The sequence below is a fragment of the Lynx canadensis genome, chromosome E1 (genome assembly GCF_007474595.2).
Source record: "Lynx canadensis isolate LIC74 chromosome E1, mLynCan4.pri.v2, whole genome shotgun sequence".
NCBI lineage: Eukaryota > Metazoa > Chordata > Mammalia > Carnivora > Felidae > Lynx > Lynx canadensis.
In genome coordinates, this window is record NC_044316.2 from 34,180,195 (window position 1) to 34,467,767 (window position 287,573).

At 46.1% G+C, this 287,573-nt stretch overlaps 3 protein-coding genes, 1 long non-coding RNA gene and 1 pseudogene across 14 annotated transcripts; 2 read left to right on the forward strand and 3 right to left on the reverse strand.

Annotated features, from left to right (window-relative positions):
- The first annotated feature begins 1,223 nt into the window (after nt 1-1,223).
- SPAG9 (sperm associated antigen 9) lies at nt 1,224-134,719 on the forward strand. Of its 10 annotated transcripts, XM_030294907.1 has the most exons (32): nt 1,224-1,696; nt 34,492-34,612; nt 52,927-52,997; nt 60,522-60,616; nt 66,164-66,314; nt 86,347-86,554; nt 87,070-87,169; nt 92,374-92,495; nt 97,236-97,247; nt 98,984-99,041; nt 100,040-100,192; nt 100,627-100,678; nt 103,589-103,719; nt 105,995-106,051; nt 106,202-106,213; nt 107,065-107,238; nt 108,332-108,461; nt 110,347-110,436; nt 111,064-111,231; nt 111,655-111,826; nt 114,167-114,385; nt 114,666-114,861; nt 116,495-116,620; nt 117,888-117,968; nt 118,921-118,988; nt 121,186-121,334; nt 122,629-122,800; nt 124,671-124,784; nt 126,423-126,461; nt 127,402-127,578; nt 129,308-129,457; nt 131,120-134,719. In XM_030294907.1, the coding sequence occupies exons 1-32, from the start codon at nt 1,394-1,396 to the stop codon at nt 131,233-131,235; spliced, it is 3,987 nt and encodes a 1,328-aa protein (XP_030150767.1). In that variant the 5' UTR covers nt 1,224-1,393; the 3' UTR covers nt 131,236-134,719. The 10 variants fall into 10 exon arrangements, with proteins under 10 accessions (XP_030150767.1, XP_030150768.1, XP_030150770.1 ...); XM_030294908.1 differs by lacking the exon at nt 106,202-106,213; XM_030294910.1 differs by lacking the exon at nt 97,236-97,247.
- On the reverse strand, nt 23,528-23,628 carry LOC115501868 (annotated as a pseudogene).
- Nucleotides 134,720-137,867: 3,148 nt separating the features above from the next.
- LOC115501429 lies at nt 137,868-142,379 on the reverse strand. Its single transcript, XR_003964789.1, has 3 exons — nt 142,313-142,379; nt 138,565-138,714; nt 137,868-138,140 (listed from the first exon to the last, which is right to left on the reverse strand). It is a non-coding gene; the product is annotated as an uncharacterized LOC115501429 (long non-coding RNA).
- A 77,120-nt stretch (nt 142,380-219,499) lies between these two features.
- TOB1 (transducer of ERBB2, 1) lies at nt 219,500-224,967 on the forward strand. Of its 2 annotated transcripts, none has more exons than XM_030295663.1 (2): nt 219,500-219,685; nt 223,017-224,967. In XM_030295663.1, exon 2 carries the CDS (start codon nt 223,166-223,168, stop codon nt 224,201-224,203), a length of 1,038 nt encoding a protein of 345 aa, XP_030151523.1. In that variant the 5' UTR covers nt 219,500-219,685; nt 223,017-223,165; the 3' UTR covers nt 224,204-224,967. The 2 variants fall into 2 exon arrangements, with proteins under 2 accessions (XP_030151523.1, XP_030151522.1); XM_030295662.1 differs by lacking the exon at nt 219,500-219,685 and adding an exon at nt 220,832-221,118.
- A 16,096-nt stretch (nt 224,968-241,063) lies between these two features.
- On the reverse strand, nt 241,064-247,377 carry WFIKKN2 (WAP, follistatin/kazal, immunoglobulin, kunitz and netrin domain containing 2). The gene is made up of 2 exons (XM_030296908.1): nt 246,636-247,377; nt 241,064-243,939 (listed from the first exon to the last, which is right to left on the reverse strand). Exons 1-2 carry the CDS (start codon nt 246,834-246,836, stop codon nt 242,419-242,421), a joined length of 1,722 nt encoding a protein of 573 aa, XP_030152768.1. The 5' UTR covers nt 246,837-247,377; the 3' UTR covers nt 241,064-242,418.
- Nucleotides 247,378-287,573: the final 40,196 nt, after the last annotated feature.

Consider the following 287,573-nt stretch of genomic DNA (forward strand, 5'->3'; position numbering starts at 1 on the left):
GGTCCAGGTTGGAAGACGTTGGGGGACTAGTTCAAACTTGGTAGGAAGAACTTGAAGTTGTAAACAAGTCAAGGGTATTTATGATCACGGGAGTGGCCTATTCCTCCCCCCTAAACCTTCGTTTCTCCAAGTCCTGCCTTTTCTTCCCTATTCTTAGAAGAGACCGGACGCAATACGCCTTGAGTCACCTGCCGCGGAGGAAAGGAATTTTTGGGAGTGTCTCCCGCCTCCTCTAGGGAGGGCAAAGAAGACCGGAAGGCGATCTTTGACTCAGCCCGCCGGAGGCTTGGGTGTTGTGCCATTCCCCACACGTGACGCTCTCCCAGGCGGCGGAGATCTCCCGTATCATGGGACTTATTCACCCCAGTCTCCACCCCTTTCCTCCTGGACTCCCTAACCCCTCCCTTCCCCGCTTTGCTCCTCTTCAAGACTGGAAGAAAGTAGGCTGGCTGGAGCCAGGAAATGCCACTCTCCCAAGTTGGACGGGAGAAGCCCCGAAACTCAGTGTTTGGGAAAGTGCGAGATGTGGCGTTGCAGTTTTATCCTTCTCCAGAATGCTTTGCACTTCCTCTGTTTCAGGCTATCCTTACTCTCGTTATCCCCAAATAGTTGTATCGAGACCACCTTACCACTCAGGGAGACCTCGCTTTAGTAAGGTTGCTGTTCCTCTCCCTCAGTTTCCCACTCTTCTCTGAGCCTGAGATTCTTAACCTGAACTGGTTTGAGCCCCACATCAGCCTCCTTCCCGTTCTAGCTGCGTGACCTTGAGTGAACCACAACTTTTCCGGGCCTACTTTCCTTGTCTGTGAGACGAACGTCTACCGCACCACGCCTGGTGTGAGGAACAAATGAGAAAGCCCTTTGTGAGCTTAAAAAGGCAGTAGAAATGTTAGCTATGTTAATTCTGGACTGCTAGTCACTCTTCCAGAACCCCTCCCTTTCCTTTGGGACCCGCCCAGCAAATCCCGCCGGGGGCTGACAGTTCTCGCCACCCTCCTCCCGCAGCCTTTCCCATTGGCGAACGCGCCCGCCGCGCGGCGCCCAGTGGTGACGCCACGGCGCCCCCTCCGCCGGCGCACGATGACGCATGGCCCCGCCCCCGGCCGCGCCTGGCCTCCCGCGGGGCCCCGCCCATCGGGCCGACGCGGCGCGGGTCCCGCCCCGCAGGTGACGTGTGGCGCGCGCGGCCCGGCCGCCCCGGCAGTTGGTGCAGCGGCCGTTGGGCTGAGTGCGCTCACCCCACCCCTCCCCTCCTCGGGCCCGGGCCCCCCACCCCGCCGGGCGCAGCCCCAGCCCCAGCCCTAGCCCCAGCCCTAGCCCCAGCCGGGCCCGTCCCGTGCGGGCCCGTGCCGCCTCCTCAGCCGGCGACGCCCCGGGCCGCCCGCCCGCCACCATGGAGCTGGAGGACGGTGTGGTGTACCAGGAGGAGCCCGGCGGCTCCGGGGCCGTGATGTCGGAGCGGGTGTCCGGCCTGGCCGGCTCCATCTACCGCGAGTTCGAGCGGCTCATCGGGCGCTACGACGAGGAGGTGGTCAAGGAGCTGATGCCACTGGTGGTGGCCGTGCTGGAGAACCTGGACTCGGTGTTCGCGCAGGACCAGGAGCACCAGGTGGAGCTGGAGCTGCTGCGGGACGACAACGAGCAGCTCATCACCCAGTACGAGCGGGAGAAGGCGCTGCGCAAGCACGCCGAGGAGGTGAGGGCCCGCCGGCGGGGAGGGCGGGGGCCGGGCCCGAGGGCAGGCCGGGGGGCCGGGGGTCGCGGCCCGGCCCGGCCCGGGAGGGGGCGCGCCGGGCCTCCTGGAGGCGGGCCCGAGGCCGAAGCCCCCCGGGCCGAGCCCGCGGCCGCGAGATCCTCAGGACCCCGGCCGGCGTCGGAAGCCGAGGCAGGCTAGTGAGTGTCCGGGGGAGGGGAGGGAGGTGAGGAGGCAAGGCCCGGGGAGGAAGCCGCAGCTTGGCCTGAGGGCACCTGAGGTTGACTGAGGGCGATTTTAGTGTGGCTGGCTCTCGCTTGTAGTTTAGGGAAGTTTCCGACCACCGTAGGATAGTCAGATGGCAGTTCAAACTTTTACCATGGTGTGTGTGTGCGTGTGTGTGTGTGGAAGGGGGGGTGTATTTAAACACTTCTGTCCTGGATATGTAACTTCCGCTGGTTCCAGTACCTTTCCAGGGGGTTGCTGCTTTGGGAAGTTAGAGATCTCCCTCTTTCGGTCAGTTTCTTCTTGACGTCTTAGCCCTGTTGAAAAAGAGGTTTTATTTTATTTTATGTGCCTTGGTTGACACTTTGTCAACACTTAGATGTTGTAGAGCAACACTCTGTAAATATAGAGAGTGTACAGTTTTATTTTGGTGGTATCTCACACCAAAGCGTTCCTCCGTGTCAGGTGATCACCTTGGACAGTTCCCCGTAAAAACGCTCCCGTTTATTTATAAAGAGGACTGGGGGCGGGGCGGGGTTGAGGAGGTGTAGGCGACTGTGGGCAACCTTGTTCAGACTGCAATTTACAGGTGCCCTTGGCTGGCTGTTAACCCTGGCATCTCTGCAGTGACCTCGGCGCCCTCACCTCGAGCCTGAACCTTTTGGAGCTCTGGAGTAGCAAGTGATAGGCCTTGGACTTCTTGAGACAGTCAAAGATTTAAGCTTTCAGGCTGTGCTGGCATTATTTCTCTTGAACTTAACTAATGCAGGGGAAGTGTCCTGTTCGTCTTTGTTTGTGAGCATCTAGCACACCTAGCTAAATACATGGTGATAGAAGGAAGCTAAGTAAGTAATTATTGAACCAACAATATGTTCTCTTTCAAAAATGCTTGAAAAGTTATTAGGATGTGAGATTTGTTTCGCAGCTTATTTCCTAGCCCTAATTTGAACTTTTAATTTTGTCACATATACCTTTGTGTTAGGTCCAGTAGTTCCTTTTTCTTTTCCTTTAAAAAAAAATTGTTTTAAATTTATTTTAGAGTGGGGGGGAGGGGCAGAGAGAGAGAGAGAGAGAGAGAGAGAAAGAGAGGTGGGGGGTGGGGGGAGAGGGGAAATCTTAAGTAGGCTCCACACTAGGAGCAGAGCCCAATGCAGGGCTGGATCCCAGGACCCTAAGATCATGACCCTGAGCCAAAATCAGGTCCAACACTCCACTGACTGAGCCACCCAGGAGCCCCATTTCTTCTCTCTCTCTCTTTTTTTCATGTTTATTTATTTTTGAGAGAAGGAGAGTGTTGAGTGGGGGAAGGGCAGAGAGAGAGAGGAAGACACAGAATCTGAAGCAGGCTCCAGGCTCTGAGCTGTCAGTGCAGAGTGATGCGGGGCTTGTACTCACAGACCGCGAGATCATAGCCTGAGCCAAAGTCAGACACTTAACTGACTGAGCCACCCAGGCATCCCTCTTCTCTTTTTTTAAAGCTGGACTATAGCAATGATTTTTAGTTCTAATTTTGTGATCCATTTGTCTCAAAGCAATGGCATTGGATTTGCCAAGTAAACTTGACTTTATTTCAAGAGTATTTCCAAGTACATAGGGAGGAAGGGATTGAAAAAAAATCTAAAGATGGGATTGTGGAGCGCCTGGGTGGCTCACTTGGTTAAGTGTCCACTCTTGATTTTGGCTCAGGTCATGATCTCACGGTTCATGAGTTCAAGCCCCACATTGGGCTCTGTGCTGACAGCATGGAGCCTACTTGGGATTCTCGCTCTCTGCCCCTCCTGTGTGTGTTCTCTCACTCTCTCCTCTCTCTCAAAATAAAAAACAACAACAACAAAAAGATGGGATTGTGATTTCTAGTTTATTAGCACTGTTTATAGAACAGGGGTGCTATGCTACCACTGCAGTGGCCTGCTGTGTCTTCATCCTCATACAGACCCTCCCCAGTATTGGGTAATGGGAGGTACTGGGAAGAGACATATATACACAGGTGAGGAGCAACCCCAGCATGAACCTATCACCTTGGATAAAAGAAATGCTCCCTCCAGTTTTAAACTCCTTTAGGGCTGTGTGAACATGGCAAAAGGCCAGGATCACACGTGCTAAGAAAAACATCTGCCACAGGTTGCAGAATCAGAAAATAAAACTAACTGCCAGGCACTGGACTGTATATTAATTTCATAAGTAAGTGACTTTTTTTTTTTTTTTTTTAAATTTGGTCTTGGGAGAGAGAGTGTGTGTGTCATCGAGAGCATAAGCGGGGGAGGGACAGAGAGCGAGAGAGAATCCCAAACAGACTCCACACTGTCAGCAAGGAGCCCAACACAGGGCTCTAACCCAGGAACCCTGAGATTTACCTCAACAGAAATCAAGAGTCAGATGCTTAACTGGCTGAGCCACCCAGGTGCCCCAGTAAATGACTTTTAAAAAATGAGTTGTCCGATGACTTTTTTTGTAACTGATACTTTTTCAAACATGTCTGTAAATTCTAATGAAACCTTTGGGCAAAGAGCCATGACCTGAGAATAGAGAGCATTGATGAAATGCTAGATGAGCCAATTCCCAGAACATAAACATAAAACCACCTTGTTATCCCTTTTCATGTAAGATGATAAATCAAGATTTACCCAGTCTCCAGAAATTCAGTCTTTCTTAGGCCAACATGCACAAGTGAATTCTGTGTTTAATTTTTTGTGAGTGCTCTGTTTGTGGCCTTTAATATGGAGCCTAAGAGTCTGCTATTACAGCAAAAGTGCCTCCGGGTATTTACAGCAAAAGTATTTGAAAGCCTGGAAATTGTCCATTACTAGAAAGTGTAAAGTAAATTCTGAGCACCTTTGTGGAAATTTAGGAGGGTATATAAATGGTGAGAATGTTTTAGGGGGTGTAAAGTACTTTAATCTCTTGCTTGCAGGAATTCTCAGCAAGGGATCGGAAATTTAATCTTTATTCTAGTGGTATTACTTAATTTGAATACTTTCTATCTTTTTCTTTGCTTTTATTTGAATTTTTGTGTGTGTAGTTAGTCTGCTGTTTTTGTGAATCTTTAAAAACAACCTAAAGGAGGGGTGTCTGGGTGGCTCAGTTGGTTGACATCCAAGTCTCAATTTTGGTTCAGATCATGATCCCAGAGTAGTGGGATCAAGTCCGAGCTGAGCATGGAACCTGCTTGAGATTCTCTCTCTCCTTTTCTCTCTCTGTCTCTATCTCTCTATTTCTCTCTCCCTCCCTCCCTCGTGCTGCCCCTCTCCCCACCTCATGCTCTCGCTCTCAAAAAAAAAAAAAAAAATTAAAGACAACATAAGAAGGGCTGATTTTAGACAAATTTATGATCAGTTTCGAATGCTAATCAAGATATCTATCATCTTATTACTTGCTACTCTCCCCTATGGGCTCTCTGCTCATCTTACATCTTTCTATTTCTTATCTAAGTCCTGTGTGATGCCTTTGCCGATGCTGTTCCCTTGGCCTAGAATGATTTTCTTTCTTTCTTTTTTTTTGATGTTTAATTATTTATTTTTGAGAGTGAGAGAGAGAGCGAGAGCGAGCAGTGGAGGGGGAGAGAATTAAGATTTTATTTTTAAGTAATCTCTACATCCAATGTGGGGCTCAAACTTATGACCCTGAGGTCAAGAGTGGTATGCTCTACTAACTGAGCCAGCCAGGTGCCCCCAATCAGTTTTTGTTTTTGTTTTTGTTTTTGTTTTGTAATATATATTTTAAGTTTATTTATTTATTTTGAGAGAGAGTGCAAGTGGGGGAGAGGCAGAGAGAGAGGGAGAGAGAATCCATAGCGGGCTCTGCACTGTCAGTGTGGAGCCCCATGTGAGGCTCCAACTTACCAACAGCAAGATCACGGACTGAGCCAAAATCAAGAGTTGGATGCTTAATCGACTAAGCCACTCAGATGCCCCTATTAGTGATTTTTGAAAACAAAAGTTTTTATACAGAGTGATCTGGAGAGAGATGTTATTCTTGGGAAGAATATGTTAGTGTTTTGATGTTTTTGTTTGTGCAAGTTCTGATTCTTTTAAAATAAACATGATTGCTTTGAGTAACTAAAAAAATGACAATACTTTTCTGATAAGTAGGCAAATGAGTTTAAGAACCCTTTCCTTAGAAGTTTAGTTCCAAGTGATTCTGTGGGCCTTGTTTCTTATCACCATTATTTTCAAAGTGAGAGTTTATTTAGCATGATTGAATAGAGGGAGACTGCACATAAAAATAAAGGTGCACCCTTTTCAATCCTCCCTTTCCTTCCTGCACTATAGAAGCACATCTGAAGAGAATGAGCTGAGGAGAGAATATCCTTGCTGGGAGGAAGATTTGCGTGATGTTATGACTGCTTTTCTGTGGCTTTTTGCTTAAAAAATAGAGGTGATTAAATGATGAGGTGAGGGGCACCTGGGTGGCTCAGTTGGTTAAGCGTCTGACTTCAACTCAGGGCATGATCTCGCGGTTCGTGAATTGGAGCCCCGCGTCAGGCTCTGTGCTGACAGCTCGGAGCCTGGAGCCTGTTTCAGATTCTGTGTCTCCCTCTCTCTCTGTCCCTCCCCTGTTCACTCTCTGTCTCTGTCTCAAGAATAAATAAACATTAAAAAAATAATAATAAAAAATGCTGAGGTGAGAGAGACCACCAAGAATTTTCAAAATTAACTTTTCCCCAGTGAATCAGCACTTAAAGCAGAAACAAAATTGATGTTTTATATGAAGACTGTAATCAAATTGTTTTCTTTGGAAGTGTGTGAACATGGGAGTGATAAGATTTTTGGGCAGGAAAGCAGGCATGGATATTCAGTGTTCTTTTTATTGATATAGTTCTCATTCATAAGAAATATTTTATTTTTTAAAATGTTTATTTATTTTTGAGAGAGAAAGATAGAAAAAGAGAGAGAGGTAGAGAGAATCCCAAGCAGGCTCTGTGTGGTTAGTGCAAAGATTGACATGGGGCTCAAACTCACGAACCATGAGATAGTGACTTGTGCCGAAACCAAGAGTCGGGTGCTTAACTGACTGAGCTACTCAAGTGCCTATCATAAAAAATATTTTAATCAAACCTGTTGAAGAAGTTAACATTTTTAAAAATGTGTTTTTATTTATTTTGAGAGGAGAGAGAGTGGGGCAGTGGCAGAGAGAGAAAGAGAATCCCAAACAGGCTTCTCACTGTCAGCACAGAGCCTGATTCAAGGCTTGATCCCATGAAACATGAGATCATGACCTAAGCAGAAACCAGCAGCTGGACACTTAAGAGGCTAAGCCACCCAGGCACCTTGAAGAAGTTAATTTTGATTTGTTTGCAAGGTAATTTACAATGACAGTTAAGTTCATCTCTTTAATAAACACTTAAAAAGGAAAATTTGATGTCTCTTCACTGAGTTATGTGACTTTTTATCAAGGAATAGGAGTGAAGAGTAATTTTGCATACTTATAACTTAAATTTTGTTGATAGTGGCTGCTGAAGACTTAGTTGAAGAACTGAAATTACACGTCTGCCTCAACATTAAGTTTATTTTGTGCCTTTAGTACTGTTGTTATTTAAATCAGTAATTGTGATGGTTCTTCAGACTTCTAGCCTTAATTCTGTCAACTCTATTGGCTTAAAGAATTGAACTTTGGAGTTCCTGGGTGGCTCAGTCAGTTGGGCCTCCGACTTCGACTCAGGTCATGATCTCATGGTTCGTGGGTTTGAGCCCCGCATGGGGCTCTGTGCTTATAGCTCCGAGCCTGGAGCCTGCCTCTGCTTCTGTGTCTCCCTCTCTCTCCGCCCCTCCCCTGCTCACACTGTCTCTGTCTCTCAAAAATAAATAAATGTAAAAAAAAAAAAGAAAAAAAAGAATTGAACTTTGCTGCTTTATTTCACAAAAGAACAGCATTAGGAGAGGGTGGCCAAATGTCAGTACAGGAGAGCAAATTGGTGTCCAGGGAGTATCAGCATTTGTCATCTTACATGTTTGAATATACGTGTTATTTATTAGCTTTCAAACTCCTTCTATTTATTTATTTTTTAAATGTTTATTTATTTTGAGAGAGAGAGAGGGCGAGAGAGAAAATCTGACAGTGCATAGCAACGTGGGGCTTGAACTCACGAACTGCGAGATCATGACCTGAGCCAAAATCAAGCATTGGACCTGAACTGACTGAGCTACCCAGGAGCCCCCATATTTTCATATTTTAAAAAATACTGTTGTTGGGGCACCAGGCTAGCTCAGTCGGTAGAGCGTGTGACTCTTGATCTCAGAGTTGTGAGTTCAAGCCCCAGTTTGGGCCTAGAGTTTACTTAAAAACAAACAAACGAATGTTTTTTTCTTGCTGAACCATTTGAATAAACTTCATACTGCTCCTGGTCAGTCCCTACTTCGAGACCCTTTCTGAAATGAACAATCTGTTTGTTCTCTAGGTGCGTGTTTGAATGTGGTGGTGATGGGTTGTTGTCTTTTGAAATGGCAGTCCCTTAACCATTGATGGTTATTAACTCTTAAGACAGATCTTATCCTTTTTTTACCTTCAGAGATTTCTGAATGTAGGTATATAAGTGAGATACCATTATGTGTCCTTGCTTTAGGGACATTCACGTTTTCATTTGGTTAAAATCTCAAAAGAGAGGGCATCATCTGGCTGGCTCTGTCAGAAGAGCGTGATCTCTGGCTGGGAGTTTGAGCCCCATGTTTGGGTGTAGAGATTACTAAAAGAAACAAAAACGTTTTTATTTTATTTTATTTTATTTTATTTTATTTTATTTTATTTTATTTTATTTATTTTTTTAACGTTTATTTATTTTTGAGACAGAGAGAGACAGAGTATGAATGGGGGAGGGTCAGAGAGAGGGAGACACAGAATCTGAAACAGGCTCCAGGCTCTGAGCTGTCAGCACAGAGCCCGATGCGGGGCTCGAACTCACGGACCTTGACCTGAGCCGAAGTCGGCCGCTTAACCGACTGAGCCACCCAGGCGCCCCAACAAAAACTTTTTTTAAAACAAACTTCTTTCTTTCTCTTTCTTTTTTAATTTTTATTTTGAGAGAGAGAGAGAGAGACAGAGAGAGACAGTGCACAGGCGGGGGAGCAACAGAAAGGGAGAGAGAGAAAATCCTAAGCAGGCTCCACACTGGCAGCATATGGCCGGATGTGAGAACTCCGAACCTTGAGATCATGACCTGAGCCAAAGTCAATACTCGGACACGTAACTGACTGAGCCATCCCGGTGCCCCAACAAAAACTCTAAAATCACAAGAGAGAATATAAAAACGGTAAGGTACCTAGCTAGATCAGGTAGATCTCTAATGAGAGGACGGATTAGTAGAGTAAGGACTGCTCACTAGGTTACTGTGGTATGTGCCATAGCTTGGTGATCCCGTTCTGTGCCTGAGTCTGCTTCCTGTTTCTCGGACTCCTTAGCTTACGGTTCACTACACACTGCATATTTCAATCATATAGAGACTTTGGTTCCCAGTGGAGATAGTATTAGAATCTAGCCAAAAAATGTGTTTTGTTGGCCAAGTTAATGGCTGAGTTATTTTAAAAATAGTTTTTTTGCTGTGTTCAACACTCATAATGAATACAGCTCTTACCTAAATAAATTACTATTTGGTGGAGATCAAATATATCAACATAGACCCAGTTTAATAATATGTGTAATGTGTGTATTCAGAAAAGCTGATATTTAAAAGTATGTGCATATAATACTATACATTTTGAGATTTTAGCCAGTGATGTTTATTTATTTATTTTTAGTAATCTCTACACCCAGTGTGGGGCTTGAACTCAGGAACCTGAGATCAAGAATTGCATGCTCTTCCCACTGAGCCAGCCAGGCCATATTTAGTTATTAGGTTTTTTTTTTTTTTTTTTTTTTTTAATTTTATTTTGAGAGAGAGAGAGAGAGAGAGAGAGAGAGAGAGAGAGAGAGGATGAATGGGGTAGAGGCAGAGAGAGAAAGGGAGAGAGAATTCCAAGCAGGCTCAGTGCTGTCAGTGCAGAGCCTGTCAAGGGGCTCAAACTCGTGCATTGTGAGATTGTGACCTGAGCTGAGATCAAGAGTCGGATGCTTAACCCACTGGGCCACCCAGGCGCCCCTAGTTATCTGAATGCAAGACTGTTTTATTCACTTAGGGATTGTAGTATCTAATAGTTTGGCATAATAGGTGCCTCCAAAAATTTTGGAACTCAACCATGGGAATTTACATATATATTTTTTAATTCATTTCATTTCATTTCATTTCTTTTGAGAGAGGTAATGAGCGTGAGTTGGGGAGGGGTTGGAGAGAGGTGGGGAGAGAGAATCCCAAGCAGGTCCATGCTAACAGCCTTGGGGGAAGGGGGGCACTTGGCTTCATCCCACAAACTGAGATCATGACCTGAGCTGAAATCAAGATGCTTAACGGACTGAGCCACCCAGGGGCCCTGGGGAATCTACCTATTAATACAAGAGAGAAGTTTCCAAGTTGAGGATATAGAGTTATTAGGAACTTTGAAATATTGTTTTTTTGTTTTTTTTTTTTAAGTCAGTAAACTTTTTCAGTAAATCCTTCCCCCTGGCTTTTTGTTAAGAAGATGTTCAAACATACAGGAAAACTAAAAGTGCATTGATCATCTGTATATACATCACTTAGATTCAGCAGTTGTTGTATTTACCTATATATGTGTATGTGTTGTATGTGTATACATATACATATATATATACACTCAAAATTTACACACTTTTAAAGTAAATTGCAGATGTTCTGACATTTCACCTTGGTTTAGTTAGTGGAGCATGGGACTCCTGATCTCAGGGTGGCTGGTGAGTTCTAGCCCCAAACTGAGCATAGAAACTATTTAAAAAAAATAAAAATAATTAAAAAAAATTAAATATAATTTGAAAAAGAGCATTCTTACCACATAACCACAATATTATTTACACTGAGAACATTTTCTGATATTATCTAATATTCTATTTGAATTAATTTTTAAGAGGATAGTATTATGTCTGTTACAAAGATAAATAAGTTAGTATTTTTATAATGATCTAATGTACTCATCTGGAAAGGAAGAAATAATTGCAGTTTAGATACTTTTCTATAAGGAATTTAAATCTGAGACCTATAAGACTGAAAAGTTGGTTAAGATTTTTTATTTAAAGTTACAGCATAAAAATATGAGGGATTGTTTTTCCCCTTTGAAGCCAGAATACAGAAATTGAGAAACTAACCCTATGGTAAATGTTTTCTCTAGTAACCTTTTTTTAGACTTATAATATATTTTCTAGGATATCTCATCTGCTCCAGTAGGATTATAGATCCCGAGAATTTTTTATTTGGGACTCTGCTGATTGGATTCCCTGAGATAGGTTGAGATTTTCTGTGATACTGCATTCTGTTATTGTTCTTTAAAATGTATTTTCACTGGCCCTTCCTGAAGTTATTTTTTAAGAGCTGGGAGGAAACTCCCATGATCTTCTGGTTCTTTCCTATCCCATTTCCATAGGTAGATAGAAAGATAAAAAGATACACAGATGATCAGAAAGAAGAGGGACACTTGGGTGGCTCAGTTGAGTGTCTGACTCTTGATTTTGGCTCAGGTCATAATCTCATGGTTCGTGGGATTGACCCTTACACTGGTTGGTCTCTGTGCTGACAACACAGAGCCTGCTTGGAGTTCTCTCTCCCTCTCTCTCAGCTCCTCCCCTGTTCTTCTCTCTCTCTCTCTTTCTCTCTTTCTCTCAAATAAATAAACATTTAAAAAAATTTTTAAAAGACGCTTAACAACAAAAAAATAAAAATAAAATTAAAAAAAGAACAAATAGGGGCACCTGGGTGGCTCAGTCGGTTAAGTGTCCGACTTCAGCTCAGGTCATGATCTCGCGGTTCATGAGTTCAAGCCCCGCATCAGGCTCTGTGCTGATGGCTCAGAGCCTGGAGCCTGTTTCAGATTCTGTGTCTCCCTCTCTCTCTGACCCTCCCCCGTTCATGCTTTGTCTCTCTCTGTCTCAAAAATAAATAAACGTTAAAAAAAAATTTTTTTTTTTTTAATAAAAAAAATAAAAAAAGAACAAATATTTTTTGAGCCAGGCAGGCAGTGTTGTAGGCTCTGGGAATATAGCTACAAACGAAACAGACAAGGAAGGTAGCCTGTGCTTTTTTTGGAGTTTATATTATACTAAAGAATAAACAAGCCAGTCACTGTAATTATAGGTTGTGATAGATGCCACACAGGAAGTAAAAAAAGGTGATGTGATAAAGAGTAAAGAGGCTGGCACTTTAGATGGAACAAACAAGGTTATAAAAGGTAAGCTGCCCATGCATGAAAGAATCCATCTCATAAGAGTAAGGTTTTAGACCTGAAACTTTAGATGTATGTATATAGTCAGTTTCTCTTACCCTTTCATTTTTCTTGAAAATTCAGAAAAGTAAGCAGCTCTCATAAGTGCATTTCTTCTGTTTTTTTTTTCTTTTTCTCATACTTCTCAGCAACGTTTGATTCTTTTGGACACTTAAGAAATATCATACACTCACACTATATATACGATATATATATCGTATATATACATACATTTTTATTTAAATTCCAGTTAATTCCAGTGTAATATTAGTTTTGGGTGTACAATATGTAGTGATTCACCAATTCCGTACAACACCCTATGCTCATCACAACAAGCACACTCCTTAATCCCCATCACCTGTTTCACCCATCCCCTCCACCGACCTCCCCTCTGGTAATCATCAATTTGTTCTCTATAGTTAAGAGTGTGAAGAAACATATTTTGATTCTGTGGCTTTCAACTCTCTTGGTTTTCTGCTCTTCTTTTTCCTCCTCCTCCTCCCTCTCCTCCTCTCTATACCCAACTTGGGGCTTGAACTCACAAACCTGAGAATAAGAGCTGCATGCTCCACCAACTGAGCCAGCCAGGCACTCCAGTTTTCCTCTTTTCTGACCACTCTGGATTCCTTTTACGTTGTTAACTTTGGTATTCCTTGGAGTTCTTTCTGAGCTCCCCTCTAGTTCTCATTTTGTGCCCTGCCTAACTGATACTGTTCATTCCCATGGGTTTAGTTACCGTTTGTTGACCATTCCAAAATGTATATCCCATTCATTCATTTCATAGATATTTAGAGAGTGCTGACTGTGTGCCTGGTGTCCACTGGGGATACAGTGGTGAGCAAAGACAAGATTCTTCTCTCATGAAGTTGACGGCCTGTTAAGAACTTTAGGGCCAGATCTGTCTGTCTGGAGTTTCAGATCCACATTGCTGGTGTTTCTTGAATATGAATGTCTCCTGACATGTCCAAACCTGAACTTCTCTACCAAGCCTGCTGCTCCTCTGTTCTCTTTGTGAGGGATACCACTGTCTGCCTGGCCAGATAGCTCATTACCATCCTTAAGTCTTCTCTCTCCTTCACCCCCATTGCTACCTTCTTTTGTTTCCTTTTACATATTTCTTTTTATTTTATTATTATTATTTTATTTCTTCCAACTTTTAAATATTTCTGGATTCTCTTCTTCCAAATCCATTTCTTCTACTCAGATACAGACTGCCAATGTCTCTTGGCCTGAATCCAAACTCCAAAGAGGTGGGACTTTGTGTCATTCACATTGTCTACCAGTATCTAGCACAAAGAAAGCATCCAGTGAATATCTCTGAATAAATGAATGGGCAACTAAAACTGTCCCCTAACTGATCTATCTGCTTCTAGTATTGCAAACTAATAAATTGCCCATCATACTGTACCAAGTCTTTCCAAAGTGGAAATCTAATCAGATCTTTCTGTACTTAAAAGCCTTCAGTGGCTCCGTCTAAAGTTCTTGAAATGTCTAAAGTTCTTAGGAGACAAGGCATTGTGATCTGGCCACTCCTTATCTCACCAACCTCATCTTTTCGTTTTTGAGCCCTACTGAACACTTGGGAGTTTGTTTGCAAATAGTGTTCTCTCCAGGCCTTCTTAAAAGCTGCCTCTTTGCTTGGCACTCTGTTTCTCTTCTGTTGCCTGGCTAGCAGTATTCATCTTTTCTTTCTTTTTTTTTTTTTTAATGTTTATTTATTTTTTTTTGAGAGAGAGAAAGTGTGAGCGGGTGAGGGGCAGAGAGAGAGGGAGGGGACAGAGGATCTGAAACAGGCTGTTTGCTGACAGCCCAGAGACCCGACTTGGGGCTCAGTAAACTCATGAACCATGAGATCATGACCTCAGCCAAAGTTGGATGCTCAACTGACTGAACCACTCAGGCACCCCTAACAGTATTCATCTTTCAGATTTCAATTCTGGAAAGCCTTTTATGAACACCTAGGTGTGGTTTGTGCCCCTCTTATATTGTCCCACAGCATACCCTGCTTCTCTTCTCGTAGCACTTCCAGTGTTATAGCAAACTAATTGATGGCTTTAATTCCCCCACTAAACTACTGGGATGCAGTAGGTATTTAACAGATATTTGTTAGTTGGTTGGTTGGAGGGATGGATGAATATGCTGAAGGTCAAATGGCTAAGCCTAAGTATTTAAAGTTCTCTTTTGTGCATTCAAGTTATTTGTCCTTACCATTGGTGCCAAGTTATGCTAAAACTTCCAAAAAATTCTTCAATAAGTCCTTTGACTTTTGTATGTAAAAAAGCCCCATGACTTCTGAGGAGAGTTCTTGCAGACACTTTACCTACATTGTCCTATACATAGCAGATATTCCAGAACTATTTATGCGTTTAAAAAACTGAAATGTTAACATCGTAGGCATTACTTCTGCATTTGCAAAGGTTGGGCTAGGTGATCTCTTTTTTCATTTATCATTTCTAAAAATTTATTTTTTATTTTGTTTATGTCTTTGTTGTTTTGTTTGTTTTTGGAGGAGGGCTAGGTGATTTTAAAAGTCACGTTAGCATCGTGATTCTCTGATTATTTTAAACTTAATGTGGCTTTCTTTTGTACTTTAATTCACTTCACATTTGTTTGAATTGCTGCTTGAGAAATAAGTTTGTCTGAATAAAATTTTCACAGAAATGAACGTTAAGTGCCCAAGCTGAATTTTAACTGTTGCTTAGAATCTTTTGATAGACATTTCTAATTAGGATACAGCAGTAGTACTTATAGTAACAAATAAAATAGTAAAACGTTTATTTTTGAAGAAAAGTTCGTCCTGAAGAATAGTGAATATTCTATTTCTTTTTATTTTATTATTAATATTTTTTAATGTTTACCTATTTTTGAGAGACATAGCATGAGTGGGGAGGGGCAGAGAGGGAGGGAGACATAGAATCTTGAAGCAGACTCCAGGCTCTGAGCTGTCAGCACAAAGCCCAGAGTGGGGCTTGAACCCACCAACCTTGTGATCATGACCTGAGTCAAAGTCAGACGCTCAACTGACTGAGCCACCCAAGGGCCCCATGAATATTCTATTTCTTGGGCATTGAAACATATTGGTTAAAAGCATCTGCTAGGCTATTATGGTATAAAGTTTATAATTTTTTTTAATTTTAGAGAGAGCGCATGTATGTGCAAGCTGGGGAGGGGGAGGGTCAGAAGGAGAAACTTTAAATGTTTTTAAAATTTATTTTGAGAGAGTGAGCATGAGTGGGGGAGGGGCAGAGAAAGAAGGGGACAGAGGATCTGAAGTGGGCTCTGTGCTGACAGCAGCAAGCCTGACGTAGGCCAAACCCACGAACTGCAAAATCATGACCCGAGCTGAAGTTAGACACTCAATCTACTGAGCCACCCAGGCGCCTGTAAAATTTCTAATTTCAGTGATCAAATCCTCAGTTTGAATTTTCTTTCAGTTACCTGTTGCCCTAGCCTCATTTTTTGTTACTGCTACCTATTTGTAAACAAATACCTCTTAAAAAATTCAACAGGTTGCATAGAAGTGTGGAATCAAGTAAACAGGCTTTTGTAAAACCAGAAGGGTAACTTTTTCAAAAGGCTATTGTTTGTCTATGGTTCTACTATGAAAATAGTCTACTTGAACTTGTTTGATATGATTTGGGAAACATTTGACAGAAATTACCCACGTATTTGTGGCTCTGTTCAGTTTTAAATCTTTAAAGAATACTTTTATACTAGGATAGGAATTCATCTAGTAATTTACTCAGTTGTTAACCACCTCAAAGCTAGCTGAGGGCCAGGAAGTGAACAAAGATTTCTGAATAGCTAAAATGACTATCTCAAAGTCTGTGTAATAAAGTTCATGATCTTGGCCTCCTGAATAAACATTTAAAGGCAAAGTACTTGTTCATAGTATCCTTATTTTATTTTTTTGTTATTTATCAAAAAAATTTTTTTTAATGTTTGTTTATTTTTGAGAGAGAGAGCTACAGAGTGTGCGCAGAGGAGGGGGCAGAGAGAGGGAGACACAATCTGAAGCAGGCTCCAGGCTCCAGGCTCTGAGCTCTGAGCTGTCAGCACAGAATCCAACGCCAGGCTCGAACTCAGAGCCAGGAGATCATAACCTGATCTGAAGTCTGATGATGCTTAACCTACTGAGCTACCCAGGTGCCCCCATAGTATCCTTATTTGATTTGATTTGATTTGATTTATTATTTTTTCATAGTATCTTTATTTTAAATAAAATAGTTTCTTAGCCCTCACCAGGTTATAAACAGCAAATTAGCAGAGTATCTATTAGAGGGATGCCTAGGTGGCTTAGTCAGTTAAGCGTCCAACTTTGGCTCAGGTCATAATCTTGTGGTTGGTGGGTTTGAGCCCTGTATGGGGCTCTCCACTGGTGGTGGGGAATCTGCTCGGAATTCTCTCTTCCTCTCTGCTCCTCCCCAACTTGTGTGGGCTCTCTTTCTCTTAAATAAATAAATACACTTGAAAAAAGTTGCCCTGGTCAGGGGCAAGGGCAGTGGGGTCAGATTGCCTTAGTTCAAGTCCTGGCTCTGTTACATTCTTACTCTGTAAGCATGGACAGGTTTCTTAATGCCAAACCTCAATTTCTTAATTGTAAATAAGGATAATAATAGTAACTTCCTTACAGGAATATTGTAAGGATTATACAAGAAAAATGAGCTTTTCAAAGCTCTAGGCATTTGGTTAAGTACTAAATGTTACCTGGATGTCTGATACCAACCTACCTATCCATCCGTCTCATTTATTCATTTGTAAAAGAGATGTTAATTAAACACTTTGTGCCCAGATGTGAGGTACAAGAATGAATAGTCTAGGGTCTTGCCATCGAGGAGCTCATAGTCTGGTGGGAAGGCTAATGTAAATAAGTAGGGCAGCTTTACGTAAGCATTTTAAACAAGTCCTGTTTATACGAGATGCTAAAAGCCTAACAACCTGAGGGATAGCTTTCACAGAGACAGGGTGGCATTTAACTGGGTTATGTGTCACAGATCCAAAGCATGGGAGGCTTGGGGCACCTGGTTGGCTCAGGTAGTGGAGCATGCGACTCTTGATCCTCAGGGTTGTGAGTTTGAGCCCCATGTTCAGTGTAGAGATTACTTAAAAATAAAATCTTTGAACAAAAAAAAAACTCTGAGAGGTTTAAGGTGTGTAACATATTCAGAAAACTACAAAAACATGACATTTATTTTTTTGGTATATTTAAGTAGTAAATATTAGTTTTCCATATGTTCTTTAAAAGAATGTACTAGTACTTATGCCATATAGGGGTAGCAAGAATTGAGGTTTAACATAATCAAGAGTCAGAAATTAAGGGACAGGTATTGTCAAATTTGGGTTTTTATCTGGAAGGCATCACTTACTATAATACAGTATGGCTTATAATCATGATTCACGGTGATTCATAATGATGCTTCTTATCAACATAAGGTTACATTTTATTTGATATGCTTCTTTCAAGGAGGTAAGTATATATGAAACTCTAGAAACTTTTTTTCTGTTGGTGGAGAAACCTCTTACATTTTATTTTCTGTAACAAATTCTAGAAACATTTTTAATTGAAATATGTGATAGGTGATAAGGTTTTGGGATGATGGTGGGGTTCAGAGCTGATGGCCAAGAAAGAATTCTTGAAGAAGTCGTTGGTGCAAAAAGGTGATTTTATTAAAGCATGGAACAGGACACAAGGGCAGAAAGAGCTGTAATGGAGTGGTGAAGAGTGGCTCCCCAAATACTGTGGAGCTCCGGGAGGTAAAGTCGAAAGGGAAGTTTCCAAAGAGATTTTCATATGCTCAAGATGCACTGATTTCTGGAGGCCTGGCTATTGTCAAGCCAAGGTTGTTTTTACCTCTAGCAAAGCATTAACATTAAGGTAGTAGGGAGTTCCTAGAGAAATGTTTCACTCTGCCTGCCTTAAGTATTTGTCAGTGGGCTGCAAGTTATAAGGAAACTTAATTTTGTCTGCCAGTTCCTTCTTGCCTTTGTTCCCCACATCACTATGGAGGGGAGGGTGATACTGAGGCTCCAGGAAACTGAGTCTATAGGTTTCTGGAGATTGGGCTATTGGTAAGATTGCCTTTTTCTTGTCATTTACTAAGATATTTGTATACTGAGACTCTATCAGTTTAACCATTTGTTTTCTGTTGTTTCCTTTGTCCTTGGGCAGCCTGGAGTGCCTGAGTAATGTCACACATACCCCACCTGGTGGGAGGTGGGTAATGCTAGCTTGTGCTTGGGCCTCAGCTTGTCTTATGCTCCCTCATCAATAGGGGGGCCCCTGGGTGGCTCAGTCAGTTAAGTGTCCCAACTCTTTTTTTTTTTTTTTAAGTTTATTTATTTATTTTGAGAAGACAGTGACAGCACCATTGTGGGGGAGGGGCGGTTTGCAGAGAAAGGGGGGTACAAAATCCCAAGCAGGCTCCATGCAGAGACTGACGTGGGGCTCAAGCTCATGAAACTATGAGATCATGACCTGAGCTGAAACCAAGAGTCAAGACAAACAGCCGACCGAGCTACCCAGGTGCCCCAAGTGTCCATCTCTTGATTTCGGCTCAGGTTGTGATCTCATGGTTTGTGGGATCGAGCCCCGAGTCAGGCTCTGCATGGACAGTGCAAAGCCTGCTTGGGATTCTCTTTCTCCCTCTCTTTCTCTGTCTTTCTCCCACTCACATGTTCTTTGTCTCAAAAAATAAATGAATATACTTTTAAAAAGTAAGATAGTTGTGATAGAAATGTTTTGGTGTTTCAGCTTTTTCTTAATAATATGGTTATGAAGACTACTTCATTTCTTAGTGATACTAATCAACTGATAGTATTAATATTGTTGACTTTGAAAATTTTCATTTCTGGGGCGCCTGGGTGGCTCACTTGGTTAAGTGTCTGATTCTTGATTTTGGCTCAGGTCATGATCTCACAGTTTGTGGGTTCAAGCCCCACGTTGGGCTCTGTGCTGACAGCTCAGAGCCTGCTTGGGATTCTCTGTTTCCCTCTCTTTCTGCCTCTTTCCTGCTTGCTCTGTCTCTCTCTCAAGAAACATAAACATTTTTTAAAAAAGAAGATTTTTGTTCCCTCCACAGACTGCATGTATTTAATTAGATTAACCTGATTTTTTCTTTCTGTGAAAATTTCACTTTATATAGTTGTCAACATATTTTTTTCCTTAAAAATTTTTATTGTGATAAAATATACATAACATAAAATTTATCATTTTAACCACTTTTAAGTGCATAATTCAGTGGTATTAAATACATTCCTATTGTGCAACCGGAAGCTCCCTCCATCTCTAGAACTTTTTCATCATCTGAAATTGAAACTCCATACCAACGAAACTGTAGTTCCTGGTTCTCCCTTCTCGCCACTGGCAACTATCATTTGTTTTCTGTTCTTATGAATTTGACTACTTTAGGTACTTGGTGTAAATGGAAATATTTGCCCTTTTGTGTCTGACTCATTTCACTTAGCATGTTTTTAGGGCTCATCCCTCTGTAGCATGTATTCTAATTTCATTCCTTTTTAAGGCTGAATAATGTTCCATTATATGTATATACAAGTCTCATCAGGTATATAACTTGCTAATATTTTCTCCCATTCTGTGGGTTGTCTTTTTACTTTTTTTTTTTTTTTTACTTTATTTTTTCTAGGTTTATTTAATTTCTTCACCCAATGTGGGGCTTGAATTCATGACCCTGAAATCAAGAGCCGCACTCCCTTTGGACTGAGCCCGCCAGGCGCCCCTAAATTAACAGTAGTCTGAATGGATATATGGACCAATCTCTCTAGAAACCCTGGCAAAGGGTTCCAGTTTCTGTTTGAAACGTGGGGCTCAAACTCACGACCCTGAGACCAAGAGTTGGATGCTATTCCGAGCCAGCCAGTTGGCCTTTGAGTTATTTATTTTGAGAGAGAAGGGGTGGGGGGAGAGAGAGAGAGAGAGAGAGAGAGAGAGAGAGAGAGAGAGAGAGAGAGAATGGGGGAGGGGCAGAGAGAGAATCCCAAGAGCCCTCAGGGAGCTTGATCTCATGACCATGAGATCATGACCTGAGCTGAAATCTAGTGCCCCATTGAGTTACTTTTTATATGTGGAGTTCAAATTAATTCCTTTGTGTGTGGAAATTCAGTTCCCCAGTAGCATTTGTTGATGAGACTGTTCTTTTCCCATTGAATTTTCTTGATACCCTTGTTGAAATACAATTGACCATAAATCTGAGGGTTTATTTCTGGACTTTTAATTCTAGCCTTTTGATCTATATATCTGTCCTTAAGCCAATACCACCCTGTTGTGGTTACTGTCATTTTTTTTTTTTTAATGCTTATTTATTTTTGAGAGAGACAGAGTGTGAGCGGGGGAGGGGCAGAGAGAGAGGGAGACACAGAGTCTGAAGCAGGCTCCAGGCTCTGAGCTGTAGACACAGAACCTGACACGGGGCTCGAACCCACCCACGAGCAGTAAGATCATGACCTGAGCTGAAGTTGACCGCTTAACCAACTGAGCCACGCAGGGGCCCTGGTTACTGTCATTTTGTAATAAGTTTTGAAATTGAGGAGCATGTCCTCCAATTGTGGTCTTTTTAAAGATTACTTTGGTAAAAGCAAAACAAAACAAAAATAAAGATTACTTTGGTTATTCTGGGTCCCCCTAATTTCCATATGAATTTTAGGGTCAGTTTGTCAATTTCTGCAAAGGAGCAGCTTGGATTTTCATAGGGACTTTGTTGAATTTGTAGATCAGTTTGAGGACTATTGTCATCTTACCAATATTAGGTCTCCTGATTCATGAACATGGGATGGCTTTCCATTTATTTAAATTTTGTTTCTTTCAACAATGTTTTGTTGTTGTTAGAATAAAAGTTTTACATTTTTTTTTTGTTAAATTTATGTCTAGGCATTTAGTTCTTTTTGATACAATCGTAAATGGAATTGTTTCCTTAATTTCATTAAAAAAAATAACTATTTTAAAGGTAAACTCTACCCCCAACGTGGGGCTTGAATTCATGACCCCAAGATCAAGAGTCAGATGCGCTGCTGACTGAATTGCAGCTTAATTTCATTTTCTGATCATTGAAAGTGTTTAGAAGCACACTTGATTTTTGTATATCGATCTTTTATCCTGCTGAGCTTATTTATTCTAATAGGTTTTTTTGTGGATTCTTGAAGATTAAAAAAATTTTTTTTAATGTTTATTTACATTTGAGAAAGAGAGAGAGAGAGAGAGAGAGAGAGAGAGAGAGACTGTGAGTGGGGGAGGGGCAGAGAGAGAGGGAGACAGAACCTGAAGCAGGCTCCAAGCTGTCAGCAAGGAGGATGACGTGGGGCTCAACCCCACAAACTGTGAGACCATGACCTGAGCCAAATTTGGACGTTTAACTGACTTGAGCTACCCAGGAGCCCCAAGCATCTGACTCTTGATTTTGGCTCAGAGAGCCCAATGCAGGGCTCCAACTCCTGAACTGTGAGATCATGACCTGAGCTGAAGTCGGAAGCTACACAGACTGAGCCACCCAGGCACCCATAGCTGTTTATTTTTACTTAAGATACTTATCATAAATAAAAAAATACAGAACATTGGGGCACCTGGCTGGTTCAGTCGGTTGTGTGTTTGACTTCAGCTCAGGTCATGATTTTGTGGTTCTTGAGTTTGAACCCCGCATTGGGCTCTCTGCTGACAGCTCACAGTCTGGAGCCTGCTTGGGATTCTGTGTCTCCTTCTCTCTCTGCCCCTCTCCTGCTCACGCTCTGTCTCAGTCCTTCTCAAAAATAAATAAACATTAAAAAAAACTTTTTTTTAAATACAGAACATTAAAGACAAAGGTAAAGTTGCCTTCTGGAAGGGCAGTGGTACTGGAAGGAAAATAAAGGTGACCTATGAATTTGGTGTATATTTTATCTTTTTTTTTTTTAGACATTTTCTACAGATCATCTATAAATTATGTGCCATATTGCTTTGGGATTTTTTTGGGATAAGTATTTTTTCCCTAAATATTATTACATTTTCATATAATTTTATAGTTTGTTTATTCATTGTTTTTTTTTTACCTGTCTATGATGATACATACATATATATCTAGTTCTTTTGTTTTAACTGCTGTGTATACTATCATATGAATGTGCCGTATGCCATTATCCATCCTTCTATTGATGAAAGTTCTGAGTTATTTCCTGTGTTATATATTACCACATTATGTACTACAAACTCTGCTGCAGTAACATTCAGTGGACATGTAAGAGTTTCTCAAAGATACATACTTTAAAATAAGCTGCCAGATTTTAGAATATTTGTAAACTTAACTAGGTATGGCCACAGAACTTGTCAATGGGGTGTAGTGATTTATATTCCAACTGGGAGTGTGTAAGAGTTACTTTCCTGTATCTGCCAACACTTGACACACTCAGACTTTTTGGCTTTAGTTTCTAATCTGATATTTGTGAAACAAGCTTTTGTTTTAATTTGCTTTTCTCAGATCACTAGTGTGGTTGAGCATATTTTCTTACATTTATTCTCCCTTCCTTTTCTGTGAATTGCCTGTTCAGTTTCATTTACTCATAACTGGCAACAACCTATGACTAGATAGACCAAAATTATACTTTACAGTGGCTTTATAGTATTCCCTTATATGATCATCACTGGGGAACCTGTACTTAATTTTTAATTTTAATTTAATTTATTTTTATTAAATTCTTTTTAATGTTTATTTTTGAGAGAGAGACAGAATACAAGTGAGGGAGGGGCAGAGAGAGAGGGAGACACAATCCCAAGCAGGCTCCAGGCTCTGAGCTGTCAGCACATGACCTGAGCTGAAGTCAGAAGCTTAACTGACTGAGCCACCCAGGTGCCCCAATTTTTTTATTTTGAGAGAGAGAGAGAGAGACAGAGAGACAGAGAGAAAGTGTGTGAGCAGGGGAAAGGGACAGAGGGAGTGAGAGAATCCCAAGCAGGCTCCATGCTCAACGTGGAGCCCAAGGTGGGCTTGATCCCATGACCCTGGGATCATGACCTGAGCTGAAATCAAGAGTTGGATGCTCAACTGACTGAGCCACCGAGATGCCCCTGTACTTAATTTTTAAATTTTATTTTAAAGTTTTACTTACTTATTTTGAGAGAGAGAGAGAGAGAGAGCAGGGGGAGATTAGAAAGGGAAGGAGGGAGAGGATCCCAAGCAGACTCCGTACTGCCAGCAGAGCCTGATGTGGGGCTTGATCTCATGAACCGTGAGATCATGACCTGAGCTGAAACCAAGAGTTAGTTGCTTAACCAACTGAGCCACCCAGGTGCCCCAATTTTATTAAAAAAAAAGTTTAATTCCAGTACAGTTAACATAAATATATGGAATGCTTCACAAATTTGTGTGTCATCCTTGCACAGAGCCATGCTAATTTTCTCTGTATGTTTCTATTTTATTTTTATTTTTGAGAGAGAGAGAGAGAGCGAGCATGCACATGAGCAGGGAAGGGGTAGAGAGAGAGGATGACACAGAATCTGAAGCAGGCTCTAGGCTCTGAGCTGTCAGCACAGAGCCCGACGCGGGGCTCGAACTCACGGACAGTGAGATCATACCCGAGCAGAAGTCAGATGCTCAAACGGCTGAGCCACCCAGGCGCCCCCTATCTCTCTTTTTAATGTGTGCTGCTGAAGTGAGCATGGGGAATCTGTACTTTAAGAGTCCTAAGAGATGTATCATCCAAATGCAACGTAGGGACTTTGGATCCTGGTTATGAACATTCATGAGATAACCAGGAAAATCTGAATGGTGACTGGATATTCCCTATTATTTCATTAAGGATTGGGAAATGGTGCTATTCTAACTCAGTTATTCCTTCAGCATTTTTACCTGATTTTCTTATAAAAGAGAACTTCTCCCTTATCAACTGTTCAATTACCTAAGGTATAGTTTGTACACGAAAGATAGGCTAAAGTGCTCTATTCTTCAGTTCATACTTTTATAATCTCTAAGAGCTCTTCCTTGTTCTTGCTCTTCCCCTGTCCCCACCTCTTTCTAAAAATAGCATACTGTTCCGGTTTCATGGATGCAGTGAGTTTTCTTTGGTCTCTGAGTATATTAATTATAGTTTTCATTTGTTCCCTGTTTTGTCTGTTTCCTCAGAGTCCCATTTTTTTTCTGATAGTTTTGGTCTCTTTTTCAGGTTTGAGCTTCAAGTGCCTGATAACCCTTAATTATCTCTTCATGTTATAAGCGTGAGGCACTAAAAAAAGGAGGGCCAGAAGCTTTGTGTATCTGGAAGCAGTTTATTGCCTATTGGGAACCCAGATTTCAGTATCCCATGGTCTTATATCTCAGAGGTATTTGAGTTTTGCCAAGGAAAGATATTCTCAGGGGGAGTGAGTAGTAGAGAAGCCGAGTCACTTGAGAATCTGGGTGAGGGCAGGAATGGGAAGGGGACGGTCAGTATTGCTACTTGGTATGTAGATTTTTACTTACTTCATTTCTTTCCATTTGGCACCTATTTGTTACCGGTATTTCCTTGTCTAGCATCTCTCTTACTGAGTTTATTCTGAAAACACACTTCCTGTGTAGGTGGACAGAAGAACCACCTGGGTGCTCTGGGATGGCACTGGGGATGTATTAGGGATGTTACTACTATTACTAGTTCTTTTAGACTTCTACTTTTCCCCCATTTTAGCCCCATCCTCACCCCAGCTCTCTAATTACATAGTTTTTTTCATCATATGCTTCTGTCATAATGTATTTATCCACTATCTGTTGATGGACATTGAATTACCTTCCGGTTTTTAGCTGTTATTACAAATAGTGCTTCAATGAATATTCTTGTACATGTGCCTTTGTACATACTTATTTGATTAAAAAATTTTTTTTTAATTTTTTAACATTTATTTATTATTGAGAGACAAAGAGACACAGAGCGTGAGCAGGGGCAGGCTCCAGGCTCTGAGCTTTCAGCACAGAGCCCGACATGGGGCTCCAACTCAGGAACTGTGAGATCATGACCTGAGCCGAAGTCGGACACTCAACTGATGGAGCCACCCAGGCGTCCCAAATTACTTCTTTTTTTTAAAGTTTATTTATTCATTTTGAGAGGCAGGGGAGAGGACAGAGAGAGGCTCAGTCTCACAAACCATGAGCTCATGTATGACCTGAACCAAAATGAAGAGTTGGACGCTTAACTAACTGAGCCACTCAGGTGCCCAATAAATGATTTCTTAATAATATTTAATGTTTAATCAGTATACACATTTCTCAGTTGTCTCATAAAAATAGTTTTTAAAAATTATTTTATTTTATTTATTTTTATTTTTGAGAGAGAGAGAGAGAGAGAGAGAGAGAGAGAGACAGAGTGCGAGCAGGGGAGGAGCAGAGAGAGAGAGGGAGACAGAATCCGAAGCAGGCTGCAGGCTCCAGGCTCTGAGCTGTCAGCCAGAGTCCAGTGTGAGGCTCGAACTCATGAACTGCGAGATCATGACCTGAGCCGAAGTCGGTCGCTCAACTGACTGAGCCACTCAGGCACCCCAAACAAATATATTTTTTAAAATGTTTATTTATTTCTGAGACTGAGAGGGACAGAGCATGAGCGGGGGAGGGGCAGAGAGAGAGGGAGACAGAATCTGAAGCAGGCCCCAGGCTCTGAGCTGTCAGCACAGAGCCCGACGTGGGGCTTGAACTCACGACCTGTGAGATCATGACCTGAGCTGAAGTCGGTCACTCAACCAACTGAGCCACCCAGGCGCCCCTCAAAGTTACTATTTTTAAGGGCTTTTCTTTTTTTGGCTCTTGAATCTTTACTCCAATTAGGAACAGTCTCTAGGGGTTTTTTTTTTTGTTTTTTTTTTTTTTTTAAACTTGGTGAGCTTAGCTTTTCAAAGTATTCATTTGTTTTTTTCTCCACAATAGTGGAGAAAAACAGCCCCTATAGGCCATCTGGACTTGAAACCATTTTGCTTCATCACAAAGCTTATTCTTTTTAGATCCTAACATAAGTCTGTATTGTCTATGGAGTTTTTGTTTTGTTTTGTTTTGTTTTTTGTTTTTGTTTTTTTAACAGTGTCTAGTTGCTCTCAGGAGAGTTCTGTCTGAAGTTAATGTCAGTGTTGTTGGCTGATTAGTAATTGAGAGGGGCAAAGGGTATCTAGTGAAGAAGGATTTATCATACATGCTAAAAAAAAAAGCCATGTATGCATGGGCTCTTACTCTCCCCACCGCACACTTTTTTAAAGAAGTGTGTTGGTGACAGAGGCCATAAAGAGGGAGACAAAAAGAGGTGAAGGGAGGGATGTGTACTCCACAGCAACATACCTGAGTGGCTCTGACAGACTCCCGTGCTGGAGGGGAGTAGCTAGAGTTTTCCAGGGTTGGATGCTTTTGTAATTTGAAAAACTGCCCTTCTCCTGCCTTGATTTTGATATTGCCCTAACCCCAGCATTTGCTAAATGTAGTGGAGGCAGACCAGCTTCATGAAGTTATTCCACTGGCAAGAAGTAAAGTCACACTTAATCAATTATGAATGCCCATAGGCTTCTATTTTTAAAATAATATATACTGTTTATGTTTGGGAGAGAGAAAGAGACAGAGAGAGACAGAGTGCAAGCAGGGAAGGGGACAGAGAGAGAGGGAGACTGAATCTGAAGCAGGCTCCAGGCTCTGAGCTGTCAGCACAGAGCCCGACACGGGGCTCGAACCTATGAACCTTGAGATCATGACCAGAGTCAAAGTCACTTAATCGAAGTGAGCCACCCAGGCACCCTGCCAATAGGCTTCTTTTTAGTATCCATTTACTTTGTTTTTGAGCGTGTACTTACTTTCCCCGCCCCCTCCTTCAAAATGTTTCCGGCTGGGATAAAGCCTCAAGTCCTGTAAAAATACAGCATTAGATGCAGATTTGGGTTGATAAAAGGAAATCTAGTTGTAACTGGAACTCTCTTGTAAGTACCTTTATAGGAAAGAATGATATCTATAAAATGAATCTATTTTCTAGATTCTTTTTAGAGTCTTTCTGGGATGGATCCACACTTCTATATCCTAGTGCTGACATACTCCACCCTGTATTGTAGCTTTCGACTTCAACAGATCTAGTGTAAGGTCATGGCATATAGCATGAACTGTATATAGTTAAAGTGGAATTCTCCCTTCACACTGATTTTCCTCTCTCAGTATCCTATTTCAGAGTATGGTTTTGATTAATTGTATTTAGAAAAACACCCATAATCATTTTTGGTTAGTTAAGCGGTAATATTAATGTTTAATTTGGCAACTTTTCTAATCTGAAATGTAAATGAAGGTTCATGTTTAGCTTCACTACCATTGAGGAGGTATAGGCCTTCAGTATGCGTTTTTCCACTTTCCTTTATTCTTTTAAAATATGTAAATAATACATATTTATTGTACGAAAAAAACCCCAACAAACAATGCAACTTTAGGCTACTTAAAGATAAGGGCTATTAAAAAAGATAAAATCACCTTTAATCCCACCACTGCTAAATAGCCACTATGAGCGTTTTAATATGTGCTTCCACATCTTTTCTTTTGCTTATTTATTCCTCCAGTATATAAATTTAGGATCATACTACATATAACAAAGTCCTTAAAGAATATATGAAAAATAACACCACTCTCATACATTCTTTAAAGCCTGTGATCCATATTGCTAACCTGCAGGTGGGTTGTGCTAGTTACACTGCAAATAATGAGATAACTTATTTACAGATAAAAATCCCAAGGGGCAGTTGCCTTAATCAATTTTAAAAAAATCAATTTTACGGGCACCTGGTGACTTAGTTGGTTAAGCACCTGACTTTAGCTCAGGTCATGATCTCGCGGTTCATGTGTTCGGGCCCCAAGTCAGGCTCTGTGGTGACAGCCTGGAGCCTGCTTCAGATTCTGTGTTTCCCTCTGTCTCTACTCCTCCCCCGCTCATGCTCTGTCTGTCTCTCAGAAATAAACATTAAAAAAATATATATCAATTGTATTATATTAACTTTTACCTACTTCCTTTGCTGTTTTAGTTTTTACTTAAATTCCAGTTAACGTACAGTTTAATATTAATTTCAGGTGTACAATATAATGATTCGACATTTCCATATATGACCCGGTGTTCATCACAAGTGTTACCAAGTCTGTTTCTTTGTTTGCCTCTCTCTCTTTTTCCCTTTGCTCATTTTGTTTCTTAAATTCCACATATGAGTAAATTCATATGGTATTTGTCTTTCTCTGACTTACTTCACTGAGCATTATATTCTCTACCTCCATCCACGTTGTTGCAGATGGCAAGATTTCATTCTTTTTTTATGGCTGAGTAATATTCCAGTGTATACATATATGCCACATCTTCTTTATCCATTCTTCAATTGATGGACAGTGAGGCTGTTTCCATAATTTGGCTATTGTAGCTTTGTTTATTTCAGATAAGCAATATCACCAGCTCCATCATTGGTTAAGCCGGAAATCGGTCTTCTTTCCTCATTTTTCCTTCTCTCTTCTCCCTTACGTTCTTTCAGTCACCAATTGTGTATATTTTCCCTCCAACAAATTATCTTGAATTCATCCTTGTCTCCATTCTCCCTGCCACTGTTCATAATCCTCTCTCATTTGGACTATTGTGGTGACCTTTGGTCTCTTTCCCTTTACACACCCTGGTTCTCCTCTCAAACTCCCTCAGCTCCCTCCATTGAATTTCCCATATGGTCTCACACTGAGCTTTCCAAAGGAGGAGTGGAGTTCAGTATCTCTGATATGATCCAGTATTCTGCAAGGTCCTGTAGGATTTGGTCCTTAATTGTCCAGCCTTATCTCCAGCCATCCTCTTTAACTTGTCTTTGAGCTTGGCCATTCTGGATGCCCTTGGTTTCTTTCAGCCTCTCTTTGCTTGATGAACTTTTATTTATCTTTCAGGTCTCAGCTCAAATGTCTCAGGAAAGTTTTCCCATAGTCTCTCGTATCAAGTTAGTCCCCCATTTTATACTTCTCTTTTTTTTTTTTCAATTTTTAATCAGTTTGTTCTTTTGTTTATAATGTTTCTTTATTTTTGAGAGAGAGAGAGAGAGATGGTGGGCTCGGCAAGGACAGCAGAGAGCCCCATGTGGGGCTTGAACTCACAAACTGTGAGATCATGACCTGAGCTGAAGTCGGGTGCTTACCCGACTGAGCCACCCAGCCGCTCCCCTGCCCCCATCATTAGTATTTTAAATGAGGCTGGCAGATGTACGTTTCCAAACCAAGATATAATAACACATTTAAAATTGGGACTTTTAGGAACAGAGAGAATTTTACAAGATGATTTTAAAAGAAATCAACATTCACTATTTTTATAAATGGTGGAAAATCATTCTTGATTTCTTGTAGACCTTGAAGATGCACTAAGTTTGCGTAGTTTTATCTTTCATATATTTGTCTTCCTGAGGAAAGGATCTATTTTCATAAGATTCTCCAAGGAGTTCATGATTCCAAAAAGCTTAATTTAGGATCTGCTGTTTAGAATAAGAGAGAAAACAAACATATACACCCTTGTGAGAGATGGTAGTTCGTTTTGTACTCTCTAAGTTTATGTTTTAATTTGCTTGAAGGAAAGGACTGGCATTATGTATTTGCTTTGCAATATTTTCGTTATTGCCAGCCCCTTCCTGTGAAGGGAAAGTGCAGAAACAAGAGATTTACATTTGGAGATACATAGCCCTGCCAGTCCGTGAACTGTCACGTCATTTTGGGGCGGGGGGGGGGGGAATCTCTTTTTTTTTTCTTTTGCTGTATTTACTTGAGGTGATATAGATATAAAGCCTCAGTAGTCATAAAAAAATGTGAACAATATTGAAACATGAATCATCTAGGTAGGTGTAAATAATGCTTGTACAGTAAGCAGATAGTAGTGTAGTGACTGCTAAACAGTTATGGATTATTCATGCCCTTCTGTAGCCAAACTCGGTCGCTAAGAAACAAAGCAAACATGAAGCTGTGTGTTCATGATGATGTTTCTTCTATCAGAGGTTCTGAATAGGCAGAATAGTAGTAAGGCTTTTTTTTTTCCAGCTTTATTGAGAAATAATTGATGTATAACATTGTGGAAGGTTAAGGTATACAGTGTAATGAATTTTTAAAAAACGTTTATTTATTTATTTTAAGAGAGAGAGCGAGGGTGAGCCTGGGAGCAGCAGAGAGAGGGGGAGAGAATCCTATGCAGGATTCTGAGCTGTCAGCTCAGAGCCCGACACGGAGCTCGATCCCACCAACCATGAGATCATGACCTGAGCTGAAACGAAGAGCCAGATGCCCAACCCACTGAACCACCCAGGCAACCCTATAATGATTTGAGATATGTATATATTGCAAAATGATTACCACAAGTAAGGTTAGTTAACATCATGTCACATAATTAGTTTTTGTTTTTGTGGTGAGAACTTACAAAATCTTCTTTTAGTGACTTTCAAATGTATAGTTCAGTGGTGTTATCTATAATCACCATTCTGTACATTACATCCCCAGAACTTACTCATCTTGTAACTGAAGTTTGTGCCCTTTGACCACCTTCACCATTTTCCCCTACCCCTACCCCCTGCTCCTGGCAACTACTAATCTGTTAGTGGTAAAGATTTTTGTTAGAAGTTCAGTAGCACATCATTAAAAAATTTTTTTCTTAACGTTTATTTATTATTGAGAGACAGGGAGAGACAGAGCATGAGCATGGGAGAGGCAGAGGGAGGAGGAGACACAGAATCTGAAGCAGGCTCCAGGCTCTGAGCTGTCAGCACAGAGCCCGATGCGGGGCTCAAACTCACAAACTGCAAGATCATGACCTGAGCCAAAGTCAAACACTTAACCGACTGAGCCACCCAGGTGCCCAGTAGCACATCATTTTAAATGTTACTTGGTAAACATCTACTGTATGTTCTTTTTTTTTTATTAATTTTATTTTTTTAAATTTACATCCAAATTAGCATATAGTGCAATAATGATTTCAGGTCTACTGTCTGTTCTTTAAAACAGCCTTTTATCCATAGCACAAAAGAAGCCTGAAATTTCTGCTTACTTAACACAGATATAGCAGTTCAGTTAGCCATGGGAGCATCATTTTCAAAGCAGGCCAAAAAATAATTACTTTTTCTTATTAATTCTTAGTTTTTGCTTGTATCCTCTGGCAAAATGTTGAAATAATTTATACAGACTTCATCAGCAACATCATATTGTATAGCTATTGATTTTCTGTTCGACATAACCTTTATATCTCCTGTTTGCATTCAGTTTGTAGCCAGTGAACACCTTCTGAAGGCAGGGATAGTGTGGTAATCACAGTCATGTTCCATGTGCTCGACACAGAGTAGATAGGAGACATTTTTTGAATGAATGAATGAATGAATGAATGAATGATTTGTCCAGTTGCCTCTTGTCTTACATTTACTGAAACTTTTACCCCTTTTACTTAGGGTCATCTTTGGGTTAGTATTCTGGAAAAGTAAACAATGGTGGTTTGAGGCTTCCCAGAAGCCTCACAAATATGGAATATGTTAATAAAATGTATAGGGCATGGGTGCTAAATGTGTGGTTTGTGGAAGGACTTAAGGGCTCCCTGAGTCTCTGAGAAAAAATAGACAGAACTCGGGTTGGATGCAGGCATTTTTTTCTGGGGAAACATGGTTCATGGATATATCAAATTACCAAATGGGTCTGTGGACCTCTGGATGATTAAGAACCAATGTTTCCGAGGTTATAGGTTTCAAACGTCCAAAGATCAGGAAAATGTTCTCTAATATAAGGAAATCAAATGGCTCTTGAGGGAAAGTAGATGAGTATGTTAGGGTTCTTTCAGTTTCTTATGCTAGAAACCATCTCAAATAAGCTTATGTAAAATAGGAATGCATTGGGTTATGTAACTGAAAAAATAAAAACGACTGGAAAATGCTGGCTCCAAGAACTACTGAATCTAGGACTCAAATAGTACCTTTGATTAGGATTTTATTGCTCCTTGCTCTTTGTTTTTCTTTATATTGGCTTCATTTCTCAGGCTCGTTCTTTCCATATGTTGGAAAAAAGATATCCCTCTGCAGCCTAAGCCTGCTAATAAATTCTTAAGAGTTTGTGATTCCAGAGGAAAAGAGGTAGTATTCTTTCTAATAACTGGCAGGTATCCTGGAGAAGAATGACCTGTCTGGCTCAAGTCATATGCCCACCTCTAGGGAGATGGAGTCCTCACGAATTAAATTATATGGACTGAATAGAGTTAGCGTGGAACTGGAGAGAAGTTACAAAGGAGGGCAATGTGTGCAGACAAAAAACAGTGTCCACTATAGTGACTGAAAAGTTTCAGGACAGATAAAGCAAGTAATGAACAAGAAATTTCATATTAAAACTAGGGTGTATTTAGTGATATCTAAGTTTTCTTGTGAACTCTATATTTTTCTATAGGGGCTTCAGTTTTTTACTCTGAAAGTTTTTTTTAAAATTTGTTTATTCATTAATTTCTTTAACAAATATTTGAGCTGTCATCATTCTTTGTACCGGGAATACAACAGCAAAGAAAACAAAAGTCCCCACCCTCATGGAGTCTACATTCTAGTGAGGCAAAGCAGATAATAAATAATTACTGAAATTTATAGTATGTTAGATGAGAGTAAGTGCTGGAGAGAAGAAAAGCAGAGAGATAAGTAGGGACTGGGTAACTGCAGTTTTAAATACCACATGGAAAATCTTAGTAAGAAGGTGACATTTGAACAAAGATGTTAAGGAGGTGAGGAGGGAGCAAGCCAATTGGATATGTGGAGGAAGAGATTCCAGACTGTAGGAAGCAGCTGCAAAGGTTCTTCAGGGAAGCTTGAACTAGACTGTGAGGGAGGTGGGGTGGGGAGAGGAAGAGTAGAAGAGGATGATGTAGATTGTGTTGGTCATGGGAAGCTATGGTAAAGATTTTGGTAGAACGTAAGTAATCTGAGGATTTTGAGCAGAGGAGTAAACTGATCTGACTTACCCACCTTTTTTAAAAAGTATGTATTCGTTTAGTAAAGTAATCTCTACACCCAACATGGGGCTTGAACTCAAGACCCTGACATCAAGAGTTGAATGCTCTACCAACTGAGCCAGCCAGGCGCCCCATCTGACTTACTTGTTAAAGGTTCACTCTCACTACTGTGTTGAGAATGTGTTGTAGGGGCAACGGTGGAAGTAAGGACATTGGCTAGGAGGCAGTTGCTGTGGTCTTAATCCAGGCAATAGATAATGGTAGCACAGACCACGCTGATGGCGGTGATGATGAAAAGGAGTTGGATCTGAAGGTAGATTTGCTAATGGATTGGATATGAGGTGTTAGAGAAAGAGAAGACTCAAAGCTGACTCAAGTTTTGAGCCTGAACAATTGACCACAGTAATTAAATGAGCTAGCTAACACCAAGAGGAGCAAGCTTTGACATGTTGAGGTTAAGATGCTTATTAGACATTCAGATGAAGTTGTTCAGTAGGCAGTTGGACATGTAAATCTGGAATTGAGGTCTAGGCTAGAGACTGGACTAGAAATTTGGAGGTTGTCAGCATATAGTTAGTATAGTTAGCCATGGAACTGGATGAGATCATCAGAGAATAAGAATAAACAATGAAGAGAAAAAGTTATCCAAGGACTGACCTTGTGAATGTTAAGAAATTGGGGAGAACAGAAAGAACCAACAAAGAAGACCAAGAAGGAACCACCAGTAAAGTAGAAGGAAAACAAAATCCTGGAAGCCAAATTAAAAAAAAAAAAAAAAAGTTTTAAGGAGTGAGTGATCAGATGTCAAATGATACTGATAGAAGAATTAAGATGAAGAGACTGAGATTTAGTGATAATCTTCTTGACAAGAACAGTTTCAGTAAATTGAATTTTTGGTGAAGTTATTTCTAGTGAGTTCTCTTTTTCTCAGGAATTTAAACTCCATAGTTCAGGTAATCTAGAATCATTAAACAACTGAACAAATATTTATTGACACATCATCATTCTATAGTTCTCCATTTGTTGCACATATTCTGTACAGCAATATGTAAAAAATTATGTCTTTAACTCATGAATATGCAAATATGCTAGTTAAAGTATTCATAAATTTGGAGTAGGATGTGTGTATTTTCTTTGGAATTTCCAATGATATGAAGTGGAAGCACTTCATAAACTACTGTGTCATCTTTTTCCTTCTATATTTGGATGTTTTTATAGAGAAACTAAAAATCAACCTGAGTTCCTGATTCTGAGATCTTTCTGGGTAGTTAATGCCTAATTGTGATTCTTGATACCAAGAAACACAGGAATTGATAATGTTAAAAAATTTTCATTTCTCTAATGAAAATAATACTTTTCTTTTTCTATTAGAAATTCATTGAATTTGAAGACTCTCAAGAACAGGAAAAAAAGGATTTACAGACCCGAGTGGAATCTTTAGAATCTCAAACAAGACAACTTGAACTCAAAGCAAAAAACTATGCTGACCAGAGTAAGTAAAAATACTTCTCCTCTGTAATTGCACATTAAAGAGTGGGCTCTAATAGTGCAATGACTCATCTTGACATTTGACTGGTGTTCCAAGTATATGCTTGGAATTGTCATCCCAGGCTGAAGAGTGAGACCTGGAAGCTAGGCTTAGTCCTTTTTTGTTCACATTTTCACATGGTACTGATGTCTACAGAAATGACTAAATCAAAGATACATTTAAGACTCTCTTCTTCAATTTAGCTCTGAGCCTTTGTTGGTGGTTAACATTATACTATATCCATTATTCAGGATTCTGATGTGTGTGCATGTGGATCATTTCTTCTGATTTTGATCAATTACACAAAGTGCCATTGCTTTCTGTATTGCTTTGAAATTTAAAAACGTGACAAAAACTCTAGCTCTGAAGTGTGTGTAATAGAATTACTGACTTCTGGGGGCATCTGGCTGACTTGGTAGGGCATGTGACTCTTAATCTCGGGGTTGTGAGTTCAGGTCCCACTTTGGGCACAGAGTTTACTTAAAAAAAAATACTGACTTCATTTCGTTCTTTTCTAGTGGAAAACCGAGGGAGTTTAAAGGAACAGAATATCATTTTTCAGAATTATTTCATTTTTAAGTACAATTTTATCTTATTTTTGATTTAAAAATAACTATTGTTTTAAACTCCAAGGATGATTTCTCTTTTTGGCTAATGAAAGTGGACCTAATTAAGTCAAAATTAGAAAAAGAAATGGGGAGAAACTTCATGGCCTATTTTCGTGTTTGATTTGGGCAGGCAGAGGAGCTCTCCAGTTTTCCCTCCCAGCACTGTAAACTCTCAGAATCCTTGGGAGTGAGAGGTGGCCCATAGTTCTTCCTACATCAACCATTAAGGCTACATAGTGACACCTGCTGTCAAGGACAGGAATTCGTGGTGGCTAAACCTCACTGACTACCAGGCTTGGGCTGTGATAACTGACTGCTTCTTCTAGCATTCTGGAATGGCCTAATAGAGCTAAATCTTGAATCACTTGGAATCTGGAGTTCAATCATTGTAGAATTCAAGGAGAACTGACATGGCTATTAAGCAGATGTCATAGAAGGGAGCCAGTGGATGTTTGGTTACAGAAGCCAATTACAGTGAGACAAAATGAGCCATATGTCTTCTCTTTGTACTTTTAGGCTTGTAGATACCTAGAGGGCCCTATCTTTTCCTTTTTTCACATTGAATGTATCGAATGACTTCTGTGATTCCACTATAGAAATTTAAGGGGGGTAGGCGCCTGACTGGCTCAGAGTGTGATCAAGACTGGCTCTTGTAAGCCAGTTGTGAGTTCAAGCCCCAGGTTGCATGTAGAGCCTTCTTAGAATGGAAAAGAATGGATTGGAATGGATTGGAATGCAATAGAATGGAATGGAATGGAATGGAATGGAATGGAATGGAATGGAATGGAATGGAATGGAATGGAATGGAATAGAATAGAATAGAATAGAATAGAATAGAATAAATTATTTCAGGAATTTAAGGTCTTAGAGAGCTGGATGATGGACCCCACAGTGCATACACTAACAAATATATTACTGGAGTCACATTGCTGAGTACCACTCCTCTAGAGAAACAGTCTTGTGGCAGTCGCAAGCTTCTGGTACATTTCAAGAGTTGAGCATTCTCTAGTTAAAGAAGAAGAAAAATTAGCTGTTGAGATAATATTTTAATCCTAACGTGATTGTGTTTTATATCAGAGATTGTATTGTATTTTAGAACCAGACACTAAAGGCACAGTTGACAACCTCATTGTTCTACTTACTGTATTTTCCTCTTGATTCTTGAAGAGTTCCAAATTTTGGATTAAGACCTAGAAAGGAACTTCTTGTCTAGAATCCTTTTATACAGTAAGTAATCTGTTCGAATGATAAGGGAGATATTATAGGAAGAATTCCCCTGAAGCATTTTTCTTACGTTCAAAGGAAATACTGCTACTTTTTTCACAAAAGTACCTAAATGGCATAAATTACTAATTTTTTGCACATACACTTTATCCCTTTAATTACTAAAATTTCGAAAACCTGCTTCCTGTTCCTTCCTAGTAAATATAAACAAAATAAGCAATCTCTTAATTAAGATTTGTTATCCAGTCCAGTGAATCATATCCAACTTTTTTGGAATTGTCATGCTGGGTGGTATCTTTCTTCTCATTTCTCTCTGAGAAACACTGATTACTAGTGTTTTCCATCTTAATTTAAAGTAATTAAAAAAATAAGGTATCATTTAAAAAATAATTGCTAATTCTCTAGGCAAGTGATGAAGAAATTCTTCAAGTAGATGTGGTCTTTGAGCTAAATTTAATCTGAAACTTTATTATTTAATTATGTAATATCCCACCAAGAAATTCTCTCCCTGGGAGTTTATCCCAGTTTGAAATAAATCTTGGTGTCTAAATAACAGTTAAAAAGAACTTGTAACTGCGGTTAATCAAAATTGACCATTCAGATGCACAAAGCTTGTAACACTAGACCTCTTGGCTTGTGAGCTGAGGCTTTAATGAGTCGTGTTTTATTAATGCTTGTCTCCTCCCTTTTCCTTTGATATCTTGGAATATTTTTCTTTTGCATCTGGTTGCTTTCTTCTCTCTTCCTTCTGTTTTTTCTTTAAGCTTTAACGGGGTATAATATGAAATCTTAGTGTATTTTAAAATTTTCTTCCAAGACTTTATTTTACCACATTTAAATATCTGAAAAAAATTAGGGGAGGAAAATAATTTGAATGTTTTTTCATTTTACGCTCTTAGTTTTTCTCTCCCTCTGATCTCTAAATGAGTCAAAGCTCCTTATTTTTAAGAAAGGTGGTGGTAGGAGGTAATCTTTTCATTTATATTTTTACCCTTCCCGACTTATTGAGATGTAATTGACAAATAAGATGGTATATATTTCAAGGGTGCAGTGTGACAACTTGATATACATATACGTTACAAAAGGACTCTCACAATCAAGTTAACAAATCCGTCACCTGAGAATTATGTTTTTTTTAATTTTAATTTTTGTGGTGAGAATGCTTAAGATTTAGTCTCTTAAAAATCCAAATATATACTGCAATATTATTAACTGTAGTCACCATGTGATATGTGAGATCCTAAGAATGTATTCATCTTATAACTTAGAGTTTGTAGGCTTTGGCCTAGATCTCTGATAGGAGATAATCTTTAAGTATCACCAGTTCCCTACCCTTTTGGAAAACCAGGACGGGAAATATGTTTTTTAAAAGATGAAAACAGGTGCCTGGCTGGCTCAGTCGGTTAAGCGTCCGACCCTTGATTTTGGCTCAGGTCATGATCTCATGGTTCACAAGATTGAGCCCTCTGTTGGGCTCTGCACTGATGGCATGGAGCCTGCTTGGGATTCTCTCTCTCCATCTCTCTGTGCCCCCACCTCACTCGTGCATCTCTCTCTGTCAAAATAAATAAACTTAAAAAAAAAAAAAAGATGAAAACAAATGTAAACCAGTGTACGTAAAAGAGTATATGAATACTTTTTTGTATGATAGGCAACAGAATATCCAGACTACTTAATCTTATCAGTTTTTTAAAAGAATATATCGTGATTGTTACAGTTACTGTAATGCAATATATATTTGTATTGTCTTAAACTTTCAGTTTTGAGTGTATTTTTTGTGTTTCTAACATCTGTAATAAAAACTTAAGGCCACAGAAATTACTGATAATGATACTTATAATAGAGGAGGGATGGGTGCAATTTTTTCTGTTTAGTGCCATTTTTTTGCATGCAATATGATAGCAGTATCTTGTCTAATTTCTATGTTTATATTTGTATGTTAAGAGTCTTTAATTTTAGAGACTCTCTGTCACTTGTGATTAATATGTTTTAGGACACATATCCTCTTTAAAAAGTAGCCACAATGAAAGTCCCAAGTTCTGCTTTGAAGATTACTTCCTGTATTAAGAGGGGAAATTTTGGTTGTAGTCACTTGCTTTTGAGAAGCAAGAAAACATCAAGAAATAGGAACTGAATTAAAGGACATACTTTACGGCTTTTGATAGCATGGAATCTCTCAGGTTGTGATATGATTTCACAATGTTGAGAAGTTGAGTCTATAAAAATTTTGTTACAGTTTTGTGGTCATGTTTAATTTTGGAGATTTCTAGTTGCTCTCTTTTCAAAATTTGAACTATGTAGGATATGTTTTGGTTTTTCCAACATGAATAAAGCATTTTTTAAAATGCCACTTTATATGATTTCTTATCTGGGAGTAACAATAATGCTTCTTTGTAGTTAATGTCTTGTGAGCCTTAAGGAAGAATCAGAAACATATATGGAGTGGAAAAATGAAATTGTGGGTTGAGAAAGGCCTGTCGGTTCTTGACAACTATGCAAGGAGTCTATAATCAGCCTTGCTATTCAAGATGTGGCATAATGGGTTCTTCATCACAAAATACTTTATATTCGTTAGTTCTTTTGTATATTGAGTACTTCTGTCTTGTAAGCCAAATATTACCTTCAATGAGCCAAGTAAATATAGATAGTTAAAAATATCATACTACTGTATGCCTGGCATTTAGCTTGGTACAGGAGAGTATGTTTGTGGTATAGAAGAATGTAATATGGTCATCGCAGTCAAAGAACTCCATATCATGGGGGAAGGGCTGTATGTGACCATCTAGTCTTTTCCCATATGTGCTATGTTTTTATATCACTTCAGTTAGAGTGTATGTATAACTTTGTATCTTTTCCTTAACTCTGTCATGTTTCTCTTGTATAATCTTTATTCTTTTTTAAATGTGTGCCTACACCCATCATCCAGAAGCTATGCCATCTATTATCAATTCTTGTTTTCTCTGGAGAACTATGTTTTCTCCTTTATTCTAGTGAGAATTATTTAATGGCCACTTTGTTTTTTTTTTACCTTGGCTTCTGGAAACTCAGAACAAACTTAGAAGTGCAACCGTAAGGACTAGTTTGTTGGACCTTACCTGGTTGGCATTTTTAAATTGTTTCTTTTTTTTTTATCTGTATTTTACACACTTGTAATGAATTGTTAGGATATATTCTTATAAGCTATCTCAAATCCTTTGTGGAATGAAAGAATGAATCAGGGTAAAAATAAATACAGGTAAACTAAAACAAATTTCTGTTGGCTAGTTGGACACTTTTTCCAGTGTAGTGAATCATATTGGAGTAAATATTTTTTCAAACCTATAGGTTTCTTTATCTTTTGGTAATTTTCTTAGAATATATTTAAGGAAGCAGGGCAAGGAAGAGGAATATTTTAGTGGTTCTTGATTTATAATAGTGTTTGGTCATTTTTAATATGAACAGAATTGGAGAAGTAAGGTTTAGTAGCATATTTCATTTTGTTCATCATAACTTATGACTTTGACTCATTATTTGCAACATATTAACACACAGAGCTGATATGGAATCATTTATTGTTTGATTCTCTCTTGAGAAAACTGTTTCCCTTAAGCTCCTTGAATTTATAACAGGTGACTTTCCCTTGAATTGTGGAGATGATGGCAGTGATTTTTAAGCTACTTAGGAAGTATTCTCTGAATCTGGTCTTCCTTCCTTTGAATACAAACCTATTTTTAAAAATTAAACGGAAAAATGATTTTTGGATAATTGATGACATTTGTGGTGGAGCTTTATTCTGACCTTTATCTCTTTCCACCCCCTCCCCCCAAACAACATTCATTTGTTTTTTAAATTTGGTATCAAGATCATAGTCTAATAAGTTACTTTCAAATACCTTGAAACATATATTATTATTGGAAGGAAAGCACTTTATAAGTATTAGCATATACTAGGTGGAAAGCATGGGGAGGTATTAAAATTATTAATGTACATATTTTCTTATTTTAAAGGAATAAGAGGATTAGGACAGACTTCTAATTCGAGGATTATTCATAAGCCAGGTCTGTCTGTTAATAATGTGAATGGTCAATTGAGAATTTTCACAACACAGAAGAAAGAGAAACCATTTTTAAGTTACCAGGTATAGATTCATACCAGTTAATAGAAGAGCCTAAATATTTTCTGTCACTGTTTTTCAAATCACTTAGAAAAAATGCCTTCAGGTTAAGAAAAGGCTTTATTATTGCCTTTCCTGGGCTTTGTGATTGGCAGTAAATGTTAATATTCTGAGAATTTGAATAATATTGTAATAAGTCACTTTTTCCACTTTAATTTTTTTCTTGTCATTAGGCAATCTCTTCTGTGTTATTTTTACAATTATTAAAATAGAAAACTGATGATTTGTATTTTTGCTGAAAGCAGATTTTTAATAAGGCGGCTTTAAGAGTTTTATATCTCCTGATTTAAAAAAATGGCAAAATAAGGAGTGCCTGGGTGGGCTCAGTCACTTAAGTGTCTGACTCTTGATTTCAGCTCAGGTCATGTTCTCACAGTGCATGAGATGGAGCCCCACGTCCCTAGCGCAGAGCCTGCTTGGGATTTTCTCTCTCTCTCAAGAATAAATAAATAAACTTTACCAAAAAAAAAAAAAAAAAAAAAAAAAAAAGGAATACATTATACAGAAAGTTTTTTTGTTTTTTTTTTAAGTTACTTTTGGGGCATTTGAATGGCTCAGTTGGTTGAAAGTTCCAGTTCTTGATTTCGACTCAGGTCATGATCCCAGAGTTGTGGGATTGAGCCCCACGTCAGGCTCCACGCAGAACTTAGAGCCTGCCTAAGAGTCTCTCTCTCTCTTTTTCCCCTCTCCCCCTCCCCCCAATAAAAAATAATAAAAAACTAAAAAATATTTTAAATAGCTACTTTTTAAGTTCATTTAGCTTAAATCTACTTCTTTGCAATATTAAGAACCTCTATATGTCTAATAAATTTTATACAAGGGTTTCTTTTTTAAGAGCCTATATCTGAGAGGGAAAGTAGAAAATTAAGCACAGGATAATTGATGCAAACACTAGCATTTTATTCCTTCTGCTTCATTAAGTAATATCCTATGTGGTCTTCAGATCTGTTTTATGTTTCATTGTCTGTATTTGGACTCTCTCATTTCTGTAGTCTAGTGTTGTCTATTGAGAAGCTTAAGGTTATAGTTTATAATTGATATCCAGAGCTAAAGTTTCAGAGAAAATTAATTTTATGACTAACGGTGAAGGGATTTATGGTGATTTAGCTTAGAGAACAGAATAAAAAATGATTTGATTACTTCAAACATATAAAGGTATAGGTAAAGAAGATACCAAGTTGTTTTTCTGTAATTTTGGAAGGTTAAATTAGAGAAAATATATTTGTTGGTTTTGGTTGATCATGAGGAAGTATTTCTTAACCTTGAAGGTAAGGTGATACATAGGAATGTGTGCTAGGGGAAAGCATGGACTCTTCCTACATAGAGACTTTAGGTAGAAGAGTAGCCACCTTTCGGACGTGGATGGATTAGGTAACATCTTCAAGACAGAGACTAGGTCAGATCTCTACCATGGAGATTCTTTGAAGTTACTCTACTCTGTTTTTAGGATAGGATCATCAATTCATGAGAATTCTTTAGCATTTCATGTTGTCATTGATTAATAACATCTATCTGTCTGAAAGTCTTTTGAATTTTAGAGACACGGTGTAGGACGTAGTTGGCAGAGGAGAGGCTTTTATTACTGTTTTGGTGTGGTTGTCTGAGATTTGTTTTCTCTTAAGTCGGCATTTGATTCTTGCTTACCTGTTGAGACTTCCGATGCTCAATTGTTCAAGGAAAGGCTTCTGAAAGACCATTGCCAATCTTTTGAGGCCAAATAACCATTGGATTATCTGCCTTCCATGAATAGTAAGAACTGATGATTCCTTTTGAGAAGGCAAATAATGAGTTGGATACGGCATTCTAGCAGGTCTGTTTCTCTTTCTTCCCCCCATAGGCCTATCAGCAATCTGATGGGGCAGAAGACAACAGAGATGGAAGGTGTTCCAAACTTGGCAAAGGCCATCAATCTAAGGAGGTAAGCTCTGATTTTGAGCAGGCAGAGCAGGTGGCTCTTCCTGCCTTAATCATGTCGTCTTGCTCTTTGGAAAGATGGATAGAAAGAAAGAGCATTCAAAACAAGGCTGAATTATCTCTATTAGCTATTAAAAGGGGAAATTTTTGGATTAGTCTTTTGATTCTTCTATTTTCTTGCCCTCTCCCCCCTTTTCTTTTTAGATGTCCTGATTCATTTGATTTATTTGTTCTTCAGAATATTACCAGTTTTTTAAAAAATGGCAGATTAGTTTATTTGTTGTTTTAGGGTAGGAAGGATGAGCAGAATCTTGTTTATTTCCTCTTAATCTCAGGTTGTGACTAGTTTGATGAATAAAATGACAAGGCTTTAGGATTTTTCCTGGGATAATTCTCACATTTGGGTACACATGGGAACTATGAAACAAGAAATGATCTTTTACTACACCTCAGAAATAATGCAGCAACAATAGACATAGGTTAACTTTATGGTACTTGAGGCTGTCAGGGATGTCTGCCATCCTTGCCCAGTCGGGCCTTTCTTTCCTGCTTTTCCCGGTCCATCCCACTTCCCTTTTCTTTCCCCTTTACTGATTATTTAGTGGCATTTAGGACTTTGAAGAGATGGTTCTTCCCAGAATTTTTAAAAGTACTTCTCTGTTAAACACCATTCTATCTCATGTGGCCTAGGCCTTGAGAAAATGGAGTCCATTGACTATGCTGTGCTGAGTATTTGAAGTATTTTCAAAAGAGTGAGAGGTTCTGAATTTGTATTACCTGATCTTGGTGGTTAACTCATATACCTAAAAAGATAATACTAATATTTTGAATTACAGTAGAGGTAAAGAAAACATGAAATACAGTCGTAGATAGTTTCTACCAAGGTACTTTGCTGGAGGTTTTAGGTTGGAGAAAATCATCACCTTTAGAAAAACGTCCAGAAAATCATCCAAAATAACAAATTCATAAACTGTTTAAAATCACCATGGGGTAACATACCTTCGATGATTTAGAATGTTTAAGAGAATTTAGATTTAATGCGTGTTTATAAGCTAATTTATGGGTTAAAGTAACTGTAGTTGCTATAGTAACCAAGCCACAAAATACATATGTAATGACTCCAATGTTATGTTATTTCTTGTTCATGTGAAGTTTAAAACAGATGTTTCCAGTAGAGATGCAGGCTCTTTCCAACTTCTGGCTCCCAAGTTCATCATACTCGCTTGCAGTAAGGTAGAGGAGAGGGGAAAGGGAATGGACAGTTGTGTGTGGAAGGTTTCTTTTGGACCAGGCCTCAGGAGTGGCGTACAACAGCATTTGCATCTACTTCAATGGCTGTAACTCAGTCAGGAGCTAACTGTAGAGGCTGGGGCATGCCATCAAGCAGGGTGTCTAAGAGAAAGAGGAAATTGATTAGTATCTGGCCAGTCTTTGCCTCAGCTTAAGAGCTTTAGTAGGTGGCGCATGACTTTGCTCAAGTGTTGAGGCAGGAGAGTGAATGTACCCACAGCTTAGCGATCATCTGCCTGTTCTTTCTACTTGTGATTTATCTGAGGAAGAAAAGATGGCAAATTTTAATGAAAATATAGTATTTATAATTTGTGCTCTTATATAGTCTGATTTTTTTAAAGTTATTAATTTATTATTTCTGAGAGAGAGAGAGAGAGAGAGAGATAGATAGAGAGAGATAGAGGGAGAGAGAAGACACAAGCAGGGGCGGGACAGAGAGAGGGAAACACAGAATCTGAAGCAGGCTCCAAGTTCTGGGCTGTCAGCACAGAGCCTGGCACGGGGCTCTGCGAGATCATGACCTGAGCCGAAGTCAGACACTTAACCAACTGAGCCTCCCAGGTGCCCCCGAAATCTGAGTTTTAAATAACTTCAGTGGGGGCACCTGGGTGGCGCAGTCGGTTAAGCGTCCGACTTCAGCCAGGTCACCATCTCGCGGTCCGGGAGTTCGAGCCCCGCGTCGGGCTCTGGGCTGATGGCTCAGAGCCTGGAGCCTGTTTCCGATTCTGTGTCTCCCTCTCTCTCTGCCCCTCCCCCGTTCATGCTCTGTCTCTCTCTGTCCCAAAAATAAATAAACGTTGAAAAAAAAATTTAAATAACTTCAGTGTTATTCTGGCTTAATTTTTATTATCACTTTGAAACTCTTCGCTGCATTTTCATTTACTCAACAAACATTTACTAAGTGTTGAGATTTTCTTTTGTTCTCTTATCATTTGACTTCCTGTCTTTTCCTTTAAAAAATAGGTCACTACTCAATTATGTCATTTTCTGCTGCTTGTGTTAGGAATAGGTTTTGAATGACATCTTGTCACTTTAAAAAAATATATAATTCGCAAGGTGCCTGGCTGGCTCAATTGGTGGAGCTTGCAACTCTTAATCTCAGGGTCTTGAGTTCAAGCCCCATGCTGGGTGTGGAGCCTGCTTAAAATAAAAAAAAATATATATATAATTCACATACTGTTCAATCCACCTTTTTAAGAGTGTACAAATCAGGGGTTTTTAGTATATTCACAAGGTTGTGCAGCCACCACAAGCACCTTAATTCCACATCACTTTTGCCATTCCACATAGAAACCCATACCTATGGTACCTGCTCCTCGTGCCCTGCCTCCCCCAGCCCCTGGCAGCCACTAATCTGTTTTCTGTTTCTATGGATTTGCCTATTCTGGACATCTCATGTAAGTGGAATCATACAGGACATGGTCTTCTGTAACTGGCTTCTTTCCCCTGGCAGAAGGCTCATCCGTGTTGTAGCGTGTATCAGTAGTACTTCATTCCGTCTCAGGGCTGAATGATATTCCATTATGGGGACCTACCTTGGTGGACACCTCCCCTTTCCCCCTGCCTTTTAATTGCCTGTGTATCCGCTAGTCTCAGAACCAGAAAAAAAAACAAACTCTAACTTGGCCATCTGAAAGCCTATGTAGTTTTGCAGAGTTGAGGATAATGAACAACCCCTTTGGGAAGATATCCCTTGGGATTCCAATATCCTGGCTTGTTTAGTTCTGAGTTCATGCGTGAGAAAGTGGATAACTTAATGTTTGAACCATCTTTGTAATGGTGTGGCTGTCTACTACTTAATAGGTAATGTATTTTGGTGTTTTGTTTTGATTTATATAATTAGCTGTCAATGATACATTCTGGATATAATGATATAAAGTAACAAATTTAAGTTTTCTGCTTGATCATAATGGGATACAGAAACAAATCACTTAAGAACCTCAAGTAAATAGACTGAGATGAATAGACTATAATTTATTCTTACACTGGAGTAGAGAGGAGGGTGAAAGTGGATAATACTTAGGCTAGAGATGCTGATTATCATTTCTACAGGTTTAAATCTATCTTATGCAGACATTCTAACCATGAGATAATTTGCCTGTTTTTATTTTAAAACTCAAGGTGGAGGGGCGCCTGGGTGGCTCAGTTGGTTAAGCATCTGACTCTTGGTTTCGGCTCAAGTCATGATCTCGTGGTTTGTGGGTTCAAGCCTCATGTCGAGCTCCTTGCTGATAGTGCAGAGCCTGCTTGGGATTTCTGTGTCCTCCTCCTCCTCCTCCTCCTCCTTCTTCTTTCTTTTTTAAATTAATTAATTTATTTTTAAGAGAGAGAAAGAGAGAGTGTGAGTGGGGCAGGGGCTGAGAGAGAGGGGGACAGAGGATCTGAAGCAGGCTCTGTGCTGACAGCAGAGAGCCCAATGTGGGGCTTGAACCCATGAACGTGAGATTATGACCTGAGCTGAAGGCAGACACTTAACTGACTGAGACACCCAGGCGCCCCTCTCTGTCCCTCTCCTGCCTGCTCGCTCGCTCGCTCTCTCTCTCTCTCTCTCTCGATAAATATAAAATTAAAAAATAATAAAATAAATTTAAAAAATAAGGAAATGAGCGATCAAGCCCTGAAAAGATACCGAGGAACCCCAAATGCGTATTACAGAATAAAAGAAGCCAATGTGAAAAGGCTACATACCGTGTGATTCCAGCTCTGTGGAGATTCTGGAAAAGGTAAAACTATGGAGACAGTAAAAAAGATCAGTTGCTGCCAAGGTTAAAGGAGAGGGATGAATAGGTGGAGCACAGGAATTTTAAGGCAGTTAAACTATTTTTATGAAACTATAGTGGTGGTTACATGTCATATATATTTGTCCAAATCTGTAGAATATTCCACACCAAGAGTAAATCCTAATGTACATTATATGTAGACTTTGGGTGATAATGATGTGTCAGTGTAGGTTCATTGACTGTAACAAACATACCACTCTTGTGCAGGATGTGGATAGTGGAGGAGGTTGTGGCGGGTGGGGGGAGGCGGGTATATGGGCGCTATGTACTTCCCACTCAATTTTGCTGTGAACTTAAAACTGCTATAAAAAATAAAGTTGAGGGGCACCTGGGTGGCTTACTCGGTTAAGTGTCTGAGTCTTGATTTTAGCTTAGGTCATGGTCTTGAGGTTTGTGGGTTCAAGCCCTATGTTGGGCTCTGTGCTGACAGTGCAGAGCCTGCTTGGGATTCTCTCCCTCTCTCTCCGCCCCTCTCCTCTCTAAAATAAATAAGTAAACATTAAAAAAACAATAATAAAGTTGAAAAAAAAAGAAAGTTGATTAATAAAAATAACAAACAGGGTAAGGGGCAAGTCATGTGTAACCAAATGTAGTTTGCATGTGCTAAATGCCTTTTTTTTCTTTAATTTTTTGACATTTATTTTTTTGAGAGAGAGAGAGAGTGAGCGAGCAGGGGAGAGGCAGAGAGAGGGAGACACAGAATCCGAAGCAGGCTCCAGGCTCTGAGCTGTCACCACAGAGCCTGAAACAGGGCCCAAACTCACAAACCAGGAGATCACGACCTGAGCCGAAGTCGGCCGCCCAACCGACTGAGCCACCCAGATGCCCCTAAATGCCTTTTTTTGTATGATGTATGCTAAGAAAAATAGAAATGGACAATTTCTATGAGATTAGTAAGTATATTTTGAAAGAGGTGGTTAGAAAATGGGTTGATAATCACATGTTATTTTTGAGGCAAAAGTAAGAATGTGATGTCAAATGGAAATCAATTAAGCAGAAACCCGAATGGGCTAGAAAACTGTGGGCGGAGGCTTAAGAAAGTATAGATAGGGATAATCCAAAATGTTTAAGGGAGAGCAAAATGATTAATAGGACTTCTAAGGAATATTTATAGATGAAGCTAAGCCAGTTTCAATAATAGTCATGTTCATTAAGGTAAATGTAGGAAATCTCTGGCAATCATGGTATACTGGAGTTTTATATCTCCTTTCACAGGGTCTTGTTGTTAAGTAGTAATACACTGCAACAAAGCCAAACCAACATTGATAAGCAAATTGCCATCAAACCAGTGAGGACCTGTTTCTGTAAGCTTTAAGCCCAGCTCTGTCCACATCACTTGTACAAACTTCGAGCTTCTTTCCAAGGTGACGTTGATGCTTCGTTTCCTATATTGCTCTGCTAGGGCTGCCACAACAAAATACCCTAGAGATTTATTTTCTCACTGTTCTGGAGGCCGGAAGTCCAAGATCAAAGTGTTGGCAGGTTTGCTTTCTTCTGAGGTCCCTCTCCTTGGCTTGCAGATAGCTGCCTTCTCTCTGTGTCTTCATATGGTCTTTTCTCTTTGCATGTATGGGGAAAAAGAGCTTTTATAAGGATACCAATCCTATTGGATGAGGATTCCACCTTTATTTTTTATTTTAAGATACAGCAATGTACATTCAACACCCTTCCGTTCAGTTCTAGGCACCAGCCCATGTCAGCACATGTGTATACAGCGCATTCCTTTTAACAGTACCTTTGCTGAATTTGAAAAACACATGTGTGCCAGGTGCTATTCCTGATACCAGCTCTAATGTACTATCATTATTTGTCGAGTATAAGTAAGGAAACTAAGGCCCAGAGAGATTGATATACGCAAGGTAACATAGCTAGGAAGTAGCAAAGCCACCACGTCGTGTCCATTGTATGATTATTATAATTCACATCACCAACCACCTAATGACAAATTTGGTTCCTGTTTGGGAGTTGTTATAAAATGTATTGCATGGAACATCCATTTTCACATCTTTGGGCTTTGCTGTGCTTCTGTAGGGGTAAGTAGGAGTAGTAGTGCTGAGTCAAAGGATATATACATCGCTTATTTTATTAGATATCACCAATATGACCTTCAAGTGGGTGATTCCAATGTATTTTCCCATGATGCCCATCTTTTTTCTTTCTTTTTATAATTCTCCATTCTGGTAACATTTTGCTCATCTCCCTATACTTTTTTTTTTTTTTTAGTTTATTTATTTATTTTGAGAAAGGGAGAGAGAGTGAGAGTGGGGGAGAAGCAGAGAGAGGGAGAGGGAGAGGGAGAGGGAGAGGGAGAGGGAGAGGGAGAGGGAGAGAGAGAGAGAGAGAGAGAGAAAATCCGCACTGTCAATGCAGAGCCTGTTGCGGGGCTTAAACTCAGGAACTGTGAAATCATGACCTGAGCGAAACCAAGAGTTTGACGCTTAACTAACTGAGCCACCCAGGCATTCCCCATATCCCTGTACATTTTATTTATTAAAAAAAAAAAAAAAAAATTTTTAATGTTTGTTTATTTTTGAGAGAGAGAGAGAGAGAGAGAGAGAGAGAGGGAGGGAGGGAGGGAGACAGAGCATGAGTGGGGGACGGGCAGAGAGGGAGACACAGAATCCAAAGCAGGCTCCAAGCTCCAAGCTCTCAGCACGGAGCCCAGTGTGGGGCTTGAACTCACAAATGGTGAGGTCATGACCTGAGCGGAAATTGGACGCTTAACTGACTGAGCCACCCAGGCACCTCTCCTTATACATTTTAATGGAAAATTGGCACAATTTGTTTGTAATGGTTCTGAATAGTCTGTTTAAATCCTCTGCTAGATGTTGAACTCACAGAAGTTGTTGGATAACATAGAGAATAATGAGTATTGAAGTCAAAGAAAATACCTATGTGAGTAGGTGTACATTGTATTTGGACTAGGGTAGGGTGGGATTGTACACACAGTAAATTAATCAGGTCACTAACTCCTCCCCAAAGGTAACCACTACCCTGATTTCTGACACTTCAGATTAATTTCAGATTAGCTCAGTGTGTCTTTGAACTTTGTATTCTTTGGCTTCTCCTTCTTTCCCTCAGTCTCGTGTGTGTGATATTCATCCATGATGTGTGCAAATGAGTTCTTCATTCTCAGGGTTGAATAGTATTCCAGTACAGGAATGTTTATCCATTCTGCTGTTGATGGACATTCGGGTTGTTTTCCAGGTTTGGATTATTACAAATAATGCTGCTTCGAGCATTGTTTTAAATGCCTTTAGGTTGGGGGTGCCTGGGTGGCTCAGTCAGTTGAGCGTCCAACCTGGGGTCAGGTCGTGATTTCACGGTTTTTGGGTTCGAGCCCTGCATCAGGCTGTCTGCTGTCAGCACAGAACCCACTTTGGATCCTTTGTCTCCCTCTCTTTCTGCCCCTCACCTGCATTCTCTCTCTCTTTCAAAAATAAACATTAAACAATTTTTTTTAAAAATGCCTTATGCATTTCCTAGCAATGAACTTGTTTTGTCACGGGGTTGGCAAATAGACAACTCTATCAAATCTTGCCAAACAGTGTTCAGATCGGGTCTACCAGTTTTTATTCCCACAGCAGTATATGAGAGTCCCACCTTGCTCCTTATTCTTACCAGAAGTTGGTGTATCGTGTTTCTCATTTTAGCTGTTCTGATGGGCATGCAACGACTGTGTTACATGTTGGTTTTAATATGCTTTTCCCTGATGATTAATAAAGTTAGAGCCGTATTTTTCTTGGCAGTTTGATACCTTTCAGCCATAGTGTCTGTGACTAGGTTCTTTCCATAAGAATGGAGGGTGTTTTTGTTTGAAGCCAAAGGAGCAGTGTCTATACAATTTTCCCCCAAGTGAAATTTTAAAGTAGTCTCCGATATATGAACAGATTAAAAGGAGTATTTCTTGAGAGGCAACATAGCATGGTAATTAAAAACAGATTCTGGACCCAGACTCCTCCATTAGGAATCTTCTAGTTTTGCCATTTACTAACTGTGTGTGACTTCGGACAAGTTGCTTAACCTCTGTTTGCTTCAGTTTTCTCATCTCCAAAATGAACGTAGTATTAATACTTCATCAGAAGGTTCATGTCAGGCTCAAATAAATTTGTGTATAGAAAGCACATAGGACAGTGCATGGTCCGTAATAAGCACTATAAAATGTTAGCTTCTATTAGTAGCGGTGGTGATGCTGATATCAATCTGTTTTATGAATTCATGTCGAGTGAGCTGATGAAACTAATGAGGCTGTACTGTTGGGCACAAATTTAAACTAGAAGTTTATGGATGATAGTTGAAATTTTACTTCAGACTCAACCTCCAATTTTAGTTTTGTTGCACAATACCAAGAAGATCTTGATAAACACAGATGAACACTTAAAAATAGATAAGGTTTGGGTCGCCTGGGTGGCTCAGTCGGTCAATTGTCTGACTCTTGATTTCAGCTCAGGTCATGATCTTACAGTTCGTGGGTTCAAGTGCCGCATTGGGCTCTGCACTGACAGTGAGGACCCTGCTTGGGATTTTCTCTCTCCCTCTCTCTTTGCCCCTCCCCCACATGGGCTGTCTCACTTTCTCTCTCAGAATAAATAAAAACTTAAAAAAAAAAAAAAAAGATTAAGGTTCACCCAGTAGTCTCAGGTTTAAGGTTTTAGATCAATTTAATTGACAAAAAATAGTAGAAAACATTTACATTTTTTACATTTTTTTACATTTTTTGCACTTTTACATTTACATTTTACATTTTTGAAATTGTAACTAAATATCTATAATTTGCTTGGATTTCCTGTGTGTAAATGAAAATCACAGAAGCAGCACTAAAAATTATTATGGTTTTGATATCTACTGTGCTATCACAATACCTCTGCATTACAAGCTTGCTTATCATTGCTTTCAGCCACAGGCCTACAGTTTCTCTAATTAATGACATTTTCAAGATATTCAAACAAAGGTGGCAAGTAAAAACGCACAAACCAGAGATGAGGGTCCTGGCAGCACAAGTTAGGCGCTGTTTGGGGTGCGCCGTGTGAACATTCGGTGCAGGCAAACATTTCGTGCGTGCACTGTTCTGGTTCGTGGTAGTTACTCAGACAGCTATCTGCCTCGGTTACAGGCCGCGGCTTCCGAGTGGCCTTGCGTGTCTGCAGCTTGCTGACCCTCCCTCACACCAGAACATTTCCAATTAATCTGTCTTTTAAACAGACTTAAATGAGTATCTTGACAAGCTCCTGTGGCACCAGCTTTATTTTTCCCCATCAGATTGTCCCTCACTGCTCCTTAGCTAGTACGGGCTGCTCTGGGCTGGCCAGTCTCCCCTCTGCCTCGCCACCATCGTGGTTTTGTGTCCCCTTCCCTGTGGTAACGGTGCCCGTATTCTCATCACCATCTGTCCTGAATACTGGAATTTAATTTCTTTGTGGTCCTGCTTGACTCCACCTTCTCTCAGAATCAATCCTGGCTGATACCATTATTTCCTATGAAATCCTGTCCTAATATTCTATATCTGAGGATCTAAAACTTAAAAAAAAAAAAAAAAAAAAAAAGTATTGTAAAGATGTACTCTGTGAGCACTGCCCCAAATCAGTGCCACGCACAAACTCCAGCAGGGGGAGCTAAATAAAAGAAGATGAGTCCCTGAAATTAAGACCTGAAGCAGAAAAAGTACTTGTAAACAATGATGATTTCGCATACTGCTCAGTAGTGGAAAAGAGCTTGAATAATGTTAGAAATCAATGATTTGGGACCATAGAAGTTAAAACTTCTATGAGGGGATTTGTAAAGTACTTTTGAAAGAGAATTCTGTATCATGTTGAAAACTTATGTACGTGGGATGACTTTATAAACATCTGTATATTAGGAGAAGCAATTTGATGTTTAAATTAAAAAAAATTTTTTTTGACATTTATTTATTGTTGAGAGAGAGAGACAGAGACAGAGAGCGGGGGAGGGGGGGGGAAGAGAGAGAGGGTGACACGGAATCCGAAGCAGGCTCCAGGGTCTGAGCACAGAGCCTGACTTGGGGCTTGAACCCACGAACCCATGAGATCATGACCTGAGCCGAAGTCAGATGCTTAACAGACTGAGCCCCCCAGGCGCCCCATAGGGGCTTTTTTTTTTTTTTAAGCCAGTTTATCCCCCGTACCTGAAAGTTTTATTTATCAAGGATGGTGAAATGAGCTTGATTTTGAGAAGCAATGAGTCCTAAAGTTGCTAAGACTTAGGGATAATCTATTCCAGGTTTTAGAGATGGGATTTTCAAGAAAATTTCTTATATTTTGTTCTGATTAAATATATGTATCTTAATTTCAGTTAGCAGACTTGAAGAAAGAGAAGCAGAACTGAAGAAGGAATATAATGCATTACATCAGAGACACACTGAGGTGGGTTTCTGGGTTCTTATCATGCTAATATTTAAATAAAGCAATTAACCTTAGAAGTTATGTCTTGATTTTTCTTTGAAAGTGAGCTGGTATAATTTTGGGGGGATTATGTCCAGAAAACATTAAATTTCCTGTAGTATTTACCTCATTACCAAATGTTGACTTTTATTGTTTTTTGTTTTTTGTTTTTAATCTGGAATTAACTTTTCATGTGAATTAGTGTGCCACAGAATAACGCAATTATTGACAGTTCCAATAGTTGTTTCTTTGGCTGGCTAATATGTGCATAATAAAAAGTCTACATGATGCTAATATGACAGAATTAATTTGTTACCGGTTGGGATATGATGGATTGGTAAATTATTGGTAAGAGTTTCTGTATTTGTAATCCAGTATAAAGGACTTATTTGCACTAAGCTCATAACAAATAACATGAACACAAATGGTATATTAAATCAGAATGACTCTAAAACAGGTTTTCTGCATGAAATTTCATTATTTTAAATTAATAACTTTAGCACATAATCTCTCCAATGCAAATAAGAAAATGTACCTGAGCATTTTTTTAACCTTTTTATGATTCTCTGTCAGCCTTTCATATGTTGTTGTTGTTACAGTCTCCTTAACATGGAAATGATTTTTGTGTTTCATGGTCAGTCTGGGGTTCACAAGCCTCAATAAAATAGGCTTTTCATAGACTCAAGCATTGTTGGTTATATGAAAAAAGTAACCCTCTTTTTTTCCCCTTTCTCATCGAAATCTCTCCCAAGATGCAGATGGTTCCAATTTTCAGCTTCCATTTTTCTTTCACTAGTTTGTGATCTCTTAGCCTGCCTGTGGTGGGAACCTATATTGTTGCTTTTAAGGAAGATAAAACCCCACTGCGTCCAGTTTCATTTGCTTTGGAATAATGTGCTTAATACTTTCTTGAGGAGGGGATGGAATTTCTGACATATCAGGTTTGATTATTACGATTTTAGTTTTTGTAGCCACACATGAAGAATTGACACTCAGTGATGGAGGGAAAAGATTGGCCACAGAGGGCTGGAACCAGAGGGCTGGAACCGTGGAGCCCTGAGAAGACAGGAATAGCTTAAGCAGCAGCCTTTTCAGTGTGTGAAAAATACCCACATTTAATAAGATGACATTTGGTGGATACTAAGACTACTCAAAACCAGTTGATGGGTAATCTTGTTGTTGGTTCTTTTTACACCAGACCAGTGCCTGAACAACCAGCAGTGCTCATCAATGCTATAATTAGAAATATGTTTGGGGTGCCTGGCTGGCTCAGGCAGTGAAGCAGCTGACTCTTGATTTCATCTCGGGTAATGATCTTGGGGTTCGTGGAACTGGACCCCATGTCGGGTTCTGTGCTGACAGCATGGAGCCTGCTTAGGATTCTCTCTCTGCCCCTCTCCAGCACACATGTGCGCTGTCTCCCTCTCTCTCTCTCTCATAAAATAAATAAACTTTAAAAAATAGAAATATGTTTGGGGGAATATGTTTATTGCCACAGATAATCGATAGTGATGAATAATGAACAATCATTTTGTTTTCTCGTCGACGTTCTAACCTGTGTAATAATTGAGGACTGTTAAATTGAAGTATGTATAAAATGAATATATGATTTAAAAAAAATACTGTGAAGTGAAATTTCATATTTTTCTCATTTATTTAATAAAAGTGAAGATATGTTCCTACAGAAAAAAGTCTGACATCTTAACTTCTAATGAAAAGATATAATAAGTTTCCTATTTCTCTATTCCTTCGGAGAATGACACTCTAGGAAGAAAAAGAGATCTCAGGAAGATCTTAAATGCCAAGTTAGAGTTGGGCCGGTCCAGTGTCTAAGACAGGTTTCACATGTAGCACACAGCTTTCCCCACGGGGTCCCCTCCCTCAATCATAAGCAACTTCTTTCCCTCTGCCCTGATAGGCTCCTCTTATTTTGCTCTGCCCTCAGGAAGGCTTATGTAACACAGATGTAGCTGCTCTGAAATATGGGTCTGTCTGCCTTAGACCACATTTTCCTGTGTTTGCACATCTGTACTAGAAATGCCATTATTAATTTAGCAATTAAAAATAGCTTTCTATGCTAATGAACTAGATATCCTGAAGGTAAATTCTGGAAACCTTCAGGGAAAGGAAGTTTGAAGGATTTAACCTTATTTTTTTACTATCACTTGCAACTAAGGTAACCTTTTTTATGCTCACATAAAAGAATTGTTTAAATTTAAGGCACTTTTGGGGTGCCTGGGTGGCTCAGTGGATTAAAAGTCTGACTTTTGATTTTGGCTCAGGTGATGATCTCAGGGTTTGTGAGATTGAGCCCCACGTCAGGCTCTGTGCTGACAGCGCAATCCTGCTTGGGATTCTCTCTCTCTCTTTCTCTGCCCCTCCTCTTCTCTCTCTCTCTTTCTCTCTCAAATAAACTTAAAAAAAAAATGGCACTTTTATCAAATACCTTGTTTTCTGCCTAAGAGAAATCTCCTATGGTTCTTTTTATAACGTGAATAACTGCTCTCTCTAAACAAATCAAAAATTTTGTACCAATTACTGAATATACTTAAAAGAAGATATTGCCTTCAAGAGGGCAGTGGAGGAAATAAAAACATTAAGTAATTGTGAGGCACTTGGGACACATGTGTACATACTCTTATATTAGTTACCCAAAACTTGAACTCTGGTGTTATATCAGGGAGTGTTTAAATGCATTCTTATTTCATCCTGTGGCCAAACTCCCATCATCCACCCCACTTTACAGATTGAAGTTTAGAAAGGGAATATGATTGGGGCGCCTGGGTGGCGCAGTCGGTTAAGCGTCCGACTTCAGCCAGGTCACGATCTCGCGGTCCGGGAGTTCGAGCCCCGCGTCGGGCTCTGGGCTGATGGCTCGGAGCCTGGAGCCTGTTTCCGATTCTGTGTCTCCCTCTCTCTCTGCCCCTCCCCCGTTCATGCTCTGTCTCTCTCTGTCCCAAAAATGAATAAACGTTGAAAAAAAATTAAAAAAAAAAAAAAAAAAAGAAAGGGAATATGAAGTGATTTGTTCCAAATTCCATGCTAGTATGTGACTGGATTTGAACCTATGTCTTCATATTCTGTTGCCTGAATCAATCTTTTTCTTTCTTTCTTTCTTTCTTTCTTTCTTTCTTTCTTTCTTTCTTTCTATTTTTTTTTTTTTTAGGTTTATTTACTTATTTTGAGAGAGACAGAAACAGAGTTGGGGGGGGGGCAGAGAGAAAGGGAGAGAGAGAGAAAATCCATGCTGTCAGCGTGGAGCCCACTGTGGGGCTCAAACCCACAAAATGGCGAGATCATGACCTGAGCCGAAACCATAGTCACCCAGGTGCCCCTGTTGACTGAATTTTCTTTTACTTTTTTATTAAAAAAATTTTTTTTAACGTTTACCTATTTTTGAGAGAGAGAGACAGAGCGTGAGCAGGGGAGGGGCTGAGAGCGAAGGGGACACAGAATCCAAAGCTGACTTTAGGCTCCAAGCTGTCAGGACAGAGCCCGATGTGGGGCTCGAACTCACAAACCATGAGATCATGACCTGAGCCAAAGTCAGAAGTTTAACTGACTTAGCCACTCAGGTGCCCCTGCCTGAATTTTCAATAACACTTTTAGGTACGGAACATATAAATGTTAAAAACACTAGAAATTTTTCTGTGCCTCTTTGCCTTATGGCAGTGCAACAACTTTAAGAATAGTGGCTTTGCAGGTATAGATCTATGATTCTTGGGCTGCATATGGAGAGATTCACGACACCACGATTAGAGGAATACATGCCACTTGTCTCCAAAACCTCGCTTACTGCCTTACTTTTCAGTTTTAGCCAAGATCAAGATGACAGTCAACCTCGGTAGTGATGTTTCTATGTGGTAGGGATTTAGGATTTTCCAGACAGTGTGCTTGGGATCCTTCTTCATGACTCCCTATTGTTTGTTGCTGAATCGACTTCTGAATATGTGTGAATTACTGTGCTTACCTGAGAAAATGGAGAATTACAGCTAATGAGATCAGGAGGGATAGGGCCAGTGGACCCAATAGTAGGTTATCTAAAGCATGTCTTCTTTTACTTTCTTACCTCTCTCTTCTGTCTGGCAGCACTGATCCTACCCTCCCACTCACTTTTTTTTTTTTTTTTAAACAGAGCTATATTGTGAAGCCCTGTAATTAGAATCAAGATTTTTATGTGCAGTTTATTTTTTCTACTTTTTTGGTGCATTTACAGAATATAGTGCATATTTTATTTCAGATGTCAGGAAATGCTTTAGGGTGTGGGGTTTTCTTGTGGGTGTGAGGAAGAAAGAACAATGAGCTTATCGCCTGCCTAGGAAATTGACTAAAAGGGCAAATACAAAACCAGTCCTGTAATGCTTAACTTCTTAAGTCCACTGTGTCAGAGGGACCTGAGTTTTGGCCCTAAAGCCAACTAGCTAATGGCTGTTAGAACATAGTTGATCATTAACTAGGTGGTCAAATTGGTTGGGCAAGTTATTTTAACCATAAGTTGGAGTTTATAAAACTGTAATATTGTTGTGAGGATTAAATGAAACAGTAGCTGTAAATGCACTGACTGAGTTGTGCTCAATAAATGTTAGCTGCCATTTTGTTATTATTCTGTACTTTCTACAGAATACCTAATATATCTGGGATATATCATTTGAAGAAGGGGTCAGTCTTTTGAAGAAGGTTTAGAATTCAACATTATGTATAAACAAATAATTCAACATGGTATAAATGAAAAACTATTTAAATTTAATCATTTAAGAGTCAATCCATAGAATGGACTATTTGAGGGCGGGGGTAGAATGGATTCTGTCTTTGCATTTATAATTTTTATTTTTCTATATTGAATAAATAGATTACTCTAAAGGCAGTCTAGGGGAGGTTTCTATTTTCGTCATCTGAATGCTTAGGGAAACAGATTCTTTCATCTGAGTTAATCAGTTGCGTATGATTACTCTCTGGTATATAAGAATTCAACTTAGGTTTTCTAAAATCTTTTGAAAATTTAAGTTGTTACGTATTTGGCCCAATCATCACTTTGTTATATTAGTTTCATTTTTTTTTCCTTAAAGTTCATTGTGATACAAAAAGAAAACAGTTCATTATTTCTGATGTGCTGACACAGAATCATAAACTGTATTTCTGCAAGTATGTTCCTTAAATGAGGTTAAAGAGAAAAATCTGTACATTTAAAATAGAAAAGGGGGTGCCTGGATGGCTCAGTCAGTTGAATGTCTGACTCCTGATTTCAGCTCAGGTCATGCTTGGGATTCTCTCTCTCTCCCCCTCTGCTGCTCCCCGACTTGTGCTCTCTCTCTAAAAAATAAAATGTTAAAAAATGGAAAGTGTGTTTAAATTTAAAACTTTAAAAATTGCTTTCAGGAGCGTTTGAGTAGCTCAGTTTAGTGTCCTACTTTTGATCTCGCTCAGGTCTTAATCTCAGGGTTATGAGTTCTAGCCCTGCTTTGGGCTCTGGATGGAACCTAATGTCTACTTAAAAAAAAAAAAATGCTTCCATATACCATATCCCTGTAATTCTACATTAATTTTTCTTTGCCCAAAATAATTCTTGTTTAGACTAGTCTTAATTGGGAAGCAGCTGATTAATTTCCTCAATATTTTTTCTTATTTGATCCCGTGAACCACAAGATCAGGACTTCAGCCAAAATCACGAGTCGGATGCTCTAGTGACTAAGCCACCCAATTAATCCCTGATTAATTCTTTTATAATGTTTGATTTGACAGATTACTTGCTTAATTCATGCATCAGTTCGGCCTTTTGTTTATTTGAAGTAAATAACACTTTCAAACTGATTTACATATTTCTTAATTTTTGTACATGCATGCCAAGTAAAAATTTCCCAATAAAACGTGCTTTTTAAAAATTTTGTAGATTTGGGGCATCTGGGTGGCTCAGTTGGGTGAACATCCAACTTTGCTCAGGTCATGATCTTGCCGTTTTTGAGTTTGAGCCCTGTGTTGGACTCAGTGCTGACAGCTCAGAGCCTGGAGCCTTCTTCAGATTCTGTCTCTCTCTCTCTCTCTCTCTCTCTCTCTCTCTCTCTCTCTCTCTGTCCCTCCCCCATTTTCTCTCTTTCTCTCCAAAATAAACATTAAAAAAAAAATCTAAACAGAAATTTTATAAATTTGTTAAAAATCTCTTTTCTTTCAATAGTTATCCTTTTAATGTGCTATAGTGCATATTTTGTTATAGTTGAGATGAAATCCATGATCATAACAGCTAAAGTTTAGAAGCTTACAAAGCTGTTCCATGCTTTCAAGCATTCAAAGAACATTCAAATTTTAAGAATTCAAGGGGTCCTCAGAAAGACAGTAACCTTTTCTTGTTTACTTTTCAAATTTACATTCCTTTAGATTGCTAACGTACCTTTTTTTTCCTTTAAATTCATTTTTTCTTATTCATAGCACATTAGTATCTAGCAAAGGCCTTTTGAGTTTATGATTAAAATTGCATTTTACATGTTTTAGTGCCAGATTTAGGATTCTTTTTAAAAATTTTTTCAAAGCGTATTTATTTTTGAGAGAGAGAGAGGGAGACTGTGCATGGGCAGAGGAGGGAGAGAGAATCTCAAGCAGGCTCCACGCTGGCAGGAGCCCAAAACGGGACCTGATCTCAGGAACTGTGAGATCATGACCCGAGCTGAAATCAAGAGTTGGTTGCTTAACCAATGAGCCACTCACGCACCCCAGATTTAGGTTTCTTAAAAGTGAAACTATAGATGACCAAAAATTAAATAGAAATACTGGATTTCTTGGCAGTTTATATACTTGATACCCTTGAACATATTCAGTTGTCTATCTTATGGCTCCTTATCCAAGATTTAAAATCAAAATGCTGTGATTTTTCATTTACCTTGCTATTATTATAGATGATTACATCAAACAGTGATACCAATAAATTAACAATCAAACACAAGAGAAAATATTTTATAGCATCCTCTCAATGAAGTCTGTAAACACAAGAAATAAACATCCTGGTATTAAGTTAAATTAAATTACTTAATTAAATTAAATTGAAAGTGATAATACTCTGAGTTCTATGTAAAATGGGAAAAGATCACCACATAAGGAAGGGTACAGTTTCTTCTCAAGTTTCACATTAATTTCTTTTTTGTTTCCCAGTTTAGTGCATGGATTTCTCAGATGCCCTCTATTATTTTTAATCAGTGATCTCTTATCACTGCCTCCACAACGTCTGTGTCCTAACTTGTGGTATTTATGTCAAAATTATATCTTTTGGTAACATCACATTAAAAAAAGGTTTTTGCTATGCTAAGCAACATGATGGCTACTTCTTTGGATAGCAGCATCCCTAAATGTAAGCATTTGCATATTCCTTTGCCATTAAAATTTTTTTCATACTTAATAATCTTTTACATAGAACTGTGGGTAGTCTGGTAAATAAGTTTCTACAAAAATGTTTCCCTTGTTGTTTTCATTCCAGATATTAGCCTTAAAATTTTGCATATTTTTTTTCTTTCTTCAAAATAGATGATCCATAATTATATGGAACACTTAGAAAGAACAAAACTTCATCAGCTCTCAGGGAGTGATCAACTAGAGTCCACAGCTCATAGTAGAATTAGGTAAGCTTTGTTAAACATTTTGCCTTGAGAAAAATCGAAATAATCTGTTTCTGTTTCTCTCTGTTCTTTAATCCTGGAACAATAGTTAGGCTGATTCAAAAAGCTCTCTACTATGGTTGGAATGCTATAGGAGAGAATAGCATAGAAAAATAGAAACAGCCCTCACTGTTGAAAAGGTAAATCGTGAGCCATACCATATAAGCAGCATATGCATACCGAGGTATTTTGATTGTTTTGTAATACTTAATGGAGATTATACTAGGTTTAAGTTTTTCTGATTCATGGGAGTGCTGAAAGATTTTCATTTCTCCTGTATAACTGGTTTAAAGTCCTTTTTGTGTACAGAGGCGTGTTTGAAAGGGTTAGACTGGTGTTTGATGGAGGAGTGTGAATAAATTATGTAGATCTCCCAAGCACTGTAGCCAATGAGCTAAGCCAGGACTCTCAGCGGAGAGGAAAATAGTTAATAGGCTGGCTGTCGCTCTAGATTGCTGCATAAATGCTAGGAGCAGCAGCTCTATGGTTGTGCGGTGGGGAGGGGAGAGCAGGATGACGTCATCGCTTCGGGGCTGCTGCAGGATGGAGTGGAAAGCTGCTGCTGATGGCATTGTTTTTGTGGCAGCAGCTGAATGACAGATCCTCACTACAAAGATATCCCTTTGGCCCCCGTGTAGGCCTCCTGGTTCGGGTGTTTCACCATGCCAGCACAGCGCCATGAGTCCTGGATGCATGCTGCTGTTTGTGTTTGGCTTTGTTGGCGGGGCGGTGGTCATTAATTCTGCTATCTTAGTATCTCTCTCTGTTTTGCTGCTTGTGCACTTTTCTATTTCTACCGGTGTGCCAGCTCTGACGCAGAACCTACCAAGGATACTCAGGTACTCTAGTCTCTCTTAGAAGCCCCTGTTTAGTTGGTTTTTCTCAAATTTTTAGCTTCACAGGTCTGCTTTGTAACCATTTCTGTTGCAGATTGAAACAATGGAAAATGGCCTGAAGCTAGGATTTCTGTTCTTATTTATAGTAATTTATAGGCCATCACCTAGGGACACGGCTTTGTCTTTGGAAACCGCCGACTTACGAAAAGGATTTTCATAATTGTACTTATACACAAGTACAAGGTCAGTGTGGTCTTGTTTTAAGCAGTGTTCAGAGAGTAAAGGGAGAGCAAGAGTAAAACACCGGGTCCAAGTTTATACAGCCTCTGCGTTTAGCATATGAGCATTTAGGGGCAAATATCTCTTATGCTTAGACTTGTAGTCAATTAGACACAGGCTCTAGGTATTATTCTGTTCAGTTATCCTTTGACTGAAGAACATGCAGGCATCAATTTTGCAGTTTTTGGTAATAACTCCCAGGACCGGACAATTTAAATATTTTCTTTCTAAAACAAAATATATTTTAAAGTGAAAGGATTTAAACCTTTTAAGGCCAGGAATGCAGCTTCCCTGCATTATTTACACATCAAAGTTGTGAAAGCTTTACAAAGCCTATTCACTATTGTTTTGTCAGATGGTGCCCTTTCTTTGTAGACTTGGGTGACAAATATCCGTGCCTGCTTGTGGGGGTAGTCATTAATCTCCAGAGCTTTGCTGCTGTTCACTCTCCTTTGCACCCTGTGAGAACCATCTTCTACATTTCAGATATTTAAGGGTTTGGTTGCCTTTTGTTTTCTAATTCATCACACCAAAAGCATCTGATTTGTTCAGATTTCTGCTTTGTGCGCGGTTTTAAATGAAGGCTCATGGTGTGTAGCTTTTATTATTTAAATGTTTCCTTAAAATTCTCAACTTCTAATTGTGGATTTAGATAAATTAAGATGAATTAAACTAGTAAATTCCCTCAATGTGTTCTTTATATTCATAGATCAGTTCATGTTTAATATTAAGGCCCAGAAATTAAAATTTCATCTGTGGTCTAAAATTAGATACTTGGTCATTTATTTTCTTTCCTCATTTTATAAAAATCGGAAGAGATCTAACTACTTTTATATGTTGAGTACATAAAAGATTTGTTTATATGTATATTTAGGCTTTTAGGAAATTAAAAAGACCTTAACTCAAGAATATATAGAATATTGAAATAAGACTAATTTGAAAGGGCCGTCTTAGGTTTGGGTTCTGAGAAGGCAGTGCCACGCAGTGGGCTTTGGAGCTGGGCTGCCTTGCCAATAAATGCTCTGCCACTTGTGTGCTGTAGGACCCTTCTTACCCCCTTTGGATAGTTTTAAAAATTGTGAGATTATTGTTTTGTCTTCAATCAGTTGCAAGATATTTAGTAAGCCAAACAAGTAAATAATTTGTAGTCACTTACACGTACCCCATCTGTAGCAGAACTATTTTCCAGAACTTTAGCTATTTTATTGATAAAATACCTTATGACTAAATTCAAACAGTTTCTTGATGCAAAAATTGCCGATGATCTGCTTGAATAAAGATATTAAGATCTTCAATATTAAAATTAAATTGTCAAGAAAATAGGTAGGTTCCAAGGAAGCTACATGCGCCTTGGAGGGCAACAGGTCTGATTCTGAGTCTCGCTTCTGTGGATTACTAGTGCCTCATGTCTCTGAGCATCACTTTTCCTGATTTGACAACTGGAAAATAATTCCTATTTTCTTATGAAGGTTAAATGAGATAATGTAGCCAGACCATCCTTCTTAGGGCTTGCCACATGATGAGTGTTGAACAATCCTTTAAAAATTTTATTTATGGTTATTTGTTTTAAATGTCTGTATAGCCAAAAAGCTGTTTCAAAACCTAATTGAGAATTTATACACAGCTAACATTTAAATAACCAACTGAAAAGCGGAAATATGGAACAAAGCCAGTTTTTAAAAGAATGTAACAAGGGTTCTGATAGTCAAAGATGGCTTTGTTTCTAGACCGTAATAGCATATGGAAACACCAGGCATTTAAACCTGTCACTTGATATTTTCCCACATTGTATCCCATTCTTTGGTTTCTTCTGTGAGTTTCACTGGAGCCTTTAACGTGTAGAGTATTAAACATGCAACAAACATTCAACTTTCAGTGTTTTTTTAAAAGTGGGATTCTGATTGACTTGCATAATTGCATGTCCTTCCTCCACTTAACTCTCATATAACTTCTCAGTAAACAAGGAGAGAAGGCATGGATGTAGTAATATTTTTTCCAGAGTTGGAATCTTATAACCCAGATCGTCAGGTCTTGATGGTCTCTGAATGCCCTCCCTATAGAGCAGTTTCTAAATGATTAAGAAAAGCAATATAAACAGGTACAAATTCTACTGGTATTTTGGATTATAGGCTTAGTTAACAGGAGGGGAAAAGCAAAACTTGGATCTATAGCAGGCTCCTTCCTCCAGTTGGTTTATACTTTTACAGTACTTGATATGTGTGAAAATGAAGTGCTGTCATTCGTATAGGAAGAGAAGTCTAACGCCTGGCCTGTGTTTTGATTTCTGTTAGCAGTGTGATGGATTTGCATGAAGTCTGTATTATCTTCCTGGGTGGGTTAGAGAACTTTCCATTGAACTGATTAAATTCACACCTTTTTGCTTAAGTTATTAAGATATGTTAAAAAATAAGTGAGTGGGGCGCCTGGGTGGCTTAGTCGGTTAAGCGTCCGACTTTGGCTCAGGTCACGATCTCATAGTTCTTGAGTTCGAGCCCCGCATCACGTTCTGTGGTGACAGCTCAGAGCCTGGAGCTTGCTTCAGATTCTGTGTCTCGCTCTCTCTCTCTCTCTGTCCCTTCCCCGCTCGTGCCCTGTCTCTCTCTGTCTCTCTCTCTCAAAAATAAATAAACATTAACAACAACAACAACAACAACAAAAAAGTAAGTCATCTATCTAAGTAGCACTTAGACCCTCAGATTTTTGGTTCCCAAAATATATTCTTCCCAAATTGAGGGATAAACATCAGGTTAACAACTTTTTATTTTGTCAGGTATGGACATTAAAACAAAATTTGCTTTCTAAACATTGTCACCATCGTTTGATGAAAAGGGATTTTAAAATCAAGGAAGCAGAAAAGATGTAGAAAAAATCCATCATTCTCAGGAAGGACCAGGTTCTATGATATATGGAAATGTATATGTGTACCATATGGCCTATGTTATCCAATAAGGATATTATAAATAATGTCTCTTCACTACAGACTTATAAAAACTTTACTGCTGAGGCAGCAGTAGGGAATAACTGGTCTAAACAGAATAGCTGAGTAGTTAATTTAGTTTTTGTCGTTTGGATGTTCTGGAAGCTCATAGATTGTTTATAAACAAATTTGTTTTAAAATCTAGCCTTTTATTGTCCTCCCTACCTGCATTTGAATTTTCCCAAATCAAATGGGAAGAGTATTCCACATGTAAAGAAATGATCAATAAGTAATAGAGAAAAGTCCTGTTTTACTTCCTGGTGCACACACCTTTGACAAAATGCAGTCTCTCAATCCTTTTCCTTCATCCAGTCTTTAAGAAGGTGTTCTGGCAGTTTTACTAATCCTTTGATTGTAGTTTGGAATGGAAGAGCATATATCCTTTGTGTTAAGTGAGGGCACATTTCAAGTGGCTTAAGTTTCTTGGTATAAAAATGAGCTTAGAGAATAACTTAGCAAAACGGAGTATTTTCCCGCTTTTATTTACAGCCTTAGTGTTTCTATTCTAATTTACATTCTTACCAGTAGAGGTATGAGTTCCAGGAGGCCCCAAACTTTTAGTGTCTCCTTTCTTGCCAGTTTCCTCTCTTTTGAGTTAATGACCCAGGACGACCTCTTCCTAGGCTGGTTTCCACCCTATAAAAAGTCCTTTGATTTGTAATCTGCTATGCCTCACCAAAGGATGTGTTTCTAGTTGAAATTCTATTCTTATTAAAATTGTAACTCTTGTTCATTGAAATTTCCCACAAAGCACTGGAAACTCTACAGTCTTTTATAGAATTTTTTGGCCTCCTTGTTTGGAAAAACTGACAATGGTTTTCTCATAAGTACCGTGATTGAGAGGAATGCATATACTGGTTCTGTAGAAAAATACCGCTTTCCTGCTGTTAAGGATTAAACCTCTCTTGAGTTCTTTTTATCAATTAATTGGTAGTCCTCGTTTAGATTATACACAGATTTTCCTCTAGGCAGAAAAGATGTACCCTGAAGAAGCTTGGGTAAGCATCTAGGTATGGGTTTGAGGATTTGGGAAGTCTAGAAGCAAAGCTTGTACTTCCTTCCAAAGGAGGAGGTTGCCAGTTTCCCGATGGCTAATGTAAGCGGGAATGAAAATTTAGTAGCTTTTGTTGCTATGAAACCAGACCACTGACTGCTTCCCGGGGAAGGAACTCATCAGTAACTTAGAAGGTTTCTTAAACTATTAGTTATTACTTTTCTTAATTAATTTCTTGGGGCTAATTTGAACTTCTGAGACTGTCCTTTCTCTTTGGTAAGTCTACTTACTTGTTTAGATAGGCAGACAGTATTTTTTAAGAGTTATTACTCTAAACCAGTGACAGCCCAGGCTTATTACTTATAGTCATGATAATTAAAATAAAAAATGAATGAATGCTTAATTTTTTCTCCCTTCTTCAATAGAAAAGAACGTCCTATATCATTAGGGATTTTCCCATTACCTGCTGGAGACGGATTGCTTACACCAGATACTCAGAAAGGCGGAGAGACCCCTGGATCAGAGCAATGGAAATTTCAGGATTTAAGTCAACCACGTTCTCATGCCAGCCTGAAGGTAAGCTTAATTTTGATGAAATCTTAATTTACATTGTGATGAAGTTTTGGGGTCATGGTTGGGGGGTGATCCAGAGCCGACAGCCAAGAAAAAATTCTTGAAGACGTCTTTGGTGCAAAAAGGTGATTTTATTATAGCATGGGGGCAGGACCTGTGCGCCGGAAGAGCTGCATTGGGGTTGTGGTGGGTAACCCATTACATACCCTCAGGTTGGGAGGGGGTCAGGGATAGAGCAAGTCGCGAAGGAATTTTGGAAGCAAGGTTTCCAGGACCTTGAGGGGCTAGCTGTTGCTAAGGAAACACCATATATTAATGTTTAGTAAAACCTGAGTCATGAGACCCTTCAGATGTATATTGGGGGCCATAAGCTTGGAGTCTGTTTGCCAGCATATATCTTGGGGGAGTTGAGATAAAGGACGTTTCCAAAGGAATTTTTGTATGTTAAAGTAGACTTACAGGTTCCTGAGAGGGGCATCAGGATAATGTTAAGCCAAGATTCTCTTTTGCCCCTAGCAAAGTGTTATCGTCATCCAGGCTCCTCCTAGAGGGAGATTATTCTGCCCATTTCAAGGACTTGTCAGTGGCCTGTAGGCAGTAAGGGAGTTTAATTTTTCATTTGCCTTAGTTTCCCACATCACCATGGCAAGTACTTAAACCCCTTTCCTTTGTTCTTGGGCAACCGGGAGTATCCGAGGAATATCACACATATTCCACCTGGTGGGGGGAGGGGGGGCAGGCAGGGGCAGGCAGGGGCAGGGAACTGTTAGCCTGTACTTTGCCCTTAGCTTGCCCTACGCTCCCTCAACACATTGTATAAACTTTCTAATCCAAGTTAGAAGTGCTAGACAGCTGAAACATAGTAAAATGAAAGTTTGTATGCATTTTAGCTTGTAAAATTAATGCCTTTGTTTTAAATTAGCAATGAGTTCTTCCCAAAGAGTTAGTATTTTACTGTTCCTTTCAGGTTATATAGGAAAACAAAGTCAAGCATCGTTATATCTTGATTAGTATACTAATGACACTAATAACCAAAATTTCCATTTGATTTAGGCTATTTTGATTTTTATTTGATCATATAAATTTTAGATGGGGTGACTAGTGAGTGTAATGTTTTTTAGAAATGAAAATCATTGGTGCTTGAAATCCTTGGTTCACTGTTGGAAGCTTCACAATTTAGTAGGGCTTCACTTTTTTTTTTTTTTTAATGTTTATTTATTTTTGAGAGAGAGAAAGAGCATGAACAGGGGAGGAGCAGAGAGATAGGGAGACAGAGAATCAGAAGCAAGCTCCAGGCTCTGAGCTGTTAGCACAGAGCCTGATGCAAGGCTGGAACTCACGGACCACGAGATCATGACCTGAGTCGAAGTCAGACACTTAACCGACTGAGCCACCCAGGCGCGCCTTCACTTTTTTTTCTAAACATGTTTTTTTCCCCTCAAAATCCTTCATAAAGCAATATTCAAAAGTGCATTGTGTTTAGCTAAAAGGCCTTGTGGTTAGTTATTATAGGTTATATTCTTGACCAAGAACATATCAAATAAATTATAATTAATAATAAACTCTAAGAGGGGAGATATACTAATAGTTAAAAAATATATGAAGTTATATTTTGTACCTTACAAAGTGATATATTTTATAAAAATATGTATTATATATATATATATATATATATAATTTTTTTAATGTTTATTTTGAGAGAGAGAGAGAGCACCCAAGTAAACAGGGGAGGGGCAGAGAGAGAGAGGGAGACACAGAATTTGAACAGACTCCAGGCTCTGAGCTGTCAGCACAGACCCTGATGTGGGGTTCAGACTCACAAACTGTGAGATCATGGCCTGGGTTGAAGTCAAACCCTTAACTGACTGAGCCACTCTGGCGTCCCTGGGTTATATATTTTTTATGTTTATTTATTTATTTTGAGAGAGAGAGAAAGAGAAGGAGAAACCCAAGCAGTCTGTTCTAGCAGTGCAGAGCCCGATGTGGGGCTCAAACTCACAAATCATGACCTCATGAGATCATGACCTGAACTGAAATCAAGAATCGGACATTTAACCAACTGAGCCGCCCAGGCGCCCCCTGCGAATATTGATTCTAAAAGAACCTTGTTATATTATAAAATCTACTCTATAATAAAACAGATAGGCTACCTACAATGAATACAAATAAATTTCTTACATCTTATCTCCTTTTCTTTCTTTTTTTTTCCCCCTCCAAAGTACTTATCATGGTCTAAGTGCTTTAAAGGTAACTCTGATACTTTTTAAAATACTAAGCCATTACTTATTTAGTATATTTCCCTCCACTTAAAATCCATGTGGTTTACTTACTACTGTATCTTTAGCATTTAGAAAAGTGCCTAGCACATAGTGCCCACTCAGAATGTGTTTGTTAAGTGAATTATTTGTTTTAGATGTTAGGAAGACTTTTTTTGGATAATATAAATGGTCTGTCAGCTCCAGTAAGTGGAGGTTTTGTGTTTTTTGTATTTTGTGTGGTTTGTTTTTTGGTTTTTGTAGGGGCATTTAGAATCATTCCATTGATCTTTGAAATGTGCTCGAAACAGTAAGCAATCAATAAATATTTGATAGCTTTTCTCCCACTGAAAAGTATTTTTAACAGTAAGACTGACTTCACCTTTTCCCCTTCTCTCTTCCGTATCGTTCAAGTTATTAGAATCTAACCATGCATGTGCTCGGTAGCAGTCCACATCGATGCCTCTAGGAGACTCTCTACTTCTTCACTGCTACTCCACTCTAGCTTTTTTAAAGCATGCCTGTAGGTTTAATAGATCTTCCAGAACACCCCTCCCTCAATACACCTACTTACCGTGTCCCTTTCCCAAAACAAAATTAAGTAGGAGGGATACTTTTAGTACATCAAAAATATATACCATATGGTAACTATATTTTACTTATATTCCAAAAAGGAACCTTAAAGTGATGATGATTGTAATTCTCTTATTTATTTAATCCAGCAACGTGCTGTGCCAGAACTTCACTGACAAGTTATAAACTGATTAACAGATTATTAATATGGACTTAAACCCGGGAGGGTTTTTTTTGTATCCTTCTTAGAGATACTAAGGCAAGTATTTCCCGTAGAGTTTCTAGAATAAAATCCTATCTCTTTCTACTCTGGACACAGAGCCACTAAATGATATAAAGGTCTCAACTAATAATTTCCAGGAGTGAAGTGGTACATTACAAAATAACAAAAGTCTAGTTTCTAAAGTTTGTCTAATAATTAGAACATACTTTGTTATTTACCTAGGCCCTTGTCATAAGCCAGACGGCTTTCTCTAACTTTACAAAAGGCTAGGAGTTGGGTTGAGGAGTTCAGAATTTTTTTTAACATTTATTTATTACTGAGACACAGAGACAGAGCCTGAGCATGGGAGGGGCAAAGAGAGGGGGAGACACAGAATCAGAAGCAGGCTCCAGGCTCTGAGCTGTCAGCACAGAGCCTGACGCGGGGCTCGAACTCACAAACCGTGAGATCATGACCCGAGCCGGAGTCGGACGCTTAACCGACTGAGCCACCTGGGTTTAGGAGTTTTAATTATGGACCACTGGTCTTGGTGTCCATGTATGACAACAAGTGGGCTAGGCTATCTCTGATTTAAAGTTTTCTACAACTTTCATTTCTCTGAGAACTTTGGGGATGACCTAGCTGGATTTAGGGTATGCTCTGCCATTGTGAACAAGAAATGGAAGGTGAGAATTAAATTAATTTTACTAAACACAGTTTTCTCTGAAGTAACGTTAAGGTAAAAATGTTCTGTGAGAAAAACCACATGATGGGTTATAACCAAGGAACATATAGGTTCCTATAGGAAGCTTCGTGGCAGAAGAATGGCAGTACGGGGGGGGTTGCCAATGATTCTAACATTACCGACCTTCTTTGTTGCTGTATTGCACAGTTCGTACCGCCAGAGAATTGTAGTCAATAAGGTTGTATCTTCAGAGGCGCTTGTGTTGCTCAGTCGGTTAAGCGGCCCACTTCGGCTCAGGTCATGATCTCACGGTTCATGGGTTTGAGCCCTGCGTCGGGCTCTGTGCTGACAGTGCAGAGCCTGCTTGGGATTCTCTCTCTCCACCCCTCCCCTGCTTGTGCTCACGTGCATGGTCTCTCAAAGTAAATAAATAAACTTAAAAACAATAAGGTTGTATCTTCAGGTACTAGAAGATCTTTCAGGAATGATGCATCCAGAAAAATGTTTACGTTGCCCTTAAAAAGTGTTTGTACATGTTATTCCTTCATGTATTGTATTCTTGTAGGAGAGATTAACAAATAAATGAAGTAACAGATTTCAAGTATTGTGATTTACTGTCTTGTGTGTGTGATATACTGTTTTGAGAAAGCAAGGTGTAAGGGGCTAAAAAGTAATTAGTGGGGAAGGGTGTTTACTTAGGAAGGCCTCTTGGAGGAGGTGATTTGCATCCTGACAGGAGGGATGTACGGGTGTACAGAACAGTCTAGAGGAATACATGTTTCAGGATGACCAAATAGCATCTGTAAAGGCTCTGAGGCGGGGACAAACTGGCATGTTTGAGGAATGGTTTTCACTTCTCTTCTCTGAGACTTTTTGTTTTAACTACTGTGTTGACTTAACCCTTTTGTAAGGGTTACCCAGAACATCCATCTTTATAAATATAAGGGGAAATTCTCATTCCCACCCTACCTTGTAGCAGCATTGACACACTCAAATACTTTGAACTTCTTGAAATGCTTTCTTCCCTTTGCTTCCAGGACACCCCCTCCCCTGGTGGCTCCTGGATCTCTAGGTGTTGGAGTTCCCCAGAGCTTAAAGCTCAGCCCTCCTCTCTACATAATCTGGGTAGCTCAAGTCCCATGTCTGTAAATGCCTTCCACACGTCTGTTCACAGATTTGAATCTCTGGCCCTCAAGCCTTTCCTGAACTGCTGCATCCAGTTGCTTTCTTTTATAATTTTCCCACATATATATTTCTGTCCTGCTTAGGTTACTCCCAGTAGAAATAGCCTTCTTTGAAGGCCAATCAAAATGCCACAGTTTATGCAAAGCCTCACCTGACACCCTGTTAATGACCCTCAGATCTAGTTTAGAGATCAGTTCAAGGCAGAAGTTTATATTGCATCATTAACAGACATTTCTTACTGGAAGTGCTTCTAGTGAAATAGGTCAAAAGCAACTTGTGTTGAATCACCTAAGCTGTTCTGCTAAAAATGTATTATAGGGGCACCTGGGTGGCTCAGCTGGTTCAGCGTTGGGCTCTTGGTTTCAGCTCAAGTCATGATCTCACAGTTCAAGGATTCGAGCCCCGAGTCGGACTCTGTGCTGATAGCACAGAGCCTGCTTGAGATTCCCTCTGTCTCCTTCTCTTTCTGACCCCCGCCCTGCGCTCATGCATGCTCTCTTTCTCTTTCAAAATAAATGAACTTAAATAAATAGGTAAGTAAGTAAATAAAGTATTGTTAAAGTGCTAAGTCTGGGAATGGGCAAAAAATGTTACGGTAGGGTTGTTCATCCAACTGAATTATATTCACCAACAAGCTGCAAAGAAAGAAGGCTTGGAGAACAAAAGACCAAGAATAACCCAAGACAGTCCTGAAGAAGAACAATAAAAACACTAACCTGCCCTACTAGATATCAGGACTTACTATAAAGCTGTAATTATTTATATTTTGTAGTATTGCATCATCTGCCCTTCCTGTGTCCTTTCTGCACAATTTAGTGCTAAAGCTGGTAGTTAGGGCAGAGCAGTATGAAGCACCCTAGGGTGAAGTGGGGTGGGGGTTGGGCAGGTATCTAACCCACACAAGCTTGGGAGTATATCATGAGGGAATAACCTAGTGGAGAGAGGTGCCAGGGCCCTGGTAGCGTGAAGGACATCCATGCAAAGGGGCAGTCTGGCTTTGGGTGTCAGATCTTTTTTTAAAAAAAAAAAATTTTTTTTAACGTTTATTTATTTTTGAGACAGAGAGAGACAGAGCATGAATGGGGGAGGGTCAGAGAGAGAGGGAGACACAGAATCCGAAACAGGCTCCAGGCTCTGAGCAGTCAGCACAGAGCCCGACGCAGGGCTCGAACTGGAACTCACAGACCGCGAGATCAGGACCTGAGCCGAAGTCGGACGCTTAACCGACTGAGCCACCCAGGCGCCCCGGGTGTCAGATCTTAAACAGGGTGACAAAGACCTCCCCAAGAAAGACACCCTAGGCATAGGGTGTGAGAGCCTGAGCAGGTGAGGAAGGCAGCATCCACATAGAGTGGGGATGGGGGAAATCTGGACTGGAGACTCAGAAGATGTATGTGGAGAGAAGGACACTGGCTGGAAGTGGCAAGAAAGAGAGACCGCAAAAGATTGTGGCCCTGGAAGTCAAAGGATGAGAGGGCTTTAGAATGGAAGCAGTCGTTAGCAGGCTCAGCTGGTGTGGAGACGTCATGTAGGATGAAGATTGAATTTGTTAGGTGTAGGTTTGAGCAGTTTGAGTTGCAGGGCCAGTAACAGGAGTGAATGTTGAAGTCAAGAAAAGAGGAACAAGAAAGTGTCAAGGACTCAAAACAGGTAGTTGTAATGGGAAGAGGGAAAAGGACAACGTGAGTTGCCTGAGCAGTGGAGGGGGTGGGAGGGAAGGTACTCTTAGTATGGGAGGGACCTTGTTGCTTGTGTACTTAGAAGGGTCCAGTAGAAAGAGAAATTGAAAACAAAGGAGTGAAGGAAGATCATTGATTTATCAGAATCCTGGAGGAAGGGCGGAGGCGAAGCGTTCACATATCCTGGCTATAATTAAAATCTACTTTGATGGGACACCCCAGTTTTTCCTAGTCCTTTGCTATTATAAACAATGCTGTAGTGAATAACCTTACACATAATTTTATGCTTGTATTTATGATTCCTGTAAGTGGGATTGCTGGATCAAAACATACATTTAAAATTTTGATAGACATTGCCAAACTGCCTGCCAAGAGCCCTTTGTCCTCTCACTGGTGATGTATTGTACGAGTTCTTTACTGTTGGACACATTTCGAGTTCAGACATCCCTTCCTTACGCACAGCTATGGAAAGAGAGAGAATGAGGTATTTAAAGAATCCTGTACTGTACATAATGTTTTCATGCTGTTTTCTAGCATATACTCCTCCCCACCAAATATCTTTTTCTTCAAAGAGTATCCCAGGTTGGTGATTGTTAGTGGAATATGACGTTTAGAATTGAGAAAAACAATTTAAAATAAAAAGCAATTGGAGGGGGACCTACTTGTCAGAAGTTTAAGAGTTCTTTTAAAACCATATGACTTGAAATACTTTTGGACTGCTGTGAAAAGCTCTTGTTAGCAGGGTTTGGTATGTGAAGCCAGCCAGTGGTCAGTGTGTGGCTGCATTCTTCAGGGGATGTGCTTAGCATACAGAACAGGAAATGGTAACAGAGCCAGCATTCTTGTGCAGAAGAATCTTCCATCCTCCTCCATTTGTGGTTTACCATTTAGTTCCTATTTCTTCACTTTTTCCAAACTTGAATTTGTATAGTAGTTGAACCTTACCCTGTAATCTTTTGTGATTAAAGATTCCTACTATAAAATGTGTGTAGTTAAAAATATCTAAACAGTTAAAGGGCTCAGTTTTTTTTTAACTTATCATTTTGAAATATTTTAGACTTTCAGAAAAATTGCTAAAGCAGTACAGAATTCCTGGTTACCCATCACCCATCATCAAGTGTTAACTAACCATAGTATATACAATTATTAAAACAGACAGTTGACATGGGTACAATATCATTAGCTAAACTGTAGACTTATATTAGGATTTTGCCAGTTTTTCCACCACTGTCTTCTGGTTCAGGATCCAGTCCAGCATCCCACCTTGCACTGAGTTAAGTGTCCCCAGTCTCTTCCAACATGTGACAGTTCCTCAGTCTTGACCTTGAGGCATGAAGAGTATTGGTTAATTATATTGTAAAATGTCCCACCGTTTGAGCTTCTCTGGTGATTTTTCGTGATTAGATTGAGGTTATATGTTTTGACAAGAATGCCGCAGAAGCAGTGTGCCTTAGTGGTGACTAACTTAGATTGCTTGGTGTAGCTGCTGTGTGTTGGCTTTCTCCACCGTCGTTGCTGTTTTTCCCTTTATAGTTCATAAGTGTCTTGGGGGATCTCCTCGGAGACTGTGCAAATATCCCGTTTCTCTTCAAACTTTCAGCTACTTATTTTAGTATCCGTCACTGGATCTTACAGTCATTACTGTAGTGATCCAATGCTTATTTTCTGTTTTCTTCATCCATTCTACATTAACTTTAATTCTTCTGTGAGGGTGAGCCCCTTCCTCCCTTCTGCCTGCCTGCCTGCCTGCCTGCCTTCCTGCCTGCCTGCCTTCCTTCCTTCCTTCCTTCCTTCCTTCCTTCCTTCCTTCCTTGTTTGAACTCACGGATATTTATTTTATTCTGTGGGTTATCTAGTGCTATCATTTATTTTGTTGCTCAAATTGTTACAGCTTTGGAATTGGGGAGCTTTTTCCAGGTTGACTTATGTATCTTTCACTTCCTTTCTGGCACCAGCAGATGCCCCCCCGCTCTTTTATTTCTCTGTGTCCTCTCACTACAGTTCACTGCTGCTCAGGGATTGAATGTGCTTGTTGATTGAAACTTGATTGCCTATAGCATTTCTTTGATGCTTATGTTGTGTTTTTCCATTTGTTTACACTATATATTACCTCCTTTTGGATTTTTGTATTAGTGTTTAGAATAGGGTAAAATAAAATACAATTTTAAGAAAAATGGATTATATGTTGTAATATTTCATGATTTTGCTTGTGACAAAGGATAAGGAATTTCTTCTGTAACTTCATTTATTGTATATAAGCTTTTTTCCTCACATATATCCTCATATGATAAGTTCAGGAACCAGCCACAGCTGATGGTTGGGGTTCGAAGAGAATAAAAGATGGAAAATTTACTGCTTTTAATCTTCAGTACTTTCTCCCTATTATTTATTTATTTATTTATTTATTTATTTATTTATTATTTATCGTATGTATGTATGTATGTATGTATGTATGTTCATCCGTTCCTTCGTCTTTACTGAGGTACAACTGACAAAATTGTAAGGTATATACGTTCCCCCCCTTTAAAATCTTGCTTGGAGAGGGGTGCCTGGGTGGCTCAGTTGGTTAAGTGACTGACTTCGGCTTAGGTCATCATCTCACGGTTCGTGGGTTCTAGCCCTGCATCGGGCTCTGTGTTGACAGCTCAGAGCCTGGAGCCTGCTTCAGATTCTGTGTCTCCTTCTTTCTCTGACCTTTGCCAGCATGTGCTCTATCTCACTCTGTCTCTCAACAATAAATAGATGTAAAAAAATAAATAAAAAAATCTTGCTTGAGAAGGGAAAATGGAATCAGTTCCTTCTTAGTGGGTGTTTGAAGTGAGATTTTTTTTTCTTTTTGGCATATTTACCGGGTAGTGTGTTGACCAAGGTGCTAATGTATGTTGAGAATGAAAATTGGTAAAAAAAATAATACCATTTGAAAATTACGGTTTTTAAAGCTTGCATCAAAGATGGCTTCTTTTGAAGTAATTGGCACATAAGTATTTATTATATTCTTATTGATATTTAATGTTTAGACAAGCTTTTAGAATAGGAAAAATAACTAATAATTTCATGTTGAAAACCGAGTACTTTGCTTCTTGTGTTAAAAAGTATTTATTGGGTGCCTGGGTGGCTCAGTTGGTTAAGTGTTTGAACTCGGCTCAGGTCATGATCTCACGGTTTGTGGATTTGAGCCCCACGTCAGGCTCTGTGCTGGCAGCTCAGAGCCTGGAGCCTGCTTCAGTTTCTGTCTCTGTCTCTGTCTCTGTCTCTCTCTCTGTCTCTCTCTCTCTCTCTCAAAAATAAATAAATATTAAAATTAAAAAAAAAAGTATTTATTTAGTACCCACTATACCAGATACTAGAAATATTATTAAGGTGCTCTCTGTGTCCAAATATTTTATAAAACAGGATTCATAATTTTTTAATATTAACTCAATTTCCCAATTTTAAATAATATTGATGAATCTAGACTAAAGTTTCTCCAAGCCTAAATTCCCTACTTTTCTGTAGTCATTGTGAATCGTTGGTATATCTGTCCTTAGACCTTTTTTTTTTATATATGCACATAGATAATACATACTTATAATATCTTTGTAAGATAAATGGCCATATACTCTTAAGTATTTTCCTGTAGTTTGCTGTTTGTTTTTTATTAAAAAATGTGTGTTCACAGTTTTTCCATTTTGATAGAGAGCCACCCAAAGCCACCCCCACCCCACCCCCCTGCCAGCTTTTGATAAATTGAACAGTTGAGAAGGGTTAAAGATGGTGATGATCCAGAGTCAAAGATCATATAACAAACATTGAAAGGCAGTGTGTTTTTTATAAAGTGAATCATGCCTTGATAATATATGGCTTTTTGAGAGAATTAACAGAGAGCTAGCAGCCGTATTTTAGGCTTTGAAAAACACTTTGATGAATTTCCAGACCAAGAATATTTAAAGCTTAGGGTTGCTTTGTGTTTGAGAGAAACACTTGTCTCATAGAGGGCAAATGTAGAGAAAGAAACAAAGAAAATGAACAAATAGTTGTTTTTGTGAAAAAGGATTTCAATCTTGGTCATCCTTCGATTATTAGTGATATCTAACAGTTTCAGATATGGCAGTGGGATGAGAGGAGGGTGGAGTGAACATTTCCAAGTGTACTGGAATGTTTTGCATGTTAAATATGCAAGATGATTAGAATAGATTTCAGGGTTCACACAACTTTTCAGAGTTGTGTGAAAAGACAAAAGGATTAAATGGTGTGCCATTTATTGGTAAAGAGTTAGGTAAGACATGATCCAAGTGCTGATTTCTGAGCCATGATTATCTTTTAAACTAGAGGCTTAAGGAGGTGGTTTTTTTTGTTTTTTTTTTTTAATTTTTTTTTTCCAACGTTTATTTATTTTTGGGACAGGGAGAGACAGAGCATGAACGGGGGAGGGGCAGAGACAGAGGGAGACACAGAATCGGAAACAGGCTCCAGGCTCTGAGCCATCAGCCCAGAGCCCGACGTGGGGCTCGAACTCACGGACCGCGAGATCGTGACCTGGCTGAAGTCGGACGCTTAACCGACTGTGCCACCCAGGCGCCCCAAGGAGGTGTTTTTAAATCAAATTAAAACAAAGCCCCCAAACCCTCATTTTAACAGAGTAGATTATGGAGCACCTGGGTGGCTCGTTCGGTTAAGCATCCAACTTTGGCCCAGGTCATGCTCTTGTGGTTCATGAGTTCGAGTCCCACATCAGGTTCTCAGCACAGAGCTGGCTGTGGATCCACTGTGGATCCTGTGTCCCCCTCTTTCTTTGTCCCTCCCCTGCTCGCTTGCTCTCTCTCTCTCAAAAATAAATAAACATTAAAAAAAAAAAAAGCCCCAAACAACAACAACAACAACAGTAGGTTACAGAGATCTTATTATCCTGAGAGATAGAGCAAGCCAAATATACCCAGTAAATACATGATCTTGTTGTCTATTGTATAATATTTCCTTCTTCCCAGGAGTGGTCCTGAACCTCTGAAGGCTGTAGAACAGGATGTGAGAATGGTGTTTCAGATCACTTTACAGAAAGTAAACAAAAGCGATTAACTATTGGTTATTTACTCATCTGCTGTTCTCAAGACTACTGATGTTTTTCACTGAAATACAGGAGAAAATTATATTTCCTCCCCAGTGGTTGCTAGGGCTTTATTGTAATCTACAAATTATTCCTCCCCTAAAGCCAGCATTTTAAAATAAAGGAGAGAAAATGTAAGTAAATCCTATGGAAATTCAGCCTATTTCCATCTATCCATTTCCTAGGTAAGAAACATACAGATACCCCTGTACAAATTTGCAGATGCCTTCCTCGGGACAGAATGGACATAACTTGTATGTATCCTGGAGACTGCCCCAGCATGTCATTTTCCCGTGGGCTGCCTCCCTAGTTGAGCAGATTTCTTTAGCTTCAATCAGGGCACCATTCGGCTTTATTGACTAAACAACTGTTGTGAGCCTTCTTCACGTCAGTCTTGATACGCTGGGCACTGGGGATAGGATAGGACAACAAATAAGATTCTCTGCTACCCACTACTCACCCAGGTCCATGGAAGCCCTTCATCTCTCAGTGACAGTGAAACAACGCCCCCTTTGTTCAGAAATATCCTCAGGGCCAGGACATTCATACCTCTCCTTTAGTAATCAGAATTTTCTTAAACCCAAAGTATAGTTAACATCTAGGGTTAGTCCATCTAACTGTGTCTAGAGTTAAGGTCCTCAGTGTTTCTTTGGGTCACACACTCCTTTAAGAATCAAAGTTATGAAACTTTCCAGAAAATAAATGTACACACAGAATTTTGTGTTTCTCTTATGCCATACAGAGAGTTGTAAATCAAAAGAGCTTAAGAACCACTGCTTTAGACATTTAACTTTTACTTGTGGAGAAAGAAATGTAAACATAAAAATTAAAATATAAGGTGATAAGTGTTATAGTGGGGATTCATGGAGCTGGTTACCTCTTGTAATTTTGTCTTTACTTTCATTAGACTTAAAAATCTTTGACTCCAAAAGACAGACTTAGGGGGCGCCTGGGTGGCTCGATCGGTTGGGCATCTGACTCTTGATTTTGGCTCAGGTCGTGATCTCGAGGTTTGTGGGACTGAGCCTGCTTGGGAGTCTCTGTCTCCTCTGTCTCTGCCCCTCCCCCCTGCTGGCTGGCGCACACATGCTAGTGCTGTCTCTCTCTCTCTCTCTCTCTCTCTCTCTCTCTCTCTCTCAGTAAATAAACATTAAAAAAAAAAAAAGACAGACTTATGTAACAGTTGCTTGCACTTTTATTTGGCTTATTTCAGATGAAGTCAAGCAGGCTACTTAGGAAAACACTGGACATTTCCAAGTTGTCCTTCGTGGAATAATTTATCTTCAGTAATTGTAAACTTACAGTGTCTCAGAACATAAATACTTATAGGTCAGTGGTGACTAACACATGACCTATGTATTCTGTACAGGACTGAGCACACGAGGGAGGCGTTTGATGAATGGAACAACTGAAAATATTTTCTAAAGGCTTGTAGACTTTTTTTTTTTTTTAATTTTTTTTTCAACGTTTTTATTTATTTTTGGGACAGAGAGAGACAGAGCATGAACGGGGGGGGGGCAGAGAGAGGGAGACACAGAATCGGAAACAGGCTCCAGGCTCCGAGCCATCAGCCCAGAGCCTGACGCGGGGCTCGAACTCCCGGACCGCGAGATCGTGACCTGGCTGAAGTCGGACGCTTAACCGACTGCGCCACCCAGGCGCCCCGAGGCTTGTAGACTTTTAGCCTGATCTCTAAAACCAGTAAAAAAAGGGCACAAAGACCAGATAGCTTTCGCCATGGCATCTCAAGTGAAGCTAAAAGTAATGACACCTGTTTTCTTTTGTGTGTAGTAAAATACATACAGTATACAATTTACCATCTTACTCGGGGTGCCTGGGTTAAGCGTCTGACTTCAGCTCAGGTCATGATCTCACAGTTGTGAGTTCAAGTCCCGCATCGGGCTCTGCACTGACAGCTCAGAGCCTGGAGCCTGCTTCGGATTCTGTGTCTCCCTCTCTCATAGTCTGTATCTCTCTGTCTCTCAAAAATAAAATAAAAATTAAAAAAAAAAAAACAACAACACAATTTACCATCTTACTCATTTTTTAAAGTACACAGTTCAGCCATGTTAAGAATATTCACATGGTTGCGAGACAGATCTCCAGAGGTTTTTCGTCTTGCAAATATGAAACTCTTTACCTATTAAACAAGTCGCTCGTTCCCCCTCCTCCCAGCTCCAGTAACCACCATTCTACTTTCTCTTCTATGAGTTGGACTACTTTAGGTACTCATCTATGTGGAATCATGTGGTATTTGTCTTTTGTGACTGGCTTATTTCACTTAGCATAATGTCCTCAAGATTCATCTCCGTTGTAGTATGTTTCAGGATTTCCTTTCTTTTTAAGGCTGAATAATAAATACTCCATTGTATATATAGACCGCATTTGATGTGTCCATTCATCTCTTGATGGACATTTGGGTCTTCAACCTCTTGGCTATTTTGAATAATGCTGCTATGAACATGGGTGAGCAAGTATCTCTTCATGATTCTGCTTTCAATTCTTTTGGATGTATATCTGGAAGGGGTATTACTGGATTGATCATGTGGCAGTTCTGTTTTTAATTTTCTGAGGAAATACCACACTATTTCCAGGGCAGGTGTACCATTGTATAATCCCACAAACTGTGTACAAGGGTTCTAATTTCTCCACATCTCACCAACTCTTGTTATTTTCTGTTTGTTTGTTTTGATAGCCATCCTAATGAGTATGAGGTAATATTGTAGTTTTGATATGTATTTCTCTGATGATTAGTAATGTTGAGCATCTTTTTGTGCTTTTTGCCTGTTCACATAACATCTTTGAAGGACGCCTATTCTATTAAAACACAATTTAATATGCATCGGAGCACCGTTCCCCTATAGGCATAGCACTGGAATCCCAAATCAGTGTCCTTCTTTTTGTGGACATTCTCCAGTGACATGCTCAGCCTACAATGTGAGAATCCAGTAAAAACTGGAGGGGGGAAATGGGTTACAGAATCCGTACATTTGATAGAGATTTGACAACCATGTAAGGCACCCAGTGCCACATGTTTGAAGAGGATGTGTTAAGGACACCAGGTAATTGGAATTGATAGGGCAGTGGTCTTCACATAAAGAGGCAATTGTAATCGAGACTTAGCTAAACAACGGGTGTTGGCAGGGGTGCAGAGAAAGGGGAACCCTCTTGCATTGTTGGTGGGAGTGCAGACTGGTTCAGGCATTCTGGAGAACAGTATGGGGGTTCCTCAAACATTTAAAAATAGAACTACCCGATGATCCAGCAATTTGCACTACTCGGTATCTACCCAAAGAATACAAAATACTAATTCAAAGGGTAACATGCACCCCAGTGTTTATAGCAGCATTATCTACAATTGCCAAACTATAGAAGCAGCCTAAGTGTCCATCGACTGATGAATGGATAAAGATGTGGTATATATATGCATACACACACACACACACACACACACACACACACACACACACACACACAATGGAATAGTACTCATCCACAAAAAATGAATCTTGCCATTTGCAAAGACATGGATGGAGCTAGAGAGTATAATTCTAAACAAAACAAGTCAGTCAGAGAAAGACAAATACCATATGATATCACTCATATGTGGAATTTAGAAAACAAAACAAATGAGCAAAGGGGGAAAAAAGAACAAACTTGATGGTTCCCAGAAGGGAGGTGGGTAGGTTAAATAGGTGATGGGGATTAAGGGGTACACTTGTTGTGATGAGCACTTGGTGATGTATGGAAGTGTTGAATCACTATATTCTACACCTGAAACTAATATTACACTGTATATTAACTCACTGGAATTTAAATAAACACTTAAAAAAAAAAGACCATTAGCTAAAACAGTACAACTTGGCAAATGACTGGTATAAAATAGGAATTGGAGGTCTCCACAAGTCACAGACTGAAAGTCAAATAATAGCATGCAACTCCCCTGTAACAACTTTATATTGAATACTTTATATAAATGCTCCCAGTTTCCATTAGGTTCTAATAAGAATTTTCTCTCATTTTGCACATGCTATCTTATGAACCTACTGTTGACCAAAAGTGATGTGTTTTATCTTTTAACAGGTTAATATTTAGGCTTGTCTTTCTTCACTGTATCTTAGTTGGAGGCATTGTTAGTGACAGAATTTCATAATTTCTTTTGTAGTAGGTGCAGTGTAAGAATATCGTGCCTCCAGGGGCGCCTGGGTGGCTCAGTCGGTTAAGCGTCCGACTTCGGGTCAGGTCATGATCTCATGGTTTGTGGGTTCAAGCCCCGCATCGGGCTCTGTGCTGACAGCTTAGAGCCTGGAGCCTGTTTCAGATTCTGTGTCTCCCTCTCTCTCTGCCCCAACCCCCACTTGTGCTCTGTCTTCCTCTGTCTCAAAAATAAACATTAAAAAATTTTTTTTCTTTAAAAGAATATGGTGCCTCCAAGCAAACACTGTAGCAGATACTTTTCCTGTCAGTGCTTTTACTAATCTCAGGAGCTTTATGTCACCACTGCTTGGGGGACCAACAAGAAATGCCACTTTTGAAAACTGTCCCCTGAAATTCACAGCTTTTCCCTCCTCAGCTCTCATGCTGTGTCCCTGAGATCCAGAAGTACAGCCCACACAGTGAGCTATTTTAATGAGTGTAAAATATTTTTATATGGTAAAAGTATAAAAGGGAAGTAAGTTACAGATAAAAAAACCTCATGTTATTTGGATAGCCCATGACAAATATAAAACATTTTCTTCGTGGGGTGCCTGGGTGGCTCACTTGTTTAAGTGTCCGACTCTTGCTGACCCAGGGCTCCATCTCATGAACTGTGGCATCATGTCCAGAGTCAAAACCAAGAGTTGGACCTTTAACAGACTGAGCCACCCAGGCTCTCCACATTATAGCTAATTTTATCAGCATGTGGTTATTTAGTGTTGCACTTCAGGTGACAGATAAGCAGTTATCTTAAACTTACAAGGCAGTAATGAATGGATAGCTCCCAATTCATTAGTAGTATGAATGTTTTCTCAAAACTTTCTTTCAAAGTGAAAGATAACTTCATCTAGTTATACTAATTCAAATTTATTTTTTTAAAAAAAATTTTAATGTTTTTTTAATTTTTTTATTTTTGACAGAGAGAGACAGAGCATGGGGGGGGGGTGGAGCAGAGAGAGAGGGAGACACAGAAGCTGAAGCAGGCTCCAGGCTCTGAGCTGTCAGCACAGAGCCCGACACAGGACTCAAACTCACAGACCGCGAGATCATGACCTCAGCCGAAGTCGGATGCTCAATCGACTGAGCCACCCAGGCGCCCCAATTCAAATTGATTTTAAACTTAATTTACTTTTTCCTTTTTATGATAGTAATGCGTGCCTACCGTTAAAAAATTTAGAAACCGAGAAATATTAAAAGCAGTAAAAAGTTTTTTACCTATTATCTGTAGCCACTTTATATAGCTAGAAGTTTGAGACTACATATATAGATTTATATTCTAAGTTTTGTAATTTTTTCTACTTACATGTATATGCATATATGTATGATATATATGTGTGTGTATATACATGTATATATGCCAACAAGGGCAAAAGGAAAAGCAAAAATCACTCATTATCCAACTACCCAGTCGCAACCACTATCAAAATCATTGTTGTAACAGAGCTTTTTCTAGCCATATTTTTTAAATTGCTCATACTGTACTGAATTGTCTTTTGTTCTGTTTTGGTTTTTGAAAGAGAGAGAGAATGTGCGTGTGCACATGTGTGCACGTGAGTGGAGGAGGGACACAGAGGGAGAGAGAGGATCTCAAGCAGTCTCCTTGCTGAGGGACTCAATCGTATAACCGTGAGATCATGACCTGAGCCAAAATCGAGAATCAGATGGTTAGCAGGCTGAACCTCCCAGGCACCCCTGCACTGAATTCTTTCAATTCCCAGTCTCATTTGCAAAGTATTTTGAAAATTTTCCATTTCAGGAAGTACCCTTCTACAACACAGTTTTGTTTTTTTTTTTTTTTTAATTTTTTTTTCAACGTTTATTTATTTTTGGGACAGAGAGAGACAGAGCATGAACGGGGGAGGGGCAGAGAGAGAGGGAGACACAGAATCGGAAACAGGCTCCAGGCTCTGAGCCATCAGCCCAGAGCCTGACGCGGGGCTCGAACCCACGGACCGCGAGATCGTGACCTGGCTGAAGCCGGACGCTTAACCGACTGCGCCACCCAGGCGCCCCTACAACACAGTTTTTAATTGCTGCATATTAGTCTCTTATATGGATATGGTGTAATTTGCTTAATCTGTTTTGAAGCATTTAAGTTGTTTGGAGTTTTTTGCTGTTACAAATTATGTCATATGTACACTCTTCTTTAGAAGTATATATGTAAGGGTTCTTGGGTGTCTCTGTCAGTTAAGCATCCGACTTCAACTCAGGTCATGATCTCATGGTTTGTGGGTTTGAGCCCCGCAAACTGTGCTGACAGCTCAGCCTGGAGCCTGCTTCGGATTCTGTGTCGTACCCCCCCGCCCCTCCCCCACTCACTCTCTGTGTCTCTCTGTCTTTCAAAAATAAATAAATGTGGAGAATAGCACGCATTTTCTGGGATGAACGTCATTGGCAGACACTTGGGTTTTAACCATGTGTTAGAGCTCAAGCCCACCAATAGAGCCACGATACTCAGACTCTTAAATGGGTAACTCATGCTGGAGTGGCATTCACATTCTGTGATGTTTTACGTCTCTCATCATTTACAAACAAAAATCAGGGGGAAAAAATAACAACAACCCTCAGAGCCTGGGATAGGGATGAAGAGTTGGGGGCAGGACACTGTGGAAGGGATAAAGAACTTTTTTTAAACTTTAATTTCAGTTATTTATTCAGTTTATATATAACACACACACACACACACATATATGTAATATGTATATATATATGTACACACAAATATATATATATATATATTCAGTCATATAATGTCAGTTATTTATAAATATTTAGTTTCAGTGTTAATTTGAGACTGACAGTGTTATAGTAGTTTCAGGTGTATAAGAGAGTGGCTCAACAGTTCCATATACTCCTCAGTGCCCATCAAGATGAGTATACTCATTGATCCCCTTCATCTATTTCACCCATCCCTCCACCCACCTCCCCTCTGCGACCCATGTTTTTGTTCAGGATAGTGAAGTGTCTGGTTTTCAGTTTGTTTCCCCCTCACCACTTTGTACATTTGTTTCTTAAATTCCACATGTGACTGAAATCATATGGTATTTGTCTTTCTTTGACTGGCTTATTTCACTTAGCATAATATTCTCTAGCCATCCATGTTGTCGCAAATGGCAAGATTTAATTATTTTTTTGTGGCTGAATAATATTCCATTGTATATACACCACATCTTCTGGATAAAGAGCTCTTGATTTGCCACAGCAAATACAATTTACGTAAATCTATATTCTCATCTGGTAATTGGTTTTATATTTGTTCAGCCACTCTTGGTAGTGAAATTTGTACTACATCAAAATTCATGATAGCAAACTAATATTAGGAGATGATAATGAAGGTGAAAATGTTTTAATGTTGTAAAGCTAAGAGTTTTGGTGATAAAGTTCTCCAAGTGTGATTGCTTTCATTGTCATTTCTGTCCACCATAGCACCAGTAGTTGACTGTATGACAAAAATGCTTTCTTATACTTGGGTAGAGTTTTAAATTTGAATTTGAGCACACTCTGACTTCTCAGCACCAAAACCAACCTAAATCTCTCAGATGGTGTAATACAAAGCTTAGAGTATGCTTTAATTTTGATTGGTATATTGTTAGTTTTTAACAACGTTCTTTAAAAGTTAAAAAGGATAGCATTTTAAAGGAGAAATAAAAGTCACTAAAGATCATCCCCCACCATAGCATAATTTAATTTTTTAAGTTACGTTTATTTATACTTTTGCCTTAGGCCATGCGTTTCAGAACTCTCAGAGTTGTGCAGAGTGTATTGTTATAAATTGTAATAATTGCTAACACTTTAAATACTTAGTATGTGTAAGCACTTCACTAAGTCTTTTTTTTTTTTTTTTTCTTTAATGTTTATTTATTTTTGAGAGAGAGAGACGGGGGGAGCAGGAGAGGTCAAAGAAAGAGGGAGACACAGGATCCAAAGCAGGCTCCAGGCTCTGAGCTGTCAGCACAAAGCCCGACACAAGGCTCCAGCTCACAACCTGTGAGATCATGACCTGAGCCCAAGTTGGATCCTTAACCAACTGAGCCACCTGGGTGCCCTTCAGTCAGTGACTGTTACTGATTTTTTAATAGAATTTTCTCTCTGTAAGTCTTTTCCTTAACCCATTTAAGAAAACGGTTTAAAGTAAATGAATCATTTAAAGATTTTACCATAATTCTTTTTATTTTGTAGGATGAACTTTCTGATGTTAGCCAAGGAGGATCTAAAGCTACCACTCCAGCATCAACAGCTGCGTCAGATGTGGCAGTAATTCCTACAGATACTCCCTTAAAGGAAGATAATGAAGGATTTGTGAAGGCTGCAGATACACCAAATAAGTCAGAGATAAGCAAGCATATTGAAGTACAGGTAGCTCAAGAAACTAGAAATGTATCAACAGGTAAGTGACCTCAGTTCTTACCTCAGTTACTTTCTGGCAAAGATCATGTGGGTATGAAAAGATACATTTTAGGAATGTTACTGCTTTAGAGTTATAAAATTATCTTCAATTGTAAATAAGCTGAAAAGAGGTGATGATCAAATAAAATTTTGGACAGCTGGGTTTGGGGAGCCTGAAACGCAGGAGAACAGTCTTTTTCTGCCCCTGGCCTTAGATCATAAGTCTTCATCTTTAATTTCTCTGTGTTTCACTCCTTAGATAGTAAGCAAAAACAAGGCGTTCTGGCCTGGGATGCAATGGACTGTGTCCCAAGAAACCCAAAACAAACCGGTTTCTGATATTGACTGTTAATTGAATATATGACATGTTGTCTAACCCCATGTTTCCTAGAACCCACTCCTTAAAATTTTTTTATGTTGAAATGATGAATTTACAACCATTAAAGCAACAGGATTTTATATTAGGCGCAGTATGTGATATATGCATTATTTATGTCATCTTGTCCTTTTCCTAAGGTTCTGCTGAAAATGAAGAGAAGTCAGAAGTTCAAGCAATCATTGAATCCACTCCTGAGTTGGATATGGACAAAGATCTCAGTGGATATAAAGGCTCAAGGTACCTTTAAATGTTAAATTAAGATCTTATCCTTCCTTTTCCCCTCTCCCAGAAGCATACTGTTGTTCTCTGGTCTCTGGGCAGAAGAAATGCATTCAAATGTTTTGCTGAAGAAATGTTGGTATTATATTCCAGTTTCCACTTTTGAAATGGTTTAAATATTATGTGAAATGTTGTCATTGCAGCATCAGGGGTTAGAAACATATGGAAGGACAGGGGAAAAGACAGCCAAGGTGTAACCAATACTTTCTGGAATTTGAGGAAACAGAAACAGGAGTAGGGGAAATAAAAATTTGAGCAAACTTTGTTCCTTCCCCCAGATCAGGAAAACGATTATGTACCCCCTTAAAAAATGATTTCAGGGTGCCTGGCTGGCTCAATTGGTGGAGCATATGGCTCTTGATCTCAGGGTCGTGAGTTCAAGCCCCGTGCTGGGCGTTGGAGCCTACTCAAAAACAAAAACGACTCTCCCCACCCCCTAAACTGTAATGCTATCATTATTGGAAGAAATCAGTCTCATTTTACATGGGGAGGCTGTTTAGTGGTGGCAAGAGAACTGTTATGTGTCATCTAAATCTTAATCAAGGTCGTCTAAAGCATATGGATGTTCAAGAATGTCACACAGGAGCTACTTCCCTTCTCCTAATTTCATCCATAACATTTATCCTTTAATAATAATGACTATACAATTACCATTGGTTGATCATCCATAACATTTATCCTTTAATAATAATGACTGTAAAATTACCATTGATTGATCACTGCAGTCATGGTTAAAAGCATGAACCTAGAGTAAGACTATGTGGGTTCAAATACTGCCTTGGATTTGAATCTGAGATATATTTTTTCATCCATAAAAGAGAATTCTGGGGTGCCTGGGTGGCTCAGTTGGTTAAGCGTCTGACTTCAGCTCAGGTCATGATCTAGCAGTCCATGAATTCTAGTCGTCCATGAACTCGAGCCCTGTGTCGGGCTCTGTGCTGACAGCTCAGAGCCTGGAGCCTGCTTCAAATTCTATGTCTCCCTCTCTCTGCCCCTCGCCAACTCACGCCTCTGTCTCTCTCTCTCTCAAAAGTAAATAAACATTGGGGCATATATATATATATATATATATATATATATATATATATAGTTTATTTATTTTGAGAGAGAACAAGAATCCCAAGCAGGCTCTGCTCTGTTCAGCACAATGCCTGATGCGGGGCTCAAACTCACAAGCCGTGAGATCATGACTCGAGCCAAAGTTGGACGCTCAACCAACTGAGCCACCCAGGTGCTCCTCATTTAATATAGTTTTAATTGCAACCTTATGAAGTAAATATCTTTATCCCCGTTTAACAGTCAAGGAAGCTCAGAATTGTATAGTAACTTGCCCAAGATTACGAAGTTAGCAAGTGGAGCTGGCATTCAATCTAAGACTCTCTGATTTCAAAAGCTGTGTCCTGTGAAAACATCTTTTCTTTTCTTTTTTTTAATTTAATTTTTTATTTTTTTAAATTTACATCCAAATTAGCATATAGTGCAACAATGATTTCAGGAGTAGGTTCCTTAGTGTCCCTTATCCATTTAGCCCATCCCCCCTCCCACAACCCCTATAATAACCCTCAGTTTGTTCTCCATATTTACGAGTCTCTTCTGTTTTGTCCCCCTCCCTTTTTTATTATTTTTGTTTCCCTTCCCTTATGTTCATCTGTTTTTCTCTTAAAGTCCTCATATGAGTGAAGTCATATGAATTTTGTCTTTCTCTAATTTTGCTTAGCATAATACCCTCCAGTTCCATCCACATATTTGCAAATGGCAAGATTTCATTCTTTTTGTTTGCCCAGTAATACTCCATTGTATGTATATACACCATCTCTTCTTTATCCATTCATCCATCAATGGACATTTGGGCTCTTTCCATACATTTGCTATTGTTGATAGTGCTGCTGTAAACATTGGGGTGCATGTGTCCCTTCGAAACAGCACACCTGTATCCCTTGGATAGATGCCTAGTAGTGCAATTGCTGAGTCGTAGGGTATTTTTAGTTTTTTTGAGGCACCTCCATACTGTTTTCCAGAGTGGCTGCACCAGCTTGCATTCCCAAAAACATCTTTTCCTTACTGTTTATTTAAAGGTGTAAACAATGCAGAGTGTAAAAAGTGAAATTTGCTTTTTATTTGTCCTCTCCTAAGCCTAGGAGATGCTGCTGCTTATAAGCACTTGTGTGCTTTTGTCATTCTGAACCTCTGTAAAAATTAAAAATATTATTTTTATTAGACTCATACATGTATGCAGTATTAAGGTCAAGTGGTAATAATACAAAATTTGAAGGGCAGTAGTAGTCCCTTGCCCCTGCCCACCCCTCATTCCCATTCCCAGTAGGCAGTGTCTCTCTCTTCTTCATTATCTTTTTCTCTCCCCCCCCCCCCCCCCCCTGCCCCAACAAAAGTGGCTCAACTTTTCTGGGGAAACGAACAGGGCGAGGAAGCCTCTCTGTAGGAACTCCCCTTGCTGGGCAGGACTGCCAGGCCCCAGGTCTGTCTAGAAGGCAGGAGAGGAATCAGCGTCATGCCCCCTTTGGTCCGTCCTGGGAGCAGGGATCCAGGCCCTTGCTACTTGGGGCTGAGCTGGGAAACAGCTTTGCCTGTTTTCCCTGGGTCTCCAGCGAGTGTCCATGCTGTGCTCAGAATTGATACCAACCTTCTTGTGGGGCAGGTCAATGTTGAGCTCAACTCTCCCCCAGCATGTTGAGCCCCAATTGACCTCACTAGAGCGGCCTTCACAGGTTGTCCATGGAGAACTTGGGCTTCGGCACAGCTGAGGCTGTGGTGTGGCGGCAGCCACATCTTAGTTCTCTTTTGCCATTTTTCTTCAGGTATCGGAATCACATCCTTATGGTTCTCTTCCTTGCTCCTTCTGTTTCTCGGCTGAGATTCTGTGAGAAAATTAAGTCCTAATGCCCCAGGGCATCCCTTGTGCTAATGAATTAGCTACACTCCTGTGCATCTAGAATGGAGACAACAGTCACTCAAATCACTTTCTGTGTTCTGTGGATCAAATGAGGAACCTGATTTTATTTTATTTTTGTAATTAAAAATTGTTTTTAAATCTTTATTTTTTTTTTTTTTTGACAGAGAGAGACAGAGACAGAGAGTGAGAGCAGGGGAGGAACAGAGAGAGGGAGACACAGGAATCTGAAGCAGGCTCCAGGCTCTGAGCTGTCAGCACAGAGCCCGAAATGGGGCTTGAACCCATGAACAGTGAGTTCATGACGTGAGCTGAAGTCGGATGCTTAACTGACTGAGCCACCCAGGTGCCCAAGGAACCAGATTTAAAAACGCTAATACTAGCTGTTGGCTTTACAGTGAAAGATGACAAGGATAGCTCCTTAAATCACCATCCTTCCTTTCATCCTCCCAATATAATCTGTCTCTGTGTTTGTTAAATTAACATTCATTATTTAAATCATCATGACTATATAAATACTGATCACAGCTTAGCCACAGAATATACTGATTACATTTACTTTCTTTTACAACTTTGTTTTTCTGGACTCAGTAAAACCCTAGTGGGATTTTGTTTTGTTTGCTTAGGCTTAGGTTAGTAGCAGGGCGGGGGCAGAGAGACGGAGAGAGAATCTTAAGCAGACTCCATGTCGACATGGGGCTCAATCTCATGACCTTGAGATCAGGATCTGAACCAAAAGCAAGAGTTCTCTGGGGGCGGGGGGGAGGTGTCACTGTTCTGGAGGATTGGACCTCACTGTCATAGGGTTTCTTGTGCTTTCGTCCCATCCTTCTGTTTTAGGCTCCCCCTTGCATGCACCTGTCTATAGATTGCTGGTTCCTTCAATTCCTGGGCTTCTCAGAGGTTCTAGCAACGTGCTGTGTTCATTCCTCCCTAAACCCCAGTGGCTTATCAGATTTTTCTGGTCTGTCAAATCAGTTTCTGTTACTGGCCTGTTTTCTATCTTAACAGAATTTTGTTCACATTTCGTCTGCTGAAATTTCTTTATCTATTTTCTATGTCCTATTGGGTGACAAATGACTATGTCTGGTCCACCAAGTTTAACTAGAAATCCTGTGCAGGATAGTGTTAGTGCACACACAAACATTTCCCCATTTCCTTCCATATTCCTGCAATAAAGGGCTTATATATACACTGTTTTGTAACTTGCTTTAAAAAAACAAAAACAAAAAGCACCTCTATATAATGGGCTTCTTTAGTTTGTAAAGCTCTACTTTGATGTTTTTAACTATAAAGTTAAAAGTCTTTAACTTTTATGTATATCCATAACTTACCTCTGTCCTGTTAATGATCAGTTAGGTCATTTCAATTTTAGCTACTATAGGAATGCTACTCTGATCATCCTTTTACATTTGTAATTTCCTTCTTATGACAGGGGTTTTTTAATGATTTTTTTAGACATTGGCTTTTTGGGTCAGTGGGTATTTATATTATAAATTTTAATAGATTCTGTAATTTCCCTTAAAAGAAAAATAAAACGGCCATGCCAAGTTATACCCAGATAACATATAACACGGTAGTTAACATCATGCATTCTGAAACCTGACTGTCTAGGTTTGAATCCTGCCTCTTTCTCTCATTTGCTGGACAATCTTGGCAAGTTCCTAAATCTCTTTAGTTTCTTCTTCTATAAAATTGGGATGATAGCACCTCCTTTATAGAGTAGGTGCGAGGATTCAGTAAGGCATTCTTGGTAAGGCACTTATACAGTGCCAGATGCCACGCAGAACAGTGCTCTGTTGGCTGTCATTCTGTATTTTCATTGTGTATTTTTGTTTTGTTCTTTTGTTTTCTTTTGTTATAAATGTTTATTTTTTATTTTGAGAGAGAGAGAATGCTGTTGTGGGGGGGGGGGTGTGGGGGGGCGTACAGAGGGAGAGGGAGAATCCCAAGCATACTCCATGCTATCAGCACAGAGCCCAGCGTGGGGCTTGATCCCACGACTGTGAGATCCCGAGCTGAAATTAAAGTCAGACGCTCAACCAACTGAGCCACCGAGGCACCCCTCTTCAGTCATTGTATCTGTGAAATTTGATGAGAATTTCTTAGGAAACCTTTCAGAAATCTTTTGAAATTATGTTTTGTATTAAATATAAATTTAATAGGCAATTACTTGCCTATTGTATTCATTTTACACTGTTGACAACGTCTTTGTAACATTTGTTGATTTGTTTGTGTTGTTTTTGTTGCATAGCACTCCCACCAAAGGCATAGAGAACAAAGCTTTTGATCGCAATACAGAATCTCTCTTTGAAGAACTGTCTTCAGCTGGCTCAGGCCTAATTGGAGATGTGGATGAAGGAGCGGATTTACTAGGTATGATAGCTTATCTGAAGAAGTATCATACTGTTTTAAAATAGATTTTAAATGATTTAATTGAACATTACTTTAAAATGTCCTCAACGTGTCAGTAGCACACAGTGATTGCACTTTCAGGTAATTAATAGGAAAGTATTCTTTGAGGTTATGAAAATTTTAAATGAAAGCATCTTTGCATGTGGATATCTCTCAAATTGAATTGCATTTAAATTTGTATTTTGAAATTCACATAGCACATTTATTGAGTCTGTGCTATATTCCAAGAACAATATACACATAAGGAGCACAGTGGGGTGTGTGTGTGTGTGTGTGTGTGTGTGTGTGTGTGTGTGGTTTGTGTATAGACTGATAGACAGTTCCTGGCTTAAGTACATTTCTTTTCTTTTCTTTTTTTTTTTTTTTTTTTTTAATATTACTGATTTGGGGGAGAGTGCAGGTGGGGGAGGGCAGCGAGAGGGGGCCAGAGGATCCAAATCATGACCTGAGCCGAAGTCGGGTGCTCAACTGACAGCCACTCAGGTGCCCCTTAAGTAGATTTCCTTAAATTCTGTTGACTTTAATTAAGTAAGAATATATAATACTTGTTTTTTTTCTGAGATTTCACAGAATATTCTGTTTTAGCTTTATGGGATGTAATCAGTTTGAGTTTGTGTTGTTGAAGAACACCTGGTTTGAAAAGAATAGCTCTTTCAGTATTTAGCTCTTTCAGTACTTATCTGGTGACCTTTGCCAAATGGCTTATCCTCTCCCAATCTTAGTTTCTTACTATGAAATGAAGGAACTGGATTCTTGTCAAAGATTGAGCCAGCTGTGGCTCACTGGCCCAAATCCAGCTCCTCTCCTGTGTGTATGAATAAAACTTTATTAGAACACAGCCACTATCATTTGTTTATTTATTATGTGTAGTTGCTTTGGACCCAACAGCAGTTCAGTAGTCTGTAACAGAGATCATATGGCTTACAAAGACAAAAGAGTCACCATCTGACCCTTTACATAAAGAATGTGTAGACTCCTGCTCTAGGTGATCGATAAAGTTTCTTTTAATGATAATTATGAGATTCTGAGTTAATGTCAGTAGCTTTGATGTACCCTTCTTATAATTTAAAACCTTACAGAAATTGAAAATCTTACCATATTAAAACCTATGCCTTTGGAATAGATACTGGTCTCTAAAAAAGTTTTTGTATCTATTAGTGTAATTATAATAAAGACTATATAGTGTTCTCAAAAGGTGCTCTTTGTTAGTTCTTGTGAATATAGAATGGGATTGCTTGTGTTAATTTGTGTTAAATTTATTGATTACCATTATGTCCTCAAAAGTTTGAAGTATTTTTGAAGGAAATGTAAGTTGTGTCTAAATGGAGCTCACAGTCTATTTCACAAGGGAGATTGAAAGTTTATCATAAATAAAACTATTCTCAGTTAGTCATAGATTTCCACTGTTAAAGTCTAAGTAAAAGATTGGAAGCAGTTGAATGAGTTTGCATTTCTCAAGGAGGGCTAAAGAGTAATTCTTAAGGAACATTCCATTTTTTAACATTTAAATTTACACTGTAACTTTAGTTAACATTTAATTATGCATAAAAAGTTCTGTTTAGGAAACTGAGTCCCTGGCAAAATTGAAGGGTATATGCAAAAAATGTTAGAAAGAAGAATTTTTAAGTGTTTATTATATACAGTAAGATTCACCCTTTATGGTGAATTTTTTGAGTTTTGACAAATGGGCACAATTTATAATCACCAGCAGAATCAATATACCCCCCAAAATTCTTTCATGCTGCTCTTTGTATTTAACCAGAGTGAAGCACTTTTTTTTTTTTTTAAGTTTGTTCATTTTTTTTGAGAGAGAGAGAAAGAGAGAAAATGAGGAAGCAGAGGAAGGGCAGAGAGAGAGGGAGAGAGGAACCCAAGCAGGCTCCATGCAGGCAGCGCAGAGCCTGATGCGAGGCTCCAACTCACTAACAGTGAGATCATGACTTGAGGTGAAATCAAGAGTCAGGTGCTTAACCGACTGAGCCCCCCCAGGTGCCCCATGAATGAAGTGCTTTTTTAATGTATACTCTTTATTACTTCATAATCTAATATTGAATAATGTAATTTTGAGGTTAGTGGTTCCAAAGTTAACTTTTTGGAAAGAGTTAAGAAGCCACATAGTATTTAGAGATAATTGTGGTCTTTTAAATCAGATGAAAGCTTCCACTCTTTAAGTCAGAAAATTAAGCATAATGAATAGGTTAACAGCAAAATCCTGTTAACTCTGGTTTCCTTTCTACTTTGAAAGTAAGAAATAGACTGTAAACTAGTGTCTTTTCCCTTTTTCAGATACTGATATATTTTTCTCTAGAATGTTCCAGATTAGAAGATTTTACTCTATTACCTTAAGTGTAGTGACTCATGCTTACATGAATACCTTGTGGTCAAAGATGGTAAATGAAATTTCCAAGTCATACATGTGTTCCCTGGCTTCTCTTCTGTACAGATCTGTGATAGCAATTGAAGTGTAATACTAAATGGAAGATAGTGAAACTAACAAAATTGTTTCCCAAAGTTCTTTAATTGACTTGGGGTTGATAAATAAGTACAATAGTCCATTTCTGTGATTCATTATTCATTTTCTTAATTACTATATTGTAGAACTCTTTTCTTGTTCAAGGATATAAATTTTCGCAGTCATTATGCCTATACTCATCATTTAGAATATTTTTTTCTGATTTTAATTTAAAAGAGGCACCTCCCCCCACCCCCGTTTGTCCTTATCCTTTGACTTTATTTTCATCAGTTCTTTTTCTATTCACTTTAGTCATGTATTCTCTATGACCACTTTCTAGAACTTGGAAATCATACATCCTACTGTTGGGATTTTCTTTCTCTTGTTATCTTCTATATTTTCAACTTTACTGTCTTTACTTCTTCTATTCTCATTTAAGCATGTTCAGATCTTTTCCATTTAAAAATCAAAGTACTACCCTCTTCTGACCCTATACCTTCAGCACCTTTCCACCCAATCACTCACTTTCTTTGCATTTCTGCTTTATGCAGCAGTATCAGCGAGGTATCTCCCAGATGCTTGTGATACATCAGTGAACAAGCGGACTTTTTGAATGTGTAGCTACTTTAATTGGCAGGATCTCCCTTTTCCCACTCGCACCTCTTCTGCAGTCTGTGTGGACATTCTTCCCTGCACTCTCCTTGCCTGAAACAGCCTTCTTGTTTGCTATATCCAGCGGTTCCTTCTGGTTCCATCTACATTCTTTCATATGACTTCTCAGGTAGCATTTGTCTTTAACACCATCTTTGCTGAATTTCTGTGATAACAGACTTTCCTGCATTCTTTCCCGCCTCTTTTCTTTTTCAGTCTTCTTTACAGGATCCTCTTCTCTCCCCACCTTTCAGATATCAGTGCCCCAGGCATGCTTCTTTGCGAAATCTTATTTGCTCTTGTTTCTTGGCTTTCATAGAAAAGTGCTCCACAGTTTTTATCTCCTTCTAAGATCTTTTTCTAGAGCCCCAGACTGTTACTTCCAGGCAGCCCACAAGACACCTCTAAGATGATTTATAGGGCTTTACACTTGATGTGCCTAAAGCTCAGTTCATCATTCGTTGTCCTGTTCCTCAAGGCTATTCCTACCCCAGCGTGTACTGTCTCAGTGAATGAATGAGCTCAGTGTCCACTCAGTTCTCCATTCAGGATCTCTCCTGCTTCCTTGAGAACCAATCACCAAAGCTTGTTTACTCCCTTTCTTTAAAAAAAAAAAAAAAAAAAAAAAAATCTATATATCTATGTCTTTCTATATCCCCTTGCATATCCTCTTGTTGGAATTCTGCTTTGATCCCCTAGTTAAAGCTCCATTGTCCATGAAATGTATTCTCATGGACCTCACTTTCTTCGATGTGCCACACTTTGTTCTTTACTATAATTGTATACACACTCCTTTCCCTGGGGCTCTAAGCTCTGTGTGGCCAAGACAACTCTGTCCTTTGCTCACTAGTGAGTCTTTAGCACACAGCACAGCAGTTTAGTGAATGGATTGCTACGTAGTTCTATTAGTTTTATTTCACCTCTAAATCTGTGATTCTTTCACCTTTTAGAATTAGAACTCCTTTATGGGAGAATTTGTAAGAAAGCAGTGTACTTTTGGGAAAATGCATGTATAGGTAGACAAAATTGTGCATACTTTCTCAAGGGATTAACAGATCATTTGGAGGCCCAGCTATGGACGTAGCTTGAGGATTGGTGCTAACATCCAAGGGAGACTTCTATGATTTACAAAACTGCCAGGTAGTTGTTTGCTTGTTTTTTAATAGGTAAAGTTGGCAAATATGTTAGATCTACGTTTATGTTTGGTTGAAGCCTTGAATAGAAATGGGGCCACTTCAAGTTATGTTTTCCTTATAGTTAAGAGTTAGTTTTTATCAGTACATTTCAAAATGAAAATTTTGCACAATCCTATTGACCACATATTAAATTTATACACTAGATTTTGAGAGAACTCTTCCTGAGAATGTGTAAACTTTAGAAACTACATTATCAGATATGATTCCCATATGGTACATATTTCAAGATTTTTTCTTATTTATAATATTTACATTGTGTTCAGCTAATGGTTGGTTTCTCTACATCTTTTAAATTTTATTGTCTCCTTTCTCTCATTTTGAAACAAATGAGCATAGATCTTGCTTTCTGAAAACAATCTAATTGTGATTCTCATTCATTTTTCTCTTGGGCTGCTTACCCAGGGGAATATTCTGGTGTGTATGCTTTTAAATACTTTAATATTACTGCTTTTTAAGCTAGGTGTTCTTGGCTGCTATCCTCATGTAATGCTTTCTCATCATTTTTTTCTGCTCAACTATTTTTTTTTTTTTTTGCCTTCCATATGTTTTCAGCTTTTATGCTTATCTCCCTACATGCTTGAGAGTTTATAGCAAACACAGTCATTACATAAGCTTTTTTCAACCAATCTAAACCCTATTTCTTCTGACTGTAAAGCTTTATTGGAAGTTAACATTAGTGTTTAAAGCACATATTTCAGCAGTATCTTGCCAAAATTCATTTTGGAATTGGAATCTGGAAACTTTTTTAGTTTGTCTTTATTTTCACTTTTTGAAGAATATATAGATGATTAAATAAGCTACTGTTTCTGACATTTAATTCTTCATGGTAGAAGTACCCTGATCTTTGAGAGTATTTGAGATAATTAGAATAGACAAAATATGAGTTCCGTATATGTAAGCATTGAATTTTTAGCATTCCTAAGTTGGTTTTGTTTTAAATAATCTTTAAGTCATTAGAAATACTACTCTTAAAAAAATTATTTAAAGAAAAAATAATTCCTTTTCCTTATGTAGTTTTCTTTAGAAATATTTCTTTAGGATATTTCCCTTCTGTTTTTCTGGGTTGTGTGAATATTACTTCTTCCGCTGAATGTGTATTTTCCAGCATTAGCTGGGTTAAGTGAGTGATGGGTCTTTTGTTTTGCTTTGTTTTGCTTTTTTGATTTGGTAACTTTTTGAGATACATTCCCTAGTGTGTTGTTTTATTTCTTCAGTTTCTTATAATTAGCAAATTAAATAACTTTCTTCTCCCTAAAGATCATTGCATTGGATCTTGCATTGAATGCTCTATCTGCCAACCTTACAGTCCTCGTTAAATTATTAAACAGGATTCTGTAAAGTAATAACTGAACATTATCATTTCAGAGGTGGCACTTGGAGGGAAACTTTATATTATTGATGTGGGGTTTTCATTCTAATCCGTTTTCATTGTGTAAAAGAATTGGTAAAACATATCAAAGAGCATCCATATAAATGAAGGAAATCATCTTAATTTCTGTCTTTTGCACATCATTATGCATTAAATCATAACACTGTGATTCCAGATGTATTTCATATCATGCATAAAACTTTACAGATTAATAATCTTTTTTCATGCTGTTTCTTACATAAAACATTTCTTGTTCTTTGTTTTCGCTTTACATGGAATGCATGGGCTTTAAGACCATAATTTCTTTGGTAAGGTTTCATCTGCATTGGGGTTCCGTCTTTCTTTGGCTTTGTTTCTGCCAGTTCTCTCTTAGTAAGACCTAATTTTTAGGCAAAAGCCTACAATATCAGCAGTGATTTGGAAATGATTTTTGATCTGTATTAATGCTTACTCTTTTTTTTTTCTCTAAGTACTGCTACTTTTTAGAATATTTGGCAGAAAAGTCTTAATCATTTTGAAATACTATCTATGAGAAACAAAATATAGACTAACAGTTACAAAGAATTGGCTAACAAAATCTTTAGCTTTGTTTTGTGATCGATAATTATAATTTTATAACCTACACAAGTAGATATATCAAATGAAATTATAGACAAAATAAGGTTACTAAAGGACAGGTAAAATTTATAAATTAAAATTTGAGCCTATAGTTTACTATAATACAAGTTTATGTAATTTTTGATAATGTGTTTTGAGAGTTCTTATTTTATTGTTTTGGTAGGAATGGGTCGTGAAGTTGAGAATCTTATATTAGAAAATACACAACTGTTGGAAACCAAGTAAGTATATATCCAAAATTATAACAAGAAGCACAAGATACTGAATTTTCTCATCTGAGTCAGTGACCCTTGTTCAAATTAACACAGCATGCAGCTGCAGGCTCGCTACCCTATCTCGTTCCCCTTCTGAAATGGGTGATGGGACTTACTTTCACTGATGGATATGTTTTGTTTGCTCTGGTTTTTGCAGAAATATTTTTCATCTCCTTTCCATTCAACAAGTGTGCATGCCTTTCTCTTAACCTTCTGCATATGTCCTATGCTTTTTTTGCTCCTTCCCTTGGAATGCCCATTTTCTTACCTTTTTCCTCTGGGGTGTCTTTATTTCTGCATACATGTTTCGATGTATACCCAGGCCACCTTTTCAGAGCTCTCCTCCATAATTGGAGGTTTTCAGGGATAATTTTGGGGGTCTTAGGCCCTCAGACATATTGGGCTCAGGCAGGTTCTGAGTCATGGGGCAAAGCAGACCGTGGCCCTTTGTTAATTTGCTGTGTCAGAGCATCTTTGGAACACCCAGGTATATCCAAAATAGAATGCAGTTAGAGGCACTATACCTACCTGTACCCAAAAGATCTATATGTTAGATTTTTTTCCAGTTTTTTTTTTCTTTAGACTTTTTTTCCTCATCAATTAGTAAAGGTAAATTCAAGGATAAACCTTACTTTATTGATTAGGTAATATTTTTTTTCAGAACTTAACAGTACACGTATGGATGATGCCATTTTGTAAAAATTTAATCTTAGTTAATTCTGTCATTTTCATTAGTTGGTGATCTGCCTTGCTTTATCCGTGTATTCTTCAATAAGTGAGAAGAGTAAAAACTTAGATGGTTGCTCTGTGTTTTTTAATCTTTATTTACAAATGGCACCACATGGAATATCTCTAAGTATTCAATTATTCAGCTTTGGTTGTATAATTACTTGAGTCTGTAAGAGAATAAGCTGAAAGACAGAAAGAGTATTTGTAATGATACACTCGAAATACGTGTTTCTTAGAAATGCTCTGAATGTAGTGAAGAATGATTTGATAGCAAAGGTGGATGAGCTGACCTGTGAGAAAGATGTGCTACAAGGGGAGCTGGAGGCTGTGAAACAGGCCAAACTGAAGCTGGAGGAAAAGAACAAGGAGCTGGAGGAAGAGCTTAGGAAGTAAGTTTTCTCTGGAATCTTCTGAACCCACCTGTCTTTGCCGGTATACCACAGAGGGGCCCAGGCGTCACCCCGAGACGGGTACCAGCTGCCTGGGAAAAGGCCGCTGTGCCGTGAGCCTGCCCCTCCTCTCACCCCGTGATACCACGATCACATTCTGGGTCTGTCATGATGTGAAAAAAGTTAGTAGAACCATTCTAAAATCTGCTAGTAAAGAAATTAGCAATAGTCATTATTTTCCTTCACCCCACTTTCTTCGACACCGGTTTTTTCCCTGAGAACAGTGCTACATCAGTGTTGCCCTAAGTGAAAGCAGCTAAATACTCTGGAAAGAGACAGATAATCACTTAGTGTTGATTAACATTTGTGACCTACTCTTTTATTCCTTGAAAAGATGAGTGCAACTCAAATAACATGTTCCGTTTTTCCCCTAGAGCTCGCGCAGAAGCTGAAGATGCACGGCAAAAAGCAAAAGACGATGATGATGTAGGTTTACAATCTTGGACTGTTTTTCTTACCACATTTTGGTATTTCAAGAAAATCTTGTGGGGCGCCTGGGTGGCTCAGTCGGTTAAGTGTCCGACTTCAGCTCAGGTCATGATCTCGAGGTCCGTGAGTTCGAGCCCGCGTCGGGCTCTGTGCTGACAGCTCAGAGCCTGGAGCCTGCTTCCAATTCTGTGTCTCCCTCTCTCTCTCTGACCCTCCCCCCCATTCATGTTCTGTCTCTCTCTGTCTCAAAAATAAACGTTAAAAAAAAAAAAAAGAAAATCTTGTTAATCTTTAGATATAGCATTATAAAAAGAAAGTCGGGGGGCATCTGGGTGGCTCAGTCGGTTAAGTGCCCGACTCAGTTCAGCTCAGGTCATGATCTCACAGTTTGTCAGATCGAGCCCCCCATCTGGCTTAGCGCTGACAGCATGGAGCCTGCTTGGGATCTTCCCTCTCCCTCTCTCTCTGCCCCTCCCCTGCTGGCTTGTACCTGCGTGTGCATGCTCTCTCTCAAAATAAAAGTAAACTTAAAAAGAGAAGAAAAGAGATGGTCTGTTTGTGGTCTTGAATAGGATAGCTCGTGTTCCCACATGGTATCCAGGTGCTGAGCTTTCTGGCGACCTGTGGTGTGCTTATTTTTTCCTGTGGCTCTGTGCCTTGACCTGCATTTGCATGTTCAAGCTCAAGGACCAGTTGAAACATTTTGGGATTTATTATTGTTTGTTTTGTCTCAAATTTTGAATTTGAAATATGAAAGCTTAATAATAAAAGTTGTTTAATAGTATTAAACAAAAAGATGAGCTCTAGAACTTTCATAGGAGGCAATCAGCTTATATTGTTTTCAACATATGCAAATTCAAAAGACTGAATATGAGTTTCTTGCCAGTATAATTAGCATACTAGTAATTCTTATGGCTTCTAGATTATTATTCCTATAACAGGTATCTGCTGGTCAAGCATCAGCCTTGAGATATGTGGGTGCCCTGTAGAAGATGCTTAATTGATGCCCCTTTAGTCTCACTTTTTGTTTATAAATTTTTTTTCTTTTTTTTTCTTTTCTGAGAGACAGAGAGGGGCAGAGGGAAAGGGAGAGAGAATCTTAAGCAGGCCCCATGCCCAGTGCAAAGCCCGATGCGGGGCTTTTCTCACAACCCTGTGAGATCATGACCTGAGCCAAAACCAAGAGTTGGACACTTAACCAACTGAACTACACAGGTGCCCCTAATATGTAATACTTGATACATACCAAAAATATACATAACACATGTAAGTTATGAAACATAATAAATTAACATAAGGACCCCACCGCCTAACCTAAGAACTAGAACATTATCAAACAGTGAAGATACCCTGTGCTCCCCCCTTTCAGAGGAGACCACTGTCCTATATTTATCATTTTCTTACCTTTGGGGAAAAAAAAAAGAATTTTATCAGAGCGCCTTCCTGGCTCAGTCAGTAGAGTGTGTGATTCTTGATCTTAGGGTCATGAGTTCAAGCCCCATGTTGGGCATAGTAGAACTAACATAAAAATATATTTAAAAAAATTTTTTTTATCATATCATGCATATATGTATCACTACAAAATATGGTTCAATTTTCATTGTTTTTTATTTCATAGTTGAAGATTTACTTGTTATTTATTTTGAGAGAGAGAGTGTGTGCACGAACACAGGGAAAGAGCGGGGCGGGGGGTAGAGAATCCCAAGCAGGTTCCTTGCTGTCAGAGCAGAGCCTGATGTGGGGCTTGAGCTCACAAACCATGAAATCATGACCTGAGCCGAAACCAAGAGTCAGATGGCTAACCGAATGAGCCACCCAGGTGCCCTAAGATTTACTTCTTTTGCTCAGTATTATGTTTTTGAGATCACTTGTGTTACCGTATAATGCTATAAGTTTTGCATGTTCACTGCTTTATATATATCCCATTGTATGAATATATTACAATTTAAGTATCTGCTTTCCTATTAATGTATATTTAGGTGATTTTCAGCTTTTTACAACACCACAAACAATGTTGTGAACAGTCTAGTACAAGTCTTCTGCGAGGGTAGATAACCCTTGTAGTGTGGTTACCATGTTGCAGATTCGAAGTCCTTTCATCATCTGCTGTTTGACTTCTGTTTAAAGGAGAGGACAAAGTAGGAGACTCCTGAGTGCTAAGCTCAGCCTCTTTCTTAACTTTTCCACCCTTTCCGTTTTGATCCCCAGTGTGTATACTCTGCTCAGCAAAACAGAAACCCTGTAGTTAAACCAACTTTCCTCCCCAGAAGAGCATTTAGGAATTACAGTAGAAGGAAGTTGACTTGAGCATGCCTTCTTGGGACTTAACCACAGTTACATCCTTTCCTCTCTTTAAGAAGAATTCTAGTTAATACACTTGTTGTATTTCTGTTGGTGCTTTAGTGACTCTTAGAGTTGGGCACCTCGGTAATCTAACTAGGCTGTAAACTTACTGTCTGTGCTAGCCTTGGATATGTATATGATGGGTAGTCTGAGGTAAACAACCCCTTTCAGAACTAAATTGTAAAAATTGCTGAATAATTAGCATTTGTTGTAGAACATCAACTGAAAATAATGTTATTAGAGGAACATTTCCAGGCGAGCTTGTTAAGTCTATATAGATATATTTTGTTAATCTTTTTTGGTTGTAGTTCAAAATCTACACTGTTCTTTGCATTTTCCTTATGGTATATTCAAATATCTCTATTTTCAGAAATTAAATTGTATACCTTTCTTCATCATAGGTAATTATTTAAATCTCTCTATTGATTTTATTTTTAGAAATTATTTCTCTTTAAATGATCCAGTAGATTAGAAATTAAGAAATGTTTCAAAGCTTTAAGTTTAACATAACACCAAAACAGACATAGGCTCCCAGAGTGATCTGCAGTGTTCTTTTCGTTACAGAGTGATATTCCCACAGCCCAGAGGAAGCGGTTTACTAGAGTAGAAATGGCCCGTGTTCTAATGGAGAGAAACCAGTATAAAGAGAGATTGATGGAGCTTCAGGAAGCTGTTCGATGGACAGAGATGATTCGGTGAGAAATGCCTCTTGGTGTTTTTCTAGTATTGTTTCCTAGGTTTGAACATTCCTTCACTCAGAACTAGAGTCTTGCCTTGGGGATCCAAACCTCTTACTCTGTTTACTAGGAGATACCTTTTTTTTTTTTTTAATTAACTTGGATTTTTACAGAAGTTTACTTATTTTGAGAGAGAGAGAGATCGCGCAGCCACAAGTGCACAAACGTGGGAGGGAGTGAGAGAGAGAAAGAGACAGGATCCCAAGCAGGGTCCCACGCTGTCAGATCATGACCTGAGCCAAAACCAAGATGCTTAACCTACTGCGCCACCCAGGCACCCCACTAGGAGATACTTTCTAAAGTAACACTAGGAATTAGGAACAGAATGTGATCAAAGTGGGTGCCTTTTGAGCAAAGGGCCCTTGGCAAATGTTCCTATGACCTCTAAAAGGTAATTGTTATTACTTATGAATGGTGGTCATTTTTCAAAAGAATATAGAAATTGACAACTACTTTTGCAATAATGTCAGGAAAAGATAAAAATTTCTTGTGCCAAACAGGAAACTAAGTCATTTTTCTCAGTGTCTTTCTGGAAAATACTCTTGTCTGGTTTTCCCTCCTTTCTGACTATTCATGCAAAATGTACCTTCTGTTGACATCTTTGTTGGTTGGATCTTAGATCACACCTAGTGCTGCCATCTTATGGTCATACTTAGTAACAGTGTTCCTTACTTAATTTTTTTTTTTTTTTTTAACATTTATTCATTTTTGAGAAACCGACAGAGTGCAAGCAGGGGAGAGGCAGAGAGAAGGAGAACACAGAATCCAAAGCAGGTTTCAGGCTCCAAACTGTCAGCACAGAACCTGATGCGGGGCTCGAACTCACGAGCTGTGAGATCGTGACCTGAGCTGAAGTTGGACACTTAACCAACTGAGCCACTCAGGCACTCCGCCCATATTTTTGAGTTTAGATTCCCATGTCAGATTTACCAATAACAGTACATATACACCAATACATCATATTAAAGTTTATAAGCATATTTTTTAACCTCCAACTTTTACTTGTTTGTGATTACATTATTTAACAGTTTATACATCTTTTACCAATGTCGTACTAGAATGAAAGTACTTTGAATAGCACATTGACAATTTGCTAAAATTGTAATTGCTTATAGCTGCTAACAAGGAAGGAGATCAGAATTTGATCTTCATTAATTGGTCAAAGAAACTGATGTACTAAGAAGCTTGTTCTTAACTCTCACATTTAATGGATATTAAATAAATAATGGATAAATGTTTTAAAAATTGAGGTATATAGACAGGTTCTACTTTTCATGGCTATTTTTTTTTCATTTTTTTAAATGTTTATTTATTTTTGACACAGAGAGAGAGGGAGAGGCAGAGTGCAAGTGGGGAGGGGCAGAGAGAGAGACACACACACACACACAGAATCAGAAGCAGGCTCCAGGCTCTGAGCTGTCAGCACAGAGCCCGACATAGGGCTCGAACCCACGAACTGTGAGATCATGACCTGAGCCGAAGTCGGACACTTAACCAACTGAGCCACCCAGGCGCCCCATCATTGCTATTTTTAATTCTAACAGCCATGTGGTGTTCCACAAAAGAAATGGTAGCTCACTTTTAACTTTTTCATTGAATTAAAAGATGTTTTAAATTCAGTCCTTTAAAAAACCGTGAAAACTGAACTCTGATAGTGAAAGCAGAATCCTTACCACCTTACTAAATTGGTATGGAGTGCCAAATTTCTGAAATTTTCTTGAACTACCAGTTTATCCCCATCTCTGGTGATCTTTTCAGTAATGGGAAAGTTTTAGTCCTGTGAAAAATGACACATCAGAACAGTAAAGTTACAAGTTATTTTATGAGAACTTAGAGCATGAGATGATAGAGACCTTTATGTCAAGATAAGGATTTAGGATTTATAAGACAGTATTTTGACATAAGGGAGAATTGGAGGATATCTCTTCAATAAAAAATTTTAAATATTAACATTCAGGCATGTTAGCTGCCTGTTTAGCACAGATAACAGTCTTGTCACTGTTAGCAGACTGGACTCTTGATGAAGGGATGGTGTTTTATTTATCTTAGTTGTATTAGCCTTTACAGGTTGACTGACAGTTGATAGGTCAAAGCAACTACTTACTGAATTTAATTGCTGATTCTCCTTTGTGTATTTCATGAACTTCTTGGGTCCTCTGTTCTTCAGATAGAAAGCTAGAACACCTAACTGATAAAACATTTTTTCTTTCTTTGTTTTTCTTTTCAAATGTAGTGCATCAAGAGAAAATCCAGCCATGCAGGAAAAAAAAAGGTCAAGCATTTGGCAGTTGTAAGTATCCAAAAACACATAAAGATATCAGAGAGCACTTTGAAACAAGAAGATTACAGTCAGAATTTTTTTAAGTGTGATTTTATGTCTTCTTTCTTTTTAAAATTTGGAGTATATGGCTAAACTGTACTTCTTCTTTTTAATATGTAGCATGCCAGCTCGGTAAGGCTATTCTTGAGGACAAAACATATGCTATCGTAAGCTGCATCATGTTGGTTGTGCATTTGGTGGAATCTTCTGCTAAATTAAATAAAAACTATGGAAATTATTCATAGAGTTGGTAATTACCTGGATCCTCAGTGAATAAGTTAACGTGGATTCGCTGGTTCTGTGATTGTTATGGAACTTGACAAAGTAAAGCTTAGAAATTTAGTGTCTGTAGGTTTGAGAAGTGTGTATATTTGTGTGTTTTGGACTTGAATTATGTTCCTGCCAGAAGTACTGTGCATTTACTATGCTTAAAACATCCATTTTTTGGTGAATCTGCTGTTTATTGGAAGTGTTCATTCTTTTCAGTGGATGTGAAGGTAGATCTATGATTTGAGCTTAATAGAAATATGTATAAGATGTTAAAATGGCAATATGTGTTCCAGTGCTTTCTTACTATTTTTAGAATTGGCAAACTAAGCTTCTGTTCAAATCTTGCAGCCATAACCTCGCTATTTAACCACTACTCACCAAGTAGGAGCTAGGAACCATCTTACTTTATTTCTTTATTACAGGAAGTTCCCTGTACTTAAGACTTTCTTCCTTTCATTATGTGAATTGCTAATTGAAGAACAAGGGTCTGCCATTTTAAGCAATAGTTTCTCTTTACTGAATGTGAGTTTGGCTGTGAGTGAGTTAATTGCTAAGTAGTATATGACTACAAAAATCTTTCTGCCAGTTTCTAACTCATTGCCTTGTAAAAGCATTCTAACTTGTGGAAAGTTATGGACTGTTTCTCACAGTGCATGTAATAAGGCTCTTACTGTCTCTCACTCACTCTCTCTCACTCTCACTTTTTTCTTTAGTTTCAGCCGACTTTTTAGCTCCTCAAGTAATACTGCTAAGAAACCTGAACCACCTGTTAATTTGAAGTACAATGCACCCACCTCTCATGTTACTCCTTCTGTCAAGAAAAGAAGCAGCACCTTATCTCAGCTCCCTGGGGATAAGTCCAAAGCCTTTGATTTCCTTAGCGAAGAGTAAGTATTTTCCAGACTTGTGCTTATGCTCTAAAAATAAGTTAACAGTTAAGATATTCTTGCCGCTTATCAGATCAGCTATAAGGTTCACAATAAGTCTATAAAGAAACCATTTTTGTAATGTGGCTGCGTACCTTTAAGTAAATTACTTGTAGTCAATATCTTTTATGAAAATTGCATGTCAGGGCTTTCATAAACAGAGAATTGCTTTAAAATGTCTCCTTGGTGCTGGTATAACAACACTGACAAATATCAGTAGAGTTAAAGGCCTATATGAGCCTATATCCTGGATGTTTGAACATTTCCTTTGGTGTCACAAGTAGCTGAATTTCTCTCCTGACTCTACTACTCCTTAGGTCCATGACCTTGGACAAGCTAACCTCTCCGAGCCCCAGTGTCCCTGCCTGTAAAATGAGTATGATAACCTGGCTCAGGGACACTAGGGTTAAATTATATAGTGCTTTATATATAAAGTGTCTGGCACACAGATCAGTTAACTACCACCTACACAGCAAATCACCTCACAAAAATTTAAATAGCCCAAAGAAAGACCAACTATTTTCAGGATGGTTTTCTTTGTTATTTTACTCCATCGTTCACAAGCTTATCCAGTCAGTTTGCACTTTTGTCTTCGGAAACAAATTAATGGGGCCCAGAAATGAACCTTTTATTATCTTCCTAAGACCATATTGATTTGTTGATCTTCAGTCACTTCTAGTACATTCCCAGGCATTATAAAATTCTCAGTAAACGTTTGTTGAATGAACAAAAAAGGGAGGAACTAAAGATATTTAAGAATTTTTCCCTTTCATATGGCCAAAATCTGAAACCTGATAGAAATCCGATGGCTGATGTTTAAACATAATAAAACAGACTGCTTGCTAATCTGTTAAAGCTTGAACGCTGTACCCCCCGCAAAACTTTAAAAAGACCAGCTTTAGGATAATACTTCTTAAGGCAGAAGTCTGAAGTAAACTCTTCTGAAATTATGTAATTTTTTGGTTGTTATTTTTGCTCTCTTAGTGGGAAGGGGGAGAGATGCTGTTGTTATTGTATCCCCTTAATTAAAAAGGGATATTTCTTTTCCTTTTAGAACTGAAGCTAGTTTAGCCTCACGCAGAGAACAGAAGAGAGAACAGTATCGCCAGGTAAAGGCACACGTCCAGAAGGAAGATGGTAGAGTGCAGGCTTTTGGCTGGAGTCTGCCTCAAAAGTACAAACAGGTAACATGTGAACACGGTAAGAGCCTCTAGTGGAAATGCAAGGGGAGAGGAGTGTCCCTGGGCACGAAGGAATTGAAATACAGGTCTCAAAACCTGCTCATTTCAAGTTCATTGATTTGGCACACATTTAGAGAAGGGTTCAGGGTAGTGGTTCTCAGGCTGTTTTCTGGAGCCCCAGAGCCCAAAAGAAGTGCCTGAGTCGGTGAGGAGGGAGAGGGTCAACAGGAGGTTTCTCAAGTGTGTGGGACTTGAGGTATCCTGCTAGTTTGTTTCTTGTGTTTTTGTTTTGTTTTGTTTTTAGTGAAGTATAGTCAACATATAGCATTATATTAGTTTCAGGTATACAACATAATAATTTGATGTTTTTGTATATTTTGCAATGATCACCACAATAAGTCTAGTTAATAGTTAACATCCATCACTGAACGTGGTCTCAGATTTTTTTTCTTGCAGTGAGAACTTTAAAGATTCCTCTCTTAGCAACTTTAAATGTGCAATACAGTATTATTAATTATAGTTGTCGTGCTGTACATTACATCCCCATGACTTATTTTATAACTGGGAGTTTGCACTTTTTGACCGCCTTTATGAACCACTTCACCTACTTCTCACCCTGCCTCTAGCAGCCACCAGTTTATTCTCTGTATTTGAGCTTTGTATGTTTAAGATTCCACATATGAGTGAGATCATATGGTATTTGTCTTTCTCTGTCTGAATTTATTTCACTTACCATAATGCCCTTAAGTTCCATCCATGTTGTCACGAATGGCAAGATACCATTTTGGCTAGATAATATTCCATTGTATTTGTATATCATATTTCCTTTCTATGTTCTTTTATCGATGGACACTTAGGTTGTTTCCATGTCTTGGCTGCTGTAAATAATGCTGCGGTGAGCATAGAGATCCATATATCTTTTCAAGTTAATGTTTTTGTTTTCTCCAGATAAATACCCAGAAGTGGAATTGCTGCATTGTATGGTAGTTCTGTTTTTAATTTTTTTTTGTAAGTAATCTTTGTGCCCAACGCAGGGCTTAAACTCACGACCCCGAGATCAAGAGTCACATACTCTACTGGCTGAGCCAGCCAGGCACCCCTATTTTTAATTTTTTGAGGAACCTCCATCCTATTTTCCACGGTGGCTACACCAATTTACATTCCCACCTACAGAGGCACAAGGGTTCCCCTTTCTCCACATCCTTGCCAACACTTGTTATTTCTTGTCTTTTTGATAATAGCAATTGTGGTGTGAAGTGATATCTCACTGTGGTTTTGATTTGCATTTCCCTGGTGATTAATGATGCTGAGCATCTTTTCATGTACCTGTTAGCTGTCTGTATGTCTTCTTTGGAAAAATGTTTATTCAGATCATCTGCCCATTTTTTAATCCAATTTGGGCGGGGAGCTATTGAGTTTAATGAGTATCGTGCCCTATTTCAGTATTTGAAGATTTCATTTTTTAAAAAAACACATCTATTTTTTAGAAGTTTTAAGAAACCATTGTCATGGAGCCTTTCAGACTATTGATGTAAAACTCAGTTCACTTCTACAGGAACTTGTCTGCTTCCATATTTCCTCCGCTCAAAGACTCAGCACATGTGTACACATGCACACACATACATGCTCCTGAACACACATACGCACGAACATGTTCATGAATTAGTGTATCTCTTATGAGCTCCCATAGTATCTTGTTTATTGTTTCTAATTGCCACTTGATGACTTTCTGCTTATTTTTCAAATAAGAATAACAAAATTAACTTGAACTTGATTTCAAAGAATAAATATGTACTATCAGGGCTTGCTCATGGCTCAGTGGTTCTGTGAATTCACTTTTGATGAGGCTTACCAATGTGTCTTTTTCTCTCCTCTTCCTAATTATTAGGTAACCAATGGCCAAGGGGAAAATAAGATGAAAAATCTACCTGTGCCTGTCTATCTCAGACCCCTAGATGAAAAAGATACATCCATGAAGGTAGATTAATTTTGGAGTTAAAGAAAATATTTCTTAAGTTCTGGGTGGATTTTTCCCCCTAAAACCAAGAAAGCTTAAATTCTACTTCTGTGAGTGAGGTTATTGTTTCTTTTGTAGTTTTAAACTGGGATACTTTGAATATTAAAGACCTGTATTCATGGGGCGCCTGTCTGATTCAGAGCATGAGATTCTTAATCTCAGGGTATTGAGTTCAAGCCCCTTGTTGGGGAGTACCCAGTGGGAGTAAGCCCCACTTAAAAGGGAAAGGAAGAAAGAAAGAAAGAAAGAAAGAAAGAAAGAAAGAAAGAAAGAAAGAAAGAAAGAAAGAAAGAAGGAAGGAAGGAAGGAAGGAAGGAAGGAAGGAAGGAAGGAAGGAAGGAAGGAAGGAAGGAAAGAAAGAGAAAGAAAGAGAGAAAGAAAAGAAAAGAAAAAAAGGGGAGGGAGGAAGGGAGGAAAGAAAGAAGGGAAAGAGGAAAGGAAAGGGAAAGGAAAGGAAAGGAAGAAAGAAAGAAACAAGAAGACCTCTATTCCTAATCATTAGATTGTTAAAGACATGTGAAATATTGTAAACATTTTTAGAGACAAAATAGATGTAATACCTTTTTTCTTCTTCTTAAACCCGAAAAGCTGTGGTGTGCTGTTGGAGTCAACTTATCAGGTGGGAAGACCAGAGACGGTGGTTCTGTTGTTGGAGCAAGTGTCTTTTACAAAGATGTTGCTGGTTTGGATACAGAAGGCAGTAAACAGCGAAGTGCATCACAGAGCAGTTTAGACAAGTTAGACCAGGAACTTAAGGTAAGCGTGTGCACTAACATCTGACCTCTTCGTTTTTGCTCTTTGGTCCAAAACTGTTTTCTGGACCAGCTTCTAATTGGGATTATTATGCCTTTGCTTATTCCTTGTGCTCTTTTCTAGAGCATATTTTACATACAATAAGCTATATATACACTTGAAAATAGTACAGTTCAAAGAGTTTTGACAAATGTATGCACCCATTTAGGAGCCATCACAGTCAAGAACTAGAACATTTTTATCACTGCTATTTTCTAGTCTACTAATTAATGTTGAAAGGTGGTTATATTTTTAATCTTTCAAATAATCTGCAGACAAACTCAAAATAGCATTGGCCTTTACTGTAATAGCACTGACCTATGAAGTATACATACATATTATTTTAAACATTCTTTTTTTTTTTTTTTTTTAACTTTGTATATATAGGAACAACAGAAGGAGTTAAAAAATCAAGAAGAATTATCCAGTCTAGTCTGGATCTGTACCAGCACTCATTCAGCTACAAAAGTAATCATTATTGATGCTATTCAACCAGGCAACATCCTAGACAGTTTTACTGTGTGTAACTCTCATGTTCTCTGTATAGCCAGTGTACCAGGTAAGGGTAAGCCACACCCCTTTCTCCCTACCATCTACATCTTTGTATTGGCAGGAACTGACTTATTTACCGGAGATACAGTCATGCACCACTCTCATGGAGTTTATGTTCTAGTTGGGGAAGACCAAAACTAAACTGGAAACAAATGACTAAACAAGATATTTTCAATACTATGAAGAAAGTGAAACACGGTAATATGAGAAGATGATTGGTGGGCAGAGAGTAAGAGCCTGTTTAGATTGATTGATAAGAGAAGGCTTTCTAAAGTTCTGTATTGAATATTATTTGATGTTTAAACATTGGTTTAAACACGAAACAGGTTGGTGATATGTCTGCACAATGGAATATTACTCAGTCATAAAAAGGAATGAAATTCTGATATGTACTACAACATAGATTAATTTTGGAAACATGCCAAGCAAAATATAACCCAGACACAAAAGGACAAATGTTGTATGATTCCATTTATATAAGGGATCTAGACTAGGCAGATTCACAAAGACGGAGATGGATTAGAACTTACCAGGGCTGGGCCAGGAGGGGCTTGGGGAATAGGGAGTTACTGTGTAACGGGTACTGATTTTCTGGGTGGGTGATGGAAGAGGTTTAGACATAGATAGTTGTGGTGCTTGCATAACATTGTGAATGTAATTAATGCCACTGAACTGAACCCTTAAGAACATTAAATTATAAAGTTTTATGTTATATATGTATATCTTACTCCAATAAAATATTTTAATGTCTATATAAAAACAGCTTTCTAAATAAAACTGAAGGGATTTATCTTTATATGGCAAATGCTTAGTTATTAAATGTATCACTAATATCCTAAGACACTGTATACACCTAGGGTGATCAGTTTTTTTTCTTTAAATGCTTATTTTTGAGAGAGGGAGTAAGAATGGTTTAGGGGCAGAGAGAGAAGAGGGAGAGAATCTCAAGCAGGCTCTGCACTCACAGTCCTGACGTGGATCTCAATCTCACAAACTGTGAGATCATGACCTTAGCCGAAATCAAGAGCCAGATGCTTAACTGACTGAGCCTCCCAGACACCCTAGGATGATCAGTATTTAATAGTGTGGGAAGTCCATATTTTATTTTATCGTTTTTGTTTATTTTAAAGTTTATTTATTTGGAGGGAGGGAGGGAGGGAGGGAGGGAGAGAGAGAGAGAGAGAGAGAGAGAGAGAGAGAGAGAAAGAACAAGAACCAGTGGGTGAGGGAGAGAGAGAGAGAGAGAGAGAAAGAGAGAAAGAACAAGAACCAGTGGGTGAGGGGCAGAGAGACAGAGACAGAGAGCCCAAGGCAGGGCTCAGCCCTCAAAATGTGAGATCGTGACCTGAGCCAAAGTTGGATGCTTAAGTGACTGAGCCACTGTGGCACCATGGAAGTCCTTCTTTTGTTTTGTTTTATTTTGTTTTGTTTTGTTTCGTTTTGTTTCATTTCATTTCATTTCAATTTCTTTATTTTATTTTATTTTATTTTATTTTATTTTATTTTATTTTTTATTTTATTTTATTTTATTTTTTATTTAAATGTTTATTTTTGAGAGTATGCACATGAGCAGGGGAGGAGCAGAGAGAGAGGGAGAGAGAATCCCAAACAGGCTGTGCACTGACAGCAGCGAGTATGATGAGGGGCCCAAACTCACGAACCATGAGATCATGACCTGAGCCGACACCAAGAGTCGGACGCTTAACCGACTGGGCCACCCAGGCACCCCCAGAAGTCCAGATTTTAAAAAAAATTTTTTTTTTCAACGTTTTATTATTTATTTTTGGGACAGAGAGAGACAGAGCATGAACGGGGGAGGGGCAGAGAGAGAGGGAGACACAGAATCGGAAACAGGCTCCAGGCTCTGGGCCATCAGCCCAGAGCCTGACGCGGGGCTCGAACTCACGGACCGCGAGATCGTGACCTGGCTGAAGTCGGACGCTTAACCGACTGCGCCACCCAGGCGCCCCCAAGAAGTCCAGATTTTAAATAGTAATCTTGATAATTAAAAAATTGTTCTTGCTGATTTGTCAGATAATAGATTTCCTTGTTTGAAACCTCATTAGGTGGCTGCTGAGGAGCTCCTTAAGAACAGAAGTGTCATGTTGTGACATTTTCATGTTTACTTGTGCTTGCAGGAATAGAAATACCAATTTTTTAAGCTACTTTCTCATTTTGTGATGGTTAGTTTAAATAAAATTTAAAGTTACCCTCCTGGCAGTGTATTCGAGTAGCTGTTTGTCTCCCCTCCATAACCTCATTTCAAACCTATAGTTGCCTTAATGGAGAAAATGCTACTTACAGGGGTTTACTTAGCTATTAGAAAAAGGTTTATCTCATTTTTCAGGAGCCAGAGAAACAGACTACCCTGCGGGAGAGGAGCTTTCAGAATCTGGACAGGTAGACAAAGCGTCTCTGTGTGGCAGCGTGACCAGCAACAGCTCAGCAGAGACAGACAGCCTGTTGGGGGGCATCACCGTAGTTGGTTGTTCTACAGAAGGTGTGACAGCAGCCGCCACTTCCCCTAGTACCAACGGTGCTTCTCCAGTGATGGAAAAACCACCAGGTATCTCTCTCCTCCTTACATGTCTTCAGTGTCCGGAGTCTGAGCCTGTCTCACATGTCTCATTATGGACTCATACTTAATGTAGGTCTTGAAGTGACGAGGATGAAAGAGCTTGAAAGAAGACACTGTGATGACTGTTAAGGATTCTAGTATCTCATGATACAGTGTGGAGGAGGACGGGGTCGGTGGAGTGGAATTCTACGGGAGTGTTTTGTGCGGGGAAACTATTGGGAGGAAAGCTCAAATTCCAAATGGCTAGCATGTGTTATTTATTTTGTAGAAAAGGAAGCAGAAAATAGTGAGGTTGATGAGAACGTTCCAACAGCAGAAGAAGCTACGGAGGCTACAGAAGGCAATGCAGGGACAGCTGAAGACACCGCGGATGCCTCCCAGCCCGGCGTGTACACAGAGCATGTCTTCACGGACCCTCTGGGGGTTCAAATCCCAGAGGACCTCTCGCCTGTGTATCAGTCAAGGTATATGGATGGGTCGGCAACTCAGGAAACCAGATAAGTGTTTATGTAAAAGGAACCAGAATCCTCTCAAGCAGCCACGGGATTCCCACTAATGGGATCGTGGCAGACTGTGGTGTCATTATGCATTCCCAGTGTGTCTGTGTCTCTACTTATCCTTCCGCTGCATTCGCTCTGGATTTCCACTCCCTCCTTGCCCCCCTTCAATGTGTTCTCTATTCTAACAACTTAAAAAAAAAAGTCTTACCTGGTCAAAATCTTCCTGGCCATTTTCTCCTCTCATACGATTTCTTTTTTCATTTCCATTCAAACTGTGATTGTGCCATTTTCCTTCCAGTCCTCCTCTTACTTCAACCCTAGTTATCTACAAAATTGGCAGTTTAGATTTCCCATGTGGGCTTGGATGACTTTTGTAAAGTTTGTTTTCTGGCAAATAGCTCTTCCTTTTTATTTTTTTATTTTTTTTAATGTTTATTTATTATTGGGAGACAGAGAGAGACAGAGCATACGCATGAGAGGGGCAGAGGGAGGAGGAGATACAGAATCCAAAGCAGGCTCCAGGCTTTGAGCTGTTAGCACAGAGCCCGACGCAGGGCTTGAACTCACGAACCGCAAGATCGTGACCTGAGCCAAAGTCGGATGCTTAATCAACTGAGCCATCCAGGCGCCCCAAACAGCTCTTCCTTTAAAGTGTTTGATAATACCAGCCCATTTAGTGAATTCTTTAATTTTATTTTCTGCCTTCTCTAGGCCTTTATAGAAAGCTGATGGGGATACATTTAAATGTGATTCTTTTTACAATTTAATAGTCTTCCTCTTAGTTTATAGAACAGTCAAGGGCCTATTAACATTTGTTAATTTAAGAATAAACTCAGGGGCGCCTGGGTGGCGCAGTCGGTTAAGCGTCTGACTTCAGCCAGGTCACGATCTCGCGGTGCGTGAGTTCGAGCCCCGCGTCAGGCTCTGGGCTGATGGCTCAGAGCCTGGAGCCTGTTTCTGATTCTGTGTCTCCCTCTCTCTCTCTGCCCCTCCCCCGTTCATGCTCTGTCTCTCTCTGTCCCAAAAATAAATAAAAGTTGAAAAAAAAAAATTAAAAAAAAAAAAAAAAGAATAAACTCATCTTTTTAGAACTAGCAGGTATGTTTTGGATTTGATAGCTCAGTTATCTTTCTAAAAATATTCTGACAATCCAAAAGAAAGAAGGTCTTGGGAGAGAATGCAAGCATGTTTTAACTTAACACTTTATTTTAGAAAATTCTTTATACTCATTCCTTTGTGTGTGTATATGATTTTTAAACCATCCTTTCCTCTGCTTCCCCCCCCCCCCCCGCCCCAAGAAAAAACTTATAAAATTCAAAAGAACCGTAAAGGAGAGCCATAATTATAGTCTGGATATTAACTGCTATATTTCATTACTGTGTCTTAATTCCCTTATGTGCACCTTGGTCCTCTCTAGTATGTTAATGTTACTTCTGGTATAACTATTGAAATACTTATTATAAGCACTTAAATTTGGCTTTTCTGGAAGTCTAGTGTTTGATTTTATTTTTTTCCAAGTGTTAAAATATAGAAGTGTTCAGTCCCTGGAAACTAGCTAAGCTTACTGCAATCTTTTGCCTTTCCCCACCTTTCCCAGTAATGACTCAGATGCGTATAAAGATCAGATGTCAGTATTGCCAAATGAACAAGACCTGGTAAGAGAAGAAGCCCAGAAAATGAGTAGCCTTTTACCAACTATGTGGCTTGGAGCTCAGAACGGCTGGTAGGTGCTGGCTCTTTTAATATTGAAGTATCTTTAGTTTTTGACTCTTGCTTTTGGAATCAGAAGATAAGTAAGTAAAATGTGGTACGTCGGCGTACAACGAAATATGCAGAGAACTCAAGTACATGCAGATTTTGCGATGATGTTCCAGCTACCTCATAAACTGGACTTGCGCTGCGTATGAATGGTAAATCATATAGTTCTTTGTCATAGAATGTTCTCTTTATATAATTCTCTTGGATGAAGAGGTAAATAAAACTTTAAAATCTGGGTGATCCAGAAATAGAAGATCCTGGACAGCACAGAGACAGAATTATTGATGCACAGAAGGTTTATATAGCTAGAGTGTATTCAAGAAGTACCAGTGATTAGACGAATCTTTTTGGCTGGGGGAAGGCCCAGTTCCAAACATAACCACTTGGTAGAGTTACTACAAAAACCAGGACAGATCCCTGTCTCAAAGCCTAGGAGATAACTAACATTACATAGCTTATTCACATTCTAGTGCTGTGCGGAGATTCAGAAAATTGTGCTTTCCTGCAGGTCAAGCAAGGTCACTAGTGCGTCTTTTCCATAGGGGTCTAATACTACAAGATGGAGGGACAGCAAACTTTTCTATGAAGGATCAGATAAGAAATACGTTAGGCTTTGTGGCCATATAATTTCTGTAGCAACTTCTCAACTCCACTGTGGTGGCACAGAAACAGCCATGGCCGTGACCATGCATAAGTAGATGAGTGTGGCTGTGTTTCAGTTACACTTCACGGACACTGAAGGTTGAGTTTCACATGTCTCAGATGTCATAAAATACTCTTTTGATTTTTTTTTCCCAACTGTTTAAAATGTAAAGACCATTTTTATCTTGCACACTGTACTGAGGCAGACGAAGGGCTAGATTTGGCCTGCGGGGCATAGCTTGCCAATCTCTGATGTAATAAACCAGACTGTTATCAGACAGTTATAGTTCCGTGTGGTAGAAAAGTAAGGTAATTTTTTAAAAAGGAGGTTAGCCAAGGATCCTGAAGTATGTTGTAACCTGAAACTAACCGATCATGTGTTATTCTAGTTCTGGCTTTTCATTCTTCTGTGTTTCTGTTTGCTCAAGCGGCTGATTTCTCTGCATTAGACTCTCGCTGTTTGTTATTTCCTAAAATTTTTGTGGTAATTCTTCTTTCCTCCTAAAGGGACTTTGTGGTCACTGTGAGATGTAAGCAGCGACTTGATGTTCTCTGTGCCTTACTTACCAGTCTTGATTTTGCTCTTGCAGTCTGTATGTGCACTCTTCTGTAGCCCAGTGGAGAGGATGCCTCCATTCCATTAAACTTAAAGATTCGATTCTCAGTATTGTGTAAGTTTTATTTTAGAAATTCTTCCTTTTACAAATATGTATTTTGATATAAACTATCTTTTAAGACTGTTAAAGCTGACATGTGCTTCACGATTAAGTCAGTATCCAGATTTTTTTTTAAACCCTCTTCATGGAGTCAGAGAAGACGAATGAGATTCAGACTCTTACTAGAAAGTAAAATAGTCCTTTTTTTTTTTTAAATGTTTATTCATTTTTGAAAGACAGAGAGAGACGGAGCACAATCAGGGGTGGGGCAGACAGAGAGGGGGACACAGAATCTGAAGCAGGGTCCAGGCTCTGAGCTGTCAGCACAGAGCCCGACGTGGGGGTCAAACTCACGAACTGCGAGATCATGACCTGAGCTGAAGTCAGATGCTCAACCGACTGAGCCACCCAGGTGCCCCGAAAGTAAAATAGTTCTTAAGTAGAGCTTTAAGTGAAACTTGCCAGGTTGATTCCTCACCATAGTGTGAACTCTTTAGTACTCTGGAACCTATTTATGTTTGTTTTAGGATACTTTTTATACTTTGTACTTTGTGAATATGTTGTTTTGGGCATTGATTCACTAGTCTGTTTCCATATGTTGACTATCAAAAACTCCAAAGTCCACTCAAGGAGTCTGTCTCTGGTCTGTGGACCTTTTGCAGTGAGAGAAGCTTGGGCCAGAAAGTAAAACCACTGAGTCACCACACAGGCTGTTTATTTAGTTCAGCTGACATTTTCATAGCAAGACTTTCTCAATCTGTTGGTCTCGGGGTTGTGAGTTTGAGCCCCACGTTGGGTGTAGAAATTACTTAAAAATAGAAAAGAGTGTATTATTTGGGTTCTGGTGTAAGCTCCTTGTCTGTCATGGGTGGGCCCTCTGAGAGCCTCTGAACTTCTAGCTCAGTAGCATGTGGCACCTCCCACATTCCCACACGGAGCACTCTGAAACCCCGTTTCCTGTTCGCAGACATGTGAAAGGGATTGTGTTAGTGGCCCTGGCTGACGGCACCCTCGCAATCTTTCACAGAGGAGCTGGTGAGTTGTTACGAATATAGAGTGTGCACTAATCTGTTGCTTTGCAGAAGCATTTTCTAGCAGATTAGCTCTGTTTTAAAGAAATGATACTTAATAGGAGAAAGAGTAAGGGTTTAAACTGAGTGCTAACAGTGTATGACTTTAGTAGATGTGTGCGTGCATATAGTTTATCGTTTCAAGGTGCTCTTGCATAATGTGATATGGAGGCACCTGTTTCTCGTTAGTATACTTAATTAGGAGAAGTTTAGGGAGAGGAAATCCTTTCTCTTTTTCAATATTTTAAACACTAATTTACAACCACTTAGACTTGGAAAGTTTTTAAGTTTTTAATTGGATATGGTGTAATCATTTTCATGTCATGTTATTTATATCCTTCCTCTTTTTACAACCAGTATATCTGTCATCAGCAGACAGGGGCTGGTGGAGGTCCAGAAACCTACCTTAAGTTAAAGAAAATAGGGAATTGAGCCTGCGATACTTCCTAACTCCTTGGTACATGTATCAGCCAAAATTATCATTCATTTTCTAGGTAGAAATTAGATTGCTAGAGCAGGAGAATATTCTATAAACATAGATACACTGAATTCAGATTTTAGCAGGGCTTTTCCCAAAGTCTCCTATCTTTCTGGGCTTGGGAAAATGTGGGATAGATGATGTTTGGGTGTCTTTGTAACCGGTCCCTAGAGATTGCTGGTTAATGACTCCGTATTGTCAGAGAGTGAGGGTGCTCAGTTTTACGTTGTTCCGACCCTTGTAGACTTTGTGTGAGCTTAATCCTCACAGCAACTTCTGAGGAGGGTTCTGTTGTCATCCTCATAGGTGAGGAAAGTGGAGGCACAGAGGCTTTTATTCACACCACAGTCAGCTAATAAGTACGAAAGCTTAGAAAAAATGTGGTAGTAAATGTTTTGGCAAGCTGAATCCAAAATTATATTAAGAAAACAGACAAAATACATGTAATATGTTTAAATATAAAGTTCTGCATTGGGGTTCAGAAGAGTAAAAAGGGGGGCAACATGTCTGAAGAATGAAAAGTACCTAACGGTTGACCACAAACTTAGTATGAGTTACTAAACATCTTTTTATTTTTTAAGTTTATTTATTCATTTTGAGAGAGAGAGCACAAGTGGGGGATGGGCAGAGAGAGGGAGGGAGGGAGAGAATTCCAAGCAGCCTTCAAGCTGCCAATGCAGAGCCCAATGTGGGGCTCGAACTCAAAAACCATGAGATCAGGACCTGAGTTGAAACCAAGAGTTGGACACTTAACTGACTGAGCCACCCGGATGCCCCGAGTTACTGAACATATTAAGCCTCATAGAAATCCATGTGCAGGACAGGGCTGGTGATAATCCTCCCCCACTCTGGTGGACAAACAACATGTTAAAGGAACACGGACAAGGCAGAGTTAGGATGAAGGGTCTGTAAACTGGGATGTGTACAGAGCACATGCCAAGAATGATTAATTTTGAGAGGAGAAAACATAGGGCAGTAACAAAAAAAGTGGGACTGGATTATTCTATTTCCATTGGGCAAAACTACAGACTAATGGGTGATTATATACAAGGAGGCAGACTTGAGCTAGTCAGGCATGGGGAATATTTTTTCAGACAATTCATAGCTTTTGCAAAATGCAACAGCTGCTTTGTGAGGCAGTATGTTTTCTTTCACTGAAATAGTTCAAGCAAGGTCTACAAAGCAAGCTTACAGTGGTTGATTCCCATTTGTATTTCTATCATCACTAAAATGACTATGTGCCTAATTCCTAAAGTGTTAGCAAAAAGTTGTCCTTAACATCTTCCCAAGAAACATCAAAATGCAAGTGAGTGAGAGAGATATTATCCAAAGAATTATACTAATCCTTAGTGGAATAATATGGAATAATAATTATTCCATTCTAATTCTGAAACTATTATTATAAGCAGATAACTTATTGCTGATTTATCCCATCACTGCTGTTAGTGTGGAGATCCAGGCACCAGGTGGCTCACAGGACCAGATGACCTGTGACATCTCTTTCCCAACTTTGCAGTAGACAGAATGAGAGTCCGTCTCTTCAAAGAAAAGATAAAGTGACTACATGGTATTTTGTGGTGCTTCATCAATAAATTTATCAATTCACACAAATAGAATGTTTCTTGTGTTAAAATTGAGGAAAAGGTGATGTGCATTAACTAATAATCCATTTCTTGTTTTAAAGATGGGCAGTGGGATTTGTCAAACTACCACCTGTTGGACCTTGGACGGCCTCACCATTCTATTCGGTGCATGACTGTGGTCCATGACAAAGTCTGGTGTGGCTATAGGAACAAAATCTATGTGGTTCAGCCAAAGGCTATGAAAATAGAGGTAAGTGAACCCATGCATGCTTCCGGTACTTACTGAATTCGTATTTTCTGGAGACGCTAAGACTCTAATTATTTTTAGATTCTTCAGAAACTGTTTTCTGAGTCTGTGTGTTTTAGGACACTTGAGTGATGATATTGGACGACACCTTAGCTTTCTGTGTCACTTCATCTCTCTTGCCACTTAACGACTGTGGTGGGAAGTGGTTTGTTTTGTTTTTTTAGGAAGGAGGATGCACGCATGAATTTTTTTAATTTTTATTTTTTAATTTTTATTTTTTTAAATGTTTCTATTTATTTTTGAGAGAGAGAGAGACAGAGCATGAGCAGGGGAGGGACAGAGAGAGGGGGAGACACGGAATCCGAAGCGGGCTCCAGGCTCTGAGCTGTCAGCACAGAGCCTGAAACAGGGCTTGAACCCACAAACCATGAGATCACGACCTGAGCCGAAGTTGGCCGCTCAGCCGACTGAGCCACCCAGGCACCCCCACACATGAATGTTTAAATGTGTGTCTGAATATCTATGGATACATATGTGTATGATTTGGACACAGGGTTCTTGATAGGTTTAATTTTGTGTGGGTTGTTTGGGACGAGGCTTCTCCAGGCTCCGCTGCCCCACATGTATGCAGGCAGACCCCTCTCTATGTGTCCTAGACTGAGAAATAAGATTGCAGTGGGAATTTGTTGTGAAAATAAAAACCTCTCGGCATTGCTTTCTTACAAGTTTGGCCACAATACGTAAATTCATTCTAATAATCTTTTAAAAAGGAAAACAGCAGGAAAATTTTAAGGTCAAAGTCCTTATTCCTTTGTTCCCAATCCCATTCTGTTCCCTGGAAGTCCCAAAGTTAATCACTTGGTGGGTTTCTTTACCCCCAAATCCGTTTCCTCCATGCAGGTATACACACGCACAGGCAGCATTGTAGGTTCCTTTTTGTTTAATTATAAATAAGCTCTTACTTCATGCTTTGCTTTACGACAATACAAAATCCTGAGATCAAATTCAGCCTTTTTGTTGGACTTGTTACAGAGTCCGGATATGCCAGTATTCCTTTCGCAAGTTGATCCCTACACAGTGCTGAAATCTAGCACCCGTTGTTTGTTCTTTGTTTTGTTTTGTAGTCTGGAGTAAGAAAAGTGTGTATGTAAGAGTAATCACATTTATTTAGTAAATGCTATTTAGGCTCCTCTTTTAAAATATTCAGTCTGTCAAATTGTTGTGTAAATTAGCTCAGTTTTTAAACACGAACTCTTACATAATCAAAGTAACATTGTGATTGAACAATCTTTCCTAGAAATCATTTGACGCGCACCCCAGGAAGGAGAGCCAGGTGCGGCAGCTTGCGTGGGTGGGGGACGGAGTGTGGGTCTCCATTCGTTTGGATTCCACGCTCCGTCTCTATCACGCACATACTTATCAACACCTACAGGATGTGGACATTGAGCCTTATGTAAGCAAAATGTTAGGTAAGCTTCCAAAGCATTCTATCTTTATCGGTTGGAGAAAATGTTTTATTTTTAAATGGTCTCAGATGCTAGGTAGAGCCAATGAATAAGTTGCCTCAGGACTAGTGACCCATTATCACTGGACATGCCAGGCAGATGCCCCATGTGCCCCGTGGTCCTTGACAGAAACTTGGGATCATTTTTGACTCCTCTCTGTTCCCCACACCTAATCCATCACTGGGAGCTGGTCAAGTCTGCCTCCAAAAATACCTTAAATCAGTTACTTCTTTATCTCTACCATCACATCCCTGTAGGCCAGGCTGTCTTCCTTACCCCCCTGGATATCCATGAACCTCCTAACTGGTCTCTGTGTTTCCACTCCAGTCTGTTCTCTGCGTAGTAACCAATGTGCAAAGACCACCATGACATACTTATGTAATGCCAGCCACTTCCAGAATATTCCTGCCTTTAGATGAGGTGATGTTTTGTGACACCACCACGAAGAACTGGTCCCATGGCCTGGACCACTCTCAAGCTCACCAAGTTCTTGCCCATTTCAGGTCCCCCACGTGTGCTATTATACTGTGCCTGAGAAGTTCTTTTTGGCCCCTTTTTACTTGGCTTTCAGGTCATAGCATACATGTCACATCCAGGACAGACCTTTCCTGATCTTCTAATTTGATTTAAGGTCCTCTTCCTACTTTTTCTTCATGGGATTATCATTATTGTGGTTGCACCAATACTATTTACTATTTGATTCTTGTTCATTGTCTCTCTCCCCCAAAGACCATAAGCCCATGAAAGGCAGGGACCATCGCTGGCTTGTTCCCTGCTGTAGCCTAATTTAGCACTCTGTGATGGTTAAGAATGTCATAAACACAAGCCAGTTTCAGGGTATACTATGACTATAGGTTAAAGATCTCTAGCTTAGACTGAATGGTCGTTAAGGCTCCTTGTAACTTCTAACACTCTGTGATCATGTTCTCGGTTCCTATAAGTAGATCCTGTGAGTGACTAAATGCTATTTGTCTTCAATGTATTATTACCTATTTATGAGTTACTCTTTCAAGTCTCAGAAAATAAGATCAGTTGTAGAAATTCCCTTCAAATGAAAAAGTACATCCCATCTCCCTACATTATGTGTCTGTGGTACCTAAAATTTCTAAACTGCTGCAGAATTGAAGTATGTAAACAAGGAAAGAATACACGTTTTGACTAAGATTGTTTTTATCTCTGCAAGGAAATTTAAGGCAAAGCAGAACTCTTACAGCTTATAAAAACAAAGGACATTTGATTTTCCAATCTAGCAAACTCTGTTTTTGTTGAGTTGTTTTTTGTTTTATTAATTTTTTTTTAAAGTTTATTTTTACTTATTCTGAGAAAGAGATATTGAGCAGGGGGAGGGGCAGAAAGGGAGACAGAATCCCAAGCAGGCTCTGCACTGTCAGCACAGAGCCCAGTGTGGGGCTCCAACTCACGAACTGTTAGATGTGACTCGAGCCGAAGTCAAGAGTTGATTGCTTAACCGACTGAGCCACCCAGGTGCCCCACTGTGTTTTGTTTTATTTTGGGTTTGGTTTGGAGTTTGGATTTTGCAGCTCCCTAATTAAATCTTGTGTCCTACCTCCTGATCAACAGAATTTTCTTTCTGGATGGTAATGTGATGTCAGCCACTTTTCGAATTTTCTTTTTTCATTAACCGTGAATTATCAGACAGGTGTTGTAAAGCCCATTGAAAATGTGCTTTGATGTGCACCTTCAGGAAACATCCAACCGGCTCTGGTCGACATTCCCGTCTCTTGTGTTAATCCAGCCATTCTGTGAGGGACTTGGAACCGAAAACATCATTTGCTCTAGTTTCTCAATAAAAAATTTCCCCCCTGCTCTACAGGTACTGGAAAACTGGGCTTCTCGTTTGTGAGGATCACAGCTCTTATGGTGTCTTGCAATCGTTTGTGGGTGGGGACAGGAAATGGTGTCATTATCTCCATCCCATTGACAGAAAGTAAGTATATTTTTAGCTGAATGCCACAGTACACACAGAAGAGTTGCAGGAGGTAGTTGTGTCCAGAATTCAGGCAGAAGGAATGGTTTTGGCATTGGCAAATCTGTGGTAATTCAGAAAATCAAGCCGGTGACAAAGACCTAACTATTGTCCTTTCGTGACTTATACAAAACTTATAAACTGTAGCAAATACCAGTGTCCCTGCATCGGGACCAACATTTGTAACTAAACACGTTGCATTGCAAGAAGCTCCTTTTCTCAATTCAGGAATCCTAGTCCTATTTCCTCCTTTAGAAAAAGGTTCGAGTCCGGCTTTCTTCCAGTGTTAATACATCAATATCCGGAACCAGTGCCTAGAATCATTCTGGTGTTTCATCTCTCCAGCTGTTACTTTACTTCTACTCGGTTTATTTGAGGTTTAGAAAATGTTGTGGGAAGTTTCTAAGGTCAGCAAGCAAGCACTTATGCTGGAGACAAGCCTTCTCTCCTGTATGTGTAAATGGTGTGAACAAAATGTACATTGTATGTTTTTTAGATTATGTTTCATTATTGTTACTTTTGTGAACAAAGTATATACATTGTATGTTTTTCATATTATGTTCCATTACATTGATTATTCATCCAATGAGCATTTTTGTGTTACAGAATTCATGGGCAGGGAATGTTTTGAAAACAAGTGCCCTAAGTCCACACACTAACATCCCAGAATTTCCCTACCTTTCTTCAGGGGGCAGACAGGAGGTGTGGAAGGTGGTCTATCTGGAGCTTTTGAAGAACCTTAATTCTTTTTTGTTTTCTTTTTCTTTTTTGTTTCTTTTTACTTATTTTGAGAGAGAGAGAGATAGAGAGCAAGAGGGGGAGGGGCAGAGAGAGAGGGAGACAGAATCCCAAGCAAGCTCTGCACCATCGTTACAGAATGCAAGATCATGACCTGAGCTGAAGAGTCGGCCACTTAACCGACTGAGACATACACGTGCCTCTGAAGAATCTAAATTCTTAATCCCAGCAGTCTTTTCTGTAATTACTTATAAACCTACATGAGTTCATTTCAGTTCTTTGTAAGAGAGTTCCATTTTAGCAAAGCCATTTGAACAAGATTTCTTCTTCTTTGTTTTAAATGTTTATTTAGTTTTAGTTTTGAGAGAGAGAGTGAGCAGGGGAGGGGCAGAGAGGGGATGGGGAACAGAGCATCTGAAGCAGGCTCTATGCTGACAGCAGCAAGCCCAATGCAGGGCTTGAACCCACGAACCATGAGATCGTGACCTGAGCTGTCAAAGTTGGATGTTCAATCGGCTGAGCCACCCAGGTGCCGCTTGAACAGGATTTCTTAAAGGAAAAGGGGAAATAATAGCATTTAGAAAGTGCTCTCTGTTAAGTTGTTCTTTGAAATTGCCTTATAATTAAGAAAAGCAAAATCCCAGTAAATCAAATTGTCCTTTTTGAGCAGAGATATTCTACAGAGGCTTTGGTAAGAACTTTTCATGTTGGTATTATACCAAGCTAGACTTTGTTAGTGTAGTCAGGGGCTTGGAGTGCCAAGCTGGCAGCTGGAAGAGAAGCCGCGAGAGTGGAGGCTCATGGTGGTGTTGTCCCCTGCCGTGCGCCTCTCCATGTCCCTTTCCTCCTCTCTCACTGTAGCCGTAATCCTCCACCAGGGACGCTTACTGGGGCTGAGGGGTAAGTGCAGACCTGAACCCAGCTCTTCTTCCTGGCTTCTGATGGCCACTGGGAGGCTGTCCTCTGGCTCTAGATGCCCTCTTGAATGTTCTTAAATGCCATCCACTCACAGTCACTGCATCGCAGCAGGTGTCCTGTCCGTTTTGTTTTTTAATATTTGTTACACGGCCACCAAACTACTGCTCAGCGGCTTAGTGTATTTATCATCTTTTGTTGCAGCTGAACTTTCTTTCGGACTTTGTTTTCCTTCCAGTAAAAACACGAAACATCTCTTAAAACTGTCATTAATCTCCATTGTTTACTCTTGTTACCAGCCATGTTTCTTTCATTCACTTACTGGCCCATGGAATGGGGATGTTTTGTGAGTCTGGTTGTCCTAAAATAATGCAGCAAACCACCAGTCTGGTATAAATAAAAGCCACCTTATTGTCGTGGCTGGATCCTTTAAACACAGCTTTTTACCACCCACCCCCCACCCCCCAAGAGAGATATTCTTACCACAGGGGAGAAAAATCAGAAGGTAGACTATGAAATTTTTATTGAAAAATATACAAATTTACTTTAAACGGTGTAACTGGTTAGTCTTCTAAAATGGGGATTAAAAAAACAACAACATAAAATAGACATCCCTAAGATTCAAATCTGGGTTTTTTTTAAATGTTGCCTTTTTTTTTTTAATTAATAGATATGTTTAAAAAGTAAGCTTAGTTATTGCTAGACTGGCAAAATCCCCTACTCCATTTACTGAGGTACTTAAAAATAACTAGCATGCTATATTATCTTTTTTTTCCCAGCTTTGTCTTGAGTTGGCATTGCTGCCCTTGTTTTTATCTCAACTGGCTGTAGCTTTTAGATAATATCATAAGGATTAACCAGTAACATCCTGCATCATCACTGTTTCCTAGGGGGAAATATTTGGTATTTGGTTTTTCTGTTGCAGCAAATAAAACCTCAGGAGCACCAGGAAATCGTCCTGGAAGTGTAATCCGCGTATATGGTGATGAAAACAGCGATAAAGTGACTCCAGGGACATTTATACCCTATTGTTCAATGGCACATGCCCAGCTTTGCTTCCACGGGCACCGGGATGCAGTGAAATTCTTTGTGGCAGTCCCAGGTGGGTTAGATTATTCTGTCGAGAAGTTGCATGTAATCATCTCTTCTATCCCTTGGTCCACTATCTAGTCTAATGCTAAGTACTGGTATTACAGATAATTCCAATATATTATATGAAAAGTTGTATAATTGGAGGTTTTTTATAATAGATAAAGCACTATAGGGGTATTTGAATGAAATTGCTTTGGAATCTCTCCTCTCTCCCCCAAGACGAACTTGTTGATTTTTATGTAAGAGACGTGCTTGCTTTTGAAAAGCAGTGGTACTATTTTGTCACCGCAGGGTTCCAGAAATGGTCCTGGCCGAATAAAGGAGATGGCTAGAAGGAAGCCCCTGTCATCAGAATTGTGTACAGGAAGGGATGGAGAACACACTCGGGTGCCTGTAGCACTATTGTGGCAAAGAGCAGCAGGCTAGGGGTCCCTACCTTGCTGCTCACGTAGTTCTCTTGAGCAGGTCACTTAACCTCTGTGACTGGTCCTCATTTCCTTTTTTTTTTAAACTTTTTTTTTTTTTTTTAACGTTTATTTATTATTGAGAGACAGACATGGAGCGTGAGCAGGGGAGGGGAAGAGAGAGGGGGAGACACAGAATCAGAAGCAGGCTCCAGGCTCTGAGCTGTCAGCACAGAGCCTGACATGGGGCTCCAACTCATGAACTGTGAGATCATGACCTGGGCCGAAGTCCATCGCTTAACCAACTGAGCCACCCAGGCGCCCCCTTTTTTAAGAATTTTTTTAATGTTTATTTCTTTTTGAGAGAGAGAGAAAGACAAAGCACAAGCAGGGGATGGGCAGAGAAAGAGGGAGACACAGAATCTGAAGCAGGCTCCGGGCTCTGAGCTGTCAGCACAGAGTCCCAACGTGGGGCTCAAACTCACAAACAAGGAGATCGTGACCTGAGCCGAAATCGGACCCTCGACCAACTGAGCCCCCCAGGTGCTCCTCTGGTCCTCATTTCCTAAGTGGATGTGACTGATCTCTGCTCTGCTGACCTCACTTGTGGTGAAAATTAATGAAAGTGCTCTAGAACTATAAAGCACCATGTAGGTGAGAGGCGTAGTGGTGATATCCGGTGACAAATGTTCTGTCCACTGATGATACTAAACTGATGTGACTGACCACCTGCAAGCAGGACCCACGCCTGGAAGTTTTCCCCCTAGGGTTTCTGTCCCATTTCATGCTCAAAGATTTGACCTTACAACTTAAACTTTAGAGTAAATGGCACATGTACTAGTAATTTATTTGCCTAATCTAAATTACAAATAAGATGTATTTTTCTTAAATATGAGAGGAAAACCATGGATTTGAAATATTTGAAATATTAATTATGAATATCCAAACTCATAGCACTTAAGTTGAAGACCTTTTCCAGTGTCTTACACAAATTCACATGTACCTTTTCTGGAGCCCCTCAGATCAAACGATGTAGATTGTAATACTCTGAAGCAGGCAGCTAAGACCTGCCTGGCCATACACAGGTCTCATAATGGATTTGGATCCATTCCTGCTTTGGCGCAAAATGGCTCTACTTAGATTTTCAAATTGGGTTCTTATGACTCTTATAGGTGTTTTCTGATCACGTAGAGGCTTCTGGCATTCCCAATACTTTGGTTGTATCACAATATATTTACCTTTTTATTCAACTTTCTGAAAATATTCAGAGAAAATGAGCCTTCCCCCACCCCAGTCCGTGATAAGTAATAGTCACTTCTTTTCTGGCACAAATAGGTCAAGTCGTCAGTCCACAAAGTGGCAGTGGTGGCACAGATCTAACAGGTGACAGAGCAGGGCCATCTGCACAGGAGCCCGGCAGCCAGACGCCCTTGAAGTCTATGCTCGTCATCAGTGGAGGAGAGGGCTACATTGACTTCCGAATGGGTAAGTCGTTGGGTTCTGGGAGCTCGGTTTCCATTGTGTTCTGTAACCCCGTGCTGCCAGCACGGAGCCCGACACGGGGCTCAGACTCTCCAACCACGAGAGCATGGCCTGAGCCGAAGTCCACAATTGAACACTTAACCGGCTGAGCCACCCAGGCACCCCTAGCATAACGTTTTTAAATGTAAAAACCAGACCAGAGTTTTTATGTTCTTAGATTGTGTCTTGAGCCTTTTAAAGCATGCCCCAGCACACAGTTTGACCTTGCTGTGGAAGGAGGTGGGTAAAGGAGAGTCTGGCCTGCAGAGAAACATGCAAACCTTGAGGTGCTTTTCCGCTGTCCCTGTTCCCGGCTGATGGTAGTGATGTTTTCTTTGCCCCGCTGACATTCAGGGGAGATACGTGACAGAACTACAGCAGGTCGGCGGTGTGTCTTGGCCCCTGAGGCCAGAAGTAGGGGGGGTTCCGCCAAAGAGCCTGTGCCATGAGACCGGTTGTTCAGCTGGTTAGAATAGCCCTGCTCTGCTGCAGCAACACCGCTCATGCACCTTTGCTTTTGTTTTTGTTTTTTTTATTTTCTTTACATGTTTGTTTATTTTTGAGAGAGAGACAGAGTGTGAGTAAGGGAGGGGCAGAGAAGGAGGGAGACACAGAATCGGAAGCGGGCTCCAGGCCCTCCGCTGTCAGCTCAGAACCTGACTCGGGGCTTGAACTCAGAAACCGTGAGATCGTGACCTGAGCTGAAGTCAGGCGCTTAACCGACCGAGCCCCCCAGGCGCCCCCTGATGATGCACCTTTGCAGAGAGGAGTATGGTTTGCTTGCACGGGGCCTTGGAGAGCAGTGTCTTTGATCAGGACCTCATTTCTCGAGTTCACTTAGCTATTTCTGGGAGAACCTATAGCCTGTCTGTGACTTCAGTCTCATTTCTTCATCACCACACTGTCCGCTCACTACCTGTCCTAAACTTGACAATCATGGGTTGAAGAAGCTCAGTGTCGGGGCACCCCGCTGGCTCAGTCGGTAGAGCGTGCGACTCTTGATCTCAGGGCTGCGAGCTCGAGCCCCATGTTGGGTGTAGAGATTGCTTAAAAATAAAATCTTAAAAACAGAAAAAAACCCAAAAACTCAGTATCTCAGTACAGTGAGTGGCGAATCTGCTGTCTCCTACTGCTAGGAGTATGTGAAACGGTTTCTGTTTCTGTGTGCTCTTATGGGTTGTCTCTGATTGGAGAGCTTTACTGTCACCGACGACAAGCAGGGGTTGCTTGGATGTAGCTAGTTTGGTGTGTGGGCGCTATCTCCACGCTTTCACATTTATAGTCCCATCTAGTCTCACTTCTCAGTTTGAAATAAATGAGAGTAGACCCTGTCCCTTTGGATCGACAGAGGGTTGGATGGCTTTGACTTCTTGGCTTCTCTTCATTTCTGTTAATGTCAGCGTGCAGACGTATTGGGGTCAGTTTCCAATGTAGTACAGTGAACTCACTTTTATCCTTGTGGTCTGAAAAATGAATTCGCCTTTTTAGAAGTCGGGCGAGTGAAGGTTCTGACCCAGGGTATTTCTTGTACTGTGTGCTCTGGAAGGGGAGTCAGCCGGGCTGACCTGTACATGGGCTTGCGTGCTCCATGCTCCACCTAACCCGAGTCTCCTTATCGCCCCCCAGGTGATGAAGGTGGAGAATCAGAACTTCTTGGAGAGGATCTTCCACTTGAACCTTCTGTCGCCAAAGCAGAAAGGAGTCACCTGATAGTGTGGCAAGTGCTGTATGGCAATGAGTGAGCACATAGGAAACCGGTGGAGACAGGGAAGCTGTCTCTTCTGCATGGTTTATTTTCCCTTTCCCCTTAATTTAATGCTCTCTTTGTGAAATCAGTTTCACCACATAATGTGTGAGCATTTTTTTTTTCCTGTTAACTTTCTATCACAAGACCTGTCCTTCCCGTAACAATACAGGAACTAGCTGTTTTACTGCACCAGTGTTCCAGGCGATTTCAGTACGTTATGAACAAATCAAAGAATGTTTACTCTCTGCAAACTGAATTCTAGGAAGCAATCCAGATGTGGTTCACTCTGCCACAGCTGATGTCACTCATTTCGTTTGATGGGGTCACTTTTGAGCTGTCGCTAATAATGGAATCCATGGGAACACTTGATAAGTGGAACTATACCATTTGGTACAATTATAGTCTTCCCCGTGTATTATAAAATTGACACAAACTAGTATCAGGTGGATTATCAGGAGGTCTCTAAGTGTCCCAGGGGGCTAAAAGCTAATTGTAAATTACTTTCACTTTCAAATCTGACAAATCTTGTTTATATATGGTATATAAAACCTTGTTTTCATCAGATTGGGGGGGGGGGTTTTATATTGAAGAAATTAAGACTACACTGTTTAAATAAAAGATTCCTGTTTCTGACTTACTAGAGCTCTACAGTTTATGAGGCCTGCTCTCTGGATATTGTGATGATGATTCTTTCTGAGACTAGTCTCCCTCGTTTTCATACTGACGTGTCGGAAAGGGTTATCGTTGATACGGCTCAGAAGATCGCTTCAGCAGTGGGAGGATTTGTCTTTAAGGAAATTGTGTTTTGGGTTCCTGTATCAATGGATGGTGGTGGTTGGTGAAGGTTTCTACAGGTAAAACATTCACCTGTTCACCAGTGGTGCTGGGACTGCTCTTGCCGGTTCACAAGAGTAAAGCAGCAGCCGTGATACAGTGGCCTGTGAACTGAAGGAGGGATTTGATTAGAAACAGTATTTTCTCTGGTTCTGTGTAGAACTACAGAACAACTAGCACTTGATATTTTGTATGTAAGTGACACCTTGAAGCTTTTGTGCCCTTTTGAGATGAAAATGCCACCAGCAAAGAGGAAGGCGATGAAGGGGAAGAAGACAAGGCCAAGATACCGTAAAGTGAGAGTTGACATGTTTATCTTTTTACTCATGACACCCATTTCAAAAGCTGAGTCCGGGTTTCACGGATTTTCTTGTTTAATAAGTTTTTAAAGACCATCACGCTGCAGTTCTCCCCCTCTCGAGCTTCTTGAAAAAATGCGTGATTTACCATTTCTTTAAGCAAAGCTAAATAGAAATTTAAGTGTTATTTTAAAAATATAAACCTGTTGAATAAGGGCCCCTGATCCCCAGAAGGAGTGCTTGAAGAAAAAGTAAGCAAACACAGGACTCAGACCGTGTAAGTGGTCTGAAGCACCGGGTGTTGGTTGTTTCTGAGCTGCCACGCAGAGGTATTTGTAAAAAGCGTGCCGCTGTCCTCAAGCATCTACGTGATTCAGCTAATTGATAAATACGTGGGATTTAATGAGCCGGAGGCAGCCTTTGGATCCACTGGGCCACGATGTGTCTGTGAGCACATCGTGTACACGATGAAGCGGTGGCCACCTCAGATGGTCAGGAGAAAGGAACCCCCTTTGGCAAAAGCTGCGGTGAAAGGCTGATTTTTTTTGCTCGAGATACTTAGTCACTTTTTCAAGGCACCAAAACTTAGGCCCCCTTTTCATAGCGTTCAGCTATATTTTTATTTTAAATCTGAGCCACTTTGGGCACTACCTAAAAAAATCCCCACGTTGTTACAACATTTTTGGGGAGGAATTGTTGTATAATTTCACAAAAAGGAGACACCAAAGTGTTTGGGAATTTTAATCCCAAGAAATAAACATCCCAGAGTCAGACCCCACTTGCTGTTCAGTTTGTACACGTTTGTGTGATCAAATGTAATTTTTGGAAATCAGGAGTTAAAAGATGAAAAATGCGTACATGTTACAGTGGTTCTAATTGTTCTTACTGGCTTTAGTGTAGGGGTGTAGCTATTTTATCTAAAGCCGTCAGATTATCTGTGGCCCTGTTCATTAACATCAGGGACTAGAGAGAGTACAGAAATGCTTGTACAATTTGTTTTAAGGGCTTGTCCTTATATAATTGTAATATCGTTTAGGTATCTTCTGCAGATCACTTTACTCCCCTCCCCCTCCCTTTCCCCAACAATAGGTTTATATTCTTGTAACGTTCACTTTGGTCAAGGTGGTAACATTCACTTTGGTAAGAACCAAAATGTAAGCTTCTTGCGAGCAGGGAAGCGTTGGTGCACACTGCCTATAGCTTCCAACTCGAGGGTAGAGAAGAGGCTCGAATACCTCGGGTTGGTCTCTCCATGTAAAAAATACATGTATTGCCCCTGTTGGAAGAAATAAGGGATACCCGAGAGTTTTCTCATTTTGTTATGCGTGGGTTATGTATGAGGTTGAACCATGTGAAGTTGCCGACGCTCGACCATTGCTAATCTACACAAATGTCAGTATCACATACCCCAACCCGATGCTTACTATGAAATGCAGGTTAAAATCCCTGGGAGGCAAAGGGAGAATGTTCTTGAAGAACTACACCATTTTGAGAGTGTTTGTCTCCAACCTGTGTGGATCTACATTTTTTAAACAGGAAGGGATATCTTAATAGATGCAGCTTGTTGAGAGTGTAAAACATTTTGAGCACAAAGTATGCAGCACATAACTTTTCAAACGAAGTGTGTTTGCATAGAAAAGATGAAAATACATTCTCTCAGTTGCTGTATTGTTCATTTCTTGTAAAGGTCTTACTACATTTGAGAATAGACCCTTTAACATAGGCTGCCTTAGTAACAAAACAAAGCAAAACAATTGTCTCATAATATTAACTGTCCTAAAGAATGTGCGTCTTTCTTGCAAATGCTGTGGAACTGAATATTTATTTCCTTGTGAGTATTATGACCGTTACCAAAGGACTCCACCAGATTTAGGGCTCTTCTTAATTGATCATGTTGAGAAAGGGACTCGTTTGGCCCCCGTTTATAACATGGGAAGAGTAGAGAAGAGAGAATTAAATGTGGAAATCATCAGTGCTTTTCTAACAGGGTGACGCTGTTTTGTAACACTAAATGTCTTCTTCTTTCTCTTAAAAAATTAAGTTTTTATTATTAATTTTGTCGTACATTTCTCAATATATTTGAATATATTTTAACCATTTTATGTTCTGAATTTGTTTTTTTGTCCTAGACATTTTATCCAGACTTTTACTGGCCTCTATAATCTGAGAAATGGGTTCTAGAGTGTCCCACTTGTTGTCTCTTAGAGGCTGAGGCTTCATTTCTATGAGCAAAAAGCTCACTTAGCAATGTAGTTATTTCGGTATTTATTTCTATTATGGAATCCCTGGGGTTCGGAATGTAACTTTGTACATGAAATATATATAAATATGTATATGAAACACGTATGAGGTCCAGTGTATTTTGTTTTGTTTTTGCCTTTCCTAGGGGTCTGGACTTGGTTTTTATTCAACAGTCTAATCATCTCCCCCCCATCACACAGGGCATTTCTGAGGGTGAGGACTGTCACCCTTTGACACTGACTGAAGGTGAGCAGTGGGGAATGCAAGAAGAACATGTCTCCTCGGCTCACATGTTCAAATGAGATGTGAGTAATAGACAATAGGGCTTTCTAGAAATGTGGGCGTGCTGAGTAACAACCCACGCATGATACAAGGCATACCATTTGCCAGGTTGACTCAGTAACGAGAGGCAGGCTGTAATGTAGATGTTAATAATACAGTGTGCTTACTTGTGACCCATTTGCTTGGGAGAGACTCTGGAAGGAAGGATGATTATAAAACTAATCATGTGGTAGCACGATGTGAACCCACATTCAGTGCAGTGGTATTCAGTCCAATCCGGCCTATTTTGTTTACAAGAAACGTGGGGTTCTGACGTGACGGTAAAAGTAGCCCCGATCAGCATATTAACAGGACAGTTCACTCGGTGAAGGCACAGCCATCCATCCAGTTGAGGCTGGATGCCCTGGAGTATAACTAATAGCCTGGCTCATTCCTGCTTGACAGGACCTTCCCCAACTGCCCCTCAGTCCTCCGGGGCCTGCCAAGTCATTGTTTTGGAAACTGATGAATTCTTTTCAGCCTCATTCAGTCATTTGACTGAGCCAGCCAGGCTTCAGGTGAGAAGCCAGGGGCGCAGCACAGGAAAGGACACGTTCATTGTAGTTTTTTGTTGGGGGAACGGGACTGGAACACTGTCCTCAGCACGGGAACTGTGGCCGGCAGTCCCACCCTGTGGGGAAACTGTCTTTCGGGCCCTCGTGGAGAGAGACTGCTTAAGCCCCCGAGCTCGCCCTCACCAGGCCCCCAGGCTTCTCCCATTCTGTGTAGGCAGGAGAGCCCTGGTGACCACAAAGGGCACGGGCTTAATTTTCTGCAGTGGCCAATTTGTTAGGAAAGATTTTGTAGTGAGGGACTTCTCAGAATGTCTTAAATACTCATAATAATATAGTTCAGTTTTATTTTTAAGATTATTTACATATTTTGAGAGAGAGAGGGAGCACAAGCTGGGGAGGAGCAGAGAGAAGGAGAGACAGAATCTCAAGCAGGTGCCACACCTTCACCGCAGAGCCCTGTGTGGGGCTGGAACTCAGGAGAGCATGACCTGAGCCGGGACAGAGAGTCGGACGCTTAACAGATTGTGCCGCCCAGGCACCCCAATACAGTTCGATTTTAAACTCCTTCCCTTGGGGCGCCTGGGTGGCTCAGTCGGTTAAGTGGCCGACTTCGGCTTAGGTCATGATCTCACGGTCCGGTCCGTGAGTTCGAGCCCCGCTTCGGGCTCTGTACTGACAGCTCAGAGCCTGAAGCCTGTTTCAGATTCTGTGTCTCCCTCTCTCTGACCCTCCCCCATTCATGCTCTGTCTCTCTCTGTCTCAAAAATAAATAAACGTTAAAAAAAAAATTAATTAAAAAAATAAATAAACTCCTTCCCTTTAGAGACTTGGGTGGTATACAGTGGGAAAGAAGGCTCTAGACCTGTCCAAGCTCTACCCCTACGGTGACCCTGGGCAAGTCACTTTATTTAACGTGGCACCCCAGAAACACTCATAAAGGCATAAAACTCCACCCCTGAATACTGAACTGGACTCTGCTGGGCCTGGACCCAGGCATCTGTGAGGCGTCGCAGGTAAAGTGTGATGTGTGGCTTCTGCTGAGGAATAACACCTTCGGACCTCCGGTCTGTCACGTGTTAAAGGAGGGTGGCGTATCCAGGTGATCTGAAAAAGCCCTGGCTCCAGCCCTCTCTGCTTCCGTGACTCTGGCTCTTTGGCCTTGGTCTGTTGTCTGTACAAATACCAACCATACCCACCTGCCTGCACACCCAGGGTTTTGCCCAGTCCCCCGGGAGGCCCAGATGTTTTAATTTCTTAAAATGTCCAATTTATCAGGAGACACTCCTCGACTTTATGTCCCAGCAGAACACTGGCTCCCAGCCACAGACAAAAAGTACTTGTGATTTGATCTGAGTTGAGGCCCAAAGGAGAGGCAGGCAGAGCACCAAGCCCCTGCCTTAGGGCACCAGCAACTTCCTGTAGGAGCTGCAGCTCTGCCCCCCCCCCCCCGCCAGGCTGGGGGGAGGGGGGGAGGGGGGCGGGGGTACGGCCAGGCTCACCTGCGAGCTTGTTCCAGAAATTGCTTCCTTCTTCCTCTCCCCTCAGAAGTGTCCTATTCTATTGGAGTATTTGGAAAAACAGATACCGGGTGATTCTGCTCCTTCCATCGGGAACAGCTGCTTGAGAGGAGCTCAAGCCCATCTGGATTCAGACACATCTGTTTTCCAGGAGCAGAAAGCTTCATTCATTCTTAGCTGGTTCTTAGCAGCACATGGTGACCCGCCAGCAGGCGTGATCACCCCAGGCTCAGCCCATTACTCTGTACTTTTTGATTCATGGATACTGGAAGCTTAGGGTACTTTGAACTTACTGCTACCTTAAGAGTGTAAAGGGGATATTTCGTCTCCCACTCACTCAGTCAGGCTATCTTGTCACACACACACACACACACACACACACACAAGCCCCAACCCTTCAGATGTTACCGTGACTAGCCTGCATTTGCGTAACATCTAATAGCACTTTCTGAAGGTGTTTACTCATAAAAGTAAATGAGGTGATCCAGAGGCCTGGCTGGCCCTGGGAGGGGCCCTTTGCCCATTGGTAAACAGGTCCAGCTGATAGAAGTAAAGGCTTCGGGTCTTCACTGAGGCTGTAACCAGACGACTCCACCCTCGAGGCCACTGCAGGCGTGTTGAGAGAAGAACCAGATCTCAAGCCAGACCTGGGTGTGAATTCTGGGTCTACTGCTGCCTAATTTTGTGACCTTTCACTAGTCACTTACCCATTCTGTTTCTTTATTTCATTATTATTTTTTTAATGTGTATTTGTTTTTGAGAGACAGAGAATGAGCAGGGGAGGAACAGAGAGAGAGGGAGACACAGAATCCGAAGCAGGCTCCAGGCTCTGAGCTGTCAGCACAGGGCCCGATGCGGGGCGCGAACCCACGAGCCGTGAGATCATGTCCTGAGCCGAAGTCAGACACCCAACTGACTGAGCCACTCAGGTGCCCCAATGCAGCGTATTCTTATTTCCAGTCCAGCAGTGTTCTAGACGTTGTCTGTCCTAAAAGAAGTGGGTTAGGAAGCACAGGTAACATGGGCCTCCATCGGACCTTTCGGTGAATACCTTTCTCTGTTGCTCTGCCCTCCCCAATTTAAGGACAAGGGGTGTTCCATGAAAATTCAACAGCGGAGGAGACCCATATTCTCTTTCGCATCGAAGAGTTCATTTCATCCTGTGCAGGCACCCTGAGGGACAGATTGAAGCATGAAAACCGTGGTAAGGTTGACATTTTTGGATGCCACCGAAACATACTTATTCCCAATATCTGTTGCTTTATGGGAAGAATGAAATTCCCAGTTCCCGCATATACACGGGTTGGGAGCAGACATACAGAATTAAACAAAATATTAGCATCAGATGCACATCTGTTAGGATTTTTGCAGGACGATTCCAGTGCAGACATACCCAAAGAGAGTGGGGCAGTCTTTCAAAGACTTGAATTTCCTCATCCGGAGTATTGTAAATAATGACACCTCATTCACAGCATTGCTGGAGATTAAGTGAGATAATGTAAAGTACCGCGAACAGACCAGCATTTGTATCCTTCGCCCACTGAGGCCTCAGCTTCTTTCCCTGTTGGCTTTTTTCATGGAGCATGCTTCCCCTTACCTTTGGCTAGCCCGGGTGAGGGACAGGTCCCAGAGCGAACTTTCAGCTGCTGCCTTTTGCCACCCGTTGTTGGCCTGTTCTGCTTCTGTGGACACAGGCTTTTTATTTTGTAGGCAGTCTGCATTTCTGTGTTGGGGAGGTTACCTGGGACTGTAAATAGGGAAACAGGAGCAAGTTTGACTTTTTTATTTTTTTTTTAACTTGTTAAATTATTTTAGAGAGAGAGAGAGAGAGCAAGCGGGGGAGAGGGAGAGAGAAAATCCCGAGCAGGCTCCATGCTGTCAGCACAGAGCCTGACACGGGACTCGATCCCACAACTCTGGGATCGTGACCTGAGCTGGAATCAAGAGTCGGACGCTCAACGGACTGAGCCACCCAGGCACCCCAGAAGTTTGGTTTGTTTTTAACCAGAAAAGACACCACTTCTTAGTGGCATCTCCAACATTTGCCCTTCCTAGAGGAGCCTGGCAGAAACTGGGCAGATGCCTCCGGGCAGCTGGGCTGATCTAGAGACCCAGTCTTGGGCTTTGCCCAACTGAGGGTTTATCAGACCATTCTGCCCCATATTGAGGCCCTGTTTCTGGGGCCCCGGGGACAGCCCTCTCTTCCAAAGACCCCTCTGGTGTGATATGACGTGAGCCCAAAGTCAGCATCTCAAAAACCAAGTCGCAATACAAAATTGTTCATTCTAGCCCCTCTCTGCCCTTTGATCCATTAAAAGTCATCTCCTGCCTTGGGCCCTCAGTTTTCCTTTAAGAATCGTGGCTTGGCTTGGATGAACTCCAAGGCTTCTTCCAAGGTGACACCTCTCTAGGGGCAAGTCATTTGCACCACGTGCAATTTCAGTTATGAGGATGAGTAGTAGCCTTCAGGCCCTGCCAGACCCTTGATGGAGGGAATTCCTATAACCTGTACCACCAGGTACAAACCAGCCGCTTCATTCGATGCACCAGTTTGTCTCTGAGGCATCAAGGCATTACTTCTGTGAGTGGGAGGACTATTGTCTTAACTAAGAAGACAGGGACACCTGGGGGGCTCAGTTGGTTGGGCGTCTGACTTTGGCTCGGGTCTTGTGGCTCCTGAGTTCGAGCCCCATGTCGGGCTCTGTGCTCACGGCCCAGAGCCTGGAGCCTGCTTCCGACTCTGTCTGCCTCCCCACCCCCCCCACCCTCCCCACACCCTGTGTGTGTGTCTCTCTCAAATATAAGTAAACACTTAAAAAAATAATTATTTTTTTAAATAAAAAGAAGACAAATTGTTGAGTTCTCTGGGTGCCGTGCTTCCCTGGAGTGTCTATCTTTTCCTTCTTGAACCTGGGAAGAGTCTACTTTAGGATGGCAGGTGAGCCTTCAGAGAGATTCTCCATGGGGCCTCTCTGGCATCACCTGGGGGAAAAGGAGAAGTGGGCATTGACAGTTAGGTCCTTGGCTTCCCAGTACGCCCCCCGCCCAGAGCAGAAAAGGGGTGGGGGCATGGGAAATGAACTTGTTCTGGAAAGCTGCCTTGAAAGAGAGGCTGGGCTCTGCTCCCTTTCGAACACAAGGTGGCATCACGTTGGTATTAGCCTCGCGTGTGTCAGCACCCAGAGAAAGACTGCCAGCCCCTCATCCCAGGCCAACCCAGACCAAGGAAGGTGCCTACTGGGGGGGTCACCTTGTACAGATAAGGTAAACACTTCCCGTTCCTAACAAGCATGCTGAGGCCCAGAGTGGCTGTTAACGCCAATAGCAGAGATCTGACTAGAACTCTCGACCCTTAGTTCAGTGCTCTTTCTACGAGGCTGCCTCTTGATTCTCAACAGCCCTGAGTTGCTCTTTCATTCACCGGGGTCAAGGAAAACCCCTTTTCTCAGCCTCCCCACCAAGGCAGCCCACAGCCTGGGGACCCGAAGGGAAGGCAAGGTGGGCCCACCGCGGAGGTGAGCGGGGGGTTCATACGGGCGAGAGGAACATTGGCCCAAGGGGTTAAAGAAGGGTTTTTTTTTTTTTTCTTTTAATTTATTTATTTATTTTATTTTTGGGACAGAGAGAGACAGAGCATGAACGGGGGAGGGGCAGAGAGAGAGGGAGACACAGAATCGGAAACAGGCTTCAGGCTCCGAGCCATCAGCCCAGAGCCGGACGCGGGGCTCGAACTCACGGACCGCAAGATCGTGACCTGGCTGAAGTCGGACGCTTAACCGACTGCGCCACCCAGGCGCCCCAAAGAAGGGGGTTTTTGAAAGCATCCACACCACTGATGGTTGGCCTTTGAAGTCACAGAGGAATTTCTGCTGTGGCCACCTATGAATAAGGCTAAAGGAAATGTCACGGAGTCAGCTTAGGGAGCTGCTTCAATAGAAACTTCAGCCAAGGCCAATAATAAATGGGAGTTACATAACTCAGCAGGTCACAGCACTAACTAAGCCCTTTATAGGCCATCAATCCACATTTGTTTCCTGGATTTTATAACTGCTGCTGAAAAGGGGGAGCGGTGGGGGTGAGGATTAGAGGAAGAGGGCTGTGTGGCTGGACTCCGACTCCAAGCCCACACCACTGCTGGGGTTGGCCCTTGGGCATCCAGACGAGGGATCCTGTGCCGGGGAACCCGGACTCCCCCCGTCTCAGACTGCTCTGAGGAGCCACCAGCTTCAGGTGGCCCTCAGTTTTCTGTCACATGACAGGGTTGGGCAAGATGAGTTCTAGGATCCCTTTCCACCCCACGGTTCTAAACATCAGGAGCAAAAGGGTAGGAATCGGGACCGCCTAGGGCCGCTCCCACCCGCACCACCACCACCAAAGGTGGTTGCAAGAAGCTCTTGGGTCCTCTTGGTGGCCAAGGGGGAGAGTGAGACTTGAAGCTTAATGGGGGCAGGCCCAAGGAGGAGATGAGGCCAGCCTGGGTGGGCTGGGAGCCAGGTCCCTTGCTGCGGCCTCCTCCATGGCCTGCAGGTGCTCTAGACCAGAGGGCCCCCCATGCACGCGTGCGCACGCGCGCACACACACACACACACACACACACACACACGGGTCCGGAGGACAGTGGTATCTCGCAACAGCATTTGCCATCCTCAGGCCTGGGGAGTTCGATGCCTGAGAGTGTTCAGGGTTGCTCCAGGGCCCTCGTCAGGTGGTTATGAATGTCCCAAACCACAGCCAACAGACTCCATAGGTGGCTTCTGCCCCTCACCCCCCTGGGGTCAGGAAGACCACTCCTAATCACCCGCATGCCGTTCAGAGCTCCTCCGTCCTTGCCCAGCCTCCTGCACAAAGCTGCAGCAGAGAGGGCCCAGTGCAAAGCCGGAGGAAGGGCCTGGGAGCCACGCTTGGTGGGGGCGGGAGGAGGGCAGAAGGCTTGTGGCTGTGGAGAATGGCGGGAAAGCTGGATGCGAAAGCTGGATGCGAGTGCGAACAGCCAGAGGGATGAGGGTTCTCGAAGCAGCCACCAGGCTGCCCGGCCCTTCTTAGGGGCCAGAGCCCAGAACTTTCCTGATGGGAGCACTCCTTGGGCAGGACGCCCCTGGCCAGCCAAGGAGCCCTCACAGAAGATGTCGGAGGTGGGATGGTCCACAGCCTCAGCGCCCCTGGGAAGGCAGGAGCATGGGGCGCTTGGGAGGAGGTGGGCGGTTTCCCAGGCGTGCCAGCAGCAGAGCAAAACTACAGAAGAAAAGGGAAAAGTCGGGGTGCCCCACCATCAGCAAGGAATTTCCAACTCAAGACAAAAACGTTTCCTCAGAGACGAGACTCCTGTGGCAGGAGAGTGCTCCTACCTGGAGAATGGTCCAGACCCTTTCGTGAGGCCCTTTCACTGGTACTCAGCCTGTCTGAAGTCCTTGGGTCTGGTCTCCGCCCTTCCTCAGTGCTTGCCCCCCCCACCCCCCCACCCCCGGGCTGCTTCCTGTTCAGGAACAGCTGCAAGTCTGGGCTTGTCCCTCTGGTCAGCTGGGCTTCCAGACAGACATCCCAGCCTGACACCTTTGCTGGGGTTTGGAAGGCGGTGGTGCCCTGTCTGCCCTCGACACCCACTCCCTCCTCGCACCACATTGAACAGGTGCCTTAAGCTGAGACCCAGAGGTGGGGGGAAGGGGAGGGGTGGTTGTGGTTTGAATCCCCTGGATCCCCCAGTCTCAACAAGAGGCCCCCAGAAAGGGTGCCACAGGGTCCCACTCTTTCAACTGGCCTGACCCACCCTCCTCGAACGCAATCCCATAGGCTATTCTACCCGAGTCAGGTAGACCAGCAAAGCAGAGCTCTGGCCAGGGGGTAAGGGTTCTGATCCGGGCACCCCGGCCCCGTCTCAGGGGAGACAGCAGCGCCTTATTTGGGAACAGTTTTTGTAGGGAAGACACTTGACCCCACGGCCGCCGAGGCTGAAGGAAGGGCAGGTGCCAGCTGAAGTGAGCTGGCCAGCTCCTGGCCTCAGCTCCACACCACCTTCAAAGGTCTTCTTGGTCATCCCCCTGCCTCTGCACAGGGCTCCTCCGACACAAATCCTCCTCTCCGCCTGGGGTCTTCCTGCTGAGTCTGAGGATTTTTTCCTCTGGTCCTCTCCCCTCTCTCTGCCCCCCAAGTGCAAGCGAAGGGGGCGGGCGGATGGATCACAAAGAGACCGAGGGAGACCCAAGGCTTGAGAGCAGAAACGGTGAGTGCCCAGGTTCCAACACGATTCACATGCCAGGAGGGCGGGCTCCTCCTTCCATGGCCTGTTTTTTCTTTGTTGAAAGGCTTAAGTGAGCACCGGATGGACTGTTCTAGAAACTCCGCCCCAGGCAGGGTAGAGCAGAAACACCAAAAGCATTGCGGAAAATTCTCCTGTGACGGTGAGAGAGTGGTCGGGATGTGTGCCCATCCTACCTCTGCCCACCTAGACACAGCTAGGGTGTCCCAGGCCAAGAAAAGGCCTTAGGACAGGAAGGTCCTTTGCAAACACAGGGCAGGAGGTGGGCCTGGTCCCGGGTCCTGCATTGCTTTCCTCAACCCTCGAGGCAGTGGTGAGGCAGGGGCTTCCCCAGCGGACAGAGGACTCCGAGACCAGGGTCTCTCTCCCCGGACACGGACACGAGGGGCAGGAGGAGACCCTCTCTTGTGCGACCTCTCTGTATTTAGCGGCCTCCTGACCTCTACCCACCAAATGCCAGTAGTACATGCTGTTGTGAGAACCAAAAATGTCTCCTGGCATTGCCAGATGTCTCAGGAGCAGACGCGCACCCGCTGGAGAACGGCTGTCTTACCCAGCAGGCGTCCAGAGATTCTGGGACAGGCCCACATTTGAAACTGGATGGTCTGCCGCCTCTTTGGGGATAAAAGTCCCCCTTGAAAATCTCTCCCCAGAATAAGGCTCCCACCTTCAGTTTCAAGTTTATGGACTCCAGGGGCTCATTCATGGAGTGACTGTTAAGAGTATCTGCCTCCAGAGAAAGCGGGTCTGGATGGAAAGCCGGCTGAGTCAGCCGGCCCACTTCCCTTGAGCAGGGGGTGCCTGCTGTGAGGGCCCCTTGGGGACCCCTTGGGGGTGAGTGTGAGCTGGGAGAGAGACGTGAGGGCGGGGCAGTGGGAGGCGCCCCCTCCCCCACCCCACCCCGTGTGGCCACGCCCCTGCATGTCCAGCAGCCCTAAGGCTGGGCAACCTCCCTCACCAGCTCGCAGATGGGTCGCCCTGACTCATGACCACTGGTTGCGACCTGGCGTTGTCTCATTCCAGAAGATCCCTGCTATGGCTGAGTGACCTCAACACTTACCCAGGTGGACCTGCCCCTAAAGGCCAGTGGATGGGACCAGTGAACTCAGGAGGTGGCCTTTGGTTCTGGGTTCTGGAATGCGATGACGGAGGCAGTGGTGGGGAAGCTTGTAGACTCCAGGAACTTCCGCTCCCCCTGCTCTGTCGCATGCTGTAAAGACACCTGGAACGCAACACCAGATGCTAGTTCTCATTCCAGCTCTCTGGCCTCGGGTTCCTGGTCTGTGAAATGGAGGTGTTGGACTGAAGGAGGGTCTCTGACAGCTGACGTGCACTGAGCATGTCCTATGTGGCAGGGTATTTACGTCCAACCTATCATATAACTCATGCAACGCTCTAGGAGGCAGGCACTGTGATTACTATCCTCATCTTACAGCTGAGGACGCTGAGCTCAGAGAAGTTCAGTAACTCGCCCAAGGCCACACAGCCAGTCAGTGGAGGGGGCTGGGCCCGTACCCAGGTCTGGCCCAGCGTCATTGCTGAGGGCAGCCGTCGCTCAGGTAAGAGGCCGCTGCCTGGGTAGTGGCCATGAGTATCAAAGATGGAAGAGGGAACACAGAGCGAGGAGGGGCCGGACCAGGCACCCAGCCCAGTGCTGGCAGGAGTGGAAGATGACTCCTGGGTTTGGAGCCCGAGGGACAGGAGGGCGGTGGTGCTATTAATAGACAGGAGAGTCAGGAGGAGGGGCAGGTTTAAGGCGAGATGATAGTGCATTCTCAGACACGTTGATGCTCATGTGCTCATAGTGGGACATTCAGGGCGAGATCCAGTATAATTAGGAAAGTTCAACGCGTACAAAAGTACCTCCAAACACCAGCAACCCCCCCCCCCCCACTTACCAAAATCGAACCCCCAGAGCCCTCGGCCGCCAGCCCCGGGCTGAGGCTGCCCAGCGGGGTCTGCCCAAGCCCAAGTTCAAGTCCCACACTGACCGCTGGGGGTCACCACTGCCGCACAGAGGGAGGTGCGGCGGGCGGGCGTGCCACAGGGTCCACCTAGGGGAACGCAGCGGGGCAGAGGGGGCAGAGGTTTCACCTTGTTTTAGGCGTGGGAGGGGAGGCTCCCAAGGCTCTGAGCTGCTGCTCATCTCCAGGTTCCCAGGCATCTGGCAACACCACGGGAATTTCCGATTTACCTCCCGTCAAGTTCTGGGGACCTTAGAGCCCGAAGAGGAGAGGGAGCGGAGGAGCCCCCTTCCCTGAAGGCGCCGGGAGCGCCATGGGCCCAGCCGGTGGGGGGACACCGTGTCCAGGGCGCTGGGGGCCGGTGACCTCGGGCAGCTGAGCCGGGAGCAGGAGCCCAGCTGTTCCCAATCTCGAGTCTCCCCTGACATTTGCGTCAGCAGCTCTGCCCTTTGACCTTTAATTCCCGGGAGTGGAGGGTGGAGGCAGCTTTGGCGATCAGGACTAATTATTTGCAATTCGATTCAACCAGCAGTTTATTGGGGTTTGGCCTGGACGCCTGCCCTCCTCTCCGCCCCCTCCCCCGGCCCCCCCAGTTTATAGCCTTGGCCTCCTTCGGAAGCTGGAAAGAACACAGGGCAGGGGTGGTTCCACCTGGGACACACCCCGGTTCCTCTTGTCTCCCGCTCCTGGGAGGGGCCTGTGGGCAATGACGCTTATAAAAGTGCTTTGAGACCCCCGGACAGAGGACGTGTCCCCATGGACACACCCAGCTCTGCCCGGTGCCCCCCCGGGGCCGGCCTCCGGCTCCACTCCGGGCTTGCTGGGACACGTCCCAGGGTGGGTTGGCCAGGCCTGGAGGCGCTGGCCTCCCAGCCGCCTGTGAGTGGGTGCAGGGCTAGGAGGGGGCAGACACCGCCCCAGCCACGGGGCTGCCCAGGTCCCGGGTCTCCTGTCGGTGTCCGATGTCCCTCTATATTTGTCCTCTCCAAGGGGCAGGCAGCCAGCCGGCCCCATGACGTCTCCTCCGGGCCTGGGCTATTTTGGAGCCGGCCTTGGGGGGCTGGGGGAGGCAGGGGTAAGCGGTAAGGGAATGTTTCCTCCCAGCTCCAGGTCAGAGAAGAGGCTGAGGGCGTGTGGCACGGGGAACCGGCCCTGTGGCCTTTCTCAGAATTCCCTGTGCGGCTACTCAGATGTTCCTTCTGCTAGGGTTTCCTGGGGATGCCTGGGCTCTGGGGCTGTGAGGGCTGTCTGGGCAGGAACCCCAACCTCTTCTCCGCTCTCGGGGTTTTTCCAGCCATTGAGACATCGTCCCTCAGGGAAAACACAACTCCCTCCACTCCGGGCGGGTCTCACCTAGGACCAGAGCTAGCCCGGTGGCTCCCATCCGTCAGATTTCTCAGGGCACTGACATTTCCAGAAAACAACCTAGGATCTGACACGGTCACCAGGTTTGTATTTTGCTGAGTTAGAGACATTAAAAGGAAATGTCAAAGGAAAGGTCCTTTTAAATACACACATGCACACGCACGCACACAGATGAAAATATATAGTACAAGTGAAAGGGCCTTGCTTCACATCGAGTGGGTCTGGCTCTGTGAAAACCTCACTATGTTGTCCTTATTTTTCTCATTTTGCCACAAACAGATGAGAACATGGCAACAGCTGGCAGTGGGCACCCTGTCCGTGGGCTCACATTCCAGGAACCACTGGGCCCTTGCAGTCCCCACCTGGGCCCAAGGACCAAGGTCAGCAGGGGACCCCCTCCCCCCCACCACTACCCTCTCCCGCTCCCATGCAGCACTTTGCTGCTTTCCGTCCTCCCCCCACCCCCAGCCCCAGTGTTCGCTGGAAGGGAGGCTGAGGACTGGTCTTGACACAGCTCTCAGGCTGTCTGGTCACTGTGCTGGTCACTGGTGCGGCCTGGCTGTCCCCATGCCCCTTTGAACCCCATCTGGACAGAGCCTCAGGCACCCGGAACATCGGCCACGTCCCGGCCTGTGATCTGAGACTAGTCCCAAAAGCTCCCTCCCTGAGCGTCCGTCCGTTCCTTGTTCTGTAAAATGGGTATACTGACTCCTCGTGAGGATTGAGTGAGAGAGTGTTTGTGAAAGTATTTTGTGGACTATAAAGCTTGGGCAGGGGTGGTTATTATTATTATGAGAAACTAGTAAATGGCTGAAGAAAGAGCGCCCCAAAAGCTGATCTCAGCTTCTGGGCACAAAGACAGTGCTCGCACCCACCCCCGTGTCTGTGATCTCGGGGCCCCTCCAACCCCACAAAGGAGCCTAGCAAGTCTGATCCCTGTGAGTCAAGGCGGCCTGGTCTATACCAAGGTCTTCTGCTTGAAATAGGGCCCGACCTCTGGCCTGTGCTCAGAGAAAGGGTCTGCCACTGGCAAAGGCTTCCATTTACTCGTGGTGGCCCCCCTGCGTGGTTATGGGTGTTGTCACCCCCTCAATTGTGGACAAGTGTGTGGAAGGCCTCCCCAAGAAGGAGGCCCTTTGGGGGGGATAAGGAGTCTTGGGTCTGAGGACTCCGGGAAGATCCCATCCCTGAACTTCAAGGTATCCACAAAGGAGCCGATGTGAAGGACTCCCTGTCCCCCATCATTCTCTGTTTCTGGGGCAGAGACTAGGAAATACAACCCGTGTTCCCAGGCCATTTCCACCACTTCCTCTGGCATGTGGCTTCAGACACGTCCCTTTGCCTGTCTGAACCTCAGTTTCCTCATCCGCAAAATAGGGATAAGAGTCCCTAACTCACGGGGGTTGCTGTAAGTGTCTACGGGATTATGTGTGAACGCCCCTGGAGGGGGCTCGCTCAAGAGGTCCCGCTCCCACCTTCCCACGAGGCCTTGGCGTAGCCACAGCTCCCCCCTGAAAACAACCAAAGTGTCCCCAGGAAGTGTGGGCCCGTGGCTGAGCTGCCTCCTCCACCCAGTAGAGGATCCCCGGGAGGTTTCCTCGTCCCAGCCAGGCCCCGGCTCCCCCCCGCCCCTTCCCCCCAGCTGCTCGGCAGCCAGTTGTCATGAAGTCATTGCCACCTTCCCCAGCCTGCAGCCCCCCCCCCCCCACCTCCGCCCCCGTGCTGACATCCCATTTGGCAAAGAGGTTGGAAAAGCCGCTGACTCTTCCAGACCCTGAGTTCATGGACTGGTCAGGGCCTGTCAGCCACAGGCTGACCATGTGGGCAGAGGGGGTTTACAGAGCGAGGGAGAGGCCCCTCCAGGCTTTCACTCCCTGCCTCAAGCCAACCCCAGCTTCTGAGACACTCCTCCACTCCTCCAACACAACACACACACACACACACACGCACACACACGCACACACACACACCCCTCCACGTACATACCTGGACCTAGGTACGTGTGACTTCCCCCCCCCCCCCCGCACACTTGTATACACACTCTCCCCTTTCTGCTCCCACGGAAACCGTCCTACACACACACACCGAGATACCCACTCCCTCTCCACGTATAGAGTCTTTTACTCAGCCACTTACCCACGAAAGCACCCTCTGAACCCACGTGTGGCTGCACACACACATGCGTGTGCCCACACGGCATCTCCTGACACACTGCATGGGTTCCCGGCCACCACAAGCCGCTCAGAGCTGGCCATTCCTGACTTTCACCCCCGGCCTGTGCCCTTGGGCCCCTTCCAGCCGAGAGGAACACTCACAGACGGAGCCGGACTCGGAGTGGAGAGTCTCTGAGTCCCTAGACCAGGACCCCAGGCAGCCAGAGCCGAAACGGCTCATCCCAGCTGACCCCCCTCAATCTTATTTGTGGAAACTGTGGCCCAGAGAGGGCAAGGGGATGGTCAAGCCACACAGCCGAAGTTCTTCCAAGTATTTCAAAATGCCTGAGAGCAGGGTGGAAAAGGAAGGAAGCACCCAGGCTCCTCCCTCCCTCACCGCCAGCCCCCTCAGACCTCCTGACTCAGTTCTTCCCTTCCCTGGGCAGAACCAGCCCCACGGCAGAACCATTCCTCCAGGATGACTGCCAAGACCGGGTGTTGTGCGAGACGTTCGCCCTCTGCCCTGGGTGCGGGTCACGCGAAGCTGCACAGGGGGAGGGGACCCACTGTTGAGACAAAACCCTCCCGGGCCCTCTTGTCCCCTGCCTCAGTTTCCCTCCTCAGGACTCAAGACCCGCAACAGCTGCCTGGACTGTGGCTCCAGGCACTGCCTTTGTGCCCTAGACCATCAGCTCCACAGGGGGAAGGATTTCTGCCTGGAACTGCGCCTGGCACCTAGCAGGTGCTCAGCAAAACTGTATGGCATGAATGGATAGGCCCTCCCCACCCCAGCCTCCTTTGTCGTAATCAGGGGGCCTGGTGCCCAGCTACTTCCCATCGGCCAGCAGTGGGGGATCTGCCATGGGTGGCCGTGTCACCTTGGGCCAGTCACTTGCTCCCCAGAGCCTCGGCTGCACGGAGGAACGAGGGGCCACTGCTGCGGGGGCGTGCAGTTTATCTTAGGTGATTCCAGGGACCGTGTGGGGGGAGGGGGTCCAGTCTCGGGGCTGCCTCCTTCCCACTAAACGAGGGAGCCCTCTGAGCAGACAAGGCTGGGGGGTCCCCTCTTACAAACAAAACTGCCACCCAGAGCAGACCAACATTTTCAACCTGGGAAGCCACGGGATGGAAGTAGTTCTGAGTATTTCTCACACCTTTCTCCCAAACGCACCCACCTCTCCCAACTCACACGTGGCGGGTTCACCTGAGGGAGCCACGGGGCACCAGCTCCGGCCAACATCCTGCTTCCTGCAGGGCCCGGGGCGGGCACACAGGGGTGTTTGTTCATAATGGGCGGCAGGAGATGCTAATCGCTGCGGCTCGCCGGGCCCCAGCTGAAGGTCAGGAGGTAAGGCGACCCGTGGTTATAAATAACCGTGCCTGGCCCGGCCCCAGAGGGCAGTGCTTCATCTGCGCCCCTCACCGGGTCACCCTCCTCGGTCCCTGACTGTGGCAACCTAGCCTCCCAAAACCCCAACCCGCAGGGATCTTTGGGGGCGAGGCGCAAGGTCACATGGGGCCCCTGGGCTGCCCTTGCCCACGAGTGGAGGAGACGCAGGTGTTCTCTGCTGGGGGTGGGGCGGGAGGCACCGAGGCGAACACAGCCTCACCCAGGGGCCCAAGGTGCGGAGAGGCCGTGGACGTAATCCGGGGACCCACGCAGCCCGTACCCCTGCACTCTGACCTCCCACGCCAAGCCTGTCCCCCAAGCCCTGCCTCCCAGCTCATGGCTTGTGACAGCTGGTTGGCAGGGCCGCCCAGGGTAAGGCAGCCAGGGAGGGATAGCCCCAGGCCCGCTTCTAGGGCCTAAACTGTAACGGTGGCATTTACCTTGGGAATTGACCCCAGAGCTCCCGGCATCCTTGAGGCTTCACGGAGCCAGAATCCCCAGTCTGGAGCTTGGGGAGTCTCGGAAATGGGGACGGGGGGAGAGAAAGTCTGGTGGCACCAATGAGGGGCAAGCACAGCACAGGCAGGGTAGACATCTGCCCACCACCTCCCTTTGCACAGAAAAAACAGGTGGGGTTAACCTGCTCCAGGGTGCATGTCTTTTTCTCCTCCTTAATTTTTTTCTTATTGGAGTTAAATATACATATAGAAGATTACATACGGAAAATCGCATAAGTCGGAAGTGTACAAGCTCAGCTTTCCCCGGGGAACCGGTACGCAGAAGCCCCCTCGGGACGCCCTCGCCACCCCCAGAGGGACCTGTCTCCCGACTCCCAACCCCACCTCAAGATTATGTTGGTGACATTCACCCATATATATAGGGCATTTGCTCTCATTACCGGTAGCTTGCCTGCATGTGACTTAACATTTTCCCCTGTTCTACTGTTGATGGACATTTGGGTAGGTTCCAGTTCCTGGCTGTCATGAACAGTGTCACTGTGAATATTCTAGTTCCTGTCTTCGTGACTCTATGGACACATTTCTGTCGGGTACATACTTATGAGGGGGGCCCGGGGCATGCATCTGTCTGTCTGTTCGGCTTCGGATGATACAGGAAGAGTTCCTTTTTAATCAACATTTTAATAAAAGAATGATTTTGCAAGGTAAAGTTTTTGTTTTTTATTAAAAAACTTTTTTTTAATGTTTATTTATTTTGAGAGAGAGAGAGAGAGCAAGCAGGGGAGGGGCAGAGAGAGAGAAGGAGACAGAATCCGAAGCAGGCTTTGCACCACCAGCACAGAGCCCGATTCGGGGCTCGAACTCACAAACCACGAGATCATGACCTGAGCTGAAGCCAAGGGTCAGACACTTAACCAACTGAGCTACTCAGGCGCCCCATAGTTTCATTTCAAAAAGTGAGGGGCGTACATGGTTTTTTAAAATAGGAAAATACAGGGGCACCTGGGTGGCTCAGCTGGTTAAGCGTCCGACTCTCAATTTCGGCTCAGGTCATGATCTCATGGTTCGTGGGATCGAACCCTGCTTTGGGCTCTGTGCTCACCGCGCGGAGCCTGCTTGGAGTTCTCTCTCTCTCCCTCTGTCTCTCTCCTCCACTCATGTTCGTTCTCTCTCTCTCTTAAAAAAAGAAAAAAGTTAAAATAGGAAAATACAGAAAGGCAGAAAAGGGAAAAAAATCACTCAGAGCTACTATTTAGAGTCAGTCATTCGACCAATCAACGGACATTTCCCAAGAGCCTCTGCTGTATCAGACCCTGAGCCAGAGACCCAGGTCGCCCCTCATGGAGTTTAGGGTTTGAGGCCAGGTCGGAAGCGGTGGTGCCAAGGGACAGACCAGGGGACCTGCGTCTCTCCACGGCTTCCACCGGCCCCATCTCACCCACCACAGCTGCTCCTGATAAACACGTAACAGAGCAGCGGGCTTGCCCTGCCCGGCAGCCAGGCTGCTCCCCAAGAACTCAAAATGGAAAGTCAGTGGTAATAACACAATTAATTGCCATCCTGCAAGAAGAGGGCTGCAGAGAGGAGGGCCTGTCGGTAGGGCGAGGGGAAGGCGGCAGGTGTCGGGGCTGATCCCAACAGGCACACAGAGGAAGGAAAACTGGGGGGTTAGCCTGGAGAGGCCGAGGGGCTGGAGGCAGACACATGGGACTTTGGGCTTTTTTTTTTTTTAATGTTTATTTATTTTTGAGAGAGAGAGAGAGAGAGAGAGAGAGCACACCAGCAGGGGAGGGGCAGACAGAGAGGGAGACACAGAATTCAAAGCAGGCTCCAAGCTCTGAGCTGTCAGCACAGAGCCCGAAGTGGGGCTTGAACTCACGGACCGTAAGATCATGACCTGAGCTGAAGTTGGACGCTTAATGGACTAAGCCACCCAGGTGCCCTGACTTTGGTCTTTATCCTGAGGACTGGAGAAGGGATTTAAGCAGGGGAGGGAGCAGTTCAGACGTACTTGTTAGCAAGATCGCTTTGCATCCCTATGGCTCGTGGTGACACAAGAGACAAGGCCAGAGACCTTCTGGGGCCTTGAGCTCATGAGCAAGGGGACAGTGTCCTGGAAGGACCTGGAGCCTGTCTGGCGCACGGGGGAGAACAGGCATCAGGAAGGTGTGAGGTTCAGCCCTGCGGAAGGGAATGGGGAAGGCACGGTGGCATCGCAGATGGACAGAGGGTGTGGCTGGCTCTGTTGGGGTTTTGGTGGGTTTCCTTCCCATGTTTAGCAGGTTCTGTGTAGCTACGAGAACTTGTGAGAGCCAGGTGCATTGTACCCGAAGAGGGCGGCCTGAGCCACCCCTAGGAGGTGAGAGATGGTTATTCATTTATCTGACAAATGTGTAGGGAAGACCTACCTGTCTGGGGGTTGTTCCACGTGCTGGGGATACATTGCTGGACAAAATAATTCTAGTAGAGAAGACATACAAATATATATAAAGTGGGGATAAATCTTAAGAAAAACCAAACTGGGTAAAGGGAGTAGTGAGTGACAGTGGCGGGAGGGAGTCTATTTCAGATAGGGTGGTCAGAGATGGCCTCTGAGCAGGTGACATCTGAGCTGGGGGAAATGGTCCAGGTAGAGGCCGCAGCAAGTGCAAAGGCCCTGAGGCAAGCAATGTTTACTGCGTCAGAGGAGCAATGAGGAGGCCAGTGTATGAGGACTGGAGTGAGGACCAGAAGGTAGAGGGAAGGCTGAACAGGGCTGAGGGGAGGTCTTTCCACGCTGGGGCTGGTGGGGAGAGCCTGTGAGGGTTTGTAGAGGGATGGCCTGATCTTGTTTTGTCTTAGAACGATCGCTCTGGCTGCTCTGAGAACAGACTGTAGGGGTGAAAACAGGGCATGGGGCATGGGGGAGGGCTCTTATAGAAGTACGAGTCAGAGAAGGTGGTGCCCTGACCAGGGTGGAGGCAGGAAGGGTGGTGGGAGGTGGTCTGACTGCATGCATCATGAGGGCGGGGCCCACAGTGTTTGCTGATGGGCCCACGTGGGGGTGAGCAAAAGCGGGGAGGCAGGAAGGCCCTACTGATGGTTCCCATTCGCCAGCCTAAGAACCCCGAGATGGGCCCAGGCCTGCCAGCCTCCCTATATCTCCCCTGTCTCTCCCTCAGAACTTCCTCTCCTCTTATCACCTCACCTCTCCTCCTTTCTGCCCTTCTCCCTGGCCCCACCTCCATTTTTCCTGTTTCAGGAGTCCAGTGACCTCACGCCGTCACCTCCCACAGACCAGGGAGGCTGCCCTCAAGAATACGTCCTCCATTTACTCTGCATTGCTGACGACCGGCCAGGCGCCCAGAGGCTGGGAAAAAGTAGATATGGCCCCCAAGTCCCACCTTGGGAGGCGTCCTGCTGGAGAGAAAACCCATTCTCCACTTAGGGCATTTCCATGCTCAGGGCCCCAGATGTAAGGGTAAATCCTGATGTAAGCAAAGCCCGGGGTTCTTTGGGAGCTGACCAAGCACTGACTGGGATCTGGGGCTAGGTTGCTCAAAGCCTCCTTTACCTGCTCACGACTGAGAGCCGGCTCCTTGGGCCTCTGTTCAGCTCTGGCTGAGGGCGTCCACACAACACGACCCTAAACCCACTGCCTGGAGGCCACCTGTGCCAGGGGAGAGGGCCGGAGGCGGGGGCCTGCTTCTCACCCGGGCCTTGGTCCCATTTCATACTTCCTGCCCACCCTCTGCCCTGAACTCCAGACTGGGTGCAGGACGGGAGTTCCAACTAATGTGTCCAAAGTGTGAGCCCCCAGGATCCCTCCAAACCTGCCCCTCCTCCAGCCTGCCCTCCCCCCCCGCCGCCAACTGCCTTCTTCCAGAATCGGGCAAACCTTAGCACAGTCCTTCCAGCTCTCACCCAGCATCCAGTCTATCAGAAAATGCTGTCACTCTGCCTTGGAATTAGTCCCTCACCTGCCTCCGTCGCCATGACCTGATCTAAGCCAACATCATCACAATGGCATCTGACCTCGGCCCCTTCACTCTATTCCCAGCACAGTAACCAGGGATTTTATTAAAACATAAGTTAGATTAGGGACGCCTGGGTGGCTCAGTCGGTTAAGCGTCCGACTTCAGCTCAGGTCATGATCTCCTTGTTCGTTAAGTTCGAGCCCCGCATCGGGCTCTGTGCTGACGGGTCAGAGCCTGGAGCCTGCTTCACTTAGGATTCTGTGTCTCCCTCTCTCTTTGCCCCTCCCCTGCTCATACTCTGTCTCTCAAAAGGTGAATAAACATTAAAAAAAAAAAAGTTATATTTTGTCACGTGCCTGCCCCTACCCTGATTAATCTGGGGAAAAGCCACAGTCCATTATGATTGCCCCATCTGCATCTCCCCCACCTCTCCCATATCCTCCCCTGCACCTCTCATCTGGCTCTAGCCACACTGGCTTCCTTGTTCCTTGTATACACAATGCACGTGCCTACCTCAGGGCCTTTGCACTTGTGGTTCCTCTCCCTGGAGTGCTCGGCCCCACCCCCTGCTCCCTCCAGCCGGTGTCTCCACGATTTGCTCCTCACCTTCTTCAGGTTTTCACTCATACGTTACCTTTGGAGAAACTTTCATTAACTACCAAATTAAAAGTTAAAGAACACCCCTCATGCCCAGATATTTCTCATCGTCTCCAGTAAAAGGAACCAGGGATTCTTGAGAAATGGCCAATTCTACGGCTGTGTGTGGAGATACACGAGACCAGCCTGGACCATCTCGTAGTGCCAGAAAGTAAGGAAATGCTAACGAACAAACAAAACTAACGCAGGGTGGACATGCCGAAGGGCACCAGAGCCACGCGAAAGAGCTCCCAGCAGCCGAAGCTAGAACAATTTGGGCGACAGAATGAAATACCACTGGATTATAACCCAAATGTAAAATAAACATCCATGAGTCCATTATAAATAAGTGATTGGATACAGTAACAAATGGGGAAGAGGCAACTTTCCCATGTGAAAGAATTTATGTCCTACACACAAAGTATAAGGTAGTTTCCTGGATGGACTCCCAGGACAACAAAAACAACAACAACAAAGGAAATTAGGTAAACTAAGGAAATCTGAATAAACTATAGATGTTAGTCAATAATTATGTAATTAATCGTAACAAATGCACCATTATAATGTGAGATATCCTGTAAGTCAGTAAGAGGAGAAACTTTAGGTAGAAGGAGTGGTCTGGGAGAACTGTTTGCACTGTCTTAGTTTTTCTGTAAATCTACAACTGCTCAAAAAAATCAATTAAAAGTGACCACCCCCAGGGGCGGGCTGTGTGCCTGGGTGGCTCAGTCAGTTAAGCGGCTGACTTCAGCTCAGGTCATGATCTCGCAGTTCAGGGGTTCGAGCCCCACGTCGGGCTCTGTGCTGACAGCTCAGAGCCTGGATCCTGCTTCGGATTCTGTGTCTCCCTCTCTCTCTGCCCCTCCCCTGCTCGCACTCTGTCTCTCAAAAAATATAAACATTAAGGGGCGCCTGGGTGGCGCAGTCGGTTAAGCGTCCGACTTCAGCCAGGTCACGATCTCACGGTCCGTGAGTTTGAGCCCCGCGTCAGGCTCTGGGCTGATGGCTCAGAGCCTGGAGCCTGCTTCCGATTCTGTGTCTCCCTCTCTCTCGGCCCCTCCCCCGTTCATGCTGTGTCTCTCTCTGTCTCAAAAATAAATAAACGTTAAAAAAAATATATATATAAACATTAAAAAAAATTTTTTTTAAGTACCACCCCCGGACCCCACATCCCTTCTCCCCACCCCTTTCCCGTTGCATTTGTCACCCCTTAAAAATAGTATTCATTGAACCAAGGAATTTGTTCTTTTCTGTTAACTCTCTAGAATATAAGATTCCTGAGGGTTTTGTCCTTTCCCATTATAACGCGGCACCTGAAACAACAGCCTGACAAACAGTAGGTGCGCAATACATATTTGCTGAATGATAAGTTTCTAAAGATAGGCACTGTTAGCTTTTCCAGTTTCTTCCCTCTGCCTAAATACATTTATTATTGTTTCAAAATAAACACAAAGTCGTAATGTTTCGCTTATTGGCTCTCGTCACTCGCTAGCTCCTGGTTATCATTCCTTGTTATCAGTCTTTGCGCGATCATTCTCATTCTGTGCTATTAGTCATTTTTTAGAAGGTGCTGAGGTTTGCAGGCCTGGTGGGAAGCAAAATGGTTGTGATTCAAGAGAAGGCTCTGGGGCTCCACTTCTCTCCATCGGCTCCGCCACGCTGCCATGTGGGCAGGAAGGATGGAGCGGTGCCAGGGCCGCCCTCTGACATCAGATCCGTGGGCACTAGATCCTGCTTGGTGGTGAACTGGGTGCGTCAGAACCCAGGGATTAAACAGCTTTCGAAATCCACCGGCCTGTCTGCGATCAGCCAGCGGGCCACAGGGCACATGCCCAGCCCTTCTGCCAGCTCAGGGACGGTGGAAAACGCCATCCATGCATACATGTGGGGAAACTGGGGACAGGCCTCTCACTGGCTGAGCCCAGACCCAAGGATGATGGAGAGCTGAGCTCCTGAGCAGGGGGGATGGACTGCGGGCTGGCAGACCCTCTCCCCTCTCCCCGGGGCCAGGGGGCCGCAGAGTCTGCCCTGCTGGCCAGTTTCCTGGTGGGGATGGGGGGTCCTGGGCAGGCTTCCGTTGGTGGTGGGGGGTGGGAGGCAAGGGTCCTCTGCACCCAGGGGCCATCTGCTTTAAAATCCAGCCACTTCTGCCCTCCTCCCTGGTAGCAATACGGAGCCAGCCAGACTCTGCTAGACGTATGAGTGCTAAAGATAAAAATACTCGAAGGACACATGCCTTCTGCAAACTGCTTTGCTAAATGCGCTGTTCCTTCTGAGCCACATTTCACTCCACCCCCCGCTGGCCCGGCTCACGGGAAGAAGCAGGGACCCGTGGCGGCCTTAAGAACCGCTGAATGTGTGGGGCGCCTGGGTGGCTCAGTCGGTTAAGCGTCCAACTTCGGCTCAGGTCATGATCTCACAGTTTGTGAGTTCGAGCCCCGCGTCGGGCTCTGTGCTGACAGCTCGGAGCCTGGAGCCTGCTTTGGATTCTGTGTCTCTCTCTCTCTGCCCCTCCTCTGCTCACACTTGGTCTCTCTCTCTCTCAAAATAAACATTAAAAAAAAGAGAACCACTGAGTGTGTGCAGGCACAGGTGTGCCCTCTGGGCACATGCCCGCTGGCGTCCGGATTCCGCCACACGGACCCCCCAGGGTGTGCCCACGAGTGGGGGTGTGGGTGCTGTGAACATGCGTGCTTCTGTCTGTGCTTCGGTGTCTTTTGTGGGCTTGCCCTCTCGCAGGCGAGCTCCCGTGGGTTTGCCTGGGCACGAGGGTTTGTGTGCGTGTGTGCCTGGGTATGTACACGGACATGTGCAGTGAGCCTTGTGAATTGGTGTGTGTGAGTGTGCGCGAGTGGGCGTGCCCCCGTGAAGAGCTGTGTGTATGTTCTTACAGGTGCACCTGGGTATATTCTGTGTGAGCTTGTGATGGGTGCGGAGGACTCCGGCATGTGCCTAGGGGGGTGAACGTATGTGCATGTGCTCAGAGGTCAAGCCCTGAGAAAACAGATGAAGGGGGCCCCGTGCACCTGCTCCGGGCCCACGTGCCACGCCCACACATCCCATGGACAGGACTGTGGTTTTGAATCTCTCGCAGATGAGGTGACCTCTGTTTTTTTCCACACATCCTTATACTTAATCATCCTTGTCCTAAATGTCCTCAATCTGTGCCGGAGACTGTCCTTCGCCCTCCACATCTGGTCTCCTGCTTCACTAGCTCATTGGTTTGTGGCTCTCTAGGCCCTCTAGGGTCTCTAGGCTCCTGAGTCACATATTTCTGGCAAAAGCTCCATTTTGTACACCCTTATGGACAGTCTCGGTGTGCCTGAGCATACTGAAGGCTCAGAGGAGTCCTCACATGAAGAAACCTGAGTAAGTTAACTCCATACAGGGTTTCCTGGAATGATCTGGAAACTGACATGAAACGATAGCACCTTGCTGGAATCAGTGCTCACTCGGGGGTGTCTGCCGTGCGCTGTGGAGATGCCCCCGTGGTCTACAGGCAGCCTCCAAGTCGGGGGGCACTTCTCCGGGAGTGTCTGGGTCCTCACGCTTGGCCCCAGGCCTCAACGCTGGTGGCCGGGCAGCCACCCCTTTGCCACCCGGCCCTGGCCTGGCTGTCAGGGCAGAGGATGCCAGAGAAGCAGGGAGAAGTGCGACCTGGCCAGCAGAGCCAACCTTCCAGGGCTAGAAGCCAAGTTTCAGTGCTCTGCCCCTCGGCGTTGCCCTGCCAGGCCAGGTGCCCATCGCTTCCTCAGCCCCAAGACTTCCAGCAGCCAGGATGTGAAAGCGCGGTGGTCAGGGGCTGGCGGAGAGCAGAGACTTCCAGCCGTCCCACTCCTGACCTGACCTGACCACTGCTTCCAGAGAACACACTAGAGTCCTGGCTCCCTGCTCTTCTCTCGGCCCCGCCCCCAACACTGAAAGCAAATGATACAAGTAAGACACGAACACAGTCTCTTCCTAGGAGTCAAAGAATACAGAAGGAAAATCCAAACAACGCAAGTGGGACACACTCTGTATACTTTTCTGGGACTTGCTTTAAAAAAAAAAAAAAAATTAACGCTCTGGTCCACGTCAATACATGTTAATCTACCTCAGTATTATTATTTTTTTAAATCAGCGCTGACGTTCCCCTCACTTATTGGATCGCTCCCCACTGATAGACGTGTCCGTTTCCAATTTTTCGCTACTCCAGAATAGACAATGGTGTGACTAACATCTTTCAACAGATCTCTGGGTGGGAGCATCCGCGGGAAAGATGGATTCCTGCGCCTGGCACACAGGAGTCAGCGCCTGAGAAGAAAAGACCCGGGAGCAGGCGGAGGTTCCGAGTGGACCCCAAGCAGCTGCGATCGCGACGTCCCCCGCGTGGGCGGGCGCCCCAGGCCCGCCGCCCTGCTTGCACTCCCCTCCTTCCTCTCCGGGCCATCCCAGGCTCTCCCCCCACCCCCACCCCTCCCCGCTCCGGGGCGGTCCGCCCTGCTCTCCCCGCCTTCGGCCCCCGCGGCTGCAGAGCGGCCCGCGCCTCAGAGGAACCAAAAAAAGCCGGCGCGTGGTGTGCGCGCGAGCGGCGCGGGGCCCTGGAGCTGCTGTTTTTAGTGTGCCTGGAGCCCAGAATATAGACTTAATCACCCCCAGGAAACGCGGCCATAATATTTTTGGTTGCATAAGCAAACTAAATTAGAAATCTGGAGCGCATTCAAGACCTTTAGAGGCGAGCGCGGGGGACCAGGGGAGAGACAGATGGGGATTAGGCGAGCTGAGCATCAGGAGAATAATTTCCTCTTTTAATTTGGGTTCCATCGACCAGGAAAGCAGCATTAGCGGCCCAGTTACGTAACCGGCGTCAGGGCCCGCTCGGATGTGCGGCAGCAACGAGCCGGACCCGGCCCTCCGCCTCTGCACCTGCCCGCCCCGCCTGGCCTGCGGGCGCCCCCACTCAGCCGCCTGGGAAGGCGGGCGCTGGCCTTACCCTGCTCCTCCGGGAGTTCTCAGAGAGGGCCAGTGAGTCGTCCCGGGCCACACAGCTGGGAACTGCACTGGGGATCTGAACTCGAGTGGCCTTGAGAGAGGCTCCCAACGACCTTGCGCAGAAACCTCAGCAGCCTCGCAAGCCCAGGGAGCGCTGAGCACAAGCCCATGGCAGCCTTGTGTGGAATAATGGAAGATTAGAAACCTAGAAGATGTTTGACAGTGAGGAGAATGGGCAGGTGAACTCCAGAGCGTGCATGCTATGGCATATTCTAGAGCAGTGCAACAAACTGGGGGATGATCTCTCCATTCAGACATGGACATCTGCCCCAGACAGCCGCGAGGAGAAAAGAGCAGGTTGCAGCGCGACACGAGCAGTAGAGTCCCATTTATATTAAAAAACAAACCGCCAATCCCTGCAGAACTCTTTCTTTTAAAAAAAAAAAAATTTTTTTTAACGTTTATTTGTTATTGAGAGACAGAGAGAGACAGAGCGTGAGCAGGGGAGGGGCAGAGAGAGAGGGAGGCACAGAATCCGAAGCAGGCTCCAGGCTCTGAGCTGTCAGCACGGAGCCCGAGACGGGGCTCGAACTCACGGACCGCGAGATCATGACCTGAGCCGAAACGGACTGAGCCACCCAGGCGCCCCAATGCGGAACTCTTTCTGCATCTGCAGTGTCCACGAAAGTGGATGCCCTTCAAAGAGCCACAAGGGTGGTCCCTGCACTGATGGGGGCAGTCCCCTTTGGGGGAGGGAGGCAGGGCCTGAGGGAAGGTCATGGGGAATTCACATTTGACTCACCCCAGAATGTGCTGTGTGTGCTTGTGTTATTAGAAACCGACCCCCAAAGACACGAAGGCTGGGGGTAGCCTTGCAAATGGCAGCTGAACTCTGCCTCCAGCCACCTTTGCAGAAAGCAAGACGGAAGGTGTGCGCGTGCCTCATGCTGGAGCAGGGAGGGGCTCAGAGAGTGTCTGTTCCAGCATCTTATGATCTGAACAGGGAAACTGCAGCCCTGGCCTGGGGAGGGACTGGCCCCAGCACCCCACACCAGCTGGCAGCCGGCATGTGGAGGCAGGAGCCGTGAGCTGTTAGCCTGTGGTTTTTCTAGCACTAGGTTGCTCTGCCCTGCCAATTCTCAAAAATGCTGGGGTCAGGGTGGTGCAGGAGAAGGAGGCAGGCAGGAGGGAACTACTAGGCATCCATGGCGGGGGAGGGGAGAGGTGCAGAGCAATGTGACATCCATCCATCCAACCATCCAACAAACACGTTGAGGGCCATGGTGGATTTATAGCACGTCTGCAAATTCTTCCACCCTCTTCCCATTGGAAAGTGGGGTCACCGTCTCTTCCCCCTGAATTGGGCTGATCTTAGTGCCTCACTTGTAACCTATAGAATGCAGTGGAAGGCTGGGTCAGAAAAGACCACGCAGCTTTCTCCTGGCTGTCTTAGGACCTTGCTCTGGGGGAAGCGAGGCTACGGAAGAAGGCCAACCACCACCCTGGAGAGGCCACATGCAGGACTTTGGTAGAAAACCCAGCTAAGCTACCAGCCAACCACCAGCATTAGCGACAGCCACGCGGATGCACCATCTTGCGTGTCCAGCCGGGGAGAAACTTCGGGTGACCGCAGCCCATGGCAGACCCCGAGGGAGAACTGCCTGGCTGACAGCTTCCCAGATTCTGGATTCGCGAGAGCACGAGCAAAAATAAAAGAGACAATTTTAAGCCACTAAGTCGTGGGGGTGATTTGTTACAAAGCAGTAAGATCTGAAAGGAGGGTTACTCCATGCCAGGCACCACGCACAGAGGAGTAGAATGATGAATAAGCATGGTCTCTGCCCCCGTAAACTAACCATTTAATGGCGAAGCCGGACACATAAGCAGATAATTATAAAATAATGCGGTAAGCCCAAGGATGGAGTCATGCACCGGTAATATGGGAGCAGAGCCGGAGTCTGTAATCTAGGCTGGGTGGGGTCTGAAAGTTTTCCTAGGGGAGGTGACATCGAAGTGGCTTTGAAAGGTGAATAAGGCTCGTTGAGGTAGGAGATGAGGTGAGGGAGGAAAGGTGTCTCTTTCAGAGCCAGCTGAGTGGCAAGAGTAGAATAGGGTCAGCCCAGGTAGGGGTGGTGGTGGTGGTGGGAGCTCCTTACGAAGTAGGAGACAGACGGAAAGGAAAGGAGGGGAGACTGACCAGGTGGCAGGGATCCCAGATCAGGAATGAGTATGCATCAGGTGGTCCTTACGCCCATTATGTTGAATGTGGTGTCTAGGGGATGGGGGATGGGCCCTGGGGCTGGTTCTTCTGCTGAAATTGGCCGGAGACGTGTAGGTGGGAGCCAAGTGTGGGAGCCAAGGGCCTGGTGATCCATGGTCTAGGTTCCCAGAATGTGTCCCAACAGCTAAGCCGCCGAGAAAGGGCAAGGAGGTCCAGGGATTCAGGTGGGTTGGGATCCAAGAAAACAGTCATTTAACACCTACTGTGTGCCTGGGATTATGTTCTACATATATTTTCTAATTTAATCCTTAGGCCAACCCTTCATTGATTCAACAATATCTGTTGAGCAATTACTATATGCTGGGCACTGGACTAGGTACTGGGAACAAATATACTGGTGATTAAAACAAACACCGTCCTTGTGCTCATAGAGCGTAGTGTATAGGAGGAATCTCCATTTGATAAAAGCTCAGAAAGTCTAAGTCACTCGGCCAAAGTCACACAGCTGGTGAAGAGTAGGCTGTTTGACTCTATGTCCAGGATGGTTCTGGGCACCAAGGCATGGCAGCTGGCAGAGGAAAGAGGAAGGCTGGGGCTTGAGGGCAGAGGGCAGCCTGATTCCAGGGGCCCAGGTCTTCAGGAAGGCTGAGGAATCGTCAAGGCGAACTTGGAGTTGGCCAGCACCCCATCTTAGGGCACTTAGGCTCCGTAGGACCCTACGAGGGCAGTGGGATCCCTGTTTGTCAGGAGATGCATCTCGGGACTGGGGGGAGATTTCAGGAGATGAACAGGGCCCAGGGCACAACTTGAGTATCTCCTCAATGATGATGATGATGGTGACCCCGGAGTATCTACTGCCCACAGGGCTCTGCGCTAAATGCTTTCCACACTTCAGCTGTTTGCTATTCACAGCAACCCATTACCAGCCCATTTTACATGTGAGAACACTGAGACTCCCTGGAGGTTAGGTGACCTGCCCGCGGCTACACAGCCAGGGAGGTGGCAAAGCCACAGGAATGGACCCATCTGGCCACCCAGAGTGCCTCACACTGGAGCTGGTATACGAACTGGGTGGAGTCCCAGAGAGCCCAGCCTGGAGGCCTGGGGGTGAGACCAGGTACAAGCCATGAGTGTGCCCCGCCGGGCCCCTTCCCTGAGCCTCCTCCTCTTCCTCCTCCCAACCCACGGCTGCCAGCTGTGGAGTCTTTCCAGCTCCTAAAATGGAAAGGTCCCAGGAGGTCACCTGGCAGGTGAGGAAACTGAGGCACGGGGAGAGGGTGTTAGTCGTCTAAGGTCACCCTGCAAGTCTCTGACAGAGCTGAGTTTTAGTCTAGTGCCTGCCCTGCCCTCCACCCCACCCCAGCCCCGATTTTCCAGGCTAAAAGTAGGGCCTAACCTCACTCAACACCCAGTGCGTGCGCGCGCGCGCGCACACACACACACACACACACACACACACACACACACTTCTTTCCCCAGGTCTCCATTCTCCAGTGGAAAGTATCAATCTGAGTTCCTACCTGCACATCACCTGTGCTTTCATACCTGCCCCCTAACAGGGGGATGGCCGCCAATGGCTCCACGCAGCAAAAATCAATGAGTATCTCAGGCCAAAAAGAGCTGATAGACCAGGAAGTGATATGAACTCTGGCAAGTGTGTGCCTGTGAGGAACTGGACATTGTCACATGCCCAGATGCCTGCTCAGAGGAGCCAGAGGCTTGGTTTTCTGACCTCTCCTAATTTAAACATCGGCGATATGCTTACCAGCATTAGCAAACAGTTTATTTGGTTTCAAAGATTCAAGTATGGAAGTCCACTTTGCATGGGACTGTTCCCCTCTGGCCCTCAGACACCTGCTGGGTGGCAGGCCCCAATGTGGGAAGGCTGAGGAGGTGGTCCATGAAATCCAAGGAGCCCTCTGGACCTGAGGCACCTTAATTATGCCTGGTGGCTCTTCCCATAAAGCTGGTGGTTCTCAATCTGGTCAGTACTTTAGAATCACCTGGAGGCTTTGACAAACCTGATGCTCAGGCTGCACCCGGACCAATTAAATCACAGTCCTGAGGGAGAGTCCAGGCACCAACATTCGTAAATGCTCCTCAAGTAATCCTCACGCATGCCAGCAGCATCAGCATCACCGGTAGCTGGTTAGAAATGCAAATTCCCAAACGCCAACCTAGAACAACTGAATCAGCACCTCTAGGGTGGGGCCCAGCAATCTGTGGTTAGCAACCCTCCAGGGGGTACTGAGACTCATCATTTCAGACCCATGAGGTGTAGGCACAGGTGCTGCCTGCCAGTAACTTGACCCATCTGAAAACGAGCAGCTTAACAAGATACATGCCATTTATTTATTTATTTATTTATTTATTTATTTATGAGAGAGAGAGAGAGAGAGAGAGAGAGATAGAGAAACAGAGAGAGCACCACAAGCAGAGGAGGGGCAGAGAGAGGGGAGAGAGAGAATCCCAGGCAGGCTCCCCGTTCTCACCCTGGAGCCGATGCAGGGCTCAAACTCACAAACCGTGAGATCATGACCTGAGCCGGAATCAAGGGATGCTTGACTGGCTGAGCCACCCAGGCGCCCCAAGACACATTCAATCTAAAGATGCTTTTTGGAAAGAAAAATCTTCTTCTGGTTTATTCATTCCCAAGGGTCAAAAAGCACTACATTTGGGCTATTCTTCCTTATTCACTTGGAAACCTTCGCCCACCTCCTCGCCTGCTCTGACCATCCCCCTCCTTGCCAATCTGGGGCCAGAGGCCCTCCTCATTCCTCAGATTCCCCGCCGCCAGGCTGTCACACAGTAGGTGCTCACTCAACATCAGTTTCCTTCCTTCCCTTTCCCCCTTGGGATTTAAAGAGCAGTGCCTTTACATAGGTCTTCCTGCTGTTTTGATTTATATTGAAATTAATCACATTGCCCAAGTGTCCTGCGTGGGGGTGGCCAGCTGTCTGGGATTAGGAAACACTGGGTTTCATCCAGTCCGGGCTGGTTGTCCTTAACCTTTGCTGGTGCTGAAGGATCTACAAGGAAGTGCAGAGAGCTGGGAGGCAGACCACACTGATGATTTTACTACAGCTTTGCAAAATGACCTTTCCTTGATTCTATGACACAGGAGATTTACCAAAAGCTTTCTTCTCTTTTCTTCTCTTTCTTTTCTTTTCTTTTCTTTTCTTTTTTCTTTTCTCTTCTCTTCTCTTCTTTTCTTTTCTTTTCTTTTCTTTTGTGGTGGAAAAAGAAAATACAGGCACATTATGTGTATCCATCAATTACAAAATGCATTTGTATTTTAGAAGTGTGAAAAATGTTTATTTTCAGAGGCAATGAAATAGGACTGTCCTGTGAATAATGGCTGGGAAGAAGCATGTGGAAATACTACAGAATGGTGCTGTGGGCCACAGACTATCTTTTTTTTGGTCATTTAGGGTCCTTCTCATAGGTATTACCATGGGCTTTGTGTAATGATTACAAAATAAAATTTACAAAGGGAAAGAAATCCCACAAAGTCCCCTGGGGGAGATATGACCAGAGACGGTGTTTGGGAAATCTTCGATACCGTGATCCTGGGTCTTAGGGCTCGACTTTAGTTCCTGTGGAACCCTGATAACTCACTCTTTGGGCTTCAATTTCTTCCCTAGCAGTAGGGATCGGGATCATCTCTGCCTGGCCTGCTTCCTGGTTGCTTAGGGAATCAAATGCTGGGATTATTGAAGGGAAGAGGAGGTAGAAACTCTAATCTGATTTAGCTTGGGAAGGAGGTCTTTCTGGGACACCCTTCTCCCCCAGGTCCCAAGCTAACAGCCTTGTAGCGGACCCTCTGCAAGTTCAGGACACAACTCATAACCTCTGCTTCCAGAGAGGCCCCCATCTCATCTGCTAGCAAAAAACTCAATGCCTCAGATCGTTGCCAAATCTCGAATCCACTGGTGACTGAAAATTCATTGAAGGGAGATGTGGTTGGTCAGCACAGGACACACAAATGCCTGGTGCCATCCAGGGGGCAGCCAGAAGGCCTGAGATCCCCCCTACTATGGTCTCCCCTTTGGAGGAAATCATTCCCCAGAAAGGCCCCAATAAGATGTAAAGATGTTATTTTAACAATATCAATGCTAAAATGTAGAACAGATTGCAGTCTGCAGGTGGATCTTTGGGCCTTCACAGGGTTTTTTAAATGCCTCAATTTCCCACAAAACAGCCCAAATCGTTTTCATTCCCCTGGCCACTGTTTGGGGTGTGGTGGGACTGGACGATGAAGTTCCAACAGGGGCTACCTGGGTCCCAGGGCACTGGGAAAAATTTCAGAGAACTTGGGCCATGGGCTTGAGCTACAGCCTGTGCTGGAGAATGTGAGGAGGGGAGAAAGCTTCTCACCCAAATTATAAAGGAGAGGATGTTTTACAACTCTGAAATCATACCGAGGGTGGTTTCGGACCCAGTAAGGGAAAATGGCCAGCTTCAGCATTCATCCTCTCATTCAGGGGTGTTTACTGAGTACCTACTATGTGCCAGGTTCCTTAAGGACCAAGGGGCCAGTTATCTCATTTAATTCCCCCAGCAGCTTATGAAAGAGGTACTCTTGTTCCCGTTTACAGATGAGGAAACAGACTAAGAGGCCAGGTTCCACTGGTGTCCCTCCCCTTTAGGAAAGCTGTCCTCCATTTCTGGGCTCTGCTTCCCCAGGCTGGACGGGGTCAGGGCGGAGGCCCTCTCGGGCTGGGGTCAGAGTCTCCAGGGGCCCCTTGGCCTGGACTCAGCCCAGGCAGCCTCACCCACCCTGCAGAAATAGGGTTGGGGAACCTTATCGACTTGCCTGGGTGTGCCCCTATCCGGAGCCTGCTGACCTCTGACCCACCCTCCAAACCCGCTGGAAACGCCATGTTCTTCAGAGGCTCCCGAGAAACACTCATGTTCACTGGGGGCAACTCTGCTTACAGGGTTTGGCAAAGGTATTTATTTTTTAAATTTTTTTTAACGTTTATTTATTTTTGAGACAGAGAGACAGAGCATGAACGGGGGAGGGTCAGAGAGAGGGAGATGCAGAATCTGAAACAGGCCTCAGGCTCTGAGCTGTCAGCACAGAGCCTGACGCGGGGCTCTAACCCACAGACCGCGAGGTCGTGACCTGAGCCGAGTCGGACGCTTAACCGACTGAGCCACCCAGGTGCCCCTGGCAAAGGTATTTAAAAGTCACCCTCGGGGCGCCTGGGTGGCTCAGTCGGTTAAGCGTCCGACTTCAGCTCAGGTCACGATCTGATCTCGAGGTCCACGAGTTCGAGCCCCGCGTTGGACTCTGGGCTGATGGCTCAGAGCCTGGAGCCTGCTTCCGATTCAGTGTCTCCCTCTCTCTCTGCCCCTCCCCCGTTCATGCTGTGTCTCTGTCTCAAAAATAAATAAACGTTAAAAAAAAAATTTAAAAAAAAATAAAAAATAAAAAAAAATAAAAGTCACCCTCGATGCCACCAGCTAGAGATGACCGTGGTTGGTATTTGGAGGTATCTCTCCTTTCTGTCCCCAGGTGATGTTAACGGTGAAATACAACTAGATTGTATTCCTCTATGGGGGCAGGGATCCTAGGTATTCGGGGCTTTTTTTTATCCCCTCCATCCTTTTTTGGCTTGTTTGGAGACTTTTTTTTTTTTTTTTTTAATCCTTCTTAGTACGTAGCACAGACTTCAGGAAATACTTCTTCAGTGGAAGAGTGGCAGGCAGAGCCCGGTCACGGTTAGGGCCAGAACACTGGCTGGCTTCAGTAGCGCCCAGCACCGGGCGGAGAAGGCCCCATCGCCATTCACTGCCCAACCATTCCTGGCATCCCCGGCTTGTGCTCAGCCCTCACCCGACCTCACTGGGGTTTGTCGACCTTTAAGAAGGGAGATGCAGGTGCAGAGGGGGAGCCCCGACCTGGCGGAGGAGGGTGGGGGGCGGGGAGGGACTTGTGTTGTCAGCCGGGGTGTGGACCTCCTCCCAGAGTCACAGGCAGCATAGAACCCCGAAAGTAACTAACGTGCGGGGATCCTCCCCTTCGAGCGCCAGGAGAGGTCGTTCAGAAAAAGGGGGCTGGTCTTCAAAGAGCGAAGGAGGTGTGGGGGTGGGACGCAGGAAGGCAGTCAGCTGTCTGCTCGGCTCCGAGGCTCGGCCAGGCCAGCAAAGGTCGAAGAGTTTCTCTTTTGGACGCTTCCAAGAATTGGGGCATCTGTGTGCACTGGGTCAGCAGCCACCTACCCCCGGGGCATGGGGGAGGGACCAGGGACTTCGGGAGCCCTTCCAGAGAGCCAGGAGGCCCCGGCAGGCTGGGAGCGAGGAGGGCGTGGCGGGAGGGCCCCGGTGGGGGAAGGGCAGGCCTTCCTCCCTGGGCCCCGCAGGCTTTCTGAGCCTCTGCGGGTGGCCTTGCGGTTGCCGAGGGGCCCAGCGCTGCGCTTCTCCGCGAGCTCAAGCTCCTCTCAGATCTGGGAGCTGATGGGAGGCTTCGGACAGAGCTGGCGCACTCCACGAAGGTACCTTAGGATTCTTCCTGGAAAACCAGCAGGAGGAGGAGGCTAACGATGTCGGGCTGCCAGCGGGCCTTGGACCCCTGGGTTTGAATCTAGACTCTGCCACGTCCAAGCTTGGAGACCGTGGGCAAGCAAGGGATTTACCTTTCCGAATTTTAGCGTCTTCCCCTGTACGATGTGGATGAACACACACACACACACACACACACACACCCACACCCAAAAAAACCCCAAACTTATTTCCTCTGTTCACCTCCCCCTCTCAGGACTGCGGAGAGGATTATGCAAGATAAATTAGGGAAAAGGTGCTCAATAAACCTCATTCTCTCCTAGAGGGTGGTTCTCAGAATTGACTGCACACCCGAATTGCCTTGGGGACTTGGTTAAACCACAGCTAGTCCCCATCCCCTGCCAAGGGGACTGCGGTGGGCCTGAATTTGACTTTTCCATAAGACCCCAGCCCAGGTGATTCTGAGGTGGCAGGACCCCAACAGAGCACTAAAGATGCTAAAAGGCTGTCTCCAGGCAGGGGTCCTGTGCAGGGGTGCAGGGTCTCCCCTCCCACCCTCAAAGCCTAGCCTGCGGCCCCTCCCTCCCAGGGGCTCCGTGAGCCCAGTCGTGAGCTGCTGGTTGCTGGGATGCGATGTGGGTTTTTGTCTGCTTTCTCCACCCCTTGCCAACCCGCCCAGCAGGCCCCACTGCCTTGGCAACACATTGCAAAGTCCACACAAAGGGAAACTGTGCCGGGGAGGCTGGTCCTGCCCGACGCCCGGGGAAGGGTTTCCATGGCAACGCTGACATCACCAGGCTCCGATGTCTGCAGAGCCAGGCCCTGAATGGAGGCGCCTGGGTGTTCACGCTGCAGCCCCACAGAGGAGGGCGACCTGGGGGCTCTACGTGATGCTGGGGCGGGCCTTTCCCAGTCCCGGGCCCCACGCGGGAACTCGGCCCTTCCCCTGTCTTGCCAGGTGACTTTGAGCAAGCCACAGACCTGAGGCCCACTCTCCCCATCTGTAAAATAGAGCTAATGATATTTACCTTGCATGAAGATTAAACAATCAGATAATAATACGGGTGCGTGGTAAATTTGTAAAAACCTATTCCAATGGTGAGTGGGAACTCTAGGTTGTTTCCAGGGGAGCCCCCTGAATGCCACACCCCTTGATATAGGATCCTGGAAAGGAGCCTGGGAACAGGGGAGGAGAAGGCACAATTATTCATGGGCTCCCCCTGGGAGAGGGGAGGATGAGGGGGTGGCATCTGGTGAGGAAAGTCACGGAATGGGGCCACTGTTGTTGGTCCGGATGGTGGCTCAGGGCTGTTCTGGTCTCACGTCCTGGGTTCACAGGTGAGGATTCAGGGGTCCAGAAAGTAGGGGTGACTGGCCCAATCATACCCTGAGTTATGAGGGAGTCAGGATGGGGATATGGGTCCCCCTGGGCCCAGTGGGTGGGCCCTGGGGTGGAACCACCTCTGTGCTTTGCACAGTGGGGAGAACACCGATGGTTCTGCGGGAAATCGGGAAATGGAGAAATTGGGAAATCAGGAAGTCGGGAGTTGGAAGCACAGTGCAGGAGAGGGCGTGAGCTTCAGAGAGCTCACCCCCGTGTGGTGTGCAGGCTGGAGGGCCCTGAGAAAGGCCGTGGGGGCTTCCTCTTTGCCGCCTCTTCCTCTGAGACCCTTTGCAGGGGCCGGGCAGCATGCTCAGAAGGTTCCCTCAACCATTTCCTTTCCCAAGCTCTGGCCAGGGGCACCGTCTGTTTTCCAGCTGTGCCCCCAACCCACCCACTCCATCCCAGCACACAAGAGGATGGGCTGTTCTCGGAGGAGGCCTCGCAGCCAGCTCCCTTCCACCACTAGCTTTTCCCCTTCTGGCCCATCCCCTTTGGGGTCCAGCCCTGCCTGAGGCTCTCCATCTTCGGGCAAATTGCTGGGGCCTGTCCTACTCACAGAGGCTCAGCCTCAGGCCGGGGATCTGGACCCCCATTCTGCCAGGCTTTGTTCAGCTTCCACTCAGACACCTGTGCCTGCGGGCCCTCAGCTCCCTTGGAGGGAGGGCAGACCTCCCACCACGCCAGGGGTCCCTCATCAACCTCTCGGGGGGCTTCTGTGAGTTCTAGACAGCCATTCGGACCTAACGGTAGGACTGCCGCAGCCCCTCATTCCGTTTCCCACTCCTCCTTTACCTCCTAGGGTGAGGGGCCCCGGCCTGCTGCTGGGGACGGAGGGCGTGGGCTGCCCAGTAGCTGAGTGCGATAGGGCCAAAGGAAGTGGGGTTGCTTTCCAGGCCGTGTACCCAGGGGAGGACAGGAAGGAGCTTTGCTGTACACATATCATGGTCTGCCCCTGGGTCCCTATGGACCCTCCATCCCTCGCGGCCTTGAACTGACTTATAGTCACCTGCTGTGGCCTCCTGCTTAGATGGACTGTGACGTGACACTGTTGGTTTCACCCTGGTTGTGTAAGGGCCGCCCCAGTCCAGTATGCTGGGGGTGCAGAGTGATCCACAGGGGTGCCCTGAGGGAGGCAGGCACCTGTGAGCAGGAGCGCCGGAAGGCGTGGGGAGACCAAAAGCCCCTTTTGAAACAGAGGCCCGACGATCCGCCCCGCCCCCCGCGCACATACACAGAAGAAGAACATGATGGCCACTTGAGACATATTCTTTCTCAGCAGAAGGGAGCTGTCTGACTCCATCAAAGGACAGTGGCTGGACGTGGGGCCCCCCCAGGACACGAGCCACACCATTTCCCAGTCTGGCTTTCCCCCAGGGAGGCAGGAATTGGGTCAAAGGTTGGAAGCACCTGACAGGAGTTTCCAGGGCTGCATCCTTCGGCCTCCTCCCCGTGGGAAGGTGGGCCCAGTGTCGGGGGCCGAGGTCTAGCACCCCGCTCCCAGAACACGTCCGCCAGGGCCACCTGCTCCAGCTTCAGGGAGGCTCCCGCAGAGGCTAAATGATGATTCACACAACATGGCTTCCGTGCGGGAGAAAGCGAGGTCAGCCTTCGGTGTGGGGGGAGCCCCAGCTGCGGCCTGCTGTGGGCGGCTGTCCTCGGCCCGCCCTCCCCGTGACCCTGGCTCCCGCCTCTCACCGACCTCTAACAGAGTCCCCGGTAAAGAACCTGTGGCCCCAGCTCGGCATCCGGTGGCCTCACTGGAGCAGGAGTCAGCTCGGGGGTGAGGGTGCCGTGCTTCCTCCTGGGGAAACCCCGGGGGCCTCCTGGGGTGGGGGGAGGGCTCCTTCACACGCTTCAGGCCGTCGCACCTGCACAGGACCCGCTGAGGAAGGTGGCGTCTTTTCCAGGGCACCAAGAAGGAAAGGCAGTCACAACTAGGACTCCACGGAGAGAGGACGACCCAGGCCTGTGTTCTGTTGCATGTGATCTCTGACTAGGGAGCGCCGCCCACCCTGGGCACCTCAGGGCTCACACGGACTGAGAGCGGGTGTGTGGGCCTCGCCAAGGTCTCCAAAAGCTGGAAAAAACTCCCTCTGCCTGCCTGGAGTTGTGGGCTGGGGGTGGGGGCCCTCCACCTTCCTTCTTCTCACTGGAGTGTTGACACCAGGTGAGCACATGGTGACCAGTGAGACCCTGATGCTTGAGGAATGGCCAGGCCGACCACAGTGAACTCGGCCGGCACTGGCACCCTGGCAGTGAGCAGACAGACTGTGCCAGGGCAGAGATGGGCTAACCTAGCCTGAAAGGGAAAAATGGAGGACTGTTCTGGATCCTTGCTCTCCAACTGACTGTCCATTCCGAGACAAATCTTTGTGGGTCGTTAGCACGCATCAGCCCAACACTCAGACCGGAGATGTTGTGTCCCGGGGTCCTTCTGCCGGAAGCAGGGACAGGCCTGGCACCAGCCTGGGAACCGCAGACATGTCCGTGTCCCAGGCTGGCGTCTGGAGGCCTGGTCCCCCTCGGGCTGACCAGCTGTGACACTTTGAACAAGGGCACTAATCTCGCTGACTCTCAGTTTCCTGGTCTGTAAAACCGGCCCTGCCTACGAAGAAGGTTGTTGTGGGGGCAGATGAGATCCTGTGTGCCCAGCTCTGTAATAAGGCAGGCGCTGAACAAAGGGAGGAGGGTGGCCCCCACCCTCTGACCACACAACTGAGGGGATCAAAGGCCAACAAGGACAGTTGACTCTGTTGGAAGGACCAGAGATTGTCAGGCGAAGCCTCTGCCCCCACCCCAGCCTGCCCTGCCTCTTTGGCTCGGCCCTATGGAGCCAGGTCTGAGTTAGGCCAGGAAAGCCAGTGACTCATAGTGACCTCACTCTTCTCGGCCTCTGTGGTTCCTTCTGTAAAATGGGCACAGCGGCTCTTGGTTAAACAATCTCCCAATGAAAGGCCCCCGATGGCTGTGGAACTCTGTTATTACCATCACCGCACCTCCTTGCCCCTACACATCTGCCCAGGAAGATGGGTGAGAGGGGGAGAGTACAGAAAAGAATAAAAAATACAGAAAATAAGCCTCACACACGGTCCCGAAGCCAGAGCTAGCTGGGTCTCGAACCCGCGCCTCTTCACAGCTGGTTGTTCCTCCTCTGTCCCTTTTCCACAAACAACCAAAGACAAGTTACCATTTAACCAGGCCGTGGGGATCGGGGCCAAATTCTCCAAATGGCAAACCAGCAGGACCTGTTTGCTGGGATGAAATAACCCCACCGGACCTGGTGCATGGCTGTCCTCCTACAGCCTTCCACTGCCTGCTGTGCCCAGCCCAGCAAGATGACCTTGGCAAGTCTCCTAACCTTCCCTAGCATCCAGCATGTGCCACGGCAGACATGGGAGGAGGGGCTGTTGGGAGGAACCAGAGACAGGGTTCGTGGGGAGTGCACAGATATCAGAGGGGGAAGGAAGCGGTGTCTTCCAGACCTGGCTGGGCAAGCCCAGAGCAATCTGAGTGTACTGGAGAGACAGACTGGGATGGGAGCGGGTGATTCAGCAAGAACTGGCCGGGGGGGGGGGGGGGGGGGGGGGGAGGGGGAGGGGGTGCGAAAGGCTACAGATTGGGGGCCATGGGGGTCAGGGGAGGGACAGATCCTGCCTTCTCCCTCCCATCGGGGCCAGGTCATCCAGGGAAGGTCTCTCCTCTTGGATTTCTCCTGAAATCAGGAGTCAGGTCTTAATCACCCCGGACGCCCCCACATGTCTGACACCCATAGGTACAATCAGTGCTTATAGAATAACTGCTTGGCTCTATTTCTTTTCCCCAAAGCCCCGACCCTTGGTTGATTCAGCACCTGGATTCCGGGACTATCAGAGCAGGAAGGTGGGAAGGGTCTTAGGGAGCATTGGGGTAGGGGTGGGAGGGTGGAAAGGAGAGGGTGGGAAGGGAACTTACGTTTGACTTTGCTATTTTTTTTTAAAAATTCTTTGCCTGAAGTGACATCAGATTATATATGTTTACACTTTTTAAAGTTTTAAGCAAATTTAAATTATAAAATATTTCAAACATACAGAGAAGTGCAGATAGCCACACGCCCAACCTTAAGCTTGAACAAATGTTAACATCTTGCTATATTTTCTTTAGGTCTCCTTTGGTCAAAAAGTTAAATGTTGACAGTAGAACCCAAGTGCCATCCCTAGCTTGTGTCCTTCCTCCCTTCTCAGAGGAGGCCTTGAACTTGAAATTGATGCATTTTCCGTCTGCATTTTCTTACTTTTACTATAGATATGGGTCCATAAGCAGCCTACCGTGTTGTTCTGCGTGTTCATAAAATGATGTGTGAAATGTGACCTCTGGACTGAGTGTCAGTGCCGGGTTTTCCTCTTAGGTCCTCTGGGGCCTGGGCTACGAGGTACCTCCAGGGCTGGGGCTGCAGGAGGCCGGGCCCAAGCTCTCACCCTCTTCAAACGACAGCAACTCCGGCCTCTGATTTACACATGGGCTTCTGTGTGAGATTTCCTTGGAAAGACAAGTTTCACTGCTTGAAACTTTCTAATAGAAACCCCTCTCCCGGCAGAGCATGGGACTGGGGCCCAGAGAGGGCAGGTGACTTGTTCAAGGTCACACAGCAGGTTGAGTGGCAGTGCCCACTGGTGCCCAATTCAGGGCTCTTGGCCTCCCCACCGGCCTCCCTCGTGAAACAAAGGTAAGATAGACGATCGCCCAGCCGAAGGTTGATTTGCTCCTGCACTGGGGAAAGGTAGCACAGTCTGGAGACCAAACGACCGCCCCTTTGGGGAGTGGCAGGGCGTAAGGGAAGCCTAGGGCCTGTGCTGCCAGGCATGGTGGCCACAAGCCACCTGCGGCTGCGGAGCATCGAGAATGGGTGTAACCCAAACCAGCGGGTGCTGCACGAGTGAGCTACTCACCAGGTTTCAAAGCCTCAGTGCAGTAAAAGGGTGTAAAAGATCTCGTCCATTTTGATGTTGATCACACGTTGAAATGATAATATGCTGGATATGTTGGGTTAGGCGCCACGTGTTCCTCACATTAACTTCGCCTGTTTCTTTTGCACTTTTTAAAATGTGGCTCTAGGGGCGCCTGGGTGGCTCACTCGGTAGGGTGTCTGACTTGGACTCGGGTCATGATCTCATGGTCTGTGCGTTCGTTCGTGCCACTCATCCGGCTGTGTGCTGACCGCTCAGAGCCTGGAGCCTGCTTCGGATTCTTTCGCACTCTGCCCCTCCCCCACTCACGCTCTGTCTCTTTCTCTCTCAAAAATAAATGTTAAAAAAAAAAATAATAAAGTGTGGCTGCAGAGGAGTGCCTGGGGGGGCTCAGTCGATTAAGCATCCGACTTTGGCTCACGGTTCTTGGGTTTGAGCCCTGCAATCCGGGGCTGACCAGCTCAGGACCTGGAGCCGGCTTTGGATTCTGTGTCTCCCTCTCTGCCCCTCCCCCGCTCACACTCTCTCTCTCTTTCAAAAATAAGTAAACATTAAAAAAAAATTTTTTTATTTAATGTGGCTATAGAAAATTTTAAGTTATATATGTCCTAACACTGGATTCCTGTGGGACGGTGCTGCCCTAGGCCTTATGTCCAGTGGCCAAAGGCAAAGCAGTCAGACCACAGAGAGGGAGGCTGGGGCTGGGGAAGGACGGTCTCCAGGAGCCCTGAGCTGGGGGCTCTCTTGACACAGGCCACACCAGGGTGCAGGATTCTGATCAGGAGCGGAGGGAACAAGCAAGACTCCCCTGCCCCTGCACTGGCAGGGGCTCCTCTGAGTTCCTCCCAGCCTGGTCCTCCAGGATCCAAGATCTTCCCGGCCTCTGTCCTCGAGAGCCTTGACGTTCCCACCCTCCACCTCGGTCTGCACAGGCTCTAGGGAATTGAGACAATGTGAGTCCCCTCTCACGGATCTCTGGCCTCTCTTTTCTGTAATGACGACAGGGATTTTTGCTGCCCCCACCCTATCTTCCCTGCCCCGTGGGAGTTTAGGGCTAGAACTGGACTCTTCCTCCCCAACCTCCCCCAACACATACCACTTGACCTCTGGGAGAGGGTCCCCGGGCTGTCGTGTGGCCTGCAGAAACTCCCCTACGTGGCAGCAGGCGCCCCGCCCCCCACCACGGCCCAGGGCTCCTGGGGGTGAAAGGGGCCACTGAAGGGCTTGAGAGTCTGGATACAATGCCTCTAGTCTGGCCTCAGGGGAGATGTGGAAGCCCAGCCCCAGGGAGACTTCCTCTAGGACTGTCTCCTCTTGCACCATCACCCAGGTCTGTGATTCCAGCCAATTACTCTGTCTTCCCCAGCGTTGGCAAGGCATGACACTTCCCTATTGGAAATTCGCAGCTATCTCCCCGTGCAGCTGGGACCTGTCAGTCAGCAGCTTCCTCTGTGAAGGTAGGGGTGAAGAGTGGGGGGTGGGGGGCTGCACCGCCTATCAGAAAATGAGAAAAATGTCAGGCGCTTAAGTGCATATGACAGATAGCAACCTTGTCTCCCCACGGGGGAAATAGAATCCAGAATGGAACAACTTTGGAGTTCTCAATGTGTTGGTGGGGGGCGGGGGGGGGGGAACCCAGCACCCTCCACTACTACAAAATAATGCATCCACACATAGTAAAATATTCAAATAATACAAAAGCCCCCAACGTTTTTAAAAGATTGACAGGTGATTCACCTTTCATCACTGCTGCAAATCCAAAGGTGGGTGCTGGCGGGAAGCTCTGGAACTCTCCCCCTACCTTGCCCCACTTTGCTTTGGGGAATCAAACTAACTGAATTTTACAGGACACTTCCCTGGGAATATGCTTTCTAATTTCGAAAAAGTCATCAGCCGAGGACTGTGCTCCAGAAACCACAGACTATGAAGAATGAGCATACGTGTTGAGAGTTCGCTGTTTTAATCAAATAAAACCTACAACAAAGTTAATCTGACACACAGTTAATGAAATAATCATTGTCGCGCTTCACGGGAATTAGGCATTAATGGGAAGCCGTTTTTATAAATGATGGTAATTACACTGCTGCCTTTACTCAGCCAAAATTTTAAGGTTTGTTTTTTTTTTTTTCTTCTCGTTTTGTTACTTCCCTCAACTATGCTGTCAGCCTCTGTGATGAAGTTTCCTGTGGGTTTTCTGTGCCATCTCGTCACGGTCGCTGCCCCGCCCCACCCCCACCCGGCTCACAGGCAGACAGCAAGGTTTTCTTGAGCACCTACCATGTGCCGCTCTGCGAAGCACGTGGCTCGGATTATCTCGTTTAATCCTCACCAGAGTCTCCAGGAATAGGCATTTTGAGCTCGGAGTCCACAAAAGAGAAAAAGGAGGTTCAGGTTGGTTATAGCTGCCCACGGTCCCAGAAGCAAGAACCGGCCGACCGGGGCAGGCTGACCCTGCTGCTGGGGTGACACCATAGTGACGGGCAGCCCCTCTCCCATGTCCTTGGCTGGCCTCTGCTCCCTGGGGACAGCCCGGGCTGGGCAGTTGAAGGCAGCAGAAGTGTCAGGCTCTGTGCCCGCCCGGGCTCCAGCGGGAACAAAGGGGATCAAGGCGGCAAGGACTTTGCAGCCACGTGGACCGAAGTTCAAATCCCAGCAACTCACGCACTGGGCGTGTGAACCCCTCTGAGCCTCGGCGGTGTCCTCATCCATCAAGTGGGGAGGGGTTCAGGGCGCCTGTGATGATAAAGGCCTAGTGCAGGCCAGACACACAGGATGGGTGACCAGGAGCAGGCCCCTTCGGCGGGGCGGGGCACAGGCGTGGCGGCAAGGACGGGGCGGGGGGGGTGTCCAGCCCCCTATCTGGGAGCCGTGACCCAGGGCCTCGGATCCAGTGAGGGAAACAAGTGAGAGAGCGTGTTTCCCCTTGAGCTTTGTGATCAGGGGGCACCCAAGAGACAAGACAATGACAGGCTGTCATGGGGACCAGGTGCAGGTCAGTCCAGGTTTCACGAGCAAAGAGAACCCCTGCTTTTATTCCACGCCTCCCCTGAAGAGCCTGAAGTCTTCCCTGTAGTCCTTTTCATGCTGCTCTCTGGGGTATGAAGGGTTAAGCCCCGACGTCCACCCGAGGCACAGGGAGGGGTCAGCCAGCAGAAAACCCCCGAGTGGAAAGGGAACAGAACAGAGAGGCCGCAAAAGGTGTCTTAGACAACCTTCTGCCACCTTACCATTTTGCCCTGGGCCTGACCTATTTGCTGTTGCCAACGGGGGGGGGGGGGACAAAGAGAGGTTATGTGCAAGGGGACTTTGTGTCCGTCTGGCAAGGGGCCGGCAGGGAACTCTTGTCACCATAGGCTGGGGATTCCAGGTCACTGTCTAAACCACCAGGGTTATTGGCATAGCAGGACTGAGTGGAAGGCCTATTGTGTCACAAAGCCTATTGTGGCCCCCGGAGGGGCTGCTGTCCTCGGGCCTGGGGCCGCAGGGGCCACCGAGACTGGCAGGGTCACCCGGGGCCAGTGGAGTCCTAGGCACTGATGAGCTCCTCAGCTCCCTGCTGTCTTGGCTGCAGACAGAGCACAGAGATCAAGGGGCACAGGGCTGCATCTAGACTTTCGACTCAGCTACACTCGGGGCCGAGTTCTAAATCCGCCATCTTCCAGCAGTGAGACCCAGGGCAAGCGACTTATTTCCTGCTGAGTCCCAGTGTCCCCATCTGTGAAATGGGGCTAGTCGGTGGAGCTGTTGTGAAGATGCGTGTACTCAGACTCGCATGTTGAGCCCGGTGGCTGACTCAAACGAGGGCTCCGTCAACGTCAGTCATTCCTAACAACAATAAATATTATGATAGCTCCTTCCGGAAATACCTGTGGGACACCTGTGGCAGGCCAGACACTGCAGGGTGCTCTTGGAGCCTTGAAGGTGAGTAAGAGGAGTCCTGCCCCTCCTAGGGGGCATGGGCAGGATTAATTCTAACCTAAGTCTGAGAGTACGGAGTGACGTGAAAAGAGGTGTGGCAGGATAGGCATTCAGGGAGGGCTTCCTGGAGGAGGCAGCATTTCAGCTGGGCTTGGGCAGGTGGCTAGGACTGTGGAGGTAGGGGAAGAGAGGAAGGGCATGAGTGCATGAGGAAGGAAGCTGGGCTGTGAAACAGCATGCTAGGGTACACGGAAGCTCTGTGTGGCTGGAGCGCAGTGTCCAGTAGGGGCACAGGGGAGGGGTCAGAGGGAGAGCATTACCGGCCCATGAACATACCAATCCGCTTCTGCCTTACTGGGTGACCCTGAGCCAGTCACTTCCTGTCTCTGCACCTGATGGATGACTCCTCATCTTTCCCTCCAAGAACTCGGGTTACTCCCTTTACTTCTTTCATTCTCCCTCTCGCACAGGCTGAGTCTCTGGATGACGAAGTCATTAAAGATTTTGACCATGGCTGTGAATGGTCAGTCCCAGGCAAAGTTCAAAAGCTCGTCTGATTCCAGTGCGGGGGGTGGGGGGAGGGCGGGGGGCAGGTGGGACCCGACCACGGTCCAGGAGGGCTAGATGAGGCCTGGGCTGAGGGCGTGGAAGACAAGATGGGGCGGGAGTGGGGGGCTGCAGAGAGGTGAAGGAGGAAACCCTCTTAGTGCCTGGAACCCTGGCCTGGAGATCTGGAGGAGGGGCCAGGAGGAGGAGGAATCAGGGATGGGTCAGAAGCAGGGCTGGGTCAGAAGCAGGGCTGGGGTGACAGGTGGCTAGCTGCAAAGCTGGGGAACCCAGCCAGAGGGACAATTCCCCTCCGCCAGAGAGAGTAATGGGCTGGTTTGAACAGGTTGAATGGGAAGCACCTGTGAGCCCCTGAGGTGGGATGTTCAGTAGGGAGGGTAGGGAAGGGCTAAGTGGGGCCAAGATCGGAAACGCAGGTTATCCTGTCCAGCTCAGGGCCTTTGACCTAGTCCATGGGAACCTGAGGTACAGGGGACAGAGAAAGAGAACAGCATGAAAGTGACACCCCTGGGCCTCGCCGTCTCCCATCTTTGGAACAAGGTCTTGACGGGGGTTGTGAGGAGGTCAGCTCTCCTGCACCTTTGCTTTAAACCCCGTGAGATGGTCTAGAGAACAGCCTCTGTCCCAGGTGCTGTCTTCTGGCCAAGGCACCTGTTCTCTTTCCCTTGGGAAACTCCTAAGGTGTCCCCAACTGTGGCCCCTTCCTGCTTCCACTGTTACTGCCCTGAATTCTTGTGGGTTGGATAGGCAGGCAAGGAGTCGAGAGGTTTGTGCTGGGACAGGTCCTGGGGCCCAGGTCCTGGTCCTGCTGGCCGTTTTCTTTGGTATTTGATGGGAGGCCTGGCACTGGTAGGCGGGACCAATGATACTGTGCCTAATGAGCGACTGATGTGCTGGCCAATGGGACACACTGGGGCTTGCTAACCCAGCAACACAAGGGGTCTTAAAGATCACCTGTCCCTGACTCCCCATTCCCCCCACCCCCAGAAAAGAGTGGGAGGGAGAGACCTGGGGCTGACTTTTTTATCTTTTGAAAAGCCTAGCAGAAATAGAACGCTTATCTGTGTGAAGGCTACACAGGCTTAACTAAAATGTCAAGTTTCTTTGCTGGAATTATAACGCGGAACATGATAAACGTACATTTATTCAGTAATTACTAATTCAAGACCCTGTTTTATATGAAACAAAACCGTGGCATGCAGCTCAGAAGCTCTGATTGGTTTTGCTTCATACGAAATTGGCTCCTGGGTTAACAATTACTGAATAAATGTAATTTGATAGCCCTAAACTTTTAACGTTTTTTTTATTTTTGAGGCAGAGAGAGACAGAGCATGAATGGGGGAGGGTCAGAGAGAGGGAGACACAGGATCCGAAATGGGCTCCAGGCTCTGAGCTGTCAGCCCAGAGCCCGACGCGGGGCTCGAACTCGCGGACCGCGAGATCATGACCTGAGCTGAAGTCGGACGCTTAACCGACTGAGCCACCCAGGCGCCCCAGCCCGAAACTTTTAAAACATGGAGAGAGAGAGAGAGAGAGAGAGAGAGCGAGCTGGGGGGCGGTGCAGAGCTGAGATAACAGAGTGAAGGTGTTCTCATTTTATAGATGGGGAAACTGAGGAGCAGAGGATGAGTGGCCAGCTCACAGTCACATCGTGTGGCAGGGGCCACGTGGCAGGGACAGCCAGACGCTGGACTTCTTGAGCCCCCTAACCCTGGGCTCTCCCTTGTGATCTGTGGCTATTGGTTTACTAGAAGTGCAGCGGGTAAGAGGAGAGGAAGAGCTAACTAATTTTGCACCTTTCAGGCCAAGGCCAACAGCTGCCTGGAAGATAAGGGGAGGGGACCCCTGGGAATTCACAGCCTGTGGATTGGAGAGATTGAGCAGGGCAGGAAAAACAGGTGCAGGTGATAACGGAGTGGGGGAGGGGAAACAAACATAGAGACAGAGATGGATGAAACCAGACAGAGCAGAGGAGGTGAGGCTCTTGGGGCCCTTGAAGATCCCCTGCGGTCCAAAAGGGCAGATCTCATGGTGAATAGAACCTCTCCGAGATCCCACAGAGGGTTAAATGGGCCTCAAAGGCCCTGAAAGGCGGAATCAGAAAGGTCTGAATGGGACGCCCGGGTGGCTCAGTGGGTTAGGCATCTGAGTTTCGGCTTAAGTCATGATCTCACGGTTCGGTTCGTGAGATCGCGCCCGGCATCAGGCTCTGTGCTGACATCGTGGAGCCTGCTTGGGATTCTCTGTCTCCCTCTTTCTCTGCCCCTCCCCTGCTCTCTCTCTCTCTCTCTCTCTCTCTCTCTCTCAAAATAAATAAATAAACATTAAAAAAAAAAAAAAGAAAGGTCTGAAGGGAGGACCCTGGCCTCAGCTAACTCTGGCCTCAGCCAGTGGGCAAAGGCGATGTTCACTTTGACAAACCAGCAGTCACAGGACTCCCTCCCAAGGGCCATCCAGCCATTGTGGCACACAGACCCTTTGTTTCATAGGCCCTGCCCCGGAGAGCTCTTGCTCAGAACCAGCCCCATTAAAAATCCCTCCCCTGGCAAATACCTGGGAACCCAGTCCAGTGTGGAGGAAAGGGCACTGCGCTAAGGGTTCAAAGTCCGAGGCTCCAGGGCCTGTCCTGTCACCAATTCTCTGACTCCCTTTGGGGGCTGTTCAGCCAGCCCCATTCAGAGTAAAGGTCTCGGGTGACTCCCGGACTCCCTGAGCTTCGTTGGGGGGCTGGGTGGGAGCTGGGGCGTCGCTTCTTTCCCCTGCAAACTTGCTCTGCAGGCAGAGAATGGGCTGGGCATCGGGAGGCCTCTCTCTGCCCCTAGCAGTGCTGTGGGGACCTGCTGGGGCCCTCAGGTCCTGTGCTTGGGCAGCAAGCTGGCACCTGTGTGAGGGTGGCTGGGCATCCTGCCCGGAGCTGAGGAGAAGCTGCCGGGGACTGAGCCCAGGCCCTCTTGTTCAGCCAGAAATTCCAGCCTTTTAAGGATCAAGGGCCAGAGAGGGACCTTTTCCAGGCTGCCAGGGAGCTGTTTTTCCAGCTTGGTGGTATTACCAGGCCTCGAGGGAGACTTCCCTGATCTTTGATTGGGCTTTCTGGAAAGGCGTTTGTCTGCACCTCGTAGGAGGAGCCGGCTGGCCTGTGGCCACTTCTGTCAGCGTGGAGGCTCCGGCCCCCTCATCCAGGCCCTCGGGAAGGGATGATTTTTTAAATCAACTTTATTGAGTTCTGATTTACATATAATAAAATGTACCCGCTTTAGATGCACTATTTGAGGAGTCATAAATGTATGTGCTTTGTACCTAGCACAATAATCAAGGTCTAGAACATGTCCATTACCCTAACACCTTCCCTTATCCCTTGCCAGGCGTCTGCTGGTCAGCTTTCTGTTCCTATAGATCAGATTTGTCCGTTTCATGTATATTGCCAGACAGTTTGGACCCTTGTGTCTTTTCACTCTGTGTAATAATTTCGAGATTCATCCATATCCTTGTGTCTGTAGGGAGCTCTTTCTTCTTTCTTGCTGGGTAATATTCCACCGTGTGGATAAATCGTAGAGTGTTCACTGGTTCCCTTGTTTTTGGACATTTGGGCTGTTTTCAGCTCGCAGCTATTGTGAATAAAGCTGCCGTGAACATTTGTCTAGCAGTCTTTATGTGGACGCACGTTTTCATTTCCCTGCATTAGTACCTAGAAGGGGGATGGCTGGGTGGTACCATAAGCTTGTTTAACTCTTTAAGGACCACCCCCTGCCCAAAACTGGTTCCCAGAGTGGCTATACCCTTCTACAACGTACGAGGAGGGAGGGATTTTGGATGCTGTCCTTCCCTGTCTTGGCCTTTTCTCTTCCCCAGAGACCACGCGGTACTTTATGGCGGTTTGGTGCTTCCGGCGTGGGGAGGGCCCCCTCACCTCACCAGAAGACAATGCCCAGGGGTGGGGAGGGCCCCCTCACTTCCCCAGAAGACAGTCCCCTGCCCCCTCCCCGTGGCTGCTCACCGTTGAGATTCAAGTGTTATGCTGAGCGGAGGAGGACTGAGGATCTATTTATACCTGAGTTTAAGCAGATGCATTGTTGGCTAAAATGCTGTAATTATTTTCCTTTTGCTAGTTTGCGCCATTACGTGAGAATGTGGGGGGGGGGGGTTCTTAATGTTTATTTATTTATTTTTGAGAGAGAGAGAGAGAGAGATAATCCCAAGCAGGCACAGAGCCTGACACGGGGCTCGGACTCAAAAACCTTAACACCATGACCTGATCCAAAATCCAGAGTCAGACGCTTAACCAGCTGAGCCACTCAGGTGCCCCCGAGAGCGTTTTTGAACAGAGCAGGGGCCACATTGGCAGCCTCACTCTGATCCCCCTGTCTGCCACCCCCCCCCAAGATGAAACCATTTCTTTTCAAGGCCCAGGGTCGTTGAATGCTTCTGTTCACAGGTCCCCCTTCTCCGAAGTACGGGCTGCTAATTGGGGTAGGTGATGTGTATGGCCAGAGGACTTTGCTTTTTTGCTGCCTGTGGCCCTGTTCAGCTCTCATGTCCCCTCACCTCGCTCCACCCTGCTCCCACTCACCAGAGAGCTCCCGGCTCCCCTAGCTGCTGCAAAGGACGCAGCTACCAGAGAGAAAGGGTGAAGCTTCCTTGCTACTTAGTTGCCAAGAGGTGCAAGTACAGGCAAAAGAAAGGCTCTTCCGATGGAGTAAGAATTAAGGAAACCAGGGGGCCGGGCCCTGCACATCTGTTGAGTTGGGCCTGTTCCGGTCCCTGATCTGAAGTTTTTAGGCCTGGGCCAACAGGTGGCTCCTTCAGGATAAATTAAGACCTTCTTCCTTGTAAGACTCTTTCCCTATAGTTTCCCTCAGATCTCAGGATACCCGGGAAAACGTTGTCCCCTGCTTGGGAAAATACCATTGCCCATCCCAGGAGTAGCTCATTTAGCTGCTTTCATGGTCCAAATTTTTAGAAGGCACATACTGGCAAGATCCCTCTGGCCCCAGCATGTTTTAAGCGAGCCCACAGATGCTATGGCCCTGGATGGTCAAAAGTCAGACTGGATGATGACCCTGTGATATTACCCCAGTCTGAGCTATCAAAATAACATTTAACCCCTTATTATTATTACCATTAGCATTTGTGTTTTTCAAAGATTGCAATATAGTTATGAGGGACTGAATTTGACACGGGTAAGATGTCTTGGCTAAATTTTATTCTAAAAAAATTTTTTTAAACATTTATTCATTTTTGGGAGTCAGAGACAGAGTGTGAGTGGGGGAAGGGCAGAGAGAGAGGGAGGCACAGAATCCAAAGCGAGCTCCAAGCTCTGAGCTGTCAGCACAGAGCCCGACGCGGGGCTCGAATGCACCAACTGTTGAGATCCTGACCTGAGCCGAAGTCGGACGCTTAACTGACTGAGCCACCCAGGTGCCCCCAGGCTACATTTTATTCTAAATTGGCTTGATCCAAATCTGTGCTGTCCACTATGGTGACCACTAGCCACACGTGGCTGTTCAAACTTAATTAAGTTAAAATTAAAGAAAATTAAAAGTTTAGTTTCTTGATTACACCAGTCACATTTTTAAGCACTCAATACATGCTCACATGTAGTTTAGTGGCCACCATGTTGGGCCATGCAGACGCAGGACATTTCCAACATCACAGAAAGTTCCATCAGCTAGTGCTGGTTGAAACACTTGGCCAGGTATGCAGTAACAACAGCTTTATCATCTAGCACATTTTTTTTTTTTTTTTTGTACCTTCTACATTGGGTCCTTATCTGGACCGGGCCTTAAAGAAAAAACATCTCAGAGATAACCATCCCTGTCCCAAATGCATCCACAATTCCAGAATGACACAATGACACACAGGATTGTAGACAGTGGAGGACCAATATTAGACCGAGCAAAGACAGACATACAGGGGCAAGAGATAGCAGCGGTAGAGAGGTGAGTGTAGGGCGCCTGGGTGGCTCCATCGGTTGAGTGTCCGACTTCGGCTCAGGTCATGATCTCGCAGCTCGTGAGTTCAAGTCCCGCGTCAGGCTCTGTGCTGACAGCTCGGAGCCTGGAGCCTGTTTCGGACTCTGTGTCTCCCTCTCTCTCTGCACCTCCCCCACTTGTACTCTGTCTCTGTCTCTCTCTCTCTCTCTCAAAAATAAATAAATGTTAACTTTTTTTTTTTTTTTAATAGAGAGGTGAGTGTAAAGTCCCTTGAAAGCTCAAAGGAGGGGCAGCTGTAGGAAACTCATTCGAAGAAGAGGTATTGGGACTGGACCTTGCAGGGTGGAAAGAAGTTTTCCGGGTGAGGAAGGCAGAGGGATATTCAAAGAAGAGGGAATTCTATGTGCAAAGGCGCAGAGGTGTGAGGGACTGGCCATGTTTGGGATTGCCTTGGAAGTGGACGGGCCAGGTTATGGAAGGCTTTGTGTGATTCTGGTGGGGGGCGGGGGCGGGGGATGTGATTTTCCTAGAAGGCTCACAGGCAGGGGCAAGACGTGGAGAGACTTGCATTTGAGGAACATTGCTTTGGACCAAGTGAGATAGAAAGCATGGAGAGCAGCCAGCGGGAGCAGGGAGTGGTGGACATGAAAACCACACTGCCCTGAACCTGAGCCTGGACAGTGGTCATGGAGAGAAGGGGCGGGTCTGAGAGACTCCCGGGTCCAGCCTGGACGAGGCAGATGGAAAGAGGCCTATACCGGGTCAGGGAAGGTTTCATGCAGGAGACGTGACTTCTGGAATCGACTTGAGGCTCGGGGCTCTAAATTCAAAAGGCTCCTACAGTAAATCCCTAAGCTAATCGGTCCCTAGAAGACCGAGGTTGTCAACTTGATTCTTTCCTTCCGGACAGTGAAGTGTGAGGATCCTCTGAGACGTCAGCTTTCCACAGGAGCCAGTGAAGCAACAAACCTATAGTTGGAAAATGGGTTCTCCGGGGAGGGTGCGGGGGGTGGGTAGGGGGGGGCTGGGCTCATCACGGCACAGAATACACAGCCACTGGTCGTCCAGGCCCTCCACTTGGCTTTATTTATCATCCTAATTACACCCTCCGGGAAGAACAATGGCTGATCAGCCCAGTTACAAATTGAAGTTAATAAAATGAAGAGCCGATCGAGCAGGTGCAGCTTGCAGTGTGTGCAGTGACGGTGGGGCTCCTTGCCCCTCTCCTCCCATGTCACCTTCCTTCCCCTGGCTGTGGCCCGGGGCACCCGGGGTCATCTCCCATCAGGCCCGGCAGGCTTCACGTTGCCCCAGTGGGTCCCCACCGCCCCACCCCCGCTCGGGCCTTCCCCTCCACCCCTGCCTGGCCCAGCTGTCGGTGCGTTGTTTGGAACGAGGCTGCAGGAAGCAGAGACAGGAAACAGGGCCTCCACTTCTAGGCTCCTTCCCCAATTTCTTTTGTTCCTCTTTGCTGCTCCCTTGGCTATTCTGCCGTCTCTCATTTCCCCTTATCGCTTTCCCCACCCACCTCCTCACCCTGTGGCCAACCTTGTCGATCCGCCCTGAATGTTCTGAGAGGGGGCCCTGGATTCCGTGGGCGTCCCTAACGGTCAGGCGGGCACTGTCCGCTTGGCTCAGCGGCTCGGGCAGCTTAAACACAGCCTCTGGCTTTTGCTGACCCCATTCATTCCTTTTCTCTTTGTGAAGAGAGGAAACTGGAGAGGGAGAATGGGGGACAGCCGTCTCTCACAGGCCCTGTTGTCTGTGCACCGGGCTCCTGTCTCTACCTCCCCGGGAGAGAGAGCCCCGTCTTCATTCCTTCCGACCCACAGCACACCCAGATGGATTGGATGCGTTACCTGGGAGGCCGAGGGAGGCATGTGGGGACAGGGCCACTCCTCTGCAGCGTTGGGGAAAGGCACATGGTTGGTGCCCTACCTCTGTGCCTTTTTGCCAGTTCCCAGAACCCATGCATAATATGCAGACCAGCCTTTCAGGGGAAACAGCAAATCCAATCATCCAGCCCTTCTGGCTTGTTCTTGCCTCACATCTGCTGGACTCTAAATGCTTGGCTCTGCCTCCCCAGCCTTGGCCCTTTGGACTAGGGGTTTCAACCCAGTCCTCCCGGCCTTTGGCTCTTGGACTTCCCAGAGGGGCGTCAATGTGGCCCACACAGTGGGACGCCCCGTTTCTGCACACCTGTAACAGGAGCTGTGCCCAGGCACCAGACCTGCCAACCCCGGAGATCCACACCAGAGGCTCCTGGCCTCGGCCCTGGGGAAACCAGGCTGGACAACCCAGGCAAAGGTCTTTGAGCAGGAGGGGCAGAAAGGAAACCGGTGTGGCTCCAGGGTGGGTCAAGCCAGTGGAGCCTGCCCTCAAGACCTTCCTCCAGCCATCAGACATCAACGACCTGACTCTGTGGATGGCCCACCCACTCCTTTGTATTGTAATCAGCCCAATGAAGGATCTCTTCCTCCTCTATTCCCGCTGGGGTTGATGCCAGCCGATTTACACGAGGCCCAAGGGAGAGGCTTTAGCGCCATCAAGTCCAGTCGATCTACTTTTTTTTTTTTAATGTTTATTTATTTTTGAGAGAGAGAGACAGAGTGCGAGTGGGGGAGGGGCAGAGAGAGAGAGAGAGAGAGAGAGAGGGAGACACAGAATCCCAAGCAGGCTCCAGGCTCCCGAGCCGTCAGCACAGAGCCCGACACGGGGCTCGAACTCACAAACCCGCGAGATCATGACCTGAGCCAAAGTCGGGCTCTCAACCGACGGAGCCACCCAGGCGCCCCGGGACCTGCGCATTTCTTGCCTCGTTAATTCCAACCAGGAGTTGGCTCACTGATTCCTGGCTTCCTTTTTTGATTCTCTCCACTCCCCCCATTGCTCACAGGTATAGCACAAATCGAATCATGCCATTCCTGTGTTTAAAATACCTCTCCTTCCTCACGAAATAAAGTACAATTCCTTTAGATCCTCTGTGATTGGGCCCAACCGACTACTCAGCCCATTTCTTGCTGTGTTCCCCTGGGACCCTGTGAGCCAACCCCCCGGAATTTTCACTGTTCTTCGAGCAAGCCAGTCTTCCTCCACTCCACACTGAATTGCCAGTCCCTTCTGTACAAGCTGTGCTCCTCGGCCAACCCCGCCCTCTCTGATCTACTGACCTCGTGCCAGTCCTTCAAGACCCAGCTGAAGTGTCACCTTCTCCGTGACTCCTCTGATGTCATCAGTGAGCCAGCAAGCATCCTTTTCTGATGTGTCTTTTCATCTTGCACAGGACCCTAGCATAGGGGAAGACCAGAGTACTGCGGTGTTTGCTCCAGGTTTCTATCGCATGAGCACATAAGATCCTTGAGGACAGGACCTGTGTCCTACTCACCTCCGTTGACTCAAAGCTGGCAGAGTCTTGTGCCTGGGAGAAGAGGCAGGATCTGATAGGCTGTGTGGCCTTGGGCAAGTTACTTACCCTCTCTGTCTCTCAGTTTACTCATTTGTAAAACTGTCTTCATCGCTCCCGCCTGAGGGAATCCTCCACGATGAGGATTAACCGAATTACTACTTGGAAAGCATCTGACCAGTGCTTCTCACATATTAAGCCCTCAATGAATGTTAGCTACTGTTATTAACTGGGATTATTTGGCCCTCTGTACATGTTTTTTGAAGGAATGAGTGAATGAGAGCCTATAGAGTCTAGCAAGGCACTTCCTGGCAACAAAGAACATTCAGTATTAGCGTCCTTCTGTTAGGATCTTCAAGACAGGTCAAGGTACCAACTATGTCACCTGGATTGACAGTATCTTCTTTGTGAGGAACAATTTGCCGTTTCTTCAAGTTGAGCAGAAAATGTTTGGTTGAGGAAAGATGACCGGAGCAAGCTTATCATACTTGTGAGACAGGGCAGGACGGGACAGGACAGGAAAGAACAGGACCTTGGCAACTTGGTCACAATCGTGGAAAGTCAGCAGGAAAGTAGCACCAGGACCATCACTCCATCCACAATTTATTCACAAACTCCCTGATTACCCTTTTTTTAAGTTTTTTTTTTTTTTTTTTTTTTGAGAGAGACAGGAAGGGAGAGAGCATGCGTGAGTGGGGGCAGGGCAGAGGGAGACCAAGGGAAAGAATCTTAAGCAGACTCCATGCCCTGTGCAAAGCCTGACACGTCGCTCTGTCCCACCACCCTGGGATCGTGACCTGAGCCGAAATTAAGAGTCAGACGCCTAACCGACTGAGCCACCCAGGTGTCCCTTTCCTGGTTACCTTTGAGAAGGGATGTGAACCCACGATTACTCCGCTGCGAAATTACACAGAACCAGACGGGGAAACAAATTTCTGCATCCAAAAAACCTTAAAGACAATCAAATCCCAATCATTTCTTCAGAGAATGGTCATGATTTTTTTAACCTCGATTCAAATTCTGATCCATTATTTACTGCTTATGAGATGCTGATACATCCCTGAATCCTGCAGCCCTGGAACATGGAAATCATTCCCGTCTCATGTGGTTGTTGTGAAGTGAGATTAAATGAGAGAATTTACACAAAATAAAGCATGTGATCATAGGTGTGTACAAACTTAGTGTCTGAATCAAATTTGCAACATACGCTCTACCTCGATCTGATGAAAATGCTCGCCTTGTCAGCAGCAATAACATTGGGCAGCTACAGGTCTGTTTCTCATTCTTACATTCTAGACTGAAAAAAAAAATTGAACTGAGTGTGTACTATGCGCCAGACATTTTGTTAGTGGCTAGAAAAACAGAGTTAAAACAAAAACAGTAACAAAACAACCAGGGCCCTTGTCCTACTGTAGCTCATAGTCTGGACAAGACAGCAGGTTTCTAGTCATAAGTTCTACAGGTACCATGGTGTACCCACAGAGAGGAAGCTCTAAGCTGAGATGGGACAAGGTTGGACATGAGGTAGTTAAGGAAGGGCTTGATTGAAGGAAGAGTAGAAGTCATCCAGTCACAAGAGGGGGAGGGGAAAGTCACTCCAGGAAGAGGGAACAGTAGATACAAAGATCCTGGGGCACAGAGAGCAGCCCCGTTCTAGGAAGAGCAAATTGCCTGACAAGGATAGAGGGGTGTACCCTTCGTGCAGAGGCAAGTGAAGAGACAGGAAAACAAGGCAGCCTCATGTCACTAAGAGCCGGCGGCACCAGGCTAAGGAGTCTTGAGTCCATCCCGAAAGTAATGGATGGCCATTGAAGATTGCAAGCAGAAGAATGAACTGGTGGCGTTAGTGTCCTGTGTTGTTCACTCTGGAGGCTGGAGGACAGGAGACCTGGGGTGGAGCAGTGATTTCAGAAATGCAGGCAAGACATTTTCACCTGGAGCTACACCGAGGCCATAAAGAAGCTGGCTTCACAATCTAGATCCACATAGAAATTAACAAATATATCCCATCCTATAGTAGATCCTCATTAATAAATGACATCTGCGCACTTTCAATATACCAGGCTGGTGGGGAGGATCCTATCGGTGGTGCCCCAGCAAGGAAGGAAGGGGACGGAGGTAAACTTTGGAGTATGGGGAGGTAGGTCCAAGGGGATGTACCCCCAAAATGTTTATAGAGATTACTTATAAATATAGAGCTCTATATAAATGTAGAACAGGATTATGGGTGACTTGTATTCCTTTTTCTACAACAAACATGAGTTATTTTTATTTATTATTTTTTAAATTTAATTTAATTTAGTTTTTTTTTTCAACGTTTTTATTTATTTTTGGGACAGAGAGAGACAGCATGAACGGGGGAGGGGCAGAGAGAGAGGGAGACACAGAATCGGAAACAGGCTCCAGGCTCTGAGCCATCAGCCCAGAGCCTGACGCGGGGCTCGAACTCACGGACCGCGAGATCGTGACCTGGCTGAAGTCGGACGCTTAACCGACTGCGCCACCCAGGCGCCCCTAATTTAGTTTTTTAAAGTAAGCTCTAGGCCCAACGTGGGGCTCTAACTCACCACCCTGAGATCAGGCATCGCACGCTCTACCGACTGAGCCCATCACGCGCCCCAGACGTGAGCTATTTATATATTTTTTCTAAAGAATTAAACAAGTAGGGGCGCCTGGGTGCCTCAGTCGATTGAGCGTCCAACTTCGGCTCAGGTCATGATCTTACGGTTTGTGAGTTTGAGCCCTGCCTTGGGCTCTCTGCTGTCAGCACAGAGCCCACTTTGGATCCTCTGTCTCCCTCTCTCTGTGCCTCTGCCCTGCTCTCTCTTTCTCAAAAATAAATTTAAAAAACATTTTAAAAAAGGGATTAGGGGGCGCCTGGGTGGCGCAGTCGGTTGAGCGTCCGACTTCAGCTCAGGTCACGATCTCGCGGTCCGGGAGTTCGAGCCCCGCGTCGGGCTCTGGGCTGATGGCTCAGAGCCTGGAGCCTGCTTCCGATTCTGTGTCTCCCTCTCTCTCTGCCCCTCCCCCGTTCATGCTCTGTCTCTCTCTGTCTCAAAAATAAACATTAAAAAAAAAATTAAAAAAAAAAAAAAGGATTAAACAAGTAAAAAAAATAACCCAAGTACTTTGGATCAAAGAGAATTGGAAGATCCAAGGGCGCTCATTAGGCACAGGAAGATGGCTAAGTAGGAGGTCTAGTTCCAGTTTGAAGCCAATGATGCTGGGAAGATTTAGGGGGAGACCAAAATCTGTCCGCAGGAGACCCAGGCAGGAGAATAAATGCCTGGGGGGCTCTGGTGAGCAGAGTCAAGATTCCGCCAAGGTCAAACAGAGTGAATCCGTCAAGGTCAGGATGATGCATCCGTTGGGCATTTGGCGGAGGAATGGGGAGCCAGCGCTCAGACCGATTTTTCAGTAGGTGGCTGAAAGACACGGGGAAAGATTGTGTAACTGGGCTGTGGGGAGGCAGAATAGTGGCCCATTGTTGGAGACTGATAAACAAATTTAGAGCATTCGTCTTGGGGGCGTGGGCCTGAAATAAGGTCCAAGATAGCTTAATTATCCATCGCGGGTCCGCTCCTGGGATGAGTCACCGGAGAACTGTATGAACCCAGTTCAGCTTTCCCGGCCGCGGCGCCCGCAATAAAGCAATGGAGATACCGCAGCTGAGCGGCTCTCACCTCGAGGCCTTGGGCCTGCACAACGGGGGAGATAAAACCAGCCAGCCTCCTCAATCATCCCTGGGCAGGCCGAGGTCCTCCCCCTTCAGTTCGCACATTCCAGATTTGCATAATCAGGCACCTGATGGAGGTGAGGGCCCTCCCCACTGCCGGCCGAGCTCTAGCCACGAGGTGTAGGTGGACAGCTGCTCAGTGGGTCCAGGTCTGCTCTGAGCAGCCGGGTGTCGTTAGGAGGAGCCTGATTTTTGCAGGCGTGGACAAATGAGGTTGGAAACTGGTAGCTCGCCTGGGAATCACAGCCAACTCTCGTCACATCAGAAATGGAACTAAGAACCACTGGAAGATGGGGCGTCTGGGTGGCTCAGTTGGTTGAGCGACCGACTTTGGCTCGGGTCATGATCTCGCAGTTCGTGAGTTCGAGCCCCGCGTCGGGCTCTGTACTAACAGCTCAGAGCCTGGAGCCTGCTTCGGATTCTGTGTCTCCCCTCTCTCTGCCCCTCCCCTGCTTACGCTCTCTCTCTGTCTCTGTCTCTCTCAATAATAAATAAACATTAAAAAAAAAAAAAAAAAAAAGAACCACAGAAGAAATGGAGGAGCGGGTAGGTCTTTCACCAGGGGCTCCGGACTTCCCTTCTGAGTCCACCTGCCCAGAAGCCCTGTGGTATTAAGCATATCATTCAACCCCTCAGACATGCTTCGTTTCCTTGACTAAAATGGTGGTAACGTGCACATTCTCTTAACCTCAGAGACTAACAGTGTACCCTTATGAAGAACTTATCGTGGGTGCCAGGCTCTAAGGTCTATACATATATTATATTATATTATATTATATTATATTATATTAATTATACTATAGTCTCTATAATAAGCAACAACTCTACATGAGGTAGGTATTACAATATGGTTATTATCACCCCTACAGATGAGACAACAAAGGCACGGGCAAGTTAAGAAACTTGCCCAAAGTCAGGGCACCTGGGTGGCTCATTCGGTTGTCTACTCTTGGTTTTGGCTTAGGTCATGATCTCATGGTTCATGAGATCGAGCACCTCACGGGGCTTTGTGCTGACAGTGTGGAGCCTGCATGAGATTCTCTCTCTCTTCCTCTCTCTTTCTCTCGAAATAAATAAGCTGAAAAAGGAAACAACTTGCCCAAAGTCACACACTATCACAGAGTCCGGATTGGAACCTGGGCAACCAGACTTCAGACTCCACGCTTCAAGAACCAACATTCACCTCCTCTGTCAGCTGCCAAATGCTTCACGGATAGATGGCAGGTTTATTTTTCTCAGTTGAGACGGACATTCTCAGAGTGCTGAATTAAATACCTTAGGCCCCACTCACAGCATGGTGTGGTCACCAGGGTTTCACCTCAGGGAAGGAGGGGCTGGGGGTGGGGGAGACCATTGTGTCCGCTGAGTGTCGACCCTTGCAAAACCATGGCAGGCACCAGCACGGAGACTCAGACAGCTGGTGACTTCCCACAGTCATGGGGCTCAGAAGCCAAAGAGGTTCCTCTGATTCCAAACTTCCCAGTACAGGACTTCTCAGACATTTTGGAGAAGCCAAGCGATGTGGTGGAACCTTCTAGAACCTGGGTTCAAAGCCCACTTCTGCCACTGCTCGACTGTGTGACCTTGAGCAAGTGACTTTACCTCTTTGGGCTTTGGCTTGCTGATCTGTAAAACGAAGAGTCAGTAATACCTACCTCGTAGGGTTTTGGTGAGCCACACAGGAGTTAGCGCGAGCAATTCGTAGAACAGTGGCACATGGAATGCTCTCAATGGTTATTTGAGCAACAGCTCCAGGCCTGGGCGGAGCATAGTATTTTTTTAAAATTTTTATTTATTTGGCGGGGGGGGGGGTGGTTGGTCAGAGAGAGGGAGACAGAGGATCCAAAGCGGGCTCGAAGCAGGGACAGCAGAGAGCCCGATGCGAGGCTCAAAACTCACGAACCGTGAGATCATGACCTGAGCCAAAGTCAGATGCTTAACTGACTGAGCCCCCCAGGTGCCCCAAGAGTACAGTGCTTGACTCAAAGTTTGCTTTGCTTAGAGGAGGCAGGATAAGGGCTATACCCAGAAACTTCACACGGTGGTGGGGCATCTGTTTGGGGAAGATTCTAGCAGGAAGCAAACAGTAAAGTCAGACTGCTGGGATGATAGAATGAGGGCCCCGGAGGGTCGGAGGTAGGTAAATGAGGAAGGGGCTAGTTGGACTGGTGGTTATTTTGGGGACCCGGAGCTAGGCAGCTGGGTGCTCTCCTTCTAGGATTGTGCTCAGTATTCAGAGGGTCTGCCACTGTCTGGGGAGGATGCCCAACAAGGCGGGCAATAGAAGAGTCTGGTGAAGATTTGGCTGCAAGGAGTAGAGACACAGCCACTAGATAGGAATTTTGAGGTGAAACTCTACTTTCTAGGTGACTGGGGGTTAGGGAAAGGATTGTGACACCTGCAGTAGAGAAGCCATCAGCACCGGAGTTCATTTGACACTGGGAAAGGCCAAATCCAGACATTAGGTAGATATAGGGGGGCTGGGAGGTCACACCATGGGCAGGAGGTAATTAGCATATGCAAAAGTTTAGGGTAGTGCTTGGCTCAAAGCGTGTGCTGTACATGTGTTGGTGACAACGACGATGATATTTTGGCAGCCAGGATCTGTGGCTGAGGATTTCTGACTGACAGGATTTCAGTCTCTTAGAGCAGAAATATCCGGACTGGGATTTGATGTCTTATTATTTCCCTCCATCAATCTGGGGACCCAATGCTGCCAACTTCTTAATTTAGCCAAGTGAGACTATTTAAACAACCGAAAACATGCATCACCGACCATCACCATGATTTCATAAAAGATCCATCTCATCACCAAAAGTAATACAGACATAATCTCAGAATAGATATTTAAGGGATTTTTTTTTAATTTTTATTTTTTTTAATGTTTTTTTGTGAGAAAGAGACAGAGCGTGGGTGGGGGGGAAGGGTAGAGAGAGAGGGAGACACAGAATCCGAAGCAGGCTCCAGGCTCTGAGCCGTCAGCACAGAGTCCGACGCAGGGCTCGAACCCACGGACCGCGAGATCGTGACCTGAGCCGAAGTTGGACACTCAACTGACTGAGCCACGCAGGTGCCCCAAAACTATATTTTAAAAAAACGTTTATTTAGGGTCACCTGGGTGGCGCAGTCGGTTAAGCGTCCGACTTCAGCTCAGGTCACGATCTCACGGTCCGTGAGTTCGAGCCCCGCGTTGGGCTCTGGGCTGACGGCTCCGAGCCTGGAGCCTGCTTCTGATTCTTTGTCTCCCTCTCTCTCTGCCCCTCCCCCGTTCATGCTCTGTCTCTCTCTGTCTCAAAAATAAATAAACGTTAAAAAAATTTTAAAAAAAAGTTTATTTATTTTGAGAGAGAGAGAGAGAAAGAGAGCAGGGGAGGGGCAGAAAGAGAGAGAGAGAAAAAGAGAGAGAGAATCCCAAGCAGGTTCCACACTGTCAGTGCAAAGCCCGATTTGGAGCTCCATCTCACAAACCTGAGATCATGACCTGAGCCGAAATCAAGAGGTGGACGCTTACCCAAATGAGCCACCGAGGCACCCCAGAATAGACAGTCATTTAAATTGGAAATGGAAATTAACTTTACAAAAGGCTCATTGACACTGTCTTTTTGTCAGTGCACAGAAGACGGAGGGAAACTTTGTCGTGGAGCAGGGCTGATGGGCAGGGCAGAGTCTAGGACACGTTCCTGCCCAGGGCTCCCCTTCCTGGGACCTGGGCTACCTTGTGGGGCTTGGTCGGGAGGAACACGAGAAAGGCTCGGCGGCCACGTACAAGGTATCTGTCCTGACCCTGGACTTTCGTGCTCACAGCTAGCACCTCTGCAGTCCTGTGCAGACACTTCCAGGCCACTCACTTCTGGACCAGGCTGACCCCACTCCATTCCACGGCCACTTGGGTCCTCTTCCTCCTATAGCCCTCCGATGGCCCTGTGGACATGAGATCTGAACTTGCTTTCTCCTGTTCGACCTTTGGCACTTTTTAAGGGCCCTGGCTGGAACCTGCCTTCTGCCCCTCCTGCTCCTGCCCCTTTCCCCACCCCTGGACCTCGGCCCTTGTCCTCGAATGCTGAGGACCTACACGGAATGTTAGAGCTTCGATCAGCCCTCACAGCCACTGCAATACGGACCCCACACTTCTTCCATCCATGTGCTCGTATTCTCCCCACAGGGGTGAGCCACAGAAAGACAAGACTGAGTCTCAAGTTCGGTCACATCCTATAGAAATCAATAGACCCCCCCAGGGCAAGAGCTAGGTGGGTAATTAACCCACATCTGTGTCGGAGTTTGTCTCTTGGATTGATGTGTAAGCTCTTTGAGGTGGGCGATATATCCTGACCACCTGTTATTTAATCGTTTATTTCCTACCCATTCCCAATTTCCCATGGCCGCCCTGCCCCCAAAACCAACTAGTAAAGTCCATCTGACACATGTATTTATTTGTTGGCTTGAATTTGATTCCTCCATTCAATACACATTTACTGATCGCTTGCCAAGAATGCACTAGCACCGTAGGCACTCTGAGAGACACCAAGACAAAGGAGATAAGGACGCTGCCCTCAAAGAGCCTTCACCCCCACAGGGGGAGGACACGGCCATGGAACTGGAAATGAAATCGAAAATACAGACTATTTCCAAACGAGCCTGAAGGCTGGGCTGAACTGATTTCACCTCCAAGGGCTTGGGTGGTTTGGCCCATATGGGTCAGTCCAGACCAGAAAAGAAATCTCCCCACTGGGTCTCCAAACACGTCCCGTTCGGCCTTGAACACGGCTCTGAGCCAAGGGTGAGTCAGTATCCCAACCATGCAACCACCTTGCTTTGTGTTCAGAGAGGTTTTTTTCTCTTCTCTTTCTTTCTTTCTTTCTTTCTTTCTTTCTTTCTTTCTTTCTTTCTTTCTTCTTTTCTTTTTTGTCTTGCTCTGCTGGGGCTCCTTCTCCCTGACCCCTCTCCCACACTCATCCTGAACAACACCAGCAAGAACTTTCCTTGAAAACAAATGTCTCCCCTTTGCAAGATAAGGGTGCTCCTGGTGTGTTATTTTCATTAATTTCTTGACGCTTGTTTTCCTGCTGAATTTGGTTGGCCTTGTACTTGCTTTATTGAAGCCCGAAGGTTGTTTCAGCAAAAGGACACAAGAATGGGGAAAACAAATCAAAGAAACACTTAAACTCTTAACAACAACAAGAACAAGACTAAAAAAAAACCCAAAAAAAACAACAACTTCACTGCTGACTGACGGTAGTGGGGGGCTCAGACCTCCTCTGGAGGTTAGAGGGAACGTCCCCAAGGGATTCGGCCCTGCCCTTCAGTGGCCCACCAAGCCTAGAAGCTACGCCCAGCAGGCTGCCTTCCGGCTGTGTCCACTTTCCCAGGGTAAGGTTCTCCCAGCCTCCGTGAGCTTTTGGTGGCAGAGTGATCACTTTCTTCCCAACTTGTGGCTTACAGAGTGGGGGCAGCCTGAAGGTTGTGGGGAAGCATTCTGAAGCAGAAGTCAGGAGACCTGGGTCCTTGTCTCGGCTGCGTCCCTGACCAGGGCAAATTCCCTGTCTTATCTACATCAGTCTCTAATGTTTGCTGGGTCTGTATCTGCTTCTTTGGTTTTATTATGTAATTATAAACTGCACGCATGTTCACTGTAAGAAAGTGAAGATGATACAGGAATACATCAGGACAGGGTCCCTCACCCCCACCCACCATCAGCTCCAGAAATAACCACGATCTGTTAGGTGAGCACCCTTTCAGAAATGGTCTATGCCCACACACAGATATCCCTGGGTGTGTTTAGACCCTGCCTAGTTTCAGGGGCTGCCACGGCCTGCCTCGTGGCTACGGAGATCCCCATCTACCTGAACAAGACTCTGTCTTCGTGACGCATTTTATTCTTTCAGCACCGAGAAGGGTTTTGCTTTTTTTTTTTTTTTTTTAAATCTGTATTCGCTTTTTCTAGAAAATTCGGAGATAAGGAAAAGGTGTGCAGCTGGCTTGTGAAGGGCCAAAACTCAATTATGCGTATTGATTCCAAACTCCTCATTCGGTGATGTCACATTGGTAGCTTGCAGTTGGCCGTGGGAGGGGTATTTGCACCAGAGAAACTGGCAACAAATCAGGACCCTACTGCTACCCCAGTCTAGTTTACCAGCACACCACTGGGGCCTGGTGAGGATAACTCGAGGGGGTCAGCCAAATGGTGCTATGTAGTCTGGTGGGCTCCGTGGAACCCAGAGCCCACTGGATCCGTAGGCCATGTTGTGCTGGTAAAAGATAACAGAACCCTTTCCAAGATCATGGACATAGATGCTGGCAGAGAAGAGGGACTTACACCTTCTCTCTCCGGCTGTCCTGAAGCAAACGCTTGATAGGTTACATCTTTTAGGCCTCTGTGTTCTAGACTGTTCGAACAATGGCCCCAATGAATGGCACCTCCTTATATCTACACCCCTTGGCTGTGTGGTGCTGTTGCTCCCCCACAGTGAGCAGTCCATTCAATTTTGCCACCCCTTGAATGTGGATGGGCCTCATGACATTTTTCACCGGCAGAATATGGCAGAAATAACATGAAAAGTCCAGAGCTTAGGCCTAAAGGGGTCTTCCAGCTTCTACTATCACCCTCTCATAACCTTGAGAGCGCCACTGGGAGGCCACTCCAAGTGGATGAGGCCACTTGGAGAACGGACAAGCTGCACCAACGGCCAGATGTGTGAATGAGGCCACACTGGGCCCCCCAGCCCAAGTCAGGTGACCGTAGCCACGTGGGTGACTGCAGCTGAGACTGAAAGGACCACCCACACGGCCAACCCACAGCATGGTGAGAAACAGATCACTGTGCTTTGTTACACGGCAATAGCTAACTGAAACAATCTCAAAATCTAGAGAGATCAGCAGGGCCTGGAAAGATGGCTGCCCTCCCATTCCCCCGCCCCCCCCCCCCCGCCACCCACTATAAAAGAATGGCCACTAGAGTTGATAAGTGGTCAGGATTTAGTGAAGCTCTATTCCTCCCAGTCAGCTCATGCTGACTCTGAAGCACATCTAACCTTCTCTGTAGCCACACCAAACAAGCCCAAACCCCCAAAAAAGAGTGCTGGAGGAAAAAAATAGACAAGGATTCCGAAGATGACAAAACATTGTTTGAATGTGGTTTCCCTCACTAGACTGCAAGCCTCTTGGAAGCAGGGATCATGAATCACTCGCCTTTATGACTAAGAACTTAGCACGGGGCTTTGCACAGAGCAGACACCCAATAAATGCTGCTGAATCGAAGTGCAAATTCAGGTCCAAAGAACAGGCTGGGGAGCACAGAAGTCAGTAGTTCCCATGGTTCCGAAATTTTGAAATGTTTGAAATGTCCATGGACACGGTGGCATCCTGGCCTTGCAGGCACTTGCCTCCCCTGACCCCCACCCTGGGCAGGAGTCCTTGCCCTCACTTGGAACACTGGGACCTTCAAGGTGAGGCTGCAAATCCTCGGGCCTCAGTGGCTCCCTGAGCCCCCTTACTCAGCAACCTTGTTCAGAGAGAGGTGACTTTGCCTGGCTTGGGAGAAGTTGGAACCTGTTTGCGTCCCAGAGCTGGATCCCTGGAATCAACCCTTCAACTGCCCTGAGTGAGGCAAAGCCAACAGCGCAGAAGAAACCCTGGTCAGTGGCTCTTTCAAGTTGTCATTCTAGCTAATGAGTCTCAACCTGACCTAACTCCTCCCTCTAGCCTCTGCCCTTAGGGCTCAGGGCCCTGGGTGCTTGGGGGGTTCCCAGACACCTCTCTGGGTGAAGGTGGTGGCGCTGGGGAGCATCTCCCTTTCTACTATGCTAGCTCTGCTTCGTACATCTGGGGACAGGGCCAGGAAAAGGGGTCCGTTGAGCACCGTCCCTTCCAAACGCCTGCTGCTTCCTTCCCAACCAAGAGCGTGCTAGCCGGCACTTGGAGACATGGTTCCCTGTCTGCAGAAGGAAGGGAAGCAAGGAAGAGGGGGTGGGAAAGGCAAGGGAGTGGGGAGGGACTCCCTACCAACCTTCCCAGTTTCCCCCATTACCTACAGAAGAAAGTGTAAATCCTTTTTTGGTATGCAGAACTCTAGCCAGGCTGGCCAGTTTTGTCTCTGCCTCTCCTCGCTCTGACGTGACAACCACAGGGGTCTACATCAGCCTTCTGCAGCTCCTGAGTCTGAAATGTCCTTGTTCCCTCCCTGCCTGTGAAGAGATGCCCACCCTTCAAGGCCTCCTTCTGTTCTGCAATGCCTCCCTCACCGCCCAGGCAAAGACAGCCTCAGCATATTCTGTCTGGTGTTTCAACAGCATCACTCATTCATTCACTCCTCCCTCCCTTCCTCCCTCCCTCCCTTCTCTCCTTCCTTCCTTCCTCCCTCCCTCCCTCCCTCCCTCCCTTCCTTCCTCCCTCCCTCCCTCCCACCCTCCTTCCTTCCTTCCTCCTTCCCTCATTTCCTCTCTTCCTTCTTTTTTCCCTTCTTCCTTCCTTCCTTCCTTCCTTCCTTCCTTCCTTCCTTCCACAAGTGCTCACTGAGCACCTGTGTGAGCCAGGCTCTGTGCTTGGCTCCAAGGATACCACAGGGAACAAAACAGACACCATTCCTACCATTATGGACCTTATAGACAGCCTTACAGACAGCTATTGACTGATGGGGGCAAAGAGCTCGAACAGTGAGGGTTGGGAGTTTCCCGTGAAGAAGTGAAATAACAGCTGAAAGCTAAGTAGAGGTTAATGAGGTCAGGGTGGGGTGAGGGGCCCCAAGGCGGGAGGGAAGCTGGTAAGCTTGAGGAAGTAAAAGAAGGTGGAGGAAGGTTGTGTTAACTCTGGGCTGTGGGCCTTGCAGACCGCAGTGAGGTTTCTGGTCCCCCTCCTGTGAGAAATGGGAGACACTGATGGGTTTAGCCTGGTGGGGGCGGAGGGATGGGGACATGTCTGATTTGCTTGTGGGGTGGTAGGTAATGGGGCAGGAGTGAAGGCCAGAGAGGCCCCAGGAGGCTGCTGCCGTGGTCGAGGAAAGAGGTGCTTGTGTCCTGGACAGTGGTGGGTGGACCAAATCAACAGGTAGGAGGTCAGACTGAGGAGCTCAGTGGCAGGTTAGCAAGAAGGGGTATCCAAGATGGCTCCCTGGTTTCTGACTTGGGAACTGTCTATGCCCCCACTAGCCTGGGACTTCCTCAGTCTTATAGCCTCTGCACCCAGCATAGAATCTTACTAAGAGCTTGTGCAAGGAAAGTCCAGACACCAGGGAACAAAAAGGGAAAATCTATTAGGGAATATGTCAGGTGTTAAGTTCTAGCCATTTTAGCCAGACTATTCACAGAATTCTTGTAACTAACAGGTACTCCCAAATACACAAAAATCAGATCCCTTCCTAAGTGATAAATAAACGCTTTTGGAACGTAGGCAGCTAGGTGGGGTATAGCATTCTGTTCTCATTTTTGCAAGATAATAGTTTGAACTAATAGTTCTTTTCTGGGAAAAAAAACCCCACCATATAAACAAAGAAGTAAGCTCCAAATATAAAGGTATTTTGAATATATAAATTAGGGGCACTTGGGTGGCTCAGTTGGTTAAGTGTCCAACTTTGGCTCAGGTCATGATCTCGCGGTCGGTGGGTTCAAACCCCGCTTTGGACTGTGCGCTGACAGCACAGAACCTGGAGTCTGCTTCAGATTCTGTGTCTCCCTCCCTCTTTCTGCCCCTCCCTTGCTGTGTGTGCATGCGCTCTCTCCTTCTCAAAAATAAACATTAAAAAAAGAATATATAAATTATTTATAATATGTTACATAATATATATTAAAATATATTTAAGATGATATGATTTTAATTGCAAAAATGACTCCTTGCTGTGAAAAATTCCAGCAATATATAAAGAAAGGCGTCAAAATGAAGTGCCCGTTCCAACACCCCCAAAGTTCTCTATCTAAATGTAAATATTTTTTCCCATGCACCAAAACATGTTTCCACTTAAAAATTATTTTATTTTATTTTATCTTAGAGAGAGAAAGAGACAGCTCTTGAGCAGGGAAGAAGAACAGAGAGAGAGAGAAAGAGAGAGAGAGAGAGAGAGAGAATCCCACGCTCAGCATGGACATGGGGCTTGATTCCACCACCCTGGAATCATGACCTGAGCCGAAATCAGGTGTCCAATGCACAACCAACTGAGTCACCCAGGTGCCCCAGTTTCCACTTTTAATAAAGATGAGATCGTTCAATATTTGTCTGTGGATTGATTTTCTTCCCAGTATATCATAGTCATATGGAAGCAGGATTTAGGGTCATGGTCAAGCCACAGTCTATGGGGCCAGATCACTGGGGTTTAAATCCTAGCTCTGCCAACCACTTGTGTAGGTGAACGACTCACCCCACCGTGCCTCAGTTCCCTCGTCTGTGAAATAGCTCAAATTATGGTGTCTTCTTCATTGGGCTTCTGGGAGGATTAAATAGACGTAAAACATGGAGAACAGTGCCCGGTACATACATGATCTCCCCCCATCAGTATGGGTCCACCTCCTCGGGAGCTTTCAAGTACAAGGTGGATCAACATTATTCAACTACCCTTTGTTGGCGGACACTTAAGTTGTTTCCATTTCCTTTGCAATTCTAAACTGTAATTATCTGTAAAGTGTCTTTAAAGATATATCTTTGGTTCTTACTACAAAATGGCATTGGTGCTCACTCCTACCTTCCTACTTAATCAGTTTGAATTCCTGTTAGAGATCCTTTTCCCCACTCTTTTGTCAATGCTAACAATTAGCAATTTTGGGTGTCATCAAACCAGTGGATAAGATAAAAAATCTCATTGTTTTCATTTTTGTTGCCCATGTTATTCATGACATTGTCATTTTATGTGCTTATTAATAAGTTGTGCTTTTTTTTCCCTTACTGAATTGACTCCATTTTACTGTTGGGCAACTTCCATTGAGTTTATATCTTTCAGTTGTTGATTTGTAGAAGTTCTTTATATATTGTGGTATCAGTCTTTTGCTCTTTGCTTAGGTTGCAAAGTTTCTCTCAGTTGGCCATTTGTCTTCTAATGTAGTTTATGGTTTCTTTAGTTATACCAAAGATTTAAATGTTTGTTAATCTGCTTATCAACGGATAAATCTATCTGTAGTCTATCTGTTGATCGTTTCCTTATGGCCTTTGGGATTGGGGACTTCCTTAGAAAGGCCTACCCTGACTCAAGATGTGAAAAATAAAAATATTTTTATATGTATCTCTTGTTGATTTATAGGCTTTGAAATGTTTTGATTTTTAAACCACCTATAATTTTTGTGCATGTTGTGATATAACTTTTTCCTCCTAAAATTGATAACCAATTGCTTCAGTACCATTTTGCCCCACAAATTGTAACTGCCATCATTATTATAAACTAAGTTCCTATTGATACAGGATATACTTCAGGGCTCTCTGTTCTGTTTCCTCACCTCTTTGGTTATTCCTACATCAATACCTCATTTTTTATTCTTGTAAACATTCTTTATTTTTTTAAATATTTTTAACGTTTATTTATTATTGAGAGACAGAGAGACAGAGCATGAGCAGGGGAGGGGCCGAGAGAGGGGGAGACACAGACTCTGAAGCAGGCTTCAGGCTCTGAGCTGTCAGCACAGAGCCTGACGCAGGACTTGAACTCACGAACTGCGAGATCATAACCTGAGTTGAAGTCTGACGCTTAACCAACTGAGCCACTCAGACGCCCCTCATTTTTTGTTCTTATAACCTTTGTTATCTTTGTTGTATGTCTTGATATATAACGGGAGATACTCCTTGCATTATTCTTCTATTTCAAAATGTTCTTGGCTATTCTCGTATGTTTACTCTTCCAGATGAATTTCAGAATCAGCATATCCATAAAAAGTCCTGCTAGAATGTCAATAGGAACTAATTTGGAGGAGAATTAATATCTTTTTAATACTGAGTTTTAAAAATCATTTTCAGAAGATAAGCTGTTTCTCTATATATTCAATATTCATACATACTTTAATAAAGTTTTATAGCTTTTTCATAATCAGTCCTGTATATTTTTTGATAATTTGTTCTGAGTGCCTTATAGTTTTTATTATTAATATGATTCATAACCTTTTTGATCATACTTCCTAATTTATTATCACTGATAAATAGGAAAGCTGTTAGCTTTTTCTGGGTGTATATGTTTCCTTCCTGATTTACCACCCTGTTAGGTTCTTTCATAAGCCACAATCATTTTTTAAGGTGTTGATCTTGGAGGTTCTGAATGAATAATCACATCAGCTAGAAATAATGCCATTTTGTCTCTTTTCATGTTGATATGTACCTCTTTATTTTCATCTTACTACAATGACTAGGTACTCCAAGCTTGTTTACTAATAACAAATAGTATCAGCTCGGTTTATCTCAATCCTGACCTTAAAGAAAATGTTTCTAATACTTTGCCATTCAGTTTAGCATTTGCTGTAGCTGTAGGTTCCTGATGGAGACTTTATCAAGTTAACGATGTATTCTTTCTTTTCTTTTTTTTTTTTTTAGTTTACTTAATAGTGTCTTTTTTTTTTTTTAATTTTTAAATGTTTATTTGTTTTTGGGAGAGAGAGAGAGAGAGAGACTGAGCAGAGGAGGGGCAGAGAGAGGGAGACACAGAATCTGGAGTAGGATCCGGGCTCTGAGCTGTCAGCACAGAGCCCGACGCAGGGCTTGAACTCACAGACCGTGAGGTCATGACCTGAGACAAAGTCAGACGGTATGCTCTACAAACTGAACCAACCAGGTGCCCCCAAAAGATATTTTCTTTTCTGCTCCATTAATAAGAAGGTTTTTTGTTTTTGTTTTTTTCCCAATTATCAAATGATATTGGATGTTATTAATTTTTTTTATACCAATTGAAATGATCAGAAGTTGTCTCTTTGGTGTATTAATGTAGTACATTTCATTAACAAATATCTTAATGTTGAACCATCCTTGCATTATTTAAATACACTGATCCAATTTGCAATATTTCATTTAGGGTTTTTAAAATCTGTGTTTATAAGTGAATTTAGCTTTTGATTTCCTTCTTTGTTGTTCTATGTTTGTCTGCTTTGGTAGCAGCATTATGTCAGCCCCCTGGAATGAGTTTGTAAGATCCTACCATATAAGACCACACTAGCCTCATTTCTTTTCTGTGGGTAGATTTTACTTTTTTTTTTTTTTTATACCCAACATGGGGCTTGAACTTACAACCCCGATATCAAGAGTCACATATTCTACCAACTAAGCCAGCCAGGCGCTCCACTGTGGATAAGTTTTAAATTAGTTTTTTTTTCTTCACTTTTTTTTATTGTTGGTGGTCTATTTAGGTTTGATACTATCTCTTTTTTAAAAATTTTAAAATGTTTTTATTTTTGAGAGACAGAGAGACAGAAGTGAGAGCTGGGGAGGGGCAGAAAGAGAGGGAGACACAGAATCCAAAGCAGGTTCCAGGCTCTGAGCTGTCAGCACAGAGCCCGATGTGAGGCTCAAACTCGTGAACCACAAGATCATGACCAGAGCCAAAGTCAGACATTTAACCGACTGAGCCATCCAGGTGCCCCAGGTTTGATACTATTTCTTAAGTCAATTAAGATAATTTAAATTTTCCCTATTTTCATCCAGATTTAATCCAGTTGTACATAGTATTTTCTAAATTATTTAATAGCCTCTGCTTCTTTTTTTTAAAGTTTATTTCTTTATTTTGAGAGAGGGAGAGAAGACACATGAGTGGGCGAAGTGCAGAGGGAGATGGAGAGAGAATTCCAAGCAGCCTCCATGCTGTCACAGAGCCTGATGCAGGGCTCAATCCCACAGACCATAAGATCATGACTTGAGCTGAAATCAAGAGTCAGACACTCAATCGACTGAGCCACCCAGGTGCCCCAATAACCTGTTTTTATAATCACATTCTTCTCTTGTTTCTAAAATCATCAGTTTGAGGGACACCTGGCTGGCTCAGGTGATAAAACATGCAACTATTTTTTTTTAAACATTTATTTATTTTTTGAGAGACAGAGAGAGAGAGAGAGAGAGCGCGAGAGCGCATGAGCGGGGGATGGGCAGAGAGCGAAGAAAACACAGAATCTGAAACAGGCTCCAGGCTCCAGACTCTGAGCAAGCTGTCAGCACAGAGCCTGATGCGGGGCTCAAACCCACAAACCATGAGATCATGACCTGAGCTGAAGTTGGACACTCAACCAATTGAGCCACCCATGCAACTCTTGATCTCAGGGTTGTGAGTTCAAACACTATGTTGGGTGAGGAGCCTATTTTTAAAAAATAAATAATTAATTTTTAAAAATAAATAAAATCATCAGTTGGAGTCCTTTTCCCTTAACCAGACTTGTAAAAATTTTATCTATTTTATCAATCAGCAGCTTTTGATTTTAGATACTTGATGTTTATTATTTTATCAATTTTATCTTTATTAATTTTTACTTTCTACTTGATTTAGGTCTATTTTTGCTTCTCTTTTTCTTTCTTTCTTTTTTTTTAAGTTTATTTATTTATTTTGAGGGAAAGAGAGAGAGAGTGCAAGTGAGTGAGAGGCAGAGAGAGAAGAAGAGAGAGAATCTCAAGGAGGCTTTGTGCTGACAGTATAGAGTTTGACTCGGGGGTTTGATCATGACCTGAACCAAAATCAAGAGTCAGATGCTTAACTGGCTGAGCCACCTAGGCACCCTGCTTCTTTTTCCTAGAGTCCTGAACTGCATGCTTAAACTAAAACTTAGTTTTAGTTTTTCTCATTTTCTAATAAGTGTGCTTAAGGTATTAAATTTCCCTCTGATTATCACTGGGTCTGTAGAACTTGGTAGGTAGTATCTGTGTTGTCATTAGTCTAAAGTGATCCGCATTTCAGCTTTGATTTTCTATTCAGCTACAAATTTCAGAAATTTCAGTTCTGATTTCCTCTTTAATGCCAAGAACTATTGCAAAAAGCGCTTTAAAGTTGCAAGCAAGTAGATTTTTTTTTTTTTTTTTTTTTTTTTTTTTTTTTTTTTTTTTTTTTTTTTTTTGCTATGTTGATTGTTAATTTCTAGTGTTAAGGTTCCGTAGACTGTTGGGTCAGAAGGTTTCTACTTGGGAATACGGAAATTTTCTTCATGATGTATTACGCAGGCAATTTTAAACTATTTCATGGATATCTGAAAAGAACCTCTGTCCTTGGAAAGTCCTACAAGGACACAGATATCTACTGAATCAAGATTACTATTCAAATCTTTACTTTTTATCTCATTAATATGTCAGTTTCTGCCCATGATTTCATTATTCCGTTCTGGTTGTTTTCTCTGGTCTTCACTTCCAGAATTCCTATATTGGTCAATATCAAAGCTCTTAGAGCTACTCTACCTGTCGCTTAATATTTGTTCTTATTAACCATAGTGAGAATAGAAGAACAGTGATTTAACTTTAGAATCCAAATGCTGCTGGACACATGAGATCCTGGGGTGATTCACTGTGTAAGGACTGCCCAAACGACAAATTTTAACAGGTTAAAACAACAGCATATATTGGGAAAAGCACATTGGGATGCGAGAGGTCCAATAGCAGAACGCTGAATTTTAGGAAACTGAAAGAGTCAGTTCAGCCAAATACTCGGTAAGCATTCTGTGAATGGCACAGGCACAGGGCAGTAGAAGCTATGCCCCACCCTTGCGGCCATGCAGATCTCTTGGAGAGATAGGACATGCACCAAAACAGTGCAGTTAAGTACCACAAAGACAGCACACACTTTCACGTCAAGTGGATGGCCCAGGCAGAGAGCGTTAACAGCAGCCTAGGGAGTGGGGAGATGGGAGTTATGAACACAAGATTGCTTATGCAGAAACCTAACCCAGCTGGCTTTAGTGAAAAAGGAACTTATTATCAACTCAGGAGTATCAGGTGCCTCTTAGGCACCACTTAGGTTCTCTTGGCCTCACCTTCTCTCCTTCCAGAGGCTGTGACCAGATCCGCACAAGCTCTAACTTCACAAGGGGAACAATTTGATGGCTCCTCGGCTCATGCTGTGTCACTTGCCTCCTGCCTCAGGACTCCCCAGTTGACGTAGAGGTGCAGGACCTTGCTTGTCTTCCAATATCCCAAACCCAGAAATGTGGGAGCATTAACGGCTCATGATACACACCCTTTGACCAGTGGAAAATGGGAACTAGTGAGTAAATTCTTGGCTATTTCTTTTCTCAGATGGCTTGTCCTGGGATGCAGTTTATGCAGCTTCTTGGAGGACTGGTCTATGGGGGGCAAACAGTTGTACTCAACAGTGGCTGGCCCAATAATGCCAAGGAGGGTTGGTTCTCCCTCCTTTGCTGCTTTATTTCCTTTGTCCTTCACTCCTGCTCCCCAGTATTTCACGTCCTGTTAAAGGGGTAGCACAGAGCCCTTTGGTCAGGCTCTGCTCTTTGGGGAGACCCATGCTTAGACAGCCTGTAACTGAAAAGTCCAGGTAGAGGTGATGTACGGGCTCAAAGTCTTTTTTGGGTACTTGGTTTTCCTTCATGTTTTGCCTGTGTTAGCTGAGTTCTCCAGTAGGCTCTCTTCTGATGGTACTAAGATGGCCGCAGCAGCCTCAACAATGGATGCTTCCAGGCTCACATTTCATGGGAAAGAGTCCTTATCCCCAATACCTCAAACACAATTGAGACTTACTGATTCTGTTTGGCCTAACTAGGTCAGTGACCATCCCTGAACCCATCACAGTGGCCAGGACAATGCCATGTTCCAGTTGTCTTCAGCATAGATCTTAGGACCCAACAGAAGGAGATGGATGGAGAGTGGCAGAAGGGTAAATGTTCAAACAGAACCCAGGACTGTTGCTGGAGGAAACAGGAATGGATAGTGTCTAAAATACCCAGCACGGACAGAAAAAGTAGAGATAGAAGGAATTAATCTTCCTGGGGTCCCAGCAGAATTTTCCACAGAAAATTTTTAGGTTTTCCAGAAACCAAAAGCTTTGGGCTTATACCCTGCCAGAGAATTGTTCCCTTTTCTTTTGTACCAAGATGGGTAGAAATACTGGTCTACAGACAGGGTCTATTTCCTTGCTAAAAGACAAAGTATTTCGTCTTCAAAATAATAGAACAAGTGAAGAATACTCTATTGAATGATAAAAGCAATTAAACATAGACCGATAGGGCAATTCCTGTGTACCAAGCACTGTACTAGGCTCTGGGGTTCAGAGCTAAATAAAATATGTTCTAAACAGAATTCCAACAATGTCATTTCCCTACTGAAAAATCATTTGATGTCTTCTTGTCTGTTAAAGGCAAAATTCCCAATTTCCTAAGTCAAGGCCCTCAGTATCTGGCTTCTGCCTATCCAGCCTCTTCTCTAGAGTCTCGGTACCTTTCCCCTTTCTCACATAGTCTGTGTTCTTTCATTGGATTAGGCAACTACAGAGCAAAGCCATCAGTCAATATTGATCGACTGCAGGGTCCTACAGAGTTCATGTGCAAAGACATAAAAAAGCTTGGAATCAATCCAACATAGGAGACAGGACATAAACACATGGAAAGCAAGATAACCTAAGAATTAAGTAACAATCTAAAACACCAAAGCATAAGGTTCTGAGAGATGTTTTGAAGACGGAAATGACAGAGTTGGTGACACTGTATATGAGAGAAAAGAGTGTCGCTAATACCTGTTTATAGTTTACAAGCACTTTCACATTATTTCTTCCTTGAACTGAATCAAATTTCCATTGGACAAAAGAAGCAAAGGAGGGGGAAAAGGAGGAGATGAGGAGGGGGGAGGTTGGGAGGGGAGGGGGAACAGGATGAGGAGGAAGGGAAGGAGGAAGGAAGAAAATGTTAATATCTACTTAGGGTTTTACAGTTCACCAAGCATTTTCTTCTTCTTTATTTTATTTTATATTTTATTTTATTTTGAGAGAGCGAGAGCATGTGAGCAGGGGGAGGGGCAGAGGGAGAAAGAGAGAGAGAATCCTAAGCAGGCTCCATGCCCAGCAAGGAACTCCCATCTCATGACCTTGAGATCATGAGTTGAGCTGAAACCAAGAATTGGATGCTTAACCGACTGAGACACCCAGGTGTCCCAGCTCACCAACCATTGTCCCAGGCATGATCTCATTAGATCTCACACAGCTCAGAGGGAGTTAGTGCTTCTATTCATTACAAGAAGGCTGAGACCCAGTGCAGCCATACCCAGCTAACACCTGGCAGAGCAGGACTTAAACACAAATTCTCTCAAGTTCCTAATGTTTCTACTCTGCTCAACTATGGGTGAGATAGCAAAGAAGTGGGAGCTATGCTGGGTACATCCTATGCCAGAGCAAGAACGTGCAAAGTCAAAAGGGAATGTTTCAAGTAGTTACCAGTAAACAGTGTGACATGTGGCAGAAGGATGGAGGAGAAATGAAATTGAGTAAACATCACTAGATTTGTTTGTTTTGCCTTTTTTATTTTTAATTTAATTTCATTTGAGGGGTAGGGGAAAGGGGAAGAGGGAGGAAGAGAGAAAGAGAAAGAGAGAGAGAGAGAGAGAGAGAGAGGATCTCAAGCAAGCTCCATGCTCAGCACTGAGCCCATTGACGGGCTGGATCTCATGACCCTGGGATCATGACCTGAGCTGAAATCAAGAGTCCATCCCTCAACCAACTGCCCCACCCAGGTGCCTTTTTTTTTTTTTTTAATGTTTATTTGTTGTTTTTGAAATGGAGACAGAGGATAAGCAGGGAGGGACAGAGAGAGAGAGGGAGACAGAGTTTGAAGCAGGCTCCAGGCTCTGAGCCATCAGCGCAGAGCCCGATGCGGGGCTCCAACTCATGAATCACGGGATTATGACCTGAGCTGAAGTTGGATGCCTAACCAACTGAGCCACCCAGGTGCCCCTTGTCCTTTTTTTTTTTTTAAAGCATTAATAACCTTTCAATAAGGCCAAATGCTACAAAGTCTAAAATAGATAAGAAATCAAGGTTCTAGGGGTGCCTGGGTGACTCAGTTAAGCATCCGACTCTTGATTTCTGCTCAGGTCATGATATTGGGGTTCACAGGTTCAAGCCCCGCATCAGGCTCTACCCTGACAGTGTGGATCTTGCTTGGGATTCCTTCTTTCTCCCTCTCTTTCTGTCCCTCCCCCTCCTCTCTCCTAAAGAAATACACTTAAAAAAAAAAAAAGAAGGAAATCAAGGTTCTATAAAGAGGTAAAAGACCCATACTCTGAAAATTATAGAACACTGATGAAAAAAATTGAAGATGACCCAAAGAAATGGAAAGATATTCCATGCTCGTGGATTGGTAGAACAAATATTGTTAACATGTCTATACTACCCAAAGCAATCTACACACTTAATGCAATCCCTATAAAAATACCTATAGCATTTTTCACAGAAGTAGAACAAACAATCCTAAAATTTGTATGGAGCCACAAAAGACCCTGAATAGCCAAAGCAATCTTGAAAGAGAAAAGCAAAGCTTGAAGCATCACAATTCTGGACTTCAAGTTATATTATAAAGCTGTAGTGATCAAAACAGTATGGTACTGGCACATAGATCAATGAAACAGAATAGAAAACCCAGAAACACACCCACAACTATACAGTCAATTAATCTTCAACAAGGGAAGAAAAAATATCTCATAGGAAAAAGTCCCTTCAACAAATGGTGTTGGGAAAACTGGGCAGCAACATGCAAAAGAATGAAACTGGACCATTTTCATACACTATATACAAAAATAAATTCAAAATGGATTAAAGCCCTAAGTGTGAGACCTGAAACCATAAAAGAGAGCACAGGCAGTAATTTCTTTGACATTGGCTGTAGCAACTTTTTTCTAGATAGGTCCTCTGAAGCAAGGGGAACAGAAACAAAAATAGACTATTAGGACTACATCAAAATAAAAAGCTTTTGCACAACAAAGGAAACATTCAACAAAACTAAAAGGCAACCTAAGCAATGGGAGTAGACAGATGCAAATGACATATCTAATAAAGGGTTAGTATCCAAAATACATAAAAGAACTTTTAAAACTCAACACCCAAAAAACAAATAAACCAATTAAAAAATGGGCAGAAGAGGGGCACCTGGATGGCTCAGTCAGCTAAGTCTCCAACTTCGGCTCAGGTCATGATGTCTTGGTTTGTGGGTTTAAGCCTTGCATCGGGCTCTGTGCTGACAGCTCAGAGCCTGGAGCCTGCTTCGGATTCTGTGTCTTCCTCTCTCTTTGCCCCTCCCCAACTTGCACTCTGTCTCTGTCTCTCTCTCAAAAATAAATGTTTAAAAAATTTTTTTAAATGGGCAGAAGAGGGGCGCCTGGTGACTCAGTTTGTTGAGCATCCAACTTCAGCTCAGGTCATGATCTCACGGTTCATGGGTTTGAGCCCCGCATCAGGCTCTGTACTGACAGCTCAGAGCCTGGACCCTGTTTCAAATTCTGTGTCTCCCTCTCTCTCTGCCCCTTCCCCACTCGCGCTCTGTCTCCCTCTGTTTCAAAAATAAATAAACATTAAAAAAATTTTTTTTTAAATGGGCAGAAGACATGAACAGACATTTCTCCGAAGAAGACATCCAGATGGCCAACAGACACATGAAAAGATGCTCAACATCACTCATCATCAGGGAAATGCAAATCAAAACTACAATGAGATATCACCTCATACCTGTCAGATCGCTAAAATCAGCAACACAAGGAACAACAGGTGTTGGTGAGGATGTGGAGAAAAAGGAACTTTCTTGCACTGTTGGTGGGAATCCAAACTGGTGCAGCCACTCCGGAGACACAGTATGGAGGTTCCTCAGAAAACTAAAAATAGAACTACCCTATGATCCACTAATTGAACTACTGGGTATTTACTCAAGGAATACAAAAACCCTAATTCAAAGGGATACACACACCCTGATTTTTATATTAACATTATGATAGCCAAGATATGGAAGCAGCCCAAGTATCCATTGACTGGTGAATGAATAAAGAAGATGTGGTATATATTGACAATGGAATATTCTTCAGGCATAAAAAAGAATGAAATCTTGCCATTTGCAATGACATGGATGGAGCTAGAGAGTATAATGCTAAGGGAAATAAATCAATCAGAGAAAGACAAAGATGACATGATTTCACTCATATGTGGAATTTAATAAAAAAATAAATGAGCAAAGGGAAAAAAAGAGGAAGAGGCAAACCAAGAAATAGACTCTTAACTACACAGAACAAACTCAGGGTTACCATAGAGGAGCTAGGGTGGGTGGGGAATGACTGAAATAGGTGATGGGAATTAAGGAGTATACTCAGTGTCATGAGCACTGAGTGATTAAAATAAAAACTTAAAAAAATAAAAATAAAATGAGTAAAAACCATCTAGAACATTTGGGGAAGTTCTAAAATGCAATTTAAGATCAGAATCGTGTTCAGCAAACTATTTGGCACACAATATGCAAGGTGCTCACATGCATTAAAGAGGAAAAATTCAAAGACCTCTCATAGAAATGTGGAGAAAAAGCGTCGCTAGAAAATTCATTGAAAGAGTAGTGCAAAGAACTGACAATTATGTGAAAACATATTCATCTTACACATGATCAAAGAAGTGTGAATCAAAACAACAAAGAGATACCATTTTATTTATCAAATAGCCAAGAATAGAACAAATATCCTAGCGGTCAATGCTGGCTAGGATGTAGTGAGATAGACATAATTATACACTGGGAGTGTAAAATAGTACAGTCTTTCTGGAAAATGGGTTGTCATTATGTATTAAGAGCCTTAAAAATATGCCTTCTGGGGTGCTCATTTGGTTAAGCGTCCGACTCTTGGTTTTGGCTCAGGTCATGATCTCACAGTCTTGAGATTGAGCCCCATGTCAGTCTCTGCACTGGGTATGGAGCCTGCTTAGGATGGTCTCTCCCTCTCCCTCTGCCCCTCTCCCTACTTACGCTCTCTCTCTCTCTCTCTCTCTCTCAAAAAAAAAAAAAGTTTAAAAACTATCCCTTCTCTTTGATAGCTGATAAATACACTTAGGGAACAATCCCAAAGAAATAATCAGAGATGTAGTTAAAGATTTATATGTAAAATGTGTGCATTGATAGATGAATGAGAAAGAAGATGTGGTATACACACACACACACACACACACACACACATACAGACACACACACGGAGGATATTATTCAGCCATAAAAATGACTGAAATCTTGCCATTTGTGACAACATGGATGGACCTAGAGGGTGTTATGCTAAGTGAAATAAATCGGAGAAAGACACGTGCCATATGATTTCACGTATATATGGAATCTAAAAAACAAAACGAATAAACAAACTAAGCAGACTCTTAAATGTAGAGACAGATGGTGACTACACTTATGATGAACACTGAGTAATGTATGTAACTGTCAAATCACTATGTTGTACACCTGAAACTAATCTAACATTGTAAGTCAACTATACTTCAGGAATAAATTACTGAATTACAAATTCATTGACATTCCTCCCTTTGGAGGTGGTGGGAGTGGCGGGGGGGGGGGAGCTCTGGGCTTTCCTCTTGAATCTAGACAGGCTTCCGATTACTTCGACCAATGGAGTATGGCAGAAGTGGGGCTTTGTGAATTCCAAGGCTGGGTCGTAAAAGGCCACGCGACTTCCATTTTGGCTCTCTTAGAATGTTCGCTCTTCAGAAACTCTCTCTTGAGGTGCTTGCTCTGAGAACCAGCTGCCATGCTGGGAGAAGCCCAAGCCACAGGGAAGGTTCAGAGGCCACGTGTAGACGCTGCAATATGGTGTCAACTGAGCCCAGCCTTTGGGTCGTCCCAGCCCAGGTACTAGACAGATAAGTGAAGAAGCCTCCAGACAGATTCATGCTGTTCTACTCAGGAGCCACTGGCCACCTGTGCTAATTTAAATGTACATTTAATTAAAACTAAATGAAAGCTTTAGTTCCTCAGTCACTCTGGCCACATTTCAAGTGCTCAGTAGCCACAGCACAGAGATAGGTCGTTTCCATCATTGGAGAAAAGTTCTATTAGACACATCTGCTCCGGATGATTCTTGAATGTTCAAATCTTCCTAGCTGAAGTTCCAGATATTGTGGAGCCTAGAAAGGCCATCTGGTCCCCTCTACCCTGTCTGAACGCCTGACCTACAGGATCCCAGAACATAGTAAAATGGGTGTTTTATGCTACTAAGTTCTGGATGGTTATGTAGCATTAGTAACTGGAATAAGTTCCTTTGATAAGAAGAGCAAAGCTTTCTCAGAAACCCTCCCCACTGACTTCTGTTTACACTGCTTTGTCAGAACAGTGTCACAATGCTAATTCCACTGCAAAGAAGCCTGGGAAAACATGTAGTTGGCTCTTACAGCTTTGTGTGTGTGTGTGTGTGTGTGTGTGTGTGTGTGTGTGTGTGTTCTCTCTCTCTCTCTCTCTCTCAAATACAATATATATTGTTGGACCATGTATATCTTTTCTAAACTAGAATTTTGTTATATAATTCTGTTTAAGGAGAGCTGCGTAATAACGGATGCAATCTATGCTTGAAATTGACATATCATTTTAACAGAGCATTTTCCATTTTTCTTAGCAGACAGGCTACAACAGGTGAAGTCCAGAATTCATACGTTTAAAGTATTCTAACACTATTAGCTCACAGAGGCTTTGAATAAATGTTCTTTGCAGGTAGAATGTTATAAACACTGTATCATTCCCAGAATCTGCAAATGTAATTTGTGCCTGAGATCAAAATCCTCATCCTTGGCTAATGGAGAGAAATTCAAAGATTTGGTCTGGATTGTTGTTCACCAAGATAACAGGGAGTAAGCAGGTTATAAGGGCACCTTCTCCCGTTGGACCCAGTTGCTTCAGTGGGATTGCCTGTTCCAAAGATAAATGGGTTTGTTCAGTGTTATCTAGTTATCTTTCAATTACAATGTCCGTGTTCCCATCTCTTTTAGACAACGTATGGCCCTCCTCCACTAACCCATATGAGAAGCCACAGGAAACCACACTGAGGTTTCCTCAGTCATAAGTGTGTGACTTCCTTTGAAAAGTGTTTAGGAAAGGGGCGCCTGGGTGGCTCATTCGGTTGGGCGTCAGACTCTTGGTTTCGGCTCGGGTCATGATCTCACAGTTCGTGAGTTTGAGCCCTGTGTCAGATTCTCTCTCTTTCCCCTGCTGTTGCTCTCTTTCTCTCTCAAAGTAAATAAGAAAAGAAAAGGAAAGAAAAATGTTTAGGAGAGAATTGGTTTACTTGGTTTTTAATAACTCAATGATTATTTAATAATTGCTCCTTCTCAATAATATTAAAGTGTGCATGACAGTCTGCAAGAAATGAATGACAATGATGAGAAAGATATCACGCTTGTATGCTAACTTTCAAATAAAGATAAAAGTTTGATTCTCTAGAAGTAAAATAAGCCTTGATAAGTACACATCAGGAGATGGTGACTCTCCTGTAATCCTCAGTTTGCAAAGAAACAGAATGAGAATTACAAGGTTTAGGACACATCTGTCAGAAATCAAGGCGGGAGTGTGTGTGTGTTTGTGTGTGTGAAAAAGATAATAATTCAGCGCACTTTCAAGAACTGTATTTCGCGATGATATTGGAACATACTCGTTTACCTTCAATGTAAGGCACTGCTCTAGGAATCTTGTGGAATGCAAGGTGGGGAAAGGCAAAGACTGTGATTTTCAGTGACTATTACTCGCCCAGAGAGAGGAATACCTATTGTTGCGATATCACCTGAAGCCTCCTATTGAACACTTTTTTTCCCTCCATAAATCAAAATAGTCATTTAGCAGTCCACTCCCCTGAACAATTCCAAAGTAAATGTTAAATAGTAATAAGCCATATGAGGGGGGTCGTTTAAAGTGTAGACTTGTAAGGGGAATTTTATACCTCGTGACTTGGAGGAGTATGAATCTGGTTTCCCTGTATTTGCGATCTATATTTTTAAAATAACTATGTTATTTACTTTAAAGGCATTGAGTTTTAAATGTGGAATATTTTAATTGAAAGAGATGTTAGAGATTATGTCATCCAACACTTTTTATAGATGAGCGATATGAAGGTTGATAGAAATGGGTAAAATTCAGATACCTGCCCTTCAGGACTTTGCCCAGTATATCATGGGGCCTCCACATGTGTGTGTGTGTTTATACCTGCTCTGAAAAGTCCTCATACCCTTGGGCTGAGCTGCAATAACTCATACAGTTTTGACATTTAAATTTTTTATTAGGGGCACCTGGGTGGCGCAGTCGGTTAAGCGTCCGACTTCAGCCAGGTCACGATCTCGCGGTCCGTGAGTTCGAGCCCCGCGTCGAGCTCTGGGCTGATGGCTCGGAGCCTGGAGCCTGTTTCCGATTCTGTGTCTCCCTCTCTCTCTGCCCCTCCCCCGTTCATGCTCTGTCTCTCTCTGTCCCAAAAATAAATAAACGTTGAAAAAAAATAAATTAAAAAAATAAATTTTTTATTAAAAAACTCTATTTACCGCTATTGATAATTAATCAGAACCTATCAGACGACTGCTCTAGAGTTTTAAGCCTGGGATTATAGATTGGGGACATTCAGAAAAGAGAATTTGTACCTTCCTTTTGCGAATTCTTGAAAAGTATAGATAAGGTAGACAAAATTACAATTCATCTATCTTTGGTTAGACATTTTAATCTCAGCCAAGCCTAATATGCTCCTCTAATTATAGTGATATATTTTCCAAATTACAAATCAGGACACATGACCTCACACATGGTCCTGCAATTCTGGATGTTTGGTACAGTAATACCATTTGCCTAATGGTAAGAGAAATTATGCTCTGGAGCACATGAAAAATGAAGTGCTTCACTTGATAAACCATTCCCCAAATTTCCCATCTTGTTACCTGTAATTTCTGTGCTCAGCTAATCATAAAATTAAAAATAACTCATTTTTTATAACAAATGGAAGGAATGCTCATTATAGAAAACAAAAAGTTACAACTGAGCAAAAAGTAGAAAACACTGAAAGAATATCTTGATGTAGAGAAAGGGGAGTTTTAATTTAAAATGCTTCCGGGGTGCCGGAGTGGCTCAGTGGGTTGGGCGGCTGACTTCGGCTCAGGTCATGATCTCACACTCTGTGATCAGGTCATGATCTCACACTACGTGAGTTCAAGCCCCGTGTCGGGCTTTGTGCTGACAGCTCGGAGCCTGGAGCCTGATTGGAGTTCTGTGTCTCCCTCTCTCTCTCTCTCTCTGCACCTCCTCCACTCGCACTCTGTCTCTCTCTCTCAAAAATAAACATTAAAAAAATTTTTTAATGCTTCCAAGAAATAAAATAAAATGCTTCCATACTTTCACAATCAAATCCCACTTTTCCTTGTTACAAAAAAATCCAAAGACTAAAAAATCAGTCATTGAGTAAAATTTCTATGTTCTTAAAACAGACTGCAGGAGTTTTAGGAATCTGTACAATAAACATTAAATCGGCCACCTGACCACTCCCACCCTCAAACCATTCTACAAACCAATCTTCCTCCCACTCCCACTCCCCACAATGGCGACTTTAGAAATTTCCGAAATAGCCTCTACCAGTTCGGTTCCTTCTAAAGGGGACCAGGGATGGAGGCACGAGGGCACGGGAGTCATAGTGGAGAAAAAGGCTACATTACATGCCTAAAGCGTAAAGTCTCTAGGCCTAACACCTAAAGCGGATGTGTGCGGGCACAGCACAACCGGTCTACACAGCCGGCTCCGCGGACACCCCACTCCTCGGGGAGTTGCGCTTTAACTTCCTTATAGCAGGTTGAGAGTTCAGGCCCCACAGTTTTAAGAGGAAGGCGGAGCCCCAGCTGGTGTTTTTCCAGGAAGCACTTCTTGAGCTCAGAGGAAAGCGGGGAGAGAAGGCCAAGCGCCGGGCGTTTCATTCATTGCTCCTCTTTCTCCCCCTCCCTACCATCCCTCCGCCTAGACTTTCTCTCCTCTTTTCCCAGTGCGAGCTTGACGTCTGTCTCCTGGATACCAGACAGCCAATCGCCTAGTTGCTAAGGGAGAAGTGCGGCCAATCAGGCGTCGTTGCTACCTGTGAGTAATATTTTTAGCCGAGAGGGACGCTCGGTTCCACTCCCACTGTAACTTCGTGTATTTCTCTGCTGCAGGTTGTGAAAAGGGCGCTTACCCGCCTCCCTGGAGTCCCTCTCTTTCCCCGCTCCCTGTTTACCCGCTCACATTTCAACCGAAGATTATCTTAAACGTGCATTACAGAAAGGCACCGTGTTTATTGTGTGTATTTATGTTAAAATACATTTGAATACACGCATGCATATATATACTTGGATACGTACGCAGTTTGGCACGGAGGCCTGGGTTGGGACCTTTGGAATAAAATGTGATTCTTCTTACAGTCTCAAGCCACCCCACGTCCGAGTTGCTGCCAGATCGCATGGGGAGGTCTGAAGTGGGATGCAGAGGCAGTTAAACTGTCACCTGGGCGGGAGGTGTGGCCAGGTGGTCTCTCTTCCCCACCCCCAGCCTGGCACGGCAGCTTTGGGTTCTGCTGTTGCCACTCTCTGGGTGGCAGTTGGCCTAGGCCCCTGAGGTGATTAATATTCAATTAATCGGGTGCACGAGTCCCTGTCACAGTTCGCCCTTTCTCTAGGCTCTCCTGGGTGCACTGGAGGCCGATTTGGTAGCTCGTTCACGAGTGGGATTTTCCTGGGCCACAGTCCCACTCGGGTAGTGCATTTTTGTAAACTGTCCCCTCCTTCTCCAGGCTCTCCTCCCGTTCTTCCCCGCCGCCCCGCCACCTGCCTCGCTCCCCTCCCCCCTCTTCTCTCCGGTGCTCTCCGCCCAGATTTAGCGTCAGCCGCCCCACCCACTACCGTCGCCCTCACTGGCACGTCTGCCCCCCAATCCCGTTCCCAGCTTTCTCTTAATCCCACCCACAGTGGCTCCAGAACGTCGGTGCATTGGCCATCGTGGAGCCCGAGGGGTGTGGCCTTGTCCACTCGGCCCTCCGCCGCCCGTCAGGACATGGGCAGGCGAGACTTGACCAATGGCATCGGGGGGCAGGGCAGGGGCGGAGCCGCTGCTGAGGGTCTGGGGTGCGGGGCCGCAGGGCGGGGAATGGTTACGCTGCCCGGAGCTGTGTGACGCGAGGCGGGCGCGCGCGCACCCCTACGGGAGGGGATGGGGGCAGGGAGGAGACTATAAAACGAGAGGCGGGGCGCGCGCCGCGGCAGAAGGAGCGAAGCTCTGGCCCGGCGCGGAGTGGGCGCACTACGGGGACGCTGGGCCGGGCACCGGGCTGTGTGGAAAAGCGAGCGCGCTCGCCTGACCCGTCCCCGCCACCCCGAGCCACAAGGGTCGAGTTCCTGAGACCCGCGCCGAGGCCCCCGTCCTCCGCCCGGCGGCGCCGTCTTGCATTCAGCCAGCTGGCCGCTGCCGACCCTCCCGAGCCCCCGCCCTGCCGCCCCTTCTCCCCCGCCCAGCGGCCGGGTCTGTGGTGGAAGCAGCCAGTAAGTATCGAAGGGCGGCGGGCGGGGTCCGGAGGCGGAGGGGCTGCAGCGGCGTCGAGCCCCGGGCCCTCGGGGACGGCGGCGTCGCGGCCCGGACGCGGAGGGGAGCGGCTCCGAGGGGCCCCAGCGCGCCCGGGGCCCGGAGGCGGGGCCGGCCGGCGCGTCGGTCTCGGCTCGGGCCGGGAGGGTGAGCAGGGAAGGGCTGCCCGGGCCGAGCTGACGGGAATCGGGGGTTGGGGCGCCCGGAGGAGCGGCGAGCTCGAGGGGGACGCTGGGGTCCGCGGGGCCGGTGGCCGCCGGGACTGAAAATGGTGCGGGGGAGCCGGTGCTCCCGGGCTCTGGCCGGGTCCCAGGAGCCTCGGGCGGGGGGCGGGGGGCGGGGGGCGGGAGCGGCGGGTCAGGTTACGGCGGGGGGAGGGGAGCGGCTGACCCGGAGCGGCCGGCGCCCCGACCTGCCGGGTGCCCGGCCCCGAGTGGTTGCTTTGCCATTTCTCGTGGCCTTCCTCCTCCTCCTTTTCAGAGGAGACTTGTACTCTCCTCCTCCTCCTCTCTTCCTCCTCCTCCTCCTCCTCCTCCTCCTCCTCCTCCTCCTCCTGCTGCTGCTGCTGCTGCTGCTGCTCCAGCGCTTGGGCTCCGAGGGCTGTGAGCTGAAATCTAATGAGACCCAACTGGCTGTTTATGTAATTCTTCACACTCCTGTCTTAAGGCGTTGCTTTAAAACTACCTTCCGCGGAGCCTGAATTTCGCTCGGCTGCACCTTCAAGCAATTTGGCTTAATCAGCTGCCTTCGCCGGCACTCCGGCTTTGGGCTTGCAGAGTGTAGTTTGTGGGCCGCCGGGGATCCTTTCCCTTTGTCATCACGAATATGGAACATGGAACAGATGGATTAATACCAACTTGAGTTTTAAATGTCCTTTTAAATCCGCCTCAGTGTACGAATAGATTCCTTTTGCAAATATCTTCTGTTTGCCCTTGATCTTTTCTTCTCCCCACCCAGTGCTGATCCAGCAAACGTTTAAAGGTCGACCTTATCGTACCAGCCTCCCCGGCTGTTCTCTTATCGTGAAGGAGGGAGGTGGTTTTGAAAATCAGAATAAAACTCAGAAGCCCTCCCCTTTAAAGAGAATAATCAATAGAGTGTTGAAATTAATTATTGCTTTTGTTGCACTTGCTGCTAAAGAGAAATTTTCAGACTTAGAAAAATATACATTGAAAAGAAAAGGCACAGAGAACCTCGATTATTACAGTGTATGCCCTTAGTATTCAAGAGGGCAGCTATATGGGATAATTTGTTTCATAATTATCGTTCACAAGGTTGGCAATTCATTTAGTATTTAGTATTTTTAATTTTAGCATCATGTACTTTGGAAATCAAAATAATTTCCCTAACTCCTCAAATGTCTAAATGTTTAACGATACAGCAGATTGAAGCAGCATACATCCAGAATGAATTGAAATATAAAATTCACTTCTAAATTGGTGAATAGGAATATGATCAGTTTCTAAAACTGGTATATATGTGTGTGGAGGTGGGTGGACGGGTGTCTGGAGTAGAGTTTCCAATAAATAATCTTGTGAGAATTGAGGGAAGAAATACGCTACATGCGCTAGAGAGATACTGTTTTTTTAGAACTGTTTTCAGGAAAAGAAAAAAAAAGTAATAGGGTTGAAAATTTTGTTTTAAGTGTAAATCCTAAGTTTTCCCATGAGATTTTGAACTTCAATAAACAATTTTCTATTGTACGTTCCTTTATTTTGTGCTATTTATATTTTTCTGACTTGCTAGCCTATTAAACTTTTTCTAAAGTAACGTTACTCTGGGGGTAGAAGAGGTTGTGGGACTGAGATTTATCTTATTTGGACATGTTTGTTTTTGTTTTGTTTTGTTTTTCTTTAAGGAGCAAGACCACTCAAGGTGAAGGATAACCTACAGAATACCAGCACTCTGAATGAGAATTTGTTTCTCTGCCACAAACTGAACACTTGTATGTGTGTGTGTGTGTAGGGGGGAGTTGAAACACAGAGCTCACTTTGTGGCATAGCAGCTATGCAGCTTGAAATCCAAGTAGCACTAAATTTTATTATCTCATATTTGTACAATAAGCTTCCCAGGAGACGTGTCAACATTTTTGGCGAAGAGCTTGAAAGACTTCTTAAGAAGAAATACGAAGGGCACTGGTATCCTGAAAAGCCATACAAAGGATCAGGGTTTAGATGTATACACATAGGGGAGAAAGTGGACCCAGTGATTGAACAAGCATCCAAAGAGAGTGGCTTGGACATTGATGATGTTCGTGGCAATCTGCCACAGGATCTTAGTGTTTGGATCGACCCGTTTGAGGTTTCCTACCAAATTGGTGAAAAGGGACCAGTGAAGGTGCTTTATGTGGATGATAATAATGAAAATGGATGTGAGTTGGATAAGGAGATCAAAAACAGCTTTAACCCAGAGGCCCAGGTTTTTATGCCCATCAGTGACCCAGCCTCATCAGTGTCCAGCTCTCCGTCGCCTCCCTTTGGTCACTCTGCTGCTGTAAGCCCTACCTTCATGCCCAGGTCCACTCAGCCTTTAACCTTCACCACTGCCACTTTTGCTGCCACCAAGTTCGGCTCTACCAAAATGAAGAATAGCGGCCGCAGCAACAAGGTTGCACGTACTTCTCCTATCAACCTCGGCTTGAATGTGAACGACCTCTTGAAGCAGAAAGCCGTCTCTTCCTCGATGCACTCTCTGTACGGGCTTGGCCTGGGTAGCCAACAGCAGCCGCAGCAACAACAGCAGCCGTCCCAGCCACCGCCGCCCCCGCCGCCGCCGCAGCAGCAGCAACAGCAGAAAGCCTCTGCTCTCTCTCCTAATGCCAAGGAATTTATTTTTCCTAACATGCAGGGTCAAGGTAGTAGTACCAATGGAATGTTCCCAGGTGACAGCCCCCTTAACCTCAGTCCTCTCCAGTACAGTAATGCCTTTGATGTGTTTGCGGCCTATGGAGGCCTCAACGAGAAGTCTTTTGTCGACGGCTTGAATTTTAGCCTAAATAACATGCAGTATTCTAACCAGCAATTCCAGCCTGTCATGGCTAACTAGAAAAAGAAAAAATGTATCTTACGAGTTGAAATGCACGGGCCCAAGGGGGATTTTTTTTTTTTCACCTCCTTGAGATTTTTTTTTTTTTTTTTTTTTTAAAGCTTATAGTAAGGATACATTCAGGCTTGGTTACAAAAATAAAACATGCATCATTTTTCATTTGCCAACCAAGCACAAAGTTATTTTATACTGACTGTATATTTTAAAGTATACTCTCAGATATGGCCTCTTACAGTATTTAAGATATAGCAAGGACATGGCTGATTTTTTTTTTATAAAAAATTGGCACTAATAAGTGGGTTTATTGGTCTTTTCTAATTGTATAATTTAATTTAGTACAAAGTTTGTAAAATATCAGAGGATATATATATTGTTTCTACGACATGGTATTGCATTTATATCTTTTTACTACAGTGATCTGTGACAGCAGCAGCTTCATGTTGTATTTTTTTTACTGAAATTGTAAAATATCCATCTTAAAGACATCAACTATTCTAAAAATTGTGTACAGGATATTCCTTTAGTGGTGGAATTAAAATGTACGAATATTTGCTTTTTCAAAAAAAATGTATTTTCTGTTAAAGGTTTAAAGATTTTTGCTATATATTATGGAAGAAATGTAATCGTAAATATTAATTTTGTACCTATATTGTGCAATACTTGAAAAAAACGGTATAAAAGTATTTTGAGTCAGTGTCTTACATGTTAAGAGGGACTGAAATAGTTTATATTAAGTTTGTATTAAAATTCTTTAAAATTAAAAAGCACTTCTTGTGGTCTTTATTTTGAAGCTGTTGCCTGGCCAGTGCTTGGGATGATTTTATTCATTCATTCATTCATTCATTTGCAGCTTTCTTCAGCCCACACCTGTCTCCCTTTGATAGGGATGGTTATGCTACGGCTGGCCAACCCTATTTTACAGCAAGTTTTAAAGTGTGTCTGCTGACATGTAAGAGAGTCACATGATAAAATGAAATTCACTGGTAACCTGAGAGGATTTATTTGAAATGTATAGGGGGAGGCCATTGGATCGGTTTTCTGTTTCTGCATGGGAGATGAATAACTCAGAAACCTTGCTTGGACAAAACAGCTGACCTAACTAAGAAGATTAGGTGTGTTTACTAATTCTCACACTTAAAGTTCAGTCATATTTAGCTGGAGAATATATGATCAAAATCTGAAGATTGGACAGGTTGCTCAATGTTAGTATTCCATGGGCATTTTCCCAGAAAGTTTACCTTTTTTTTTTTTTTTTTTTTTTTTCAATACACTTGGATAGCCAATCTGCTGCTTTGGAAGTAGAGGGGAGGTTCAAAGATTACTCACCTATAATACATCAAATTGTAGTGGCTTGGGAAGGGGGTTCTTAAAAAGTGAGGAGTCAGAAGAGAAAGACGCTATTTTTGAAGTAAAATAAGTCATTTCACTGTTTAAATGTCCATTGATAGTGTGTTGACCTCGTATCGGTGAGAAATTTGCCTTGAATTGGAGGAAAACTTTGTACATATAGTAGGAACCAACACTGTCTGGGTTCCTGGTGAAATAAATTTGGTCTTAAATGAGTTTTTTTGGACACCAATGTACAAAAAGCCTTTTGTCTGTTACCCATGCAGTTTAGAGCAATAAAAAGTTTTAAAAACACAAGCACTAGGCATAACCGAGCCGAGCTGTCTGCTCCATGGTGAGGCCTTTGTCCTTGAGTGGACAGAATGAGGCTATGAAGAGGTACTGGGATAGTGAGTGGAACCGGGAGATCCGGTCTGCCAGCACCATCAATTATGTGCTTTTGTGATCCCCAACTTTGAATAGCTATAAGAACACTCACTAATGGTTTTAAGTTCTAGTATCTGCTAGAGACTTTTGGGTGAGGTTCTAGGCTTACCAGAAAAAATGTTTTACGAATCTTTTTTTTTTTTTTTTTTTTTTTACAAATAAAGACTCCAGTTTTAACATACTTCTTCTGACCATCAGAAGGCAGCGGGACAGTAGATATACATAGAATTGGTAACAATCTGGGACACTAATACGTACAATCAGATTCTAAGTAATTGAGCTTAATGTAAATATGAATATCTCCCACATCTTATGGATGTGTATATTGCCAAAAGATCCTAGAGGAATGTCATATTGATCCATATGTCAGTCTTGATTGGCTTCAGAAAAATCAGTTCAATTTGAACTTGGTGTCCTTGAAGGCTTTTTTTTTTTTTTTTAAGAATGAACAGAGGCACTGTTTTCATGCCCTTTTTGCTCATTAGGAATGGAAATATGTTTTAAATTTTTATTTTAATTCCAGTTAACATACAGTACAATACTACTTTCAGGTATACGATACGGTGATTCAACACTTCCATACATCACCTAGTGCTGATCACAACAAACGCACTCCTTAGTCCCCATCACCTGTTTCACCCATCCTCCCACCCACCTCCCCCCTGGTAACCATCAGTTTGCTCTCTGTGGTTAAGAGTCTGGTTCTTAGTTTGTCTCTTTTTTCCCCCTTATTTGTTTTGCTTATTAAATTCTACATACGAGTAGAATCTTTGTCTTTCTCTGACTTCTTTCCCCTAGCATTATACTCTCTGTCTCCATCCATGTCGTTGCAAGTGGCAAGGTTTCATTTTTAGGGCTGAATAATATTTGTGTGTATATATATGTAGACATATACCACATCTTTATCCGTTTATCAACCAATGAACACTTGAGCTGTTTCCATAATTTGACTGTTATAAACATCAGGGTGCAGGTATCTGTCCCTTTGACTTAGTATTTTTGTATTCTTTGGATAAATACCTAGTAATGCAATTGCTGGATCATAGGCTAGTTCTATTTTTAACTTTTTGAGGCACCTCCATACTGTTTTCCAGCGTGGCTGCACCAGTTTGCATTCCCACCAAGAGTGTGTGAAGGGTTCCTCTTTCTCCACATCCTTGCCAACACTTGTTTCTTGTGGCTTTGATTTTAGCCATGGAATGGAAATTTTTCTTTTTAAGATTTTATTGTTAAGTAATTTCTACACCCAACATGGGGCTCAAATTCAACCCCGAGATCAGGAGTCACGTGCTCCACTAACTGAGCCAGACGGGCATCCTCAGGAATGGAAATTTTTCAAAAGGTACTTTTGTCAGGGGCACTGAGTGGCTCAATTGGTTGAGTGTCTGACTTTGGCTCAGGTCATGATCTCAGTTGGTGAGTTTAAGCCCCACTCTCTGCTATCAGCATGGAGCCCACTTCGGATTCTCTGTCCACCTCTCTCTCTGCACATCCGCTGCTTGCGTTCTCTCTCTCTCTCAAAAGTAAAAATTTTTTTTTTTAAAAAAGTTACTTTTGTCTAGCATACCTTATAAAGCCTTAGAAAAGCTTACTTAACATCTTGGTCCCAAATCTTTTTCTCCCCATTCTGCTGTCACACTCTTGACCCTTTGTGGGAAATGTTTTAGTTGACGATTTGATGAGTTAATTTCTTTTTTAAGATTTTATTTTTAGGGGCGCCTGGGTGGCTCAGTCGGTTGAGCGTCCGACTTCGGCTCAGGTCACGATCTCGCGGTCCGTGAGTTCGAGCCCCGCGTCGGGCTCTGGGCTGATGGCTCAGAGCCTGGAGCCTGCTTCCATTCTGTGTCTCCCCCTCTCTCTGCCCCTCCCCCGTTCATGCTCTGTCTCTCTCTGTCTCAAAAATAAATAAAACTTAAAAAAAAAATTTAAAAAAAGATTTTATTTTTAATCTCTATACCCAGAGCGTGGGACTTGAACTTACAAACCCTGAGATCAAGAGTCTCAGGATCTACCACTAAGCCAGCCAGGCACTTCTGATGAGTTAATTATCTTAATAGGTCTTTCTCATTGTTTTTACTTCTATAACTATGGATACTGTCGGTATAGCAGCCTCTGAATGGCCCGTTCTTGGTGTCCAAAATACTGTCTTACAGATTGCATAGCTCATTGATGATTGAATAAGATGATACCAAAAAGTAGCTCTTTGGGTTTAGAATATTCCTTACTGTCTTTTCTAAAATCAGGTGTATTGTTTTTTTTTTTTTTCAACGTTTATTTTTTTTGGGGGGGACAGAGAGAGACAGAGCATGAACGGGGGAGGGGCAGAGAGAGAGGGAGACACAGAATCGGAAACAGGCTCCAGGCTCCGAGCCATCAGCCCAGAGCCTGACGCGGGGCTCGAACTCACCGACCGTGAGATCGTGACCTGGCTGAAGTCGGACGCCCAACCGACTGCGCCACCCAGGCGCCCCAAAAATCAGGTGTATTGTTAAATCTCCTTTGAATAGCTTTAAGCCTGTATTAGATGGCAAATGTAGACCTTCAGTCAAAATGCCTCCTTAAAAAAAAAACAAAACAACAACAAAAACGCCTCCTTAAAGAATAATGACAATCTTTATTTACTGTGGTTAACTTCTTAGCTTTTGAAGGTGAAACTAAAGGTGCCCTAAGTGTAAAATGTTCCAATGTGTGTTTGTGTTAATTTCATTCTCATATAGCTGTCTTATGTACAGGCATTTTAATTGAGAGATTCGCACAAATGTTTAGGAGGTAGGTTATTTTAAAACAAGTCACTGTAGGGGGGGTGCCTGGGTGGCTCAGTCAGTTGAGTGCCCGACTCTTGCTCTCTGCTCAGGTCAGATCTCACTGTTCATGAGATCCAGTCCCACTTTGGGCTCACCCTGACAGCACGGACCCTGCTTGGGATTGGGATTCTCTTTCTCTCTCTGTACCCCTCCCCCCATCTCCAAGAAATAAACTTAAAAAAATAGGGGTGTCTCAGTCGATGAAGCATCCAACTCTTGGCTTTGGCTCGGGTCGTGATCTCTCAGTTTGTGAGTTCGAGCCCTGCGTCCTTAGGCTCTGTGCTGGCAGCACAGAACCTGCTTGGGATTCTCTCTCTCCCTCTCTCTCTGCATGTGTGCGCTCTCTCTCTAAATAAACTTCAAAAAAAAAGTCACTGTAACATACAGAAAAAAGTATCTCTAGTTGGACATAGTCAAGCTAATGAGGTAAAATGCTGGTTGGAGATCTCCCATACCCTTTCCCTACACAGAAAATAGCATAGGTATGGTAGGGTACAAATGCATCTTTGCTTGACTGCAATGCATGCTGTTATCAGAAGGATAATAACGCTAGGGCAAGATCAGGTAAGAGGAAAACAGCCTCATTAGAAGGCAAGTATGTAAAATCGCCGTTGCTGAATAAAACTGTTGATAGTGTTCACTATGCCAATCAGTTGATGCTTAATCGATTTGGCCCGGGAGGCCACTTAAGATCCAAGGTCTTCAGTTTTTTGGTGTGTTATCGTAGGAAGACACTTTCTTCATGGTTAACGAACCTTGGATCAGTATCTGTGCATATACCTGGAACATCAGTACAACACTTCTGTTAAAGCCATTTAAAAAAACCTTTTAAATCATTTGAGTAACAAATGCTCATAGAGCACTGACTACATGCCATGCACAGTTCTGACGCAGTTCACAGAAGCGGGGCTGAGACCGTTCAACTCGCCCACGATTGTGGGGCCAATAAGTGGCAGGCTTGGAATTCAAACTCCGTGAAGTTCCAGAATTTAGGCTCTTCAACTTGATGGTTTGTTCCCTGGGATTAGTTGTTCTTAAGACCTGACGTTAGGGGAATAAGACTATTTTTGATGTATTAGCCACATGGCTGGTAGAATCCCTACAAGGGCGTTAATGAGAAGAGTCTAATGGAAGGTTCTTGACCATGCTCAGGAGTCTTGATGATGTATTGGGGGAGATGCACACGATATTTCCTGTGGCCATAAACTATGATTACAGGCCTTCTGGAAATGTTTTTAGAAGTCATTAAGTCAGTGCTTTCGTTGATCTTCTTAATTCAATAATGTAAGTTGCTTCTCTCATTTTAGAGCCACTGGTGATACTCTCAGACTAAGACAGTAGACTTAGTGGCCCCATTACTTCTAAGTAGAATTATAATTGTTGACCTCCTGCAGCTCTTTTCTCACACATTCCTCACCTTGCTCTTGTCTTCAACAATGTGTTTCTAGGACCTGTGATTTCCTTCTAAATCACTTGGACATCCGTGACTTCTGTATGTATAGATGTTGTGGTAAATGGTCTTTTTGCCCTTAATTTTAAAACACTAAGGAAACCAAATGACCTCTTATTCCAAACTGGTTCTGAAAGCCTCCCTTGGAAAAAAAAATCAAAATACACTTAGGTTTATAAAATTACATTTTAGGGATGGGGGCCACTCCCTGGCTCCTAACACAACGCACTAGGTTCGTGGGGAACCTAGTGCTAAACCATTGTTAGATGACCGGCTTCTGAGTTAGGGTTTCGGACACAGCAGAGCAGCTCCCTCAATGCGATCTATTGAAAGTCAGCCCTCGACACAAGCATTTGTAAAAAGTTGCACTTTAAAAGCATAAGCTGTTATGGATGAACTTGCATTCCCATTAGTGTTGTTATGAGTTTGGAACATGTTTAAACTGCACAATAAACAGAAAAATTTTTTTAATGTTTACTTTTGAGAGAGAGAGGCAGAGCATGAGTGGGGGAGGGGTAGAGAGAGGGAGACCCAGAATCCAAAGCAGGCTCCAGGCTCTGAGTTGCCAGCACAGAGCCCGACGTGGGGCTCGAACTCACGAACTGTGAGATCATGACCTGAGCTGAATTTGGACACTCAACCAACTGAGCCACCCAGGAGCCCCAGAAAAACCTGTTTTTAAAATGGCTGAAAAGAATTTCAGTAGTTTCTCTATGGACTAAATTTCATTAGGCTGAGTGCCAATTTTTAGGATTTAGGGTTAGAATTTGATGGACTAAGGATTGCTGAACCCCTGGCTGGGCTCTTGGAGGTTTAGCTTGGGCTAAAAGTCGTGTTATTAGTGGAATGTGAAGTAGTAAACCTCTACTAAATATTTCTCAATATTTGAGGTTCAAGATTTATATTTTAGAAGACTTGCTTTATACATAGTCCGTAAGTGGAGCTTTGAGATCATCTCACAATCGGGCAAACCCTAGAAGAAAACATTTAATCAGGCAGCAGCTCATGCCTGGGGGCTATGGAGTCTGATTCCTTCCTTAAGCATATTAAGTTATTTGACTCAGATGGCTCAGTTTCTTCATCTGCAGAATGGGTGCGATGATATCAATATACTTCCTCAGGCAGTTCCTGAGGTGCTAATCCCCTCGCTATGAAACGTTGTCAGTGAGGTAATGGAACATGTGTTCTTAGGGGTTTACAGTATTTAGAAGGCACGAAGTCCTGACTTTCACCCTCCTTTTGTTGACCTCTGACATCAGAAATGTAAATGCAAACCATAACCATCTTTGTTATACCAACATTTTGTTGTCCCATCTGTAATTTGCATCCACCGAGAATTCAATAAAAATCCTACAGTAATATCCTAAAAGCGATGCGATTCATGTTTTGGTGATAAATACCCCCGAGCGTGTGTCTCTAGTTTTGAGGCGCGGGTAGGGAAACCCATGTTTCAGCATTGTTTTTCATTCAATGAGCAAGTCGATTTAAACCCAGAATACAAGTGGACGTTTCTTTTGGGAGCAGCCAAACGGTCCGTGCTGTTGTGAAAAGTCCTGAAATGGTTGTTCCTATTTAAACAACACCGGCTTGAGAATAGGAGTAGTTAAATGTAGTTCTGGCGGCAGATACGTCCTACGGATAACGGTGCTAGCTTTATTTTAGTGCAGGTAGAAATGAAGAGGAGGTTTGCTTTCCAGAAGGGAAAAACATGGAGGACTTGGAAGGAAAAACACATTCCTCCTGGCATTACGAGTACTTTACTTCACTGATAAAATATGACCAGTGTGCAGAACAGAGAACAGGTGTAAAATATTTTTAGACAAACCTTGGCATATAGTGTAGGTCGCATCCCTTCTGTCTATACACTCGAGTCTTTCGAGAATAATTGTGGAAAGACCACATTTACGGAATGAGCTAGGCATTGCTTTTGTGGTTTTTAGGTCCTGGATGTTCAAGTCAAACATAAACTTCCTTGCCAGCCATCGGGTTGCAGCTATTTTTAAACCCTGGGTCTCCGCCTGCCCTCCTAGAGCTGTTGAGTCTCCTTTTCCTTCCTGAGCACTGTTGGGAGAGCTGGGAGAATCTGGGGCCATTGCCCCTTTGGGCGCACAGAGAAAGAGATGTGGCAAGCACGGACGTGGCCTCAGTCTAGCTTAGTTTGTAGCAAATGGGTATACATGGATGACTTCTGGACACTGATGGAAGGGAACACTGGATACTCCTGTCAGTATAGGTCACGAAATGGAATCACATTGTCCATCGTAGCCCCGATGCCCTGCGATGCAGGCTCACGCCTCTGTTTCTACCTGCAGGCACCCCTTTCAGACTGCTTTTCCTTGCCACCACTCCACCGCCCACCAATTCACTGCTAGCAAGGATGAAGTTTGGATTTCGATCTGTTTTGTAATGAGTGTGCCTGTTCTTCTTTTTTTTCATGTTTATTTATTTTTGAGAGAGAGAGGAGGGGGGAGGGGCAGAGGGAGAGGGAGACATAGAATCCAAAGCAGGCTCCACAGGCTCTGAGCAGTCAGCACAGAGCCTGACGCAGGGCTTGAACTCACAAACCGCGAAATCATGATTTGCGCCAAAGTTGGACGCTTAACCGGCTACGCCATCCAGGCGCCCCATCTTTTTTCACTCAGATTATCCAGATCTGCCTACTGACCCCAGAGCTCTTTTCCCAAAAAGAACACCCTTTGTTTTGTAAACTACCTGTCAAGGTAAAGTTCGGTAGAGTCCTGGGGACCGACTTTCTGCTAACTCCTTTCTATTTCTAGGAAACATGATGGGATTTCCAAACCACTTCAATCCAGTGCTTAAGACAGCTGTGGTCCCTGGGCAGCCTTTCTAGAAACTAAGGTGTCACCTGAGGCCCTTTAACTGAGGACTTTAAGAACCACCCGGTTTTCAGAAGCTCACCTAGGGAATGTCATCTTCCTGAAACCTACAACAGATTGGAAGATATGAAGGAAACTTCATCTATCTATCTATCTATTTATTTAGTACTTTAGGAAGAGATGTTTTTTGGGAAGGAGACTTATTATCTGGGCCACAACTGTTCAAAGAACTTTTCAGATTCTGCGTAAAAGGAATAGAGAGATGGAGGTAAGACCTTACCTCCCCAAGAGCCTCTGCCGGAGGGGAAGTGTCTGGCAGCCAGTAGGAAGGTGGCTAGGGTGTATCTCCTCTGTCTGCCCTTCCTGCAGGATCTGGGAAAGGTGAGAGAACAGCGAGAGAGGACACCTCTGGACACACGGCCTTGGGACTCGTCCTGGAGATCAGTTCCCCTTAGCGGAGGCTTTGCAGAATTTCGGGGACCCAAGACAACTACACCTGGCGCGGGCACATCACACTTTCCTGATGGCTATTGTGTTCTTCCAGACTTTGAGGGAGGGTAGGTAGCTGTGCCTGTACCTTGCATGCTGCTTATTTGGTGATGATGATTTGGGCATTATTTGGACTCTTAGGGAGTCCAGAGGGAATAACCAAAGTCAGAATCTCAGTAATAATAGCCAACACTTTATCAGATTTACTACATGCTATATATTGTCCTAAGCACTTGTACTTTAAAAAAAAAAAGAATTTATTAATTTTGAGAGAGACAGCATGCGTAGGGAGGGGTAGAGAGAAAGGGAGAGAGAACCCCAAGCAGGCTCGACGCAGTTACAGCACAGAGCCCATCGCGGGGCTCGAACTCACCAACCGTGAGATGGCGACCTGAGCCGAAATCACGAGTCAGATGCTTAACTGACTGAGTCACCCGGGTGCCCCCAAGCACTTGTACATTTTAACTCACCTAACTTTCATAAGGACCCTCTGAAGGTTGTGCTATTGCCCTCATTTGTAGATAAAGAAACAGAAGCAGGAAGCTTGTGACAGTTATGGCCAGTAGAGCCAGGATTGGATTTGAACTGTGGGATTCTGTTTGCAAGGTCTGTGATCCTTCCTCACTACACTAGCCTGCTCCTTTGGTTGGCCTCAATAGGAGGGCTTTATGAAAGAACCATACTTGATTATTTAGGGGACATGATCTGAAATGCACTTTGTGACAAGACCCCCTGAGTACCCAGCCTGGTCCTGCAAGAGGTGGTTTCCTCGGCAACCCTAACCTCATTTGAATATCAGTCTTTGCCCGGCACAGCAAGGAAAGGGAAATCAGCAAAAACACGGTGCAGTAGGCTGTGAGAGTTGAAGGTCACGTGCTAGTTGTATTTATCCACATCACTACTACTGTCTGGGTACTCAGATTCTTTGAGAGGTAACAGGAGGTGCTGCACATCCCTGAAGTCTTCAGTCCCGGGCTTTTCTAGTACTTACATAGCCAAAGAGTGAGGTTGACTCAGGAGCCTCCCTGGGGTCCGAGTCCACTCAGGTCCCTAAATTGTCTCAGACAAAGGGAGATGTCATTTCAAACAACACCTGTTTCATCCACTCAATATATTTATTGAGCATCTATTGGCGTAGGAACTGGTGATGATACATATAAACATTTAGGACCTTTCAAGAGGCTTACATTCTAACAAAAGATAACACCCATGCCCAAATAATCATACACAGGAGAATGTGGAAATATGTACAGAAAAAGGAGAGGCGTGTCCATCAGAGGGATTCTAGATTGCAAGGGGAGTTATGAAGTGATAAAGAATGGGTCATCCGGGGAAGCATGGGCTCCCTCCAAGTCCCAGCCCTGGTGGAGGGAAAACCTGGTTCTGGTCCTTTTCCTCCATCTGATGTGTCCACAGCGGGAAGAATGTGTGCTAAGCCCTGGGGTTCGCAAAGGCAGAGGGCATCCAAACTGGAAGCTCGGCTGGCAGCCCATCACTCCCAGGAGAAGCTGTATTTGACTTTGGATATTTTAAGTGTTTTCCTTGTTCCAAGTTTATATGTATGTATGTATGTATGTATTTAGAGTGCTCACGAATGGGGGAGGGGCAGGGATAGAGGGAGACAGAGAGAATTCCAAACAGGCTCCGCACTGTCGGTTACGGAGCCCGATGCGGGGCTCGAACCCCCACACCGTGAGATGATGACCGGAGCTGGAATCAAGAGTCAGGCGCTCAGCCAACAGAGCCACCCAGGTGCCCCTCATTGTAACAAGTTTTGACCAGAAAGACACCGTGAAAGAGAGCTGGTTTAGAACTTTATTCATCAAACCCAGGCGTGGGATGGGGAGATCTGGTGAGGAGTCCAAGAGCAGAAGTAGGTTGCACACGGGGATGACTCTAATTCTTATCTTTACAAGATGCTTACCCTGGAAACCTCCTCAGGCTAGAAGCTCCCTCTAGGGGTCATCTCATTTGTTTTCTTACCTTTAGAGACAAAACTCTGTTTTTGTAAATATCAGGGCTCCCAGCGGGTAGCACCGGCTAGCACACCGAAGCTGTGTGGGTGGAATGGGTATGTTCACTGCACACACACCCCCAGGGCACGCCCACCTGCCGTCCTCTAACCCCATATTCTACTAACCAAGGGAACAAGTCTTTTCAGAGCTCAGCTGTTGCATTTTCCAGTTTGGCTTTTTGGATGCCTACAGTTATCTTCCAGGTTGAGCAGAAATCAAAGAATGAGGCTTTGGAGGAAAAGCTTAATAAATATCTAAGCCAGAAATTAACAGCCCCAAGTAACTTTTCTCCTGGGTCACTCTCCCTAGTCAATGCCCTTCCCTAGGCTCCCCTAAATTTCCTTTGTAGCTGAGCTACTCCGTCATCCTCTGAAAATACCGCCACAAGCTGGCCAAGTCCCTTCATAGGACCGGCGCCTGTTAAGAGAGCATCACTGCTCTGAAAGAAGCATGCATCTGGATTTAGAACAGGAAACCCCAGCGTCTCATCCATGCCTCAGCCCACCTTCCCCAGCAGGGTTGGAGCTCTAAGGCCGCACAGTTTTCCCTACGGGATCCTTGGTAACTGCTATAAGAGCTAAGTACGAATGTTCTAGGGGCCTCATTAAGCCTCCAAATAAAATTATTCCCAGTAACCCTGTACCAGAAAGAATATGGGCTTTGGAGTAGGACTTTGAACTGAATCCCAAACTCACCCTTGAACTCACCCTCTTAAAGCTACGCAGCCCCAGATTTCCTCTCTGAAAAGTCCCACTTGTTATGGTTCTTGTGAAGATTGTGTGAGATCTGTAGAGCATTAAGCATAGGGAACAACCTGAACTCTCTCCACTCTTCTGTGAGGTGGGGCTTGACCCCCCCCCCATCCTCCCTCGCCCCCACTCTCTCTCTTCCTGTGGCTTAGCCTCGAGGGCTTGTGCTCAGCCTTCTTAGGGGAGGTCAGCTGGCCTCAAAACATGCATTTTCATGAGAATCCTAGGCAGTGAAACTTAATTTTGGATTCGTGGGGAGGGGAGAGGAAGCAAAAGCGAGAGCAGACCATATTTCACTCTTCTGTGGTGGAAGATGTTGTACATGTGGTTGAATGCACGGGCTCTGGAGTCTCCCAGACCGACCTAGGCCTGGTTCCTTGCCTGGCCAGGGGGCTGTGTGGGCAATCTATTCAATCTCTCTGACCCCCAACGTCATCGTCTCCGAAACCGTGGTAAGTAATAACCACCTCACAGGGTTGTGAAGATTCAAGGAGATACTGTATGAGCACATATTAGGTGCTGTTAGCTATTAGTCATGGTAAAGGGGCATCTGATTGCTAAAGGGCACCCACCTTCTGGGACGGGGACGAGTCACCGTCTGTGCAAGTCTCACGAAAGCTGTGTTGCACTCAACCATGAACACCAGCTTTCTCCTCTTATTAGGGTCATAAGGTGAAACCGTTGGTTCCGATGATTGTTAAGGACCGCTCTGAATCTGAGTTATCTGGTCACATCAAGACTCCAGGGCTCTTATCCCCTTTTATTCTGTTGGCCCCTGTGGTGCATTGAGATGTGGAATAGTGCTTGAAATAGGAAGTCAGTAAGAGCTCAGCTCCCTGCTCTGAGGTGTCGAGGCCAGGAACGAAGGCTGGAGAAACACTCTTAGAGCCTCCGTGAATGTCCCAGAGGTTCCCACCTCGACTACATTACTACGTTCTGTGTCTGCTTGCTGGTCCCCAACTGCACAACCTAGAGTGTCTCTCTCTCCCTCTCTCTCTCTCTCTCTCTCTGCCCCTCCCCCACTCACACCCCCCCCCCAAAATAAATAAACTAAAAAAAAAAAAACAAAAAAACAATAAAGTGCCTGATCCGAGCTGTCATCAGTTAAGTGTTCCTTCCCTCTTTTGGGGGGCTGCACTTCTCTCTTGCTGAGGGTCCCTGCCAATGCCCCAGTCCCCCCTGTTTCCTGGCTGCCCACACAGAAAGGAGACAAAACAGTTCTCATCTTCAGACAGAACGGGGTGCATCCCTCACACCAAGACCGCAAACGAATGATCAGGATGGGTACATCTTCACATCCTGTCAAGTCTCTGGTAACATTAAGACTTGAGAAGGGCAGGGAACAACCAAGCACACACACCCCTCCCCCCCCCCCCCCCCCCCCCCCCGCTGACAGACGTGCTGGAAAGAGGTCCCACCTCCAGGAGGGTCCAGTCTAGGAGATGTTGGAGCTGAGTCCTGTCTTCCTTTCACCTGAGTGGGGTTGAGGGTGGTCAGGGTGTTGTGGGAGACCGCGATGCCAATAGTCCTGTCCTGGGGTAATCTGGGATGTGGACACAGAGATTCCTACTCAACCCTGAAATAGAAATGCTGAAGAGCTCAGGAGCCAGAGAGGCGGGAAGGAGAGGGGTGGTGGGCCTGCCCACCTGCCTGCCCTTCCCTCTCCCTCCGGAGAATGCCAGCTGGAGGGTTATTCTTCCTTCCTCAGCCCAAGAGATGAGTGTCACTTGACCTCAGGGCACATTCCAGAATGAGGCCACAGCCAAGAATAGGACCCAGGAACCCTACCACCCATCCTGCCTATATTAATCACACATTCCCAGAGCAGGAGAGAGACTTCAGCCTCCTTGAGGCGGTGGAAGGAGGAGGAGGAAGGGGAGGGGGAGGAGGAGGAGAGGGAGGGGAAAGAGGAAGAGAAGGAAGAAGAGGGAGAGGAGAGGGAGGAAAAGGAGGGGAAGGAGGCAGTGGTATCAGGAAGTGGAGTTGGGAAAAAGCAGGGAAGACCCCAGAGAAGCCCTTTCCCAGCCCTGGAGCCTTCTGGTGCACCTCGTGGCCCTTGGCCCCGGGACCCTCTGTTCATCCAGCAAATCCCTGGAGAGCCCTGGGTGCTCGGCCCTCCCCCCACGAGCCTCGGGAGGGCCCCCAAGCGGTGCTTCTGGCCTGGATGGTGCAAGCACAAAGGGGGACAGCGGAGCTGAGTCTCGGAGGACAAGTAGGCGCAAGGCCAATGTCTCGCTCAGGAATGCCGGCCACGACTGCTTAGGTGTGTGATAGAAGTACCGTGGCACGTGGCACGTCGTAAGAGCGGGCCGTCTGCGCGCGTGTGCGTGTGGCCGACGCGCTGGATGCGTGTCCTACACTGCGAGAAGCAGATGGCCTACATTCGAGTCCTGACTCTGCCACGTAGCGCCTGGGCGACTGTGGGCAAGTCTCGGGCCTCCTCCAGCCTCAGTTTTCCCGTCCACAGAGCAGGGTTCTGTCCTGTACGGTTGTGGCGGAGGCAACAAGAAATGGTGTCTGAGAGCCCGCTCGGTGCTGCTGTTACAACAGGACCGTCGGCGACCACACGTTCTCCCCCTCCGCGTCCCCTCCCCCCCCCCCCAAGGAAATCACCATGTGGCTGTGTGTTTGTTCTCCCTTTTCTTCGTCAGGTTCCGCCCCTGGTCCCTGCTCTCTGGCCCCGCTGTCCGGGGGGTGACATCAGACTATGGAGCAGCTGGCCAGACAATGGAGCAGAGTGTCCTAGGAGGCTGGAGGTGCTGGGGGAGGCAGAGGGTGGAAAAAGCCAAGCTGTCCTGCCCCAGAGGCCTCAGGCTGGTCCGGAGACAGCCGGCGCCAGACCAGGCCTCTGAAGAGGCGAACAGAGAGATGGATTGGAGCAGGGAGGGTGGGGAGGGGAGCCAACGGATGCAAGGAGGGAAGGAGTGAGTGTCCAGTGTAGACAGGGGGGCAGGTGAGTCTGGCCTCGGAGCTGGAGGAGAGCTCAATCCCCCGACACCCCCCCCCACACACACACACCCACTTCACTGTGTCCTGGGCCCCAGCTGGGGAGCCTCCCCAGTTTACCTGGCAACCAGGCCCCGGGAATTTAGCTCAAGCTCTACTGAGCACCTATCAGAGGTCAGTTACTGGGTAACACTTGAGCAACGGAGATCAGAGACTCAGGCTTGGTTTCGAGGACAAAAAACTGAATGCCATGTCGTAGGACCAAAATTATAATAGATGCCCGTTACCTAAGTGCCTATAGTTTCTGAACCCCACATCAGCCCGTGAGGGATGATCAGTTTGAATGCGCTCTATGAGCAACAGAATAAAATATTTGAAGCTGTATGTTCACTGGATCCGTGAAACCCCAGGCCCCACAGGATGCGGCGAGGGCTTTAGGTCCCGGGGGCCTGCTCTTGGCCAGGGGGCTGCTGAGGGCAAGGAGGAGGCCCGGGGACAGCCATCTGTGCCAGACTCCTTCTCCCGGTTTGGCAAGGTTAACAGGGTCAAGCTCCCCAAGTCTCCAGGAAGTGCACTTATCACCCTCTGTTTTACAGATGAGGAAACTGAGGTTCCGAGAGGCACCGGAAAAGTGTCAGAGCCCGCATTCAGACCTAGGTGGATCTGAAATTGGTGTCCCCTGAATGTCACACCTCCACCAGGCAGCCACTAGGGCTCAGGCCCCATATCCGTGCAAGGGAGGGGGCGGGGAGAAGGGAGGTGACAGGTGCTAGCATGTGGACACCTGACCCCTCAGGCTCTAAGGCAGTGTGTCATTTATTGGGGCACCCCCGCCTAGAAGCAGGTGCAGCAGAACATCCCCAAACTGCTGAGGGCAGGTGAGGCGCTGAGTCCTCCCCTACCTCCCTGGTTCCCTGACCCAAGCAGGGAGGGGGCCTGGGGTTAGTGCTCACACCTCCTTGGTGGCTAAGTGTTGTGCCTAGCATCTTCCCCAAGGTGACCTGAGAAGCCCCCACTCCTCTGGCCTCTCTTCTCTGTCAGGGAACAGCTTGTCTCCCGATCCCGGCCTCCTCCTTCCTGCAGGAATTATCTCTAAGGAGGGATGGGCTAGACCTGGCCAGGCTGGATGGGGCTGGGTGTGGATTCCTCCCAGAAGACCCCCCGGGGAAGTGGAAAGGGGGCAGGGGTCCCTGGTGCCCGGCCGGCTCACAGCCTCAGGGACAGACGAGATGTGGGGCATGCCACGGCCACAACTCCCAGGACAGGAAATAGCCACAGGCGCCCAACACCAAAGGTGCTGTTGTCCCCATTTTGGGAACAGAGCGTTGTGCTCTGAGCACACGTAGGGCTTCGGGACCCGGACTCACCCAGAGGCCCCCTAGGGAGCCACAGCTGGGCAGCCTGCCTCTTCCTGCCCCACTCATCTCTCCTCCAACATCGTGCCTCCAAACACGACACCATCAGTGGAGTCTGCCCCTGGCCCACCATGCTGTCGTGACGGGCAGGGAGCCTGGGACGGAAGTCCGAACATCCGGGCCTAAGCCCCCTATCTTCCTGGGTAAGTCACCTGGCCTCTCTGGTCTCAGCTTTCCTGAGCTGCGGTGAGCACCGCATTTAAGGAGCCTCAGAGCTCCAAAGTGGGGCGAATGTTAGTGTCCCTCTGTCACCCATATATGGTCCCGTTGGCCAGACTTCCCTCCTGCAAGGTCACCGGAGCAAATGACACTACCCCCCCACCCACACACATTAACCCAAACAAATCACACAAGAAGGGCTTTTGATACTATGAGCTTTTAATTGGAATCTTCCTCCCTACATTTGAGGAAGGCTCCACAATGACCTTCTTCAGCTTTGGAGGGGCCAGGACAGAATGAAGGGCTGAGGAGGGATGGGGGGCAGATGTAGAGCTGACAGTGGCTTTCTCAAGTCCTTTAGTGTGTGTGTGGTGGTGGTGGTGGGGGGGGTAGGGGGTGGCTGGTCCTGTTCAGGAAGTCCAGAAACAAGAAGTCACCAACAAGCTGTCACATCCCCAAACCTGCCCTGCCGGGCTGCACCTAGAGCTTTCCTCAGGTCCCTGCAGCTCCTAAGGCCACCACCAGATGGAAGCATCGAGCAACATTCCTTTCCTTTCCCAGGCCGGTCTCCCCTCCTCCTTCCCTTCTTCGTCTTTCACTTACCCACTCCCCCCAACCCTGACTTTTCCTCTTCCTATATTTCCCTTCCCACCAGGACAGATCCTGGGGCTTCTATCTGCTTTCTGTCCGAGGGAGCCAGTGGCAGACACAAATGGGGAGGGCCAGCCACGGGTCTGCTTCAGGCCGGGTGGGGGTGGGGGTGGGAGCCCTGGGATCTGGACATTCACATTCAGCCAACTAGGAGCTGGGCGGTGACTAATACCTCTCTGTGCCCTAGCACCTGGCACCCAGCAAGTGTTCACAAAGCGCCCACTGAGTTGGACTGAACAGAGCTGAATTCATAAATCGACCGTCAATAAACCAATCAATAAAGCCAAGGAGAAACACGGAACACGTGTATTCTGCTGGCGCCATGGTGGCCTCAGGGACCACAGAGCCAATTTGGCCGAGGCACCGGCTGACCGCCACCTCAGGGCCAGCTGTGTGCTGGGTCAGACCATGCCTTGCCCTTCCCACTTCCCACAAGCCCTCACGTGAAGCAGTCTCTGCCCATAGCGGCTGTGGGGAATCTGTCCAACGAGTCCCTGGGCCCTCCTTTTCTCCCCACCTACCCCTTTTGCAGACCAGTCCATTCCGTGATTCCGGTGACCACCGTGCAGATGCCCTCTCTGGACCCCTGGCTGGGAGCCAGCTGGGGACAGGGGAGCCAGCAGAGGGGGCTGGCCAGCAGAGAGAGGGTCATCCACACAAGCAGACTGGTCACCAGGAATAATGTGCGTCTACAGGCTTCTCCTTTTGTCCCCCTCAGCTAAAGAAAATACGGGCCCCTTACCGAACCCAAAGACTAGTTGATCTAAGAAACTCTGGTGCCATTTTTTCCACCATTTTTCACCGATTGCTGTTTCCCTGCTGGCCTAAGACCGTCTAACCTGACCTTGCCCAGCTTTTGGACCAAGGGGCGTCGGGGGCGGGTGGGTGGACGAGGGCCAGGGAGGGGGCCGGGGAGGGGCCAGGGCTTCAGTGCAAGCCCAGAAACTCCTTGAGGACGTCGCAGGTCTTCTTGTGCATGACCTCGCGAAGCTTCCTGACCCGCCGGCTGCTGGACGCTCCCACGAAACTGTCAGGCCGCAGCATGGCCATGCCGCCGTCCACCTCGCCCATGATGATGAGCGGCGTCTCGCCCACCGTCACGTTGGGGCAGGGGCAGGTCCAGTCCACATGGAGCAGGGTGACTTCCAGCGGCTCCCGGCCCAGAAACTTGAGGCCCATCTTCTCATCCTTTAGAACCTCGTCCACGGTCACCAGGGCGCGACCCGAGTCGGGCTCCTCGGTCAGCTCGGACACCCGGCCCAAGATGACGAAGTCGCTCCGACAGAAGCTGGTAACGAGCTTCTGCCTGGGCTTGCAGGCCCGGCAGCGCTGGTCCCCCCGCGGGAAGGGGCAGGACTCCTCGCAGGCCTCACGGCTCTCGAAGTTGTTGCTGTTGCCCTCGCAGCCGCCGTACACGAAGGACTGGCACTGGCCTGTCTGGCTGTTATAGGCCCAGCGAGGCGCGTAGGCCTTGCAGGGCCCCTGCAGGGCGGGCAGGCTGCACGCGGCCAGCGGCCCGCTCATGCAGGCCAGCATGCAGGCCTCGTAGGTCTCAAAATGGTTGCGGTTGCGGTGGCAGTGGCCAAAGGTGAAGGTGACGCAGTTGTTGGCCTGCGCGTCGAAGTGCCAGCGGGTCTGCTCCTCGCCACAGTCCTCGCTGTCGGGGGGCTTCAGGCACTCGGCCATGGGGAAGGCCGTGCCATTGGGGCTGCTCTCCGAGGTGGCCGCGGCCTGACCCCCCCTGACCACTGACAGTGGGAAGTCGGCCCGCAGGACCCCGGCGGCATTCCGGGCCGTGCAGGTGTAGATGCCAGCGTCCTGGGGCTGGGCGTTATAGATGACCAGCTGGGCGATGTTGGTGACCACCACGTTGCCGCGCACGTGGTTAGGCCGCATGACCACGTTCTCCCGGTCCTCCAGCTGCTTCTCCCAGGTGACCTCGGGCCGGGGCCGGCCCACCACATCGCAGAGGAAGCTCACCGTCTCGCCCACGGTGACCGACTGGTGCACGGGGTGGTTGAGCAGAGCGGGGGCCACCATATCCGGCCCGGGGGTCTCCGGGGAGGCCGTGGTGGGGCGCACGGTGGTCTCGGGCGGCAGGGGACTGGTGTTGGGCCAGGTGAAGTGGTGGCGGCAGGTGACGACGGCCAGCGTGATGCCCTTAGAACAGGCCTCAGCATCCATGTAGCAACGGTTATAGTAGGTGAGGCCGTCGGAGGCACACGTGAAACTGGGCTCCTTCTCACAACGATCTTTGCACTTGCACACGGGCTGGCCGTCCCAGATGTCACACTCAGAGCCCTGCTGCAGACACATGAAGTGGTCGCATGTGGCCTCCTTGGGCATGCCCACTGGGCCCTTCTTGCCTCTCACGTCCATGTACCGGGCGGCCACGCAGCTCTTGGTCCCGCACACGTTCGGGCAGCATTTCTCGGGGGTCTCACACTCCTGCAGAGGGAGCCAGATCGAGAGGCCCGAGTGAGGACGAGCCGGAAGAGCCGACAGGCTTCCCCCACCCCTACCCCATGGTTCCCGTGGAAGGGAGCCGGTATCTGTTCACTGCCTACCGTGAGCCAAACGTGCTGATAGTAAGAGTGGCTGGCGTATCCATAGCACCTGCTATCTGCCAGGGCGGCACGAAGAACGTTTCTGCCTGCCGACTTAGGCTCATCACGAGCCCGGGAGGTGGGCCCAATCATCATCCTCCCCTCACAGGTAGTGATAGTTGAGGCACAGAGAGATTAGGTAACTTGCCCAAGGTCACACAGCCAGTAGTGTGAGAAGAGGCGGGCCACGTACCTCTGGGAGGGGAAGTTTTCTTACTACCATTTTACAGATGAAAAGGCAGAGACTCAGAGAAGTGACGCCCGAGTCCATAGAGCCGGCAAGTGGCAGAACAGGGCTTCAAGCTCCAGGTGGATGGGGTTCTGAGGTCTAGTTTGGAACAAATGAGCCTGCCTTTCTGTCTTTTTTCCACTGGGGTGAGGACGCCCTGGCCGAATTGAAGAGGTCACACCAAACCCTAAAAAGGAAAAATCGGACACCTCCGGGGCAGAAGTTCGAGGCCGGCCACACACACACACACACACACACACATACACGTCAGGAACGACAGCTCTGTGAAGGGACCGCATTCGCTCAAAGCCAAGGGGAGGGGCAGGCCGGACAGGCCCAGGACGCCAGGTCTCACCACGGAGGGCTGTGCCAGACCCAGGTGCTCAGTTCCGACGTGTGGGACGTTTCATGGGGAAATCAACACGGAAAACAGTCCCCTTGGGTGGCAAAGGTCAGCAAAGCCGTCAGCGAGGACTTACTAGGCTATAATCCCCCCTGATTCTCTGTGGAGCCACATAAGGCATTAGTTTAATTCCTCGAAATTAGCAACATGCTCTGGGGCCGACACAAACTAGGACTTCACGTGGTGTTTTCGACAATAACACATCGTACTCGCTGGGCAGGCGGGCAACGGTCCTAATCCTTCGCCTTGGTAGTGGCTCTGTGAATTACTCCCCACTAGGGCTGGCCTCTTGTGGTTCTGACTTTTATTTCAGCCTCTTTGACATTCCACATCAGCTAAGAGGGGGGAAAAAAAATCCCCCACCGGAGCTGTGTGGAGCCTGCCCGCTTGACCTGTTTACTGTTTTCCCCTCTCGGCTCAGAATGGGGACTTTGTTTTGCAGCCCTTGCTTGGCATAGACTTCTGGGCCACACCAGGCGAGGCTTTGGTCCGGGGATGGGCGAATCTCGGAGCTGGGGTCTGAGGGCGAGAGACCAGTGGGGGCTGGAGGGCAGGAGGGACTGGGAACAGACAGGAGCCCCGGCTCCTTGGCCCGAGGGTCATCAAATTCCTTAAGAACTGGCCCAGGAAGCTCCTTTAGGACCCCGATGTCCCTGAAAGGTTGGGTCCTCAGAGACCAGGGGCAGGTGTCTCGGCACAGGGAACCTAGGAGGAATTCTTAGAACAGTTTTTGCTTAAGGGCCCAGAACATACCCAGAGGCTCATGAATCCCTAGCCCCACACGGTGCCTTTTCCCCAAGACACGCCAAATCAGCCAGAGTCTCCCTGTCCCACGCGCCACCCGATTTATCAGGCCAGCCTGAGCCACTGAAACAGACTTCCCTGCAAATGTAGCCAGTGAACCGCGTGACCTCAGCTGAATGGGAGTGCTCTGCCTCCACACTCCTTATCTCCCCTTCCTCCGTCACCACCATCGCTCACTGGCAGCGTCTGGCCCGAGTGGTCTGACAATTGTCCCCTGGACACCATGGGGCAGAGGCCACTCTCTGCAGGGCTATCTTGGCCTTTTCTGGAGATTCCATGCTTTTGGAAAAGGCCGCACCAGGGTCTCTCCCGTGCCCCGGTGATGCCCAGCCCAGCCCAGCCCCGAGCCCTAGGAACTGGCCAGGCCGGCAGGAAGCGCCTCTCTCCAGGCAGCTGCTAGGTACCAGCACGCTCTCCATCCCCTGTGGGGAGTGGCAGGAATGGCCCTTGGACTTGGGAGCCGGGAGAGAATTGCTCTAACCCCAGCCCTGCCCTGCTTGGCCCAGGCTGCTCTGATGAGAGCAGAAGGGAGGACCGAGGAAGCTGGCAGGTTGGAGCTCACTCCACTTCCCTCCCAGGGCCAACCAGAGAGTCTATTCAGAGCTGTTCCTGCTTACTCTCCCCATCAGCCTGGTCTGATCTCCAGGTCACGGTGCAAACCCCTGGGCAGGTGGCCTGGAGGCCTCAGTCCGTTGTCAGAGACACGCAGCTTCTACGCCCACCCTCCCATCCCTGGCTACGGGACCTTGTGCCGCTCGCTGCACTGCCCTGAGGGTCTGCTCTCACCTGCTGATGGGGGGCTGAAGGGCTGGGCCAGACCACACGACACGCCTGGCCTAGTTCTGGCTCCGAGCAGCCTTCGGCAAACACGAGACTGGGAATCCCAGGATTCGCCATCCCTGATGGGCTTGGACATCACACCCACCTCTTCACCGGGGTCTCGGACCCGGGCAGACATCACGCCCTACGTATCTCCATGCGGCCTGGGGCCCAACTTCCTTTGTGTTCCTGGGCCCTGCCAGGTGCTCCTGAGCCTCCCCAGCCCACGGCCCCCACTAACACACTCACGTGGTCCGCGTCCGGCGTCTGGATTCCCACTCACCTGGTCCGTCTCACACTCCCGCTTACAGGTGCTCTGGGCGTCCACCCAGAGGTTGGGGTTCATGTCGTTGGGGCAGATGCCAGCGTGAGAGTAGCGGATGGGTGGCACTGCCAGGCCTCTCAGGGGCACCCCCAGCAGCAGAAGCAACACTGTCACCTGCGCCCAGCGGGACCAGAGCCGGCAGCACCCCGGGGCCCACATGATGCGGTCTATGGTGGCTAGAGACCTCCCCTGGGACGAGGCCAGGGGCTGGGGCCCCCCAGGGCCTTCTCCTTCTCTGGGCTACAGACACCTGCCCTCCCCGCCACCCCAGCAGGCTTCCTCGGTGGGGCTGCCTCCGGCCGCCTCCAACAAGTCAGTGCAGCCCGCTGGGCCTTGCGGCTTCAGATAAAGGAAAGGTCTTCGCAAGGAAACTCCCTCTCCTGAGTGTGCAGGGAGAGGAGCCGCGGCGGGGGCCCGAGCCTGGATTTATATCCTGGGCGCGCCACCCAAGTGGGAGCGAGCTAACCTGATGCCTGTCACAGGCGGGCTGCTGGCTCCTCTGTCCCGTGGCTGATCACAGACTTGTTGCAGAAGGGGAAAAAAAAAGCTGGAAGCGGTTTAGGCGGCGTATCTGGCACGGTGGGACACCTGCTTGTTTTTGACTCCAGGAGGCCTTTTAACCCCTTCAAGGGCCAGAAATGGCATGTGCTTTGGGGGGGAGCTGGCTCCGGGACACGCAAGCTCACTGTAAAGGAGCGGTTTGTTTCCCTTTCCCCCACCTCCGCGGGCCGGGCCCCCTCCTCCCCGTGGCCACCTCTGAAGAACACACAATCGCTTGTTACGAGGAGGGACCTGCAGCCACAGGGTTAGCATCGCCTGGCCCGATAGCACATTTGAGAGCAAATGACGTGGAAAAACAACAAGTTCACGGCCATTCCAGGGCGGGCCTGAGCAGCAGCGCTGTGCCGTGTAAGCCGCCTCCCGCCCCCGCACCAGGTCCCCCTGCGGGGGGTGTGCGCTCGGACAGCTCCCTATCTCTCTGTCCCGGGCAGTTCACGGCTCAAGTTCCAACTTCGGTGAATTGCCCCCAAATCATTCCAGAGACACATACCAGATATGCTCCGGCTCCCCCAGCTGCCGGGACCTATCACATTCCTCGCTCCTCGATTGACACACTCGTCCGCTCCGAGAAAACCTCCGCGGTGAGTGTCTCAGGACAGCGCTGGGCGGCGGGGCCGCCCTCGCGAACCACCACACAGGTTCCCTGAGCCCTCCAGCGGTGCAGGGTACTTCGGCCGTCCTGTCACTTCCCCCCACTTTACAAAGGAGAAGGTTCCGGGCTGGAGAACCTCGCCCAAGGTCAGCCACCGTGGGCAGTGAGAGTGATACTCATTGCTAGTGTTTACGGGGCTCTCAGGATGTGCCAGGCTCTCCGCACACATCACGTCCCTTCATCTTCACAACCAACTACCCTCGTGGCAGATTTGAGGAAGAGACACCCAGAGAGGCTAAGCAACTCATCCCCCGTCGCACAGCGCTATGGGATGCCACCGTCGACAGGGAAGACCCGGCAGCCAGTTTGCGGGTGCGGGCAGCGGCCTTTGGGAACCTCCCTTCCCCCACCTGGCTGTCAGGTCTGCTGTCAAGGTGCAGCTTCAGCTCTGGTTTTTAGAGGCCGGAGGGGCAGTTGGTGAAACATCAGACGCTGTCTTGGTGGAGGGGGGCAGGGAGAGAGTCAGAAGCTGCTGGGAAGTTAGGGACCATGTCTCTCCCGTTTGACAGGAAAGGGCAGGTATGTCAAACGCCCCCGAAAAGTGAGCTGGCCAAAATGTTTTTGCGTTGGTCGCTTGACCCCCAGAGGGCGAGAGGTAGCGGGGAGACGGATCCCCAGAAAAGAGAGGTACCTTTTAAAGGCCCAACCACACAGGAGTTGAGGAGCGGCGACGGAGATGCTTTGTCCCAGGGAGACTAGATGGCGTGGTCCCAGCACTAGTCGGAGCCAGAAGGGACCTGGAAGGCCCCCAGCAGTGCTCTCATTTCACAGATGGAGAAACTGAGTCCAGAGCCCAGGCCCCTCCTTTCCCAGGTCCACTCTCCCCTTCAGGGCTAGCGTTGGCCATCTAATTTGACTGTAGAAAAAGTACAGCCTTTTCTCCACCCTGCAGACTTTTCTTCTTCCTCCAGGCGTGGTGTATGGCCTTTTCCCTGCCTGTACCCATCCTTCCCCATAGTGCGGGTCGTTCCGCAAGATCTGTCTTTTCTGCTTATGTCGAAGAGCTAATACAGGGTGTCAGGTCCTAATTCCCTAAATTATTGGAATAAACTTCCCCCTCCAAGGCCGGTCCCCGTAATGAAGCCAGACAGTGGTGACGCCGGCTGCTCTGAATTGCCTGTAATTTCATAAACCCGTGTTCCAGCTGCTCGGAGCGGGGCCTGAGCCCCGCACTTGACAAATGCAGTTTGTGCAGCCTCCTTTGAAATCACAGAGGGAAATGGACGGTGACACATTTCTAAGCAGGGCTTAGAGGAATTGTCACGGCCCTGTTACTTGGGGACAAGTATCCAGGGAGAAGAGACTGGTTTCTGGGGAGTCACCTGAGACCACTAGAGGTAATGGCGGGGACAGGGGAGTGGGGACAGAGCAGAGGTGGCCGAGACGGGGAGGCTCCCCCCCCCCCAACTCCTTGGGGTTGACTGAGAAAGGCCTGTGTCCTCCCAGCTCAGCCCTGTCAAGGGCCACGGGCCTCTCTCCCTCCTAGGGCCCCATTTCTGGCCATTCCACTCTGAGAACTTTCAAAACAGCATCGGGGAAGAAGGGGCCTACAACGCCCCAGCTCTCCCTCTCAGCCCTTCCAAGTCTCCCACCAAAACACAGCTCAGAATAATAAATAACATCTGATCAGGGCTCGGAGCCCACACGGTGTCTTCACCTACATCATCCTGCCGACCCTCACGCCAGCCCCAGGAGGGAGCCCGGGAGATGTCGCTGTGAGCTCCTCCATTGTACAAGAGAGGAAACCGAGTCACCGAGCGGCTAGCTGGGCCTGCCCAGGGTCCCGAGGCTCACGCCCTCCCTGCTGCACCCCTGTCCTATGCTTTTCACACAAGCCATGCTTGCTTCCAGCCCCTCCAGAAAGGTCCCCCGCTGGCCACCCCGCCAGCCCAGCTTGTTTATAAGCTGTTCTGGGAGCACTTTGAAGTGTCCTCCTGGGCCCCTCCCACACTTCCTCAGATCTGACTGCTTCGTGTCTGTCTTCTCTGGAGGGCGGCAGGGACCCCACCCTCACCACACCCCTGGTACCATCCCCCAGGCCTCCTTCCCACCAGCCAGTGTGAGCCTCCCTGGAGCGGAGCCTGGGCTGAGTCACCTGAGCAGGCCCCTGACCTCGGGAGTGTCACCTGCCTTTCCCCCCTCCCCGGGAGGACAGCAGGCACGCTTGGACTTGAACTCGAACTCAGGAAGAGCTCTCTCCGGCTCCCACCACTGCAGAGGTCGGGGGCGGGGCGGCCACAGCCCCTTCACCGGCTCCAGGGTGGGTTCAAGGCCAACTCTAGGTGTAGCTGCAGGAAGCCACCCCGGACAGTGGGCTCTGGGTGACCCTTGACCTCAGGCTCACCCTTCACATAACAACTCCCAAGCCACGGGGGCCTTGATGGGACAACACAGGAACACCACTTCCCAGATCGCCCAGGCCTCTCCCCTCTGGGGACCGGCCACACATGTGGGGACTCCCGGATCAAACCTAGTACCTCTCGAAGCATCTCCTCCCCCTTTCCTTCCTTGATGGTTTTTAAAGCACCTACTATGTGCTTATTCCTAGGTACACAGAGATGACCGTCCTTGTCCACAGAGAGAGCACAGCATGCAAACGCATGATGAAGATAGTGAGGGCCATCTTGGTGGGGGGGGGGGTCCCTACAAGTGCTCGGGGGCCAGGGAGGGGGAGAGAGGCCCGGGGCTGCTGTTGTGCAGATGTGAGGCGCGGTGGGTCCCAGAGCCTGAGCAGCAGGCAAGACGGAGCACAGAAGGTGCTTTCCGGCACTCACTCCCCCTCGGAAAGGCCTGGCCCGCAGCACGGCCTCCTCGGCCAAGGCCCTCCCTCTGCAGGGCCCAGGCCTCCAGAAAGGGGAGGTGAGGGGAAAGTCAGTAGGTTTGGGAGACGGGGTGGGGGTGGGAGCGGCAGGTCTTGCTTCTGCGTGGGGCGGCCCCAGGAAAGGCAAAGCAGCAGCCCGCACTGATCCACCCTGCTTGGGCCCCTGGACCCGAGGCAGCCACGCTTTCTCCCCAATGGCTGGGGGAGGCCAACCCCCTGGGAGCCTCCCTGCCCTGATCCTCGATTTAAACCTCTGTGGGAGGAGGAAGAATGTACGAAGCCAAGAAGCAGGGTGCTGGGGAGAAAGAAGTCCCCAGCAAGGGTGCTCAGAGGCCTTCTCAGAAGGCCCGGGCTGCATTGGCTACAGGCTGTGATTCGTCAGACCCAAGCCAGGGAATTCAATAAAGCGGGCAGCTCATTACCCAGCTGGGGACCCCCTGCCAGAGCGGCCGCGGGCCTGGGTTACATTACAGGGCTGTGTGAACTCTCCCCTCCGAGTGAGACTGCACTGGGTTTCGGAATAATTATGGGGCCTCAGCAGATGGCGGAGGCGAACAGGGGAAGCCTTCAGCTGTGGGACACGTGACTCCAGGCATCTGTGCGGAGCAGGACATGGGAGGGTCCCCACTGGGCCTCGGGGGAGGCAACACTGAATCGAGATCTGAGAATTGTGGGGTTGGCTGTGGTGGGGCATAGCCCAGCCCCCTTGGCCGGCCTGGCCTCCTTAGACCCCTGTCCCTAAGGCCCGGGACAGGGGCCTGAGTCCCTGGAAGCTGGTCGGTGTTTGAACAGATCTGTGTGTCAGGAAGCAAGGACAGGAGACACAACTTCTGGGCACTTTTGAGCCCCCAGACGCCTCCCTGGAGAAGGTGGGCATCAGGTGCTCAGTGGATTTCAGCCCGGTGTCGGACCCCTCGCCCACTTGGGAAGCTCCATGGTGCTCAGGCTGAGCACTCCTGACTGTGCGAGGAGTCAGGAGTCCTGGGTTCTCAGCCTGGTCTGCCATCGGTTCACTGTGCGACCACCTCTGCTTCCCCATCTGAGGCCCCTTCCAGCTCCCTCCTCTGCGATCCCATGTCCTGATTCCTCCAGCTTTGCCTTCATGGAATCAGCTTCAAAAAGCCCCAAACAGCTCTCAGCCAAGACAAACACGGGTGTGTAGAAGCCAAAAGACCACAGGGCTGCAGAGTGACTGTCCATTCCACTGCTCTCCTCTGCTGGGGGAGAGCCATAGCCCCTGTTTCCACTTTTCCCAGGCCTTGGGGCTCGTGCGAATGCTACGAATAGGGGCACAGCCTCCGTCCTGCTCAGCCCATCCCTATCCTAGAAGCTTCTTCTGGCTACCCCACCCACACACTCCCTCCTTCTCTGCCTTACTGTTTTTTCCCCTCCAGACGAAGCGAAATGAGAAGGTCTCAGACCCTTGGGTCTCCCTGCTCACCTGCACGCTGCTGTGCAAAGGGACACATGTTCCTAAAACCAGATGCATTCCTGATCCCCACTGTAGGGTACCACATGGTGGGGGTGGGGCGTGAGAAACAGGCCTCTTCCCGACTGAACCATTACCTGAAGACTTCCGGCTTAAATATGGCTTCCCCAGGGCGCCTGAGTGGCTCAGTCGGTTAAGCGTCCGACTTCGGTTCAGGTCATGATCTCACGGTTCGTGGGTTCGAGCCTTGCGTCGGGCTCTGCGCTGACAGCTCAGAGCCTGGAGCCTGCTTCAGATTCTGTCTCTCTCTCTCTCTCTCTCTCTCTCTCTCTGCCCCTCCCCTGCTCATGCTCTGTCTCTCTCAAAAATTAATGAGCATTAAAAAAAAAAAAATTTAAAGATGGCTTTCCCACCTCTTCAAGATGAAAGCCAAAGCATTTAACCCAGATCACCATGAACTTCTGCCTCAGTATCCTTCTCCAGTCTTATCATTTCTCAAACTCTGGAAGCTGCCTCATTCAGATCCTTAAAAAGCTCCATGCAGTCTTCCCCCGTCCCCCCCCGCCCCCGACATTGTCCTCTGCCATGGACACTCTTCCTTCTCCGGGCCAACTCCTTCCCAGCCCATCCTGGCAGCTCCGAGTCTTTCAAGAGGCATTCCTGATCTCAGGGGCTGAGGAAGGTCCACGCCACCTCTCATTTGCAGAGTTCCTGGTATTGCTTTTACAATGAAAAAGCAAAACAAAACAAAAGGCCAAAACTGGGGTATAAAACCCGTGGCAAGGTTTAATCATTCCACGCTGTCAGGACAGGTCGCTGTTCGTTTGAGTGTAAATTGGTTCAGGGATAATGTCAAAAATCCACACTTGAGGCCCTTTGTGAGCATGGCCTGGCCTGTCACCTTCCTGGGATTGCCCATGATACATACACCTGAGCACCCTTTATGTGGCGCCGAAACTGCTTATTTCTCATCTATCACCCAGACTGGGCTGCGGACCCCTGGCAGGCAGAGAGCAGGCACTCTACCTGTGTATGCTGAATGAACGGACGATCCCATCAAGCAGACCGGGCCCTTGCAGGGCAGGAGTGAATATTCCTGGAGTCAGTCACACCGGAGAGAGACCAGTGGTCCTAGGACAGGAAACCAGAACTCCAAAGACCAGCTTTAGGCAGGCAAGGGAGAGTATGCCCATCCCTGGGCCCGCCAGCCATTCTGGGCAAGAAGGAACCTAGAGTCTGCAGGGGGCATCCCTGGAGGCGAAGGAAGGTGCCCCAGGGGGGTCCACCACTCCCACCATGCCGCGGCCCTTGGTTCCTCCCCAGGCTTCCATGAGCCCCTCTTCAACCACGCTCTTCTCTGCTTCCAGAGTCTTCTCTCCAAATTCCGAACTCGAACACGTGCTTCCTTGCTGTAAAGGGTTGAATGGCGGCTTCCCAAAAGTTATGTCCATGTCTTAACCCCCAGAACCTGTGAATGTGGTCTTACTTGGGAAAGGGGTCTTTGCAGAGGGAATTAAGGACCTTGAAATGTGCTCATCACGGATTATCCAGGAGGGCCCCAAATCCAGTGACAGGTGTCTTTGTAAGAGAAAGGCAGAGGGAGATCTGAGATGCCAAGGTTGGGGCGGGGGGGCACTTACAGAAGGAGGCAGATGGGAGTGATGTAGCCTACAAGCCCAGGAGCCTTCGATCCACCAGAAGCTGGAAAAGGCAAGAAAGGTATTCTCCCCTAGATCCTCCAGAGAGAAGGAGGTCTGCTGACACCTTGACCTCGGCTTTCTGGCCTCCAGAACTGTGAGACAATACATTTCTATTGGTCTAAACCACTGTGTTTGTGGCGATTTGTTATGGCAGCCACAGGACACGAATACACCTGCTGAAAGCTTTTCAAGACCCTTCCCGGTCAGAATTTAACGGCCTCCAGGGCCCTCTGAGATCTGCCCCTACCACCTTTCCAGCCTCACTGCTCACCCTGATGGTCCAGCCGGACAGAACGACTGGTGTTCTCCAAATGCCCCACTCGGATGACCAGCCCTCCTGGTTGGCCTGCGACTAGCCTAGTTTTAGCCCTGAAACTCCTCTCTCCCAGGAGACTCCTTAGACCCGGGCACACCAGAACAGTCGGCCCCCTATGTGTACCATACAGTCTATACCTTTGTTCAGGCCATTCTCTCTGCCCAGAATGTCCCAGAAGCTCTACTGCAGGGTAACACCAGGAAAGGGGCTGGTGGGGCAGTCCAGAGCCCTGGGGTAGGCCTCAGGGAGTCACAGCTGGGCCACACAATGAGCCATGAGACCCCCTGGGTCTCACCGGGGACCCAGAGTCAGCTGGCAGCAGAGGTCAGGCCCCAGCCTCCAGGAAGGGCAACAAAGGCCCAGGGTGGGGTGGCAGCTGGACAGTCGCTCTGGCCTCCTGGGGGGTGTTACAGCTGGCGCTGGTGCAGGTGAACGGAGACAGAAGGGTGACTGTGGGTGGGGGTCACCGCCATGGCTGCTGGGTGTGGGTGGGGGAGGCACGGTCACAGACATTTTGGCAGAAGGAGGCCAGTGACCCTGAGGGTTAAAGATCAACGGTCAGAAGAACCGTCAAGTTGGAGTGCATTCGGCTGCGTGTAACAGATGCTGAGCCGCTGCGGCTTAAAGAACTAGGAGTTTTTACTTTTCTCACAGAACAGGAAGTCCCAGGCAACCTGGCTGATTCCTCAGGGCCCTGACTCCTGCCTTTTCTGTCACCCTCAGCATGTGGCTTTTGTCCTTAACACCCAATGGTGGCTGCTCCCCTGGATACTTCCTCATTCCAGACCCAGATTGGGGGGGGGGGGCCGAAGCCCCTGGAACTCGTCCATCTATTCAGGGAGGAGACAGCTGCCGAGAGTGTGGCACGACCACACCCACACGCTGGCCAGCACCGTGTCACATGACTGTAGCTGCAAGGGAGTCCGGAGATGGTTCTTGCTTTGCAGCAAGGGGAGAAAGAGGTTCTGACTGGCTTTGGGTGGGCAATCCACAGCTGTCACAACAGCCTTCCTTCCTTCCTTCCTTCCTTCCTTCCTTCCTTCTTTCCTTCTTTCCTTCCCCAATAGCTGGAGGGGCGTCTCATCTTGTCTGCACTGTAAACTAGCTTCTGGTTTTAGAATTGGAAAGTCAACTGCTATGCAGGATGATGGGGTGTCGGATAAAATGGATGCGGATTCTCAGCGATCCCCGTGGGTCTGTGGGATACCAGTGGGCTACAATAAAGCCGGGTTGAGCCAGCCCCAGAGGCCCTGGATGCAGAGGTTGGTAAGGTGCTCGGTACACAGAGGGTTTGACGGGCTTTGGTAAGCAGGGCTGGCTCGTGACTGTAACCCCAAGAGAAACTGAGCCAAGGTGGTATCTGGGAAGGGGCCTTTTAGCTCGCCTACCTTGACGGTGAATAAATACCTCACAGACTGAACCCGGCCCTGAGGGAGGAAGGGAGGCCAGTGTCAGGGGAGACCAGAGCTTTGGGGGTATGTTCAAGTCTACAGTCCCAAGTCTGCGTCAAGACGGAGCCCCAGAAACTGAGGCAGGGGGGTGGGAAGGGGGTCAGGAGGGGTCAGGTGGGTGGGGGAGTCGCTATACAATTCACAACGTACCAAACATTGGGATGATCACAGGGGTACCGGGCCAGCCGCAGGGAAATGGGTTGTCATTCAATAATCATTCACTGGGGAAAGACTGATTTTATACCTGCTGCGTGCCGGGTAGTATACGAGGCCCTGGGGACAGAAACCAGGCTTAGCCTTGGTGCTCAGGAAGTGGACGGTTCCAAGTGGAGAGGAAGGTGTGGAAGTCACATGCTCAGGAATCCAACTACAACCGGTGCATGTTGGCAAGGGGCCCGGGGCGGGGGAGGGGGGCAGGGAGCCTACCAGGAGGGGAAGAGTGGGTCAAGCAGGGTTCAACTGAGGTGAGGAGAGTCTTAACCAGCTCAGACGCAAGGCTGGTGAGGCCGGAGCCCAGAAGGAGAGAGAAGTCGGGGCGCCTGGGTGGCTCGGTCAGTTGAGCGTCTGACTTTGGCTCGGGTCACCATCTCACGGCTGGTGGGTTCGAGCCCCGCGTCGGGCTCTGTGCTGATGGCTCGGAGCCTGAAGCCTCCTTCGGATTCTGTGTGTGTCTCTCTCTCTGCCCCTAACCCACTCACGTTCTGTCTCTGTCTCTCTCACAAATAAACATTAAAAAAAATTAAAAAAAAGAGAAGTAGCCAGTGGCTGAGGCTGCCAAGGTGGGCAGGGGCTACACCCTGCTGGGCTTATAGATCGTGATGAGGGGTTCGGACGTAATTTTAAGGTTGGACTATGTCACTGAGACTCTGAAAGGTGGCGAGGGTCAGATGCGGCAAAGAGGTGACAGGGGAGGGTGGGGAGACTTAGGGAGGCCCCGTCACCCGGAGCACAGCACTCGGGTAGGCCCTGGGTTAGTATCACAAGGGAGGGAGGGAGGCCGGCTCTCTGCTCCAGGCTGAGGCTGGAGAGGCAGTGGAGAAGGGTGGGCCACGTGTCATCAGTGACTGCGGGCTGGCAGAGAAATGGCCCAGTGGAAGCTTTGGTTGATGGGCTGGGGACGGCCTTTTCTTTCTTCCAGTTTCTTTCAGGGAAGGGGAGAAGGGGAAAGAGAATGACATGACTAGCCCCTTGAAGGCGAAGAAGAGACTCCTTCCATGTAGGACAGCACTCGTCCGGGAGAGACGACGATGGGATTGAGCTCACAATTGGATTTCCTCCCAACTTCCTCCACCCAGCTGAGGCTGATAAAGGCCCCCGGGTTCGGAGTGGCTCAGATGCCAGCCCGTTGCCAGACCTCACGGAAGACTTTCCTGCCCAGTGAGCATGGGGGCTTGCTTCAATCAACCCTGCACAAACCTGCGGACTCATGCTACCTAATCCAGAAGGCCAGGGTCAAGGCTTCATTAGCACGACCACTGCGACCTGCCCCTTTGAGTGCCTCCTACATTGCCCAGCTAATTGCTTCCCTGGAGGGTGTTCTCTTCGCCGTTTTACTCTTTATCAGGAGCCGAGGGTCAAGATGGTCTCAAAGTAAAGGCACCCAGCAGAACCTGGGAGGCCAGAGCAGTCGAGAACGTGGCCCAGCAGCTGGAAGCCTTGATCTGCCCCATCGGGCGAGAGGGTTACTGGCATTGGAGGGATCACAGGAGGCAGGTGCTGAGAGAGAGGCTGAACTGAGCCCTACCTGCCGTCTGGGACCCTGGGGAAGGAAAGTGTTCTACGGCTGAGGCTCTCAAATGTTTGTTCTTCGCTGTGATTCAGGACACGTATGCATGTCCATAACTAGAACAAGGGTTTTACAACTTTTTTTTTTTTAACCATCAACAGACCCTAAGCCTCAATCACCCTTTGGCTGATTGATTCTTCACTTATTTACACATGAAGCACTTCTCAGGAGTCAGAGCGTGTCCTGTGCTGTACTTAGAACTGGGGAGACGGATGGAGTGAATTAAAGGGCCTCCTGGGTCGTGGAGTTGGAATGTTGGTGGAGGAGACAGATACTAGACAAACGCTCGCACAAAAGGTAAACGGCACATTTCGGGGGTGATTAAAGGAAATATATGGGCTGGCCTCCTCTGCCTGGTCCGTTTGTCCACCTGCGAAGGGTGGGAAGTCAGCTGGAGTGGACTCTGAACACCTGGCTGGCTCAGATTTCAGGGGGGAGGGTCAGGGTTTAGGAGCCCTGTTTCCAATTTAGAGCTGGGGTCAGGGAAGGGCTTCCAGGGGAAGTGATGTGGACGTTGGGCCCCTGAACGATGAACTGTAGGCAGCCAGGCAAGGGGGGAACAGCCCATGCACAGGCTGTGAGGTGTCTGGTTACACGGACCATTCAAGGAACTGGAAGACAGCCATGGAGGCCGGAGAAGAGTGAGCCCACACGAGTCCCTGTGGTCTCGACTCAGAGGGGAGAGTCTCTAACCCGTGCCTACACCACCACCGGGAAGGAAGCCCTGATTTTACCTTCCGTTTAAAAAACTGTTTCCTGGGGCGCCTGGGTGGCTCAGTCGGTTGAGCGTCCAACTTCAGCTCAGGTCATGATCTCGCGGTTCGTGGGTTCGAGCCCCGCGTTGGGCTCTGTGCTGACAGCTCAGAGCCTGGGGCCTGTTTCGGATTCTGTGTCTCCCTCTCTCTCTGACTCTCCCCCATTCATGCTCTGTCTCTCTCTGTCTCAAAAATAAATAAACGTTAAAAAAAAATAATAAAAAAAAAAAACCTGTTTCCTGTGGCGCCTGGGTGGTTCGGTAGGTTAAGCATCCAAGTCTTGTTTTCGGCTCAGGTCGTGATCTCATCATGATTTGTGGGTTTGAGTCCTGCGTCAGGCTCTGCGCTGACAGCATGGAGCCTGCTTGGGATTCTCTCTCTCTCTCTCTCTCTCTCTTCCTCTCTCTTTCTCAGAATAAATAAATAAACTTAAAAATATATATTTAACGGGGCACCTGGGTGGCTCGGTGGGTTAGGCGTCCGACTTCGGCTCAGGTCATGATCTCATGGTCCGTGAGTTCAAGCCCCACGTCGGGCTCTGTGCTGACGGCTCGGAGCCTGGAGCCTGCTTGGGATTCTGTGTCTCGCTCCCTCCCTGCCCCTCCCTTACTCACACTCTGACTCCCTTTCTCTCTCAAAAATAAATAAACATTAAAAAGAATATATATATATATTTATGCAAATATATATAAATAGTTATTTATATATATCTAAAAAATGTTTCCTTTGCACTTTGGATTCTGTTTTGGGCAGGTGTGGGAGTGGGGATTTGCGAAAACAAACAAACACATGAAACAAACAAACAAACACATGAAACAAACCCGGTGTGCGGCTCAGTGAAGGCTGGACCACAGGAGACCGGTCGGTTAAGCACTACTCTCGCCAGTTGCCAGCTGAAAACGTAAGAACCACTCACTGTGTCGATATTTGGGAATCTCCCGTGAGCGCGAAATAGGCCGGGGTCAGTGGGACACAGAACAGGGGCAGAGAACGGGCCAGGCCCCTTCGTCAGGAGCCACCAGGAGGATGTCCTTCCAGGGAGGGCCCTGGACGAACGGGCCTCTCTAACGCCGGGCCCGGCAGGCAGGCATCATGGCAGAGGACAGGGAGGGCTGCCCCGAAGATTTGTGAGGTGCTACTCCCCAGTCAGCAGCAGGGAAGTGCGGGTGAGCGCGAAGGGAAAGAGGGGGCACGAAACGCCTGTTCCGGGGAGTCGGTCCCTCCCTCCCTTCAGTTTCCAACCCAGGAGCAGTAACCTTGAATCTGTCCGTCTGCCCAGTGTGGCCTCAGGAACCCAAGGATCCGAGGAGGCAAAGAGTCCTCCACTGAGGGCAAAGGGCATGAGGGTGTCGGGATGAGAGTTCCATGTCTGAACCCTATGGCTAGTCCTCCCCTTGGGGATCCCCGACCAGGGGACCTGGTGCTAGGACCTAGCACAGTACCACATTCATCAATCTTAGCATCTAGGGGCTGTGCCTGAGCCCCTTTCTCTCTGCAAGACTCCCTAGTAAAGGAGACCCAGACCGAGGGGGCAGCTGGGGCCAGGGCCCTCAGGACGGCTCCAACCTCCCAGCTTCCTCCCCAGGGTGCGAGCCTCAGGGTCAGGGCGGGCTGACTGGCCGGACACCCGGCCACAGGTGGCGAAGATGGCCCGGAAGAGGGCACAGCTGGGGCCCCCACCAGCGAACCCATCCTGGGACAGCGGCTCCAGGTCTGGCTGCCATGGGGGAGAAGAGAGGAAAGAGAAAGGACCAGACTGTTTTCCTGGAAGAGCAGAAGTGGACCCGAGGGCATGTGTCAAGGCCACACACATGCCCTTGAAAATAACCCCATCCACGAGTAAACTGTGGGTGAATGAATGTTCTCGGAACCCGCCTGGTAAGATGAGCCTTCCTCCTTTGTCCACCCTTTCCATCTTCCATCCTGTCACAACAGATGACGCGTCCCTCGATTGAAGGGGTTTTTATTATTTTTTTTTTTTGTATTTTTTACATTTATTTATTTTTTGAGAGACAGAGAGAGACAGAGCACAAGCTGGGAAGGGGCAGAGAGAGAAGGAGACACAGATTCTGAACGTGATTCAGGCTCTGAGCTGTCAGCACAGAGCCCGACGTGGGGCTTGAACTCACGGACCACGAGATCATGACCTGAGCCAAAGTCGGACGCTTAACCGACTGAGCCACCCAGGCGCCCCTCGATTGAAGGTTTTAATGTGCTGCATGCCTCCCCTTCCCTCCCCTCCCCTCCCCTCCCCTTCCCTCCCCTTCCCTCCTCTTCCACATTCTTAGCAACTTGATATCATCATTTATGTCTCCTCTCTTGCAAACACTCACTGCCTCCTCTCTCCTGCACCATTTCCATTAGCATTCGGACACACTCAAGTCTCATCCATCCTGCACAACGAAATCACTCCCTTGATCCCACATTCCCCTTCCATCCACAACCCTGCCTCTCTCCCCACCTGGAGCCTCGGTCTGCATTTTCTGTGTCCATTTTCTTGCCTCCCGAATCCACGTGCTCCCATCCAGCTTCCCGCATGCACTTTGCCAATGCATCTGCTGCTAAAGCCACCAGCGGCAGCCTTGACCCTAAATGATATACCCAATCCTGGTTTTCTCCATCTCTCTGGAGCCCGTGACCTTTAGACCCTTTGCTCTAGGGATATGACCCCCCCCCCCCACCCAGGTTTCCACCTACTGCCCTGGTAGCTCCTTCTCCAACTCCTTTCTACCCCACATTGTTGTGCAGAGAGGTTTGTCCCCACTGCGTCCTCAGTAACCCCTCCTCTCACATCACGCTTCTCCTCCCACCACAGCAAGTGGTTCAACGCCGGCTGCACCTTCAGAATCATCTGGGAGCTTTTAAAGAGTACCAGCACCTAGGGGCGCCTGGGTGGCTCAGCCCGTTAAGTGTCCGACTTCAGCTCAGGTCATGATCTCCTGGCTAGTGAGTTCCAGCCCCGCGTCGGGCTCTGTGCTGACAGCTCAGAGCCTGGAGCCTGCTTCGGATTCTGTGTCTCCCTCTCTCTCTGCTCCTCCCCTGCTTACACTCTATGTCTCTCTCTCTCTCTCTCAAAAATAAACATTAAAAAATTAAAAAAAAAAAGTACCAGCACCTGAACGCTACCCTAATTAAGTCAAAGGCACAAGCATTGGGCCCCGGTGTGAGAGGTTTCAAGCTCCCAGATGATTCTGAAGGTGCAGCCAGGGTTTTGAGCCGCTTCCCCAGATGACCTTGATCATGTAAGCGCCAGGAGACTTCAGAGTCCCATCTGCACACCCTGCGACATCCAGAAGCATTCTTGGTTCCCCAGAGGCATCTAGTCAGATGTCTTCTCATACAGGGAGTCCATTCAGTTTACAAGCCACTCCAGAGTCCAACAGCTTATTCTAACACTGAGGTCATATGGTTCTTCCTCTTATCTATGGGTAATCTTCCATAATGGGAAGATATTTTCTCTCTCTCTGGCCTGAGACTTTAATAGCACATCCAGAACAAAGTGTATTATTTTTTTTTTTCAGTAAGCTCTATGCCCAATGTGGGGCTTGAACTCATGACCCCAAGATCACATGTTCCATGGCATGTGCCACCTAGGCACCCCCAAATTTATTTTTTCCCCAAATTTATTATTTTTATATCTTGAATCATGAATGAAGCTGTCCTGTCCTGGTGACTACGTGTTTCCCCAGCCAGACCTCAAGATCTTTGGAGGCGAGGCAGGGACCATGCCTTAGTCATCACTGCGTCTCCCACACCTCGCGTGGTGCCCGGTGTAAAGTTTTGTTGAATGAATAGATGCATAAAATTTTACAAGTATAGCCCACAGAATAAGCCGCCACTCTGGCTGGTTTCCCTGGGTGGATTCATAAAGAGGAGACACGAGCTCTTAGTCTAGAAGCTGTAATTTAGAAGGCAGACCTATACTGTCTGCAGAAAGTACATGGTCCTCGTCTGAGCATGAACTTGAAGGAGGGTCTTGTAGAGAATCCGGAGCCTGGCACACATAAGAATCACCCGGAGGGCTTGCAAAACTTGTCCCGATCCCACTGGGGTAGGGAGTTTGTCTCTTCACACACTCCCACCGGCTGCAGACCAGAATTGAGGGACGTCTGGCAGTCCCCAAGGGCAAAGTTTCTATCACTCAAATATCTAGGGAGTAAACTGAGGGGAAAAGCACTGCAAGGTGGAAATTCACCAGCAGTCCAGGTAGAAAACAACTTTCCGGCACCAAACTTGCCCCAGCACCCCTTGCTGGGGTGGGGAAGCCCCACGTGGGCACAGACAGCATCCAGGGGGCTGACCAGAGGCCTCCCTTACCGGGCCAGGGGACCTCCTGTCTCCCCAGGGAGGCTCGAATAAATCATCCAAATGAGGGAGACAAGGCAGGGTTTAAAAGGTGCTTCCTGGGTCCTGTGTGCTCCTGGCTGTATTCGCCAGCCCCTAGCATACATCTGCCCTGCCAAGGAGACCCCCTCTCCCTTTCAGTGACTTCCAGAACAGATGTCGAAATGTGGTATCTATCCACGCAATGGAATATTGTACTATTAGTCAACCCTGAGAACATGATACATGCTATAATGTGGATAGGCCTTAAAAGCATAGTGCTGAGTGAAAGAAGCTAAGGGAAAGGCCATGTATTACACAATCCCATGTGTATAAAACGTCCAGAACAAACGCAGAGAAACAGAAAGCACATTAGTGGTGGCCAGGGGCTGTGAGGAATGGGGAGTGACTGCTAATGGGTATGGAATGTCCTTTGAGGGTGATGGAAAGGTTCTGGAACCAGATAATGGTGATGGTTGCCCGATAATGTGAATGCACTAAATGCTCCTGAATCGTACCCTTTAAAATCATTTAAATGGGGGCGCCTGGGTGGCTCAGTCGGTTAAGCATCCGACTTCGGCTCAGGTGGTGATCTCCCGGTTTGTGAGTTCAAGCCCCATGTCAGGCTCTGTGCTGACAGCTCGGAGCCTGGAGCCTGCTTCCAATTCTGTGTGTGTGTCTCTCTCTCTGCCCCTTTGCCACTCATGCTCTGTCTCTCTCTCTCTTTCAAAAATAAATCAACAGTAATTAAAAAAATTTTTTTAATGGTTTAAATGGTAACTTTTATGTTATGTGTATTTTACCACAATTTAAAAAAAAAAGAACACGTACGGTTGTTCGTAAGTACAGTGTTTTCTGTGGACCCCTCGTGGTTCTGTGAGAACCCCCAGGGCTGGGCACCACCGGTCAACTCAAAGGCTTAGGGGTTCAGCCCAGGGACTGGTCTGGTTCCCCAAACCAGGGCAACAGCCAGAACGCCCAGAAACAATAAGACCCCTGTGCCTCCCAGTCACCCACGACCGTGGTCTGTTTCTACCCACAGAACACTTCTGACACCAAATGCGGGCCCGGTGGGGGCCCACACTAAGCGATTCTCCAACACCAACGGGGCGTCCTGCAGTTTAATTCGATTCCGACGCTAAGTACCTGGAGTTAGCATCAGACCCCACAGGCTAAGGGCTCCATCCCCCAACACTGCCCCGGCTTCAGATGCCAGTGCACGTCTTGGGCCACCAGGACTTCTGACTGATGAGCTGTAAATTCGGGGGGTTCCCACCGCCTCCTCCCCAGGTTTGGTAATTTGCACAGAACCCAGAAAAACAGTTTACGTACTGTTCCCAGTTTATTATAAAGAACACAGCTCAGGCACGGTCAGATGGAAGAGAGGCGTAGGGCCAGACATGGAAGGATTTCTGAGCCCTCGCCAAGTGCACCCTTCCCCACCCCCCACCCCCCACCAGGACCGGTGTTCACCACCCGGAAGCTCTCCGAACCTCCTCCCCACCCCATCATCTGTGCTGAGGGGTCATAGCGATTTCATTACTTGGGCAGGATTGAGTGAATCATGGCCATTAGTGATTAACTCAATCTGCAGCCCCTTCCCCTCCCGGGAGGCTGGGGTTGGGCCGTGGGGAGCTGACCTCAGGCCCAGGGCGCGTGCAGAGCAGCGAGGGAGCAGCAACGTGGACACAGCGGACTCAGGTTCGTCTCAGAGGAGGGGACGCTGAGGAAGCCCAGGGCGGCCGGTGAGCCAGACCAAGGTGGCCCGGAGCACTGCAGAGGAGGCAGCTTGCAAAGGGAGTCAGAATCTGGCAGGTGAGGGGTGAGTAGAATGTTCCAGGCAGAGGGACTGACAGGCCGAGGGCAGAGGGAAGGAACTGAAAGATGCACACAACTGACGGGATTCTAGAGGCCGAGGAGATGAGCGGGCGAGGATGTGTCTGGAAGGACAGGCCGGGGCCATGGAGGACAGGGCTGTGTGGTCCACGGTGATGCATTGGTTCTGGACTGTAGGGAAATCTGCGACTCCTCTCTGCTTCATCCTCTCTAGTCAAGTGACTCCCGAGGTGCCTCCAAGATACCTATTGCCTGTCTACTTCCCTTGTCCTCCTTGTTATGAATCTAGTTTATGACACCATCGTCTTGTCCGAGAGTGGCTCCCTTAGTCGCTTTTTCTGGTTCCTCAGAAGTCCCTCAACATCACTGTCGCAGGGAATCATAGCCTTCCCCTCGACTAACCCCAAGGCCTCTCGGCCTCTTCCCACCTCCTGTCCCCCAAGGATGGCTCTAAGATGAAGGTTGTGACTGGAGGTCACCTGCCCTCACCATGTTGCCTTGACTCCTCATGGTCACAAAGTAGCTGCAGCAGTTCTAGCCTCCCCCCCCCCCGCCAAAAAAACAAAACAAAACAAAACAAAACAAAACAAAACAAAACAAAACACCAACACACCCAGAAAGAGCTGGGACATTTCCCTCAACAGCTCTTTCTAGAAGAGGATTAAATCCTTCCCAAAGGCATCTCCACAGTCTTCCCTTCAGATTCCATTCCTAAATCAATCACTGGCCAGAGGAGTGAGACATCATGATCCCCCCCACCAGGAAGGAGCCCACAGGGCCCAGGACTGCTCACATGACAAAGAACCAGAGTTTTCTCAGTGAGAAGGTGAGGACGGCTCTTGGCCAGGAAGCAGCAGGTCTCGTTACTTCCTGTGAACACTGCAATTTACTCACAAATCTACTTTCCCTCTCCAGGACAAATCCATCCTAAAATATATCTTTGTTGGATGCCACAGACCCATAACACCCCACCCACCGGCTTCCTTCTGCAGCATCTCTCACGGGAGATCTGTGAAGACCCCAGCCTGGTCCTCCAGCTCCGGGCCACACTGGAACATCATCCTGTTCGCCACAGCGGCCCCGTGCCCAGACCACACGGTCCTCTTCCAGAGAGGAATTCCAGACACCCACCGCTCCGGCTCCGGCGATTTTCTCTTTGCAACATTGTTCGGCCGACAGTTTAGCAGAGATGGAACCCTGATGCGTGTCCTGGCTTAGTTCCACTAATGCAGTGACTTGAGGGAGGTCGGACGCCGCCACACTTCCATTCCCAGCAAACCCCGAATCTGACTGTGTCCTCAATGGTGAAGGGAGGGATGGAACTTCCTCTTAGTCAAGACACAACTTGGGCGTTGTCTGGGAAGGGATACTCGGAGCCCAGAAGGATGTAGAAAACGGGTCATCAGTTTTGAGTAGTGTCTTCCACCTGTACCGACAGTGACGTGCTGGAAAATGGCTAATAACCAGTCCTTATCTTTCTCCCCCCCGCCACACACCTCTCTCTCTCTTTCATCTATCTATAATGAACTTGAGGGGCGCCTGGGTGGCTCAGTGGGTTGAGCGTCCGACTTCAGCTCAGGTCATGATCTCGCGGTTCACGAATTCGAGAGCCCCGCGTCGGGCTCTGTGCTGACGGCTCAGAGCCTGGAGCCTGCCTCGGATTCTGTGTCTCCGTCTCTCTCTCTCTGCCCCTCCCCCACTCACTCTCTGTCTCTCTGTCTCTCTCTCTCAAAAATAAATTAAAAACATTTATTTATTTATTTATTTATTTATCTCTGCCACCTGGGTTGGGTGGCAGAGATGCTCATGGGTCTTCAAAGCCTCCAGCTGCTCCCCCAAATCCTTGGAGCCACAGTCCTGAGAGTCCATTCCCCTTGGCTCCTTCCCTTCTATCTCCCCCCACACACTCTGTACCCTCACTACCACGACCTAAATTGGTGCCAGAAGGCTGAGGGTCTGCTCTGTGCTTAATGTGACCAGTCAAGAATAGAGAGGAAGCATTGTGAATAACCCAGGACCAGGAGAACTGCATGGAGCCTCTGGACCGCCAGGCATTTTCACAGTCTCCATTTCGAACCACCAGCCTTGACTCCCCTTTCTGGTCTCTCAATTCCTATTTGCTCAACCTTCAACAGCCTTGTCCTACCGGAACCGGATACTCAGCCTCATTTCCCTGGAAGTTCTGTTCTTGCCTGTCCCCTCCCTTTCAGACTGTTGCTCTGGCTCCAAATGCTTGGGCTACTGAAGAGGCACAAGTCTGGAAGTGTGTGGCCCCAACAGTTACTTGCCTCCCTCCACGTGCAGGATTTTGACCCCCCAGTCACCTACCTGAGGAAAGAGGATCCAGTGAACTGAAAGAAGTTTACTGTATCTGGCGCACAGGGCACCTGCTGACAGTCGTCAGTACACCAGCATCAAAAGGATCTGCCAGGGAGGTCACTGGTATTGACCACGCGGGGCTCCAGGAAACAAAAATTGATGTTATTTTGAGCGATGCAAAATGTCAGAACTTTTGCAGCAAAAATGACATCCATGGTGCATTTCCAGGAAGACAGAATATTGTACTAGTTGTGACCTAATGATAGCTCTGTGTCACTGTGTATTAGTTTTCGGTGGCTGCTATAACAAATTACTACAAGTATGGTGGCTTAATTCAACAGCATTTATTATCCCTCTTGCTCTGAAGGCCAGGAGTCTGAAATCAATTTTTGCTGGGCAAGGATCTAGGGGAGGACCCATCGCCGGGCGAGGATCTAGGGGAGGACCCATCGCCGGGCGAGGATCTAGGGGAGGACCCATCGCCGGGCGAGGATCTAGGGGAGGACCCATCGCCGGGCGAGGATCTAGGGGAGGACCCATTGCTGGGCGAGGATCTAGGGGAGGACCCATTGCTGGGCAAGGATCTAGGCGAGAATCTCTTCCGGCTTCTGCTGCCTTCCAGCTCCCCAGCTGCACCACCTCAATCTGCCTCTGTCTACCCAAGTCCTCTTCTTGAGTAACATCTCCCGATGTCTCGATCTGATGGGAATACTTGTGGTGTACTTAGGGCCCACCGAGATAATCCAGGATAATCTCCCCATCTCAAAATCCTCAGCTTAATCACATTTTGGGCCATAGAAGCTAACGCACCTTCCAGGGATTAAGAATGGATTTCTTTGGGAACCTTCATTCAGCCCCCCACACACGGGGGAACTACAGACTTCAATCTTTTAAAAACATCCTACACTACAATGGTGCCAGGCACAGATAATTACAGGACTTGTAGACGTTATTAATTCATGCAGATGCCGTGGTCCAGGGACAGAGCATCAATTCAAGTCTGTATGAGAACCTTCCAGTCCCACCAGTGCCTCTCTGCTTCTGCATGGACAACCTTGCTTAGAGAGAGCATCTAAAATCTTCATGTGAGGCCTTCTGAAAAATATGAGGGCCCAGCCAGCGGCAGTCCGCCAACCCTGCCCCATGCCTGCTCAGGATAGGCCCCATGGCCGGTGCGCCATGGTGCCTCCAATTCCCCAGGCAGGGAGCCCATTTGGAGCCCACTCACATCTTCATCCAAAACTCGACGCCTGAGGCCCCCACCTATTTGTCTGAAGGAGGCCTGTCTTATTATTCTTATTGTTCCAAAATACATCTCACATAAACACCACCATTTTAGCCATTTAAGGACGGACAGATCAGTGGCATTACGGACATTCACAATGTTGTGCAACAATCATCATTAGCTAGACCCAGTCACTCCTGTACCCCCTCCCCCAGTCCTGGCAACCCTAATCTGCTTTCTGTCTCTATGGATTTGCCCATCTGGATCTTTCCTATAAAGGGAATTGTACAATGTTGGCCATAAAGAATGTGGCCGTGATAAGCCGGGCTCCTTAATGAAATGCGCACCTGCCTTTTGGTCTCCCCAATCCCTCCTTCAGGGAACAACCATCCTTCTTCTGACCCTGTGGTTCTAGTGGGTCTTCCGTGCCCTCCCAGCGTTCTTGACTGATACAGAAGTCCGAAGCTCTCGGTGTTTCCCGGGAGTGGAGGAACCAAGTCCATATGGGGAGGGAATGAACCATGTGGGGAGAGAGAAGCAGGGCTGAGACATGAGAGTCCTGGGAGGGGCGGGGTGGGGGGAAGTCCCAGAAACCACTGTGCCTGAGTGCAAGGCTTTCCTGCCGTTGGTTGGTTGATTCTGGTAAATTCCTCTCTCTGCCTAAGCTGCTTCATATTGGATTTCTGTCACTTTTAACTCGAAGGACCCTGGGACATCCTCAGCCCTCTGCCACCACGAGGCTTGGTGCTCTCTGAAGCGGAGAAGATGGGGAACCTCACCTTTGCCCAGACTACTGTCACCTCGATGTAATGACTCTGTGGGATCCCAGGTGTTTTGCTGAACTTTGAATGTGCAGGACGAACTGCGTGGAGTTCAAATCCAGGTGGGGGCGGGGGGGCATGCACAGCCTTGTTAGGACCCTGGAGGTCAAGAGCGCAAGGTTTTCTAGTTATTCCTTGGACAGTTAAGCAGCTGGGAATCAACCCTCAACTTGTGGGATGGCTCTACCCACACTCCTCGTGTTATTTAATGGGAAACAAATGGGATCCTGCAGTGGGTCACTCTGGACCCGGAGAACCTCCCTGGGAGCTGCCCAATGTGGCCTTGAAGAGTCACAGGCCAGGGCAGTGTCACTTCCGAGACAGCCAGTCCTCAGGCCCATGTTATACCCAGTGTAGACCTCCCGGGCCCTGCTGTGTCTAGCCAGGGCCTCCCCAGGAGCAATCCTCCCTACCTCCCCTTCATAATGAGTTGTGAAATCAAAAAGTGTAAATCTTCCCTTTAAAGATGAGAAACGCAGGGGCGCCTGGGTGACTCAGTCGGCTGAGCGTCCGACTTCGGCTCGGGTCAGGATCTCCCAGTTCATGGGTTCAAGCCCCACATCGGGCTCTCTGCTGTCAGTGCAGAGCCCACTTTGGATCTTCTGTCTCCCTCTCTCTGCCCCTCCCAAGCATGTACTATCTCTCTCTCTGTCTCTCCCTCTCAAAAAAAAAAATTAAAAAAAAAAGATGAGAAGAGCAGAATGACAATTATAGAAACTTCTTTTGTTTGGTTTTCTTTAAAAGGGAACAATGGACCAAGCAATGTCCTTGTCATGCCCCCAAGAAGAAGTATTGAGGTTATTAAAATAGCTTGCTTACTTTGTGCTAATGAGAAAAGCTGGAGAATATCAATGAACTTGTGGAGTCCACAGAGCCCGGATTATCCAACTCATCAGGCAAAGGTCCCGAGTACAACTAAAGGAGACTCTTCTCCGGCTTCTAGGACAAAATACTGTCTGGGTGGCACCCGGCTGGCTCAGTTGGTTGAGCGTCTGACTTCGGCTCAGGGCACAATCTCACGGTTCATCAGTTTGAGCTCCACATCGGGCTCACTGCTGTCAGCCTGTCAGCACAGAGCCCGACATGGGGCTCGAACTCGTGAGCTGCGAGATCATGACCTGAGCCGAAGTCCGAGCTTAACCAACTGAGCCACCCAGGCGCCCCTGCAGATACTGGTTTTAGAATGAAGGTGCCTCTCACTATTTCTGAGTTTCAGTGAAGGCAAAGCTCTTACTTCTCCCACCCAGACCCCGCCCAGGCGGCGGGGTCGGGCGGTGACTCAGGCTGAACCCCACTCTGGTTACAGTGATTGCCATGCCAGACGCATCAAGACCCTTCTCTGCTCCGGCCCCTCAGCTGACGGGGCAGGAAGCTGCGGCCTAGAGCTGCTGAAGCTCCAGGAACCACACCCCCAACTCGACTTCCAAGCTCTTCAGGGACGCCCCGGCTGAGGGCACTCTGGGGCTCTCCTTGGTGACCTACCAAGAGAGGCCCCTTTTTCTGTTTTAACCAGTTTGAGTAGACTGTCAAAGAGACCCCAACATTTCCAGGGCTCAACAGAGGGGAGAGAAACTCCACTGCCATTGCCACAGCCCTATCACCCAATAGCCAGCCTCCTCAACAAGGAGAAAGGCCCGGCCTTCAATGGCAGCCACGGGCCCCCGGGATCTGGGACACCCATTCACATCTGGGCACCCTGGTCTCCTCTGAGCTGGCCTTACAGAGGGTGGTGCCTTTTGTGTGCTGTCGGGGACAGAAGATCCAACAGGAGGCAAAAGCACAGGTGTACCATCACTTCGGAGACAGCTGGTCCTCGCTGAGGTCAGTGTCCCAGGAAGGAGTAATTAGGCCACCTTCAGAGGGCGGGTGAACCATTTTACAGGGCCCTGGCTCCCCAAGAGGGTGCATCCGACCTCCATAGCCCAGTCATCCGAGACAAGTGACCCGGCTTGTGCCCAGTGAGATGGAACTGTTCCCCAAGAATTTCTACATCTGCTACAGGCCAGGGAGCCGAAAGTGCTGAGCGGGTGTCAGAATAGCTGGGGACAGAAGCTAAGAGATCTTGTGGCCTGAAAGCTCCGTGGCTACCTGTGTTATGAGGGTAAGTCAATGTTTCGAAACACAAGCCCAAGAATGACAGCGCGTAAGCGCAGTGAAGTTCGTTTCTCATTCACATAAACGGCCCCAGGCAGGCCCAGGTCTGATGGTTGGTTGGAGGTGGAGATCTTCAAGTCCCTGGGCTCTGTCACCTTCCACATGGCTTCCAAGTTGGCCCTGGTGTTGACGGCCAGTAACGAAAGGGCAAACACAGGTGGGGAAGACTTCTATAGTTATAGCAGGCCTAGAAGAAGAATGGGCATATTTCACAGGCTAGAACTCTGTCGCACGACCACATCTAACTCCAAGGGAGGTGGGGTGCCCTCCGGCTGTGTGCCCAGAACGACGAGGATACCAGTTTGGAGAGCACCCGGAAAATCTCATCACACCATCCAACCACGGCTGCCATGGATATGAGGTTCACCTGTGTGTGTGGTATCCACGCTCCTGAAGCCCGGAACCACCCTGCGGCTTCCACGGGAGGAGCTCCTAGGGAGCACCAGACTATAAATTCCGCTAGGTTATACCCCCTAGCCCCACCCTCCAGGGAAGGCTGGCTCCTCCGTGCTCGCTCATCAGAGGGCAAATTCTGCATGGCCCTCCTGGATGCTGGACGCTCTGCCCATCATGTGGTCTCGGCCTTGGGACCCTTGACCTTGACCCCAAACTGAGAGCCTCTCTAGGGTACCATGGCTGAGGGTTTCTAGATGAACCTCCCATCCGCACTCCACTGCCTCTGTGGCTGTCTCACCACCCTGGGAGCACCGTCCATCCTCCACCTTGACCCCCGCCAACCCCGGCCACTTCCACTTACCTTGCAGAAGCTCTCTCCCTCCATGAATGATTCAGCTCCCCGAAGTCACAGTTCCCCTCCCAGGTTGGACAAGCATCGTCTCCCCTCGACTACCCACCAGCCAACAACCAATGACCAAAGAGAACTTCTCAACCACATCCTTCAGGAGTTGGGGCAACAGCGGGATGAAGCCAAGGAACTTTCGGTGACAAGGAGTCCTGACTTCAGATGCCCTCTGTGCCACTGGCTAGCTGGGTCTCTCTGCGCGAGTTCCCTACCTCGTCAAACCGCAGCAAAATGGGGGTGACGAAACCTCTGTGCGGGATTCCAAGAGTTGGAGGAGACGGTGCATACAGAGCACGGGGCCCGGTGCACAGTAGTTCGTCGGCCATGGTCGCTCTTGTAACCGGAGGCTCCAGGCCGCTGCCATGCGCTTCGAACTTGGAGGCGACGGTTCACCCAGGCCCCTGCCCAGATGATCCCACGCCTCCGCGGGGTTGATGACCACAGACACTGCCGGTGACTCCCAAGTCGTTCCCAGTGCCCAGCAGCTCGCCCACCGCGGCCAGGATGACCTAATTCACAAACTGGATCTGGTCTTCATGCTTCAAACCCATGCGTGTTGTCCCATCGCCTAGAGGATTCAGTCCAGACTCCAGGGTCCAGGACTCCTTGCTGTCTGGTCCCTGCCTGTGACCTCTGCCGCATTGCTGGCCCGGCCCCCCACTTTGGCTCTTCCGGCCTTCTGAGTGATTTGCATCCTTGAAAGGCACCTGGACTCCCCGGGTCTCCCTTCCTTTCACTTCCAGGAGAACCCCACTCATCCCTCAGTGGCCCTCCCAAAGGACAGCTCCCCGCCTCTCCAAGCCTAGCTGGGGCCCCTCCCCCAGCCGTCCGTCCCGGGAGTGTTCCCGACCAGAGCATTTCTCCCTGTTGTCACTTTGCTTTTGTGTCCCCGGTGGCACTGCATCTGCTATGTGACAAGTGCTGAGTATATGGTGCAGAACAAAGGCATAAATTAATGACCAAGCCGAGCCCGACCCTCTGGCGGCCCTGAGGAGACCCAGTGCCTGCGAGAAGCCGGCTTTGCACCGCCTTCCTCACCCAGCTCCGCTGCGGCCTCCCCGGGGCTGGGCCAAGGCGGCTGGCCAAGGACTGTTGGTCAGGAAGCACAGGCTGCAAACCCTATGCGTTACCAGCACGTTGTCGCTCATGCAACTGTTCTGGAAGGGGGGTCTGCGGTTGCCCACCTCCCTGTTCTGCCATGTCTGCAGTTGCCGGGAGCTCTGCAGGGGGAGGGGGGAGGGGATGCCAAAGTCCAGAGGGTGTTCAGGGCCGGGGCTTGTTAAGGAAAGGCAAATTAGCTCGCGGGGTGTACGGGTTGAATTGTGTCCCCCAAAAGATATGTTGGTGTCTTGACTTCCGGTCCTGGGAACGTGACCTCATTTGGAAATAGAGTTGTAACAGGTAAGATGAGGTCATACTGGAGTAGGGTGGGCCCTTCACCCAGTCTGACTGTGTCCCTGTGAGAAAAGGAGAAGAGAGACAGACACACAAAGGGGGACGCCGTGAGAAAACGGGCGCAGGTTGGAGTTTTGCTGCCGCGAGCCAAGGAGCACGGGAGTGCGGGCAAGTCCAGAAGCGAGGACGGCAGAAGGCAGGAGGTTCCCCGGCAGGATTCAGAGGGAGCTCGGCCCTGCCAACACCTTGACCTGAGACTCTGGCTTCCAGAACATGAGACGATACATTTCTATGGTTTAAGCCACCACGTTTGTGGAGCGTTAGACCAGGAGCCCTGGGAACAAACGGGGCAAAGGGGAGGTCGCAGATTTGGAGGAAATGGCTCTGATCTCCTACAGTGAGTTTTGGAACCTCTGTCGTGCCCATTCCTGTCCCTAGTCATTCTTCTTGTGAGGCCACCAAGAGCAAAGGCCAAGTAATGGAACTGGCAGGCGGAGAGTCTGGGGAGCCCAGGTCCCCAGGCCCCTCCTCATTTAGGGCGAGGAGGAAGCTGGTGGAGGGCGGCCAGAGCCAGCATCGTCTCACACCCGGCACCTGCCTCCCCAGGCCCAGCACCGGCTCAGTCCCAGCCGCTCACAGCTCACACCGATGCCCTGCTGTCCCCCAGGGCTGCCCCGCTGCGTGCACTTCAGATTCAGGCGGGCCAGAGCTCAGCCCTGTCCACCAGCCCCGAGCAAGGCCGTGCCCGTCCCCCAGCCTTGGGTCTCCCTCCTGTGTTTGCTCCAGCACCGGAGGCCCCCCAGAGTCTGTTCCACCTGCCAGGCCCAGACATCTCCTCCTCCCTGCATCTTCCCTCCCGGCCCCATCCCTTGGTGTCTCCACGGTGCCAACGCCTGGGCACAGCTGAAGAGCCCCACGGTGTCGTGGAAAGAGAAGGAGGAGAATCACACACACTTGCCTTCGAATCCGGGCGCTGCCATTTCTAGCTGTGTGGCCCTGAGCTAGCTCCACCCCGCGTCTCTGTTCCCTCCTTGTAAAGCTGAGATCCCTGCAGGTTAGGGGAGGTAGCTAATCAAGCTTAGCAGAGGTTCTTTTCCCTGGGCTCCTGGGCTGGCCTCCAGAACTCCAAGAAAGCACCGAGGCCGCCGATAAAACAGCATGTGCCTGCCTCACGCGTTGCTCTGAGGAGAGAGTCTTTAGCCTTTTTCTGGTTCTCAGAGGGGTCCATGACCCAGCAGTCGAGACCCCCGCATCAATCCCTGCGTCCAAGGCCCCCAGCACACTGCCCACTTGGTGCTGAGCGCCTTTCCTGGGCTCCCCCCACCCGCCGACCCCGCATCTTGCTGTGAATTGCACTTAGCATGTGCCATTGTGGGGCTGTGTCTCCCACATCCTTTGAGGAAAGGGACTCACGCAGGGACATCCTGTTCCCTATGCCTGACCCAGGGCTCATTTGCCAACTAGAGTCTTTTTTTTTTTTTTTTTAATGTTTATTTATTTATTTGTCAGAGACAGAGAGACAGCACAAGGTGGGGAAGGACAGAGAGACAGCACAAGGTGGAGAGGGACAGAGAGGGAGACACAGAGTCTGAAGCAGGCTCCAGGCTCTTGAGCTGTCCGCACAGAGCTTGACACGGGGTTTGAACCCGTGACCCGCGAGATCGTGACCTGAGCAGAAGTCAGATGCTTAAAGCACTGAGCCACCCAGGCGTCCCACAAAATAGAGTTTTAACAGTGTTCCTTCCGGGCACCCCCCACCCCCAGCGCCCTCAGTCTCCTCGTGCCTACTTCTCAGCCTACCTTGTGGCCACCTCCCTTTGCCCAGCCTCAGGGCACTGATGTTCCCAGGGTCCTGCCTGGTTGCCTTCTCCCCCACCCCTCTCTCCAGACCGAGCGAGCCTCACAGCTTCCATAGTTTTCCCTGGATTCCAGTGGGGGTGATATCAGCCGCTCTGACACAGAAACCCAAGGGTTCACAAGGGAGATGCCTTTTTTGCTCCGCAGAATCCAACTGGCACTGTGTCCCACAAAGTCATCAATGGAACAGCCCCCGCCATATTTAGCTCATGGTTTCCAAGTGGCCTCGGGCATCTGTGTCCGGCAGCCTGGAGAGCACGCGGAGAACGACGTGGGAGGTTTTGTGGGCTTTTATGATCGACACAAATGTCACTTCCGCTGGCCAGAACTCCGCCTGTCTTGGTCCCTTCAGGCTGCCACGACAAAATACCACAGGCCGGGCGGCTTACAAACAACAAACATTTCCTTTCACAGTTCTGGAAACTGGCAGGTCTAGGATCAAGATTCGGTGTCCGGTGAGACCTGCTTCCTGCTTCGGTGTCCGGTGAGACGGCTCCTGGCTCCTCGGGCGGCAAGAGGGGCAGGGAGCCCTCTGGAGTCCCTCTCTCAGGGCGCTAATCCCATTCACAAGGGCTCCGCCCTCATGACCTCATCACCTCCCAGAGCCCCTACCTCCTGATAGCATCACAATTGGGGCTAGGATCTCAACATATGAACTTGGGGGGTGGGACACAAACATTCAGCCCACGGCCAACGGCCACATCTAACGACAAGGAAAGTAGGAGATGTGGTCCTGACGCGCAACAAGCAGCAGACGGGTTACGGTGGGCGGGCAGCCAGCTAGTCCCCGTCACGAGCTGCCCGTCTGGTCCTGGAAGAACCAGCCCCCGCTTCCTCTCCGACGGGGAGCACACGCATCGCTCCCCAAAGGGACAGCCGAGTCCCGTGGCCTCGCCGTCTTCTGGGACCTCTGCGAGAGGCACGGTTCTTTCTCCCTCTGGGTCCTCTGCAGTTCCTGGCCATCTGGTATCCGGAAACCGACGAACTGAAGGAACAAGTTATCTGTGCCCTTCCCTCCCCCCACAGCCCAAACACACAGAGTGTTGGACAGTAGGGCTCGGACAGAGTTAACCACAGTACAGTATCCCAATGGGAAGGGGAAGGACGGGGGACATACGCAGGCTCTGAACGCGGGAACACTCCTGCCCCAGGAGGTTCTGGGGGAGCCCTGTTCTCTCTGACTCCTGGCTCCACCCTCCAGAGCTTCTGCCATTTTGCTCTGAGGTCACGTTGGAAGTGACCTTTCTTGCCTTTTTTTTTTTTTTTAATTTTTAAAATGTTTATTTATTTTTGAGACAGAGAGAGACAGAGCGTGAGCGGGGGAGGGGCAGAGAGGGAGGGAAACACAGCATCCGAAGCGGGCTCCAGGCTCCGAGCCATCAGCACAGAGCCCTACGCAGGGCTCAAGCTCACAAGCTGCGAGGTCACGACCTGAGCGGAAGCCGGACGCTTAACCCCCTGAGCCACCCAGGCGCCCCTCCCCCTTTTATTTCTAACACTGTTCTTTAATTTTTAGCCCAGGAATTCTCATATAGGAAGAGGTGGTGGTGGGAGATTGAATACAATAAAACACTCTTTTCTAAGAGACACAACAGACTTAGAGATGGTCCATGCTAATGGCTGAGAACACTCAATGTTCTCAAATGTGAACATGTGAGGCGGGTGTGGGGGATGGGCCCTCCTCCGGTAGGTGCTCGTCTTTTGCAGCTCCCCGTGGTAAACGTTGTGAGGCCCGAAGGTAGTCTGAAGGCCCAAAGGGTTAAAGACTTAAGTTCAGGTTTCTGGCTCACTGGACAATGCCGCTCCCTCAGAACCTGCAAAGGCTTCTCATCTCTTTGCTTCCTGTTGGCGTCAGGTGCCAGGGACCACATTTAAGATTCATTTTGAGACTCAGTTCTCCTGACTGACTTTTTTTTCTGCTCCCTGGCCTCAGGCTATTCTCTGTCAATGTACTAATGGCAACCCCGAGACTCTCAGGCCCCTGGATGGGACGGAGGACGCTCCCTTACCCTGACCCTTGCACAAGGCCAAGGCTTACCGGGCTTTTGCCGCACAAAGCTCTGTTCAATATGATTTCCTTCGGCTTGGCATCTAGAAGCGGTCAGCTTTCCCAACCATGGCCCCAAACTTCTGGAATCTTTCTATTTCGTTTTAGTTTTGCTTTGCAGATCAGCCGATTCTGGCCTGGGCTCATCTTTTCTCTTCTAATAGCTTGCTAAGCGCTGCCTGTGACATCCAAGGCTCACTATGACAATCTGGTTTACAACCTCTTCCCTGAGAATGACAGGCTCAGAGGACAGCGGTCCTGATTACCTTGGGCCACTGCACAGGATGGGCCTCCACCCTTCCAGACCCCAACTCCAAACCAATGCCACACGTTTTAGATTTTCATTATGGTAGCACCTGACTCCTGGTACCAATTTCTGTCTTAGTTAAAGTAACACTAACTTATATAAGAGATACACCCCCAAATTTCATTTGCTAAACACACTGTGTTTTTTTTTACTGGTATAAAAGGCAGTGGGGCACTATCAACAATAGCCAAAGTATGGAAAGAGCCCAAATGTCCATCGGTGGATGCCTGGATAAAGAAGATGTGGTATATTTATATACAATTACTCGGCAATCAAACAGCATGAAATCTTGCCATTTGCAACTACGTGGATGGAACTGGAGGGTATTATGCTAAGCGAAATTAGTCAATCAGAGAAAGACAAATATCATATGACTTCACTCATATGAGGACTTTTAAGACACAGAACAGATGAACACAAGGGAAGGGAAGCAAAAATAATATAAAAACAGGGAGGGGGACAACATGTAAGAGACTCTTAAATATGGAGAACAAACAGAAGGTTGCTGGACGGGTTGTGGGAAGAGGGATGGGCTAAATGGGTAAATCATTGTTGCACTATAAGCTAACTAACTTGGATTAAATTTAAATAAATAAAAAATACATACATACATACATACATACATGCATAAAAAGCAGTGGGGAGGGGATGCGCCTGGGTGACTCGGTCGGTTGAGCATCCGACTTCAGTTCAGGTCATGACCTCACGGCTCGTGAGTTTGAACCCCGGGCTGGGCTCTGTGCTGACAGCTCAGATTCTGGAACCTGCTTCCGATTCTGTGTCTCCCTCTCTCTCTCTGCCCTTCCCCTGCTCACACTCAGTCTCTCTCTCTCTTTCAAAAATGAACAAACATTAAAACAAATTTTTTTAAGGCAGGGGGCACCTGGGTGGCTCTGTCGATTAAGCATCCGACTCTTGGTCTCAGCTCAGGTCTTGACCTCAGGGTTGTGAATTCAAGCCCCTCACTGGGCTCCTTGCTGGGCATGGAGCCTACTTAAAAAAAAAAAAAAAAAAAAAAAAAGCAGAAAGGAGGAGGGCGAGGGATTAGGGACCTCTGTTGCTTACAGCCCTTCAGTGACTCAGGCAGATTGAACCGGTACCCTGTTCAGTACACAGCTTCTAAGGGAGACCTGGACATCAGAATCCAGGCACAAAGAGACAAGAGCAGAGCAGGGGTTAGCCTGATTCTGGAACACAGCGAGACCCATTCATTTACATATGGCTCATGGCTGCTGTCATGCTGCAGGGACAGAGTCGATTCAGCCCAGCCGAGATTATATGGCTCACAAAGCCTAACGTAGTTACTTACCCAGCCCTCTGCAGAAATGTCAGCCAATCCCTGCAGGGGGGGACCTGAGGGTATGCGGGCCAGGCCTGGAAGCGCCATCAAGGTTTCACTCTGGTTCCATTGGCCAGAACTCTGCCACGTGGCCCCTCAACTGTAAGGGAGGCTGGTAAGCCTGCTCTCAGGGGGCCCCTGGAAGGCAGGGGAAAGAGAGAGTCAGCATCCGGCCAGTCCCCGCCAGAAACACCCTCCACGTCCCAGGGCTTCTGACTCAGCACGCTTTCTACACTCCAGATCCATATTTCTAGCCACGTGCCCGACTCCTCACACTTTACCATCCTCCAACAGACTCTGACCCTTTCCCCTCCAAATCTGTTTCTCCTTCTGTGGTTTGTAATTCGGTTAACAGTTCATCATTCCCCGAAGGGCCCAAACCGGAAAGCCCGGGATTGCCCATGACCTTCCCATTCCCTCAGCCCCAGATACACACTCTTCCCGTACCTTGGAGCTTGCACCTCCCAAATTTGCCCCCCTCTTCTCTGTACCCTGCTGTGGCATTGGCATTAGCCTCCCAACTTGCAGCCAGGACCCCAACTACCCCTGACGTGTGCACACGATGGTCTGGGCCGGCTGCTTCAACACCTGGTCTGCCCAAACCGCTCCCTTGCTTGAACTTTGTGCTGACCCCAAAGGAGAGAGACTAGTCACCTGGGATCACCCATGTGTGCAATGGCAGAACTGAGGCGGGAACTTTGGTTTATGGGCCTTCAAAGACCCGTTGCTCCGCTCCCCCATTCTTGGCAGGATAAACCTCCAGGAAGCACAAAGAAAATTCTTTGCATAGCAGAAACTCTCAAACCAGTGCAAGGGGAGCGGCCCCCGTTGCACGCTCAGAGAAGAATTTTGCCGTGGTCTGAGCTGGTTTGCTCTGCGGGGATGCGGTCATGTACCTTTCACGGGTTCTGTCCCCTTGCCTCTCGTTTCCACCTGTTCTATCAGAGAGTCCTAGTTCCCACAGCCTGATACCCAGGATGTGTTCACAGAGAGAGTCTTCCCCAAGAGAGTCTTCCTCTAGGACCAAGTCCTTCCCAAAGACCCTCGAGGGTCACTGTGGGTCCACTCCTCCCCCGGCCCCTCCTCATGACACTTTGGGGGACAAAAAGAAGCTGAACTGGCCCAGAGTCCTCCTGGAGAATCTGGCGTTGGTCCTCAGGGCTGCCTGGATGATCATCTGATCTAATTGGGACTTCCCTGGTCGCTCGCTGCCACTCTCCAGGGTTTCCTTGAGACACCCATCCTTCTCTGAAATCATCTTGCCTCGTGCATGTGTGTGCTTATTCCTCCCCTGGCTCCCCACTAGAAAGTAAGGTACCGAACCAGAGTGATGCTGTTGTCTCTCTGTCCTGCTGCTTCCCCAGCATCCAAGAACGTGTCTGGTTTATCCTTGGTGCTCAACAAAGCTTTGCTAATGAGGGAGTGGATGGATGGATGGATGGATGGATGGAGTGACACTCTGATGGCCTCTTGCTTCCCCCATGGAACGTGGGGTTCCACAAGCCTCCACACCTGCCTCTGTCACTGCATTTCCAATGACTCTCTGCTCCCAGGGAATTTTCATTTCCCAAATGGAGCCCCTTCCTGGCTCCCATCCAAGCAATAGCAACCCCATTTACCCATCTGTTCAGACCAAAATGTCAACCATTCTTGACTCTTGCTTCCCTTTCCTCCAATGTGACCCAAGTATATTCTGACTCTGTATATTCTGACTCTGTCTTCCATGTATATTCTGACTCTGACCACCTCACATGGCGCCCATCACCGCCACCACCCCCATGACGACTGCAACAATCCCCGAACAGGGCTCCCCACCTCCCTGATGGGGTGGCCTTCTGGAGGTGGAATTGAGATGGCCTCACCCCCCTACTGGCCACCCCCTAACAGCTCCCTTCACACCTGGAGTGGAATCCAAAGTGCTCGCCAGACCCACAAAGCCCTGCATGGCCCGCCCCAGCTATCTCCAGACTCCTCCTTCCTTCCTCTCTCTGCTTCATGCTGTTCCAGCTGTCCGGGCTTCCCGCTGTTCGACAAGCACACCAAGTGCATCAAGCACCTGCTGCCCCAGTGCCTTTGCACCTGCTGTTGCCCTGGCTTGGAACCTTCTACCCCACATATCCATGCGGCTCGCCCTCTCACTTCAGTAAAGTGTCGGCCCAAACATCTCATCAGCAAGGGCTTCTCTGGCTGCTCCATCTACAGTAGAGCCCATCCCTGCTTCCCGTTTCTTCGTAGCACGTCCTGGACTTCACAGTGCACTTCCCGGACTTTGTTTCTCCATTTGCTCTGTGTCATGAACCTCTAAAGTGTACGCTGCCAAAAGGCAGGGACTTTGTGTGCTGCTGCGTCCCCAGTTGCAAATGCTCAACAGACATCTGTTAGTTAAGAACAGAACGGTGACTGAAGGAGAGAGATCCTGGAAGTCCCTGTGCACCGGAGGGAGGGGCGGGGTTGGGAGCTCGGGTCAAGTGTGCAAGAGTCCCCACCCCTAACTGCCGTCCCTCGCTGCCTCCTCACGACGTGCCATCTGTGCTCCTAGTGCCCACTCCCTTGGCCTCGGGCTCCGCTGTGTGGCACTCCGGCCAGTAGGATGTTAGCGGACAAGACACAGCAGAGGGCTGGGCACTGCCTTCTGCTCACGCCCTCTGCTTCGCTAGGACACACCCGGCCAAGCCTGCGGGATGGCGAGAGACCCGGGGATGTGTGAGGTAGGACATCTGGGCTGAGGGAGCAGCCAGGGCAAAGGGCCCAACGCAGGGGCTCTCCTGGTGTGTTTGAGAGAGCAGAGGGCCAGCGGGGCTACGGCCCAGTGAGGAAGGGGACAGGACAGATGCGGGGAGGTCACAGGGGCCAGACCACGGGGGGCTTTGCAGACTCCCGGAAGACTCGGACTATTCCTCAGAGTGAAATGAGAAGCTGAAGTTGTGTGGTCTGACTTACGCGTCACAGGATTGCTTTGGTGCTGCCGGAAGGCGGACACAAGGTGACACAGAGCAGGGAAACCAGGGGGCCGGGGATGTTGCACTAAGGAGACCAGGGTGGCCACCGTGCAGGCGGGGAGAAGAGGTCAGATTCCAACTGTGCTGGCAGCTTTGAACTTAGAGGATTTGCAGAGGGGCCGAAGGTGGGGTGAGACTGCGGGATGAGGCAGGCGTTCTGAGCTGAGGACAGCCCAGAGACCCTGCCGGAACAGGCCCGAGGTCCCGCCTAGAGGTTCTCAGCTCTCTCCCTTCCAGCTGCACTGGCCCTCTTGTCATTCTGCAGACACATTCAATTCTTTCCTGTCTCAGGACCTTGGCACTTGCTGTGGCATCTGTCCCCTTGCTCTTTGCCTGGCCAAATCTTGTCACGGGGTCACAGCTTGAAAGCACTTCATGAAGACCTTCCTGGGACCCACATTGCTATTCTAGTATACTCCCTCCTTTCACCCTGCTCTTTCCTTTTCCAGTGCTCGTTGTAATGATGTACATAACCCTATGCTTCCTGGTTTGATGTCTGTCTGTCTCCACTGGATTACAGAGTGGAAGCCTCCTCCTAGCCAAGCTCCAGAGTAGAGGCTGCCTGGATTCAAGTCTCTCTTCTTTGCATTGAAACCTGTGTGAATTTGGAAATGCAACTAAACCATCCGGCCTCAGTTTCCTCCTTGGATACACGGCAGCAACTTGCAGGGCGAGACCCAGCGAGATCATTGACATAAAGCACTCAGCTCAGTGCTCGGGACTTTGTTCAATGAACGCTAGTTATTAGGCTAGCCACGGAAAGAAGGCCGGTGTGAGAATTATCTAGAAGCACGCAGTCTGTTTACATGATTTAACCATATTTGGCAAGCATTCCGAGCGGCATAAACAAAACAGTGCTCCAGGTACCAGACTGCCTAGATGAGGCAGGTTTGAAACTGCCTCTTGGCAAATGCACATTTGGGGATATAAGAGAGATGTATGGCATTTGTTGTTTCTGGTTGCTTAGCATCGAAATATCCATGGTGGGGGGCGGGGCATGGATCCCCGGAGGGGCGGGAGTCAGGGTTCCCCTACGGAAGCCCAGCGGGGCCAGACTCCCTCTCCCAGATCACACTGCAGAGGGAACTTGGGCACTCAACCTGGACTCGTCCCGCTTTGGACTTTGGCACTGATTGAGGGTCATGGGGAAGCTGGGACCACTGAGATGTCACTCCTCTGGCGTCAGGACGGGGGTGGCGGTCATTCTCACTCGTCCTTCTGCGTCCCAGCCTTCTGGGTTCCTGCCCAAATGATGCCCTGATTCTCCAGCCTATCCTGTGATTCTATGGGCCACCCATCATCCTTCCAGAAAATTCCTTTCGGGCTATCATTAACTAGAGTTGTTTTCTGTTGTGGCAAGCAGGAACTCTGACTCTTCTACCCTCCCAAAAGGGGCTGAGCGCCAACCCTCAGAAAACCTCCGCCGTCACCCTTGACTCCACCCGACCCATTACCAGGAGCACAAAAGTCCCCTGGGGTGCTCTGGGCCGTGAGTCAGTCCTGTACAGTACCCAGAAAACAGGGTAAAAGGTGTGGCAGGCTGATATTTGGAAATATCGAGAACATCATCCCACCCTGCCCCGGACGCAGATGGCAGCAAGGAGGTCTCCAGGGCAGGGGCTGTTCCGGAAGAAATGAGAGAGGCAAAAGGAGCTAGGTCTTGAACCTGGAGCTTCAAAGCTGAGGTCCTTGCCTCGGGAACCACAGTAAGCTTGCAAGAGCGTTTTCCTCACAGCTACTCCATCCCACTCTCCTGGCCGGACCGGAGGGCACCACAGAGCTCAGGAAAGAGACAGGCCTGCTGCCTGGGTGAGGGGGTGGGGGTGCCACCCTCTCGGAACACCCTGCATGTATTTACGTGTAACGCAGATGTGGTCACGCAGACAAGTACATGTCTCTTGCCTGCGCAGAGAAGGCCTGAGGCAGCCCCGTCCCCCAAGTTTCCCACAGAAGTGGCTGCGAGAGGGTTCTGGGGCCAGAAGATGCTGGGAGTCTGAATGATACAAGGACAAAGGAGGCGGGATGGACCGCGGGCCTTCTTGGTGAATGCTGGCAGCTGTGGCCACCAAGCGGGGTGGACAGCAAGCAGCATGGACAGACACCTACGACTAATGGCCAATGGGGACAAAGACCATCGTTCTAGAGGCAAGCGGAGCAAATGAGTGACCAAGGTCAGAAGCCCTCTCCTACTGATGGCACTACTTGGAACCCTGGGGAGAAAGGGAAACTGAGGCAATCCTGAATCCTTTAAGCACATGTTTCCACAGCATGCAGCATGAAAAACTGAGATGGGAATTAATGTTAGTTATGGAAAACAAAAACGCCCACACATCTGACTGCAAGGTTTCTATCTGTTACAAAAGTATCCCACCCCAGGAACCCCACCATGTCATTGCCCGAGGGAACAAAGGGTGGACAGATCTTCCTATGGCCTTTAAGGGGACCCATGGAGACATTTGTAGAATTTTGAAACCTTGCTATCAAACCTTGCTTTTTTTTTTTTAAGAATTCTTTTTTTTTTTTTTTTTTTAACGTTTATTTTTGAGAGACAGAGCATGAGCAGAGGAGGGGGAGAGAGAGAGAGCGGGGGAGACCCAGCATCCAAAGCAGGCTCCAGGCTGTCAGCACAGAGCCCGATGCGGGGCTCGAACTCACGAACCATGAGATCCTGACCTGAGCCGAAGCCGGAGGCTTAACCGACTGAGCCACCCAGGCGCCCCAAGCCCTACTTTCATTAAGCCCTTCCTGGGTGCCAGCCACCCTGCTACACGCCATAGGTGTTATTTTTGAGCGAGGTGGGAAATCGTTCCCATTCTGCAGGTGAGATAACTGTGGCACAGAGGCATGGAATGAAAGAGCCAGGCTGCACTGGGCTGATTTCCCACAGGACGCTTTAAGTCGTGGCAGCTGCAGCAGTGGGCTCCTCCCCTAACCTGGAAAACGGCTCTGGGGCTTTAAGCCCGAAGGTGTCGCTGGGAGATGGGAGGACTGGGAGGGACGAGGTAAATTAAAGCGCAGGTCCCGGCAGGGAACTCAGGCAGGAGCGGGGCGGCCCCTGGTGGACGTGACGAGGATGGCAGCTGGGTGGCGGAGACCGCGCCCAGGGCCCTGAATGGGAGTGGGGGGTAGGGAGAGGCGCTGACACAGGCCACGCGCGGGTCGCTGTGTGGGGTCTGGACATCAGTGGCTCTAGGGAGGAGCATTCTGCGCGGACAGAGAGGAGGGAGGAAACCCACCTTCACTGAGGGCTGACCACATGCGCAGAGACACGGGGCGCACGCAGACCAAACGAAAACCAAGGTTATGACCTGAAGAGCAAAGCTGAATTCAACTCAGAGAATTACATGGGACGAAACAGATCTCTTTCGAATGCTGAGGGGAGCAAAGGCAACATACCAGAAAAACGTGTCCATCAACAAGTGAACGCCACCCCACGGGATGGGAGAAAATATTTGCAAATCACGTGTCGGGTACGCGACTTGGATTCATCATACACGCAAAAATCTCTTACGATGCCAACACTGAAAAGCCAACCCGATTTACAAATGGGCAAAGGACTTGAGTAGACAGGTCTCCAAAAAAAGGCATACAACGGCCAAGAACAAGAAACAATGCGCAGGGTCATCAGTCATTAGGGAAATGCAAAACCACGAAGAGATACAGCATTTCACAGCCACTAGGATGACCAAAATGAAAAAAGACGGGTATTACCAGGTACCAGCGAAGATGTGGGTAAATCGGGACCCTTTTGCGTCGTTAAGGGCCACGTGGCAGGACTCCATTTAAAAGAAATGTCCCGCACATCCGTGGAGACAGAACGTAGGTTCGTGGTTGCCAGGGGCTGGGGGGAGGGGTGATGAGGGGTGACTGTTGCCGGATTTCTTTTCGTGGCGAGGAAAATGTTCGGAAGTAAGATAGCGGCGATGGTTGCACAAGCTTGGGAATGGACTAAAAACCCCTGAATGGTACGCTGTGAAGTGGGCCGGTTTTACAGTGTGTGAGTTTTATTTTAAGATGTTTAAAAAACATATACAAAGCAGAAACTGTAGAAAACGCAGGGAAAAGGAGACAAACGGAAGCGTCTCTCAGTCCTGAACAGATCCGATATTTGAAAGAGGAAGAAAATAATCATCCTTCTTGGAAGTTGTATGTTGCAAACAATGAATACATCTTTACAAGGGCCACCCACCCGCTCCTTTTTTTTTTTTTTTGTAAGCTTATTTGTTTATGGTTTAGTATTCTCTACACCCAACGTGGGGCTTGAACTCATGACCCTGAGATCAAGAGTTGCCCTCTCTTCTGACTGAGCCAGCCAGTGCCCTTCATCCACTCTTTATTCAACAGATTGATATTGAGCACCAACTGTGTGTGATATCATTCAAAGCCCTGGGGACACAGTTGTGGGGGGGTTTGGGGGGGTGTCTCCGCCCTGGTGTCACTTACGTTCTAGAGGTAACGTAATATTTAAGAACATTTATGAAAATTGACTTAGGCTGCAAAGAAAATCTCAATAAATTCCCAAAGAAACAGTACAGACCAGCCCTATATTTCATCACCACAATTGAACACATTAGGAATAAATAATCAAAGTAGAAATAAAATTGTCCGACCGCTTAGAAACTTTAATGCTCTCTCATCAACAACCTTCTGTTCAGAGAGGATGTTAAGACCCCATTGCGGAGCGCTTGAAAAGCAAGTTAATATTGAAAACGCACACGTACCTATCTCTGGGAGGAGCGTTTCTCCAAGTACACCACTCAAGTCGGAGCCCAAAGGGGGGCTCCTGGTGATCAATGCTCTTACTTCACATTTTCTTGGAAGGAACGATCAATACAGTTCTACAAGAGAACAAAATAAGAAATGCCACTGCCCATAAACCGCATCGAATTGGCAACGACTGGAGAGGTGAATTCCCATCGCCACGGAGCCCGCAGTGAGGCGGGCCCTGTCATGCCTCTTCGCTGGGGACACAGATGCATGCGAGGGCGCCCCGGCTTCAGCTCAGCGGTGTCCCACTTCTGGAAAGTGTCCTGTGGAAACACACAAGTGCTCCGGTGGGCCCCTTGCAAGGGACCGGAAACAACTCGGCATCGTTGACAAATGAGCTTAAAGATCCCACAGCCACACTCTTGGAATACTCTGAGAGCCAAGAAGAGAAGCAGGTCTGTAAATCTATGGTTTCTCCAGTGGGGGGCGATCTTGCCCCCAGGGGGCATTTGATAACACCTAGAAACCTGTATTATTATCGTTCAGTGGAGAGTGTGGTACTGGCATCTTGGTGGGCGGAGGCCAGGGATGCTGTCCATCCTGTGGTGCACAGGACTGCCCCCAACGAGTCCTGACCCAACCCTGAACACCAATAGTGCCACACTTGAGAAACCCTGGTATAAAGTAACAGGGACAAGCCCCCGCAAGGAATTGTTCAATTTTTTTCAAGCATTCAGAACCGCATTTATACCATGACCCCATATTTTTTCTATGTTTACGCTGGTAGGCACATAGAGAAAATACTGGAAAATGCTTCCCAAACTGCTCATTCGTTCATAATTCCTTTCTTTATTCAATAAACATTGGGCACCCCAGGGTCCCAGACACCGGTCCGTCCTACGGGCTGGGCACACCTCAGGGCCCCTGCCTTCGTGGGAACCCTGGGGATTCTTGGGAGGTGCCCTGGAGAACTGAATTTTCTACTTTCCAAGCTTTTGAGGTTTTGACTTTTCTCTTTTTTAACCAGGAACTTTATGTTACTTTGTAAATAAAAAACAACAAATACCGTAGCAGCCAACAAGCACACAGATGCAGAGGAAAGTCAGGCAGGGGGAGTCCCAGGGTTCAAAGCAGCAGGTGGGCCGGACAGGTGCCAGGACCCTCCTCACCCCCAGCTCTTCCGGCTGCCTGCCTGAACCTCCTGGGGTGAGGGAGACACCCACAGTCCAGGAGAAATGAAGCCGGGACAAGGCCACGGGGAGAAGCCCACAGATGGCCTCACACGCTCTTACCC

What these genes read in the sequence shown, in the direction of transcription:
- SPAG9 (XM_030294907.1), top strand. Translation starts at nt 1,394, where the DNA reads ATGGAGCTGGAGGACGGTGTGGTGTACCAGGAGGAGCCCGGCGGCTCC. An exon ending in AAAAAACTATGCTGACCAGA is followed by an intron (nt 34,613 to 52,926) that starts GTAAGTAAAAAT and finishes TCTTAATTTCAG; the next exon opens with TTAGCAGACTTGAAGAAAGA. An exon ending in TACATCAGAGACACACTGAG is followed by an intron (nt 52,998 to 60,521) that starts GTGGGTTTCTGG and finishes TCTTCAAAATAG; the next exon opens with ATGATCCATAATTATATGGA.
- TOB1 (XM_030295663.1), top strand. Translation starts at nt 223,166, where the DNA reads ATGCAGCTTGAAATCCAAGTAGCACTAAATTTTATTATCTCATATTTG.
- WFIKKN2 (XM_030296908.1), bottom strand. Translation starts at nt 246,836, where the DNA reads ATGTGGGCCCCGGGGTGCTGCCGGCTCTGGTCCCGCTGGGCGCAGGTG. An exon ending in GGGAGTGTGAGACGGACCAG is followed by an intron (nt 243,940 to 246,635) that starts GTGAGTGGGAAT and finishes CTCCCTCTGCAG; the next exon opens with GAGTGTGAGACCCCCGAGAA.